General features: G+C 33.4%; 2 protein-coding genes and 5 long non-coding RNA genes across 9 annotated transcripts; 5 read left to right on the forward strand and 2 right to left on the reverse strand.

The window, feature by feature from the left end:
* Positions 1–12,508: 12,508 nt before the first annotated feature.
* LOC114346093 (palmitoyltransferase ZDHHC23-B) lies at positions 12,509–39,049 on the reverse strand. The gene is made up of 4 exons (XM_028296883.2): positions 38,733–39,049; positions 38,102–38,641; positions 15,338–15,514; positions 12,509–13,082 (listed from the first exon to the last, which is right to left on the reverse strand). The coding sequence occupies exons 1-4, from the start codon at positions 38,870–38,872 to the stop codon at positions 12,833–12,835; spliced, it is 1,107 nt and encodes a 368-aa protein (XP_028152684.1). The 5' UTR covers positions 38,873–39,049; the 3' UTR covers positions 12,509–12,832.
* A 22,109-nt stretch (positions 39,050–61,158) lies between these two features.
* On the forward strand, positions 61,159–65,557 carry LOC126883146 (uncharacterized). Of its 2 annotated transcripts, XR_007697519.1 has the most exons (4): positions 61,159–61,307; positions 61,362–61,453; positions 61,555–61,710; positions 65,280–65,557. It is a non-coding gene; the product is annotated as an uncharacterized LOC126883146 (long non-coding RNA). The 2 variants fall into 2 exon arrangements; XR_007697518.1 differs by having other exon boundaries at positions 61,163–61,453.
* Positions 65,558–74,558: 9,001 nt separating this feature from the next.
* LOC126883152 (uncharacterized) lies at positions 74,559–76,345 on the forward strand. The gene is made up of 3 exons (XR_007697528.1): positions 74,559–74,975; positions 75,036–75,233; positions 75,296–76,345. It is a non-coding gene; the product is annotated as an uncharacterized LOC126883152 (long non-coding RNA).
* Positions 76,346–84,055: 7,710 nt separating this feature from the next.
* LOC126883150 (uncharacterized) lies at positions 84,056–86,625 on the forward strand. Its single transcript, XR_007697526.1, has 4 exons — positions 84,056–84,220; positions 84,416–84,712; positions 85,125–86,086; positions 86,159–86,625. It is a non-coding gene; the product is annotated as an uncharacterized LOC126883150 (long non-coding RNA).
* Positions 86,626–93,458: 6,833 nt separating this feature from the next.
* On the forward strand, positions 93,459–219,330 carry LOC126883144 (histone RNA hairpin-binding protein). 2 transcript variants are annotated; one of them, XM_050648399.1, is made up of 5 exons: positions 93,459–93,484; positions 172,348–172,625; positions 184,963–185,182; positions 200,197–200,307; positions 218,978–219,330. In XM_050648399.1, exons 1-5 carry the CDS (start codon positions 93,474–93,476, stop codon positions 219,153–219,155), a joined length of 798 nt encoding a protein of 265 aa, XP_050504356.1. In that variant the 5' UTR covers positions 93,459–93,473; the 3' UTR covers positions 219,156–219,330. The 2 variants fall into 2 exon arrangements, with proteins under 2 accessions (XP_050504356.1, XP_050504355.1); XM_050648398.1 differs by lacking the exon at positions 93,459–93,484 and adding an exon at positions 109,652–110,069.
* LOC126883151 (uncharacterized) lies at positions 93,497–98,687 on the forward strand. The gene is made up of 2 exons (XR_007697527.1): positions 93,497–94,442; positions 94,568–98,687. It is a non-coding gene; the product is annotated as an uncharacterized LOC126883151 (long non-coding RNA).
* Positions 152,592–153,397, reverse strand: LOC126883155 (uncharacterized). The gene is made up of 2 exons (XR_007697531.1): positions 152,799–153,397; positions 152,592–152,696 (listed from the first exon to the last, which is right to left on the reverse strand). It is a non-coding gene; the product is annotated as an uncharacterized LOC126883155 (long non-coding RNA).
* Positions 219,331–239,944: the final 20,614 nt, after the last annotated feature.

A 239,944-nucleotide genomic window follows, 5' to 3' on the forward strand; every position in this document is an offset into this window, starting at 1 on the left:
CTACCTTTTGCCATGGTCTAGATGGAATGGTATCCTTGACAAATGTTTCTTTAATATTTGTGCGTTCCTCAACACAATTCGGACAAGACCTAACAAGATTTTCAATCTGAGAAGAAAGTCCTATCCACCAGACAGACATTTTTGCCCTTTCCCTGCATTTTACAATGCCTTGATGGCCTTGATGAAGGTATTCCAGGGTTTGTAATTGTAAGGCAGGAGGAACAATTAACCTGGAATTTTTTGTAAGAAAGTTCTCATTAAGACTAATCTCATACCTGTATTGAAAATAAGGGCACATTTCTGGCAATATATGTTTTTTGTCAGGCCAGCCTGAAATACAATATTGTTTAAGATTCCTACAAATAGGATCTAACTCTTGTTCATTAAGAATTTTATTAAGAAAATGATTTTTTATAGGCAAATTTTGTATAATTAGACGAACATGTGCATCTACTTCTGAAGTAAGTTCTTCACTATTGTGTGACACCTGCAATGGATTACGACTTAAAGCGTCAGCTACTTTTAAGTCTGTCCCTCGAGTAAAAAGTACAGTATAATTATATCTCATAAGTCTGAGACGAAATCTTTGTAGACGAGGAGTCAAATCATCAAGATTTTTTGTCTGTAATATTTGTAGAAGTGGTTTATGATCGGTTTCTAAAATTACAGAAATTCCTGTTATGTATTCCTGAAATTTTTCACAAGCCCATGTTAAACTCAAACACTCTCGCTCAATTTGAGCATAGCGACATTCAGTAGGAGAAAGTGTTCGAGATGCATATGCTACTATTTCCGTTTCATTGTTTTCATTAATTTGCATCAGAGCGGCCCCTAAACCAAATGAAGACGAATCTCCACTGACAATTACCTTTTTAGTTGGGTCAAAGTAAGAAAGACAGGGTGCGTTGATCAATGCATTTTTTATTTTTGAAAAAGCTGCAGTTTGATCTTTACTCCACCGAAATACGACATCATTTTTTAATAAATAGTTGAGGGGCTCAAGAATATCGGACTTATTTGAAATAAAACGACCAGCATAATTGATCATACCTAAGAGCTGTTGCAGTTCTTTTTTACTTGTAGGGTTAGGAAATTCTGTAATAGCTTCTACTCGAGATGGATCAATCATAATACCCTCACCTGAAATCACATGGCCTAAAAATGCAATTTTATTTACACCTATTAGACATTTCTTTTTGTTGAGTGTAATACCTTCTTTGCTGAGTCTCTGCAAGACTTCCCTAAGAATACGATCATGTTCTTCTACTGTGGGTGCATGTACTAATATATCATCTATGTGGGTAATGATACCTTTCAAACCTAGGAATAACTTAGAAAATTTCTGACTGAAAAATTCAGGAGAACAGGATATACCGAAAGGTAACCTTGTAAACATGAATCTGCCAAATGGGGTAATAAAAGTAGTTAAAGCTTGAGAGCTTTTTGAAAGTCGGACTTGGTAAAATGAAGAAGTAGCATCTAATTTTGAAAATATACGAGATCCCCCAAGTTGTGCCAATGAGGTTTCTACTTTAGGTATAGGGAAATAGGGTCGTAGAATGCTTTTATTTAAATGAGTATAATCCCCACAAATGCGCACCGTTTCCCCCTTTGGAACAACTACAATTGGAGCTACCCAACCTGTATGTTCTTCTACTGGTTCTATGATCTTTAAATCTTGAAGCCTTTTTAATTCTTTCTCTAATTTACCTAGTAAAGGTATAGGAACTACACGAGGAGTAGTCTGTACAAAAGGTTTAGCTTCTTCACAAACTTCAATGTTAATTTCATCTTTGAAGTTGCCTATTTCATTAAATATATCTGGAAATTCTTTTTCTACCTGTACATTAGTGCTAGAAGTTTGATTAATAGAATTTATTGAAAAGTTTAATACCTCGAGACATGAAATACCCGGCCTCCCCCGAATAGGCATTTTTAGATCTTGAATTACAAATATATCAAAAGTACAAGATTTGCCTTTAGAAGGATATGTAAGTCTTTCAGTAATTTTACCCAGAACTTTTAGTTTGGTACCATCAGGGCCTGATATTGTTTCAGAACAGTTTTTTAAACTCTTTAATAAGATTGAATCTAAATGATTTGATGGAATGCAGACAATATCAGCTCCTGAATCAACTAAAAAGGGAACTAATTTCTTATTATGACTTATTTGTAAGTTAACTAGCCATTGATTATGGTTATTTGTAAAAACATTTCCTAACATATGTTTAGTCAAAGTAACATTACCTAAGAAAAGAGGAGGATCCTGAATTTGAACACCACCTTCTGAAGAGGTGGTAATATGGTGGAGAGATCTTGAGTCCTTCTCCTTGGACAGACATACTCTATCCCAGTGACCAAATCTTCCACACCCTCTGCATGTAGATCTTCGAGCAGGACAGATTTCTCGTTTATGTTGTTCCAAACCACAATATTTACACTTTACCTCAGGATGTTGGGGACGTTTACTCGTATTGAAGCTTTTTGGAGTGTTTTCTTGTTTAGCTATAACATTAAGTGATGACTGTTGTTGTTGTAGTACACTGTTTTGCTGGGACTGCAATTCAGCTTGGCGTGCATATAATATTGCATCTGATAATGTAAGTTTGGCCTCTAATTGCATTTTTTCACTAGTCTTCTTGTCAAGCATACCAACGACAATCCTATCTCTTATAAACTCTTCTTTAAGTGCACCCAAGTTACAATTAGCTGCCAGAGCATGCACTGCTGCTATAAAACTATCAATGTTTTCCCCTGGTAATTGGACCCTAGAGTTAAATTGAAATCTTTCGAATATGATGTTTCTTCGTGGTATGAAATGGCTTTCCAGCGCTTGTATCATGTCATCATATACTGTAGGGACCTTCTGCATTTGTAAGAGGATTTCTTCACTCTTCTCGCCCATTATGTACAGGAGAGCATCTATCTTCTCTGAATCAGGCTTTGTTGACAAACCACTTACTTTTGCATACCTTTCAAACCTCTTTCTCCACTGAGACCAAGAAGCTGGATTTGAAAAATTGAATGCTTCAGGAGTTGAGACATGGGACCCTGATGAGCTTCCACTCGACGCTCCCGACAATTCCCCAGGATTAGGCATCGTTTTATTATTTGGTATTTATAGTATTTTACGTAGCTCACCTTATTTCCTGCAGAAATTTGTTTTAATCTTTATTTACCGCTGCCACCATGTTGTATTAATGAAACTTAAAAGCATATTGGAGATTTATAGATGCATTTATTATACAATTCTTGTAGATACAACCTAGCATGAGCACGCTGTGATCTAGGGCTTCCTAACCTCTAAAAACCCCTCTGTCATCCTCCTAACCTCATGGCCTCTACCAACCAAGCCAGCCAGGAACTAACGTGCGGGGTGTTGCCTAATGTAGGAATACCTAACACAACACTTTGGACGCCAGAATTTTGCTCATAGGTTCTATCCTGGGTGTTTTTATATCAATGGGAGCGGCTAAAGATACAGTGCGGCTCCCTAATTTGCGCGTGCGTGTCCTCAACTCCAACGTTGCCGTTTCCGAGATAGTTTGAAGGACAAATTACGTTGAGAAACAAGAAAAGAAACGCGTCTAAACTTGGCCACCTTGCTTTGCCGTGGGTGGATCGTTGTAGCGTATTATTTGTGCTTTTTAAGAATATTTTTTTAATTCGGATACTTTTATAATAGCTTTAATAGTATTATTAACATAGTGAATAAAATGGTGTCGTGTTTTTACCGCAGTTGGAGTAGCAGAAACAAATGTAGATAAAAAAATCTGCAGGAATAACGTTTCAATTATGACAGAAGCTCCAAACAAATGACTGTGAATGAAAAGCCCTATTAAAAGGTTAGTAGGTATGCAAATATGTAAACGAAGGCATGCCCTGTATTTCAGAAAATAAATTAATACTATTAATACCCTAATAATACTATTCATAAAAAATCTTTTAAGTAACCTAGATATAACAAAGTGAATAAAAGGCATAAATCAGAAGAATTATTATTTTATTTTATAAGTTAATAATTGGTCATATCCATTTATTATTTTAATAATAATTGTGAATAAGCCACAAACTTCGCTTATTCCTAACTAAAATAGTAAATAGAGATAATAACAATAGGATTTGTAAAACTAAAGTAATTCTTTTTGCGTTTTTGCTAATGTATGCCTTTATAAATAGGATGGTAGACCACACACTATAATATGCAGTACCAACTAATGAATACACAGAATATTATAGTCGATTTGCTAAACTCAGTCTCAGTACTACTGAGTCTCAGACACAACTGGCTAGTGATTTTAGTAAATAATTTTGCCAATTTGGTAAAATTGGCAAAAAAAAAATAATAACTAAATAGTTAATAATTACTGTAATTTTGGCAAAATTGGCCAAAAACAAAAAAAATTACCTACTAAAATCACTAGCCAGTTGTGTCAGAGTTTGGGGAACCGACTATACTAATAGAATAGAATAGAATTTATTGAATCAAATATACAAAATTTCTTTTGTTTTTGACAAGTCAAAAGAGAACGTACATTATAAAACCTGGACAAAATTTAAAAGATAAATATTATAAATTATAATGAAAAGATATACAAACAGGTACTAACAAATTTAAACAATTTAACACACTATGTAAAAACGTAAAAACATTAAATAAACATAAAAGCATGAAATTAATATCGTCATAATCAGCAAAAAAAACCCTGACCAAACTAGTACTATTATATTATATAAGCGGTACCTAAGTACTCTGTCTTTGTGTAAAAACAATGTTTTAAAAAATGTGATTTTATTTTATTTTTAAACGACTGTAAATGAAGACTTTTTACTTCATCTGGCAAAAAATTGTACAAACTAACATCAGTTGAGTTTTTTATACTTTTCGTCAACCTAAAACGTTGTGCTCTAATAGCATCTCTCGATCTTGTGTGATGATCATGGAAGTTGGAGTTTATGTTAAACTTACTTTTGTTGGAATGAATTTCAATCAGCGTCTCATATATATAGAGTGAAGGCAGTGACATAATACCTAACTCCTGAAATAAAGGTTTACAGTGTTCCCTATACTCAGCTCCTGCAAGTATCCTCACTATTTTCTTTTGTAATTTAAAAATTCTTGCTGCGTGACAAGAGCCACCCCAAATAGTTATTCCATACTTTTAGGGATCATAAAAACTAAGTTGCGTATCAAAAATATAGTTGTAGCAAGTTTAGAACTTAAGTAGTCTGTATCACAAATAACTTAAGTAGTCTGTAATAAACAATTTCTAAGCTGTTTTATAATATTTTGTGAGTCCATTAATCATATTTTTTATTTAAAACTAAAATTTGTTAATAATGCTTAGTAATGCATATATTTTGTATTTTTAGCTTTCCAGAAGATCCTGCGAAGAAGACATGAAGTATAGATCAGATTTGTTAATAGAGGAGTATGTTCAAAACACTTTTTAGAAAAAGATATTGACAGAACTTCACTTTCATCTGTTCGTTTAAGAGACTGTGCTGTTCCAATAGCTTATGTCACACAGGTATATGCATTTTTTTTCTTGGTTTTAACATCTTTAAACGCGAAATACGCAATAGCTTATCGAATTGATGCCATGTTATTTTTCTTTATTAAGGTCTTTGTTTATTATTGTGTATGTGTATTAACAACAGAAACATTTTTGGTTATTCTTTATTTTATTTTATATTTTGTCATCAAGTGTTCAGTCAATGTATGTAGTTTTCTTATGTACACCTTTATGGGTTTATACCTGGTGGATGTATATTTCAATAAATAAATAACCTAATTAATAATACAGTCTGTACAATATAGATACTGTTGTAATTCATTATCTACATCGGAGATCTAAGTTGACATTGTTGCCCAACTGCAAAAAATTTTTGAATTCATTTTAAGTCATATCACATAATTATTGCGAAGTAGATTATACAACAAAACAGATTAATATTCAATGTAAATAAATAAAAACATCAGAAATAGAAAACAAGAATTAAGGTATAATCTTATGTTACAGTTATTAAAGTACCAAGGGTATTATAAGGATAATAACGCTTGAGGTCAATGGTGTTTTTAACAAGGGCCTGAGGGATATACGTTGACCGAAAGCGTTATTATTATAATACCTGTGGTGCCTTCAACGTTTAATGTCTGACTAAATTATTCTTTATATGCGAAAAATTTGAATGAATTTTGAATTGATTAGTTTTTAAATAAGTACATTTACCAGTAACAGTAGTAACGTAATTGTGGTAACCATAGTTTTACTTAGGTTGATATTTGTCAACTTGACAGTATCTAAGTCGTTATTTAAATTTAATGCCCAAGGGCGTTATATCATACTTAACAGACTTCGAAATGTCATTATTTGTCAAATAATGTACCAGTAGGACATTAAAGTAAATAATAAAAACAATAAATATAATGAATACTAAATACTTATTTGTTTGTGAAAAATCTATTTCTTTGTGGCTTTTTTGTAATTAACTATTCTAATGAGGAAATAAGCCACAATTTACTTGAAAAAATAATTTTATTAAGGTTTCTACTTCCACGTCGGATGTCGTTGTCAAAATACAAAATGTTCATTATTATTATTTTATTTATTAAATATTATTTATTATTTATTTAAATATTATTTAATATTTATTTTTTTATTATTATTATTTATGCGTATTATTACCTGTAAATAATCTTCTGATTGTTAATTGTAAAGGATAGAAAAATTACCTTTTATTTTATTTTCTTTTAGAATCAGCTGAGAGAAGTGGTCTACAAAAAACCAGAAAGGAAACGGAATATGTGGCTACGAAAAGCAAAAGAAAGGTTTACAAAGCAAATGTGACACATTTTTTTATAATATTTAGGAATGTCAGTAAATTACATTAAAAAATGTATGTAAAGATTTTTTGCAATAAAAATGTTTATATTTATCAAGGATGTATTATTTGGTATGGCCACATATCGTCAGTGATGTGACAATACCTCCTATCTGTTTTTTTCAAGAGATTTGTAAGATAGACTGAAAACTTGTTTCGGCCACCTCCTGTTTTCATATATTTTTTGACTTGTTTTGCAGTAAATTCAACTATCTATTTACTACAAAAAAGTCAGAATACGTACGAAAACAGAAAGTGACCTTAAAAAATGTTTTTCGTCTCCTGCATGAAAAAACATATAGGAGGTATTATCACATTACTGACGATATATTTCAGTGAATGTCTAAAAAATATACTGTGAATGTTCAAAGAACGTTCGTAGACATTCATGGAATGTTCTAACAAGACATTCAGTCTAAAAATATACTGTGAATGTCCAAAGAACATTCATGGAATGTTCCAACAAGACATTCAGTCTAAAAAATAGACTGTGAATGTCCAAAGAACATTCGTAGACATTCATGGAATGTTCCAACAGAACATTCTAAGAATATTTAAAATGCTGACACAGCACTTTCCTGGGACTTTCCAGGGACATTCGTGTGCATTTGGGGACATTCCAGGAATGTTTTCAATGTCCTGTGTGTACATTCTAGGAACATTCATGGAATGTTTTGTGTTATTAGGGAAGAGCAATGTTTGTAGAAACAAATCTTCCAAAGAGTTTGTGGGGAGAAGCAGTTAGAACAGCTGTTTATCAGCTTAATCGAACTCCATCACGAGCAATTGAATTACAAGTACCAGCAGAAATATACTTAGACAGACTTGACTTGTCTAAACTCAGAGTTTTTGGTTCAAAAGTGTGGTACTACAACCTACCAAAGCAAAGTAAATTAGAACCAAGAGCAAGTAAAGGTGTAATGGTTGGATACAGTGGTGCTGGTTATAGAATTTGGAATCCACTGACCAAGCAAATCAAAATTTCAAGAGATGTTGTTTTTGATGAAACACATTATAAATATTCTCCAGAAATATCGTCGAATAATCAAAATATTGAGGAAATTTTACCAAGCCAAAATGAATTGGAAACATTTGAAACAAATTATGAAGAAAGTACAGTCCAAACATTAAGAAACACTACTGAAATTAATTCACAAGATGAAGAACCAGTAAATTTACAAAATACCAAAATTACTTCCTCCAATAGAGAAATAAAACAACCTTAGAACTTCAAAGACTATGAACTTTATTATGCATATTGCTTAGTTACATCAACACCAGTAACCTATGAAGAAGCAGTAGAGGAAGATGAATGGAAGCAGGCAATAGAAACAGAACTAGAATGTCTTGAAAAAATGAACACGTGGAGTGAAGCCACAAAAATACCTCATGATCAACAAATCATAAATACAAAATGGGTATTTAAAACAAAAAGTGATGGCACGAAAAAAGCTCGCTTAGTCGCCAAGGGTTATGAAGAAGAAGTGTTTTTAGATATATATTCACCGGTAGCTAAGATGGCAAGTGCAAGAATTTTATTATCACTGGCTCTCAATAACGACTGGAAGGTATACCAATTAGACATTCCTTCAGCGTTCATCAACGGAGTGCTACAACATGATGTTTATATTCATTGTCCTAAGGGTTATAAACGACAAAGCAAAGTTCTCAAACTACAAAAGGCTTTATATGGACTTAAAGAATCACCCAAATGCTGGAACCAACGATTCAACAAATGGGCAATCAAAATTGGTTTTAAAAGTGCGGAAAGTGACTGTTGCGTTTATACAAAGAAAAATGTGTGTGCATATGTGTATATGGGTCGATGATATCCTATTGTGCGGTGAAGATAGCGATTCGATTCAAAAAATTATTGAAAGTTTAAAAAGTGAGTTTAAAGCAAAAAATCTCGGTTGTGTAAACAACTTTTTGAGTATTGATTTTGAATATTCTGTAAATAAAAATGATGTAAAAATGTATATTTCTCAAAAACCCTTAATCAATAAGATAATTGAGAAATTTAATATGAAGAATTGCAATGTTAGCAAAACACCAATGGAAACAGGTTTTCAGGTTGACAAAACTAATACTAATAATCAAATCTCTGTCAATGTGCCTTATAGGCAATTAATTGGAAGCTTAATGTATATTGCATTGGGTAGTCGCCCTGACATAATGTTTTCAATCTCTTATTTAAGTCAATTTCTCGATTGTCCTGATGATATATTATGGAAAGCTGCTAAACGTATTATTAGATATTTAAAAAATACAATTAATTTCTGTCTTATATACAGTAAAAATATAAAAAGAAAACCTTTAATATTTGCATATTCGGATTCAGATTGGGCAGCAAATGTCAATGATAGAAAAAGCATGTCAGGAGGTATAGTATATTTTCTAGACAATCCAGTTTCATGGTATTCAAGGAAACAGAGCACTGTTTCATTGAGCAGTACTGAGGCCGAATATATTTCGTCAACTGTTACATGTTGTGAGTTATTGTTCACAAAAAACTTAGCAGAAGAATTATTGAACGAGAAAATAACTGGTAGTATATTATTTATAGATAACCAGGGAGCTATGTGTATTGCAACAAATTCATTTAAAGGTAAAAGGTCTAAGCATATAGACACAAAATATCATTTCGTTCGAAATTTAATTGAAAACAATGTAATTACTTTACAGTACATAAATACAAAATCAAACTGTGCTGATATTTTCACTAAAGCTCCTTCAAATGAAATATTCTCACGTCTCAGAACTTTGATCAAAATTCAAGAATGTTGAAAGTTTTTATAGATTAGTACTTTTATACTTTAGGCACATACTCATGTGAATTATCTATTTGCTTTTTTATTTTTTATCATATTCTCATGTTAATATTTTTTGAGTTAATTAAAGTTTTTTTTTGAATATTTTTCTATATAGGTATGAGTTGTAACCTGAGTAATGTAGGATGTATAAGTATGTTTGTATGATTTCGTTTTGTTCAATTATTGTCAAGACTTGGTTAGAGTCAAGATTGTTGTTTAGTTGACAATTCATCCAAATTTACTATTTATGTAAATGTTGTATAAATTGAGAGGGGGTATTGAAATGTTGGCTATCCTGATCCCCAAAAACATGTAAATCAGGTTGGCAATATTGACAGTAGAAGTAGTCTAATAAAATGGTTGTCACGAAGTGTTGCATATGAATTATATCTCCCAGTAAATATACCTAATTAATCGGCAAGCTTCCTTCTCCAAAAGACAACAGGTTTAGGAAATTCGAGACATCTATAAGATGACCGATTTTTAAGGTGTCCGGTTAATTTTGCACCCCAGTGTAGTATGTCACTGAGATATTTCAAATTAAAATTCATTTTTGAATTCGTCGTTAAGTTCATAATATAAAATCTTCCTTGCCTTTTTTTCACACGAGGCGCCGTTTTTATGCAAAAAATAAAACATCTTAACGTTTAGAAAGTATTTTGAAATAAGATTCTATGCATATTGAAACGGCCTCGAATATTTTGTAAGCGATAAGATGTTTTATTTTTTTGCACAAAAACGGCACCGCATATGAAAAAAAAGGCAAGAAATATTTTTTGTTGTAAATTGAACAAGGGATTCAAAAACCATTTTTAATTTAAAATATCTCAGTGGCGTACTAATTTTTTCTTTGAAAAATCATACCAATACCCGTATGGGTAATATTACCCGTATGCGCGCCAATGGTTAATAAAAAATTCTTAATTGTATGTCAGAAAATGTGGAGTAGCTAACTCCTAAATTCCACCAAATTTCATTTCCATATCTCAACCGGTTTTAGAGAAATACATAAATCATCAGTTTGAAAGAAAAATTTCAACACCCTGTATCTCGGAAACGAAGCATTTGAGAACATACATTTGTAAGGCAAACTGTCATTACTTTTTCATGCAGAATTACCCGTTAAAGTTTGCCATACTTATTTAAAAACACCCTATATTGATGAAAAACATGGCTAGTTGTTAAAGTACCTAACTTTTTTATTATCCAACATAAATGAATGATTCAAATATAGAATACTAAGAAAACCCGAGGCTATAGTTGGGTTTTAATTTCAGTATCTTATAAATGCTAGAATATTCCACAGGGTGTGGCGAACTTTGAGAAAAAAACACAGTGTGATTGGTACAACCGGTATACAATGACAATTTACCTGTCTAGCAACAATATTATTACAGCGATATTGTTAAAGAATAAGGCTATAATAAATTTAAAAAATCACTTAAATCGGACAACAGGTTTAGGAAATTCGAGACATCAAAAATGACCCATTTTTAAGGTGTTCGGATTTTTTTGACCAGGAGTGTATATACGTTGGTGGATTATTCTTAGAAATTATTTTAAGGTGTGGCTAATGAGACTTATTGTACTACCTATATTCATAGCATTTTCTGGCATTATTCTCTTTTTGCAGTCTAATATTAATACTGATTCATGCCATTCGTTTGGGATGTTTGCTGTGGTATATATGCTATTAAATAAGTCAACTAATATCTGGAGGTTTTTTGTATCATTTAATTTTATGAACTTTGTGAGATTAATTTCGTCTGGAGCCTACATACCTACTGATTTAGTCTTTTGAATTTTTAATAGTATATTCGACATCTCTCGTGATATTTAAACTACATTGTTCATGCTTATTATGTGTTCGCTCATCTCCAAATGTGGCCATTTTTTATCTCAGCGTATTACAAACATGCGATGCAGTGTACAAGGATAGCCCCATCCCATGCGAACTAGATGAGAATTTTCTTGACAATGTTGCCACTTTTCACGGCATCGGCCGAGAAAGGTAGTATTAAGCAGGATTATCAGAGTATTATTAAAGCAGAGGATTATCACTGTTAACTGCTGTGGAATATACAACCATACTGATTCTAACGTTTGAAACGGACTGTAGGGTTCTTTTGACCTATATTACAGTATCAACAACCGAAAAAATAAACGATTGTTCGCCTTTCACACATTTTAAATTTGTTACTGAATCAAGTCTTTATTGTAATAATTATCACAGTACAGATAGAATGACTATTATCTACCTAACATCATACTTCAAAATATCGCTGTAAGATTCAGCCTAAGATTAAAAATTTTAATATCAGTGAAAGTGTTTCTTTTTTTTTGTGCAGCTTTTTTGACTCTGGCTACCACGAACCTTTCAGGAACTGGCTCAAATATTTAAAGCCATTTACAATGTTTTCATTCTTCCCGATATATTTTTTGAGCGTTTTTTCTAAGTATGAGCTGAAGATTATCTATCTTTATTTCTGTTCCTATGTAGGTAAGGCACTACCTGGTTGATGGTTATGAGACCTTTGTACTGATTTTTGTGCTTACATTAAATTGTTTAAGGATTTCTTCTTCTTCAGTCCGTTTTCATCCATTCCTGGACAAAGGCTTCTCCATTCTTCTGTTTTGTGCTATTTGGTGCCAGTTTCTCCGAGTTATTAAGGAGTATTACTGTTTTTATACATATTTTTCTTAAAATCCAATTCTTAAAATAAAAACTCAAAATTATGAAATATAAATATTTAATAGATAATATGTGTGCAAAAAATTTAAGGACAATATATGAAACAAAAAGATGAATCTGTAATAGTAAAAATATTATTCTTATAATCATTTACATATATAATACTGATATAAATAGTCCTGAAATAAATTAATATAATTGAAATATAAATTAATATAATAAAATTAATAAACACATTATTAGCTTTTCTGTAGCTATTTAGGTGGAATTTTATAATCTATTTTAAACCATCTTCCCGATGAGCTAGCTAGGCTTTAAATTTCTATTTTTACTTCTTAATTATATATGAAAAGTGTTTCTCAACAATCAAAATGTAATCCTTGAGCAAAAATTGTACATTTCTTTTTCAGAACTAAAATTACTTTAAATAAGTAAGTTTAGCTTACATTTGGCTAAAAGAGCTAGAAAAATATCGATTCCAACATAAGACAGCTTTCCAGTTTTTGATAAAACCTTTACTGTTCGGCCTATTGGCTGTCAGGCCTAGACACAACTTCACCCTGAGCGGCAACCGCACCCAATCTTTCAGTGTAATTCCCAACGACACTAACAACAGTTGTTGAAGAAATAGTATGAATAAAAGACAGGCTACAACGAGGCTGTAAATAGCCGACACAAAAGACAGTCCCAACCTGAAAAGAAAGTTTATTTTTTGTAACTTTAGGAGATTGTTTTATAAATATGCATTCGGACTTTGTAATACTACAAGATCCGTAACAAGACATCTCGTAACACTGACAATGCATAACTGAAATTACGTTTATCAATTTATTGATATTGAACAATTTATTCAATTTAAGATTTTAATCTAAGATTTTATTCAATTTAAGAACAATTTAAGATCAATTTATTGAACCAGCATCATAATAAATATTTTTAATACACTTCATATTTTGTGGAGAAATACATTTTTAAAATTGTGTTTTAAAATAAATATAATCTACCTGTGATAGTATAATTATTAAAGTTTATTTACTATTTTAATTGAAATTTTAATTTAATTTAACATGAAAAATGATTTTTATTGACGTTTCGACTTCCATCTCGGACGTCGTCAAGAAGAACCGGAAGAAGCAATGGGTCACATATTTAAATGGCGAGATGTACACTGGGAAACAAAACTCCGGGTCTATAAGACAATAATCAGGCCCATAGTTAGATAGATTTAAAGAGGTGGCCTGCCGGTCTATTCCACTGACCTTTTCAGATCCATTGTGGTCCTCTAGTCCTAAATTACATTCTCTAGCCTGACCCTTTTTAAAAAGTTAAAAAGTCTAATAGCTTCGAGACTGAAGCTTCTTCTTCCAGGTGACAGAATCTGCACAGGTCATCATCTGACAATCCCATCAGGTTTAAGTGCCTATTCAGCTTACAGTGCTGTTAGCAGACCTACTATGGCTTCGATTGTTTTCCTGTCTTTGCTATTAGTTCTGCCGTAAATTTTTGCGAATGCTCTGTAATAAACTGTTTCGTCTGGCTTTGTCGTGGTGAATTCATCCACCATTCCAAAGATTTGTGAGGTATCCACTTTCTTCTAGGCGGCCTTTGCAACGCCGCAGAAGGGTTCCGGTCCAACGAATGGCATTGATGAGCCTTATTTGCCCATTTCATCTACTTTTTCATTGCCCTTATGACCCTTGTGCCCCGGTACCCAGGCTACAGTAATCTTGCTACGATCTCATAGTTTATTTAGGGCACACACACAATCCCATACTAGCTTAGTATTGACCTCTACAGAATTGAGTGCCTTAAGCGCTACCTGACTATCTGTGAAGATAGCAACTGAACAGAACGTTCTTTCCTGCCTTTCTATTTCTTCCATGCAGTGATGGATTGCTGTTATTTCCGCCTAAAAAACTGTGACATCCTTTGATAGACTTACCGGCAATCAGGCCCATAGTAAGTTATGGGTGTGAAACATGGGTTGTGAAATCTGCCAATGCATTAGACTTATTTGAAAGAAAAATATTTTCTAGGATACTGGGCCCAATAAGTGAAAATAACTAGAGAATTATGTATTCTTTTTCTCATGATCATCTTTCAGTGCGTCACAATTTTTCGATTTCTTTCTAACGCATTAAATTGTATGTGACAGAAAAAAGGCACGTCCGTGATTACAGACATTTACAACATTTATTCTAGTTATTCTAGTGGTCGATAGATGGCGCCATAATAAAAAAAAATAATTTTTTTTTCAATTAGATAAGAATATTACAAATATAATCTGTATAATTTATAAGACTATACAAATCAAAGAAAATACCATTTTATAAATGCAAGAAACACATTTGATTTGTTTTTATTCCAAATTGAAAATAAAATGTGACAACTGTCAGATTTAACTAAAATGTCATGTTAGAATAAATGTCATAAATGTGTATTATCACGGACTTACCCTTTTTCCTATCATTTGTTACGCACTGACAAATGCTCATGAAAAGGACAATATAATAAAGAAATATACGAACAATATGGCGAACCAACACTAGTGCAATACACTAAACTACAGAGGTTAAGGTGGCAGGGCACATGAGAATAGAATCCCCAGAAAATTGCTAAATGCAAGAATGCAAGGAAAAAGGCATGTTGTAGGGGTAAAAAAGAGATGAGAAGACGAACTAGACGAGGATGCCAAAAACCTCCTGAAAATGCGTTCGTGGAAAATATCAGCAGTAAATCGAAATGATTGGAGAAGCTTAATGAAGAAGGCCAAGGCCCAATTTGGGCTGTAGTGCCATTGGATGAACGGAAATTTGATAATAAAAATTAAATGTCAGTGTTACCAATTAAACCATTACGAATAAGGTACAAATTGTCGCCGTTACGAATTGTCACGTTACGAGATTTCATGGAACCCTATAAGAACACTGTCTATAAAAATACTCACTCAAATAGTTTGTACACTTCCGAACAGTCATCTGGTAATAGAATTGTTTTATACAATATAAATGGATGGCACACTGAAGTAAGTGTCAAATTTGAGCTGTACAGTAGGGCACCAATTGCGAAAAACAGGGACAGAATAAAAGCACACTGGTTATGTTTTCCAACGCAACAGTCAAACCTAAAAACAGAGAATAAAATATTCTTCTATTTATCCATTGATGCTATATAGATTGGTACAACTTTTTTCATTGTGAGCAACCTCTTATAAGTATGCCTATTTCATTAGAGACTTATGAGTTACTTTCGATGAAAGGCTTTCCTTGATGGAGCATATTGTCGTCGTCGTGGCAAAAGTCACTAAGTCCAAAATAACAGATCTGAGAAAACGAACATTTAGTGACTTCTGCCTGACAACAAGATGGTAATTTTGGACTTATGACACTTGAGCAGCCAGGTTGAAAATGGGTTTTTTGGGTACTATGTACCTAATAAATAACATAACATAATCGATGATCCTCTTATACCGTAAGGTGTCAAGGTGTCTTCCTAATAAATTATAAATACAAAAATGCCTGTCACAATTCGGACGAGAATTTTCTTAACAAATAAGGGTCAAAAATGGCAGTTTTTTCGTTTAAATACGGGCAAAAATAGGCTAATTAAATATCTTATTTGGGGTATTCGTCTTTTAGTAGATGAGCAAAGGTTTAAAATAGAAATTTTTAAATTCTGGTCCGATTATTTGTTGCTTCGAAAATTGCAAGGTAAGACTAGAATTTCGGAATAAAAAATTTGCTATAACTTTTACAAAAATGAACTTAAGACTTTGATATTGCACGAAAAGTTGAGTCAAACAGTCCATATAATGCACAAAAAATTTCAAGATGATTCGTGAATTAGTTTTAATTTTATTCAATTTGTTTATCCCAAAGAATGCAATGTTATTGTTCAGAAAATAATAATGATACAGCAATTATGTGGAAACCATATCTGTAAAAGAAGAATACTGCAATAAAAACTCATTTTTGTTATTCCAAAAACATTTTATAAAAGTAGAGTCAATTTTGGCTTATAGGTAAACAATTTGAATAACTCTGTTAATATTGACTATAGACTTAAATCTACTTTGGGATTTGAAAAGCTAGTATTTTTACATGAATTTTCAAAAAAAACGTATTGTCTAGGTTAATTTGGTTTGTCAGTTACAGAGAAAAATCAAAGTTGACATATTTGACACAATATATCGTTGTTCTATGTATTTGTGCAGAAGATTGTGACGTTGCCAAACTATTATTTCGGAATAAAGTGGGAATACCTATATCTAGGGTTACCATAATTTATTAAGGCCAAATCCGGACAGGGGTAGTCCAAGGGGTTGTAGAAAATGTAAAATGTGAATTTGATTGCGTTGCTACCTCTACTTTGTACATATATGCGAAATGCATATGGCAGCATTAAAAGTACAGCTGTTTCGCTACAATATGCAACTAACATTGAAAATCTCTGCCAGTTTAAAATACATATACCTATGTTTTAACATACTTTAGATTTAAGGTGCTGCGCAGAATGAAATTTCCCACCGTTGGGCCCAGTATTTACCATTTTTTTAGTAAAGCAAAAAAATCCGGACATTTCCCATATCTGGACCCCAATCCGAACATGTCTTTCAAATCCGGACTGTCCGGACGAAATCCGGACGTATGGTAACCCTACCTATATCTAACTTATACCGAGTTTATTAGTAACAAATTATTTTCGTACTATATCTACCTTATACTTAGGATAACTACAGTGGGTGATCATATTATTAGAGCCACCTAGTGAAATTCAATGTTTTAGAGGAAAGGTATATAATTGAGCTGTATCATATATTAATGCATTTGTTTCCATTTGGCTGTCTTGTTACACTTTATGAAAGTGCAATAAATAGTCTGACAATAGTGGCAACAAGCATTTGTGGCAATGCGTGACTCAGATGCCATTGTTCGTCAGTGCTGTCCAGCCTAGCTTGCAACTCGTGTGCCTATTATTTTGTATTCTTGGTGTTTAGAGTTATAATAAACTTTGTGAGTTTCCATTGCTCTCTAGTGATATTCTGACAGTCCTATACTATATTTTGTGAATTTAGTAAAAATTGCGCGTTCGTTACACCAGTGGTACCAGAACATCATGGGAAATCCAAAGACATCTCACCAAGGAAAATAGCAGAAACAAAAAACTTTAATATTCAATACTAATCACTCCAACAGAAACATAGCATCCATCTCTAAAGTTTCAAAGGCAACGTGGACCGTATAAAGAAAAAACTTACATACCATTATCAAACAAAAATTTTCTAAGGTGGCTCTAATAATATGATCAACCACTGTATTCTAGATATAAATACGGAATAACCTTAGAATACGAGTGTTTTATTAGTAACAGTGAGTGAGTTTTGCCTTGACGACGACGGTATCAACTTAATATCTTGGGTTGTTAAAATTATCAGTATTTTTCTATTAAGGACATAGGCGCAAAATTTCACTTCAATGTGATTTAAATGCATTCATTTTTTAATCCTGAGAAAACTAATAAAAATATTGTTGAAAAATTTAAATGCAGAATGAAAGATTACATTATTACCAAGGGCCGAAAGTCCCTTAGAATAAACAAAAGGTTTATTTTGAATAAGGTATTTGAAATTAAAAATTATACTTAATTTTTTGCCCTCAGCAATAATGTAATCTTTCATTCTGCGTTAAAACTTTTCAAAAATATGTATGTGTTCTCAGGATTCGAAAAAAATGAATGCATTTAAAACACATTGGTGCGAAATTTTGCGCCTTTGCCATTAAGTAATGCAACTACACTAGTTTATTGTTGCCGCAGTTGCCATCAGTTGGAGTAAACTCAAGGGGTCTCTCACAAGGTGAAATATTTATGATGTATGTAATTATACAGGGTGTCCCAAAAGTAGTGGAACGGTCGAATATTTCGCGAACTAAACATCGGATCGAAAAACTGAAAAATACGTTTTCAATCATTTTCAAAAATCTATCCAATGACACCAAACACCAACCCCCACTACACCCCCTGCAGGTGGGGTGGAGGGTAACTTTAAAATCTCAAATGGAAACCCCTAGTTTTTCTTGCAGATTTGGATTCGTTACGTAAAAGTAAGCAACTTTTATTCAAGACATTTTTTCGAACTATGGATAGATGGAGCTATAATTGAGAAAAACGATTTATCCTGATACCATAGGTAAATTATAGAAACGGTCTAATATCTCGAGAAATACACTTCCAAATGAGAAACCAAAAAAAAGGTTTTTAATACTTTTCGAAAACCTAATTGAATAACACTTAACATGACCCTGCAACCCACCCCCTGGAGGTGGGGTGGGGGTAACTTTAAAATCTTAAATAGCAACCCCACTTTTTATTACAGATTCGGATTCGTCATAAAAAATTAAGCAACATTTATTCGAAACATTTTTTAGAATTGTTGATAGATGGCGCATTAATTGGAAAAATACGATTTATTAGCGCCATCTATCAGCAATTTTAAAAAATGTTTCGAATAAATGTTGCTTAATTTTTCATGACGAATTCTAATCTGCAATAAAAAGTGGGGGTTGCTATTTAAGATTTTAAATTTACCCCCCACCCCGTCTCCAGGGGGTGGGTTGGAGGGTCATTTTGGTGATTATCGATAGGTTTTCAAAAAATATTAAAAACCAGTTTTTTGGTTTCTCATTTGGAAATGTATTTCTCGAGATATTAGACCGTTTCTATAATTTACCTATGGTATCAGGATAAATCGTTTTTCCCAATTATAGCGCCATCTATCCACAGTTTGAAAAAATGTCTTGAATAAAAGTTGCTTACTTTTACGTGACGAATCCAAATCTGCAAGAAAAACTAGGGGTTTCCATTTGAGATTTTAAAGTTACCCCCCACCCCACCTCCAGGGGGTGTAGTGGGGGTTGATGTTTGGTGTCATTGGATAGATTTTTGAAAATGATTGAACACGTATTTTTCAGTTTTTCGATCCGATGTTTAGTTCGCAAAATACTCGACCGTTCCACTATTTCGGGACACCCTATATATTTAATTACTCATTATTTCTGTCCAGACTTTTATTTGTGGAGTCTAACTTATTTTTTCTTTATTGTATTTGACTGTTGTTGGGGTTATCCCATTAATAAATAGATAAATATAACCCACATGTGACAACATACAGTGTTTAAACACAGTTAGTATTGGGACCGTGCAAGTTCGGAAAAGCGACACCTGGTTTCATAGCTCAGCAACTTTTTTCGCACTTTTAATTGTATTGGCCAATTAGTCCTGGTTGCTGGATAATTGTCAGTGCCACAGCCCAAAAAAGTTATAAGAAGAAAAATTAAGACTGAGGTTATGTTATTAAAAGGTAAACAATTGTATGTAATAAATAAAATTTATTATTAATGCAGTACTGCAAGCAAAATACAATTACAGTAAAGCATCGATAATCCGAACTAATTGGTACAGGGGTAGTTCGGATTATCAAATTGTTCGGATTATCAAACATATGTTCAAAATACATACAAAGCTCAGAAACATAGTACATATGTACATACGTTTTAGTTACAAGGAATAAGACACCTGCATAATAAACAAATATATTGTATGTATTTCTGCATAAACAAAACAAAAATCCGCGGTCATATTTTGCTCATATTGTGATATTAAATCCAAAAATTCGGTCAGCGATCATATTTTTTAATTTTATAATTTTGCGTTAGGATTAGCGAACGTTCGGATTGCCAGGGTTCGGATTATCGACGCTCTACTGTAATTAAATTTAATTTTATATAAGTTTGTACAATAAAATTTTAGTATACAAGGCAGTGATTAAGCCAATATGGAGCTATGGTATCCAACTGTGGGGATCTGCGTCGAGATCCAATATCGACATCCTGGAGAGATTCCAATCGAAAACCTTGCGCATTATCACAAATGCACCGTGGTACATGCCCAATGAACACATCAATCGTGATCTCCAAATGAAGACTGTCAAAGAAGAAATTGCCAGTTACGCCCAAACATACGACATCCGACTACAAAACCACCCCAACAGGCTAGCGAAGAACCTAATGAGACCCCAGGCAAACAGAAGGCTAAAGCGCCACACTCCAAGCGATCTACGAACAAGATTTTAAATTTCAAATTTTCAAAAATATTTTATTTATTATAGAGTTTTATTTATAGGGTTTTATTTATTAGTCACAAATAATTTTGTTAAGTACTAAAATTATGATTTTATAGGTTATTGTCACTGGACAGTCTCCTGCAAGTCTCTTTTAATTGTTAAACAATTTACTTATTGTAATCATTATTACAGATTGTAAATAAATGGGATGTTAAAAAAAAATAATTTTATATAATACTTGCATATTCTCATATCAATATTGTGGACCAACATATAATTTTTCTTCTTCAATGACAGTAGGTATGAAATATATGTCAATTTGACAAGTTCAATTGGCAATATGAATTATTTCAGAAAGTTTCAAGATTTCTCCGATATTTGCGCACGATCGTTTCTTGTATCGCATCTAAGTACAGTCGGAAAAATGAAAGAATAGGGCTTTTCATCGATTGTCATTTGTTTCGAGCTTCTGTCATGTGTCACATTATATTAATATATCTAAGTCATACGTCTTTGGTTTGTATTATTGTATATACCAATAACGTATGTCGTAGATATATTAATATTTGCTATCTTTTTCTATAACAAACGTTTGTTATTTATAGAAAAAGACAGCAAATACAAAATAAGTGATTGATGTGATCGTTCATAGGTATTCTTTCATTTTTCCGACTGTACTTGCACACCGCAAATATAGTCAAGTCATTTATTCATGTTAATATACAAAAGTACTTACATACGTCAAAAAATAGTGTACAACTTTGGTTCACAGATATAAAATACAAATATAAAAACACAAGATATAAAATACAAGTATAAAAACACAAGGCATAATATGAAATAATACATACATGAATTAAGACACACTTTCTGGGTTCCTAAGAATAAACAAAGTACAATTCAACAATTCACAACCCAGTTCCAAACATTAAAGTTTTTTTTCCGTGGAATTTATGGCTTTGGTGAGAACCAATTAGCCAGACTATGTTAGATTGAATAATTAAGTTGTGTAAATTGTTTCATAGTATCAAACTTGAGCATGATGTATTCATTTGTTTTGTTAGTAATATGTAGCATTAGTAAGGTGTTTAATTTTTTTTTTCAGCGCTAGGGCGTCAACCCGGTTCAACGCCGCGGAGGTTTCAGCCCTCTTTGTGTGTGTTTTATGTTTTTTTTTTTTTTTGTTGTTTTTTGTTTTATTTTTTTTTCATTTTTTTTATTTATTTTTTTTAATTGGTTTTTTATTTTTTTTTGTTATCACCATTTTTTTCCTGTAATAATGCTTTACATTTAGTTTCTTTCGCAGAATTGCTTACAAAATTTTTTAGTAATTTTACAATTTTAGTTTACAAGTTATGATGTGTTGATGAAGTACATAAAGTATATCATTATTTCCTGAAAAAATAATACAATTTAGGTCTATTGGAAGGTTTATATTGTAATGAATTAAGTTTTTATATAGTTTGTTAATGTTTACATTATTTGTTGGACATTCAAGTAAAACGTGTACCAATGTACCCATTTTACCACAACTACAAAGTGGATCGTCTGTAATTTTCATTTTGTGCTTATAATAAGGTGTTAGTGCATGATTAGCACGTATTCGATTTATAGTGGCGACAAAGTTTCTGTTTGGTATTTTGTGAAACCATGGTTTTCTGGGGATTCTTTGCTGGTGTTTACAAAAGTTTGTTCCGGTTGTTGATGTACTGTATAGGTTATGCCACATCTCATTTATTTTGTTTCTTTGATTTAAGAATAAATCGGACGGGGGTAGTTTAAGATTTAGTTCTTCTCCTGATGTTGAGGCTGTTTTTGCAAAGGCATCCACCATTTCGTTACCTGTTATACCTGCGTGTCCCTTTACCCATAGATATATGACGACTTTATTCTTGATGTGTATCTCATTATGTAAATACAGGATTTTTGCTTCAATATGATTAACTGATCTATTTATTTTAACATTTTTAAGTTTATCTACTGCACTTTTGCTGTCCGTACATATTATGAATTTGTCGTGGTTAGAGCCGAGTATGTATTTCATAGCTTGCACTATTGCTGTTAATTCTGCAGTGTATATGGAAGCTTCCTTTGCTAAAATAAATTTTTTGTCAGTATTTTCCTCAAAATGGTAAAAGGCACAACTGGTATATTCTTTTGACTTTGATCCATCAGTGAATATAGAATCATAGTTTGGCCAGTATTTGTTTTTTGTTTCGTTGAACTTTGTTTGATTGATACATGCTACTTCTTGACTTTCAAAATAGTAGGTTCAAATTTCACGTGAAAAAATTTGTTCAGGTGAGTAAATTAAAACCGGGGGGAGTTGGTTGGAATAGACTATATCTGTAATGTCAGCTATTTCTGAGAAAGTTTCTACTATGAGGGGGGTTTTCTTGAAGTGCCAGTATCTATGGGTCAAAACTTGAACTGTTAGTGACTGTATACTATTGAGGTAAGAAGTTTTTTTGGAAATGGTTTTTATCATGAATTTTCTGCTCAACAGTTGTCTTCTTAGTTTAAGAGGAGGTTCCACGGCTTCAGCTTGTATAATGTTTATGGGCGTTGACTTTAGATATCCCAGGCAAACTCTTAAGCATTTATTTTGTTGTATCTCGATTTTATTTAGATGTGTATCTGCTGCTGTTCCATAGAGTTGACTTCCATAATCCATTATTGATCGTACCATTGTTTTGTAGAATAGTAAAGCCGTATTTGGGTCTGCTCCCCACTTTGCTTTACAAAAAGCTCTTAAAATATTTATAGAATTACTTGTCTTTTTGATAATTTGGTTGATACAGTCCTTCCATAATAGTTTTCTATCTAGATGCAGACCAAGATGTTTTACAGAGTTACTAATACAGAGTTTATATTTTCCTATTGTTAATTGTCTTTGATAGTTGTTTCTGTTTCTAGAGAAAATACATATATTGGTTTTGGACTCGGATATGGAAAGTCCCATGTTGTCTATAGCCCAGTAAATGAACGGAAAATTCGGCGATACCGTGTAATTTTCAGGGGCAACTCCGAATTGCATGAAAATTTGGATTTAGCTTCTACTTACCCTCCACTTCAAAGTTGAAATTGTGCCGTTGGTTGCTTTTACTTGGGGGTGACAGTCACCCCTTCTCGGGGGTGAAAAAACATACGTTCAAGATAAGACTGTAAATGGATAAATTGACTGATTTTAAGCAACTTTTGTTCTATAGAGTTTTTTAAGTAAGTCAATACTTTTCGAGTTATTTGCCATTGAAAATGTTGATTTTTCGACAAAAAAAACTACGTTTTCAGACGGATTTTCGCAAATAACTCAAAAAGTAAATATTTTATCGAAAAAAATATCCTTAGTAAAAGTTTAGCTTATAAAAAACCCAAAAAAATGGTGTATCAGTAAAGTCTATCAATCAAATAAAAACAAAGTTGTAGCTCATGAAAAATACGTTCTTATTCGTCTAATTCCAAATCGAATATTTTAAGGTGAACTCACCGAAAAATTAAGCACTTTTCGGAAAAAACCCATTTAAACTTTTTTAAACTGTTTATAAAAAGCTTTGTTTTAATTGTTAACAAAAGTTTTAGCATTAAAAATAAGCGAGTTACGCTCAAAATAAAGTTGGCCCTCTTTTTTTTTTGTAAAAAATCATGAAAATCTCGCCGTGTTTAGCTCCCCAAATGAAATTAATCGCTACCACTTTACAAACAATTTACTTACCTATCTATTTTTTATATGATCTGTCAGTCTCATCGGTTTAAAGTGTTTATTTTTGAAAGGGTTATAATTGAGAAAGCTTGAATGGGTCACTAATCACGAGTGTATGCAAATTTTGAACAGCCATATCTTAACCAATTTTTATCTTACAGAGAAACGAAATGAAACTAGCATATTTATAATAGCAAAACCTACATTTTTTTACTCTTTAAGATTTTTCTTATCACGAATACTTTTTAAGTTATTTTGAAAAAATGAAATTTTTCAACAATTTTTAGAAAAATTTTTTTTACTATAAAACCAAATGTTTTCAAAAATAAGCACTTCAAACCAATCAAACTTACAGATCACATAAACAATACACATACAGTTAAAATAGATGGTAAAGCCAAACGATTAATTTCATTTAGGGTGCTAAATAGAGGGACGTTTTCACGATTTTTTTTACCAAAAAAAGGGGCCAACTATTTTTTTCAGTGTAACTCGCTTATTTTTGATGCTGTAAACTTTTGTAAAAAACAAATACTAAGCTAAGGTTTTCCCGAAAAACGCTTCTTTCTTCGGTGATTTGTCGTTGAATTATTCGATTTGGAATTAGACGAATAAGAACGTATTTTTCATGAGCTACAACTTTGCTTCTAATCAATTTGTAGACTTTACTGGTACACCATTTTTTTCGTTTTTTTATAGGCTACACTTTTGATAAAAATATTAATTTCGATAAAATATCTACTTTTTGAGTTATTTGGGAAAAACGGTCTGAAAACGTAGTTTTTTTGTCGAAAAATCAACATTTTAAATCGCAAATAACTCGAAAAGTATTGGCTTACGTAAAAAATTTTATAGAACAAAAGGTGCTTAAAATAAGTCAATTTATTTATTTCCAGCCTTATTTTAAACACGCGTTTTTCACCCCCCGAGAAGGGGTAAATGTCACCCCCAAGTAAAAGCAACCAACGGCACAAATTCAACTTTGAAGTGGAGGGTAAGTAGAACCTAAATCCAAATTTTCATGCAATTCAGAGTTGCCCCTGGAAATTACACTCCAAAACGGTCATTTATTGGGCTACTAGGCATTTTTGGATTTCTGTAAATTCAGTGTTGATATTTTCTATACCATTTGTCCTCTGATTTGCTACTGGTGTAAATAACAACATCATCGGCGTATTGAATAATTTTGGACTTTTGTGATATAACATTTTCTATGTCCATTGTGTACAGGCTGTAGAGGATTGGGCTCAGGATACTACCTTGTGGTAATCCAGATCTACATATTCTTGATTCCGAAATTTCTTGATTTATAAAAGACTAAGTTTTTCAACCTAATAAAAATATTTGTAAATTAAATATTTTTAAAAGATTTTTAATTGAAAAACTTTATGCCCATTTCCTGGTGACAACCTCCAAGGCTTCTACAATATGCAAGCCAAATGGATGCTGCAGTGAAGACTAAAGGGAAGGAATTCTACACTATGCAATTCACAACCCCCGTCTGTAGCGTGGTAAAGCTCCAACGGAAAATGGACCTAGTTACTCTATAGGAGTAATACTAATATAAAAATAAAAATGTATACCATTTTTATTCATTCAGTTGCGGTGCGAAACCAAAACTGTCTTAATTTTCACTCAGATCAGAGAGTGCAGCCAGCACTCTTATCGACGATTTCACCTCTTGTTAGAGGTTCATCAGAGACTGCATAGGCTGCTTTTCTCTGGCCCAGGTAAAAATTTTCGACATATCCATCTCCCACCGCAACTGACGAGATGGTAGTAGGTGCCTAGCGGCATCTGCTAAATGAAAGACTAAGTTTTTCAACCTAATAAAAATATTTGTAAATTAAATATTTTTAAAAGATTTTTAATTGAAAAACTTTATTGGCCCATTTCCTGGTGACAACCTCCAAGGCTTCTACAATATGCAAGCCAAATGGATGCTGCAGTGAAGACTAAAGGGAAGGAATTCTACACTATGCAATTCACAACCCCCGTCTGTAGCGTGGTAAAGCTCCAACGGAAAATGGACCTAGTTACTCTATAGGAGTAATACTAATATAAAAATAAAAATGTATACCATTTTTATTCATTCAGTTGCGGTGCGAAACCAAAACTGTCTTAATTTTCACTCAGATCAGAGAGTGCAGCCAGCACTCTTATCGACGATTTCACCTCTTGTTAGAGGTTCATCAGAGACTGCATAGGCTGCTTTTCTCTGGCCCAGGTAAAAATTTTCGACATATCCATCTCCCACCGCAACTGACGAGATGGTAGTAGGTGCCTAGCGGCATCTGCTAAATAAAAGACTAAGTTTTTCAACCTAATAAAAATATTTGTAAATTAAATATTTTTAAAATATTTTTAATTGAAAAACTTTATTGGCCCATTTCCTGGTGACAACCTCCAAGGCTTCTACAATATGCAAGCCAAATGGATGCTGCAGTGAAGACTAAAGGGAAGGAATTCTACACTATGCAATTCACAACCCCCGTCTGCAGCGTGGTAAAGCTCCAACGGAAAATGGACCTAGTTACTCTATAGGAGTAATACTAATATAAAAATAAAAATGTATACCATTTTTATTCATTCAGTTGCGGTGCGAAACCAAAACTGTCTTAATTTTCACTCAGATCAGAGAGTGCAGCCAGCACTCTTATCGACGATTTCACCTCTTGTTAGAGGTTCATCAGAGACTGCATAGGCTGCTTTTCTCTGGCCCAGGTAAAAATTTTCGACATATCCATCTCCCACCGCAACTGACGAGATGGTAGTAGGTGCCTAGCGGCATCTGCTAAATAAAAGACTAAGTTTTTCAACCTAATAAAAATATTTGTAAATTAAATATTTTTAAAAGATTTTTAATTGAAAAACTTTATTGGCCCATTTCGCCCAAATATTTAATTTACAAATATTTTTATTAGGTTGAAAAACTTAGTCTTTTATTTAGCAGATGCCGCTAGGCACCTACTACCATCTCGTCAGTTGCGGTGGGAGATGGATATGTCGAAAATTTTTACCTGGGCCAGAGAAAAGCAGCCTATGCAGTCTCTGATGAACCTCTAACAAGAGGTGAAATCGTCGATAAGAGTGCTGGCTGCACTCTCTGATCTGAGTGAAAATTAAGACAGTTTTGGTTTCGCACCGCAACTGAATGAATAAAAATGGTATACATTTTTATTTTTATATTAGTATTACTCCTATAGAGTAACTAGGTCCATTTTCCGTTGGAGCTTTACCACGCTGCAGACGGGGGTTGTGAATTGCATAGTGTAGAATTCCTTCCCTTTAGTCTTCACTGCAGCATCCATTTGGCTTGCATATTGTAGAAGCCTTGGAGGTTGTCACCAGGAAATGGGTCAATAAAGTTTTTCAATTAAAAATCTTTTAAAAAAATATTTAATTTACAAATATTTTTATTAGGTTGAAAAACTTAGTCTTTTATTTAGCAGATGCCGCTAGGCACCTACTACCATCTCGTCAGTTGCGGTGGGAGATGGATATGTCGAAAATTTTTACCTGGGCCAGAGAAAAGCAGCCTATGCAGTCTCTGATGAACCTCTAACAAGAGGTGAAATCGTCGATAAGAGTGCTGGCTGCACTCTCTGATCTGAGTGAAAATTAAGACAGTTTTGGTTTCGCACCGCAACTGAATGAATAAAAATGGTATACATTTTTATTTTTATATTAGTATTACTCCTATAGAGTAACTAGGTCCATTTTCCGTTGGAGCTTTACCACGCTGCAGACGGGGGTTGTGAATTGCATAGTGTAGAATTCCTTCCCTTTAGTCTTCACTGCAGCATCCATTTGGCTTGCATATTGTAGAAGCCTTGGAGGTTGTCACCAGGAAATGGGCCAATAAAGTTTTTCAATTAAAAATCTTTTAAAAAAATATTTAATTTACAAATATTTTTATTAGGTTGAAAAACTTAGTCTTTTATTTAGCAGATGCCGCTAGGCACCTACTACCATCTCGTCAGTTGCGGTGGGAGATGGATATGTCGAAAATTTTTACCTGGGCCAGAGAAAAGCAGCCTATGCAGTCTCTGATGAACCTCTAACAAGAGGTGAAATCGTCGATAAGAGTGCTGGCTGCACTCTCTGATCTGAGTGAAAATTAAGACAGTTTTGGTTTCGCACCGCAACTGAATGAATAAAAATGGTATACATTTTTATTTTTATATTAGTATTACTCCTATAGAGTAACTAGGTCCATTTTCCGTTGGAGCTTTACCACGCTGCAGACGGGGGTTGTGAATTGCATAGTGTAGAATTCCTTCCCTTTAGTCTTCACTGCAGCATCCATTTGGCTTGCATATTGTAGAAGCCTTGGAGGTTGTCACCAGGAAATGGGCCAATAAAGTTTTTCAATTAAAAATCTTTTAAAAATATTTAATTTACAAATATTTTTATTAGGTTGAAAAACTTAGTCTTTTATTTAGCAGATGCCGCTAGGCACCTACTACCATCTCGTCAGTTGCGGTGGGAGATGGATATGTCGAAAATTTTTACCTGGGCCAGAGAAAAGCAGCCTATGCAGTCTCTGATGAACCTCTAACAAGAGGTGAAATCGTCGATAAGAGTGCTGGCTGCACTCTCTGATCTGAGTGAAAATTAAGACAGTTTTGGTTTCGCACCGCAACTGAATGAATAAAAATGGTATACATTTTTATTTTTTATTTCTTGATTTATCTTTAAGGAAACTGATCGATTAGAGTAAGCTGATTTTATGAAGTTGGCAAAGGAGTTTGGTAGACCAATATTGATGAGCTTCTCTTCTAGTATATTTATTTGAACATTATCATATGCTGAAGTTATATCCAAAAATGTGGCCAAAGTGCTGTATTTGTGTGTGAATCCTAGATAGATGTCATTTACTAGTATCGTTAGGGGCTCTAAGGAAGATCTTCCCTTTCTAAAAGCATATTGTGAGTCAGGTAATATTTTTTCATTTTCTAGCCAATATTCAAGCCTGTTCTTTATCATTCTTTCCATGGTTTTAAATATACACGATGATAAGGCTATGGGTCTATATGAATCCGCATTTCCGTTCTGTTTTCCAGGTTTTTTGATAGGTACTATGATGTATTCTTTCCACATCGGTGGAAAAGGAATCCTATTTATCCAAATCGAATTGAACAATTCCAACAGGGCTTTCTTATGGTCTAAGGGCATTTTATGCAACATATTGTATGAAATGTTATCCGCCCCGGGAGATCTATTATTTGTTGACTTAATGCAATGATCGAGTTCCCATAATTGAAATAGCGATTGTAGAACAGAAGTGTTCCTATATACGGTAGCTATTTGTTGAGTAATGTTGTTTTCAACCCATGGAGGTGAGATTTTTGTGTGGAATTCGCTTATCCAGTCTTCTTTGGGGTTTATTTGCTTGTTTTCGGTTTTTATATCGGTTTACCTTGTTCCACACTTCTTTAATTGGTGTATTTTGATTAAGATTTTGGCAATAATTTATCCAGCTTTTTTCTTGGTTTCTTTAAAAGTTTTTTTAGCTACTGCATCAAGTCTTTTATATTCTGTTAGATTATTAAGATTTGGAGCCTGTGTGTAGGTTAAGAAAGCTTGTTTTCTTGCTTTAGCAGCTATGTTACAGGTTTCGTTTCACCAGTCCTTCGAGCAATGATTTCTATTTTGTGTGTTTGATTTTCGTAAGGGAATTGCTTTGTTGGCAGCTTTGTTAATATTGTCGATAATGCCCATTAGTGATGATTTTGGTTCTGTTGCTTCAAGTGTAGCGGTGTATACATCCCAATTTGCAGCCTTGAGTCTCCATGTTTTGTCTGTTTAATTTGCGCAAGCGGGATATTCCTTCCAAATTGTATGTGTATTGGTAAGTGGTTAGAGCCATAAGGTTCTTCTAAAGTAGACCACGTAATTAGTTGTGTCAGATCCTGTGTACAGAGGGTCAAGTCTACAGCTGACTTCTTATTGTTTGCTAATGTAGGTGATCCGTCGTTCATAATTACTAGGTTGCATTGTTCGATAGCTTCTAAAAGAATCTTGCCATAAATGTCGTCATATCCATCGTTCCATGCCAAACTATGTGCGTTAAAGTCGCCCCCAATTATGAATGGTTTTGGAATTTGTTCCAAAAAGTTAGTCCACTGTTGTAATGATATTCTAGTTCTCGGTTTAAAGTATACTGAAACGAAGTAAATTTTTTTATGTATATATGGAAAATTAACCGAGATACAAGTATGCTCAAAGTTGATTGTAGTTGGCATTGAGACGTCTTGGTGTATTAAGTCTGATTTTAATCAAATGGCAGAGCCACCGTACCCGTCGTCCCGGTCACAGCGAATATTGTTGAAGCCTTTAAAATTATAATATTTTTCTGCTTTAAACCATATTTCCGATAGAAGTGCAACGGAGTAGTTGCCCCTATCTAGTAGATATTCCAAGTTATTTTTATTAGAAACTGCCGAACGGCAGTTCCATTGAAGAATATTTATTGTCTGATAGTTGAGGTCTGAGAATGTGATGACGTGTTTCCATTTATAGTTAATTTGACTAAGTTTTCAAGTTCTTCCTTATTTACATTTATACTTTTTGTTACTAAAACTTTTGAGACAATTTCTATAATTAATTCTAATATTGAATTTATCATGCTCAAGTCTGAATGAGATGCAACTGGATTATTATTAATATTTCCCTTATAGTTAATACTTTCTAATATTCCTCCCGTAGGTAATTGAGATCTAGGGGAAGATATAATTTCATTATGCCAAATTAATGTTGGATCTGGACTATTTGGTCTTTGCCTTTTAAATGTTCGAGAATTTGTACTATTTGAATTATTATTGTAGAATATATTATTAGTTGACATTTTGTTAATTGAATTTAATGGGAGTTGGGTGGGTGTATAATTATTGGGATTTAATGGAGGGAAAGTTTTGAGGCAGGAGAGGTTTGTAGTTTGTTCAGTATTAATGGATGTTACTTTTGCATAGGAGTTTCTGGGGAACTGTTTGTTGGCGTCTTGATAACGAATATTATTGGAAGACATAGCGTCTTTAATAAGTTTTTGACGCTGAAATTCTTGACATGCGCTTAAGTTTGTAGTAAAATGATCTCCCGAACAATTAAAACATTTTGGAGTGAGATCGGTCTTTTTACATTCTTTTGAGTTGTGGGATTCTTGGCATTTATCGCACCTAGCCCTACTCTTACACTGCCCACCTGTATGTCCGAATCGAAGACAATTAAAGCATAATAACACCTTTTGTTTATACGGTTCGACTTCCTTTAGTACCTTGTTGATTGTTATATATTTTGGTAGCACTTGTGACTTAAAACTAACTATACATGTTTTTGTTGGAATGTATTGAGTACCGTTTTCATCTACTTGCCTCCGATTTAATCTTGTGACTTGAAGGACTTCAAATTTACAGTGTAAATCGTACATTTTGATTCTGTTCTTAACATACTCTACTGAAAATTCTGTGGAAATATCTTTTATTACGCCCTGTCTTACTAAAAGAAACTTAGGAATGTATATGTCTATTTCAATTTCTATATATCAATTTCTTTAAAATTTGTGATAATAATGTCACCTATCCTCAACGCGTTTAATCTGCCCTGAAAATCGGGTGAATTATGTTCTAAATATGCGTAAAAAGGTCCTACATCGATTTGTCGGTAAAGAAATTCCTCCCTTTTTGTTCCTACTTCTTTATTTATGGTATTTGTTATTGAAGTTTGTACATTAGCAAAGTCATTATCGATAATGGGTTTATTATTAACAAGTTTTGTGGTACTTATCTGTGTAACCGGAACAAGATTTTGAAATCCTAACAGCTCCTCTCTTGAAGATGTTGCATGTTCTGTATCCATTTGCGCCTCTAAAACATTTTTATCGGGGGCGTCGCCCCCGCTTACTGCACTCGTAAGTTTTTAATGTCTTTATTTCGATTTCGCTTTTTTATTTGGTGTAATTAATTTACTTTTAAAGTTCACAAAATATTTATTTATATACCTAATTTATAAACACCGGTTTTAAAAACAAGCTTCTTTTCTACGCACGTCCGACTACCACGACGAATGAAAGCTGAATGAACATTAAAGTTAAAATTTAAAAATTCATTACTGCTGTAAAATGCCTGACCTATGAGAAAATTGTTTAGTTGTTTTCTAAATTGTAAAGTTGGCAATTCAGTAATTTCAGTAGGCAACTTGTTGTAAAATGTTACACCATAAGAGTTTGGTCCATCTCTACTTCTTTGGAGCCTGGTGTAGGGCAGTATTAAGGCATGCTTATTTCTGGTTTCATATCGGTGTACATCCTCATGTCTTTGATGACAATCTATATTTTGTTTCACATGAACAAGACTCTCAAGAATAAATAGAGAAGGTAGTTAGTATGTGCAGTGCAACAAATGCTTGCTGACATTCTTTCTGATAGGACAGGCCAGCAATTATCCTTACTATTCTTCTCTGAATACGAAAGACATCTTTGGCTCCAGCACTGTGACCCCATGCCAAAATTGCATAGCTGATGTGTGAATGACACAGTGTAAAATAGGCCTGTTGTAAAGTGAACTGAGATACACACTCAGAAAGTCTTCTAATCAGAAAAGTTGTAGTTCCTAACTTAGTAACAAGGGAACGTGTATGAGCTTTCCAACATAGTCCTGCATCCAAATAAACTCCCAAAAATTTTATTTTTTTGTCTGCATCTCCGGATGGAAGCTGTCTTGTTGAAAAAATCAAAGACTGGGTTTTATTAATGTTTAGAAGCAACATATTTGCTGCAAACTATTGTTCTGCCTTATCTTGTGCTTGCTTTGATGCCTCTATTGCTGCCTTACAATCCCAATCTTTGCAGGTAATAGTAGTATCATCAGCAAAAAGAGTAAATGAACTGGTAAGGTCTATCTGTGTCCCAATATTGAGCCTTGAGGTAATCCGATATTTATAGCTCTCTCTGCCGACCTCACTCTACCCACCTGGACACTCTGCTTTCTATCGGAGAGATAGCTGGAGATCATTGCAATGCTACTATCTCCAAACCCATATCTCTCCAATTTCCTGAGAAGCAGTTCATGTGAAACACAATCAAAAGCTTAGCTCAGGTCACAAAATGTAGCCGACAGATAGCAGCTCTGCTCAAAAGCCTCTTGAATCTTCATCACTAAGTGCATGATGGCTTTTGTCGTGTTTAGACCCCTCCTAAAACCAAACTGACTATTTGTGAACAAATTTTTGGATTCAAAGTACTTAATAATCATTGCTGCCATACATTTCTCAAATACCTTTGATATTATAGGAAGGAGTGATATTGGCCTATAATTGGATGGGTCATCATTGTCACCCTTCTTATAGATCGGTACCACCACTGCTTTTTTGAGCAGACCAGGAAAGATGCTTTCCTTAAAGCAGTGATTTATAAGTGTTGTTAATGGACCAGCAATGAGATGTTTCACTCCTTTTATTATGTTAACCGAGAATCCAAAGTAGTCTCTACTTTTCTTGTTCACCATATTTGTTAAAATGTCTCTGATTTCAATGAGAGAAACATCTTGGAAGAAAAATTCTTCCTCAAACATGGTGACATCAAAATCCAAGGGATTGAAAAAGGAGGGTTGAATCTGGGTTTGCAAGTTACAGGCGACATTAGTGAAGAAGTCATTAAATTAATTATTCATTAGGTGTAATTTTTGTTTCTAACTTGCTTTTAGACTTGTTTCTGTGTTCATTGATGATATCCCACATACACTTAACCATAGATATATAATACTCTAGATTGCGCCCTGCGATCTTAAAATGGGTGACGGTTGCGACAGAGATAAATGAGCCTATTTGGTCGGTAGTCTCTTTTTAATTTAAGGGGAATATCAACGACGTGAATATCCCACTTTATCGAGTAATATGTGTTGACAGTTGGAGCGGGTGGTGACGGGAAATGGTCTTTGGTCTTCGGACGTGGATAATCGTGGTTCGAATCCCATACCAACTTTACTTTTTTTATTTTTATTTAATCAATATTGCGTTTATTAGATATTTTTACATCTGAAAAATGGACCTAAGTAAATCTAGCAGATAATAAATGTATGTATAGTAAGTTAATATTGGAATACATAATTTGTGAACTGCATTGTAAAATAAAAGTCATTCGTTATTAATATAAATTCGTCCTTATTCGAATGATGTGAATGTTTGTTTTGCTTCTACTTTTTTAAAAAATTGTAACAATAGTTTCATAAATAAAAATAATGTCTAATTACTTATAATTGAATCGGTCATTTCAAAAACAGCAAAGTCCACATTTTTCAGAAACTAACTTTTTGAGAGGAATAGACTCCTTTAAGATAAATGTTGTGTGCAAAAACGACACCAGTCCAGTAAAAACATTAGGAACAAAACTACAATATAACTCTGAATTTTCATGTCATCCATTTCATCCATCTTTCGACTATATAGTTAGTTTTCTTTGCTCTTCTGTAAAATTAGGAATATGTGACTCATGTTGTTTTTGAAATGACCGATTCAATTAATAAATCGATGGTACATTATGTTGATATTAATTATTGGTAATTTTTTACGAATATTTTTAACAATTACTTTATACTATTCTACAATTAACTTATTAAAAAAATAACATTGGCTTTTATATTTTTAAAAATCTATAGGTACCTACACAGTTTTTCTTATTTGTTATATATTTCTTTGCATAGATTTACTTTAGAGATGTAATAATATCTAATAAACGGAATATTGATTAAATAAAAAATAAAAAAAGTAAAGATTGGTATGGGATTCGAACCAGGATTATCCACGTCCGAAGACAAACGACCAGTTCTCGTCGCCATCCGCTCGAACTGTCAAACCATCTAAAATACTCGACGACAGAGTAGGATAGTGACGTCGTCGATACTCCCCTTGAATTAGAAAGAGGCTACCGACCAAATAGGCTCATTTATCTCTGTCGCAACCGTCACCCATTTTAAGATCGTAAGGCGCAATCTAGAGTATTATATATCTATGCACTTAACTGGATTGGATGCAGTTGAAATAAGGTTATCATTGGCCCTTTGTTTAGCAGATTTTATTGCTAATTTGTAATCTTTTTTGTGATTTGCTAATAGAATTTTCTGAGCCAATGTAGGAAATTCATCATACTGCTCCTTTAGCAAGTGCAGTGTTTCCCTCGTGGACTTCAAATCATCGTTGAACCAGTTTATTAGTCGACTTTGATCTCTACGTTTTTTATAGGATTTTTCAGGAAAAGTGCAGTCTCAACAACCTTCAGATTACAGTCATGATGATCCAAACTCAGAAATATATTGTCCAGACAATTATTCCCCCTTGTAGGTTCAAAGACCAACTGGGATAGTCCAAAAGAGGAAAACAAGCTACATACTTCAACACATTCTCGAGTCGTAGACAGAAAATTCACATTGAAGTCCCCCACAACTAATAGATTACCTTTACCATTAACTATAGTCAATGCTTGCTCCATTATTTCCAGAAAAATATCCAAAGAAGCAGATGGTTTCCTGTAAACTGAAATTACATATAATTTAGATGTTTTTAAAAACATACAACATATTTCTACGCATTTTACAACAGTCATGGCATTTACTTCATTTATTAATTTAAAATCATACATGGATTTAAGAAAAATAGCTAAACCTCCCCCTATGCTGTTTCGGCAACTGGCTGCAGCCAATCTATAGTCGGTTATATGTAAGGCTTCAATCTCTCCATTTGTGTGCCAATGCTCTGTTACACAAACAATGTCACAATTTTTGTCAGCTAGCTAAGAACATTTCAAATTTTTGTTTTATTCCTCATTGAATGTATATTTATGTGAAATAGCTTTAGTTTATTCTTTTGTTTTGCTCCACAATCAGGCTCTTGACACTTGGATGCAGCATCTTTTTTAAATGGAAGGTCATCAACAGCATTTGGTTTTATGACCCCATCACACTCGCTTGCTTTTACTTTTAAAAATTTCCACCTCTATTGTCAAATAAATCTTTATACCTGTTCATGTGAAATCTTTTAACCCCTACACCAGCTGGGCAGAAGTCAGGTTGATACATCTTGTCCTTGTGGTTAAAAGGAGCAGATACTAAGAAACGCTTTAACATAATATGTTCCTGGCTAGGCAATTCTTTTACTGTGATGATAGTCTCTTCTATACCCCGTTTCTCCTTTAGGAATTTATAAATATCATCTTCTGTGGAAGTTCTTCTAATTCTGTACAAGTATAACCATACCTTACTCTGGTCTCCCAGGAAACCTCTGTTATTTTCATCTAGACTTATCTCTGCAGTATTGTCGAAGCGAAGATCGGTGGAATATGCGCATTTTATCAATGAAATTCGATATTTTTAAGATATTCCAGAAGCCGCTATAGATAAAATGTTTTAACGACATATTAATCATTCATAATTACTCAACGGATATTAGTACAGTTAAAATAATTAAGACGATAACCGGACAATATTGATTTAATGAGTAAAATTTAGTTTTTTTTTATTTTAATGACAAAAAAAGCAAGCCCATTAGCAGAACCCAATTAAAAATTATTTTGCACATCATATTTGAAACATTATTTGGTTGAAAAATCTCATTTTTGTTGGCAAAAAAAATATATTAATTTCTTTGGACTAAATTAACGTTGTGCTTATCTTAAAAAGGATATGTTAGTATCAACATTCGCACAGTGTTGCCAAACTGAATTTTGTTATTTTGGGTGTAAATTTTTCCACGGATCTCCGAGGGTACTATACCAATATTTCTTTTTGTTTTCCATTTTTCCCTTCGTCTGTTTACCATTTCTACAAATCCACTATTTTCACATGACTCATTATCAACATTAATTGCACTACTATTTTGTGCTTCCTCATTTACTCCATTATTCTCCAAATTAAACCTTTTTCCTTCCTTTGGTTTATTTTTGTTAGATTTGTTGTTGGCGTTGTCAGCTGTCAACGGTTTTGGTGCAAATGATCTACTGTTTGTTACCATCTGACTGTATGTTTTATCTACTGTTTGTGTAGGCAGCATGTTCTGTGTTGACATCAAAGTGGGTTCACTTTCACTTTTTTTCTCACTTTGTTGATAATTACTGTTTACAGTTTTTTGATCTGTGGTTTTTCCAGATACATTTTTTTTCTAAAAAGTTGATTCTTTGCAACAATAATCTATTATTTTCTTTTAGAATACCATTTTTATCTTCCATCTCAGTAATCAGTCGTTTTAGCAACTTATTTTCTACCTTTAATAGATTTTGGTTGTCTTCTGATCCTTCTACTTCATTAAGGTTCTGTTCAGTTTTTTCACAGCATTTTGTCAGGTTCTTCTCACAAACTTCTAAACCACCTCTTTTTGCGCAGCTTGGGTGGAACACATTGTAACACAATTTGCACACTACTATTTTGCACTCTTTCTTTATGCAACATTTGTAATAAATTGAAAAATTATCTCCATCAACTGAATGTGCGTCTTCATCGCCCGCCATCTTGTATAATCTGTAAGTTATAGCTATATGAGCTATAAGTGAATGTTTCTAGTTGTGTAAGAAGCAAAACCAAAAAACTATGATATTTGATTAAACAAAGAAAAAAAATTAACATTTTGAGTTATGTCACTTTTCTTTTAAAATATGGGTCACTTTTTTAAACATTAACGCAAAATAAGGACACTTCTCAAAATACAATGGTTTCCATGATAAATAACGATATGTTCACACTAAATGTCAGAGCATAACCAGCATATAGAACAGTAATATTTGGCTTCATCAGCTAGTATTTGAATACTTTGGTTTAAGTTCTTGAGGCATATTGAGAACTTTAATGAATTGAATACTAGTCAATTTATGGTGTGGAATAACCATCAGTTTGACAGTTTTTTATACTTACCAAACACAATGGTGATCTTTATCAGGAACTCTAACTTGACAAATTGAGCAATTGACTAGCCTGTAGTAGCTTTTACTAATTAATCCTTTCTCAAGTTCATTCTCACCCAAGCGAGGCAGCTGTTTGGTTCTTTTCTTCATGATAAACCCACATATTAGAAATCCAAATATTAGTATGCTCAAAGCTATGTTTTCTTCCAAAAGAATCTCCAAAAATGGTATGACAATAAACTCAAATATCACATATAAAATTATCAGTGATGTTAAAGACCAGACAAAAAAGAACTTGGTATGTGGTAAGGTCCTAATTAGGAAACTTGATATCAGTATTAGAAAAATTATGACTGATGTAAATGCAAATATTGTCCACCAAAGGCTTATACTAGCTAGAATTAGAGTAGTTGGTAGGATAAAAATTGGTAAGATAGCATCAAAGGCCACCTGCTTTGCTCCACCTTTCCATGGAATGCGAAATCTATCCTTCATAGTCATCATTAGTCCTTTTTTGTTCTTTTCAGTTACTCCCTGTCTTGTTATTAGACTAAAAAATATTCAAACATCATTAAAAATGAAAAAAATACTTTATAGCTCTCAAGAAAGTAAATGAAAAGATTTATTTTTTATTAAAATACCTTTCAAAGGCTTCATCTAAATCTTCACAGTTGCAGCAGCATGCTAAAATATGGTTCCTTTCATAGTTTATATCATAATATTCACAGCAACACAAACTGGCACTGTCATCATCCATCCTAACAGAGTTTATCAATATCATCCATTATATTATTTATGAATACTAAATTTACTTTGCTACCTGTTCCTTATCAATAATTCCTAAAGTTCTATTCTATCAAATCCAAATGCTAAAAAATACAGTAATTATACGTTTTGTAAACAAACCAAACCTTGAAATTAAATTTTGGATTTTGGTTTTATTTTATTTTGACAGTGACAAGTGACAGGAGCAATTATTTCAAAAATCCTGAGTATCACCATAGCCATGGTCCCTATACCATACACAGATCACCTACCTCCTCAGTTAGAGAGTTAAGTGATCTGTGATACCATAGGTGCGGCTAAAGATACAGTGCGGCTCCCTAATTTGCGCATGCGTGTCCTCAACTCCAACGTTGCCGGTTCCGAGATAGTTTGAAGGACAAATTACGTTGAGAAGAAGAAACGCGTAACGCGTCTAACTTCACTTGTATTTTGTATATTTTTTGTCACAGCTTTGGTTGTTTGTTCTTGTTGGATATTTTTTATTTTATATTTTGGATCTAAGTTGTATGTGTATGTCATGTCCTGTTTTATTCATTAAAAAGGACTCCTAACCTAAATAAAAGTTTATTCTCAGATACAGATTATTCATGGTTTGACCCAAATCAATATGAAAAAAGGACATTTATTGAAGCTATATAATTTTAAACTGTTAATTACAAGAATCACATAGACATTCTTTATAATTAATTTAGACATTTTTGTGTAGAAATAAAAAATAATTTTAGTAGGTATAGATATACAGGGTGTCTGCGTAACTTGGAACCATATGGGAAACTTTTTTAATATCAATTTTACGAAAAAAAGTCATTCTTTATAAAGTGCTCTGCATAGTCTAAAACCTAAGATGCAATCATCAGATATCAAATTTTGTCAACAGTATAGGAGGTATGTCAAAAAATATGAATTTCGCTCAAGAGCAAACTATCTTTATATTTCAAAATATCAAAAAATTTTATTATGAAAAGTTATTTGTAATTAAAAACCATATTCAAATAGGCAATAACAGCCTTCTACTTGAAAAAAAAAATTCTGAAATTTTCCTAAATTACAGATTCCGAACATCATTTTTATCTATTTGACATGTAATAACTCATTTATTAATAATTTTAGGAAAAAAAGTTATTCTTCATAAAAATCTGTCCATGGTCTAAACCTCATGAGGCAACCATCAGTTATCCAAGTTTGTTATTTTATAGGAGGTGTGTCAAATAATATGAATTTCTAAATTCTTTCTAAATTCATATTATTTGACACACCTCGTATAAAATTAAGAAACTTGGATAACTGATGGTTGCATCTTGAGGTTTAGACCATGCACAGATTTTTATGAAGAATAACTTTTTTTCCTAAAATTATTAATAAAAGAGTTATGTCTACATGTCTAATAAATAAAAATGATGTTCGGAATCAGTAATTTAGGAAAATTTCAGAATTTTTTCAGAAGTAGAAGGCTGTTATTGCATATTTGAATATGGTTTTTAATTACAAATAACTTTTCATAATAAAAATTTTTGATATTTTGAAATATAAAGGTAGTTTGCTCTTGAGCGAAATTCGTATTTTTTGACATACCTCGTATACTGTTGACAAAATTTGATATCTGATGATTGCATCTTAGGTTTTAGACTATGCAGAGCACTTTATAAAGAATGACTTTTTTTTCGTAAAATTGATATTAAAATAGTGTCCCATATGGTTCCAAGTTACGCAGACACCCTGTATAAGATGTAATTTCAATTAATTTGAATGCACAAATATCATGCTTGAGAAATTGTGGAAAAGTTTAGGATTTGTTAAAATTCGGGATTCGAAAGTACAGTTCAATTCAACAGATGTAACATAATATACCTATGATATTAACAATATAAACAGGTTAATACAATAAAACAAAGGTTTTTGGAATTTTAATCTTTTATTATATTAGATATAGGGCCGGTACTTTATGTCCCGGTTAAACCGCCATTAGCTAACCAGGTTTAATCAGGACAAAAATATATGCATAGCGTAGACACAAACACAATCATACTTATTATTATGATTAGGAGTGCGAAATTGGAAAACCAAGGTGAGGGATAGGAAGCTGATTCTGGATGAGGTCACAAGACTTACCATGGGTTGTGGAGCCAATGATGATGATATTATGATTATACATGATATTACAACGCAAGAGGCCCAAAGAGGTACTTTTCTTTCCCGATTAGCTAACCGAGATTTAACCGGGACAGAAAGTACCGGCCCATAATCTATAAAGTTTTCAACCAAAAGTATGTATTACACTTTCATTTTCGTGTCATCAGCATTTGTTTATTTAAACATACTGTCAAAAAAATTAATAAAAAAAACACCATAAAGCTAATTTTTCTATTATTATTTTTGTCCTTTAAAATACAGTAGAGCGTCAATTATCCGAACGACCGGTTATCTGAACTCCCGACTCCTGCGCCCCGCACTCGAGTACTGAGCAAGCGTTAGTAATTAACGCTTAAAAATCTTCAATTTTGTATCCAAAAATATGTTGTTGCAAAGACTGCACTTTCTTGTTTAATTGCTTTTTGTCATTATCAGGGTATAAACAAATATAGTTATATAAATATGGTTTTCATTCACTTGTGGATAAGTATGTATGACAATCTCAATATAGTTTGATTATCCGAACAAATCGGTTTTCCGAACGCCCATGTCCCCCAATTAGTTCGGATAATCGACGCTCTACTGTAACTTCTTTGTTCATACATTTTTGCTAGTTGTGGAAGTCCTTTTAACAGAATGAGATATAAAATAAATTTTAAAGGATACTCAAAATCAAACACCAATATCATGTATGTATTTATAAATTTATAATAAACTGCCAATAATAATAAAATACTTAAATCAGTCACCAATATAATATACCTATTTATTTATAAATTTATTAACAAACTGCAGTCCAATAAAAATAAAATTATCAACATTATACTACATTACAATGATCTTTTGATCATGTTCGAAGCATATTATAATACCAACATTCGTCGGAATATATTCTTTTTAGTATGTGTGTAGTAGAAGCATAGTATATACTATAAAAACATTCTAAATTTCATGTTTTTTGCATATACTTCAAAGAATATCCTCGGACCAAATATACTGAACACATTCATGTACATAGTTACTTAGAATATTCATAAAAGTTTAGTCTTGGAATAAACCTTATTGAATATCGAATCTACCAACAACATGAAATTGTTATGTGGGAACCATTTAGGCTTGAGTTAAATGGAGAATAATCTTTTAAAACAAACACACACAAAATTTAGTTGCACTAGATTTGCTCCTGGTTGAAAATGTAGGTACTGCCACAGATTGTTTGATTAACTAACAGCATCCTCCTTTTCCAGTATTTCAATGTTTTCTCTATTAACAACTGCAATATTATGTAAAAGTATACAAGCCGATATTATTCTTCAAACAAAAGGTAACTTGCATCTCATTTCACATATTAATATTGGGAATCTTTTCTTCATAAAATACCAAATATTCTTTCAATAACAATTCTTGAGGCAATTTGTGATTGATTATACAGCACTTCAACTACTGTCTGACTGAAGATTCTGCACTGCAATGGTGTCATTTGTCCATAATTCTCCATTTTATATACCCATCATAATATGCAAAAGTATTTAAGGCGCGTTCCAAGTGACATGAAAACCGTCCTTCGTACTGCCCTCGTCATGCGCATTATAAAAAATGCGTTCCAAGCGAACATGAACGATGATTGGTATCGTACACCGTGTTGTTCCAAGCGATCCATATGTATCGCTTCGAAATCGGTAACTGAACGGCCCTTTTGATACATGCCTTCAAGCAGAAACTATTTGTACTGACTTGCGCAGTTAGGATTGTTTTCATTTTTACTGGTCACTGCTATGAGATCAGCTGATGATTCAATAATAGAATAATCCACAATTTACGCTATTAGTACCTGTGAATCTTGATTTCCGTTTAAATAATTATTAATTCTTTTTTTTTTCAAATTAATCTTATAAAAATGGATAATTTATTATTTTCTTTTTTCATAGAAGACAACGATTTACTGTCAGATATCGATTCTGGGGAAGGTTTTGAAGCTGAAGTGATGTTTAATGAACATGTTAAGTCCACTTTACATCAACAATAAATTGAACAAGAAATTGACAAAGTTATTTAAGGTCAAATTTGGCTTATACAAAACACAATTCTACATCCAATTTTGCCGTGAATAAAAAGAAAATTGACAAAATAAAACATATCCAATTGTTCTATTTCATAAAATTATTTCACTTTCTTTTACAAACCATACATTTTGTACTCGTCAAATTTGGTATTGAATAACTTTGTCAATTTCTTATTCAATTTATTGTTGATGTAAAGTGGACATTAGAAATATTAATTTCTAACCATCTAGCAAACTACTATTATAGTGGTACAGTGGTACTCGCACTGAAAATGGCTCAGGCGCAACTCGAACTTGAAATGGTACACGAATTCGTTCCAAGAGGGTTATGTACCGGTAATCGGATCGAGATCGAAAGAAAACCGTTCAAGGGCGATTCTGCGCATTAAAACAGTCCAATCGATTTCGTGGCGGTTCAAGGGATCGTACAAATGTGTCGTCTTGGAACGAACCTTTAAAAACTTCTAAACCTATAGCACTTCCATATTGTATGATGGTTATGTTGTTCTTTATCTGACAAAATAATTAAATTCAACGTTTTACTCTTTCAATGACCTTATAATATATATTTTCTTAATACCCTTACAGGTACAGGTAAAACAAAATAGAATTTTATTTTTATAGGTTATTTTTATATTTACGTAACAAAAATATGTCATTTGTCAAAATAAAAGATTCCTTGCCAGGAGCTAGCATTTTGAATTTCCCGGCGATGTCAATGTGTAAACAACATGACAACGTTGTAAATATTTTGACGCATGCGCAAATTAGGGAGCCGCACTGTATCTTTAGCCGCTCCTCTATACCATAGGTTGTATGGTAACATTGACATTGACAAATGAAATATTGTCATCGTGACGTCACCCAGACGATCAATTTTACGAATTGTTTGTAAACATAATGGATACGTGGTTTGGAGGCTATATTTTGTTATTAAATATCGTTAGTGTTTTAATTTGTGTTTATATCTTGAGATATAATGTATCTATAGATGTCATTACGTGTTTTTAGTATAATAACTTAAACCCAAAACTCTTTTACAAGTGTTAAGATACATTTTAATGTGTTCTGAAGCTATTTTCTTGTGGCATTTTTATAATCAAGTATATTCAAATGGGAAATAAGCCACAATTTTACCTAAAAATGATTTTATTAACGTTTCGACGCCCAAGTCGGGTGTCGTTGTCAACGACACCCGACTTGGGCGTCGAAACGGTAATAAAATCATTTTTAGGTAAAATTGTGGCTTATTTCCCATTTGAATATACTTGATTACATTTTAATGTGGTTGTATTAAGTACCTACTTACTTACTGGATTTTCTTTCTGCTGTATTGTATAGTAAAGGACATTCTTGTATAGAGACATTACAGTTCTGAGTCTATTGCGGTTGTTCACATCAAGTTTACATCATCTGTGTAGGTTACAATCTGCTTAGACTTATTGAACAATATATATAATTAAGTCTATAGATAATAGATCTATTATATAGATAATAGATAATTAGGTCTATAGATGTAATTGTTTCATATAAAATTATAACCAATATTGCAGCCATCTGAAGATCGTTTGAATAAACAATTATAAACTAAATGAATATATAAAATGGGGAAAATTCCCTTTATTGCACTGAAATTGTATTTTTTATAATTTACTGTTAATGTAAAACTTCACAGGTACCTATTGAATGGAATCATAATGTTTTAATAGTTTTAGATATTATAATCCAGTACCTAACGTACTCAGATGCTCTTATGTTAAACTTAAGGGAAAAACTACTAATTTTGATACATAAATCTTTAGTTGAATCTCTTTTTCACCATGGTTTACATGTTAGGAGGAATTTATAATAATGTACTACATGCATTATCCCCAATTAAAAATTATTATATACCTACTCAAAATCATTTAAAAAAGTAAACTGTATTCAATCCATTATTAATATACCTAGGATATTTGAATGATTTAGTCCCATATATACACAAGAAAGAATCTCCTTCTGCTTTAATTAAGTAGTAATGCTATTCTACTGCATATATTTAATTGCAATTATATTCTATGATTTTTGTAACTCTACGGGCCGGTTGTTCGAACGCTAATCAACAATGATCATTATTAAATATTTAATTACTGTCACCAAAACTGTCAATGTCAACTTTGTTTGGATCGCTGAAAACATAATTAATTACAATTATGAGATTTATTATTAATTATGTTAATAATTATTGTTATATTAATTGATTATAGTCTCAGAATTGTAATTAATTATGTTTTAACAATTGACATTGACAGTAATTAATTATTTGATAATGATCATTGTTGATTAGCGTTCGAACAACCGGCCCTACAGGTATCTACCACATTTTTTAAAGAATATATGAAATAAATAGTCATTAAAAATCCAAACGTATTTTTTTTAAATATACACATTTTCAATACATTCCTACTTTCCGAGTTCATTTCAATGACTGAAGTGAATGAATTTGAATGCAGCATTCTGGGTGACGTCACTCCCGCCATTAGATTCTCGACGCTGATTGGTGGAAAGTTACCATGCAACCTGTCTATTTATGAACCTTGCCAATAACGTATGACGAAGATATAGTAATATTTAGTGACACATGACAGAAGCTCGAAACAAATGACTGTGAATGAAAAGCCCTATAGGGCTTTTCATCGATTGTCATTTGTTTCGAGCTTCTGTCATATGTTGTACAATCGATGAAAAGCCCTATAGGGCTTTTCATTCACAGTCATTTGTTTCGAGCTTCTGTCATGTGTCACTAAATATTACTATTGGCTCCGTGCGTCTCCCCTCTACTTACAGTCACGTGACACGCTGTCAGATTTTGTAAGGACGTTTTAACATTGAGTCTTATGGGATTATTTTGTTAAACTTGAATATTTTATTTTGTAGTGATAATAACCGAAAAAAATTGTTAGAATTCATTAGTTATTAATTTATACTGTAATTTATAGTGCAACAAAAATATTTTCTTTTGCGTTAATAAAGATTTATTGACATAAACTGCGATAGTGAGGTTATGTATACAAAATCGAACTGATAATTAATATTGGAAAGTGAAGAATTTATATCAGATTAAGTGCGTTTTTATTTTCTGTTTATATTAATACATAATATCACTAGCGTGACACGGCATTTTTTTTAAATGTCTCATTTAAACATACACAAAGCGTCCTTATAAAATTTCAAAAATCCGCCACCATGAGCAGGTCGGTCGATTTTGCTTTGACACTTTGTTAACGCTCGGGGCGAATATCTTCGTCATACGTTATTGGCAAGGTTCATAAATAGACAGGTTGCATGGTAACTTTCCACCAATCAGCGTCGAGAATCTAATGGCGGGAGTGACGTCACCCAGAATGCTGCATTCAAATTCATTCACTTCAGTCATTGAAATGAACTCGGAAAGTAGGAATGTATTGAAAATGTGTATATTTAAAAAAAATACGTTTGGATTTTTAATGACTATTTATTTCATATATTCTTTAAAAAATGTGGTAGATACCTGTAGAGTTACAAAAATCATAGAATATAATTGCAATTAAATATATGCAGTAGAATAGCATTACTACTTAATTAAAGCAGAAGGAGATTCTTTCTTGTGTATATATGGGACTAAATCATTAAAATATCCTAGGTATATTAATAATGGATTGAATACAGTTTACTTTTTTAAATGGTTTTGAGTAGGTATATAATAATTTTTAATTGGGGATAATGCATGTAGTACATTATTATAAATTCCTCCTAACATGTAAACCATGGTGAAAAAGAGATTCAACTAAAGATTTATATATCAAAATTAGTAGTTTTTCCCTTAAGTTTAACATAAGAGCATCTGAGTACGTTAGGTACTGGATTATAATATCTAAAACTATTAAAACATTATGATTCCATTCAATAGGTACCTGTGAAGTTTTACATTAACAGTAAATTATAAAAAATACAATTTCAGTGCAATAAAGGGAATTTTCCCCATTTTATATATTCATTTAGTTTATAATTGTTTATTCAAACGATCTTCAGATGGCTGCAATATTGGTTATAATTTTATATGAAACAATTACATCTATAGACCTAATTATCTATTATCTATATAATAGATCTATTATCTATAGACTTAATTAGATATATTGTTCAATAAGTCTAAGCAGATTGTAACCTACACAGATGATGTAAACTTGATGTGAAGAACCGCAATAGACTTAAGGCCCCGTCTCACCATCAAATAATTGACAGTTATTTGATCAAACTTGACAGTTAGTGACACAAAGTGACAGTTAGTATGTATAGTTTGTGTCACTAGTCAAGTTTGACTGTCAAGTTTGATCAAATAACTGTCAATTATTTGATGGTGAGACGGGGCCTTATAACAGAACTGTAATGTCTCTATACAAGAATGTCCTTTACTATACAATACAGCAGAAAGAAAATCCAGTAGGTAAGTAGGTACTTAATACAACCACATTAAAATGTAATCAAGTATATTCAAATGGGAAATAAGCCACAATTTTACCTAAAAATGATTTTATTACCGTTTCGACGCCCAAGTCGGGTGTCGTTGACAACGACACCCGACTTGGGCGTCGAAACGTTAATAAAATCATTTTTAGGTAAAATTGTGGCTTATTTCCCATTTGAATATACTTGATTATAAAAATGCCACAAGAAAATAGCTTCAGAACACATTAAAATGTATCTTAACACTTGTAAAAGAGTTTTGGGTTTAAGTTATTATACTAAAAACACGTAATGACATCTATAGATACATTATATCTCAAGATATAAACACAAATTAAAACACTAACGATATTTAATAACAAAATATAGCCTCCAAACCACGTATCCATTATGTTTACAAACAATTCGTAAAATTGATCGTCTGGGTGACGTCACGATGACAATATTTCATTTGTCAATGTCAAAGTTACCATACAACCTATGGTATAGGGACCTTGCGTTATTGGTATATCCAATGGGTGCGTTCGGACGACCATAGCGGCTGGCTGTCAGCAGAAATCGGCTGAGTGGTTGTATCCAGCCGTGATAGGGAAAGCTTAGTAAATCTCTCAGCGGCTGGCTTCCAACGGTGACGTCTGACAGCTACTGCTGGCTTAGCTGTCCAGCCGCTGTGGTCGTCCGAACGCACCCAATGATACAAACCAAAGACGGGAGATATACCCGCCAGATATATTAAAATTATGTGACACATGACAGAAGCTCGAAACAAATGACAATCGATGAAAAGCCCTATAGAGGGCTTTTCATTCACAGTCATTTGTTTCCAGCTTCTGTCATATGTCGTATCTTCTTCTTCTTCTTAAGGTGCCTATCCGTTCCGGATGTTGGCGATCAGCATGGCTATCCTAACTTTGCTTGCTGCTATTCTGAATAGTCCGGTTGTCGATATATTAAACCACTTTCTCAGGTTTTGAAGCCAAGATATTCTTCTTCTCCCTGATCCTCTCTTTCCAAATACCTTGCCTTGAAGAATGAGTTGCAACAAGCCATATCTCTGTTCATTCCTCATAACATGGCCAAGATATTCTAGTTTGCGCTCTTTGATCGTGTTAATAATCTATCATTCCTTGCCTATTCTACGTAGAACTTCAACATTGGTCACACGATCCACCCACGAGTTTTCTCAAAGAAGCCTCGGAAAGTGTCCAGGCCTCTACTCCGTATAATAACGTAGAAAATACATAGCATCTGATGATAGAGATTTTGGTAGCAAGAGGTAAATCGCGTGGCTTCTGAAAAGAGACTTCATCATTATGAACGCTGATCTCGCTTTTCCTATGCGTTGTTGTATTTCACTTGAGTGGTCCCACTGGCTGTTTATGTTTGTACCAAGGTATGTGTAGCTGTCGACCCTGTCAATTAGTTGTCGGTTAACCAAAAGCTGTGTATTATTTAATAATATTTCGCGCTTACTGAGTTACCATGTACTTTGTTTTTTTCGTATTGAGATAAAGTCCGTATTCTCTACTTATATCTGATATGCGCGACATTATTCTTCTGTCGTATAATCCGTGCATTGGCTCCGTGCGTCTCCCCTCTACTTACAGTCACGTGACACGCTGTCAGATTTTGTAAGGACGTTTTAACATTGAGTCTTATGGGATTATTTTGTTAAACTTGAATATTTTATTTTGTAGTGATAATAACCGAATACAATTGTTAGAATTCATTAGTTATTAATTTATACTGTAATTTATAGTGCAACAAAAATATTTTCTTTTTCGTTAATAAAGATTTATTGACATAAACTGCGATAGTGAGGTTATGTATACAAAATCAAACTGATAATCAATATTGGAAAGTGAAGAATTTATATCAGATTAAGTGCGTTTTTATTTTCTGTTTATATTAATACATAATATCACTAGCGTGACACGGCATTTTTTTTAAATGTCTTACTTAAACATACACAAAGCGTCCTGATAAAATTTCAAAAAACCGCCACCATGAGCAGGTCGGTCGATTTTGCTTTGACACTTTGTTAACGCTCGGAGCGAATAGTATTTTTACTACAAAAGCGATATTACGTAGGTCAAAATTTTTGACGTAAGAGAACTGTCAAAACATTAGAATGTGACTTTTCATTATTGCCATGTTTTGAAAACATGGCAGTAATGAAAAGTCAGATTCTAATGTTTTGACAGTTCTCTTACTTCAAAAATTTTGACCTAGGTAATATCGCTTTTGTAGTAAAAATACTATACGCTCTGAGCTTCGCTGGTGTCGCTCCTAGCGGTTATTAATTCAACTTTTACCGGTAATTTTTAAATTTATTATTTAATTGTTATGGCTTAATATTTACAACGCAAAAAAGTAATTAAATTGTAATCGATTTTTTTAAGATTTTGCTAATCATTTTGACGTTCTATTGATAAAATATGAATTTTTTACTTCGGATACTTTCACAATTATCGTGTAGATGGCGCTAAGATTATTTTATAATTACATATTACGGAACATTAAAAAAACTGAAATTCAGTATTTAAGACGTAAGTATATTTAAGATAAAAATATACACCAAAGCTTTGACCAACTAATATTTTTTATAATTAATGTTTTTAATTTTAATTTTAAATTAATCACTTTGACATTTATGTCAAATTTCCGGTAAACGTTTACAGACTTGCCACTACTGGCGTTCGCGAATTTGTAAATATCCCCTCTACGTACGAGCTCACAGCGTATATATTTATTATACACAAATTATACAACATATGGCAGAAGCTCGAAACAAATGACAATCGATGAAAAGCCCTATTTAAGGAAGATTGAAGGGTTAATCGAGTGCATGTCATATTTTTTATTTTTTTTATTTAGTAATACATATTTATATTTTATACTCATTTAAAATCAAATAAATACATTTTCTGTATTAAAAGTTTCTTACTTACGACAGAAGTTATATTACCAATAAAACAGTAGGATGTACATAGAATTGCCTAAATCACGGCGACCGTTATACACTTAGGCCCGTATTCATAGTCGGTATTCAAGGTCCCTATACCAAGGTCTATTTATGAACCTTGGTCGGTACTCAAGTAAGCGTCGATGCTTAAGGTCGACCTTGAACAAATTTGTGTTTCATAAACCGTACTCAACGTGAAATGCGGTCTTGAAGAGCCAAAAAATGAGGTGCGGCTAAAGAGGGCTAAAGATACAGTGCGGCTCCCTAATTTGCGCATGCGTGTCCTCAACTCCAACGTTGCCGGTTCCGAGATAGTTTGAAGGACAAATTACGTTGAGAACAAGAAACGCGTCTAACTTCACTTGTATTTTGTATATTTGTCACAGCTTTGGTTGTTTGTTCTTATTCTTGTTGTTGGATATTTTTTATTTTATATTTTGGATCTAAGTTGTATGTGTATGTCATGTCCTGTTTTATTCATTAAAAAGGACTCCTAAATAAAAGTTTATTCTTAGATACAGATTATTCATGGTTTGACCCAAATCAATATGAAAAAAGGACATTTATTGAAGCTATATAATTTTAAACTGTTAATTACAAGAATCACATAGGCATTCTTTATAATTAATTTAGACATTTTTGTGTAGAAATAAAAAATAATTTTAGTAGGTATAGATATACAGGGTGTCTGCGTAACTTGGAACCATATGGGAAACTTTTTTAATATCAATTTTACGAAAAAAAGTCATTCTTTATAAAGTGCTCTGCATAGTCTAAAACCTAAGATGCAATCATCAGATATAAAAAAAAAACTACATTCGCTCTCGCGAGATTTTTTTTGAGACATTCGGAATAGGAAACGTACAACACAAAAATTCCTACCTCACACTATTAACTGCTAAAATCAACTCAAATCAACTTAATCTTTCATTAAAAAAAGAGGAATTATTGGAAATAGTGGGAGTGTCTACTAATCTCATAAAATTTTGTGAAGTTTATTTCTACAAAATATTTTTATTTTGTACAATACATAATTTTCTCATTTGCTATCAATACATTATAATGGTTTAAATAAATAAATATTGATTGGCGTAAGGTTTATGTTATTTTTATGTCTGTTTACTATTAATAATATTGGATATGAGCAGGTGCGTTGGTTTTGTAGTAATTTCCAGTCACTTCTGACAACTGAATTTTTCAAAAAAGAAATTACTAACGTCAGTGTCAAAAAAAATCTCGCGAGAGCGAATGTAGTATATCAAATTTTGTCAACAGTATAGGAGGTATGTCAAAAAATATGAATTTCGCTCAAGAGCAAACTATCTTTATATTTCAAAATATCAAAAAATTTTATTATGAAAAGTTATTTTTAATTAAAAACCATATTCAAATAGGCAATAACAGCCTTCTACTTGAAAAAAAAATTTCTGAAATTTTCCTAAATTACAGATTCCGAACATCATTTTTATCTATTTGACATGTAATAACTCATTTATTAATAATTTTAGGAAAAAAAGTTATTCTTCATAAAAATCTGTGCATGGTCTAAACCTCAAGATGCAACCATCAGTTATCCAAGTTTGTTATTTTATAGGAGGTGTGTCAAATAATATGAATTTCTAAATTCTTTCTAAATTCATATTATTTGACACACCTCGTATAAAATTAAGAAACTTGGATAACTGATGGTTGCATCTTGAGGTTTAGACCATGCACAGATTTTTATGAAGAATAACTTTTTTTCCTAAAATTATTAATAAAAGAGTTATGTCTACATGTCTAATAAATAAAAATGATGTTCGGAATCAGTAATTTAGGAAAATTTCAGAATTTTTTCAGAAGTAGAAGGCTGTTATTGCATATTTGAATATGGTTTTTAATTACAAATAACTTTTCATAATAAAATTTTTTGATATTTTGAAATATAAAGGTAGTTTGCTCTTGAGCGAAATTCGTATTTTTTGACATACCTCCTATACTGTTGACAAAATTTGATATCTGATGATTGCATCTTAGGTTTTAGACTATGCAGAGCACTTTATAAAGAATGACTTTTTTTTCGTAAAATTGATATTAAAATAGTGTCCCATATGGTTCCAAGTTACGCAGACATCCTGTATAAGATGTAATTTCAATTAATTTGAATGCACAAATATCATGCTTGAGAAATTGTGGAAAAGTTTAGGATTTGTTAAAATTCGGGATTCGAAAGTACAGTTCAATTCAACAGATGTAACATAATATACCTATGATATTAACAATATAAACAGGTTAATACAATAAAACAAAGGTTTTTGGAATTTTAATCTTTTATTATATTAGATATAGGGCCGGTACTTTATGTCCCGGTTAAACCGCCATTAGCTAACCAGGTTTAATCAGGACAGAAATATATGCATAGCATAGACATAAACACAATCATACTTATTATTATGATTAGGAGTGCGAAATTGGAAAACCAAGGTGAGGGATAGGAAGCTGATTCTGGATGAGGTCACAAGACTTACCATGGGTTGTGGAGCCAATGATGATGATATTATGATTATACATGATATTACAACGCAAGAGGCCCAAAGAGGTACTTTTCTTTCCCGATTAGCTAACCGAGATTTAACCGGGACAGAAAGTACCGGCCCATAATCTATAAAGTTTTCAACCAAAAGTATGTATTACACTTTCATTTTCGTGTCATCAGCATTTGTTTATTTAAACATACTGTCAAAAAATTAATAAAAAAAACACCATAAAGCTAATTTTTCTATTATTATTTTTGTCCTTTAAAATACAGTAGAGCGTCGATTATCCGAACGACCAGTTATCTGAACTCCCGACTCCTGCGCCCCGCACTCGAGTACTGAGCAAGCGTTAGTAATTAACGCTTAAAAATCTTCAATTTTGTATCCAAAAATATGTTGTTGCAAAGACTGCACTTTTTTGTTTAATTGCTTTTTGTCATTATCAGGGTATAAACAAATATAGTTATATAAATATGGTTTTCATTCACTTGTGGATAAATATGTATGACAATCTCAATATAGTTTGATTATCCGAACAAATCGGTTTTCCGAACGCCCATGTCCCCCAATTAGTTCGGATAATTGACGCTCTACTGTAACTTCTTTGTTCATACATTTTTGCTAGTTGTGGAAGTCCTTTTAACAGAATGAGATATAAAATAAATTTTAAAGGATACTCAAAATCAAACACCAATATCATGTATGTATTTATAAATTTATTAATAAACTGCCAATAATAATAAAATACTTAAATCAGTCACCAATATAATATACCTATTTATTTATAAATTTATTAACAAACTGCAGTCCAATAAAAATAAAATTATCAACATTATACTACATTACAATGATCTTTTGATCATGTTCGAAGCATATTATAATACCAACATTCGTCGGAATATATTCTTTTTAGTATGTGTGTAGTAGAAGCATAGTATATACTATAAAAACATTCTAAATTTCATGTTTTTTGCATATACTTCAAAGAATATCCTCGGACCAAATATACTGAACACATTCATGTACATAGTTACTTAGAATATTCATAAAAGTTTAGTCTTGGAATAAACCTTTATCGAATATCGAATCTACCAAGAACATGAAATTGTTATGTGGGAACCATTTAGGCTTGAGTTAAATGGAGAATAATCTTTTAAAACAAACACACACAAAATTTAGTTGCACTAGATTTGCTCCTGGTTGAAAATGTAGGTACTGCCACAGCTTGTTTGATTAACTAACAGCATCCTCCTTTTCCAGTATTTCAATGTTTTCTCTATTAACAACTGCAATATTATGTAAAAGTATACAAGCCGATATTATTCTTCAAACAAAAGGTAACTTGCATCTCATTTCACATATTAATATTTGGGAATCTTTTCTTCATAAAATCCCAAATATTCTTTCAATAACAATTCTTGAGGCAATTTGTGATTGATTATACAGCACTTCAACTACTGTCTGAAGATTCTGCACTGCAATGGTGTCATTTGTCCATAATTCTTCATTTTATATACCCATCATAATATGCAAAAGTATTTAAAAACTTCTAAACCTATAGCACTTCCATATTGTATGATGGTTATGTTGTTCTTTATCTGACAAAATAATTAAATTCAACGTTTTACTCTTTTCAATGATCTTATAATATATATTTTCTTAATACCCTTACAGGTACAGGTAAAACAAAATAGAATTTTATTTTTATAGGTTATTTTTATATTTACATTTACATAACAAAAATATTATTATGTCATTTGTCAAAATAAAAGATTCCCTGCCAGGAGCTAGCATTTTGAATTTCCCGGCGATGTCAATGTGGAAACAACATGACAACGTTGTAAATATTTTGACGCATGCGCAAATTAGGGAGCCGCACTGTATCTTTAGCCGCTCCTCAAAAAATGACACTAATGACAGCTGAGTCTCAAGTCGTCGATGGACCCTTAAGTTGGATTTATAGTTTGACGTAGCGTAGACGTAGACGCAACGTAGACGTAAGAAACGGACTGGAGACGGAAGAAAATATTATGTCAATTTATAGATCGACGTAGCGGAATTTTTGCGCATGAGTAGAAAGAGTAAACAATGACTTAATTCTAATTCAACAACATAGCCTATAAATTATACGAACAGTAAACAAACTTTGTGTTTATTTATTTATACTTATACTATTATTTATTATAATATTTATCTGTTTTGTGTGTTACATGGATTAGGAAATAAACGAAAGTATGCTCTTTGGTGCCGCATGCCGTGGGATTTGCAACTATTTTGTTCCATTTCCTGGTCTTTAAATGTTTATTGGATTTACCTATCGGTTTACCTATATATGTGTGGATAACCACGAATTAGGCTAATAACAACTCATATTTATCTGAAATATTGAAATGACTCTATGATATATTTTTATTAAATTAATAACTTAACATCCATTGTATTAACAAATAATTAACAAAATTCGAATATGTTGACAATCAACTTTTTACACAACACAAGGAATGAGGGGGCGGGGCGGGTCCACTTTGAGTGACAGAACAAAATTCTGCCTTATGATTGGCCAGACGGAAGAAACGCACTGTAAAAGATGAAAGTTGGTCATCTCTTATGTTACGTTACGTTTCTCTTACGTTCCGTCAGGCGCTTGCGTTCATCTATAAACACGAGTACACAAAATTCGGTGTTGATCTTTTCCAGTGCGTCTCCGTTGCGTCTACGTCTACGCTACGTCAAACTATAGATCCAACTTTTAGGCCCGTATTTATAGTTGAGTCTCAAGACAGCGTCGATGCTCAAGACCGACCTTGAACCAAATTTGTGTTTTATAAACCGATCTCGAGACACGACGTTGTCTTGGGAAGTGTAAAATGACAGGCGAATCTCAAGTCATCGATCGACCTTCCTCAAGACCGCGATTCTAACCTAACTTTGTTTGTTATTGTTTGAATTTTGAATATTTTTAATTCAGTTCCAAATATTTTTTGTTTTTCTAATTACAATAAAAATGTATGAAAAAGTAAAAGCATTTTTAGAGTTTATTGATAATATTGGAGAAGAAAATCGCCCGGGAAGTATACAAAAGCAATATATTCAAGATAAAAATATAATCTAAAATACAATGGAGTATTACAATATTGCAGTTCATCAGCGAATCAGCGCATTAACTTAAACAACAAAGGTTTTATGCTACTTATAGGAATATAACCAGTTTTTATGAGGAAGCCCACTTCCCAAAAATGTACAGGTACTGTAAAGATATAAAATATATGTTATTCAGGCTCTTATTATGTAAATGAATTTGTAGGTACTAGAAGAGAAATTATGTATATTATTGTTCAACAACAAGGTTATCAAGTCATTCAATATTTGATCTAAGAGCATTAAGAGTGAAATTGTGAAATGGAAAGAAGTGAAATTCCAGGATTATTAATAGGAATAGATGACAGTAATGGGTATGCATGCAGACACTATCTACTTACCCCAGTATTACAGCCAGGTATTTATTGATAATTGCTAAATAAATAGTAGGTTATTTAATAGACATAAATATCTTTTTAGGTAATGATCAAGAAAATAAGATATTTTTACCATAGTACTCATGTGAGAACAAGAAATGTAGAAAAGCTATTTGGAACCTGGAAAAGAGAGTTTCCTTGTCTTCAACAAGGTCTACAAACCAAATTATATACATGTCTTGCAATAATATGTGCTACAGCAGTACCTTACAATCTAGGTAAATAATGATCTGGTGGTAAATAGACATGTTAATGATGTGGAACAATCTCTAAATTTTTGGTGACATTTTTTTCAACAATATTTTGCATGAGAATACATTATTGAATACCTACTCTTATTGTGTTTGATTTTTTTTCTATTATTTCTCAAAATGTCATCATGATCATTGTTCGACAACCCTTTTTGTTTGAGTTTTGATCTCTTGAGGAATACAGCTCCATTCCAATCTATTTCAGGATTTGTTCTTGCAATTTTTTATTTTTAAAATATCAACGTCTTATTCTATTTGTTCCTTATATCTAATCTATAGTATTTCTCTCGTTATATGTCCAGCTGACATTTGTGTGTTTATTTTGGAAAGTATTTCATATGCTTCCATCCTTCCTCTTAGAACGTGGTCCTATTTTGATGAATGTATATGGATCGTGGTATGCCCTGTATAGTTCAAAATTATATTTCATATGCTTCCATCCTTCCTCTTAGAACGTGGTCCTATTTTGATGAATGTATATGGATCGTGGTATGCCCTATGCCCTGTATAGTTCAAAATTATATCTTCTCTGGTCTTCATATTTTAGATGCTATTTAGCCTGATTCTAGTGCTTTATCGTTGTTTCCAGTGCTTTATCAATTTATCATCGTTTATTTTACCTACCTGTCTACTGCTACTCTACTATTGTACTTTCACCATATATTTTTGGAATATAAATATATAGTAACCTTCTGTCTTTCTCTTGTTCAACTGGAATTTGTTTATTTATTCTGAGAATACATTATTGAATCTGTATTATGTTAGATATATTATTTTTTATTTTATTTCTTAATATGTATTTTTTATATTTTATTTTAAAATAAATGAGTATGAGTTTCCCTCTTCTTAAATAAGTATTTATTTGACAAACCTTTCCTTACCAAATATAAAATTAATTACACATCTGGACCTCGGAGGTAAACCACACTATGTCATTTCGAGCAACTGTGTTTAGCATGTGTTTGCAACAAAGTTTAGAGCACTTAGGATGTTAATAAAAATCTGAAATATCCCATAATTAGTTGAAAGACAATATGACTGTATTTTAATGATAATATATATATATATATATATATATATATATATATATATATATATATATATATATATATATATATATATATATATATATAACCAATGTGTATAATCCAACTAATAAAAAAACACCATGTCGACATAGTGTAGATTACCTCCGAGGTCCAGGCGTGTAAACAGCAATACTGTGATGAGCACTCTAATAACCAGCAAAATAGCGCAAAAAATGGAAAACATATGTTGTGAAATAAAAAGAGATGTAAAATTATCTATAGGAACCTATACATTTACATTACATAGTTTGTCACCTTTACATGTGTGGGAGGAGTATGACAACTGTCACAGAGGTCTAAAGGTGGGAAATTATGTAATGTAATGTAAATTTATAGGTTCCTATTGATAATTGTACACCTCTACTAGTTTCATCTCCTTTTATTTCACAACATACTATATGTTTCCATCTTTTGTGTCATTTTGCCAGTTAATAGCACGCTCATCACTGTATACCATTATTTATGCAGATGACATAGTCCTCTTAACAAGAAAAAAAGCTGAAGTTGTTTAGAAACTTGAGAGGTGAAGCAAGAAAATTGCATGTCTATAAATGAAACAAAAATAAAATATTAAGTGTATTGGACAAAATTCGCTTAGACAAGGAAAGAGAGAGGACGAGTAATCCTATGACCAAAAGTGAAGCCAAACTGACGGGAGAGATTAAGCCCCGTATTTATAGTCAGTACTCAAGACTGATCTCGAGACCGGTCTCAGCCAAGACGATCTTACGGCAACGTCGAGCTCAAGACCACGTTCTGTTTTATAAACGAGTCTTCGGCTGATCTCGGCCAAGATTGATCTCGAGGCTGGAAAATTATGGATTTTAAGCAATTTTGACACAGAACACCAACTAAAAACTGTCAATCGTCAAGTTAAATATCTTTGCAATGTTTTTATATTTAATTTGTTTTTTGAAAATAGATTATTAAAATGTTTTCAGTTAAATAAAGTTTATTTTATTGATTGAAAATTTATATTTTTATTTTTTCTAAATCTTACATGCTATTTTTTCAAAGGTTAATGACCTCTCATAATTTGTTTCCATTATGAGGTACAGGATTTCTTTTCTTTGTGGTAAAGGATTGCATATTAAAGGAAAGTAACTATAAATATATTCTTTGATATTACCCCAGTATAACAGAATACTGTGATATTACTTTATTCTTGGTTGGGAGTAATGGGGTTTAATGAAATATTCAAAGTTCTAAGAGAAAGCACTGGGAGATATCATTTATTTCTTATGAGAGAAAGCAAAGCAAATAAAACTCTGGTACTTCCTAGTATTACCTGCCTTTTTATTAATGGTGTAAGCTTTCTTCTATGTTTATATTCTTCATCTGACTTACAACAAAGAAGAAACCATGACAGGTGGAACTTGTATAAAATGCAATTACTATTTTCATGGGAATAAGCCTCAATTTAAGTTTGAAATTAAATTTTAATTAAATGTTTAAATTCTTAAAGACAGATCACATGCTATAAATTTTTTGTGACGGATATTATCGAGTTAAAGTTAATTTTATGTAATCGAATTAACTATATTTTAATAAAATCGTCCCAGGAATGCAACTCATAACTACAGTAATCCCTCTTCAACCGCGGGGGTTACGTTCCGAAGAGAAAGGTGCGGTTGGTGAAACCGTGGTTGGCGAGGGATCCACGATCAGCGTTGCCAGACGTCCCGCTTTTCGCGGGACGTCCCGATTTTTAACTCAAAATTAAATGTCCCGCGCGGGACAGGCTCAATCCCGCTTTTTGGGAATAATTCGACCCTGCGTGCAGCGTACTGAGAAAGCGCAGCGGTTGGCACAAACAAGTGTGGACCGGCCGCCTGTCCAGCGCATAATGAATATAAGCGCGGGCGAGAGAGAGGGTGCCTCTGTGCCTCACGCAATCGGTGCGTGCGACTGCTAACATCTTCTCTTTCTCTTCTGCTCTTTTCTTGTTCTTATTTGAATCGTAAGCGAGTAGCTGTGATTACTTACGAAAGAAAAACGAATACCATTTGTTTTCGAGCTTGAAATCAGTGAGGTAGTGAGTTGCGTTAGGTGCGAAATTTAGTGTAATTGCAATAAGAAAACAAAAGTTCCAGTTTTTTTACGAAAGATGAATGAAACTTATGAAACCGATAGTGATGTTTCGGATTGCTCGAAACCGGAAGACATTACACCCAAGAAGAAAATCAAACTAGGAAAACATCGCCTCACCAAATACAGTTCAAATTGGCAGAATGATCACAATTGGTTGCGTTCTGTGGCGTCGGGTGAGTATAAAGCTTACTGTACACCAGTGGCGGCTCGTGACATCTGCTATAGGGTGTGCTGCATGAACCACGGCCAATATAAAATAATAGAAATAGAATAACATACGAAAACAAAAACAATAAAATTAGCTTTAATACTAATTAATAGTAACTAATAACGACATGCTATAAAAATCTGATTAACTTACATTTATTGCATTTTTCTAAATTGGAAATTAATACGCCGGTCCTTTTTTGTCGCAAACTTTTCGATTACTTTATCGTTAAAGTTCGGTATTGAAGCGATGAACTTTTTTTCTATCAAGAGTGTGGAAAGGGCTGTTAATCTGTCTTCGCGCATTGAATTTCTTAAAAATGTTTTGATCCGTTTTAAAGTTGAAAAACTACGTTCAGCTTCTGCTGTGGTCATTGGCGTAGTCACCAGAATTTGTATCAACTTTTTGGTTTCTGTTAATGTGTCCTCTAAATTATTAGAAATTATAAATTTTAGTAAAGGCACTGCACCTTTTAATGTTCTACACTCGATATTGGAATACAAAACTGACAGTTCTGTTCGCAAACGGTTTTTATCAAAGAAGTTATAAGCTGTACAAGTTAAATCCAATTCATTTTCAGGAAACTTATTATTATATTTTTCGAAATGTTCTGAAGATAAAAGTGTTGCGGCAACTAGATGATTTGTATATGCAAACCGTTCTTTTGCATTGTTTATAATAACATCACAAACTTCTAGACAGGCAATACGGTGATCCTGTTGGCTGTTATTTGGGCGTTTCCTTTTTTGGACACTAGGCGCCGCATTTAAATTTGAAGCTTGATGTATGATAGGGTCTATTTTATTTCGGACATTGTTAATACTTTGCTCAAAAACATGTATAGCTTTCTGTGCTTCGGTTGGGTCCATGTTCTTTTTTTGAAGATTATTGTACAAAACGTCAACATGTGGCATAATATAATGAAAAACAGTCAGCCAGAAAGTAAAATTTTGATCTTCCAGAATACGTCTAAGGCCCGGTCTTTTCACCTCCGAATAAATATGCTCTTATCTGGCAGTTAGCTATCTGGAGGATAAATATTTATTCGCCAGATAAAAAGTACCCGTCTTTTCACGTCAATTTATGTTCCAGTTAGTTATCCGGTAGATAAGCTTAAAAGTAAGTTTGGATTCCGAACACACCTGACTTTTATGTTTATTTTTATAATTTCAGCTTTAACTTAACCTAACATAATTAGATTCAAAGTATTTCAAAGATGATTTTATCGATTTTATTTCCATTTTGGAAGAAGGAATGAAGGAAATGTAAGTAAATCAAAGAATTACAACTTAAAAAATAGGTATACAAAGTCATAAGGTTTAGAAATACATTTCCATATTTTAATCAGACAACAATATTGTTTTAGAAGGAAAACATTGATTATGCTGAAATAGTTTACTGGAGAGCTTGAACAAGAGGTAAATCCATTTTAAATTAGAGGAAAACTGTTGATTTGTATGTAAAATAGAAGACAAAGACAAGTTTAAATAAAGACAAGCTAGCTAATGAAACAGATGCAGTGGTAATTTTGTTTACATAATTATATATGTACATATTATATGATTATTAATATTAGGTTTGTTCTAGCAAACAGTCAAACTAGTCAGAAACCGTCAGCAATTAGTTGCTCAGTGAGACAACATAATACAGTCACCAGTGCTATCCCCTATCTACTCGCGCTGGTCGACTATTCGCTGATGGTTTCAAACCGTTTGAAACTGATGCTAGAACAAACCTAATGACTGTTCAATGATGTAAAAATTTGTTAATGTGGGGAAAACTTTTATTTAAATTCAATACTATATTTCTGTAAATATCATGCAATATGGCAAAACTTGATGTTACGTCTGATTTTAGCCATAATGAGATTATTTGCTTGATATGCTATTTAGTAACATTTCTTCAAGTTGGTATAGTTTGGTATGTGTATGATGAAGGTAAAACGGTGCCGTGGCCGTTAGTAGGCATCCGCTATGAGAGAAATTTTTTGGAAAATACGAAAATATACATTATTTTAAACTATTCTCAAAAAAAAATTTTGCGGATTATCCATTAGTTTTCATAATAAAAGACTTTGAAAATTGGATTTTATACACTTTTTTAGACCGCCATATTGATAATTACATGTGACGTTGCTGGATGTTGCCAAATCTATAAAAAAATTTGGTTTTACAAGTAACAAATTTTGACGCATTTTTGTGGGGAAATGGACCTAACCTAACCAAACCTGGACCGTACGGGCATCGGTACAGGAGGGATTTTTCTCGATTTATCTTTGAAATCTAGGGATTTTTAAAGTGTGACATAATTTTTATATTTATTGCTAGTGCCACCTACTATGTAGTAATTAAACAATTCAAATTTAACAATGCAGTTTTCTTCAACTTTGTTGGCGTTTAATGTTTTGTTACAAATTGACAGCTGACAATGACATTTTCTTATTTTTTTGTTAACATTGACAGCTGACAATGACATTTTCTTCTTTTTTTGTTGACATTGACAGCTGACAAAAGGTAATGACAGTTTCTTCTTTTTTTTGTTGACATTGACAGCTGACAGTGACATTTTCTTCTTTTTTTGTTGACATTGACAGCTGGCAATGACAGTTTTTTTGTTGGCATTGACATCTGACAATGGCATTTTTTTCTTTTTTTGTTGACATTGACAGCTGACAAATGGTAATGTCAGTTCTTTCGTTTTTTTGTTGACATTGACAGCTGACAAATGGTAATGACAGTTTCTTCTTTTTTTTGTCGACATTGACAGTGACATTTTTTTGTTAACACTGACAGCTGACAGTTTTTTTTGTTGACATTGACAGCTGAAAATGACATTTTCTTCTTTTTTTGTTGACATTGACAGCTGACAAATGGTAATGGCAGTTTCTTCGTTTTTTGTTGACATTGACAACTGACAAATGGTAATGACAGTTTCTTCGTTTTTTGTTGACATTGACAGCTGACAAATGGTAATGACAGTTTCTTCTTTTTTTTGTTGACATTGACATTTTCTTCTTTTTGTTGACATTGACAGCTGACAATGACATTTTTTTCTTTTTTGTTAACATTGACAGCTGACAATGACATTTTCTTCTTTTTTTGTCGACATTGACAGCTGACAAATGGTAATGATAGTTTCTTCTTTTTTTTTTGTTGACATTGACAGCTGACAGTGATATTTTTTTCTTTTTTTTTTGACATTGACAGCTGACAATGACATTTTCTTCTTTTTTTGTTGACATTGGCAGCTGGCGAATGGTAATGGCAGTTTACATAATAAATGGCAGTTTACAATTAATAAACGGGCAGACTGCAATTGCGCGCAGCGGTCAGAAAGGAGGAAGACCTAACCCTTCGGTCCAAACCTAACTTACGGGTAATAGAGTGAGAGAACCGCAGGAGGTATTTGACCGCTGCGCGCAATCACAACCCACCCTAATAAACATAGTTTAATTTGTATCTCTCCATTGACCTCACCGTACATAAACGGCGACACTGGTCCGGTCTTTTCACCTCCGAATAAATATTTATCAGGAAGTTTATCCGGCAGATTACATGTAAATCTGTCAAATAAACCTCCGGATAACTTTTATTCGGAGGTGAAAAGACCGGGCGACTGTCTTTCTTTGCACTTAAACTGTTTTTTAATTAATCAAACACTTTGCAAACGTTGGATTAATTCTAAATCGCTTTTTTGTGTGATATTATTAATATCAAAATAAGAAGTTATTTACATCCATTTTTCGATACTAAACGTGAATGACAACTAATCTTGTTTTGACAAATTTTCAAATTCCAAAGATATTTTGATTTACATCAATATTTGAAACAGAAAACCTTACGATAAAAATTGGCAACCTAGCACAGTCGTTGTCGAATGTCGATCTAAATGTCATAAACATTTTGTGATTTTGTGTTGTGAATTTGATTACTTGATTGCAAAAATGTTGACAGAGAGAATTTAAAATTTTGTTGGATTATAATATTTTCAATATAATCCAGTATTCTAATAAAAATAATGGACGTATACCGCATTAATATGGATTAATAAGATATAAATAAAAGGTCAGTACCTACAAATATAAAATATACACTTCTATTTGGGGAAAATATGTCTGAAATTAGTAAGGTTATGTATGAAAAAAACCAATTTTTAAAGTTGATTTTTATTTAAATGAATGAGTAATCCGCAAATTTTTTTTCGGAAAATAGCTTAAAACAATGTATATTTTCATATTTTCCAAAAAATTTTACCCGATGCGAATGCCTACTAACTGCAACGGCACCTTACTCAAGTTGCATTTTTGAGGTTTTATCAACATAGCGTCATTGTAAATCACTTAACGGAAACTCTATATGACGAAAGAGAGACTCATAATGAAAGATTTATTTTTTCTGTTATCTTTTTATGGTAGGTACATAATATTATAATATGTATGTGTATACATACTTATTATACATAAGAAATACATGTTCGGATTATCAGTGCCACCTTCGGTCCCGAGGAGCACGGATAATCTGGATTCTACTGTATTAGGTAGGCCAGAACTTGATATATTACTTGATTTCTTATGTTGATTACTTTTCGTTTTTGGGTTGACAAAACATGATTTAAACTTTCAAAATGCCCTCCTGAAAAATTAGGCTAGATGGACATATCAATCATTGTCAAAACGCTACAGATTTATAATCCATCCAACTGGTATATTGAATAGTAAACTAGGGATAAACCAACTATGTATATCAAAACACAATATTTTAAAGATTGGATAATTTACATGGTAAATTGAATAATCCCAATAACAAGAATAAAACCTAATTTTAATATTTGTTATGGGTCATTCCACGAACATACGCTTGTTTTGGATTACTTCGACAACGAATATTTTACGTTGCAAAATAAGAAGAACAAAAGTAAATTGCAAATTACATTGTTATTTATTGGAATAATTATTAGTGCCATTTACTTTCGTACTTCTTAGGTTGCACAGTAAAATATTCGTTGTCGAAATAATCCAAAACAGGCGTATGTTCGTGGAATGGCCCATAGTAGATATCTTTCACTTTTCTAAATAAAAAAAATTGGTTACAGATATGACAAACACCTAGAAGATGGAATCCTGTGTTCTCAAAGAAAAAGCTAGTTCCAGAAATAAGCTACCAATAATAAACTAGAGAATGTATTACAAGAAAGAACAACGCTAATACCCAACATAGCTCAATTGCTTCAGATAGAAAAAGAGGAGGAAAGGGTAGAACACAAGCGTGCCAGAGAAAATTAAAGGGCAGAAGAGACACAAAAATTCATTGATTTATTAAATTTAATAATTAAATTATACAAAGGACAATTAAATAAAGAATAAAAAATTATACATGTATATTAATGATCCTTCTATTTCCCCATAAAGCTTGTTACTGACCAGGAGGTATACTATAATAGATATATTACATCTCATATTGCTCACTATAATAATGAGTGAGCCTGCATAAACGGAACCATAATATACATTAGGTATAGTTCCGGGTATGCAGCCTCACTCATTACTATAGTGAGTGATATGAGATATATTTTAGTATAGTTCCCCGTGCGTGACAAGCTTAACACAAAAATTTTTATAAGGTTATCAAACATCATAACTTCAGTAAATTCAATAATTTAGCTTATTCCTGGTCTATACTTAGCAATTCATTTTCAAAATTGTCTTCATTTTCATCTCTCTCTATGTTATAAATATATTGCTTCAGTGTAGGACAACTGAATCAATGTAATCATTTTGTTTTCTGCTATATACAAAAAGGGATGTATTTGCGGACTCATTAAAAAAGTAACAACCCATTGCTATGATCTGAATTTAAACAGCAATAATACAGAATTACTTATATTTGGCACAAAAAAATATTAGTAAGAAGGTACCTATTTAAAACATATCCGGGGAGTATTACGAAATTCTCAGAATATAAAATCAGTCTTCCTATACTCTATTTTTTTTAGAATTTCATGATACACCCAGTATGTTTTGGATACTTAACAACAGCTTTTTTTTCAAGGTAGGTATCATCTACTGTTTCTGAGAACCATGTGCATACATAATTCTAGTTACTACCTACATATATCAATACCTTTCATTTTGGAATCGTAAAATATTTGGCAATTCAAAGAAATGATGGGATAAGAAACTATTCTATTTTTATTTTTTACAACTTGTTTTTCTTTGTAAATGAATATAGTTGGGTAGGTATACAATAATACATACCTATTATAATTTTTTCAAATTATAACCCATCTTTAATTTAATATCTAATAACTCTGCTTAAAAAATTACAGTAGGTAGGTATGTATAAAAACAAAATAACATAAAATTTGTGATTGAGAATTTTTAGAAAGAACAAAATTTTACTTTTGCAATAAATTCAATCAGACCCTCAAGATTTTAGGTTATATTTTTAGTTTCCTGGTAATCAGAAACCATGAAATATACGAAAATCAAAGTTTATCTGCCAGATAACTTCTTATTCGGTACTTTATTCGGCAGTTAAATATTTGATATTTAACGTCAATTTATCTGCCGGATAACTTTATTCCAGAGTGAAAAGACGCTACTTTTTTTATCTGTCAGATAAACTTCCCGTTAACTATTTATCCGGAGGTGAAAAGACCGGGCCTAAGTCCTCTTGCTTCCTTGGAAGTAATAGCATTTGACTCTTCTTCTAGTTGCTCCATACACTCAATAATAAAGTCTCTATATTCGTAAACGACATTTACTGTACGAATATTGAAATTCCAGCGTGTAGGGATTGAACGAGGAATATTTTTTCCAACTATTTGATTTAAGACAGCTATTCTTTGAGGTGAATGACTAAAAAATCCAGGTATATCATGTAAATCTCCAAAAAATACGCGTACTTGGGAATTAATAGAACATGCTCTTGACATTATTAGATTCAATTGATGGGCGTAACAGTGCACAAAATGAGCAGTTTCATATTTTCTCTTAATTATTGTTTGCACTCAGCCATGTATCCCACTCATAACAGCTGCTCCGTCATAACTTTGTGCAATGAGCTTATTTTTGTTATTCTTTAATATTGGGTCTAAAACATTCAAAATTGTGTTAGCTAAGGTTTCAGCATCATGTTTTTCTGGAAGCAAAAAAGTCCAAAACCTTTCAACTGGAGCGCCGTTTTTTACATAACGAAAAACAATGACCATTTGAAATTTCATAGAAACATCCGTTGTCTCATCAGCTATCACTGCTAAAAATGGGGCTTCATTGATTTCGTTTAAAATCTCCTCAGCGTATACTTCTAGCATGCAATCCAAAATATCATTTTGTATTGTTTTTGAGGTACCTTTGAAAATTGTCGCATTTGTAAGGTGTTCACTAAGTGTTTTATCAAGTTCAGCAGAAAAATTCACTAAACCACGAAAAATTCCAGGGTTATCTGATGTTTCAGATTCATCGTGCCCTCGTAAGGCGAGCTCAAAAGCCCCACAGAATTTTATACAGTCAATTATTTTTGACAAAACATACCTGTTTTTCGTCACCTCTTCATTGTGTTTTTGTATATTTATCCAATAAGCAGAGTCAAGTTGGGCCTGTATATTAAGTTTCCCAAATAATGCAAATCGCATTTCATTGTTCATATGAGTTTGCGTGTTTTCATGCTTCTTTATTTTTTCACTTAAATGCACTAGATCCCGCACTCCTGTCTCGCGCCACAATTTTTCCTCTTTATCTGCGCCGAATAATGCACACGGAAAACAGAAAAAAGCATTTTTTTCGGAACATCCACAAATCCACTGATTTCGTAGATACATGTCTTTATTAAATTTACGCGTATATGTTTTTCCACGGCTTTTACCGGACACTTCAATATTAAGATCAGGCATAGGACGGCCACGTTCTTTTATAATCAACTGTTGTTGATAGTGAAGTTTTTGAAATTTATTTACACCTAATTTAAATTGAAACTCCATTGTTTTAAACACGCTCGAACAAAACAAATTAAACAAAATTGTAACCTAAGAATTTCTAAACACGGCACAGATGCAACGGTCACGAATAACTGTCGTGAATTGCAGCTCGCAAACACATTTCCGAGGCCGTTAATCAGCCGATTGCCGAAGCACATCGGCTAAGATCGCCGTTTGCCTAATAAATGCATTTTACCGCTGCCAGTGTTTCGGTTGTTATCGACGCGGCTTCACTGGAGCAGCAAATACGTAAAAAGATTGCTTCACTGGAGCACCAAATACGTAAAAAAATTATACGGTTTCACTAGAGGAGTAAATACGTAAAAAAAAATAATATTAATCATCGTTGTTGGTGAATTATTATTAACAGTTGATGTTTAATATGATAATATGGCAGATTTGAAATAAAACTATATTAATTATTCTTTAATAATTAAGATTTGCTATGGTTGTTTGGTAGTTCTGCAGCTCAGCAGCACATAAAGAAAAGCCGCCACTGCTGTACACTGTGTAAAAAAGAGTTTACTATTTCACATGGCGGATTAAACGACGTAGTGAAGCATTCCAAAACAAATAGTCACTTGAAGATCACTAGTTCTCGTGCTGCAAGAAACTTAACTAGCTATTTCCAGGCACCGGGTACTTCAACATCTGATCGTGATCGCGATGATATTATATACAAAACGTCAGCTGCAGAAATTACTTCTGTATATCACACCGTTAAACATTCGTTAAGCTACAATAGTCTGGATTGTTTTCAAAAGTTATTACCTCTCATGTACGCCGATTCTAAGATAGCTAAGAATGTTAAATGTGGTAGGACAAAGAGCGAAGCAATAGTTTGTGAAGTATTGGCAAAAGAAGCTTTGAAGGACGTAGTTTAAAATTTAAAAGAAGATTTATTTTTTTCGATTTCTACGGATGCCAGCAATAAAGGAAACCGGAAAATGTTTCCAATATGTGTGCGATATTTCAGTTTTGACAAAGGAATACAAAACAAATTAATAGATTTTGTGGAGAGTAATGACGAAACTGCCGACCAAATAACAAAGGTACTTTGTGAAACACTGGATAAACATAACTTAAAATTATCGCAAGTAACATCATATGGTGCAGACAATGCAAATGTAAACTTTGGTTCAAATCATTCTGTTTTCACTAATCTTCATTCCAAAAACGAAAAAATATTAAAAGCTAACTGTTCAGTTCACATCTTGCATAACATGAGCAAATTTGCATGTGATAGATTAGACATCGATGTAGAAGCTATCATCTTAAAAATATATGGCCATTTCTCACATTCAGCTAAACGTCGTGCGGAATTGATGGAGATATTTGAAACTACGGAAATGGAGTGGGTCGAGTTATTACGTCACGTAAATACAAGATTTTTGTCGCTCTGTCCTGCTGTTGAGAGAATAATCAAGGTTTGGCCTGCTTTGAAAAGCTACTTTGATAAAAAAGAATCATGTGCGAAAGCCATTGAAAAAATTTTTGGTTCTGAAGCAGAGGAAACAAAAACTCTAGCCTACTTGAATTTTGTTTATAATGTGATGAGTGCTTTTGGTACATTAATAAAAGAGTCTCAGGGAAATGACATTGCCATAACCGAAATGCATGAGTCATTATGCCTCTTCCGTTCAAGACTGATTCAAAGACAGAAGGATGGGTTTTTCGGCTACCAGACGAAACTTATTTTAAATAAATTAGTTGAATCTGAAGAGATCAAAGTCATCGAAGACTTTAAACTATTTTACACAAATTGCCAAAAATATATAGAAAAACGTTATAATTTTTCAGATGAGAATATTTTTGCTAGACTTAAATTCCTAAATCTGGAAACTGAAATTAGTTTCGACATGATTGAAAATGCTATCGCTTTATTGAAATTGACAGACAATATTTCGGTAGATCACCTATATGAAGAATTTAACTTGTTGAAATCATCTTTGGACGTATTAGTGGGAAATTCCAAAGACACCACTGCCACCACCGCACAGAAATGGCAACAGCTCTTTCAACAGTTTCCAAAAAAAGATACCAGGAATATGTTTAAACTCGTATCTTTTATATTAAGTACTCCAACGTCAAACTGCTTTCCGGAACGAGTTTTTTCGCAGATGAATTTGAAATGGTCAGATGCGAGAAATAAATGTTCCGTAAAGTTAATTAAAGCAGAATTACTCGTCCAGTTTAATCTACAGCTATCCTGTGAAGAGTTCTTTAAATTTACTAAAGAGAAAAGGGATATTTTGAAAGAAGTTAAATCCTCACAAAAATATGAATAAGTAATTCTTATAAATAATTAAAATATTCTCTTATTGTTCTTATTTTGTTATTCTTATATCTTTTATAACTTTTATTCTTATAAATATATAAAATTATTCTCTTAAAATTTGTAACTCTAACTTCTATGACTTTTGTTTGAAACGCCACATTTTTCTAACGAATAAAACGTTTTTGATTCTGATATCTGATTTGTTTTTTATTTTTTTATTCAGAAGACGAATAAGACTCAATATTTTAATGATAAGGTAAATGTGATTTAAAATACCATATTTTTATTAAAATTTATTTTCTATTGATATTTTCACTAGGTGACTATCTTAATGTCTCGTAAACGTAATTTGAACTAAAATAAAAAGATAAATATTCAAATATTTTTGATTATATACCTTTTTTCACTATGTCCCGCTTTCGACGAAACAATCCCGCTTTTTTCACTCAAAAAGTTCCTAAATCCCGACTTGGCAAAAAAAAAATCTGGCAACGCTGTCCACGATCCAAAGAAGAATATGACATAATCCCAATTTGGATAGGTATATTAGTACATAGAAATAAATATGATGAAATTGCGTATCTGTGAAATATGTATTATCATATCAACAAAAATAAAGACGCTGAGATCAGCGTGTACATTCGCCGGTATTTTAAACCTTCTGAACTATAAACTAATTGCTGTAGTATTACTACTAAGAACAAGCGCCAGTGGTGTATCATGAGTAATTTAACGCGACTGGTCAAATTATAAAAAATATATAAAAATAATAAAACATTCTCATTAAGGATTCAACAGATATCGCAACCGCGGATAAGTGAAACCGCGGTTGATGAGTCCGCGGATAATGAAGGATTACTGTATTGGCGATATTGTTTTAAAGTCATCTACTCTAAAATGTATAAATATATGTCTGAATGAGTCAGATAAAATTAAATTATTAGAAGAATTTTTATCAAGCAACAACAATATTGATATAAAATATTAACAATCTTACCCAAATAACAGCACAAAAGTAAATATAGCCTATCCATTTCTACTGAACATTAACGCTCCTCCTCCAATTCATCGACACTTCTATATCATCCAAATCTCCTTACTGCTTCGAACAACTCTTTTCATGGTCTTTCTCTTTTTTTTCCTCCAAAAATAATCTCTTACATGTCGCTCTTACATTCAAGTAATGTTGACCTAGCCACCTGACATTCCATATCTATTATTTTTTGCCAGTCCTAACTAAGAACTGCCAGCCCCTACCAGTACTATGTCTATTTTCATTTCATCTTTCTTATTCATTGTTTCAAGTGCCACAAGCATACAATGCCACTTAAAATAACTGCTTCATAATACATTTTTGCATTATAGTTGTCCTACATACATTTTTGACTTCAATCATATACCATCGATCTGCTTACTAGCTTACTCTTAGTAGTAACTTTTCTATTTCTTTTTCTTCTTCCCATTTATCAATTATTGCCACTCCTAAATACTTGAATTGGTTGATATTTTCAATTTTGTATGCCTTTGTTCCTGTTTTTAGTTTGAAAAATTTATTCTATTTCATCTCTCCACACATTTCAATACACTTAATATTTTATTTTTGTTTCATTTATAGACATGCAATTTTCTTGCTTCACCTCTCAAGTTTCTAAACAACTTCAGCTTTTTTTCTTGTTAAGAGGACTATGTCATCTGCATAAATAATGGTATACAGTGATGAGCGTGCTATTAACTGGCAAAATGACACAAAAGATGGAAACATATAGTATGTTGTGAAATAAAAGGAGATGAAACTAGTAGAGGTGTACAATTATCAATAGGAACCTATAAATTTACATTACATTACATAATTTCCCACCTTTAGACCTCTGTGACAGTTGTCATACTCCTCCCACACATGTAAAGGTGACAAACTATGTAATGTAAATGTATAGGTTCCTATAGATAATTTTACATCTCTTTTTATTTCACAACATATGTTTTCCATTTTTTGCGCTATTTTGCTGGTTATTAGAGTGCTCATCACAGTATTGCTGTTTACACGCCTGGACCTCGGAGGTAATCTACACTATGTCGACATGGTGTTTTTTTATTAGTTGGATTATACACATTGGTTATATATATATATATATATATATATATATATATATATATTATCATTAAAATACAGTCATATTGTCTTTCAACTAATTATGGGATATTTCAGATTTTTATTAACATCCTAAGTGCTCTAAACTTTGTTGCAAACACATGCTAAACACAGTTGCTCGAAATGACATAGTGTGGTTTACCTCCGAGGTCCAGATGTGTAATTAATTTTATATTTGGTAAGGAAAGGTTTGTCAAATAAATACTTATTTAAGAAGAGGGAAACTCATACTCATTTATTTTAAAATAAAATATAAAAAATACATATTAAGAAATAAAATAAAAAATAATATATCTAACATAATACAGATTCAATAATGTATTCTCAGAATAAATAAACAAATTCCAGTTGAACAAGAGAAAGACAGAAGGTTACTATATATTTATATTCCAAAAATATATGGTGAAAGTACAATAGTAGAGTAGCAGTAGACAGGTAGGTAAAATAAACGATGATAAATTGATAAAGCACTGGAAACAACGATAAAGCACTAGAATCAGGCTAAATAGCATCTAAAATATGAAGACCAGAGAAGATATAATTTTGAACTATACAGGGCATAGGGCATACCACGATCCATATACATTCATCAAAATAGGACCACGTTCTAAGAGGAAGGATGGAAGCATATGAAATATAATTTTGAACTATACAGGGCATACCACGATCCATATACATTCATCAAAATAGGACCACGTTCTAAGAGGAAGGATGGAAGCATATGAAATACTTTCCAAAATAAACACACAAATGTCAGCTGGACATATAACGAGAGAAATACTATAGATTAGATATAAGGAACAAATAGAATAAGACGTTGATATTTTAAAAATAAAAAATTGCAAGAACAAATCCTGAAATAGATTGGAATGGAGCTGTATTCCTCAAGAGATCAAAACTCAAACAAAAAGGGTTGTCGAACAATGATCATGATGACATTTTGAGAAATAATAGAAAAAAAAATCAAACACAATAAGAGTAGGTATTCAATAATGTATTCTCATGCAAAATATTGTTGAAAAAAATGTCACCAAAAATTTAGAGATTGTTCCACATCATTAACATGTCTATTTACCACCAGATCATTATTTACCTAGATTGTAAGGTACTGCTGTAGCACATATTATTGCAAGACATGTATATAATTTGGTTTGTAGACCTTGTTGAAGACAAGGAAACTCTCTTTTCCAGGTTCCAAATAGCTTTTCTACATTTCTTGTTCTCACATGAGTACTATGGTAAAAATATCTTATTTTCTTGATCATTACCTAAAAAGATATTTATGTCTATTAAATAACCTACTATTTATTTAGCAATTATCAATAAATACCTGGCTGTAATACTGGGGTAAGTAGATAGTGTCTGCATGCATACCCATTACTGTCATCTATTCCTATTAATAATCCTGGAATTTCACTTCTTTCCATTTCACAATTTCACTCTTAATGCTCTTAGATCAAATATTGAATGACTTGATAACCTTGTTGTTGAACAATAATATACATAATTTCTCTTCTAGTACCTACAAATTCATTTACATAATAAGAGCCTGAATAACATATATTTTATATCTTTACAGTACCTGTACATTTTTGGGAAGTGGGCTTCCTCATAAAAACTGGTTATATTCCTATAAGTAGCATAAAACCTTTGTTGTTTAAGTTAATGCGCTGATTCGCTGATGAACTGCAATATTGTAATACTCCATTGTATTTTAGATTATATTTTTATCTTGAATATATTGCTTTTGTATACTTCCCGGGCGATTTTCTTCTCCAATATTATCAATAAACTCTAAAAATGCTTTTACTTTTTCATACATTTTTATTGTAATTAGAAAAACAAAAAATATTTGGAACTGAATTAAAAATATTCAAAATTCAAACAATAACAAACAAAGTTAGGTTAGAATCGCGGTCTTGAGGAAGGTCGATCGATGACTTGAGATTCGCCTGTCATTTTACACTTCCCAAGACACCGTCGTGTCTCGAGATCGGTTTATAAAACACAAATTTGGTTCAAGGTCGGTCTTGAGCATCGACGCTGTCTTGAGACTCGACTATAAATACGGGCCTTAGGCTTGAATTTTGAATATTTTTAATTCAGTTCCAACATATATTTTTTGTTTTTCTAATTACAATAAAAATGTATGAAGAAGTAAAAGCATTTTTAGAGTTTATTGATAATATTGGAGAAGAAAATCGCCCAGGAAGTATACAAAAGCGATATATTCAAGATAAAAAATATAATCTAAAATACAAGGGAGTATTACAATATTGAAATTCATCAGCAAATCAGCGCATTAACTTAAACAACAAAGGTTTTATGCTACTTATAGGAATATAACCAGTTTTTATAAGGAAGCCCACTTTCCAAAAATGTACAGGTACTGTAAAGACATACAATATATGTTATTCAGGCTCCTATTATGTAAATGAATTTGTAGGTACTAGAAGAGAAATTATGTATATTATTGTATTATTCAACAACAAGGTTATCAAGTCATTCAATATTTGATCTAAGAGCATTAATGAGTGAAATTGTGAAATGGAAAGAAGTGAAATTCCAGGATTATTAATAGGAATAGATGACAGTAGTGGGTATGCATGCAGACACTATCTTTTTACCCCAGTATTACAGCCAGGTATTTATTGATAATTGCTAAATAAATAGTAGATTATTTAATAGACATAAATATCTTTTTAGGTAATGATCAAGAAAATAAGATATTTTTACCATAGTACTCATGTGAGAACAAGAAATGTAGAAAAGCAATTTGGAACCTGGAAAAGAGAGTTTCCTTGTCTTCAACAAGGTCTACAAACCAAATTATATACATGTCTTGCAATAATATGTGCTACAGCAGTACCTTATAATCTAGGTAAATAATGATTGGTGGTAAATAGACATGTTAATGATGTGGAACAATCTCTAAATTTTTGGCGACATTTTTTTCAACAATGTTTTGCATGAGAATACATTATTGAATACCTACTCTTATTGTGTTTGATTTTTTTGTCGTATTATTTCTCAAAATGTCATCATGATCATTGTTCGACAACCCTTTTTGTTTGAGTTTTGGTCTCTTGAGGAATACAGCTCCATTCCAGTCTATTTCAGGATTTGTTCTTACAATTTTTTATTTTTAAAATATCAATGTCTTATTCTATTTGTTCCTTATATCTAATCTATAGTCTTTCTCTCGTTATATGTCCAGCTGACATTTGTGTGTTTATTTTGGAAAGTATTTCATATGCTTCCATCCTTCCTCTTAGAACGTGGTCCTATTTTGATGAATGTATATGGATCGTGGTATTGTTCAAAATTATATTTCATATGCTTCCATCCTTCCTCTTAGAACGTGGTCCTATTTTGATGAATGTATATGGATCGTGGTATGCCCTGTATAGTTCAAAATTATATTTCATATGCTTCCATCCTTCCTCTTAGAACGTGGTCCTATTTTGATGAATGTATATGGATCGTGGTATGCCCTGTATAGTTCAAAATTATATCTTCTCTGGTCTTCATATTTTAGATGCTATTTAGCCTGATTCTAGTGCTTTATCGTTATTTCCAGTGCTTTATCAATTTATCATCATTTATTTTACCTACCTGTCTACTGCTACTCTACTATTGTACGTTCACCATATATTTTTGGAATATAAATATATAGTAACCTTCTGTCTTTCTCTTGTTCAACTGGAATTTGTTTATTTATTCTGAGAATACATTATTGAATCTGTATTATGTTAGATATATTATTTTATTTCATAATATGTATTTTTTATATTTTATTTTAAAATAAATGAGTATGAGTTTCTCTCTTCTTAAATAAGTATTTATTTGACAAACCTTTCCTTACCAAATATAAAATTAATTACACATCTGGACCTCGGAGGTAAACTACACTATGTCATTTCGAGCAACTGTGTTTAGCATGTGTTTGCAACAAAGTTTAGAGCACTTAGGATGTTAATAAAAATCTGATATATCCCATAATTAGTTGAAAGACAATATGACTATATTTTAATGATAATATATAACCAATGTGTATAATCCAACTAATAAAAAACACCATGTCGACATAGTGTAGATTACCTCAGAGGTCCAGGCGTGTAAACAGCAATACTTTGATGAGCACTCTAATAACCAGCAAAATAGCGCAAAAAATGGAAAACATATGTTGTGAAATAAAGAGATGTAAAATTATCATAGTTTGTCACCTTTAGATGTGTGGGAGGAGTATGACAACTGTCACAGAGGTCTAAAGGTGGGAAATTATGTAATGTAATGTAAATTTATAGGTTCCTATTGATAATTGTACACCTCTACTAGTTTCATCTCCTTTTATTTCACAACGTACTATATGTTTCCATCTTTTGTGTCATTTTTCCAGTTAATAGCACGCTCATCACTGTATACCATTATTTATGCAGATGACATAGTCCTCTTAACAAGAAAAAAAGCTGAAGTTGTTTAGAAACTTGAGAGGTGAAGCAAGAAAATTGCATGTCTATAAATGAAACAAAAATAAAATATTAAGTGTATTGAAATGTGTGGAGAGATGAAATAGAATAAATTTTTCACACTAAAAACAGGAACAAAGGCATACAAAATTGAAAATATCAACAAATTCAAGTATTTAGGAGTGACAATAATTGATACATGGGAAGAAGAAAAAGAAATAGAAAAGATACTACTAAGAGTAAGCTAGTAAGCAGATCGATGGTATATGATTGAAGTCAAAAATGTATGTAGGACAACTATAATGCAAAAATGTATTATGAAGCAGTTATTTTAAGTGGCATTGTATGCTTGTGGCACTTGAAACAATGAATAAGAAAGATGAAATGAAAATAGACATAGTACTGGTAGGGGCTGGCAGTTCTGAGTTAGGACTGGCAAAAAAATAATAGATATGGAAAGTCAGGTGGCTAGGTCAACATTACTTGAATGTAAGAGTGACATGTAAGAGATTATTTTTGGAGAGAAAAAAAGATAAAGACCATGAAAAGAGTTGTTCGAAGCAGTAAGGAGATTTGGATGATATAGAAGTGTAGAATTGGAGGAGGAGCGTTAATGTCCAGTAGAAATGGATAGGCTATATTTACTTTTGTGCTGTTATTTGGGTAAGATTAATATTTTATATCAATATTGTTGTTGCTTGATAAAAATTCTTCTAATAATTTAATTTTATCTGACTCATTCAGACATATATTTACACATTTTAGAGCAAATGACTTTAAAACAATATCGCCAATGAGTTGCATTCCTGGGACAATTTTATTAAAATATAGTTAATTCAATTACATAAAATCAACTTTAACTCAATAATATCCATCGCAAAAAATTTATAGCATGTCTTTAAGAATTTAAACATTAAATAAATTTAATTTCAAACTTAAATTGAGGCTTATTCCCATGAAAATAGTAATTGCATTTTATATACAAATTCCACCTCTCATGGTTTCTTCTTTGTTGTTAGTCAGATGAAGAATATAAACATAGAAGAAAGCTTACACCATTAATAAAAAGGCAGGTAATACTAGGAAGTACCAGAGTTTTATTTGCTTTGCTTTCTCTCATAAGAAATAAACCATTACTCCCAACCAAGAATAAAGTAATATCACAGTATTCTGTTATACTGGGGTAATATCAAAGAATATATTTAATACTTTCCTTTAATATGCAATCCTTTACCACAAAGAAAAGAAATCCTTTCTCATAATGGAAACAAATTATGAGAGGTCATTAACCTTTGAAAAAATAGAATGTAAGATTTAGAAAAAATAAAAATGTAAACTTTCAATCAATAAAATAAACTTTATTTAACTGAAAACATTTTAATAATCCATTTTCAAAAAACAAATTAAATATAAAAACATTGCAAAGATATTTAACTTGACGATTGACAGTTTTTAGTTGGTGTTCTATGTCAAAGTTGCTTAAAATCCATAATTTTCCAGCCTCGAGATCAATCTTGGCCGAGATTAGCCGAAGACTCGTTTATAAAACAGAACGTGGTCTTGAGCTCGACGTTGCCGTAAGATCGTCTTGGCTGAGACCGATCTCGAGATCAGTCTTGAGTACTGACTATAAATACGGGGCTAAATGTCCAGCAAACGACGGCAATGTTGCCAGATTCCTTTTAGCGGGAATTTTAAAATTTTATAGCAGTTTGGTTTTAAATTTGACAGTTCTGTTTTCTCCATAGATTTATAATACTCTAGATTGCGCCTTACGATCTTAAAATGGGTGACGGTTGCGACAGAGATAAATGAGCCTATTTGGTCGGTAGTCTCTTTCTAATTCAAGGGGAGTATCGACGACGTCACTATCCTACTCTGTCGTCGAGTATTTTAGATGGTTTGACAGTTCGAGCGGATGGCGACGAGAACTGGTCGTTTGTCTTCGGACGTGGATAATCCTGGTTCGAATCCCATACCAATCTTTACTTTTTTATTTTTAATTTAATCAATATTGCGTTTATTAGATATTATTACATCTCTAAAATAAATCTATGCAAAGAAATATATAACAAATAAGAAAAACTGTGTAGGTACCTATATAGATTTTTAAAAATATAAAAGCCAATGTTATTTTTTTTAATAAGTTAATGGTAGAATACTATAAAGTAATTAAAAATATTCGTAAAAAATTACCAATAATTAATATCAACATAATGTACCATCGATTTATTAATTGAATCGGTCATTTCAAAAATAACACGAGTCACATATTCCTAATTTTACAGAAGAGCAAAGAAAACTTAACTACCTATATAGTCGAAAGATGGATGAAATGGATGACATCAAAATTCAAAGTTATATTGTAGTTTTGTTCCTAATGTTTTTACTGGACTGGTGTCGTTTTTGCACACAACGTTTATCTTAAAGGAGTCTATTCCTCTCAAAAAGTTAGTTTCTCAAAATTGTGGACTTTGCTGTTTTTGAAATGACCGATTCAATTATAAGTAATTAGACATTATTTTTATTTATGAAACTATTGTTACAATTTTTTAAAAAAGTAGAAGCAAAACAAATATTATTCACATCATTCGAATAAGGACGAATTTATATTAATAACGAATGACTTTTATTTTACTATGCAGTTCACAAAATGTATTCCAATATTAACTTACTATACATAGGTACTACATTTAATTTCTGCTAGATTTACTTAGGTCCATTTTTCAGAAGTAAAAATATCTAATAAACGCAATATTGATTAAATAAAAATAAAAAAGGTAAAGTTGGTATGGGATTCGAACCACGATTATCCACGTCCGAAGACCAAAGACCATTTCTCGTCACCACCCGCTCCAACTGTCAACACATATTACTCGATAAAGTGGGATAGTCACGTCGTCGATATTCCCCTAAAATTAAAAAGAGACTACCGACCAAATAGGCTCATTTATCTCTGTCGCAACCGTCACCCATTTTAAGATCGCAGGGCGCAATCTAGAGTATTATATATCTATGGTTTTCTCAAGTTAAAATCTTAACCTTACTTTGTTACTTTTACAACTGATTAGGGGCCTGATTCTAATTCATTTCGACAGTCGCAATTTCATTTCGAAGGTAGCCAGCCCTAAACCTATGTGAAAATGTTTGGAAGCTACCCCCAAACGAGAAAAGTCTTAAGTTAACCTTAAATGTTGTAACACTTTTCCCCCTCTAGCTACAGAAAAACAAGAAGAAGGACAAGGACCACATAGGACCAAAAAAAAAAAAATAGATCTGAAGTTGACAGGACACCTGGTTGTGCATTGCCTTGAGCAAGACGCGCATAACCAACAACATGTACTGGGTAAATGATTAAAAAAAAATCGAAACCCAAAAAAAAGGAAGAAGAAGAAGACACCGCCATGACAGCCGCAGAATATAGCGATTCTTATTCATTTCGATATTAGTTACAACTGGGGATATTAACCTTATCATGTTGAGACTGCTCAGAATTTGGGTTGGCGCTCCCGTTTATTGGAACTTGTTGATAGTCTGGGAAAATTATCGAAAAAAATGCAATTTTTGGGAAAAATTATTTACCAGCTATTTTATTGCTAAAATCGAATCTTAAGATTGCATATACAGTGCGTCCATAAAGTAACGCATAAATTCATTATTTCGTAAACCAGCGACATTAATGAAAAATCCTGAAACGGGTCGATTTTTATTTTTAGATTCAGATTTTTTGGCATATATATTATACTAGTGACGTCATCCATCTGGGCGCGATGACGTAATCGATGATTTTTTTAAATGAGAATGGTCATGTGATAGGTCATTTGAAAGGGTATTCAATTCTCTATTCACTAATATAAACATTTACCTAATTATTTATACAAGGTGTTCAAAAAACATTTTTTTAATTAAAATAATTGAAACAAAAAGAAGAATGTACGTAATTTATTTAATTCAAAATACGTTTTACTGTTGTCAGAAAACAGGAAAAAAATGTTTATTTGAGAAATAAATATTGTTTTTTGCTTAAATTCAATGTTAAAGCTGCCACCCACCTGTCGCTTGGCAGTTTGAACATTTCGTTTAAGCGAAAATCAATGTTTATTTGTCAAATAAAATTTTTTTCTGTTTACTGACAGTAGTAAAATGTATTTTGAATTAAATAATTACATTATATTCTTCTTTTTGTCTCACTTATTTTAATTAAAAAATGTTTTTTGAACACACTGTATAAATAATTATGTTAATGTTTATATTCTTGGATAGAGAATTGAATACCCTTTTAAATGAGCTATCATATGACCCCTATTCTCATTTAAAAAAATCATCGATTACGTCATCACGCCCAGATGGATGACTTCACTAGTATGATATATGCCAAAAAACCGTAATTTAAAAATAAAAATCGACGTGTTTCGGGAATTTTCCTAAAGTAACCAGTTTACGAAATAACGGATTTATGCGTTACTTTATTAGTAATATGGGGTATGACAAGTCCGCAGAAAGTGTGTTATTTTATTTATAAACAAATTAGCCCTTCTAAATCTTCTTTATTTTTCAATTAGTGGTCTGTAACTCCTAAAATTTTTCCTTTGAGCCAAAAACACTCAAATAAAAATTCACCGTAATTTAGTTCTGCACAAAGTTATTTTTTTTTCCGATTTCCTTCAACAAAAATTTTACTCAGAAAGTCCGAGTTTTCCCAAAAAATCTGCAATTTTCAATTAAAATTTTAGGGAAGTACCTAATTATTTATCAATAATTAAATAATTGATGACATGAAAGATTTATTATAATAGATTATACAGAGGGGCTAAATTATGGAATAAATTCATTTCTTTAAAACGGGCGATTTTGGAGCAAAATCCCGAAAGAGGTCGATTTTTATTTTTAAATTAGAATTTTTTGGCATATATTTCTTACTAGTGACGTCATCCATCTGAGCGTGATGACGTAATCGATAATTTTGTTAATGGGAATAGGGGTCGTGTGGTAGGTCATTTGAAAGGGCGTTCAATTCTCTATTCAGTAATATAAACATTATTCTCATTAGGTATTTATACAGGGTTGCCAAAAAAAATTTTTGAATTAAATTAATTAGCGCAAAAAGAAGAATGTATGTAATTTATTTAACTCAAAATACATTGTACTGCTGTCAGAAAATAGAAGAAAAGGTTTATTTCACAAATAAGCATTTCTTTTCGCTTAAATTAAATCACAAACAGCCTCCCTCCTACGTACTTATTAATCAATGCTCCTACCTATTGGCAGTTTGAACATTTAATTTAAGCTAAAAGCAATGTTTATTTGCAAAATAAACATTTTTTTCTATTTTCTGACAGCAATAGAATATATTTTGAGTTAAATAAATTACATGCATTCTTCTTCTTGCGTCAATTAATTTAATTTAAAAATTTTTTTGGCCTCCCTGTATAAATAATGATATTAATGTTTATAATACTGAATAGAGAATTGAACGCCTTTGTAAATGAGCTACAACACGAACCCCTATTCCTATTTAAAAAAATAATCGATTACGTCATCACGCTCGGATGGATGACGTCACTAGTTTGAAATATATGCCAAGAAATTTAATTTAAAAATAAAAATCGACCTGTTTCGGGATTTTTCTCTAAAATCGTCCATTTTAGAGAAAATGAATTTATTCCATAATTTAGCCCCTCTCTGTACATCAGGAAACAGGCGACAACCTAACCAATAGTTTAGCAATAATTAAAATGTTAATTAAAAAATTTCGGTCGAAATAATAACCAGAAAGATTATGATACACCAGAATAACTATGATTTTCGTATAAAAAAGCACTATCTATTCAACGTACCTTACAGGATTGAAATTGGACCATTTGAGCGGTCTTAGGAATGTTATAAAGAAACAATTTTTTGGCTTATAAACAAATAGAACCCCTCAGAAAATATTAGATTTAATTAAATTAAGTTAACGCTGTTGAAAAGGGCACGGCTTCTGTGTCCTTTTCGAAGAAAAACAAATTGAATTGCGAGGAGTGATTCCAGGTATAACCGGTCAAATTTGACCGGCATTTGCGACAGAGTTATAAACAACAGGATTTTAATCTTTGAACCATTAGATACCTTTTAATTCCGGTCTTCTTTGTACATACAAATTTTCATATCTTCAAGATACAACTTATAACAAAAAAGATTTATGTCACTGTTACCAAATTATTTAATTATTGATAAATAATTACTTCCCTCAAATTTTAGTTGAAAATTAAAGATTTTGTTTGGAAAACCCGAATTTTCCGAGGAAAATTTCCGTCGAAGGAAATTGGAATAAATTATCAATGTGCAGAATTAAATTACTGTCAATTTTTATGTGAGTGTTTTGGTTTAAAGTTAAAATTTTCGGAGTTATAGAGCAATAATAAAAAAAAGATTTCGGAGCGCTAATTTGTTTATAAACAAAATAGCACACTTTCTGTGGACTTTGCACAGCTATATTACTAATATAGGAAATCTTAAGATTTGATTTCAGCATGTCCAGCAATAAAATAGCTGGTAATTAATTTTTCTTGTTTTTTACTAATTTTCCCAGATTATTACCTTACATCTTTCATTGAGTTGATGATTCATGTTGTGGACATTCTCAATTATTATATTTCTAATTTAATACTATTCTATCTAATTCCTCAAAACAAGCAAATTTCAATTCAACCCAGCTATATTATAATACCTTTTGCTTTAGTTTTCCTTGCAAGAAATAAACAAAACACATCTAAACTAAACCTAACCTCGCTTTTGGCCATTCATTCATCTCCGTGTCAAATAATTTCGACAGTCGAAATTATAATATCAACACCCTTTTTAAAGTCGCTATTAATTTCGATAGTCGCTATTTCATGACGTCACTTCGTTAGTTCAACTAAAATCCACAAGGCTCGCACAATCGCATTTCAACCGTCGCCATATTGAAAGCGACTTGTTTAGTGTCGAAATTTGATTTAGAATCAGGGCCTAGGACACAGCATAGAAAACGTTTCGTTTATTATGCTGTGGATTAGGATTATTATTATTATTTTATTTACAATGTAAATTGAAACAATAAATATTGTGCTGTGTCATAATTTCAAACTCATTATGTTGCAGTCTTTTCCAGTTGATAAAATTGCAATTCAAAAACTTTTAGGTAGGTAGTGTAACTTCCACATTATTATTTATTTTTTAAGTATTAAGGTTGATGTTGATATCAAAAATTTAGATTTCAAAGATAGTTTTATGTAGGTAGATACTAATAGAGTAATACTAGATAATAGATTAGATACAAAGTAAGCTGTAAGTAGTATAACTGCCCATGTAATCACCTGTTATGTTGTTTTTTTAGATTTGCACTGTATGGATGGCACAGGAAGAGAACAAGAACATGAAACATCTTATTATGAATGTATATGTATGTGATCCTCAAAAAATTATTTTACAAAACAAGATAGAGAAAGAGCTTTAAAATCCCAAGGATCCTGCAAAATGTTTATTTGGTGTACTAGTCGAATAATAGTATCTAAAAATATTGAAACTATTTTAAAACACATTACGGGCATGAGGATGATAAAGAGCACTTACATAAATACCAAAATCAGATAAATATCTCTTCAAAGTTTATTTTGAGACTTTCTTCAAAAATGTAAGTACAATATTTGCATATTGACGGTGGAAAGGCAGGACTTCGTAACTGAAAAAATTTTATAACATGAGTTACTTCAGTTTTCGCTTTAGAATAAGTGTATCGGCAGCTATTAAACAGCGATTACAGCTGGGAAAGTTTTTGGAAGGCTTCCAAAAGGCTTTCCCAGCTCTAAAAGCTGTTTAATAGGTGCTGATACACTTATTCTAAAGCGAAAACCGAAGTAACTCATTTTATACAAATTTTTCAGTTATGAGGTCCTGCCTTTCCGCCGTCAATATACACAATATAATTTAAAACAAGAATGTTACCACTAAACCACTTTTTAAATATTACTCATGAATATTTACTACAGTTTACAATTTCAAACTAGTGTGTTTGATTCTCCTATACCTATATTTTACTTTTTTAGTAAACTTCAGACTGTTCAGGATAGCATAATAGCATAGGAGGCGAATTAAAAAGAATTGATTTACTTACAAGAAAAGATATCACAAACATTAAACTCTCTTATGGCATTGATTTGAAAGATGGGTATATGTACAATGATGATGCAACCAGTGTTTATTTTTGGGTTGAATGCTTACAGACTCATGTCCAATATTATTTTACAAACAACAGGGCATACTAATGGATATTCATTCTGAATTTAACATTTATGATTTTTGTCTTATTTTCCTTAGTACTGTGCCAAAAGGAAATGTTAATTAAGTTTGGTAAATCCTTTATCGCAATCGATGGAACTCATGGGCTCAATTCCTATGACTTTGAACTTATGACAGTATTAGTAAAAGATGAATTTGGGAATGGATTTTGTACTGCTTTCTTATTTTCAAATAGAAAAGATACCTACTTTAATTTACCAATTTTTTTAAATACATGTCTGTGTTGGTATTATATGTATAGTCAAATGTTTTCATATCAGGCATAAGCGACACCTTTTACAATGCCTCGTCAAATGTAATGGGTATTGCTCCTAATAGACTGTTAAGTGCCTGGCACATAGATAGGGCATGGTAAGTAAATCTTAATAAAACATCTGATTCTGAAAAAAATCCTATTATGTATACAAGATGTATTAATGATGGTTTAGAGAGTATTAATAGCTTTTTGGGTAGACTTCTAAGTGATGCAGATACATACAATTTTAGTAAGTATTTCCAGTAGAACTACTGCAATAACATCCAACAATGGGCCTATTGTTATAGGAAGGGGTTGTGGAATTAATACCAATATGACCATTCAAAATTTTCATAAAATTTTGGATAAAAGGGTATCCATTAGTTGTTATCAGTTAAGTTTAAAACTTGGCACTCATGGAGAGCTATACCATAATATATAATAGGTATATCTCATAATATTACATCTCATATTGTTCACTACAGTAGTAATGAGTGAGCCTGCATACACAGAATCATAATAATATATTATAGTTCGTGTATGCAGGCTCACTCATTACAATAGTGAGCAATATGAGATATAACATATTATAGTATAAGTCTCTGTGCATGACCAGATTAACATGTTTGGTGCCCATCTCGAACAAGCTCCACTTGGTTGGTACCACATACTTAAATCATTTATTTAGTTACACAGTACTACTCACATAACTTATGTGTTGTCAGTACCTTCCGTAAAACCTTCGTGATGCTACCCATACGTCATGGCCACTGAATGTGTTAAAGCTTGTTAATGTAGGAGAGTTATACTAAAATATATATCTTATATTATATTGCCTTAAATAGAAAAAATATCTTATTTAAATTGTATCCATGTAAGTTTTGATTTAATGAAATAAACCTTTTAATCAAAAAAGTGTTGTTTACTTGTGTACACCCAGCAATATCCTGATCATAGATAAATAATATAGTATTACCGGATCCTGATATGCAGACGCCAATAGGGCTTTTCATCGATTGTCATTTGTTTCAAGCTTCTGTCATGAGTCACATAATATTAATGTATCTACGTCATACGTCTTTGGTTTGTATCAATTGGTATATACCAATAACGTACGACTTAGATATATTAATATTATATGACAGAAGCTCGAAACAAATCACTGTGAATGAAATGCCCTATTGAATAGGGCTTTTTATCGATTGTCATTTGTTTTGAGCTTCGTTCAAGTGTCACATAATATTAATATATCTACGTCATACGTCTTTGGTTTGTATCATTGGGTGCATTCAGCAGACGCAATCGCTAACTAATCGATTAGTAATCGATTTGTGATTTACATGCTAAATGTCACAATTTATGTGGCATTCAGCAGAAAATCACTAATCGATTAGTTAGCGATTGTGTCTGCTGAATGCACCCAATGGCAATATCAATGGGTGCATTCAGCAGACGCAATCGCTAACTAATCGATTAGTAATCGATTTGTGATTTACATGCTGAATGTCACAATTTATGTGGCATTCAGCAGAAAATCACTAATCGATTAGTTAGCGATTGTGTCTGCTGAATGCACCCAATAACATATGACATAGATATATTAATATTAGACAACACATGACAGAAACTCGAAACAAATGACTGAGTGAAAAGCCCTATATCATGTAAATACAACTCATAAAGATGTCTTTCACAGCCTAAAGACATCATTTATGTAACTTCTTAAGCCGTCACAAAATGACTGCAATAAGAAAATATAATTTATTAACTCGCCTCGCCCCCAGGTAAAGTAAAGGTGCTAGGCCACTAAGAATGTTTTTTTCAATTTCTTTTATTTTGCGGCTTTAGCGCTTAGCTATTTAGCCAGATACATGATGAGAATTAATACACTATTATAATACATATTAAAACTAATTCAAATTACTAGTAATTTTATTAATATTCTGAATAATTATGTAACCACTTAATACTAAAATAGAAAAGTGTCCATCTATACTATCCCAACACATTTTCACCTTTGAAATCGTAAATTTCCATTCCCATTAAAAAATAATTTGTACTGTATAAGTATATTTCTTTTGAGCTTCATTTTTTTTTTCAAAACACTGCAACATGAGTTTTAAATTATGACACAGTACAATACTTGTTTCAATATTTACATGTAAATAAAATAATCCTACCCACATAACAATTTCATGTTCTTAGTAGATTCATAGAACATACTTTTCAGAAAAAGTATATACTAAGAATATGCGTAATTACCATTGCGAATGTGCAGAGCACATACTGAGTATATACTACATTACAGTACTTAAACGTTCTATGTATATACTTAGAATGTACTACCGCACTTCTTCTCAGTATATACCAAGAATATACTTTTTAGGATATTCTAAGAAGGTGCTATAAACCTTCTATTTATATACTTAGAATGTACTACCTCACATCTTTTAGTATATAGGAAGAATGTACTTTTTAGTATATGGGAAGAATATTACAAGGAAGTGCTATATTGCTCAGAAGCATGTTTTCAGCATCACCGAATCTCATCCTAGGTTCTACTTTCTACTAAATTTACATATTACATATGAGAATGTAGTTAGTACATTCTACAATATTACTTAAAAAGTAAATATAAAATATTATATAAATTTTAGTTAGTTATATCAATATTATATAGGTAAGTAGGTATATATATTTAGTTATTATGTGCATATAAAAATAAAAATGCTGAATATATAAATTTATATATTCATATTCATATACCTATCGTACCCAAATAAATATTATGTAACATATGTATGTAAATAACTAAAATTTATATGTTGCTTATATGTACCTATATACATACTTACTATTTAAGTAATATTGAAGTACCAAAATGAATTTTTTATTTGTAAGTTGACAGCAAACAAAATAAAACGTTTAATTATGCATGTTCCTATTCCTGGTTGAAATACTTGGTCTTCCTCACAACACAGCATAGACATTGTTAGTGTTAAGTGTAGACACAAATGCCAAATGCCTATTCAGTAACTATTTTCATATTTTGTATTTTTCCTTTGTTCCCAACCCCCTACCCGCTAACCCCTATGCAGGTATGCAGCGGTCGTTTCCGCTTTGTTTGTGCCGGTTGTGGGTTTTGGCTCAGCCACACAGCTTACCTGAATGTCAATTCCATGTAAAAATAAAATTCTTCATAAGAATACTCAATAAACTTAATCAAAATAGTAAATGCATTTCAGTTATGAAAGCGAAACGACAATTTCTCCTTTTTCGTTAATACAATTAATTCTTAAACATTTTTACCATACAATTAAAACAATTTTAAATAATGAATTCGGTAGTTTAATTAATAGTACCTACATACATAAATTTTTAAATTTCATTAATTATTCTTAACGAAGTTGATAATCTATAGGCTAACATTATTCTTCCTATACATACATATATATTATTTTTAAGATATTTTAAAAGTATCTACTTATAAGTATGTGTTAAGTATGTACTTATAAGTATGTGCTAAGAATATTCGGTAAAAGTATATTCTGAGAATAGTATCTACTTATAAGTATGTGTTAAGAATGTACTTATAAGTATGTGCTAAGAATATTCGGTAAAGGTACATTCTAAGAATAAACTTTTACGAATATTCCGAGTTATTACGTACACGAATGTACTCAGTATATTCGGTACGAGAATATACTTTAAAGTATGTGCAAAGAACATGAAATTTAGAATGTTTTTTAAGGTACATGCTATGCTTGTACTACGCATATACTAAAAAGAATATACTCTGACGAATGTTGGTAGTATATGCTTAGAACATGATACGAACATCATTGTTATGTGGGTAATTACTTGTAAAAGTAAGGTTATATTAAAATTTAAGAATACAGAACTCTCTTTTAAAATCAAAGTGGCATTAGACTAATTTTAAAATTCCCGCTAAAAGGAAAAAGGTAAATCTGGCAACAGTGCCGTCGTTTGCTGGACATTTAATCTCTCCCCCAAACTGACACCAGAGATTTTGATCATCGACGTATCTTTGGGGTATTGTTATGCATTGAGTATTTAAAATAAAAACATGAAATGTATTTAAAATGAAGAATTTGTGTACGGTAAATGTTTTATTAAGTTGCTCATATTACGTACATATGTTTCAATACATACATATGTTTTTATTACGAATTTTAGATGATGATTTACTTTATTTTTTATGAAATTTTAACCTTCAACGAACACCCACCACTGGCAACCCATTGTTATTTTTGACGTGGCCGCCATGTTTCTGGTGACAAACAAACCAAAAACTGGCTTCACTTTTGGAACGTGTGTTTTAAATGAGTGTTACCCGTCCTCTCTTTTTTCCTTGTCTAAGGATGGACCTACCTTAGACAAGGAAAAAAGAGAGGACGGGTAACACTCATTTAAAACACACGTTCCAAAAGTGAAGCCAGTTTTTGGTTTGTTTGTCACCAGAAACATGGCGGTCACGTCAAAAATAACAATGGGTTGCCAGTGGTGGGTGTTCGTTGAAGGTTAAAATTTCATAAAAAATAAAGTAAATCATCATCTAAAATTCGTAATAAAAACATATGTATGTATTGAAACATATGTACGTAATATGAGCAACTTAATAAAACATTTACCGTACACAAATTCTTCATTTTAAATACATTTCATGTTTTTATTCTAAATACTCAATGCATAACAATACCCCAAAGATACGTCGATGATCAAAATCTCTGGTGTCAGTTTGGCTTCACTTTTGGTCAAGGATTACTCGTCCTCTCTCTTTCCTTGTCTAAGGGACCTACCTTAAGTACGCGTTTCTAACCTAACTTTGTTTGTTTATGTTTGAATCTTGATTGAATATTAATTTTTTCCAATTCAGTTCCACTTCCAATCCATATTTTTTCGTTTTTCTAATTACAATAAAAAATGTATGAAGAAGTTGAAGAATTTTTAGAGTTTGTTGATTGTGTTGAAGAAGAAAATCGCCCGGAAAGTATACAAATTCGTGATAAAATTATATATCTAAAATCCAATGGAGTTTTAATATTGAATTTCATCAGAGCATTCAAGAATACAGTTACTATCAAGTTATGACATCTTAATAGTTGATCCAAGTGCATTAGCAGATCGAAGAGCTAAGTGGAAAGTAATTCTGTGTCTTTCTCTTGTTCTACACTCAACTGGAATTTGTTTATTTATTCTGTGAATATATTATTGAATCCTTGTATTATGTTAGATACATTCTTTTTATTTTATTTCTCAATATGTATTTTTATATTTTATTTTAAAATAAATGAGTATGAGTTTCCCTCCTTTTAAATAAATGTTTATTTGACAAACCTTTCCTGACCAATTATAAAGTTAATTATGCATGTAAACAGCAATATGCAATATACTATTTATGCAGATGACATTGTCTTAATAAGAAAAAACTGAAGTTGGTTAGGAACTTGAGTGAAGCAAGAAAAATGCACGTCTATAAACGAAACCAGAACAAAATATTATATTGAAATGTGTGGAGAGATAAAATAGAATAAATTTGTCACACTAAAAACAGGAACAAACGCATACATAATTCTGGACCTCTGAGGTAAACTACACTATGTCATTTCGAGCAACTGTGTTTGCAACAAAGTTTAGAACACTTAGGATGTTAATAAAGATCTGATATATCCCATAATTGGTTGAAAGTCAATATGACCATATTTTAATGATAATATATTACCAATTTGTATAATCCAACTAATAAAATAAGTGGATTAAAGGAACTTGTTTAAAATAACACCATGTCGACATGGTGTAGTTTACCTCCGAGGTCCAGAATTGAAAATGCCAGTATTTGGCATTTCAATACAAGTATTTGGGAGTGACAATAATTGATAAATATAGAAGAAGAAATAGAAAAGATACTTCTAAACGGAAGCATGGCAGAGGAATATCAGAGATTGAACTAACCTCAGCGTTGAATAGATATTTCATATTGCAAAAGATAGAGAACCGTTTAAAGAAGTGATTGCCAACCTTTGTTAGAACACAGCACAATAAGAAGAAAAGGAAGCAGAACAATGGTATAAGATTGAAGTCAATCTTATACCATTGTCAAGTATGTAGGGCAGCTATAATTCAAATATGTAGGTATATGAAACAGGCATTTGACCAGTGGCTTCGTATGATTGTGACAATTGGACAATAAATAAGAAAGATGAAATGAAAGTAGACATCTAGAAAAGAAAAGTATTGTAAGAAATTTTTAGTGGATTAAGGCACCAGAGTTTTATTTGCTCAGTAAGAAATAAAGGAGGTCTCCCAGTGTTTTCTCTATGTACATACTTTGAATAATATTTCATTAGTACCCATTACTCCCCACCAAGAATAAAGTAATATCACAGTATTTTGTTATACTGGGGTAATATTTACAAATATATACTTTTGTGTTGTTATTTGGGTAAGATTGTTAATATTTTATATCAATATTGTTTTTGTTGCTTGGTACAAAATCCTTCTATATCTGACTCATTCATATTGACAAAGGACGATTTTATTGAAAGATAGTTTATTCGATTACATAAAATCAAATTTAACTTAAGAATATCCGTCAGAAAAATCATAGCATGTGATTTGTCTTTAAAAATTTAAACATCAATGTGACTTATTCCCACGGAAATTGTAAATAACATTTTATATTAAGTTCCAATGTCATGGTTTGTTCGTTAGTTCTTTGTTTTGTAGTTTTAAGTCTGATGAAGTATATAAACAGAAGAAAGCTGACACTATTATAGGTTTGTTATAGCAAACAGTCAAACTAGTCAGAAACCGTCAACAAACAGTTGGTCAGTGAGAAAACATAATACAGTCACCAGTGCTATCCCCTCTACTCGCGGTGGTCCACTATTCACTGATGGTTTCAAATCGTTTGAAACTGATGCTAGAACAAACCTAATAAAACGGTAGGTACATACTATGAAGCACCCAAGTTTTTCCTTCCTTTCAGTGAGAAATAAAGGGTATCTCCTAGTGTTTTCTCTATGTTCTTTGAATATTTGATTAGTACCCATTACTCCCCAATAAAAATAAAGTAATATCACACTATTTTGTCATTTTTAGTGGGGTAATATTAATATCCACAAATAGCATTGACATTTAGAATTTAAAACAGTTTCATGTTTTCAATATCATAAATTTATCTTGAATACCTACATTGGTAATTATTTAGTGTTGACTCACCGCTCCCACAAGTCTGACAACTGTATATATGGTATCTGCCTTACCTTCTTATCATTTTAAAATTAACAATTAACTGCGCTCGGCTTTAATTTTTGTATTTATCTCATTTAAAAATATGAAATTTTCACATCAATTTCAAATTATGGCCGCCATTACAGTATGCGCAGATCGCTTACGTATGGATTGGTGACAGTTTATTTCTGCAATGTTTATGTCTGCAATTGATATAATATGCAGTTTATGTCTGCAATTAATATAATATTAATTATTAATAAAATTAAAAAATTAATATATTATGTATTATACAGTACAATTTCTCAAAGGAGGAAGACCTAACCCTTCGGTCCAAACCTAACTTTCGGGTATTAGAGTGTAGAGTGTTTTGTTAATTATTAATAAAATTAAAAAAAAATAAAGCACCTTCCGTCTTTGCACAAGAAATTATAAAAAATTTTAAATTAGGCAACATTGCAGAAATAAACTGTCATCAATCCATACGTAAGCGATCTGCGCATACTGTAATGGCGGCCATAATTTGAAATTGATGTGAAAATTTCACATTTTTAAATGAGATAAATACAAAAATTAAAGCCGAGCGCAGTTAATTGTTAATTTTAAAATGATAAGAAGGTAAGGCAGATACCATATATACAGTTGTCAGACTTGTGGGAGCGGTGAGTCAACACTAAATAATTACCCCTACATTAACTCAAAAATAAAAATAGATATATATTAGGTATATTTATATTAACATAAGTATAAACAGAACATTATTTACATGTAGGTACCTACATAAAACCATTGTTTTGTACAATAGATCCAAATGCACAATGTACAATGCAATCATTTATCACAAACACAAATAATAATGAAAACTATAAGAGATTACGGATATACCGATTACCAATAACCTCTGAAATAATAGCACATTATTGAATTAGAAGAAATAAAAATGTTATCTTCCCACCCATATAATAAATTTTATTGATCTTGAGCATTTAAATAATTTATTTTTAAAAAACAAATTATGTAAATAATTGCAAAGATAATTGACAGAAAGACAGAATCTGCATTTTATTTGGTGTCCTATGTCAAATTTAACTAAAATTCCCTAGATTTCAATGCTTGAGCACAACCTTAGCCGAGAAAACCCGAAGTATCGTTTATGAAACAGAACGAAAACTTGAGTACGACGCTGCCGTAAGGTCGACTTGGCTGAGCAACTAGAGTCTGTAGCACCAAACAAAAAGAAATTTCGCAAGGCTATGATTGGCCACAAAATCCCGGCTTGCGATTGGTTAGAAAGCTGACTGTGATCATAAGATAATATAACCTACAATTTAAATTTTATTTGACAGTTGTTTGTTGTTTTAATGTCTGTGCAATATTCAACAAAATAAACAAAATATAGAACAATAATAATAATAATTATAATGATTTATGATTTCCTAAAGAAATATATGCTTTAGAAAGATGTAACATATTTAAATAGAAAATGAGATGTAAAATCTTGAGAACCCAAGAGCTGCATATGTCTGAAAGCAAAATAAATGAAACTGAGGGCATAGATGTAGATAACATTTTACTGGTAAGTAATGAAATATTTTAGAGGTATAAAGAATTTATAAAGCCTGTCACATTAAAAAATAATTGCTTGAAATACAGAAATTGCTACAGAAATGTTAATTTTCTAATCAGATATACTATTTTTAGAAAGACAATGAATAAAATATCACTGAATATGAGAAGATAGTTCATCAAAAGTTGGGGATGTTTAAGAAGAATTTTGCTGCATCGAACAATCATAATCGCTGCTGTCAGTCATACAAAGTAAAAAGTAAACTGCGAAAGTTTAGTCCTATCAAAATTTAACTATGGTGATGTTGTGTATGGGCCATTCCACAAATATACGTCTGTTCCAGACCATCGCGACAACAAATATTTTAGTGTGCAACATAAGAAGGACGAAAGTAAATGGCTCTAAAAATTATTACAATAAACAAGAATGTAATTTGCAATTTAGTTTCGTACTTCTTATGTTGCACACTAACATTCGTTGTCGCGATGGTCTGGAACAGACGTATATTCGTGGAATGGACATTGTATTCGATCAGATGACAGAGGAAGAATTCGGGGGTTCAAAAGACACCAGCCTATTTGTCACAAATTTAAAACATGTAAAATGGTTGAGCATGGAAAAGAGAAGATTTCTACATGCTGCTTGTCTGTTCCACAAAATTATCAAAAACTCACTACCAACATATCTTTTTAAAAAAGTTATACAGTGATGAGCGCCCTAATAACCGGCAAAATAACGCAAAGGTAGGAAACATTAAGTTGTGAGATAACAGAAATGAAACTAGTGGAGGTGGGAGATTTAGCGATAAAAACTTATAAGTTTACATTTTACTTATTGTTTCCCACCTTCAGACGTATCAGATGAGTATTTCAACTAAAACTGTCACAGTGGCAGTTGCCAAACTCGTCCGATACATCTAAGGTGGAAAACAATAAATATAATATAAATGTATAGGTTTGTATCGCTAAATTTTCCACCTACACTAGTTTTATTTCTTTTTATCTCACAACTTAATTTATTACACTCATCACTGTTTATAGAACTGACATAAGAGGCACAGAGCAACAGTGGCCTGACACCAAAAAAACGAAGTTTTGAGATAAATGCAATCTTTTCATTCATATTTACATTGTGCTTATGGGATGATGCTACAAATTATGTAACGATATTTATCCAAATATACAGGTAGGTTGTGTAGGCCCTTGTTAATCTGAAGATTTACGCCCGGTTTCATAATCAACTTAAAGTGAACATTAACTAAAGTTCACTTTAACGTTGACATTTACCCATATGAATTGCATTGACAGGGGTACCAACTTAAAACTTAAAGTCCACTTTAACTGATTATGAAACCGGGCGTTAATGTTGCTACTTTTATTGATGTATTAATCTAAAAATGCTCAATTTGTGCTTTTTTTCTCTTGCTTAAGATGAAAAGTCTAGGTGCTGATTTCTTGAAATCGGTACCAACTGATCTTCAGCATTTTTTTCTTAGTATTTTGTGCATAGAGGTATATCGTCATCGTCAGAGCCAAACCTCATATGTACATTATTGACAAAATCCACTATTTTTTTATTTATAATTAAAACATAATACAGTCGAACCTCGATTATCTGTCTCTCCATTAACCGTCACCTCTGTTAACCGTCAGGGTACATACAGAAGTTGTATCGACTACATAAGCAAAACTTTTAATGGAAAAAAACAAAAAAAAAATTAATTTGATTTGTGATGAGGACACAAACGGCTATCCATTGCTGACAGATAAAGAAATCGTTGAAATGGCAACAAAGGCGGACCAAACAGATTCAGAAGCTGACACAGACTTGGAATTTGACTGTAGCTATGTTGATGAACTTATTGTAACTGACAAAGATTTGCATAAATAATCTAGAGAAGCTGCATCGAATATGCAATAATTCATCAAGTGGTATTCTCAACAAGAAGCCAATAAAGTAGATTCCATGATCTTATGCCGATTAAGAAATTCAGCCGTCGCAAAATGTGAAGCAACAGTAAAACAAACAAAAATTTCAGAATATCTTAAATTGATTCAATTGTACGAACACAAATCCGTCTTATATTGTCAAACAAACCATACAAATGAAATTTGAGAGTTGTACTGTGAATTTTTAATTTTTTTTAATATTCTGTTAACCGTCTTTTCGATTATCCCTCATACCATTGGTCCGGTGCCCTGACGGATAATCGAGGTTCTACTGTACTGATATAATCTTCTTAATATTATTTCTAAATTTAAAGAGTATAGTACTTTTTAACACATTTCAGCAAAATGATATTAATTCTGATAAAGATAAAAAATATATGAGTTTTTTTCATTTCCTGAAAAATCTCACAACATGCACATATGTACAAGATTTGGCACTGAGGCCGACGATATATGAATATATTTTATCATGTTATATTTTGTGTATTGTTTGAATTTGAACAAAAAATGCAGACCTTTATTGTTATTATTAGATGCAGATATTTCCTCTTGTATAATATAGTAAGACAAAACATTGAATATAACAAGTGTTACCAAAATAGTTCAATTTCAAATTTTTATTTTATTATTGAATCCTATGCAGGAACAATGTTGTAAATGCCAAATCAGATTTTGTCGACAACTTGAGAAAAATATGCAAGTAGTAATGATTTGAAAAAAAGGATCTTTATGAGGATAACATGATAGACTATAGGATGCATCAAGTAAAGTCTTTTAATATTCCCAATGCTCGGCAGTACATTATTTTGCACATGTAGAACTTTGTTCCTGGAAAACCAACATACAACTATTGTGGTTACGCAAACATTGTTCCAGCATGGGATTCAATTATTTTCATAGAAGACACAATTTTTTCAAGACATGACTACTATCTGATGTATCTCTTTTAATTTGAAAAATGCCAAATGTAATATTTAGTCAAATTCTTAGTGTTCTGCACACACATACACACACTTTGTCTAGATCTAGAGTGACCCGCAGCTATTTTTCCACTCTATTTATGAGTTAAAGATTAAGGACAGGTTGTTCTTCCAACATGTTTATTCTTTTCTTGAACCAAACGAATTGAGGTTTGTCAGGGTTGACAGCTATCTTCCACTACATAAACTTTATTAAATTAAAAGCTTCATGTAGATTTGTCGCAGTACATACTTCATTTTGTATATTTGGCAGCTATTAATGTATTTCATACATACAGAATTGCAATAATCGTGGCAGTACTAGCTGTTCTCATGTTTTGAATAAATATTATAATTTCCAACTAATAACATATTAAAATAATATAATATCACCAGGGGTTTTCTGTAGCTTGTAGATTATAATAATATGTGTAAGTATAAAGCACTATTTTCCATAGTTAAAAATATTATTTTATGTAAAGTTTTATGAAATAAAAGCACATACTTATCTAAAAGAAATTTATTTTATTTTACAAAATTTACAAAAAGTACATCTCAAGTATATTTTGAAATATTACATAGAATGAGTAGAGAATGAAAGAGCATATCTATTGGAGAATACACAGGAATACTGAGAACAAATAGAGAAGCAGGGATCTATATAAAGATGATCAACTCTAGGAACTCATTCACTAAACCCCTAACAAAACAGAAAACAACCTGATATACTTGAAAATTAAGTCAGACTGGTGATCAAACTCAAATTTAACAAACCACCAGGTCCAACAATTAAAATACTTTGAAGATGCTATAAGACCAGATACCTACAGAAAACATGGAAACACTCATAAAGAAACGTAACTAGAAAGCAATAGAAAATTTTAAATATTTGTTTACGAAAACTAAAGATTGGTTCCTACAAAATAAATTTGTGTACAATGAACAAAAGCAAATGTAATACTGTTTATAGAATAGAATATCTTTATTAATTCATTTAGATGACAGTGTGATATACCTACTGCCATAATTAGCGAAAACACCATATCTGCATAGACATCACATTTGAGTAAAATCGAGTTTTGTTTAAGTATTTGTATACATTTACACAAAATACGGCATAAGATGCAGTGTGTTTAATGTGTTTTGGTTTAACTTACGTCATTTTTAGTAAGCAAATAAGATATATATGCACATTTGGGTTAGAAAGAAGTAAAAATTTAATTTTTGCAGATACAGTGTTTTCTCTAAGCACAGTAGTATAGGACAAGCCATATATGTAGTTACATAGAACATAATCAACAAGTCATACAGGACAATTATATAAAACATAATCAACAAACTATAAATTAATAAAAAAAGATATTATGCAATATAGAGCGTCTCTGAACCCGTCGGTCCTCATTCCTTGTAGTCTTTTATTAAGTCAAAGTAATCATTTAGGTTGTAAACACATAATTTGATCAAGCATGATTTTAATTTATTTTTGAATATTATTTTCATTTCTCATATCAAGTGGCAAACAATTGTAAATTTTAGATCCTGTAAAATCAGGACTAGTATCAAAAAGAGTTGTGAAATGTTTACACACACGCTTATCAACCTCCCGTGCCTTGTCGTGTAATTATGATAGACAGAGTTAAGAGTAAAATTTTTAAATTTAGTTTTAACATGAATAATGCACTTATAAATGTATAAAGCATTTAAAGTCAGTCTTTGTTCAATAAAATATTTACATGATTGTCTATTATCGATAGATATTAAATATCAATCTAAGAATTCTCTTTTTAGTTACAAAAACTCTAGAAGAGTTTCCCTACAAGACAACATTATAGGCTATAATATGACTCATATATTATATGAGTAAACCAATGCATAGTACACACTTATCAATTGATTGGTATTAAATAGAGTTTTCAACTGAAGGATCGCATACTAACCCTTATTCATTTTTTTGCAGACTTTAGTAATGTTTTCATCCCATGTCATATTACTTTCTAGAATGCTACCAAGAAATACTGTTGTATCACTAAAAGGTATTTCCTCAGAACTAACTGTGATCTTATAATCATGGGATGGCTTACTGCACGAGTAGCACTGCATACAAATAGTTTTCTTTGCATATACATATACCATTAAAGAGTTCATTTTACACCAGGTTGTAAATTCCTGTGCTACCAAGTTAATTTTGGATATGAGTTCTGACTTCAGTTGAACAATAATTGTTGAATCATCTGCATAGAGACCTGTATGATCTGCAGTTAAAAAATTTATCAAATTCATCATTCTCTTTGCCTTATCCCTATGCGGGTCGGCTTCCTTAATAATCTATGTTGGGATTATTTGTGCTTTTCAATTATCCATGCTAGGTTCAGACATCATTTCATTCTGTGTTAGTAATTACTGTTTGTGTGCTGTGGTTATAACACATCTTTCTAAAGCATATATTTCTTTAGAAAATCATTATAATTATTATTATTATTGTTCTATATTTTGTTTATTTTTAGTGGATATTGCACAGACATTAAAACAACAAACAACTGTCAACTAAAATTTAAATTTTAGGTTATATTATGTTATGATCACACTGAGCTTTCTAACCAATCGCAAGCCGGGATTTTGTAGCCAATCATAGCCTTGCGAAATTTCTTTTTGTTGGGTGCTACAGACTCTAGTGGCTGAGCACGGCCTCAAGTATGATTTGAGTACCGACTATGAATACGGGCATTAGAGCATGGAAAATTTTTTCTCTCTCTGGAGAACTATCACGCCATCTCTTTTTCGAACGGAAGTGAAGCCGTATTTTAATACGGTTGGTTCTCATTGATGTTTGACACCACTAGTTTTATTAGTGATTTTTGTGCGATTTCTGAGTGAAAACTAGCAATTTTTTTAACTCTTTAAAATGGTGATGTGTTCGGCTTACGGTTGTAAAAGCGACAGCAACAGGAAATAAGTGCGAATTACATTTTACAGGTAAATAAATATTTCTGTTATGTGTGCGTAGATGAAAATTCAATAAATACTCCTATATTCTTAGATATTGCCTCTTAAATGGTTAATAATTTGAAAATTAACACTTCAATGTACCTTATTACATAATTAAAATTACATCGTTAAGTTATAAAATGAGAAAAATTTACATGTAAAATTAAAAGTAACATAAAAAATCAGCATTTTACCAGTGGTGTAGGTACGAAACGGTACGAAATAAATGAAATTATAAAATATATTGTGGCAACTTCGAAAATGGAATTAATAGCGTATATTGTTATTACATATTACTGACTTTTTTTGTTGTTAAACATTTTATTGCTTGATTTTACTTTGTTTATATGTAAAAAAATTATTTAAGAACACAGGCGCAAATATTTTACGGCTATCTCTACTTTTTCTTTTTTTACACGGCAAATTATATGTAGTAAAGTTTTCACTGGTATGGATACGTACATATAGTATTTTTACTACAAAAGCGATATTACATAGGTCAAAATTTTTGACGTAAGAGAACTGTCAAAACATGAGAATGTGACTTTTCATTATTGCCATGTTTATTATAAACATGCCATGGCAATAATGAAAAGTCTCATTCTAATGTTTTGACAGTTCTCTTACGTCAAAAATTTTGACCTACGTAATATCGCTTTTGTAGTAAAAATACTATAAACATTACTTGACAATGACATTGTCACCATTAACTTGAGATGACTTTTGAATGTTCTTGGATAGCTGTTACTTGTATCATCGCTTAAATTATTAATTCAATTAATTAATATGATAATTTTTCACTAACTATGTATTCAGTGATTATAATAATTTATATACTATGCCATAAAAGATAATACTTAATCGAGAAAAGAGGAAAAGTGATTTTTTTAATAATATATTGTTACTATGGAACGCTTAGATAAATTTTGAATATCTTTAACAACAAAATGCTTATATCACAATATATATATCCTGGTGTAGTTTCTGCTTGGGATCTTCCATAAATAATAAACAATAAATAATTTTTTTATTAATTTCACGTCTTAAGGCCGCGTCCCACCATCAAATAATTTGATCAAACTGGTTTGAGCAAACTGAAAGTGACAGTTAGTGACGTCACATCCTGAGTGTTCATTGTGGATAATAATGAAAAATTTTAATTTTAAATAAAGTACAAACAAGTTAGACAACTCAATACAAAAAATTTGATCAAACTAGACTGATAGTGAGAGCACAGATTTTTAGAATTTCAAAAAACTGCAATTGTGACGTCACTTTGACGTACTTTCTCAAGTACGTCAAGTTTGCTCAAACTGTTTGATCAAATTATTTGATGGTGAGACGCGGCCTTTAAATTCTTTAGCCAATACACTATCAATATTATTTAATAAACAACTCAAGATAACGAGCGATACACAATTATTGGATCAAAGCTAGCCGTGCAAAAAATTACGTATGTCTTGCTTTAATCTGAATTTTTATCAATTAATTTTGATTAACGTTATAAAACATAAAAAATCAGTCAAAGCCTTTAACACAGAACTTTAATCTAAAATAAAAAGAATTAACACAATTATAAGTAACAATAATAAATAAAATCAAACAGTATGCTGTATATGTCCACCACCAACATCTCTACATAACCTACCTTTTCTTGTTAAGTTGACGTGCACTGCAAAGTTGACGTAAACTGGAAAGTACCCAAGTAGCAATTTGTCGACGCGACAACGTTGTCTACCGCGTGGCAACGTTTTGTTACAACGTTGTTATTGCCTAGAATACGACCCTATTCTGCACTAATTTGGTGGACGATTTTTGAGTTGTCTTGACGTTGCCTAGGCAACCTCCTATGAAGCAACATCGTTTCGTAAGCGTTGCATAAGACAACTGAAGCGACTATAAAAAGAACCTGCGCGTGCAATGGTTGCTCAAGGAGTCAGACTAGTTATGTTCTTTTACCTATATTTTTAACACCTGTATGGTGAATGCGAAAACCAAAAAGGTAACTATTTTGACATCGTATTAGGTATTTAAATTTATATAAATACATAAAGGACTTAAACAAAATTACCTGATCTGAAATTTATAAACGCATCTCAGATTACCGTCAAATATGGATATTTCACCTTTAAAAAACACACGCGCTACTTTTTTACGACATTTTTGACAAAAAATATGCAAATTTAAAAAAATCAAATTTTAATATAAAAGTCAAAATTTATGTTAAAGATGTTCTGTATAAATTTAATGTATTGATGGTGCTTTTAAAGGTATCAGAAAATGCCTGCATTTTTTATATTCTGTGTTTTCATTTTCTTTACATCCCAAAAATCTCAAGTAAAACCAAAATGGTGCATTAAACAATATTACCAATATTACTAAAAAATACCTTATTACCAACCCTAGACCGATAAGACAACTTAGAAGTCCAATCGCCAACCAAACCCGGCCTCGCTGACTATCCCAACCATTTTAGAACGCACCCTCTTATTGGGTGACAGAGAGGTCATGTGACCAGTGTCAAAAGTGTAGCATTCTCCTTAACAGCGTTGCCACATTTAGGAGATTTCTACTTTTTTGGTAGATTTTTGATATTTTTTAAAATATTCTAGTAGGTAATATTTTTTAGTAGATTTTTGGTATATTTCAACATTTTGTTATGACTAAAATAAAATTTGCTTTTTAATAGTATTTACCCCATTACTAAATTAATTTTCACACATTTGGTTACAATTTCCCAATCCGAAAATAAGACCGAAAATAAGATTCAGAATAAATAGGTCATTACCGAAAATAAGATTCAGGACGTAGATGATGAATATTACAGAGAAATGAAACTGGATTCTTGTGTAACAAACTTGCAGATTTCAAGTAACAGTGCAAGCAGTATTTCAGGTGTTGTTGAAGAGTTCTGGCATTCGGTGAGCCTATTAGAAGCTAACGATGGAAAACTAAAATATCATAAACATATGTAACTTTGCAAAACACAAAATGTTGTGTTCACGTGTTTCTAATGTTAAATGCGAAACAATTGTTTGAAGAATTTGATCCAGACATGCAGCTGTTAAAATTAGTGGATGACAAAATATTCTAGTTGTTAAATGTACCTATTCATTTTTTTCGAATCATGAGGAAACTATAATAAGCATTTTAGAAAAATTTAAACGCAGAATGGAAGACTGCATTATTTAGAAAAACCAAAACGTTTCTTTTGAATGAGATATTTGGAATTAAAATGACACTACATTTTGTCTTTTTTCATCCCTGTAATTTATTAAAATAAACATTATAGAAGTTTTCAGGGACTTTCGGTCCTCGGAATAACGTAATCTTTCTTTCTGCGTTTAAATTTTTCAAAATACTTATTCTTATTAGTTTTCTCAGTATTCGCAAAAAATGAAAACATTTAAAATGCATTGAACATTTTAACGGGCGACATTTTGCGCCTATCCCCTTAAGTTAGCTGTTGTTTTTATTATCAAAAATCCCAAATATATCCCAAAATCCTTAAGTATATTTTAGTTTTTGATTTAGTAGATTTTAGCTAAAAAATGGTAATTACCAGTTGTTGTTTTGGAATAATTAGGTTTCCAATTTTTTGGAATTATTCTTGGGACAGTTAAGACGAATATGCAGATTACTGTATAAGTATACTGTATTTACATGGCCTAAAAAGAATCTACTGATTTTGTGAAAGCAAAACTACTGAAAGAGTAAAAACTGACCTGGCAACCCCGTCTAGCAAAGCTGATACAAAGATTGAAAGATTATCAAAGGTTATCAAATCTACTGATAAAACAGTGGACAATGGAATGGAAACCAGCTATTAAAAAAACAAACAAACAGGTTGTTAAATAAATCGAAAATTTCCAGCAAAATAAAACATAATAATAAGAAAAAAATAAGGTTATAAAGTAAATTCTTTTTCTCCTTCTGAAGTTGCCGCAAAGGTGTCACACACCTAGAACAACACCTAGGGTCGTGACAGACAACTTCAGAGTCGGCCAGAAAACCCAAATCGGCCAGGGCGTAAATTAGTTTAGCATTATAACGTTTTTAAGTCGTTGCGATTGTTGAAAAAACTGAACTGTGATATGTAGTTGTCACAATGGTAATAAATTAGTTGCCCGTATAACTAAAGGTATTACTTAAAGTTGTAACATCGTAATAGTCGGGATAGGGGACGTTGGCCGAAACAACTGAAAATGCTCTCGGGCAACGTTATATATACAGTGCATTTGTTTGTACTGACAACCAATGTGTCGAAAAATTGCTACTTGGGTAGTATATCTGAATTAAGAACAGACATGCACTGTATATCTATCTCTGTCGTTGAGAGCCACCTATGCCCAAGTAGCAATTTTACGACCTGCAACCAATTTTGTCTTAATGGGACGTTAAATTTAAGGACAAAATTGGTTCACAATAAGCCTTAACCAAGGACAACGTCTGTTTTTCCTATGGACCAAAGTTGCTGCTAATAAGTCATATAATCTGATGACCAACCGACATCGGGAATAACGACGTCAATTATTAGGATAAGGTTTGACGTTAAGCTGACGTCGCTCTTAACCTATCTGTACTATAAGTGCAATTAAGTGGCATACATCAACGACTACTCAACGTCGGGAATTACAACGTATTTTTTTAGGATAGATGCCAACGTTCACAGCACGTTGGTGTTTTATCGAGTATGGTAGACGTATTTTTCGGGAAGACGACAACGACAATCCAACGTTGAGAATACCAACGTTAGTTATTAGGTTAAGGTTTAACGTTAAGCTGATGTCGGGTATAACCTCTATACTACAATGTAATTTACTGGAAGACATTTAACGACTGCTCAACGTCGGGGATTACAGAGTATTTATTAGTATCGAACCCAACGTATATGGTATATGGTAGATTGCTGCGTATACTTGCGGGAAGGTGAGAACGACAATACAACGTAGGTAATAACAACGCAATACTTAAGTAAAGTTGTATACGTTAACCTGACGTCAAAGTTTTTTTATAAGATACCTGTAATTTACTAAAAAACATCTGACTTGACTTGTATGACTATAATATGACAGATATTACATTGTAAACATAACCTTACTTTTTTATACTTGATTTTTCTAGTTTTTCTATAAACAGTATATTAACAATAACAATTTATTGAACGAAAAACCTATATAGTTAAAAAAATATATAGTTGTTATTTGAGAAAAAGAACGTCTCAAAATGAAGGGGAAATGCATGGAAAAAAGAAATCAAAAGCTTTTAGACATTCAACATCCTTTTACAGACAAAAAGCTAAACTTTTGAAAATGGCACATACAGAACCTGAACAGCTAATTACTCAAAATGGGATTAAAGATTTTCATGAGGTAAACATATGCAACAAATAAAAATAACCAACTATAAGTAGATTAATAAATGCATTCATAAAACCCTTTGGTTTAAGCTGCCTGATGTACATACACAAGCATCTACCACCAGATTAAGGCGTGTTCACGACGACGACCGGTCGTCGGGAGTCTGTCGTCAAGACCAGGTTGTTTGCACTTACTTTAGGACGTATTAGGTATACCAGTAGGTAAATTCGAGGTGTGCAACGTAAAAATAGGTTATACTAAAGGTCGACAGGGGGTGTCCTTGTCCAAATCAGTTAAAATGTAGTGCAATTTAGGTCGCGAGTCAAATCCGCCATTAATGAAAGATCGCCATGGTTCAGCCATTTTTTGAAACATAATGTTTGGCAATTTTTTTGCTAAATTTTAATGAATATTTTTTTAATTAACGAATTTTGTTTATATATAAATCAAGGATAATTTTGTATGGGTCTAGACATAATAATATGTTTTTTAATTACGATGGTTATTTCTATTTTTACCGTTTTGTTCGATTTAACCTGTAAATTTCTGAGGCGCTTTCAGTTTTTAGCAATTTTTATACCTAGTTTAACAATACACTTCCTTGCGTTTGTAAATTTTCGACCGCATTATGCAATGAGGCAGATGATTAATAAAATAATTATACAAGTCACTTAGGTTATATTCTGAATAGAGTAGGAACCTACTTAAATAAGTATCAACAGGCCGTCATGAATCTTAGTTTCTAATGATTTAATATCCTCCAAGATTATTAACCTATTTGGTAGAAATTAAGTGTGTCGGCCGTACTTCTGTGGTAGAGAATATTATACTATTACTTTACAAGACCAAAGTCCTAAAAAACCAACGTAATTTGACGATAACATATCTCGAGCTGAGAAGTCGAGAGGGGGACGTCGAGGCAACCCGTATTTCTATTCCCCACTTAGGTGCAAATAGCGGTTTTCTGACCGTCGTCGCAACGTCGCGTATTAACGTTGGGGCATTTAATCCAACGTTAAGACGTCGTAATATTACGTCCAATTGCTTCTTGGGTGGTGACAATAATTTTGGATCAAACGTTATTATTATTCCTAAAGCCGTGCCAAATATCTAAAATTGCCGCTGTCTTGTCAGCACATTCTGTTCGACTGAGTGCGTTGTACGACAAAGATAGCGAATATTCAATTTGGAAAATATTACTGACATGGTGTTCATTTTTTTCCAATAGGGCTTTTCATAGATTGTCATTTGTTTCGAGCTGCTGTCATGTGTCACATAATATTAATATATCTACGTCATACGTCTTTGGTTTGTATTATTGTTATATACCAATAAAGTATGTCGTAGATATATTAATATTATGTAACACACGACAGAAGCTCGAAACAAATGACTGTGAATGAAAAGCCCTATAGGGCTTTTCATCGATTGGCATTTGTTTCGAGCTTCTGTCATGTGTCACATAATATTAATATATCTACGTCATACGTCTCTAGTTTGTATCATTGTTATATACCAATAACGTATGACGTAAATATATTAATATTATGTGACACATGACAGAAGCTCGAAACAAATGACTGTGAATGAAAAGCCCTATACTGAAAAAAGTAATACTTTTGAAAAATTTAAACGTAGGATGAAGGACTAAATTATTACCGAGGGCTGAAAGTCCCTCAGAATAAATAAAAAGTTTCTTTTGAATGAGATCTTTGAAAATAAAAATCACACTAAATTGTCTCTTGGTTTTTCACCTCTGTAACTTTTTTCTCAGAATTCGAAAAAATAAATCCTATTTAAATATAGTATTGGAGCCGAAATTTTGCTACCTATGTGAAATAAAGATATCTATCATAAATCAATAATTCAAAAAGTTTGCTTTCGTCACATCCCCCAATTCCTAATCCTGTTTAATTTTGAGTGGGTATAAAAGTTCAAAATACTAAAATACCGTTATTTGTTTCAATCTTTCTATGTAAGCCATGCATAATATTGTGTAATTAATAAAAATAGAAAATTGAACTAAACCTACGAGCAATATTATTTAATTATGTAGTTTTATATAGTTTCTTCTGGCCTACGCGATACGCCACTGGCACTCGTGTTTGGTTCTAACTTGGTTTTGGCTTCAGTTTCGTTCTCGTTGCGGTCACTCCAGGGAGAGGGTTAAAAATTTTCCATACTCTAAGACCCGTTTGCCATTATACTAATTTCAGTACTGATTTCAGTACTAAAAATATTGGTTAGTTGCGCGAGTCGATTTAGTATGAAAAAGTCAGTTTGTGCCAAGTTTGTGTTTGCAACTATCCGAATTGTAAATCAGCATATAGGCATGCGCTCTACCTACTAAATTTACATGAGCTTTACTCAAGGTTCATAGATAGGAGCTTTACTAATTGAGATTGCAAGTTGCAAGCCATTAACTTATTAACAATAAAAGATGGAAAGAAGTATTTTTGCAAAACTGGCAAACTTGGCTTTTATTTCTGCTATTAGAGATATATCCACACCTAGTTTGGCTAATTCTGCCTTTATTTCTTCCAAAACTTTAATTCGTGCGTTCCTATTCTTATTCGCTCCGAGCGTTAACAAAGTGTCAAAGCAAAATCGACCGACCTGCTCATGGTGGCGGTTTTTTGAAATTTTATAAGGACGCTTTGTGTATGTTTAAATGAGACATTTAAAAAAATGTCGTGTCACGCTATAGTAATATTATGTATTAATATAAACAGAAAATAAAAACGCACTATAAATTCTTCACTTTCCAGTATTGATTATCAGTTTGATTTTGTATGCATAACCTCACTATCGCAGTTTATGTCAATAAATATTTATTAATGAAAAAGAAAATATTTTGTTGCACTATAAATTACAGTATAAATTAATAACTAATGAATTCTAACAATTGTATTCGGTTATTATCACTACAAAATAAAATATTCAAGTTTAACAAAATAATCCCATAAGACTCAATGGGTGCGTTCGGACGACCATAGCGGCTGGCTGCCAGCAGAAATCGGCTGAGTGGTTGCATCCAGCCGTGATAGGGAAAGCTTAGTAAATCTCTCAGCGGCTGGCTTCCAGCCGTGACGTCTGACAGCTACTGCTGGCTCAGCTGTCCAGCCGCTGTGGTCGTCCGAACGCACCCAATGTTAAAACGTCCTTACAAAATCTGACAGCGTATCACGTGACTGTACGTAGAGGGGAGACGCACGGAGCCAATAGAGAGGGTGCTTTGGCACATACAAACATTGATCATTGGGTGCGTTCGGACGACCATAGCGGCTGGCTGGCAGCAGAAATCGGCTGAGTGGTTGCATCCAGCCGTGATAGGGAAAGCTTAGTAAATCTCTCAGCGGCTGGCTTCCAGCGGTGACGTCTGACAGCTACTGCTGGCTCAGCTGTCCAGCCGCTGTGGTCGTCCGAACGCACCCAATTGATTCGATTTGTAAAACTCTATTAATGTTTCAATCTGCCTTTTTCTCCACATGTTGAAAGTTGAAATCACTATTATTATTATGTACCTATAAACAAAACAAAAGTACCTAATATACAATACAACCTCACTTTTTAATATTGTGTCAATTTCAGTACAAGAAATTAGAACATGTTTTAATTTTTAGTACTAAATCGGCGCGCGCATCTAATTTGTAGATACAATATTTTTAGTACTAATTTCAGTACTAAATTTAGCATAGTGGCAAAGTGGCAAGCGGACCTAAGGTTATACATATCAATTCGAGGATTGCTCAAGACGCAAAATTTGAAATTAAGGATTTCTCCGAAATGAGACATATTTAAACCCTTTTAAACCACTTGCTCATGACTTGCGCGCTTGCGTCTTTAGTTTTCTTTTTCTTTCTCTTTGATCCCTAGGATAACATTTATTTTCTGTTCTGTGATGATGTGTATGTAATCCAAATCCCAGTGTCCAAATCCCAACTGTCAAGTTTTGACATACGCGCCAAAAGTTGTTGTATGGTATATTTATTTCTACTATTTATTTTATTATGCCCACAATACACAACCCTTATGCCTTTAGTTTTGTTTGTTATAACTGTTAAGTTCTATAATAACACAAACAAAACATATTAGTGATAAAATGGTATTATATATATTTTAATTTATGTAAATTGTTCATGCTAAAAATTATTGGTTAACCAAAAAGTTTCAAAAAGTGAGTTTAGTGATAGTGCTTGCTGTATGTCTTCTACGACTTCCTTACAGGAAGAAAAGCTCTAGAAACTATAAGTGATAAATTATTCAAGAAAAATAAGTTATTTTCATTATGAACGATCCCCGTTTAAAAGTCAAGAGAGAACTAAAAGAGGAGGGCGAGCTAGATGATTCTTTTATTGACAGCATAATAAGTAGTGAACAAAGGTATATATTTTTTTGGGATGTAACTGTATTATGTATGTAAGTATGTAACCCATTATCACCCCTGTGGGCATAAGGTAAAAAGGTAGTCGATTTTTTTTCCATTTCTGCCTGTTTTTCACTCATCTGTCTAAAGGTCATATTATTGGCTTCTGCTTAAGTACTTCTAATCCAAGTTTCCTTTGTCCGTCCTTGTTTTCTTCTTCCTTGTGGTTTTCAATGTAAGACTTACTTTGGAATTTTGTTTTGGCTTCTTTTTTTTTTGTCATCCAAACTTCCATTTGCATATTTGTTTTCCAATTTCATCATCTGCTGGAACCCATAGCTCTCAGTTGCTTATAACTTTGGGCCACCATATTGTTAATATTCTTCTTAGACATCTATTTATGAAAACCTGGAGTATATATTTTCTATTGTTTTAGTAATTATCCACGATTCTGCGCCATAGAGTAAGACTGGTTTGGGAATGTAAATAAATCCTTCAAATTTAAAATGAAAAATTAATTATTTATTATAGATGCATTTTTTAAATACTTTTTTCAAATTCAAATTCAAAATATCTTTTATTAAAAAAATTGTAAATAACACACTTACAGCAAATTGTCACAATTGAATAATAAGTGTCTAATATACATACAAAATTACAATTACAACTACTATGAGTTAAAAGTTAAAATGTGTGATTTAAAAACTCATACACAGAATATGGTTCTAAATCCAATAAAATGCTTTTTATTTCAGTTCTAAATATATTAAAATTCTGTTGCAATTTAATTCTAACAGGTAATTTGTTAAAAAATTTTATACACGAATATGTAGGTCCTCTCTCTGTTGCGACTAACCTATGTATAGGAAAATTGAGCCCTACATACCTATACTCCATCTAATTTACTTACCGTTACATGTCATCCACGTCATAGCCCGTGACGTCACATAATACCAACACGAAATATTTGGGCGGTAGGTGTGTTCTTTTTTATAATCCCTTTGCCGAGTACACTGGCATTACAGCCACTAGACATATTTTATTATATACGCATGGAAATAATATTTAAAGATTTATATTAATGTTAACTTAAAGAAATACACAATACTATGTTTCATTTAATTTGTATAAATGGATTATAAAGCTTTTTTATGAAGCACATTTGTTCGGAATACACTGTAACTATAATTGAACGAAGGTGATATTTTGGCATAAATTGGTAACATTTATTTGACAGTTGTGGTGATTAAACTTCATATTTGTTTATATTCTTTACTGTACGGATTTGTGTCATTATATTTACTGTTTTTATTATGTACTTTAACGTAAGATTATAACTTCATTCTTGTTTTCTATTTTTAAAGTTTTTATTTAGGGACCGTTCAAGTATTAAGTAACGCATGTTGGGGGGTCAAAAATCTTCAAAAATTGCGCTACGCAATTGTTAAACTCCCATAAGAGTGCGTTATGTAGGGGGGGGGGTTAAAAATCTTCAAAAATCGCGTTACGTAATACTTGAACGCTCCCTTATTTACATTGAATATTAATTTGTTTTGCTGTATAATCCACTTCCGCAAAAATTGTGTGATATGTATTTGATTTAAAATGAATTCAAGAATTTTTTGTAATTGGGCAACAATGTTAACTTGATCTCTAACGTAGATAATGACGTGCAACGGTAAGTAAATTAGACGGACTGTAGTGGGTATGCTGTGTTTTGGCTCAGAATGTGTAAACCTATCCCTATTCTTGAACAGGAACAGTAAACACTCATATATATATATATATATATATATATATATTGATGCACGTTAAGTTGTGACTTCCGGTATACAGAAGAGGCTGTCCGACTTCCACCTTTTCTACTAGGAATTATTTTTTAAAAATTGTGTATTTGGTAAAAGGGGGGCTTATAAAATGGGTCTACCTATTGAGGGGAAAGGATTTACCAAAATAAATTTTGTATATATATACGTATATACCGAAGCGTACAGCATACGTTATGGCTTCCATATATAGGGTAGTTCAAGGTGCGTTGTCACTTCCAGCGGTGTTGTCATATTTTGGAAGTCACAACGACTCGTCTGCTGATTTGCCTCTTACTTTAAGCGTAATGTGTGATCTTTTGAAACTTTTACTGTGAATACAGTTGTGAATGCAGTTCTATGTTTTAAAGTTGTCTATTTAAATTAAAAGATTGATATTCTTTTGATTAAACAGGTTTACAAAAAAAATACATTTCGGAATATTTGACGAAACCATATGACTAGGGGGTTTTTGGGGTCGCTGGTCACGAATCCGGGGTCCGCTGACCTCTATCACGTCAGGTAATGGTAATCTCAAGGTCAAATCAAGATAAACCGACAGTCGCTCTGAAAAAGTATATTAGGGGGTTTTTGTGGTCGCTGATGACGAATTTGTATCCGCTGACCTCTATCACGTCTAGCTCAAGGTCATTTCGAGGTCAAATCAAGATAAATGGACACGATCGCTCTGAAAAAGTATATTAGGGGGTTTTTGGGGTCGCTGATCACAAAACTGGGGTCCGTTGAGCTCAACCGCGACAGGTAAAGGTCATTTCAAGGTCAAATCAGTTTTGTGGACTTGTCCTGATTTGGCCTTGAAATGACCATTACCTTACGTGGTAGAGCTCAACGGACCGCAGTTTTCATGATCAGTGACTCCAAAACCCCTATATTTTCAGAGCGATTGTGTCGATTTATGTTGATTTGACCTTGAACTAGACGTGATAGAGGTCAGCAGACTAATGATTCGTCATCAGCGACACCAAAAACGCCCTAATATACTTTCTCAGAGCGACTGTCGATTTATCTTGATTTGACCTTGAAATGACCTTTACCTGGCGTGAAAGAGGTGAGCGGACCCCGGATTCGTGATCAGCCACCCCAAAAACCCCCTTGTAACATGGTTTCGTCAAATAGTCCGAAATTTAGTTTTTTTTTGTAAACCTGTAGTATTTATGATATGGTTGATATTTATTTTACAAATACTAATATTTTATTATTGCTGCAAAATGGATTTTTTGGAATTAATTAAAAAAGTGTTATTAGTAAGTAATTTATTTATGAAAATTATATCAAAAATTTTAATAAATAAATTTGAACTTATAGGAAATTTTAATATTTATTATTTTTCTTGATTTAATTTTGAATTTTAGATTTTATTACAGGCACCGTCCTTTTAATTTTTGATGTACCAATAATAATGTGTAATAAGAAAATTAAATGGCTAAATACACCAGGTGGGGTTGAGCTGCTAAAAAGCTATCTAGATCCATCTTTTTAGAGCAGATTAGTCCCAGTCTGCTACTCGATACTATTGACTGTGCTTCTCCAGTTCTTTCTATCCTCTGTCTTTTTCTGCTAGTCTCTAATTCCTGCCCTATATAAATTTTCCTTTACTTCCTGTAACCATTTATTCTAGTTCCTCCGCGTCTCCTTCTAACTCCGGGTTTCCATTGTAAAATTGAGTTTATAGTTGTTACGCTACCTGCTCTCCATATATGCCCCAACCATCTAACACTGTGCTGAAATCTGAAAATCTGGAATAATATCTACCCGGGTCGAAACATTTTTTTTAATATATGAAAATAGTTATTTATGAAACAGTTCGTGAAGTATGCTTTTTACGAATGCACGTGATGTTTAGAGCACAAGCGACAACGGAGCGAGTGCTATACATCGCTTAAGTTCGCAAAAAGTACTTCACGCACAGTTTCATACAATATTTTATCTACGATAAACAAATAAAAAAACTGTAACTCTTCATCACTGGAATTCATTCCTATTCTACAATTTTTAGAAATTATTTAAACATTCTAATTTCTTTCAAACCACAAAACTGTCAAATTTTTTTTTGTAATTTATTGCTCATTATGTCATCACCATGACAACGCGAAAGTTAAGGATATTTGATTATATGAAAGTGTGTCAAAAACAGTGCGAAAAAGTAAATCCCGTTTAAAATACATTGTTACTTCACGCACACGTTATCCATTAAATAGATCGATGCAGATCGGCCTTATATCGGATCCTCTACTATTAGTCCGTTCGCTGACGGTAAAATATTGCAAAACCCATAAATTTTAAAAAACCGCTTAGATCAGGGGTGGGCAATTACTTTTAAGCGCGGGCCAAAATGAAAGTTTCAAAATGTCTCTCGGGCCGGAGGACTATACCGGATATGTACGCTGTGCCCACGCGAATTTTTTTGGTGTAGTTTATTCCCTGCCCAAGAAATAAATACTATAAGTATTATTTTAAAGCATTTGGACAAAGAAATTTGACTGTTAATAATTAGAAAATGGTAATAATAAATTGTCCTACTTGGGAATACATGCGAAAAACGCCCAAAAAAAATGCCCAGTAAAATATGTCACGTAATTGAAAAAAAAATGGTCATTATATTAAATCATAAGAAGATCCAGAAAAAGAACCAGATAAAAAATGAAGATATTGAGCAAGTGGACAAAATGAAATACTTACTTAGGAGTCTGGATTACGGAAGATTTAAATTCGAAATCATAAATTCGATCAAGAATAGAGCAATTGAGGGTAGACTTTTTGAAGATGAGGACATTTCTGAGTCACCAAAGACTCAATCTGCAAATCTGATATTAGTTGATAAAATGTTGTATATCCACTCAATTCTTTTTTATGGTGCCGAAGCTTGGATTGTTAATGCTGACTTAATGAGAAAGCCGGAAGCTTTTGAGATGTGGCTTTTTGGGAGAATTTAGAAAATACCATGGACCGATCATATACGAACAAAATGATGTTGCACGAAATGGAAAGAGACAGAGAACTTTTGACCTCCATTAAAAGGAGACAGACAGCATATTTACGGCACATGCTCAGAAATGATATGTACGAGTTGTTCGAAGGAAAAAGGGGTCCTGGTAGACGACAAATATTCTGACTGAAAACATTTGAGACTGGACCGGGTTAAACACACAGACGCTTTTAAAAAAAGCAGAAAATAGAGACGAATTTGCAATGGTGTTTTAGCCAACCTTCATTAGTGGAGTCGGCGTTAGAAGAATAATAATAAATTAATGGTAATTAAATAAATCAGTTATTGAAAGATTTTATTTTCTTATTTATTTATATTTTAACGATACAAATTAATTTATATTGATACATATTTTGTAAATATACCTAATATTAAATAAAATTATAAAAAAAAGACAAACATTAAACGTTAAAATTAATAGAATACTCATTATAAGTATAACTTCTATAATAGTTAATGCGAAACGTGAAATCGCGAATGTTCATGTGATGTTATTTCTTCAAAATTGGGATCCAAATCACTTGTAGCAATCCTTAATACCGAGTGTAGATTTTCGTCAGTAATTTGTGATCGATATTTATTTTTCGTGGAAACCATCAACGAAAAAGTTCTTTCACAAATATATGTCGAACCAAATAAAACTAGGTATTTTTGAACATAGTTTAAAAAATGTTTAAAATGTTCTGTATTCAAAGCACCGTAGAAAGCACTCAATTCGTTTGATTGAACATTTTCTTTTAATAAATTATTTGCCTGTAAGTCAATTAATTCTAGCTGAATTTCAACAGGAGCTTCTTGCACATCGAAATTGAAAGGTTGACTAATTAATGACAAAGGTTTTTCAATAGCTTTGAAATCTTGAAATCTTCTTTGGAATTCAGTATGCAGGTCTTGTGTTACTGAACTATATTTAAGAAAATCAGAATTTTTCAATAAATCTCGTCGTGTTTGTAATGATGGGAAGTGGTTTAATATTTTTTTATTAAAGTTCTCAGCAAATAAGTTTAGTTTTATCATAAATGCTTTGACATTTGAGTGCATATTGAAAGCGAACTGGTTTTTCCCTTGTAAATTTACATTTAGTTCATTTAAATATTTTACAATATCTACAGAAAACGACAAATCGTTTAGCCATGCCTCATTTTGCAATTCAGGAAAATCATGTAGTTTTTCTTTTATCGACAAGAAGGATACTATTTCATCAAGCAAATATTGAAATCTGTCCAAAACTTTACCGATGCTAAGCTATCTCACCTCAGTGTAGTAAGGAATTTCGTAAAAGTCACTTTCAATTTCTTTCAAAAATTCAACAAACTGTCGATGATTTAAGGCACGTTCCTGGATAAAATTTACAACTTTTGTCACAACAGTAACGACGTGATTCAATTTTAAAACTTTTCTACATAACACTTCTTGATGAATAATGCAGTGTAAAAATAATATGTCTTGTTCTGGCTGCAACTGTTTTACTTTGTCGCTGATTCGTTTTAGTAAGCCCACATTTTTCCCTGTTAAACTAGGACAGCCATCCGTAGTGATGCTTACTATTTTGTTCCAAGGTAAATTTACTTTAACTAAACACTCTTCAACAGCGTTAAAGAAGTCTTCACCGGTAGTTGTATCTTTCATTGGATGCACACTAAGAAGTTCCTCGCGAATTTCACATTTTTTGTTAATGCCCCGAATAAATATTAATAATTGACTTGTGTCAGTAATATCGCAGGACTCATCCAACGCCAGAGAACAATATGTAAAATCAGCAATTATTGTTTTTAGCTGGTCGAGTAAATTTCCTGAAATATTTTCGATCCGTCGTACTATTGTTCTCCTTGACAGGCTTAAATTTTCAAAAATATGTTTTTTTTCAGGACAACATATCTCCGACACTTCTACCATGCACTGTTTAACAAATTCTGCTCCAGAAAAAGGTTTACATAACTTAGCAATTTTGTGTGCAATAACATAACTTGCTTGTGTGGTAGATTTCTCGATGTTACTTTGTTTGCTAAAAATATTTTGTTGTTTATTTAAGTTTTTTGCTAAGTTGTCTGCAGCATTTTTAAGTTCTTCTAAAGAAAACGATGCATATTTTGGATGTTTTGATGTAAAATGCCTCTTTAAATTATATTCCTTGAAAACAGCAATGGTTTAATGGCAAACTAAACAAATTGCTTTCTTACCAATGTTCGTAAAAAGGTATTTTTCTGTCCATGCTTCATTAAAATTTCTGCATTCCAAATCAACTTTTCTTTTTTTAGATTGTATCATTTTGCAAATGCTTACAAATAAATATTTTAATACAATAAAATAAAAACAATGTTTTCAAATTTTACTTACAAAATGTCCTCCACTTTTTCAATTTATTATATATTTGCAAAATAACACACACTGTATCAAAAGAAATATGAGGAGTAATAGGAAATACGACCAGTGCTAAATCAAAATAAACTTATACGCGTCTTTCGAAGTAGTTGTAAAACTTCGGCAAAAATCGGTAACAATGAATTTTATGCTGAAGTAGGTATTCCAAACAACCATACTTAATTCAGATTTAATAAATAAAGAATCATATTATTGGGACCAAAGTGCTGAGGTATTTAGATCATAAACTGTCAGTGATATGGTTGAAATAGATACCCAAACACCGAGTGCTTGTCTTGAGACCTTGAGAGTTAAATACGATTATTAATACCGAATAAACAATTATGAATCTCCGGGGATTTCCCTATATTTTAAAAGAAATTTAAAGTAAATAGTTACAATTAAACAGTTTTTAAAAATATAGTTAGCTAAGGCTGTTCGTAATTATAATACTCTCTATTATTTATATATTTAATAATTTATGTGAACACTATGCAAACTATTACTGTTGATTTCAACAAAATCACATAAAAGGGATTAAAAAGATTAGGTACTTGCGGGGTTTTTCAACGCGCCGGACAAAGTAAGCGAAAGGGCCGGACCCGGCCCGCGGGCCGGCTTTTGCCCACCCCTGTGCTATAGCCTTATTCTTTAACTATATCGCTGTAATAACATTGTTTCTAGACAGGTAAATTATCATTGTATACTGGGCGTACCAATCAATCTGGTTTTTTTTTCAATTTTCACAACACCCTGTGGAATATTCTAGCCTTTATACAATATTGAAATTAAAACCCAACTATAGCCCCAGGTTTTCTTAACGTTCTGTTTGTTATTCATTCGCTTATGTTGGATAATAAAAAAGTTAGGGACTTTAACAACTAAACATGTTCTTTATCAATACATGGTGTTTCTAAATAAGTGCGACAAACTTTAAGGGGTAATTCTGCATGAAAAAATAATGATCGTTTACTTGATAAAGCTATGTCCGCAAATGCTTGCAAATATAAAATTCTTTTGCCAAACGATCATTATTTTTTCATGCAGAAATTACCCCTTAAAGTTTGTCGCACTTATATTTAGAAACACCTGTATCGATAAAGAACATGGCTAGTTGTTAAAGTCCTTAACTTTTTATTATCCAACGTAAGCGAATGAATAAAAAAACAGAATGTTAATAAAACCTGGAGCTATAGTTAGGCTTTGATTTAAATATTTTATAAAGGCTAGAATATTCCACAGGGTGTTGTGAAAATTGAGAAAAAAAACCCAGTTTGATTGGTACACCCGGTATACAATGAAAATTTACCTGTCTATCAACAATATTATCATAGCTATTTTGTTAAAGAATAAGGCTATAACATATTAAAAAAAATTACTTAAATCGGACAACAGGTTTGGGAGATACGAGACATCAAAAATTACCCATTTTTTTGGGGTGCCCGTTTTTCGTGCCGGTGAGTGTAGATTAAATTAGAAGTTCATTGTAAAAAAGGAAGTAAACAAAAACACGAGAAAAATGAATTTATATAAGTAAATAGGTAAGTAAATATTATAGATTAAAATAAGTACAGAAAATATATAATTATAGAGATATATAATCACTTATTGTACCTTCATTTAAGGCTAACTTTAAAAGTAAAGCAGATCTGCTATTATTCATGTTTAAAAACAAAAGGCACACAAAACACTAAGTACGATTAGGACCGCGAATCTACAACAGGTGAATGTCTGGAAACCGTTACACAGTTGCCAAAAAACGGAAGTCACACCGAGCGGTGTGGTATACGGAAGACGCTACGCGTTGTGTACATAGCCTGTATAGTAGCACGGGAGCGACACTAGCGCTGGTGATATACCGTCGAACTAAAATCTGATCTTATGAGTATGTTAGATACGATATGACTTCCAGCGAAATTTTTAATATAAGCCTTCTGATACCATCTAGTAGCCAAATTCGTAAAAATATAGGCAAAACGTTGTGACTTCCGAAATCGGAAGTCATAACGGTATATATGAAGTAACAACGTATTACGAGAATCTACTTTGGAAGTCACATGGATACATGTATCAATATATATATATATATATATATATATATATATATATATATATATATATATATATATATATATATATATATTGATGCACGTTAAGTTGTGACTTCCGGTATACAGAAGAGGCTGTCCGACTTCCACCTTTTCTACTAGGAATTATTTTTTAAAAATTGTGTATTTGGTAAAAGGGGGGCTTATAAAATGGGTCTACCTATTGAGGGGAAAGGATTTACCAAAATAAATTTTGTATATATATACGTATATACCGAAGCGTACAGCATACGTTATGGCTTCCATATATAGGGTAGTTCAAGGTGCGTTGTCACTTCCAGCGGTGTTGTCATATTTTGGAAGTCACAACGACTCGTCTGCTGATTTACCTCTTACTTTAAGCGTAATGTGTGATCTTTTGAAACTTTTACTGTGAATACAGTTGTGAATGCAGTTCTATGTTTTAAAGTTGTCTATTTAAATTAAAAGATTGATATTCTCTTGATTAAACAGGTTTACAAAAAAAATACATTTCGGAATATTTGACGAAACCATATGACTAGGGGGTTTTTGGGGTCGTTGGTCACGAATCCGGGGTCCGCTGACCTCTATCACGTCAGGTAATGGTAATCTCAAGGTCAAATCAAGATAAACCGACAGTCGCTCTGAAAAAGTATATTAGGGGGTTTTTGTGGTCGCTGATGACGAATTTGTGTCCGCTGACCTCTATCACGTCTAGCTCAAGGTCATTTCGAGGTCAAATCAAGATAAATGGACACGATCGCTCTGAAAAAGTATATTAGGGGGTTTTTGGGGTCGCTGATCACAAAACTGGGGTCCGTTGAGCTCAACCGCGACAGGTAAAGGTCATTTCAAGGTCAAATCAGTTTTGTGGACTTGTCCTGATTTGGCCTTGAAATGACCATTACCTTACGTGGTAGAGCTCAACGGACCGCAGTTTTCATGATCAGTGACTCCAAAACCCCTATATTTTCAGAGCGATTGTGTCGATTTATGTTGATTTGACCTTGAACTAGACGTGACAGAGGTCAGCGGACTAATGATTCGTCATCAGCGACACCAAAAACGCCCTAATATACTTTCTCAGAGCGACTGTCGATTTATCTTGATTTGACCTTGAAATGACCTTTACCTGGCCTGAAAGAGGTGAGCGGACCCCGGATTCGTGATCAGCCACCCCAAAAACCTCCTTGTAACATGGTTTCGTCCAATAGTCCGAAATTTAGTTTTTTTTTGTAAACCTGTATTATTTATGATATGATTGATATTTATTTTACAAATACTAATATTTTATTATTGCTGCAAAATGAATTTTTTGGAATTAATTAAAAAAGTGTTATTAGTAAGTAATTTATTTATGAAAATTATATCAAAAATTTTAATAAATAAATTTGAACTTATAGGAAATTTTAATATTTATTATTTTTCTTGATTAAATTTTGAATTTTAGATTTTATTACAGGCACCGTCCTTTTAATTTTTGATGTACCAATAATAATGTGTAATAAGAAAATTAAATGGCTAAATACACCAGGTGGGGTTGAGCTGCTAAAAAGCTATCTAGGTCCATCTTTTTAGAGCAGATTAGTCCCAGTCTGCTACTCGATACTATTGACTGTGCTTCTCCAGTTCTTTCTATCCTCTGTCTTTTTCTGCTAGTCTCTAATTCCTGCCCTATATAAATTTTCCTTTACTTCCTGTAACCATTTATTCTAGTTCCTCCGCGTCTCCTTCTAATTCCGGGTTTCCATTGTAAAATTGAGTTTATAGTTGTTACGCTACCTGCTCTCCATATATGCCCCAACCATCTAACACTGTGCTGAAATCTGAAAATCTGGAATAATATCTACCCGGGTCGAAACATTTTTTTTAATATATGAAAATAGTTATTTATGAAACAGTTCGTGAAGTATGCTTTTTACGAATGCACGTGATGTTTAGAGCACAAGCGACAACGGAGCGAGTGCTATACATCGCTTAAGTTCGCAAAAAGTACTTCACGCACAGTTTCATACAATATTTTATCTACGATAAACAAATAAAAAAACTGTAACTCTTGATCACTGGAATTCATTCCTATTCTACAATTTTTAGAACTTATTTAAACATTCTAATTTCTTTCAAACCACAAAACTGTCAATTTTTTTTTGTAATTTATTGCTCATTATGTCATCACCATGACAACGCGAAAGTTAAGGATATTTGATTATATGAAAGTGTGTCAAAAACAGTGCGAAAAAGTAAATCCCGTTTAAAATACATTGTTACTTCACGCACACGTTATCCATTAAATAGATCGATGCAGATCGGCCTTATATCGGATCCTCTACTATTAGTCCGTTCGCTGACGGTAAAATATTGCAAAACCCATAAATTTTAAAAAACCGCTTAGATCAGGGGTGGGCAATTACTTTTAAGCGCGGGCCAAAATGAAAGTTTCAAAATGTCTCTCGGGCCGGAGGACTATACCGGATATGTACGCTGTGCTCACGCGAATTTTTTTGGTGTAGTTTATTCCCTGCCCAAGAAATAAATACTATAAGTATTATTTTAAAGCATTTGGACAAAGAAATTTGACTGTTAATAATTAGAAAATGGTAATAATAAATTGTCCTACTTGGGAATACATGCGAAAAACTTGTGCCCAGTAAAATATGTCACGTAATTGAAAAAAAAATGGTCATTATATTAAATCATAAGAAGATCCAGAAAAAGAACCAGATAAAAAATGAAGATATTGATCAAGTGGACAAAATGAAATACTTACTTAGGAGTCTGGATTACGGAAGATTTAAATTCGAAATCATAAATTCGATCAAGAATAGAGCAATTGAGGGTAGACTTTTTGAAGATGAGGACATTTCTGAGTCACCAAAGACTCAATCTGCAAATCTGATATTAGTTGATAAAATGTTGTACATATATCCACTCTATTCTTTTTTATGGTGCCGAAGCTTGGATTGTTAATGCTGACTTAATGAGAAAGCCGGAAGCTTTTGAGATGTGGCTTTTTGGGAGAATTTACAAAATACCGTGGACCGATCATATACGAACAAAATGATGTTGCACGAAATGGAAAGAGACAGAGAACTTTTGACCTCCATTAAAAGGAGACAGACAGCATATTTACGGCACATGCTTAGAAATGATATGTACGAGTTTTTCGAAGGAAAAAGGGGTCCTGGTAGACGACAAATATTCTGACTGAAAACATTTGAGACTGGACCGGGTTAAACACACAGACGCTTTTAAGAAAAGCAGAAAATAGAGACGAATTTGCAATGGTGTTTTAGCCAACCTTTATTAGTGGAGTCGGCGTTAGAAGAATAATAATAAATTAATGGTAATTAAATAAATCAGTTATTGAAAGATTTTATTTTCTTATTTATTTATATTTTAACGATACAAATTAATTTATATTGATACATATTTTGTAAATATACCTAATGTTAAATAAAATTATAAAAAAAAAGACAAACATTAAACGTTAAAATTAATAGAATACTCATTATAAGTATAACTTCTATAATAGTTAATGCGAAACGTGAAATCGCGAATGTTCATGTGATATTATTTCTTCAAAATTGGGATCCAAATCACCTGTAGCAATCCTTAATACCGAGTGTAGATTTTCGTCAGTAATTTGTGATCGATATTTATTTTTCGTAGAAACCATCAACGAAAAAGTTCTTTCACAAATATATGTCGAACCAAATAAAACTAGGTATTTTTGAACATAGTTTAAAAAATGTTTAAAATGTTCTGTATTCAAAGCACCGTAGAAAGCACTCAATTCGTTTGATTGAACATTTTCTTTTAATAAATTATTTGCCTGTAAGTCAATTAATTCTAGCTGAATTTCAACAGGAGCTTCTTGCACATCGAAATTGAAAGGTTAACTAATTAATGACAAAGGTTTTTCAATAGCTTGGAAATCTTGAAATCTTCTTTGGAATTCAGTATGCAGGTCTTGTGTTACTGAACTATATTTAAGAAAATCAGAATTTTTCAATAATTCTCGTCGTGTTTGTAATGATGGGAAGTGGTTTAATATTTTTTTATTAAAGTTCTCAGCAAATAAGTTTAGTTTTATCATAAATGCTTTGACATTTGAGTGCATATTGAAAGCGAACTGGTTTTTCCCTTGTAAATTTACATTAAGTTCATTTAAATATTTTACAATATCTACAGAAAACGACAAATCGTTTAGCCATGCCTCATTTTGCAATTCAGGAAAATCATGTAGTTTTTCTTTTATCGACAAGAAGGATACTATTTCATCAAGCAAATATTGAAATCTGTCCAAAACTTTACCGATGCTAAGCCATCTCACCTCAGTGTAGTAAGGAATTTCGTAAAAGTCACTTTCAATTTCTTTCAAAAATTCAACAAACTGTCGATGATTTAAGGCACGTTCCCGGATAAAATTTACAACTTTTGTCACAACAGTAATGACGTGATTCAATTTTAAAACTTTTCTACATAACACTTCTTGATGAATAATGCAGTGTAAAAATAATATGTCTTGTTCTGGCTGCAACTGTTTTACTTTGTCGCTGATTCGTTTTAGTAAGCCCACATTTTTCCCTGTTAAACTAGGACAGCCATCCGTAGTGATGCTTACTATTTTGTTCCAAGGTAAATTTACTTTAACTAAACACTCTTCAACAGCGTTAAAGAAGTCTTCACCGGTAGTTGTATCTTTCATTGGATGCACACTAAGAAGTTCCTCGCGAATTTCACATTTTTTGTTAATGCCCCGAATAAATATTAATAATTGACTTGTGTCAGTAATATCGCAGGACTCATCCAACGCCAGAGAACAATATGTAAAATCAGCAATTATTGTTTTTAGCTGGTCGAGTAAATTTCCTGAAATATTTTCGATCCGTCGTACTATTGTTCTCCTTGACAGGCTTAAATTTTCAAAAATATGTTTTTTTTCAGGACAACATATCTCCGACACTTCTACCATGCACTGTTTAACAAATTCTGCTTCAGAAAAAGGTTTACATAACTTAGCAATTTTGTGTGCAATAACATAACTTGCTTGTGTGGTAGATTTCTCGATGTTACTTTGTTTGCTAAAAATATTTTGTTGTTTATTTAAGTTTTTTGCTAAGTTGTCTGCAGCATTTTTAAGTTCTTCTAAAGAAAACGATGCATATTTTGGATGTTTTGATGTAAAATGCCTCTTTAAATTATATTCCTTGAAAACAGCAATGGTTTAATGGCAAACTAAACAAATTGCTTTCTTACCAATGTTCGTAAAAAGGTATTTTTCTGTCCATGCTTCATTAAAATTTCTGCATTCCAAATCAACTTTTCTTTTTTTAGATTGTATCATTTTGCAAATGCTTACAAATAAATATTTTAATACAATAAAATAAAAACAATGTTTTCAAATTTTACTTACAAAATGTCCTCCACTTTTTAAATTTATTATATATTTGCAAAATAACACACACTGTATCAAAAGAAATATGAGGAGTAATAGGAAATACGACCAGTGCTAAATCAAAATAAACTTATACGCGTCTTTCGAAGTACAGTGGAACCTCGATAACTCAGATTAATCGGGACCGCGACCGATCCGGGTTATCGAAAATCCGAGATAGCCGGAGAATATGGTAAAAATTAATAAAATACGGTATACATACAGATAAACTTCGTTAGAATTGAAATAACATGAAATATATTTATAAATATGCACAGTATTACCTACTCATTAAAATTACTAAAAAAAACCAAACCCAAACGTAAGCAAATGGAAGCGAACAATACAAGACACACAATACTAAAGACCATTGTTTATAAAAGAATTTTTTAAATAGTCTTTCCTAAACAATGCTGACAGTTTGAAATAAAAAGGAATATATACTACAGACAGGTGGCTGTTGTTTCTGCGGCGTGTGCTATGAGTCATTTTTAATATCGTATAGTTCAAATTACACACATAAGTACACATTATCTCTCAAATATTATATTACATATATTTTTATTGTTGAAAGGTTTGTCTGATAATTAACTATTTTGATTGGAAATAAGCCACAATTAAATTGAAAAATACAAGATATTGAAAATCAAAATGTTTATCTGATGAAAATCGATCCGGGTTAGCCGGACTTCCGGGTTATCGGGGGCCGACTTATCGGGGTTCCACTGTAGTTGTAAAACTTCGGCAAAAATCGGTAACAATGAATTTTATGCTGAAGTAGGTATTCCAAACAACCATACTTAATTCAGATTTAATAAATAAAGAATCATATTATTGGGACCAAAGTGCTGAGGTATTTAGATCATAAACTGTCAGTGATATGGTTGAAATAGATACCCAAACACCGAGTGCTTGTCTTGAGACCTTGAGAGTTAAATACGATTATTAATACCGAATAAACAATTATGAATCTCCGGGGATTTCCCTATATTTTAAAAGAAATTTAAAGTAAATAGTTACAATTAAACAGTTTTTAAAAATATAGTTAGCTAAGGCTGTTCGTAATTATAATACTCTCTATTATTTATATATTTAATAATTTATGTGAACACTATGCAAACTATTACTGTTGATTTCAACAAAATCACATAAAAGGGATTAAAAAGATTAGGTACTTGCGGGGTTTTTCAACGCGCCGGACAAAGTAAGCGAAAGGGCCGGACCCGGCCCGCGGGCCGGCTTTTGCCCACCCCTGTGCTATAGCCTTATTCTTTAACTATATCGCTGTAATAACATTGTTTCTAGACAGGTAAATTATCATTGTATACTGGGCGTACCAATCAATCTGGTTTTTTTTTCAATTTTCACAACACCCTGTGGAATATTCTAGCCTTTATACAATATTGAAATTAAAACCCAACTATAGCCCCAGGTTTTCTTAACGTTCTGTTTGTTATTCATTCGCTTATGTTGGATAATAAAAAAGTTAGGGACTTTAACAACTAAACATGTTCTTTATCAATACATGGTGTTTCTAAATAAGTGCGACAAACTTTAAGGGGTAATTCTGCATGAAAAAATAATGATCGTTTACTTGATAAAGCTATGTCCGCAAATGCTTGCAAATATAAAATTCTTTTGCCAAACGATCATTATTTTTTCATGCAGAAATTACCCCTTAAAGTTTGTCGCACTTATATTTAGAAACACCTGTATCGATAAAGAACATGGCTAGTTGTTAAAGTCCTTAACTTTTTATTATCCAACGTAAGCGAATGAATAAAAAAACAGAATGTTAATAAAACCTGGAGCTATAGTTAGGCTTTGATTTAAATATTTTATAAAGGCTAGAATATTCCACAGGGTGTTGTGAAAATTGAGAAAAAAAACCCAGTTTGATTGGTACACCCGGTATACAATGAAAATTTACCTGTCTATCAACAATATTATCATAGCTATTTTGTTAAAGAATAAGGCTATAACATATTAAAAAAAATTACTTAAATCGGACAACAGGTTTGGGAGATACGAGACATCAAAAATTACCCATTTTTTTGGGGTGCCCGTTTTTCGTGCCGGTGAGTGTAGATTAAATTAGAAGTTCATTGTAAAAAAGGAAGTAAACAAAAACACGAGAAAAATGAATTTATATAAGTAAATAGGTAAGTAAATATTATAGATTAAAATAAGTACAGAAAATATATAATTATAGAGATATATAATCACTTATTGTACCTTCATTTAAGGCTAACTTTAAAAGTAAAGCAGATCTGCTATTATTCATGTTTAAAAACAAAAGGCACACAAAACACTAAGTACGATTAGGACCGCGAATCTACAACAGATAAATGTCTGGAAACCGTTACACAGGGTTGCCAAAAAACGGAAGTCACACCGAGCGGTGTGGTATACGGAAGACGCTACGCGTTGTGTACATAGCCTGTATAGTAGCACGGGAGCGACACTAGCGCTAGTGATATACCGTCGAACTAAAATCTGATCTTATGAGTATGTTAGATACGATATGACTTCCAGCGAAATTTTTAATATAAGCCTTCTGATACCATCTAGTAGCCAAATTCGTAAAAATATAGGCAAAACGTTGTGACTTCCGAAATCGGAAGTCATAACGGTATATATGAAGTAACAACGTATTACGAGAATCTACTTTGGAAGTCACATGGATACATGTATCAATATATATATATATATATATATATATATATATATATATATATATATATATATATATATATATATATATATATATATATATATATATATATATAACATAAGGGGATTTTTCCACATTCTCTATTTCATCTATTTTATATATATATATATATATATATATATATATATATATATATATATACAGGGTGAGTTTTTAGTGCGGGATCGGTCGATAACTCCATTATGGTATAAAATATCGAGAAAAGTTATTTAAAAAAAATGTAGGCAATGATACTCTCCACGCTTTTAAAATATGTCCCTTTCTACAGGGTGATCAGTAACTGCGTGGTATATCAAACATATAATTTTTTAAATGGGACACCCTATATATTTTTTCATATTTATATTCCCCTCATAATTCTTGTTCATATAATATATGGTTTTGCATTACTATACAGAGTATTTAACAAGTTATGACCATTTTTATTTCGAAATCACTATCAGATTAACACCCTGTATATAAAGAAGTAATTCGTAGACAATAATTTGTTTTATGTAATAAGATAAACAATATACTGTAGTTTTTAAATTAAGTCCAATTCACATCATTGACGAATATTTGTATACAGGGTGAACTACAAAACCAAATTACGATTTTCTCTATTTTTTTAAATGGATCACCCTATATTTTATTTTTCAACATTATTGTATTTAATATACTCTTTCATTTTTATATAGCATTCCCTATATCTAAACTGATTACTTTCCGAGATATTTTTAGTTTTCTTCAAATTTCGGGAATACATTCAATTTTTCTAGTAGAAATAAGTTAGTATTGAGTGATAATTAAACAAAATTATTTTTATTAGATAAATAACTAACACAAAATATAAACCATAGCAATATGCAGTGAATATACCAATAAATGTGATATTAAGAAATTATCATATTTCCCTAATATACAAGAAACGTAAAATTCATACAAAAAAACTTTGTATTGTATATAATAATATAACAAGATTATTTTTATTCAATAAATAACTTACATGAAACATAAATCAAAACAATATACAATTGATGTAACAGTTTTTAGATTAGTATATCAACAGCATTCTAAGCCAAGAATTTTTTAGTAGAACATTCATTTTTATAAGCACGTTTAAACTACAAAACAAAATTACGATTTTCTCAATTTTTTTTTTAATAGATCACCCTATATTTTTTTTTTGAAATATTATATTTATGATACTTTTTTATTTTTGTATAGCATCGCCTATATCTAAACTTATTAGTTTCTGAGATATTTTTAGCATTGTTTATATTGAGATAGTTGGTCAACCCAATAGGAAAATTTGTTTGATTCAAATTGAGACAGTCACCAGATGTCCTCACAATTTCTGTCAGGGTCGCAACGTCAAAATGCATAGACACCAAGTTGGATACGATCCTATTCATAACACCCCAACTCGCATACATATTAAGAAAAATAAATATGTATGGAAGAATATATTTAGAAATTGAATTAATGATGTCATACTATTATATATAATATAATGTATAGTAGCATGACATTAATTCAATTTCTAAATATACTCTTCTATATTATATTTATTTTTCTTAATATGTATGCGAGTTGGGGTGTTATGAATAGGATCGTATCCAACTTGGTGTCTATGCATTTTGACGTTGCGGCCCTGACAGAAATTGTGAGGACATCTAGTGACTGTCTCAATTTTAATCAAACATATTTACCTATTGGGCTGACCAACTATCTCCCTATATAAACAATGTTTTTAGTTTTCTTCATTTGCCGGGAATACATTCAATTATTCTTATAAATATAAATAACTTAACAAATAAGTATTATGTAATAATACAACAAATATTTTCATTCAATAAATAACTAACAAAAAAATAATAAACCATAACAAAATTTAATGAATGTACCAACATTATGTACACTTTCAACGTCTATGCAATTTTGTAACCGATATTCAAATGACCGAGCCACATTTCTAACATTTTTGTAAGTCGATATTATTAAAAGCTTCTTTTATTCTATTTTTCATATCATCAAGCGTTGTTGGATGCTTCTGGTATACAAGGTTTTTTATATAGCCCCACCTGAAAAAAATCAATTTTGGAAGAACTGGAGCACCGTCGTATAAAAACCTCAACCGTCAAAAAATGTGGACCAATCACATAATATCTAACAATATCACCTTAAACATTTATAGATCACCTAGTTTGAGTGTTAACAAAGTAGGGATTTCTTGATGCATATTAATGAAATTTAATATGAAAATTATATTATTAATCACTGCGGGTCACGATCTGCTATTAGGAAGGTGTTACTAAAAACTTCTTGGCTTAGAATGCTGTTGATATAATAATCTAAAAACTATTAAATTAGTTGTATATTGTTTTGATTTATGTTTTGTGTGAGTTGTTTATTAAATAAAAATAATCTTGTAATTTTATTATACACAAGATACCTATATTTTTTTTGTAGGAATTGTATGATTCTTGTATATTAGGGAAATATGATAATTCCTTAATATCACATTTATTGATACATTCATTGCATATTGCTATGGTTTATATTTTGTGATAGTTATTTATTGAATAAAAATAATTTTTTTAATTATCATTCAATACCAACTTATTTCTACTAGAACAATTGAATGTATTCCCGAAAGTTGAAGAAAACTAAAAATATCTCCGAAAGTAATAAGTTTAGATATAGGGAATGCTATATAAAAATGAAATAGTATAATAAATACAATATTTTTCAAAAATAAAATATAGGGTGATCCATTTAAAAAAATAGAGAAAATCGTAATTTGGTTTTGTAGTTCACCCTGTATACAAACATTCGTCAATAATTTCAATTGGACTTAATTTAAAAACTACAGTATATTGTTTATCTTACTACATAAAACAAATTATTGTCTATGAATTACGTCTTTATATACAGGGTGTTAATCTCATAGGGATTTCGAAATAAAAATGGTCATAACTTGTTAAATACTCTGTATAGTAATGCAAAACCCTATATTATATGAACAAGAATTATGAGGGGAATATAAATATGAAAAAATATATAGGGTGTCCCATTTAAAAAATTATATGTTTGATATACCACGCTGTTATTGATCACCCTGTAGAAATGGACATATTTTCCAAGCGTGGAGAATATCATTGCCTACATTTCTTCTAAATAACTTTTTTCGATATTCTATACCGTAATGGAATTATCGACCGATCCCGCACTAAAAACTCACCCTGTATATATATACGTCTTCATATCAAGGCGAGATCCGACTAAATCGAGGACAACCCGAGATCCACCAATAGGAAATTAATTATTGGAGTATATTGTTCATAACTATCTTTATAATTAACATATTAGTCATGGTACACTTAGAGGAGAAAATATTTTTAAACTTAAATTTCTCTGATAAATTTACAGCAAAACGAGATCCGTAGCTGAAAAGGAAAGGGGAAGACTTATATACGGAATTTTAGATATTTACCGATCAACGCGAGATCACACACCGATGCCAGCTCTAAAGAGTATTAGTCGAGCGACCAGAGCTCGTGTTGTATTGCATATTTCCCACGATATACAGACACAGAAGATAGATAATGTACATAGTGGGCGGAGACAATGACCGCAGCAACAGAGTTATCTCGAATTCTTTATGTAACTTTTAAGTATCGCTTCTTTCATGTCTTCAACGTCTACCGTGGTTTTCTTTAAATTTTGAATTTATTGTGTATAAACTAGGTATATCTACTACCCTATTCAACTATATAGATTTACCTTTCAGAAAGTCCCTTACATAAGGGTGTGAAAAAAGGAAAATACTTCACAAATAATAACCATTTAATAATGATAGTTTGCAATACAATATTTTAAAACTATACATTACTATTCTTAAAAAACACTTACTACGAAACAAAAATGTAATTATTATATTCTTAAATAATATAAATTGTTACAAAATAATTTAAATGATTGCTTATTTTAAAAATACATTACAAAAAAGTACAAATTTTTATAATGATTAAAATTTAAAAAATATAATAACTCAAGTAGTCCAGAGAAATAAGATTTTTCTCGTGACACATCTGCCTCCAGGCCGAAACCAAATTTTTTGAGTAGAATGGACATCTATATTAATAACCTATATGTTTCCTGCAGCCGATTTTGATGATATAAACAAATGAAGATCAAAAAACGATAAATTTTCGCTTTTTTCGTCTATTACCAAAAAGTTAAGCGTTCTAAACAAATTTGAGAGTAAGAAACATAATCCGTATAAAAACTTCAATATGGCGTTCGCTGGATATGTCTATCCTTATTGGTTGCTTAGAAAATTGCAAAATAAATCATAAATTTTGAGTTTTTATAAATATTCATAACTTATGTAAAAATTAACTTAGAACCTTCTTATTTCGCGGAATGCTGAGACTTCTTGTGCTTAAAATATATTTGAAATTTCAAAGCAATTGGTCAAATAGTTTAAAAGTTATTTAATTTGTTTATCCCAAATTCATTTTTTTTTGCAACGCTATAAGTCAGAAAATTATGAGGTTACAGTAATACTTTGGACAGTTTATGAAAGAAGAACATTTATACTATTGTAAATAAAAATTTACTAGTACATGTTGCATTTACTAGTAAATAAAAATTGATATAACTCTATTTGTTGTGATTTTTTTCCAAACATACGGCCGTAGAAAAAAATATTGTTCCTAACTCATGCGGAAAGTGTCTTTCCCGCACTCGACTGCTTGCCCAAACTCCGCTATCGCATCGTTCGGATCAACGGCAGTCGCGTGCGGGAAATTATCACTTTCCGCAATAGTTAGGAAAATAACTATTTTCTACGAGCTTGCAAAAATGTCTACTTTTCAGCACGCCTTTTAGTTTAGAAAGTTTTACTTTTCCGCATTACTTTTCCGCACTACTTTTCCGCACTGAATTTAGATATTTTAATATGGCAATTAAATTACATGCAATAAACTAATATTCAGATATTATTTACTACTTTATTTCAAATGTATTTTATTGTGTTCCTGTTTTAATGAAATTAACGCAACAATTCGATGAAATAAAATTATTTTGACATAATATTCGAAAGTCAAATCAGTAGACAATAACAGTCGTTTTGAATCGTCGTCATGGAAACCAAGATCGTCGTCACGCTAACCAATTATATTGAAAGTTTGGTTTTGACAACGTTGTCAAAGAATAATTTTGTGTATGTATTTTCATATTAATTCAATTAATTGATTAATATTTGGTCATTTTTTAAACGCTCGTAGAAAAGTGTTGTTCCTAACTCTCGCGGAAAGTCCATTTTCTGCACTCGACTGCTTGCCGAACTCCGCTTCGCGTCGTTCGGCAAATTGCAATCGCGTGCGGAAAAGTATGACTTTCCGCACGTTAGGAAAATAACTATATTTAGTAGATATACTTTTTGTTCGAGATAGAAATGTAGTTAAGATGTAAATTAAGATAACAAAATTAAAAACACAATGAGTCGAATACAAAAAATAACTTGATACAAGAAGTGATTCAGGTTAAAAGAGTCGTAAATTCAAGAAAATGATTAATTTACGATTAATTTAAAATAGCTTTCTAGTAAGTTTCGCTTTATCGGTGATGTCAACGATTATCATGTTTATTTGAGTGTTGCTTACAATAAAAAATCCGGTGGATGGTTTTTGTTTATAATTCCAAATGTAATTTAATCTACTTCAAAAAAAATTTATGAAGGAACAACAAAATTTGCTTATTTTTTGAACCAAGTTGTTATTTCAGGAAATTCTTCTTCATAAAATTTCTTGTGACTTTTGATCAGTTGTCGTTTTAAAGAACTAGTTCCACTATTTGTCATTTTATAACGTTGTTCTATAATATCTTTACATAACGTGCACTTTGCAATTTTCATTGTTTTCGTATTTTTAAATAATATGTACATAGTTCTCTGTAAATTGATTATTGACCTGTTTTCAGGTCGATAATTTGGGTATTCAAAGAAAAAAGCAGGTTGCCTTTACCAAAAGGAATTATAAACCTTTCAGTAGTGCCTTAAAAAAGGCACCATATGCGTCACCGGAACCGAACATACAATTTCTATTACTATTGTATTAGACCAACGTTTCCCAACCGGTGGATCGCTGGCGGATTTCAGGTGGGTCGCGGCGTGGCTCTTACAGTAGCTGAATAACGTACACATATATATCATCATGGGTGTGGGATGGGTCGCGAATATAAAAAAGCATTAGAAGATGGGTCGCCAGACATAAAAGGTTGGGAACCACTGTATTAGACGATTTATTACTCCTGGCTTGAGGAGCCAGAAATATACACTTGCTAGGTCCTTCTTCTTCGAAACCATTTTTGTCAATGTAATGGTAATATAAAATATAAATAATGGTCAATAACTTCCACATAAGAGAAATTTCCAAGAAATTTCTAAAATTTTTGTCTGACAAGGAGTCTCCTAACCGAAAAAAGTCAATATCTAAAAACTTATTAAAAAGTCGACAACATCATCGAAGTTGGCTCAAAAATCAGGTGATCCTTTTATACACATGTTTTTTGAAAGTGTTGCCAAAGAATATATAGTGAGGCTATATATTCGTTGGTGTTGTTTCGCGATATGTACTTTCTTCTAAATATTATGAACTATAACTTAACTAATTTGTGCCTTGTGCTGATGCAGAGTACATGTTCAGACCTGTCCAAATAAGTCATTACAAAAGGCGGTATCTCAATTAGAATTGAAAATATAGTTATTTTCCTAACAAGTGCAGAAAGTCATACTTTTCCGCACGCGACTGCAGTTTGACGAACGACGCGAAGCGGGAGTTCGGCAAGCAGTCGAGTGCGGAAAAGAGACTTTCTGCAAGAGTTAGGAACAATATTTTTTCTACGAGCGTGTAAAAATATCTACTTTCGCGCACGCGCTTTAGTTTAGAAAGTTTTACTTTTCCGCACTGAATTTAGATATGTTAATATGGCCTTAAAGTAATTATAATACATGCAATAAACTAAGATTTAGATATTATTTACTAATTTATTTCAAACATATCTTATTTTATTTTATATTATATCTTATTGTGTTCATGTTTTAATGAAACTAACGCGAGAATTCGATGAAATAAAAATAATTTTGACATAATATTCGAAAGTTAAATCAGTAGACAATACCAGTGGTTTTGAATCGTCGTCATGGAAACCAAGATCATCGTCATGCTAACCAGTTATGCTGAAATTTTGGTTTTGACAACCTTGTCAAAGAATTAATTTGTGTATGTATTTTCATATTAATTAAATTGATTGATTAAGATTTGGTCATTTTTTAAAGACTCGTAGAAAAAACACATTGCGCAATATGATATTCAAACTTCAAACTTTTGAAGAAGTTTGATTTCAAGTCAAACCTACATTATCAAATTCAAGTCCACTCAAACTTTTTTACAAAAAAAGATTGGTGTCCAAGTCAAGTCAAGTTTGTTGAGTAAAATCAAACTAGTTTGACTTGATGCATCTCTAATATCTGCCATAAATTGAAGGACTCCAGTATTCAATCCGAAAATGTTTCAACGTAAATGTAAAAGAAGTTGTTTTAATGTAAAAATGTGTAGAGACACTAACGGTGAAATTCTACATGACAAAAACTCGGTTCTTAATAGATGGACACAACATTTCAGCGAACATCTAAATATAAACGATATTGAAGAATATTACAACATAGAAAATCAACAATATCTACATCATCAACTACACACTGAAGACCCAACAAGAGAAGAAGTATCAACTGCCATCCTAAAACTCAAAGACAATAAATAAAGCCCTGAATCTGTTCTGAACTGTATAAAAAAGTTGGTGATCATTTGCAGCAATCCATAAATTAATAGTACTGGCAGAATAAACTGGTTCCAGAAAAGGGAATAATATGTCCGTTGCATAAAAAAGGTGATCAACTGGATTGTAAGAACTATAGAGGCATTACTCTACTAGCATCTACGTATAAAATCTTCGGCAATGTATTGTTTGAAAGACTGAAACTTTTCACAAAGAATATTGTTGGTCAATATCAATGCGGATTCACTGTTGGAAAGTCAACTATACATCAAATTCAAGCACATAGACAGATTCTAGAGAAGTCAATAGAATATAACATAGATACCCACCATCTCTTCGTCGACTTCAAAGCAGCCTATGACAGTGTTAAAAGAACTGCATTATATAATGCAATGATTGACTTTGGGATCCCACCGAATTTGGTTAAGTTGACCCAACTAACAATGCAAAATGTAAGCTCGTGCGTTAAAATTCAAGGAGAAAACTCGACATTCTTTGACATTAATAATGGTCTAAGGTCTAAGACAGGGGGACGCGCTGGCGTGTCTCCTCTTTAATATTCCTTGGAAAAGGCAGTGAGAAAATTAAATATTAGAATGAATGGAACTATTTTTAATAGATCGACGCAAATTATCGCCTTCGCTGACGATATAGTTATAGTGGGCAGAAGTGTGAGAGACATGGTGCAGTATTTTACAAGACTTGCGGACGCGGCAAGTGAATTAGGACTTGTGATAAACGAGGAAAAACCCAAATATATTTTGTTTTCTAAAAACTCCCGAAATATCGAACAGAGAATTCAAATTAACAACCATACCTTTGAGCAAGTCAAGGAATTCACATATCTTGGGTCGCTAGTAAACTCAATAAACACGACAAGCGACGATATAAAAAGACGCATAGCAATAGCAAACAGAACTCAAAACTCAAACTCAGAACACGGTCTCCAGAAATATGTAAAAAATAAAAATAATAATATAAATCCTTAAGATAAGACCGGTTTTGATATATGGGGTTGAAATGTGGACCTTATCTCAAAATGATGAAAGACTATTTTTGAGAGAAAAATTCTTAGAAAGATTTTTGGGGCCGTAAACGAAAATGGGCTATGGCGTCGAAGATACAACTCTGAACAATATCAGTTATACACCGATCCAGATATTGTGAAATTCGTTAGAAGAAAGTGCAGAGACTTAGATGGGCTGGACACATTGCTAGAATGCCAGATCACGAATACACTAAGAAATTAACCTTTCCAAAATCAGAGGGCACAAGAAGTAGAGGATGACCACGAAAAAGATGGATTGATGATGTAGAAGAAGACCTAAAGATTTTAGGGGTCAGAAGATGGAAGGAAGTTGCCAGGAATCGGCAGGAGTGGCGACTTCTTTACGAGCAGGTTAAGATCCACAACGGATTGTCGAGCCACGTATGATGATGATGTTTCAACGTACATGAGGGTTGATCATTTGAGTGAGTGTGGTTTATGTAAACCATCAGACACTTGTTATATATTGAGCAACTGGAGACAATTTTTCGTTCAACAAATGGTGATTCCATTTTGGTATTTTGCCGATTTAAAGCAATAGTACCTTTTAATACTAGAATACCTCGTAATTTAATCGTCAAATGTCAAAATGCTTAAAAATTAAAGACAAAAAAGATAAAATAATCGTTGACCTACCCAAAAAGAACGCATATGACTGGTACTAGAATTTCACATATGAGGAAATCGATTTGTTTCTGGAAGATAAATAAACATACCGGTTTCTTTTTTCTAAATAGTGTTTTTTTTGAAAAAAAAATTTCAAATTCAACAAACGAAAAATTTTCAAATCGATTTTTCTAGAAAATGGTGCATCCTACCGACTTAAAATAAGAATACCTTTTAGTACTAGAAAACCTCACAATTTAATAATCCAATGTAAAAAATGCTTAAAAAAGTTAAATGCAAAAAAGTTATGCGATAAAATAACCGACGCCCTACCCAAAACGGGCGCCTATGACCCGTACTAGAAATTCGTAATTGATCTAATCGATTTATCTCTGGAAGATAAATAAGCGTACCAGTTTTCGTTTTTCTAAATAGAAGTGTTCTGGAGAAGCTCCCTTAGTAGGAATTTTCGGACTAGGAGAATTGGGTTAAATTGTCTTAAAATTATCTGAAGAATCTCCGGTATTCGTTTGTCGGGAGAGTTTCTGGACACTCTATATATTAAAAAATATTCCCTTGGAATCTTAATATAGTATAGTACGTGAACAACATAGTTGGTCCCTTAATTATAAATGATATGCAAAATAGTTTTGTGTTAATAACTCTCAATCAAATTGAACTCGGTTAGCTTTATTTTGTAGGTCTTTTAAAAGCGATTAAGTTTTTGACATTTTTTGTAAAACGAACAGTGGAGAAGATTCTGAAGAAAAATTGTAAAAAAATAATACTACCAATAAACAATGTTCAAGAAATTTTTTAGACTTCGACTACTTACCAACGTGTTCAACGTAATTTTTACTAAAAAATTACTTAAAATCATCTAACCCCTAAAAATGTCATCAAAACGACGATTCTGAAGCTCTTCCGACTGGATTAAAGAAGCTATTATCGATTCAAACAAAAGTTGTGTATTTTTAACTCTAAATTTCAACTATTTAATTAAAAATAAAGGGTTCCAGTTGAAAATTCAAAGTTGCTACACCCACTGCGTTCGCAGGCAGATTAAGAATTGTGCTATTGCATAAGTATATAGATTTTGAAAAACCATTAAAAAATCCTTCTTTAGTTTTTTCGATACGACACGTCTAGTTCTCGAGATATTTGAGAATCGCCTTTCTTAACAGAGCCCTTTAATAATGTAAATATTCTTATTCAAGCTACAAATAAGCCGAGGGAGAGAACTGACCGTAAAGTTCATTTGCGATGTTTCCAAATTTATCGGATCTCGATTTGTCTACAAAATGTATACACTGTGTCCGTAAAGTATGAAACAAATTCTTTTTTAGCTAAACAGAGCATTTTAAGACATAATCCTGAAACACGTCGATTTTTGATTTTAATTTACCGTATTTTAAAATAATATTCTAATATACAGGGTGAATTACTTTCGAGTAATGACATCACCGTCTTTTTTTTTTTAATGGAATACCCCCATTTTGTCTTAATTTTCGGATTACTCTAGCTGAGCTGATTCCAAAAATGTATCACATGTTGATTCAAATTGGTACAGGGTGGACAAAAATACAATAGTTTTGTGTGTGCTCATATTATTAAATTTTAATTAATTTTTGATATTAAATTAAAATATTAAATTAAACAATATCAAAAATTAATTAAAATCAGAAATTAATTAAAATATCAAAAATACAATAAGTATTTTTGATAATATTGTTAATTTAACTAACGCGTTACTTTATGAACACACACAAAGCTATTGTATTTTTGTACACCCTGTACCAATTTGAATCAACATGTGATACATTTTTGGAATCAGCTCAGCTAGAGTAATCCGAAAATTGAGACAAAATGGGGGTGTTCCATTAAAAAAAAATGACGGTGACGTCATCACTCGAAAGTAATTCACCCTGTATATTAGAATATTATTTTAAAATACGGTAAATTAAAATCGAAAATCGACGTGTTTCAGGATTATTTCTTAAAATGCTCTGTTTAGCTAAAAAAGAATTTGTTCCATACTTTACGGACACAGTGTATATAGCATATACACATCGGATCGCGCGCGCTGCCCTCTAGAGCAGACTTAGTGGAACTACTGCAATATAAAAATCACCAAAAGGAGTGCAAAATGAGGTCCAGACAAAAATAGATTTCCCTGTACCCCCAGCATTGTTACATCGAGATGTCACTGTATACACGTGAATACAAGGTGAGATCCAAAATCGGATCTCTCCTTGCAAAACGGATCTCATCTTGTATAGCTTATGATACAAACGGATCTCGCCTTGATATGAAGACATATTATATATATATATATATATATATATATATATATATATATATATATATATATATATATATATATATATATATAAAAAACAGATGAAATAGAGAATGTGGAAAAATCCCCTTACGAACAATTCACACATCCACCATTTCGGGTTGGGAAAAATTTTTTGAATAGAATCAAAGATCCAAACACCAGTTCTTAGAAATGTGTTTCGCCCTCTTCAACCTCTCTGGGCTTATCAATAAAGATGAGAGGTTGAATATCTTTAGACACATTCCAATCAAAAAACAACATTCGAGACCTAGACACAGAAGGTGCGTAAATCTACGGCAAGTCCGACAATGACAGTCTCAAGTTTTAATTCCCTAATTACTTAAAGTAAGTAAAATATATGTTTAAAAACATGAGATGTAGATCCTTGAAACACACTCAGTGATCAAAAGATCCAAGGTTAATGGTTTGACGACCACTCGTACGAAATCAAACAGATGAAATAGAGAATGTGGAAAAATCCCCTTACGAACAATTCACACATCCACCATTTCGGGTTGGGAAAAATTTTTTGAATAGAATCAAAGATCCAAACACCAGTTCTTAGAAATGTGTTTCGCCCTCTTCAACCTCTCTGGGCTTATCAATAAAGATGAGAGGTTGAATATCTTTAGACACATTCCAATCAAAAAACAACATTCGAGACCTAGACACAGAAGGTGCGTAAATCTACGGCAAAGTGGTATAATAAAAAATTACGAGTGGTCGTCAAACCATTATCCTTGGATCTTTTGATCACTGAGTGTGTTTCAAGGATCTACATCTCATGTTTTTATATATATATATATATATATATATATATATATATATATATATATATATATATATATATATATATATATATATATAAAGCCCTGCCACCGTTAATAATCCTAACTCCTTAAATTTTTCCCTACAGGTCTTTCGAGCTTTTATCTTCAGCATTGTTCTTATAAATAAATAAATAGTTTATTTACGGTTATACCAATTACAATAATTACATACAATTTACATAAAACAAATGAATAGAATAAATACCTAAATGACAGTTTACAGTGACATTGTATTTTAAAAAGATTTTTTCAGCTTTTTTCGAAAACTATTCAAGAGAGCTAAAAAAAAAGTCTACATCTAAACCATTTCCAGATTGACACATTCGTCTTATAGGCCTATTTAGACAATAGTTTGTTTGTTGGAATTCTAAGTGAAAAACGTCCTTAGATCTTGTGCACCTTTGAGGAACCCTAAGACCTTCTCTCTGCAAAATTTGGGGCGAATCTATCATTCCGTTTACAATCTTGAAAAAAAAACCCAATCTAGCATTAAACGACGATTTTCTAATGTTGGTATATTAAGCAATTTTAAAATGTCACAATACACTATATCTTCTGAAGAAATCCCTAATTTATAGCCTACAAAGCGTAGAAATTTTCTCTGAACTCTCTCAATGCTTTCGATATGACATTTATATAAAGGAGATCAAATAGTGCTGGAATATTCCAGAACTGATCTAACCATAGAACAATACACACTTTTAAAACAATCCACATTATTGAATTCTGACAAGGTTCTTTTCAAAAATCCAAGTAATTTAAAAGCTTTATTATAAATAAAATTATAGTGATTTTTGAAACATAAAGTGGGATCAAAAAATACACATAAATCTTTGAAAGTGTTCGTTGGTTCCAGAAATATATTATTTATAGAGTAATTAAAACAGATAGGTTGTGAGTTTCTAAAAAAGCGCATTATTTTACATTTATCGATATTAAGTGAAAGGTCATTCTTTGTACACCATTGTGAGAAATTGTTTACATCTTTTTGCATTTTTACAGTCTCTAACATCCTTAATAATTCTAAAAATTTTCAAATCATCAGCATACATACAACAAAATAATACAATTTTCAAAGATTTCTAAAATGTCATTTATGAAACAAATAAAAAGAATAGTCAATAAATGACCACCCTGTGGGACGCCAGACCTAACCAAAATTTCTTCAGAAAGACAGTTCTTGACTTTGACAACCTGAAGCCTGTCTGTCAGGTAGCTCTCCAACCACTCAAGTAGGGATCCATGAATTCCTAGTGCTTCTAGTTTTTTAATAAGAATCTTGATGTTAACCCGATCGAATGCCTTTGAGAAGTCGGTATAGATCACATCGACCTGAGCCCCCTTCCCAAAGTCATCCAAAATGAATTCTTCTAGGATCACTAGATTTATGGTTGTAGACCTACCCGGCATAAAGCCATGTTGTTCAGAAATAATTAAACTTTTTATTGAAAAAAATATTTTTGAAGCAATAATTGACTCAAAAATCTTTGCAAACAGAAATTTTGGAAATGGGTCTGTAATTTTCTATACATGTTTTACTACCATTCTTAAAAATAGGAGAAATATAACTTTTTTCCACTCTTCTGGGAAAGTGCCAGTACTTAATGATAAACGAAAAATCTTTAGTAATACAGGAGACAGAGCAAAACGACATTTATGTACAAAATAAGGTGAAATTTCATCAGGCCACTACTAATTAGATTTAATTTTTCTAACTTATTAAAAATATCTATTAGACTAATATCACAGCTGCTTAAACTAATTGTTTTATTATAATCAAAGCTTGGAATATCACAGTTATTGTTATCTACATATGACTTAGAGAAATGCTGTTTAAAAAAATTTGAAATTTCTGATGGATTGTTTGACTCATTGTTGTCATAGGTCATGTTGTTTGGTAAGTCATAATGTTTATTTTTACTGTGTACATAACTCCAGAATTCTTTGGAATTGGTCATGTTTTGTTCCAAAGTTTTTATGGTTTGACTTTTACATTGCTCAGCTAAGACTTTGCATTCTCCATGAATGTCTGAGAATAATTTATAGTCAGAAAAATTATTAGTTTGTTTGAATGTTTTATGAGCTACTTTTTTTCTCAGAATAGCATTTTTTAGTTCAGTTGAATATGATTTTGGAAATTTTGGGTTTTTAAATTTTTGTTTTGGTACAAATAAATCTATGCAACAGTACAAAATATCATAAAAACAGGACATTGCTTTATTAATATCGGAAATATTGTCGAGTAAGTTGTCCCAGTTTACATTACCTAAAAATTGGTTTATTAAAATATAATTAGCCCTATTAAAATCATAATAATAATAATCGTATATAAGGAACTCAGTTTTATCACAATCAATACAGAAGGAAAGTGCTGGTTGGTACTTATCACAGTTTAACAAAGGAAAATCAACACATTTGACATTTACAACATTATTTGACAATATCAAATCTAAATAACTTCCTAAAACATTCGATATTGTATTATTTTGAAATAAGTTAAAATAGGCAATAAAATTTGACATACACTCAACAGATTCTGTAATATTACCAACTGGTCTTGATCCTAGATCTTCGTTCTCCCAAACTATGTTTGGCAGATTAAAATCACCCACTATATAGGACATTGAAAAGTCATTATTTTGAATAATATCTTCAGTTGCCATAATAAAGTCTTCATAAACACTTAATGGAGATTATGGTCGTATATATGTTACAGTTCAAGTTGATTCTCCGTTAGAGTTGACTCCAGTCAAGTTGTTGGAGTCAACAGAGATTCTTTAGTTGGAGTCAACTCCGACTGAAACGAGCAGTAAAAGTTGATTTTAAAAATTTAAATCAAATTTTACTAGTTGGAGTTGACTCTTCCTGGATCGATTCAGTAAATGTTGATTATCCGAGAATCTCAAGTGCATTTTTGATGAGTGTGCGTTTCTTTGTTTTGACCGTTTCAACTACTTATTAGTATAGTCTGTAACGTCGCCTCCGTTAGGTAAATTATTCAGATTCGATTTTTTGCACAAACTTACTCGAAGAAATACATCCGTATAACAACGTGGAATGAAGTAAACACTTCTGTTGTATGTAGGCATATATGAATTTATTAAAAAATCCTTAAAATGTATCCACGAAGGAGTGGAAGTACAAAACGTTTTCGGTTAAACTGACCATCATCAGTGTAAACCTGGAAATAAGTAAACCACTAAGATTAAAAAGCAAAGGGTGAAATTTTGACAGTTGAAAATTTTTTTAAGAAAATGTGGTTACTTACGTCCAGTGTACAAGTAATTGAAACTAGCCACCTCAATAGGTATAAAAACCTCAAAAATACATTATTGTTACATTCTATAATGAAAAGTGGTCGACATTAAGTCGATGTCTTAAGATTTAAAGATCACCTGTGAATGTATTTCATCCTTGCTCGAAAATTGCACAAGGTAAGTACCTGTGTTCAGGTGAGAGGTTACGAACCAACTGATTAGACAGTTTGGTGCCAGAAATGAATGACAAGATGTCAAAGGAAGTTAAGTGGATTTTTCATCTGTCAACTGAAAAAAATTTTTATTTAGTTTTAATTGGTATAATGAAAAATGCAGATATTAAAAAGTTTAATGTGAGTTCTAATTTAAAATTGAGGTAATACATTCCTTAGTACTAACTGAATTAAAAAAAAAAACAAAAATCTGCTCCGTATAACAATCCTTATAACAAATACACAGGGTGTCACGCGGTACCATCTCTTTAGCACTCACCATTGACGGCCGCCTAATACGCACTTAGCGCTCTTTGTTAATAATTAAAGATAAAGCTTAGTAATAAAATAGTGACAAAAATTTCTGCTGGATCTTGTAGAGGGAGCTATAAACTTTGATTTGGTCACTTTCTGACTTTCATAATATTTATTTATTTATTTATTTATTTATTTATTTATTTATACGGGCAAGCCCAGTTCGGTAATACATTAATAAGATATTGATAATTACAGTGTTGAATATATAAGAATAAAATGAGAGAGTACAAAACATTTAAAAAGACATGACAAAGTAAAATAATTACAAAACATTAATTACTAACAAATAACAAGGTTATGACATTGCTAAATATTTAATTTGGTTAAATGGTTCTTAAAAACATCAACAGAGTTACCAAAAAGTAAAAGGTCACCTAGGGAGTTAGCAAGTCTTAGTGTTCTAGGAACAAAAGTAAAATATGAGTAATTATATCTATGAAAAGAAATATGAAAGGTTTGAATTTGTCTTGTTGATCGTGGTGGAACAAACAACAATATTTTAGCAAGGAGTTCAGGGCAGTAATATATGCCATTGATAATATTAAACAATACTGTAAGATCTTTACGCTTCCTACGGACATCCAGAGAAGAGATATTCAAAAATCGTTCCATATCTGTATAATTATAATTGATGTGTTTTTTGAACCCAATATATCTAAGAAAATTATGTTGAACACTATCAAGTTTGTTCTTGAGGTGTAAATAATGTGGGGACCAAACTGGAGAACAGTAGTCAAGGTGCGTCCTGACTAAAGAACAATAGAGCATTTTAATAGCGAACACGTTCGTGAAATCACGAGTTGTCCTTTTAACAAAGCCAAGCATTTTCATGGATCTTTGAGTAATATTGTTGATGTGATGGTTAAAGCTCAGAGAGGAATCAAGAACAACACCTAAATCTTTAATTGAGTCTACCGTATCCAATAATTGATCATTTATGGTATAATTAAATACTGATAAATGATGATTCCGACAAAACCGGATAATGTGACACTTGTTGACATTCAAATCCATCCCATTATCAAGACACCAGTTGGCTAAATTATCTAAATCTGATTGCAATGATATTGCATCATCTTGATTATTAATGATTTGATAACATTTAAGATCATCAGCGAATAAGAGAGCAGAAGTGTTAAAGAAGCAGGTGACGATGTCGTTAATATACAGGTTAAACAAAAGTGGACCCAAATGAGAGCCCTGAGGTACACCAGTGGTTACTAGAAAAGTGTTGGAGTAATGATGATTAACCCTAACCTGCTGTGTTCTATTTGTTAGGTAACTGCCCAACCACTTCAACACAGAACCTTCTATGCCATATAATTTGAGCTTATGTAACAAAAGATCATGGTTCACCCTATCAAAAGCCTTGGAGAAGTCAGTATACACTGAATCAATCTGCAACCCCCTCTCCAAAGCTTCAGACAAGGTATCAACATAAAGCAACAAACTAAGTTCTGCTGATTTACCACAAGAAAATCCGAACTGTTGAGAATTTAGTATCCAAGAGCAGTCATAATTAAGGTAATCAGTAACAATACTCTCAAATACCTTGGGAATTGTGCCGAGAATAGAAATAGGACGATAATTCGTTATGTCAGCTTTATTACCTGCTTTGTAAATTGGAGTGACATAGGATAGTTTCCAAAAGTCAGGAAATTCCCCCAACTGAAGGGATTTATTAAAAATATGATAAAGCGGCCGAGACAGAATAAAAGAGAATCGTTTAAGAAAAATGGGAGAAATACCATCTGACCCAGGTCCCTTATTGACATTAAGAGTTTAAAGTTTTTCGTATATTTTTGAAATTGGTATAATATAGGAAGATACACAGACCTTAGACTGTATTAAATTGTCATTATGCTTAAGAGTTTTATTACTAAAAACTGAAGAGAAATGGCTAGCAAATAAATTTGCAATATCGTTGCCATTAGAGGCTAGTGTATTGTTGAGTGACATTGAGACAGGCATACTTTAATTTTTAATACATTTTCTTTCTTACTGTTTACAAATTTCCAAAAATTTATTGGATTAGCTTGGATCGAAATCTCAGTTGAATGTATATAATTAGCATAACAATTTTTTGATAAAATTTTGCACTGAGTTCTAAGTTGACTAAAACCTGCATAATTCTCAGGAGACCTATTACTCTTGTAAATTAAATGGGCAGTCTTTTTGTCACGTATTAATTGTGTAAGTTCACTAGAATACCAACCAGGAAATTTCTTTGTACAAACTTTTTTCAATGGAACATACATATTAAGCACACAGTAAAGAATATGATAGAAAGTACCTATCATCTCGGAAAGTTCTTTATCACTTATAAGACTGTCCCAATCAATTGCTTCTAAGTATTGATAAATGCAAGGAAGATTAGCTTTATGAAAATCATAGTAGTATTCACCATCGCCTGCAGTAGTGTTCTGATCAAAGTGTAGCTGTAAGATAGTTTCAAGTGGAGGATGATATAAGTCTGGAGGAATCAATATATCAACTGCCGAGGTTATCACAAGCTCTTCTGATGAGAGCACAAGGTCTAGAATAGCGCCTCTAGAATTGACAATGATTGGAATAGATTATGAAGAGCACACATATTTGAGATAACACCAATCGCCTCCGTTTCTGCAAACGATGTATTAGGTTTAGCAGGTTTAATGGATTTTAACCGAGTTATTAAGCCTTAAAAATAGCTATTTTCGCATTTTTCAAATTTTAAATCGCGTATAACTCGACAGCAATCAATTTTAGAGAAAAATCACAAAATACAAATTTTTGTTCAGAATAACCCAAATGATCTAAAAAAAATTGTTCGAAGTGAAAAAATTATTTTTGTGAATTTGTCTAAAAAAATTGTTTAAACAATTTATCGATCAAGGTACTGTCTGGCACCCAGTAGATTTGTTATAAGGACCTCTTTTTGAGTAAGTTTGTGCAAAAAATTCGAATCGGAGTAATTTACCTAACGGGGGCGACGATACAGCTTAGACTAATTTGAACATATTCAGTAACATTTAATTTCTAGAATCGGCTGTTTGTGTGAATCAGAATCAACTTTTACTAAATGGCATTGGGAAGAGTATACTTTTCCTAGTTGGAGTCTACTTTTACTAGTAAATGTTGAATATAAATCTTCATTTTATATTTATAATCAACTTTTACTGAAACCAGCCGTTAGAGTTGACTCCAACTCCAACTGGATAATCAACTTGAACTGTAACATATATACACAGACAAAAAGGATTTTTTGATTTGGTGTTTGCAATTTTACATAAACACTTTCAATGTTGGCTGATTTTGAAGTGATTACTGAAGAAACAAATTCCTTTTTTACAGCAATTAGAGCACCACACAAACGTTTAGCTGTACTGGTATTTTCATTTCTATCTCCTCTGTATATATTGTACTCTGGAATTCCCAATTCTCCATCCTCTATACCATCATACAGAGAGGTCTCGGTTAATAGTAGCACATCATAATTGTTGGCAATAACAGATGATGAAAAATCATTTAATTTGGAGACCTCTCACATTTTGATAATAAACAGAAATTTCCGAGTTATTCCTGCTTGATTGTCGTCTATCTTTTAGTTTTCCGAGAAAGAAACTCCTGAGTTAAAAACTCTTCTCTTGAAGTTAAAACGTCTAAAAATGATTCCTTTTGGCCAGAAATCACTAGTATTGACTTCATCATAAAATTCTATAGGTAGACCTACTTTAAGGCTATGGGTACATAATTCGCAAATATTTTACGTGTATCCCTACTTTTTCTGTCTTTACACGGCAAATTACGTGTAGTAAAATTCACACTGGTTTGGATATGTAAACATTACTAGAATGTCATTCTACTTGAAAATGTCATCATTAATTTAAAGAGATGGCTTTTGAATGTTCTTGGATAACTGTTATTTTTATAATTGCAAATTATTAATTCAGTTAATAAATGTGATAATTTTTTCACTATGTATTCAGTGTTTGTAATAATTTATTTGTACAACAAAAACTAATGCTCAATCGAGAAAAGAGGAAAAGTGTTAAAGTGATTTTTTAATAATATATTGTTATGGAACGCTTACAATTTTGAACATCTTTAACAACAAAATACTTGGATAACAGAATATATTAACCTGATGTATTCTCTGCTTGGATCTTCCACAAATAATACACAATAAATAACTTTTTATTAAGTTCACGTCTTAAATCAATTATTTATCAAATATACTATACATATATCAATAATATTTAATCAGTAACTCAAAATATTCCCGATGCAATGTCAAATATTTAAAATTGTCACTGATTGTCAGTGTCTGACTGACAGTATATGCTGACAATATTATATTCGGCTGAGTGCGTTGCAAGACAAAGATAGATTTGGAAATATTACCACGGCATTGAGTTCATTTTTTTCGAATCCTGAAAAAACCAATAAATATTTTTGAAAAATTTAAACGCAGAATGAAAGACTATATTATTACCGAGGGCCGAAAGTCCCTTAGAATAAATAAAAAGTTTATTTTAAATGAGATATTTGAAATTAAAAATCACACTAAATTTTCTCTTAGTTTGTCACCCCTGTAACTTATTAAAATAAACATTATAGAAGTTCTCAGGGACTTTCGGCCCTCGATAATAACGTAATCTTTCATTCTGCGTTTAAATTTTTCAAAAATGCTTATTAGTTTTCTCAGGATTCGAAAAAAATGAATCCCCATTTGAATAGCATTGCAGCCGAAAATACGTACCGATCCTCTTAAAAGAGCTGGTATTGCCCACGGTTTTTAGTTGCTCCACCATCACATCTTCAACCTTCTCTCTTCTGAGCAATGAATACTCTATCAACATCAGTTTCTCCGCCCCAGAAAATAATACCATATCTGAGCACTGAGTAGTTGTTTGCAAAATAGTAGAGAGTAGAGAGGGAGAGAGGGGGAGAGAGAGGGAGAGAGAGAGAGGGAGAGATAGAGAGGGAGAGAGAGAGAGAGGGAGAGAGAGAGAGGGGGGGGGGGGAGAGAGAGAGGGAGGGAGAGAGAGAGAGAGAGGGGGGAGAGAGAGGGGGGAGAGAGAGAGAGGGGAAGAGAGAGAGAGGGAGAGAGAGAAGGGGAGAGAGGGAGGGAGAGAATGGGAGAGAGAGAGGGAGAGAAGGGCTGAGAGAGAGAGGGAGATAAGGGGAGAGAGAGAGAGGGAGAGAAGGGGAGAGAGAGAGAGAGGGAGAGAAGGGGAGAGGGAGAGGGAGAGAAGGGGAGAGAGAGAGAGGGAGAGGGAGAGAGAGAGAGAAGGGGAGAGAGAGAGAGAGGGAGAAAAGGGGAGAGAAGGGGAGAGAGAGAAAGGGAGAGAAGGGGAGAGAGAGAGAGAGGGATAGAAGGGGAGAGAGTGAGAGGGAGAGAGAGAGAGGGAGAGAAGGGGAGAGAGAGAGAGGGAGAGAAGGGGAGAGAGAGAGGGAGAGAGAGAGGGAGAGAAGGGGATAGAGAGAGAGGGAGAGAAGGAGAGAGAGAGAGAGGGAGAGAGAAGGGGAGAGAGAGAGTGAGAGAGAAGGGAGGGAGAGAGGGAGAGAAGGGGAGAGCGAGAAAGGGAGAAAATGGGAGAGAGAAGGGGAGAGAGAGAGAGGGAGAGAAGGGGGGAGAGGGAGAGAAGGGGGAGAGAGAGAGAGGGAGAGAAGGGGAGAGAGAGGGAGAGAAGGGGAGAGAGAGAGGGAGAGAAGGGGAGAGAGAGAGGGAGAGAAGGGGGGAGAGAGAGAGGGAGAGAAGGAGAGAGAGAGAGAGAGAAGGGGAGAGAGTGACAGAGAAGGGGAGAGAGTGACAGAGAAGGGGGGAGAGAGACAGAGAAGGGGAGAGAGAGAAAGAAGGGGGAGAGAGAGAAGGGGTGAGAGAGAGAGAAGGGGTGAGAGAGAAGGGGGGAGAGAAAGAGAGGGAGAGAGAGAGGGAGGGAGAAAGAGAGGGAGAGAGAAAGAGGGAGAGAGAGAGAGGGAGAGAGAGTGAGGGAGAGAGAGAGAGAGAGAGAGAGAGGGAGAGAGAGAGAGGGAGAGAGAGGGAGAGAGAGAGAGAGAGTGAGAGAGAGAGATGGAGAGAGAGAGAGAGATGGAGAGAGAGAGAGAGATGGAGAGAGAGAGAGAGAGAGAGAATACTGCATGAAAAAGTGGCTTGAGGTTGAGTTTTTATTAAATTAGGACCTGCATGAAGTACAAATTTGTTAAAGTTATTACAAATATCCTCAGGCTTACCACTAGTATTCGAAGTTTGATCGACATATTCCGTAACTGTACCATTAATTTCCCTAACAATCTGCCAAACACATTTTGATTTGCTTTCACTGTTATTTATACGTTCTTCGTAATGAGCACTTCTTGCGTCGCTCAGGAGACGATTGTATTCCTGCTTTTTGTTTTGAAAGCCTCACTATAGACCCTGTCAGACCTACTAAGCACTAGAAGGATGTCTAGCTCATTCTTACAGGTAGCAACCTGCTGATTAGGTTTTAGTATTTTTTTTGCCTTACATTTTTGCTGAACTGAGACTATAGGAAAGCAATAATCAAAGGTAGACCCAACAATGCCGACAAAAGCATCCCATTGCTCATTTACCAGTGATTCAGGGGTAAAAAACACTGAGTCCCCATTTTTGACTAAAAAGCACAGACTTGAAGTTATTTTTACTTGTAATTGAAAAAATTATTTTTTTAACTTTTTTGAGTTTTTCACTTATTTGCAAAGTAAAGGACACCTTCTGGGCAGTATGGTCAGACATATGAGTGCCTACCACCTCTGCATCAAAAACGTTTATATTAGTGTAAATATTGTCAGTGCAACTTTGAGAAGTCAACTAGAAGTCCTTACTTACTTACTTACTTACTAGCCAACGCCCACCCTTGGCATGTTAGCCATTTGGCGGCGCGCTGACCAGTATAGACGAGCCGTTTCTCGTAGGCGATCTTCATCCTCCTCGGGTGGGTCTGTTATCAGGGCTGGGCACTCTGGGAGGTGAGCAGCATCCATCTGGGGCTGATTACATAGTGGACAGTTGTCATTTTCACGGACGCCGATGCGATGTAGATGGGAGGCCAGGTAGGCATGCCCCGTAGTTGTTCTGAACGCGGCTACACTGATGGGTCTCGGCAAGTTGTGAGGGATTGGTGACTCTATTAGGTGGGCCCAAGATTTTCCAGCACCGGCTTGTATTTGCTGGTCTTTTATCTTCGCTTTGATTCCTCTTTTAATGGTGGACTTTGCTGATGTGGACGATTGGAAGCTAGGGGGCTGTGGAAGAGTAGTGCCTTCTTTTGCAAGTTCATCCGCCGCTTCATTCCCTTCAACACCGACATTACTAGGGATCCATTGTAAAGTAATCAGCCACCCTTTTTCCAGCAAGTTCGATAGTTGGACGCGGCAAGATATTGTTTGGGCACAGTCGGTATATCGATTTGTCGACAGGGCGAGGATTGCGGCTTGGCAGTCGATGAAGAAGGCAACTTTTTGGGGGTGTTGGAGATTCTCGAGACTTTTAGCGGCTTCGTGTATAGCAGCAATTTCGCCATCATAGTTGGTGAGAGGGGCACCCACAGCTATGGAGCCTTTGGAGAACGTTGAGACATATCCTGCTCCTGTTCTTCCCGAGTCCGGCATCGAGGAGCCATCGCAGTAGATGTGGAGCCACTCATGCGCTGGGTAATTGGTGTGTATCGTCTCTAGGGCGGCTTTCCTTAGGACAATGTCTGACGATAAGTGCTTCGGGTCGTTATGGTTTTCAAGACGCAATTCTGTGTTTGGTAGACAGCGGGCGAGTGTAGTTTGCGCTGGGAAGGGGGCGGCTTTCGACAGGTCAATGTGGTATTTTTCCATGATTTGATTTGCTACTGTAAGCGGAGTGGTTTGTGTTTTAAGACGTGAGGCTGCTTGTCTATATTCGTCCCATTTTTGTGGAAGTATTCGTCTTTGCCTTTCCCAGAAGGTTAACGCGTGTTGCTCTCTGCGGCATTGTATTGGTTCAATACCGGTCTGGGCTTCCTTTGATGTAATCGGTGTTGATTTTGGAGCACCGGTGATGACGCGAAGGGCAGTGTTCTGGGCGACTTCAAGCTTGGAGGTGGTGTTTGTACTCGCAGTTATTGTAGCTTCACTCCCATATTCTAGTATCGGCCGGACATAGGTTTTGTATGTTGCTACAAAGACATCTTGCGTGGCGCCCCATTTTGTTGCTGTGAGACGTTTGAGCAGTCGACATCTCTTTGTGGCTTTCTCTGCAATGTCGTCGATTTGAGGTTTCCACGTCATTTTCTTATCTATGTACACCCCCAGGTATTTTGTTACATCCTCTCTTTCCAGGTCGACTCTTTTGTATGTCAGCTTGACAGCAGTCTGCTTTGTTGAAAGGGTAAGTACTTGATATACGGTTTTGGTTGTACTGACAGTTAGGCAGTTTTTATCCGCCCATTTCTCTAGATTTTTGAGAGCCTGGTTCATTACTCCCTCGAGCGCTTTCAGCCTGCTACTTGATGCCCATATTAGGAGGTCATCGGCATACAAGAGGGCATCAACACCAGGTGTCTTTCTAATCATTGCGAGCACATCGTTTATCATTAGGTTGAACAATTGACAGCTGATGACAGCTCCTTGTGGCAGCCCTTGTCTTTGTAGTCTGAATTTGGAACAATGGTGTAACGGGTAGTTCTTTCAGGACGACAGACTCAGTAAAACACAGGTTGAAAACAAAGCAAATCTATTAACTCCAAATTATAACAATATAACGCAAAATAATAATTTGATATTTTATCTCGTCCCAGCGAAGTCCTCCTCCGGATGGGCGTCTGTAACAGAAGAACAGAATTAACAGCGGTATTCAAATATATTATATCTATCGGGGCTCGCTCAATACGCTTGCCTCCGTTGAATTACGAGTCGCACATTACCTCACTTCGGTACACCGTGCGTCTCGTCTCGAGTTGGCCTGCCTGAGTTTACGAATCACCTCACGAACGGTGCACGTCGCGATTCAGGTTGGCCGGCATCGCTCACTTCGCTTGGCTGGTTATGGAGCCCAGAACGGTCATTCAGGACTGCCGGATCGTCGCTTGCGATGCTCTTAAATATCCCTCTGGCGGCGTTGGTTCGGAGAGGTGGAACTTAGTGGGGGCACCTACGCGATTTGAGAGAATCGCACTCGGGGTTCCGAGTGTCGATGTTTGGTCGGAGCGTCAGCCTATCATTACACCCCCTCTTCTTCGAAAAAAAAAAAAAAGAAGTAACATACCTTTTTTTTTGGCGTCTATAGTCGTTTGATTCCATCTATCCCTCGTGGTATCTTTATTACAATTTTTCTCCCGTTATTGCATGAAATTCTGTACTTTTTGGTCCCTCCTTCGATTAGTCGCTTTGGGACGACTTCCAATAAGTCAGAGTATTCTGCGGTTTGAGGTTCTCCTGGAGTGGATGCGGCTTGGGCTTCGAGCCCCGTTGGTGTATCTGGGGCCGCCGGGGATTCGAGGATACTCTGCTTCCTTGGCGGGGATGGCGGCGTTCCGAATAGTTCGTGGAACCTCTTTAACATCCGTTCCGCGTCTTTCCCTGGTGTCACGGGCAGACCGGGTCTCTCTGGCGTTCCTAGGGGGGTCATCTGTTCAGGAATTTCTAGAATATCTTCCATGGTGGATGTGGACGAACTAAATTCTGAATGCTAATATTGCTGCTTATATAGTGATTTCCTTTGGTGGGGATGGGATTTCTGTCGAGACGTCTTCCCCCACCCATGGCTTTAAATCTTTCACATGCGCCGTTATCTGCTTACGGCTATTGCTGTCGGCCAATTTCAGTTTTACGATTACCGGCGATATCACGGATGTTACTGTGTATGGTCCTGAGTACTTTGGCGCTAACTTGCTGGTGAACGCTGCGCTAGCCGATGATAAATAGTGTTCCTTTTTCATGACACGGTCTCCTGGATGTGGCCGCCAGTTTCTTCGCCTTAAATCGTAATGTTTCTTTTGGTTCTCGAAAGCGTGTTCCATGTGTACTTTTGCCAATTCCCTCAACGCTTCTAACTTGCTTAAGTTTTCTGCGTACCCCTGTATACCCTGGTCATTTGTCACATCTGTTGTATCTAATTCTCTTCCAAAATTGAGAAGCGCTGGTGAAAATCCTGTCGAATCATGTTTTGACGAATTTATGGCATAGCAGAATTCTGGTATGAATTTGTCCCAGTCTTTATGGTTATCCTCCACGTAAGTAGCTATCATTGTTTTCAGTACCTTGTTTGTTCGTTCTACTGGATTGCATTGAGGCGAGTATGGTGGTGTCAGAATGTGATTTATATTGTATGACTTCATGAATGCCCTAAAGCTGCTACTTGTGAACTGCGCGCCGTTGTCCGAGATGATTTTCTTTGGGATTCCGAATTGCATAATTACTTTTGATCGTAGAAAGTCGATGAGGGAGTTCGTAGAAGCTGCTTTTATTGGTTGGGCGACGACCCATTTGGTGAACCGGTCTTGCACGACTATCAGGAAAGCGTTTCCCTTTGTAGATCTTGGGAATGGTCCCACTAAATCGATTGAGACAGTATGCCAAGGCTTTTCTACAGCGGACGGTTGCATTTTCCCGGCTGGTTGCATTTGAGACGGTTTATATTGAAGGCACTTCGTACAGGTTCTAACGTAGTCTGCAATTTGTTTGAACATCTTAGGCCAATAGTACTTCTGCGCTATCCGGCAAATTGTTTTTGCAATTCCTAAATGGCCTGCTGTGGTTGAGTCGTGATTTTCTTTCAAAATCTCTTTCCTTTTATAACTTGGTACGCATAATTTCCATGGGATGTTAAATTCTGGGTCGGCTAAATTGCGGCTGCTCCAAATGTGTTTATATAGTTTCTCGTTTGATATCTGTAAATCCGGGAAGTTACCTGGGTTTTGGAGCACATTCCTATATAAATTATCGTACCAATCGCATGATTCTAGTTCCGATGCTAACAACTCCAGCTCTGGTTCCTCATTAAGGGTTTCTTGTGGTTGCCGTGATAAAGCATCTGCTACCTTGTTCAGAACTCCCTTTCTATATATGACTTCGAAATCGTACTGCTGCAGTTCTAAACTCCATCTGGCTAATCGACCTGACGGGTTTTTGAGATTCTTCAGCCATTTGAGAGATTGGTGATCCGATATAACCTTGAAGTTGTACCCTTCTATGTATGGCTTCATTTGCTTTATCCCGTACACTATGGATAGACATTCTTTTTCCGTTGTGGAATATTTTGTCTCGGCTTGTGTGAGGGTTCGACTAGCGTATGCGATTACCTTATCTTGGCCGTCGTATTTTTGTGTTAGCGCAACTCCAAGTCCGCAGTTTGATGGATCTGTCTGTAGGTAGAATGTTTTTGAGAAATCGGGACACGCTAATACTGGAGCCGTCGTAAGTTTCGCTTTGAGTTCCTTAAACGCGTTTTCCTGCTTATCCGTCCATTTCCATCTTATCTTCTTCTTTAGAAGCATGTTTAGTGGTCCTGCTATTGTCGAGTAATTCTCTATGAATCGCCGATACCATGAGGTTATTCCTAAAAAGCGACGGAGCTGACGTGCATTTCTAGGTGGTGCAAGTTCGGTTATAGCGCTGGTCTTCTCCGGGTCAGTTTTTATTCCTCCTGCTCCCACAACGTGTCCTAAATATTTGAGTTCTGGCTGGCAGAATGTACATTTTTCGAAGTTAAGTTGTAATCTGGCTTCTTTTAGTCTTCGGAAGACCTCTTGTAGGTGATATAAATGCTCTTGGAATGTCTTCGATATTACCACGATATCATCCAAGTATGCGAACGCAAATTCTACATCGGGCGGTATTACTTTGTCTAGCAGTCGTTGGAAAGTTGCTCCGGCGGAGTGCAGTCCGAACGGGGTAGTTCTGAATTGAAAATGACCTTTTCCGGGTACGCTAAATGCTGTCACTGGGCGGCTTGCTTCTTTCAGGGGTATTTGAAAATATCCCTGCTTCAAATCGAGTTGAGATGAAATTTGCTTCCTTAAGTCTATCCAAAATTTCTGATATCCGCGGTAACGGATACGCGTCCTTTTCTGATAGTTCGTTGACTTTTCTAAAGTCAATGCAAAATCTGTACGAGTTATCTTTTTTTTTTAACTAGTACAATCGGTGAACTCCAACCACTTGCAGAGGGTTCCTTCTTTCAACATTTTATCCACCTCTTGGTTGATGATCTGCAACATTGCGGGATTGTGCCGCCTATACGGCTGTTTGACGGGATCGCACCTTTTCTTCAATTTTATTTCGTGCTTTATTAAGTTGGTGGGACCTGTTAACTTCTCGAATTCCCTAAGCTCTCTTCTTAGGAACCTTTCTATCTCTGTATTTTGGGTGGAGTCTTTTAAAGTGTTACATGTTTCCTCTTGATGTTGTTCGTACTGTTTGGATGTATCCCTATCGAACTTAAGTTCGATCGAATGTTCCCTGAGGAATTCCACTCCTAGTATTGCATCTTCCGTTAACCCTGGCATTATTATAAATGTTTGTCTTGTTTGTAAATTATCGATCTCGCAGTCAATTGTTAATTTCTGGTTGAGCTCCATTGAAGATCCGTTTGCTAGTCTAGTTCTTCCGTTATAGCTATGTAGGGAGTGTTTGAATATCTGCGCTATTCTATCTCCGGCGTAATTTTGGGTGGTCCCTGTGTCAATTAATGCTTTGTAGGAACTTTGTCCGATTTTCAGTGATGCGAATAGTCGCATGTCGTTGCTTGCTTGTTGTGTAACGGCTAGAACGAGCGGAGTCGAATCTTGCTCCTCAGACTGGGACGACTCCTTGTTTCTCCAGTCTGTTATTCGTTTCCCTGACGTCTGGAACAGCAGTCACTGCTGTAGACCCCTTCTTTGCCGCATCGCGAACAAAACTTTTTCCATGGGTTTTTACAATTCCTACGGAAGTGACCTGTCATCTTGCACCGGAAGCATGTCCTTTTGGCATCGTATTCTGTAGGGTCTGTACGTCTCCAATTTCCGTGAAAATTTTTATTTTCTCGGGTCCTTTCGTCTTCCAAAGTTTCGTACTCTTGGGCCAATTCTTGCAATCCCGATAAGTCTTCGAAATCCCGGCGGCGAGCGTAGAGCTTATATTCTGGTAGCATATTTTTATATATCCTGTCGAGTTCTTGGTTTCTTGAAAAAGATCCCTCTCGTCTGATCAATGTTTGAATATCCGTGATGTATCTATCCACTGGTTCGTTTTTCCTTTGCTTCCTGTTTCTGATTTGCTCCTCTAGCTGGAGCAAATATTCTCTGGGATAAAAAGCTTTCTTAAAATCTTTGATGAAGTCCGTCCATGAATCCCAATTTCTGTTGTTGTTTCGGTACCATGACAATGCGTGGTCTCCTAACAATTCTGGTAATGCTTTTAGCAGATCTTGCTTATCGACCTCGTAGGCTAGGCTTAATTCATCTATCCTTTCTATGAAGTCTACTGCATCCGAATGTTTCTTGTCGAAGTGTGTGTTCCACCTCCGCACTTGATTTAGCAAATCTGATTGCCTCATTTGTTTTGTCATTGTTAAGTCTTGTAATTGGTTTCTGATTAATGAAATTTCTTGGGTCAGTGTGTCTGGTTCGGCTTCCTTGGAAGTATTGCTTTTTGGGATTGTTCCTGTCGCTTCCCCGCGATCCTTATAAAAGGTTCTGAGTCTTAACCTTAACTCGTCGACGGTTCCTTTGGAATCCAATCCGCACCTTTCGGCGTCGCGCTGTAATTCCTCTTTGGAAAGACGATTTATCCATGACGTACCCGTCGTGGCACCTGATACTGAGTCTGTCTTTATCTGTCGGCATTTTTGTTATTATCTGGGCGTCGAATAACGACGTTTACTTGCGTATATTTCGACTTTTGCTCGGGCGCCAAATTTGTAACGGGTAGTTCTTTCAGGACGACAGACTCAGTAAAACACAGGTTGAAAACAAAGCAAATCTATTAACTCCAAATTATAACAATATAACGCAAAATAATAATTTGATATTTTATCTCGTCCCAGCGAAGTCCTCCTCCGGATGGGCGTCTGTAACAGAAGAACAGAATTAACAGCGGTATTCAAATATATTATATCTATCGGGGCTCGCTCAATACGCTTGCCTCCGTTGAATTACGAGTCGCACATTACCTCACTTCGGTACACCGTGCGTCTCGTCTCGAGTTGGCCTGCCTGAGTTTACGAATCACCTCACGAACGGTGCACGTCGCGATTCAGGTTGGCCGGCCTCGCTCACTTCGCTTGGCTGATTATGGAGCCCAGAACGGTCATTCAGGACTGCCGGATCGTCGCTTGCGATGCTCTTAAATATCCCTCTGGCGGCGTTGGTTCGGAGAGGTGGAACTTAGTGGGGGCACCTGCGCGATTTGAGAGAATCGCACGGTTCCGAGTGTCGATGTTTGGTCGGAGCGTCAGCCTATCATTACAATGGTTGTGAAATTTGACTCTCTGATACCTTTCACCGAGAAAAGATTTTATCCAATTGAACAGTTTAACGTCAATTCCAGACTTCGCTATCTTGTGTAACAGCAAACCTCTCCATACTGTGTCGTATGCAGCTTTGAGGTCTACTAGCACTGCAACTGTTGACATCTTACGGTGGAAAGCATCCTTGACTTTTTGAGCAAACTCGACTACATGGTCCATGGTGTTCCTGTGTTTCCTGAAGCCAGCTTGTGCGTCGTCAATCAGTTCAAGATGGGTTATGGCTCGGTTCAGTCTGTCCAGAACCATTTTTTCGGCTACTTTGCATAAGGAGCTTGTGAGGGATATTGGCCGGTAGCTATCAGTCAGGCTCGGGTCTTTTTGTTTCTTTAGGGTGGGTATGACCTCGCTCTTCCTCCATTGACTTGGGACTCTTGAATTCCATGTTAGGTTAATCAAGTTCAGAATGGTGTTTTTGGCTGCGGCTCCCAGATATTTAAGCATTTCCGGGTACAACTCGTCAATCCCTGCTGCCTTTTTCGTTTTTGTGTCAGAGAGAACCGCTTCCAGCTCTGATATCGAGAAATCTTCTGTACAGATGTCCTTTATACTTTTGCTCATCCGCCGGGGAGGGGGATAGCGCAACAGTCTTGCTCTCTCCCTCTTATTTATCTTAATATTACTCACTTTTGTGTAGTGTTTACAGAGTTCGTTTTCTATATCGGCATGTGTAGTGAGTTCTCTAGCCATGCCTCTCATTGGCATTTGCTGTTGCTTGTTTCCATCATTGTTTAGCGTAGTAACGAACCTGTGCGCTTTGACGCCGTCTTTTCGGAAGTCGAGCTTAGCAAGGAAGGATTTGAAAGCTTCTCTTTTCCCTGACTTAATGGCTTGAGTTAGGATCGGTTGTCTCTTTCGAAGCTCTACACAATCGTTCATTTGCCTGGATTTTTCAGCTTTGCCCCTGGCTTTATTTCTGGCAGCTTTCAATTTGGATAGCGTTGGGGACCAGAAAGTCTTATACCCCTTAATTTGACCTCGCGGTATGCACTCTTTTGCACATTTAAGTATGACCTCGGTTACTTTCTTTGCTGCTTCTTCTGGTTCTTGTAGTGTTAGTTGAGTAAGGACTTCATCTGTGCATTCCCTGCACTTTTTCCAATCCTCCTTTTTAAAATTCCAGCGCGGGGCGCGATTTTGGGCTTTTTTGTCCTTTGCCAGTTTGCATGTCACTAGCAGAGCGCGGTGACCACAGCCTGCTGCGTCGTCCAGGAGGGTTACACTGGTCTTCCCTGTAATGTGTGGGTGTGTTACGACAAGATCGGGCCTTGATTGACTTCCTCTAAACGATAAGAACGTAGGTGGGGTGTTCACTACATCAAGATAGTTGTTATCCAAAAAGTCCTCGAGGTGTTTCCCAACGTTGGTGGTTCTAGAGTAGCCCCATCTCGTGGATGGACTATTGAAATCTCCAATTATGATGGTACTTGGCTGGATTTGTTGCTCTACCAATTCCAATGCAGGTATATTATCTGGCGGATTGTATAGTAAGAAGAGGGTGACATGTTTCGAGTTTTTCCAGACTTCGACCTGGAACATTTCCAGTTTATCTCTATCCTGCATTTCGTGGATTATGTTAGTCTTGCATACTAGAGGGGTTTTGATTCCGATGATAATTCCTGACGCTACTTGTCGACTCCTCTTCAGCACATGGGTTGAATAGCCAACTGTAGAGTAGAGGTGAGGTGTGTCTGTAGCGGCTCCTGCCTCTACAATGACATATATATCAACGTTCTTTTCGAGAACGCTTCGTTTGAGTTCTAAAAACTTGCTGTTGCTTAGACCTACAGCGTTCCAGAAGATGACTTTGAGGCCTGCGTCGCTGCCCTGAGAAGGGCCGTTTCGAGTAGGGATTCGTACACTCATGGATCAGCGCGCGTAACGACGAATCGCTGCTGCTCATTTAGCGTTACCCAGGGGACACGTGTGATCGTACCTTACGATAGACCACGAACGCGAGCAACTCTGTCCCCCTACTAGACTTACCCGTGTATATTCTAAAATAGAAGGAGCAAAATTAAAAGACTACAACAATTCACTGAAATCTTTAGCATTACTGTCCCTAACATTCATTATATCTAAATTAAAATCTCCAGCAATAAAACATGTTCAGTGCTCATTCAGTAGTATATTTAGAACTGACTCAAGTTTTACTAAAAAGTCATGAACAGGTTTTGTGCTTGTTCTGTATATACATATGATTATGACCTTTTTTTTATAAAATGAGAGTTCTACGGCAGAACACTCAAAACATTCTTCATCGCCAAATATGGTTGTCACTTCTATGTATGTACTCTATACCATTCCTTAAATAAATTGCTGTGCCTCCATATCCATTTTGCCTGCAAAATGCTGATGCCAGTGAATATCCCACCAAATTATATGCGGACAATTGATCGATGGTTTTCCAATGTTCGCTCACACACATAGCAAGAACATTTTTTTTCATCGTTTACAAATTCTTGAAGAGCATCATGACTTGTTCCTATCGATTGAAGGTTTTGGTGCACTATACACACCTGGTCAGAAGCATTTTTTTCAAGTTGATTATTTAACCTATCTATTGAGGTGCTAGATTCTTCAGGTTTAAAAATTCACTAACATAAAGACCGACTGGCCAAAAATCAGGAGATAGGTCCAAAATAGTCCAAAATAGAATACCTACTTGAAAAATATCCGAGGCGCTTTAGGTGCCCTGCGCATGCCTCTTTTTAAAATTAGGTAGTCATAATTGACGCAGCGTCTTCTTCTATAGAAACAACAACCTTTTTTTGTATTATACAGGAACTGTAGGTGCACTTTTTTTCTGGTTCTACAAAGCGTTGGAAAGTTCTGAAAAAACTAGTTTCAAACTAACTCTAAACCGTTGAGTGTTACTAGATGGTCAAGTCGAATAGATGCATTGAAATCTTTAAGATTTAAATTTTGTAAAATATATGATGCCTTATTCGAAACCATAGAAGATCCAGAAACTAAAGGCACGAGGATTAGCAAAAACTACTTATTAAAAATTATAAATTTATATGCGGTGTTGTTCTTTGGCATTTGGATATATCATATAAATTCAGTCTCGAAGATGTAACATGTAACTATAAATTTGTCAGATTGTGTAAAAATGTTGTCAGAAACTACAGAAAAAATGAAAAGTTACAGACAATCTGGCTAAGACCAAATGAAAATTATTGTTAATGGAATTGCAGAAAATCTTGATATAAGTTCCGAATTTCCAGCTGAAAATGAAATTCGATCCAGGAGAAAAAAAACGCAAATTTGATTACAAACAATCTATGGATGAGTTCTTAGCGGAGGAAGATAAATTTAAAATAAATAATGTTTCATCTATATTTTAGACATTGCCATTAATTCTTTGAATGGCCGATTTTCGCTTCTAGAAACTCATAATTAAATTTTTTAATTTTTATATGATATTTTTAATGGAGGAAAATAGATGATAAAACACTAGAAAAATATTGTATGAATCTTCAGTCGATACTTTCAATAGAAAAAAGAATAAGAATCATATATAGAGTCAAATGATATTCTAGAAAAATTGCGTGATATATCTCTAATGATACCGTACTCCATGAAAACTTTTTTTAAGGTTTGGAGATTTTGAACTGTTTGTGCCAAAATAACCTAATTTTTTTATACCCAAATATAGTTGTACCACTAAGAATTTTATTAACACTCCCTGTCTCGGTAGCTAGTGGGTAAAGAAGTTTTTCAAAATTAAAAATTATTAAAAACTATTTACTAAAGTCCATAAGACAAACAAAACTAAAAAATATAGCACTCATTCCAATAGAGTCCTCACTAGCTGCTACTTTATTTAACCAATGTGAGTGTCGAGTTTGCCAAAATTAAAGTTAGTAAAGAAGGGCAAAATTGTAATTTTTGTAAATGTTATTTAGTGTTAATGCATTATTTCATTTAATTTAAAGTAGGTTTTGTCTTTAAAATAAAAATTGTCCTTCATTTTGTGTAGGTTCATTTAATAAAAATAAAAGTTAAGTTTCAATCATACTTAAGGGGCGGCATTTCGAGGACTTGCATCATATTAAAATGACGTACCACACGGCTCTGTGTGTAAGAAACGTTTATGTTCAATAAATACAGTTACGGAGATGAAGCCCATATGATTTCATTAAGGGAGACTACAATAGATATAGGACGATAGTTCTTTATATCATGCTTATTACCGCTTTTATAAATTGGTGTTATATAACTCAATTTCCAGTAACTTGGGAATTGACCTGATGATAATGACTCATTGAATATATAATATAAGGGACGAGCTAATACAAAACTACAGTATTTCAATAAGATAGGAGGTACTGCATCAGGACCTGGACCTTTCCGTGATTTCAGATTAGTTAGATGTTGATAGACTTCGGAGATGCTAACAGAATAACTAGAAACATTCTGATCACTATCAGTTACGAGTATTTGATGTTGAGTTATATTATCCTTACGATACACGGATAGAAAATGAGAAGCAAACAAATTGGCAGATTCAGACATAGAATTTGACCTAACATTATCAAGGAACATTTCAGAAGGTAGGGAATTCTGGTCCTTATTAGCATTTGCAAATTTCCAAAACAACCTACTGTCAGCCTGTATAGAACACTGGGCATCACTCACATACTGATTATAGCATTGTTTAGAGAGTACTTTACACTGAGATCTAAGACACGAAAATTTGTCGTAAATGTCTTAATTCAACAATGTCTTGTGTTCTTGGTGTGCTATTTTTTTCCGTATAACTAGTTCCCGTAATTCAGGTGTATACCACGGAGGAAATTTCTTGGCAGAATTTTTTTTGATGGGGACATGAATCTCGATTATTGAATATAAGACATCGTAAAATATATTATTCATTTCATCTAAAGACGTACCCAACAACAAATCATCCCACAAATCTGCACCTAAACAATCATTAATAACTTCAAAGTTTGCATTTTTAAAATCGTAATAATATTGTTCAGGAATGTTATCAGTGTTAGTATTTTTTAAATCTTAACGAAGTTACAAGTGGTGGGTGGTGATTATCGGGGGTAATGAGACCATCTATTGATTTTGAGACTATGAGAAGACTTTGAGAAAATACTAAATCCAATAGAACACCTCTCTCATTCACAATATTCGAGCACTAAAAAGGGTTATTGAATGCAACCATATTTGATAATAAATCAATAGCATTAGTTTCAAGAAGATTAGCTTGTACATTAGGTGTAGCTTCAGATGCCAGATTATTCATTCGCCAGTCACAATTAGGAACATTAAAATCGCCAAATATATGAAAACAAGCTTTAGAATATTCTTCGGTAAGTGTGTCTAAATCCTGACAAAATGTTTCAAATACATCTAATGATGCCTTTGGCGGTATAGTCTGGGCTGATTATCGGAGAATAGGCCATTTTTGGGAAAAGTTATTTACCAGCAATTTTATTGCTGGAATCGAAGGTTATTATGATTATATATATTAATAATATAGGTATGCAAAGTCCGCAGATAGTGTGCTACTTTTTTTATTAACAAAATGGCGCCCCCAAATCGTGTTTTTTCAATTTTTGCTCCATAACTCCGAACATTTTAACTCTACACCAAAAACACCCTAATAAAAATTCACCGAAATTAAATTCTGCATATAGACATGTTTTTCCTGATCTGCTCCGACGAAAATTTTCCTCGGAAAATGCGGGTTTTCCCAACAAAATCTTTAAATTTCAAATAAAGTTTTAGATAAGAAATTATCTACCAATAGTTAAATAACTCGGTGACATAAAATTTTTCTTGGTTTAGATTATAGTTTCAGAAGCCGGTGAAAATTAAACGAATATTTTAGCAACATTTCAATTGTTAATTAATAATTTACAGTCGCAATAATAACCAAAATAATTATGATACACTGATCAAACTTTGAAATCTTATAAATATAAGATGCCTATTTAATATTTTGTCAAAAAAATATAAATTTTTAATTTTTTTGAATAATCTTTAAATGTTTAAAAAAAATAGTTATAAACAAATTAACGTTTCTCAGAAAGTTTTTATTATATTCTAATTTTTAAAAATAAGTAAAACGCGTATTTTAAGGATCTTGAAAATGAATGCTTTACAACCTTTTTGCAACCATTTTCAAAAAAGTTATGAAATAGCAAAGTAAACGTACGATTACTATGTTGTTTATATATTTTTTTTAATTCTTTCAAAGCGTAAAAGTTAGTTTAAAGTACAAGCTAATTACTTACAAAAAATATCGATTATTAGTTTAATGGTTACATTTTAATTAAAGATTATAAATATTTTTTTTTTTGTAATTTACACGCGCGAAAGCAGACTAATACAATACCGTAGCTAATAACATTTTCACTCGAAGCGACAACCGCCCGCGATGTACAGTAGTTAATAAATAAAATTAAGCTTCGGCTCTGTATCAAGCCTATTTTCGCGCTAAAAATTACAAAAAAAAAACATTTTTAATCTTTGATTAATATATAACCATTGAACTAATGTTTGATATTTTTTGAGAGTAATTAGTTTGTACCATAAACTCATTTTTAAGCTTTGAAACAATTAAAACAAATTATAAAAAACGGAGTAATCGTATGTTTACTTTGCTGTTTCATAACTTTTTTGCAAATGGTTGGAAAAAAATATTAAAGCATTCGTTTTCAAGACCTTAGAAATACGCATTTTAAGCATTTTTTTAAATTATAATATAATAAACAATTTCTGAGAAATGTTAATTTGTTTATAACTATTTTTGTTAAAAATTTAAAGATTATGCAAAAAAATGAAAAATTTATATTTTGTCGACAAAATATTAAATAGGCATCACATATTTATAATCTTTCTAAGTTTAATCAATGTTTCATGATTATTTTAGTTGTTATTGCGACTGTAAATTGTTAATTAACAATTGAATTGTTGCTAACATATTTGTTTAATTTTCACCGGCTTTTGCAGTTATAATCTATACCAAGAAAGCTTTTATTTAACCAAGTTATTTAATTATTGATACATAATTACTTGCCCAAAAAATTTGTTTGAAAATTCGAGATTTTGTTGGGAAAACCCACATTTTCCGAGGAAAATCGGGAAAAACACGCCTCTATGTAGAATTAAATTGGGGTGAATTTTTATTTTAGTGCTTTTGGTGTAAAGTTAAAATCTTCGGAGTTATAGACCAATAATTGAAAACAACACGATTTGGGGGCGACATTTTGTTAATAAAAAAAGTAGCACACTATCTGCGGACTTTGCATAGCTATATTATTAATATATAGGATCATAACACTCGATTCCAGCAATAAAATTGCTGGTAAATAACCTTTCTTTGTACTTTACTAATTAGACCAGCGTATTATAACTATTTTTTTTTCAAAATTTAAAGATTATGCAAAAAAACGAAAAGTTTATATTTTGTCGATAAAATTTTAAATAAGCATCTCATCTTTATAATCTTTATAAGTTTGATCAATGTATCATGATTATTTTGGTTATTATTGCGATCGTAAATTGTTAATTAACAATTGAATTGTTGCTAAAATATTCGTTTAATTTTCACCGGCTTCTGGAATTACAATCTATACCAAGAAAGCTTTGATCTCACTAAGTTATTTAATTATTGATTAATAATTACTTACTTAAAACTTTATTTGAAAATTAGAGATTTTGTTGGGAAAACCCGCATTTTCCGAGGAAAATTTTCTTCGGAGCAAATCGGGAAAAACATATCTCTATGCAGAATTTAATTGCGGTGAATTTTTATTTGGGTGTTTTTGGTGTAAAGTTAAAATCTTTGGAGTTATAGAGCAAAAATTGAAAAAAACACGATTTTCGGGCGCCATTTTGTTTATAAAAAAAGTAGCACACTATCTGCGGACTTTGCATACCTATATTATTAATATATAGGATCTTATAATTCGATTCCAGCAATAAAATTGCTGGTAAATAACTTTTCCATGAATTTTGCTAATTAGCCCAGAGTAGTATATAAACACTACCTATCACTTGAGGACAATTATTACCAACTAAAACAAGTTTTCAATAGTTCGAGAAGTGTCCAACTGACGGCTTGTGAAGGACTTGTAAACTGCAATTAAAACTCAACCGCCTCTTTGTAAGGTACTCGTATCTGCGGAACGATCTCTTCTGTATACATTATAGTCATCGAAACCTAATTCTCCATCATGAAATTCACCATTTAACCAAGTTTCAGTAAAAATAATAATATTATAATTTGTTGTGGAAATGTTGCGCTTCAATACAGATAATTTGGTCCGTAGTCCTCTAACATTTTGATAATAAACACTGTAATAGCCATTTGATGCATTATAATTTGTTGTGGAAATGCTGGGCTTCAGTATAGAAATCTTGGCATGTGGACCTCCAACATTTTGACCACAAATATTCAGTTCGTCAGAATTGACACTACCTAAAAGTCATTCATTTGTACGTGAACCGCCTGCATTGTGAGACAGTCGAGGAGGTCTTGACACAAACTCTCTAGCTGTGACCCTAGCAGGCCATGCATCTGGCTGCAGCACAGCTTCAAAGAATGATTGACGAATACCAATTTTAAAAGAGCAATAGTAATCGTTAGGCACATCAAAGAAACATGAAACGTAAATTACGTTTCATGGAAATAAAACACTGCTAAACAAATATACGTCCGGCCATTTATGAAACTCTCCGAAAATAAAAATGTGTCATGAGCATGAATCACACTCGTTTCATTGGTAGGCGGACTAACTCTCCGAAAATAAAAATGTGTCATGAGCATGAATCACACTCGTTTCATTGGTAGGCGGACTTTGAGATTTGTTTAGCAGTGTTTTATTTTCATGAAACATGATTCACGTTTCATGTTTTTCGTTTCATGTTTCTTTGGTGTGCGGCTTACCTTAGATTTCAATGCTTTAACTGAAAAATCTTTCTTCAACAAGGAATGTTTTTTTACTATGTAATCACACAACTGATGTTCGGATACACCGGGGCTAATATTATTTAAGTGAATAAATCTCATTCGCTCAACTCCGGCAAAATCAGCATCGGCAACGGTACCAACAACCTCTGCAAAAGTGGAACATTGTTTTTATGATTAACATTGGGTGGTTTCTTTGAAGTAGTAGTCCTATATTGAGCTTTTCCATGTATGGAATCAGTTGGAATCCCCGAGACATTTTCGGCGAAGACAGGTGGTGCTGGTGGTGGACAAGGAACTGAAGGGGATAGTACAACAGTGTCCTTAGCCAGCGATGTCGCGTTCATGTTTAACAAGGACACTGAACCGCTACACCTATTTAATGTATGAATCATCTGAATATTGCTCTCACGAAGTATAACAATGTCATTTTTCAACTCTTCAACTGATTTTTGATAGCCAGCGTTCATCGGATCTAGTAAAGCCTCAAAGTGCTTAGCGCCTGAAACTTACCATCAATAGCAGGATTGAGAATGGTTGCAGATGATTGACAGTTATCACATTCAAACTTCAATTTTCTAGTGCTAGCAAGTTGCAAAACTCTTATTTCCGTTGAGCTAATCCCAGAACATGATTAACAAAACTGGGTATTACAGAGATCGCATCTAATTTTTTTGTTTAATTCTTCTTTAGATATTGCATTCTTGCACAAAAAACAAGGTTAGGTTAAAATTTTCGAGTATAAATTCTTTGTATTGTGTCTAAGAGTCTTTTTGTACTCAGATATCTATACATATCTAAACGAACTATATTAACAGTTGTAGACACTTTGTGCTAAAATTAGCCCAACATACCAGCGGAATTACACACTGTGGTTTTATTTTAGTGTTTCTTCCATTTCTTTGAATCCGTTATTTTTTATTTTAGCATTTGTTCCATTTTAGTGTATCCCTCGTGTTGAAATAGATATTTTTAACGTAAGTAAATAAAAATACTATAAAATAAAAACAAAAGACTGATCGTCTGACAGAAAAGAGCATGACTGTCCCCGGGTTAAAGAGTAAGTAAAAACAGATATTTTATTCCATGTTTCTTCACATGAAATTAGATTAATTTTGTACTTGATCACTTTTTCCATGAACACAATAATTGGATATTGCAAAGTTAATGAATTTGTCTCCCTGTCCTAAATTATCAAGACTTCGGGATTCAAAATGAAAGAAATAAGTCACAAAAAATGCATTATAGTACAAAATGTGGAAATTAAAACATAAAAACATTAAAACATCTAACCTCCAATGGAATTAAAACTGCGAATCTACACAATAAGTTGAAAAAACAAAAATTCTTTTGAGTGCACTTTTAATTTCACCTATCTTCACTCTTGCTATCAGATATTGATAAATCATGGAACTCAATCTACGTTTATGTTTACTAACATATTGTTTGAAAGATCACTAAGTACCGATTCAGCGCTCCAGATTGTAAAGAAAAATTCACTAAGTACAATAATAAGTTTTTTAACTAGTTTTACCTCTGAAACTGAAACTCACAATAATGCGCTTAGTGAATTGTGCCATAAATTATCTCAGCAAATTAGAAGGCTTTAAACACTTGGTACTTTTCCATAGCTGTACAGTACCGTATTGAGTACAAATTGATGAAAATGTCAAAATCTCAAAAAAGTGCACTTAGTGAGTTTTACCTCTAATAGAATGATTAGTCTATTTGCAATGTCTTGGTTTTTATTTGTATGTTGGCACAATACAGTAGAACCCCGATTATCCATGCTCTTCAGGACCGGACGTGGCATGGATAATTGTAGTTGATCATGTGGTGAAGAATTTTCAGAATTTCACATAAACTTTATTATAACGGATCTAAAACAAATTATAATAACTTAAATGTACGAAGTAAAAATGTTCGTTCATCGAAGCGTTGTTTTGTGTGTGTTCTTCTCATCGTTATCTATTTTTCGTCACCGAGTAACCATGGCGAATGAACTAAGTTATTTCATTCAGCAATCTTTGGTAATACGCACTTGTACAATAATTGGCAGAGTCTAATAAATTTCAAAGTCAATGTACTTAACAAATTTAAAAGCATGGATAATAATCCGAACATTTATGTCTTATACAGGGTGATTCATTAAGAATGTCCAATCTCTGAGTTGTAAATTCTAGACCTCAAAATATTAAGATTTAACCCAAATTGCTTAGATAAAATATGCCTCGTTACTGAGTTACAGGGTGTTTTATTTAAAAATTTAATAAGTATTTTTAACCAGTACTTTAAAACTATTTGACATATCCTTGTCATACTTTTCAGAAAGTGTAGTTACCGTACACCTACACCCGACTAAATTATGATAATCAAACGTTTCTGGCTACTACCAGAGGCGTACGACCAGGGGACAGTGAATGGTTTACCCTTCCCAAATTCTACGCCACTGGTGAAATTGCTATTTTGGCGCAATATTTCGATTCTACAATACTTTCTAGATAAATAATTTAGTCTTTAGGGAGCCCCTACGTAACGCACTCTTATGGGAGTTTAACTATTGCGTAACGCAATTTTTGAAGATTTTTGACCCCCCCCCCCCCCAACCTGCGTTACGTAATACTTGAACGGTCCCTTATTCATAACGATAAAGTCATTATTTTTCGAGATATTTGAACTTGAAAATGAAACGGCAGAACCATTTTGATTAATGTATTGTGCCCCTTCACTTTTAACTTCAAATATCTCGAAAACTAATGATTTTATCGGTACGAATGAAGAGTATATTATTTACATAGAAAGTATTGTAGAATCTAAAAATTATGCTAAAATAGCAATTCTATCAGTGGTGTAGAATTTGGGAAGGGTCAACCATTCACTTTCCTCCTTACGCCTCTGTTAGTACACAGAAATGTTTATTTAAAATATATTAGTTGCGTGTGCAGTAGCTACACTTTTTGGCAAGTATGATAAAGGTATTTAAATTACTTTTAAGGTACTGAGTATAAATAATTTTTAAATCAAACATCCCTATTACATAAATATTAACTATTTGTATCTAGTACTTTAAAAGTATTTGACATATCCTTATCATACTTAGCAGAGAGTGTAGGTACTGTACACCTTACTAAACACTGTTAAATAAACCTTTCTGGATACTACCAGTGGCGCACGACAGGTGAAAGTGAATGGTTGACCCTTCCCACATTCTACGCCACTGGCGGCATTAGTATTTTAGTGCAATTTTTAGATTCTCCCATACTTTCTGTGTAAATAATATATTCTTCATTCGTACCGATAAAATCATTAGTTTTCGAGATATTTGAAGTTAAAAATGAAGGGGTACAATACATTAATCAAAATAGCTCTGTCGTTTCATTTTCAACTTCAAATATCTCGAAAACTATAAATAATAGTGTATTATTTACATAGAAATTATTGGAGAATCGAAATATTGCGCTAAAATAGCAATTCCGCCAGTGGCGTAGAATTTGGGAAGGGTAAACCATTCACTGTCCCCTGTCGTACGCCTCTGGTAGTAGCCTGAAACGTTGATTTAACATAATTTAGTAGTATGTACAGTACAAACATTTTCTGCCAAGTTTGACAAGGATATGTCAAACAGTTTTAAAGCACTGGGTAAAAATAGTTATTAAATTTTTAAATAAAACACCCTGTAACTCAGTAACGAGCCACATTTTATTTAAGTGATTTGGGTTAAATCTTAATATTTTGAGGTCTAGAACAGCGGTTCTCAAACTTTTTGAGTCATGTACCACCTACAGTTCATTTATTATTTTTGGTACCACCTATATGTTTAGATTGTATTACCAAGACTTACTAAGTACTACTATTTTAATTTTTTGTGTGTTTTGTGTACCACCTCAAATAGTGATATGTACCACCAGTGGTACATGTACCACAGTTTGAGAACCGCTGGTCTAGAATATACGTCTCAGAGATTGGACATTCTTAATGAATCACCCTGTATATAATACATACCATCCTATTAGAGGTAAAACTCAATAGAAAGTGGAGAAAAATCGCTTTAAAGGTACAAATTGTTTTTTAACCTGACTTGAATATTGGAATTTTTTTAATGCAACTTTAAAGAATAAATAAAACATATATGTATTTTAAACCATATTTAGTCACAGGAATTATGATACAATCAATGTTAGGTCAATTTTTGTACTTAATGAGCTTTTCGATGAACACAATTATTGGATGATGATATCCTATTAGAGGTAAAACTCACTAACTACACTTTGTACTTAATGAGTTTTTCCTTGAACACAATTATTGGATGTTTAACTAAACAAACTGAACAACAAAGTTTCGTTCTTCGAAAATAAATATAATTCTTTCAGCATTTATAACAGCCACAAAAGTCGCCTGCTTAATTGCAAAATAGTATTTATAAGTGAAATAATAAGTTTTAATGAGTTTTACCCTGAAACCGAAATTCACAATATTGCACTCCATATTGGAAGGAAAAATTCACTAAGTGCAATAATACGTTTTAATGAGTTTTGCCGTGAAACCGAAATTCACAATAACACACTTAGTGAATTGTACCCTAAATTATCTCAGCACATAGAAGGGTTAGAGCCCCAGGTGACTTCTCTAGAGTTGGGCAGTACCGTATTTAGTTCAAATTGATGAAAATGTTAGAATCTCAAAAAAGTGCACTTAGTGAGTTTTACCTCTAATAGGATATGTTCGTATATATACATACAATGTGTCTACCATATACGTACATAATATTATGTAGTTATGTATCCACCATAAAAAGATAACAGAAAAATAAATCATTCATTAGGAGTCTCCGTCAAGTGATTTATGGTGAAGTTATTTTGATAAAACCTCAAAAATGCAATTTGAGTAATAGAAAATCATAGCACAGATTCCTCTGTCTTGATAATCCGCATACGGATAATTGGAGTTCTACTGTATTCAAATCTGAGTCTTCATTAGTTATTTTTATTAATAACACTTTCAATTACAATATTCTAATCTTAAAAACTCATTTCAGTCATATCAAAAACATAAAGCCAGATCCAGATGGTCCATGTGACAAGATTCAAACACATTCAAAGGGGAGCACAATAGACAGTGGTATTACAATAAAACAAGAAAAAGAAGATGGATTAGGTAAACAGAAGCAAGAAAAAGAGGAATCAAAAAATGAAATATTAAATACGCCTATTAAAACTGAACAGTTCCGGGATGAGTCAAACCCTTCACCTTTTAACAAAGAGTTGTTCCAGAATTTCACCTTGCATAGCCCTGCAACCAAGGACTGGGTGGAATGTAAGTAATTTTTATGACTATTCCCCTATTGGTTATGATTTTTTGAAACGAAGCTTTTATAGTGACATATTCATTTTTCTCTATAACAAAAAATCATGATGACGACTGACAGTGACGCATGAAATATATACTGTTAATTTATTCAACAAGGGAAGTCCGTTATACAGATGTTAACCTTTCATTTAATTATAAAACAAAATTATTTCTACTAATCTTTTATTTATATCATGTTAGTACAGAATATTTCATAATTTTTATTAGAATAATGGATTATATGAAATAGTGGATGATATTGACCAAAATATTTTTGTAATATTTGTAAGATTTTTATTTGAAATATTTTTAAAAATAAAATTTTGCTATTAAATATTTTCACTGAATTATGACGCGAGTCTGTGAGTTTGCCAATTTTTGAAGTACAGTGGAATCTCGATAAGTCGGATTAATCGAGACCGCTGCCGATCCGGGTTTACTCCAGGCTGTGGGTGAAAAATAGGTCGATTTCAGGATATAATTCAGGAATTTTTGAAACCTATCAGTTGTTGTAAAGGACGATGCCAGGAATAACTTCTACTAAAATGTGACCAAAAATATTGTGAGCTTTTTTTGTTATTGCGGTTTTCATTTGTTAAATTTGCAATTTTTAAGGTTTTTTAATTTTGCAGCTTAGGATATTGATTTTAGAGAAAAGCTTTTTAATAGAAAGTTGTAGTAAATTAAAAAACCTACAATTTGAGCTATGGTAAGTTTAATTTCGTTTATTGGTTATTGCAACACAGCCTTTTTTTTTTTTTTGGGGAGGTGAGAATCTTCAAAAGACCCTCTGGGAAGATGTCCCAGGTGTGTCGGATTCAGTCCGGCACGCTTCACCGCGGGCCGAGGCCGCCTACCGACTAAACTCACCCCCTCTTTCTCCAGCCGACGGGTCTGGAACCGCACTTAGCGTGCATATCTGACCCGCCGACCTTACTCTTAACTCCCCTCCGGCACTCTTCGCGTGCATTCCATGAGTTTGGCGGCCTCCTAGCCTCCTCCCCGCAAGAGCCTCACGCCAGACCGGCCGGTGAAGCGACCGTCCAGCGCAACCCTCCCGCGGGCAGGGCGACCAGAATGCCCCCCCTCACGATGGAACTAGCAAAACAGAACCAGTTGGTAATTACGAGCAACGCCAAACATTCTTACTTTCATCAATTCATTCATTCAATACACATATTCATTAAAAATCTCAGACTTAAAACAAGGAGGCAGTTGGCGTAGGTTGGATGTAAGAGGTCCTCCCCCTCCAGCTGCCCCAGGACGAACACGGGTAGAACAAGGAAAACATAAATCAAAACAGAAACAGAACGAGAAACACAAGAGGCACTCAGCCTGAGTAGAAGGTAAAAGTCCCCTACTGAATGCCTCTTGAGACATGCACCACATTTAAATAAGATTAGAACAAAAACGGTAAAATATTATATAAATAAAATTGATAAATAAATAAATAGATCGATAAAACATAATAAATAATATAAAATAAGGGCAGTCAGCGTAGATTGGATGTAAAGGGTCCTCCCCCGCTGACTGCCTTGCATGACACAAACACGTTAAAAAAATGAATAAAAAAATAAATAATGACGATTGGTCATCCCGCTTGCAGACGCCTCTCTTTTTCCTCTTTGTGCTTGATTGTCTTGGTGACAAAAGCAATGATCAGGTCGAAGTCTCTCTTGCTGTCGATAGCTTTATCGACTAGCTCATGAGGCTCGCCTAGAGGGGATCCCAGCCCCAGCTGCAGCTCGGTACGCCCCGCGTGATATGCAGGGCACTCAAACACAACATGCTGCGCGTCATCCACCACTCCACAGTCGGGACACAGATCGTCCCCGGTCTTCCCTATACGATAGGTAAATTTCCTAAACGATCCATGTCCCGTCAAGAACTGTGTGAAGTAATAGTTGACGCGCCGATGCCGGCAATCGTACCATCTCACCACATCCGGAATCAGGGATCTTGTCCAGGCTGCCTTCTCGACTTCGGCTGTCCATTCCCTCTGCCACATCTGTAGACTTCTCGTCCTTTCTTGTGGTCCTGAACCTATTGCCTCCTTGCCCCTTTGGTACATTCGGACTCTTTCTCCGGCCAGGATGTGCACCGGTACAGCACCAGCCACCACCTGTAAGGCAATGGTTGATACGGTTCTGTACGCGCTGCACACCCTGATCAGAGGTTTTCTCTGGGCCCTAAGAAGCATGTCTTTGTACTTCCTCATTCGAAGGACCTCGTGCCACACTGGGGCCCCGTATAAAACTATAGATAGGATTGATTGTAGCATCACCATTCTTTTCTGGGATCCTGGACCCCCTATATTTGGCATCAACTTGTTTAGTGTGGAGGTCCTTTTTTCTGCCTTCCGACATGCTTCCTGTACTTGTTGTCCGAATGCAATCCTGCCGTCGAATATTATACCTAAGTATTTCACTGTCTTCTGGGGTCTTATTGCGGAGCCTTTGTATTCAAATATAATATCATTTCTTTTTCTCGGTCCCCTCAAGATTATGGCTTCCGTCTTCTCTACTGCTAACTTTAGGTCGTTTCTTTCTATCCAAGCCGCGGTCTTTCGTATGGCTCTATTAACTTTTTCTATTATTCCCCTATTCGTGTCGTCTTCGATTAGTAAAGCTAGATCGTCCGCGTATGCAATCGCTCTCACTCCTCTCTCCTTGTTTACTTCTAGTACCCCATTATATAATATATTCCATAGTAAGGGTCCCAGGACTGACCCCTGGGGTACTCCCGCGGTCATCTCTTTCTTCTTTTTTTTCGATATGCATACGGTTCTGTCAGATAGGTAGTCCTTTATTATGTTGGACACATATTCTGGGGCCCATTCGACGATTCTGTCTACTATAAGGCCCCAGTTTGCTGAGTTAAAAGCATTTTTTATGTCCAACAGAACGAGGACCACCCATCTCCTCTTGCTTGTTTTTGCCGCGTCCCTTATCCAGGTCGCGGCGTCGACTGTCGATCTACCTTTACGAAACCCATACTGTTGATTTGATAACACTCTCTCATCTTCCAACATGCCCTCCATCCTCTTCTTGATGTCCCTCATAGAACCTCATAGAACCTACCAAGGCAGTCAAGGAGGCATATTGGCCGATAAGAGGATGCTGAGTCGGGGGGTTTCCCAGGCTTCAGGAGAAGAACTAGGTTCGCCTCCTTTAAGTCCCTGGGGAACTCTTGTTTCTGCAGTAGGTCGTTATATATTCTTCTGATCAAGCCTGGTTTCTCAGTTGCTACTATCTTAATTGCCTCTGGTGGCAGCCCGTCGGGGCCGGGAGCTTTCCCCGTCTTCATTTCCTGACCAGCGGTTCGTATTTCCTCTTCTGTAAACTCCTCTACCATTGTTGGATAGATTTTTACAAAATTCTGGGTTTGCTTGGTGGGGAAGAGGAGTTCAGCTGATTCCATCCGCTGGTCCTCGTCAAGTTTATATGGGGCCATGATCTTCAACGTCTTCATGGTAATTTTATATGCGTCGCCCCATATATCGTCTTCCAATGCTTTTATCAGGGTCTGCCACTTCTCTCTTTTTTCCTGTCTTATTTTTTTATTTAGAGTTCTCTTTAGATCTTTGTATATTTCGTTCAGCTCGAGGTTGCCCTGGCTTCTCGTGTAATTCCTACGAGCTCTGAGGCATCTCTCCCGTAGACCTTCTATCTCATCCGTCCACCAGTAGGGGGATTTTTTATTTTCCTTTCTCTTCACGGTGGCCAACTTTGCAGCGTTTTCTAGTGCTCTTCTCAATTGACCAAGGTCAGAAATCTCTTCCTCATTGATCTTTCTGACCTCCGATAGGTACATGGTTTTATTGAAATAGATTTCCGTGTGACCCATCGACCGCCTTACTCCCCCTTTTACCTTTATTTCATATTTTATATAACGGTGGTAGGTGAATAATTGATCGTCGAGGACATCCCACTCGTGTACTCTTCTGGATAACCCCTCACTCGCGAACGTGACATCAATGTGTGTTTGGCTGGCCCCCCTCACGAAGGTTGGTTTATCATTGTTTAATACTTGGAGGCCAGCCTGGGCTATCCATTCATTCCACAGGTCCCCCTTTTTGTCATTTATGGGGGAACCCCATAACCTGGATTTCGCATTTATGTCCCCGGCGACCAGAATTTCTTTTTCATTCGTGGCGGCGTTCATTATTTCATCTACAATGGCTTTGTATCTCAACATAGGGATGTTGGGAGATATGTAACATGCCAGGAGGCAGAAATCCCTCAACCTAATAAGGATATGGTTTCCCCCCCTGACGATGCTAAGCACCCCCACATCCCCGTTTTTAATGAGCACCGCCACGTTTTTTCCGTCATCCTGGACCCAACCACCGCCTGAGGTAATCTTCTTGTTTGGTTCTGGGACGATGAGCAGGTCTGTTTCTAGCTTGCAGGCTTTTGCGTGGACAAGGTCGTGCGCACGGCGCGCTCTGCCCACGTTCACCTGCAATATCCGTATACCAGGTTGATCCTTGAGGTCCGTTTTGGTTCAGTTCCCTGAGGTCGTTACTGCGTCGGATTCGCGTCTCGTCAATAAATTAAAACACCTAAGAACTAAAATAAATAAATAAATAAGTGTAGATAAAATAGTTAAATAGAGTAAATAAATAAAATTTGTATAAATATAAATAAAATAGATAGGGTTTGTATAAATAAAATTTTTCGTTAAATAAAAATAAAGAAATATAAATATATTATTAATATAAATAAATAACAGTGCATTAGGTCTATTTTTTCTCGTAGATGTTTCAAACGAAACCCTGCGAGAGACGGTCTCCTGTGCCACAGGTGGACTGTATATGGGCCCACCCCCGTTCTCCAGGAGACCATCTCTCACCTTTTCGCTTTTTTTCTTCTTTTTTTTACGAATTTCTTAGAGGGCTCCCTTTCCCACTCTGCCATATACACACGCCCTATAGGCTGGGCATGTCATGCGATCCATGCGGTGCCCTTCTTCTTTACACGTCAGGCAGTAGGCAGTGCTGCTACACTGCGCCGCCGTGTGACCGCTGTTAAAGCAGTTGTAGCAGCACGCTACCCTGCTTTCACCCTTACATTCATATGTATTGTGCCCATATAAGAGGCATTTGTAGCATCTTACGGGCGTATGCTTTTCCATGATCGGGCATACCACCCAGCCTATACATATTGTGCTATACTTCCTCAGTTCCTCGGCTTTTGTTGGGCGTACGGCTATAGTAGCCACCTGTTCCCCGTGCCTATTAGTTCTTAGCGTTTTTATATCCACTTCTTCTGTAGGGATACCCGTATAGGCTTTTATGGCGTTATGTAGTATCTTCTCTGTTACTCCAGGGTCCAACTTCGTTATCGTAAAATAATTTTCTTTTTTCCGTATGGCCATGTTCATACCAGACATCCTTGTATCCATTTCTTTTTTAATTTTTCCGCGGCTCCCCTCCCTTTTAATTTAACGAGGATATCTCCCCCTTCGGTTTTTTTTAATCTGTCGACTTTTACTCCTATCTTCCCGATATCGATCTTTTTATTCATTTCTTTAAGCACGTCCGTGTATGTTTTTTCTCCCGTTTTAATTAGGAGGGCTTCCTCTTGTTCGTTTCTCACCTCTCTATCCATTTCCTTTCCTCTTACTATAATTTCCCAGTTAATATTCTCCCCCCGACCCACGAATTCTAGTGACTTCCGCACATCGTCTTTATTAATTTCATTATTGACGATTACTCTAACCGTTTCCGGTTGCTTCTCCCTTTCTTTTATCTGCTTGATGGCCTTCTCGGCCATCTCATATATCCCGTGTCTCTTTATTTTTGTGACGTATGTATACCACTGGTTTTTTTGACTAGCCATAGAGCTTCTCTTAGCATTCTCGATGTACTCTATGTCCCCCTCTTTGCATCCCTCTATGAGTTCAAAGACTTCCTCCCTATATGTTCTTATTACACTTTCTATCCCCCCCTCTGTTATTTCGTTTTTCGTTATTATTAAGCATTCTTTCTTTTCTACCGTTTCCTGTAGTCCACCTTGTTCCCACTTCGTTTTTTCAAAGACCTTTTCTTCCCATTTCTTTTTGTAGATTTGGCTAAATGCGTTTGAGTCTCCCCCTTTGTTTAGGATCCCTATTATTTTTTCTGTCTCCTTTCTCTGCCTGTCTTGTTCTACCTTTAATTGACATTGCTCGCATTTTATCTCTTCTTCCTCTCCTTTTGACACTTGGATATGGCTGGTTTTATTTTGAATCGTGTTTATTTCCCCCAGTAGCTTCTTCATTCTAATCCTCTCTTGTTCTATGGATCCATCCGTGTTTAGGATATCGAGCATCTCCCTTATCTTCCTCTGGACCCTCTCTTTATCCGTTTCTTCAGAGTATTTCTTACTCTCTTCTAATTTCTCCTTCTTAAATTTCTCATTAATCTCCAGACTATCCCCCTTTCTTTTTTTTACTTGTTGCATTTCGATTCTTTCCCCCTCATCGAACAGGAAAGTTGCCAGGATGCTTTCTTCTATATCCTGCCATCCTGCTTCCCCTTGGCTTTCTTTTTTTCCTTCAGCTTCTGCTTCTGCATTCTCTACAATTTCTGCCGAGGAACCTTCCTCTCTTTTGCCTCCATCTTCTTTTTCTTCTTCTTCTTCTTCCCTATGTATTTCTCCTAGAATCTCCTCCCCTACCAGTGTCGAGTGTTTTTGGACACCCGATCTGTTCATTTTTGGCTGCTGACTATGCCAATTCAATAGTTCCAATTCGAATTTTCTCTGCTCTTCTTCGTCTACTTTGCCGTCTAGCGGCTGTTCTTCCCTATTCACATTTTTACCTGTAGCGTTATCCTTGTTCGTTTGCGTTTGGTCGTCTTCGTCTTCCCTCTTTGCTTTCTTTGTTTGATTTGGATTCATATGAATTCCCACGAGTCGGGACGTGCTATTCGTCCGACGCAGCAGTGCGCCCTTACCGCGTTAAGGCTGTATTACTTCGGGAGGTCGCCAGGTATCCCGAAGGGATCGTTTATGATGCTCTAACCCTCGCATCTCTCATATCTTTGGCACGATGCCTTCCACCGTGATAATGGGGATTTTTTATTGAGGTTTACTCCTCTAGGCTTTTTATCACGGTTGCCTCCGGACGCAGTGGCAGTCTGTATTCACAGGCTACCTGGAGTTTCCGCGTAACTGCTGCCTCCCCTGTTACGCGGGATTTGGAATGGATGTGTGGTGGGAAAGGTACATTGGTGGGGTAAGACATGGCGGCTACTCGCATTGGGTATATCGAAAAAGTTTTCGAACAAAAACTTGTAATCGGAGTTCGACGGCAGAGCCCCCCGCACAGTGCTTTGGGGCCCCCTATCGACCTCCGGCCACAATGCTGAGGTGGGCGAGATTAAATTGAGAGATTAGAGTAGCCGTAGGGAAGTTCGAGGGTGAAATAGAACTGCTGAAGGCGAAAGGCGTCGCAACTGCTCGCCTCAGTTGCGACGCCTTTTAGCGTCCAGCGGCGGTGTCCGGCGCCCACCCGGTGCACAGTCGCTGGACGCTGGGACTGTTCTTGGTTTCACCGGTCGTGCTCCCCTCACAATTTTAGGGACCACGACCCGTTACTCGGCCCTCCCACCGCCGTCGAGGTAAAAATACAGCCCCAGGGAGAGATTGCAACACAGCCTGCGAAAGGTCCAAAATGGCCGTTTTTTACAATTGCGTTATTTATTGTACAAATAATTTTTTTTCATTTTTTAAAGCTTTAAAATGAAGATCTTTCAATTTCAAACATAAAAAAAAATTACAAGGCCGGATTAACGAATTTGTTGCTTAGATATTATAAATTGTTTATCCCAAGAGGTCAAATGTCGAAGGCTATAACTTTTTGAAAAAAAATCGTAGAGAGTTGGTTAAACATCCAATCTCCTTCTAAAGAGTTATGTTTTCATATTCTGATGTAAATAAATGCGTAAACCATTTTTAAACTTATAATTTTTGGGTTTGAAAATAAGGGGGCAAATTTCGTTATAAACATTTAGAGCTGAAGCGGCCCTGTACATCCTATGAGTTTTTAACTTACAGATTATTGTTGCTAAAAAGGAAACGAAGATTTATAAAAAAATAAAAAATTTCTACGATTAACTGAAGCCGAGCTAAATGTTGGGCTTGAAAATAAGGGGGCAATATTCGTTATAAACATTTAGAGCTGAAGCGGCCCTGTACATCCTATGAGTTTCTAACTTACAGATTATTGTTGCTGAAGACGAAACGAAGATTTATAAAAAAATAAAATTTTTCTACAACCAACTGAAGCCGAGATAATTGTTTCTTTTTTCTTAAATCGTAGTGCCTTTATTTACAACAATTAAGAAATTATTTTACAGTCATTGACTAAAGAAAGACTTATATTATCTTAAATTAAAAATGATTATAAAATATAGTTACATTTAATTATTAAAAATTATTTTTAAAATCGGTGCTTTTGCGAGCGTCCGAATTTTGCAAATCGCCCGGCTCGCTTCAAATCCGCGCGCTCGGAAAATGTTTACGTAACTTGTATTAAATTTTGACCGAAAACAATTTTAATATTACCATTATAATATACAGTCTATTTACCACTGTATTTGTTTTTCTTGATAAACTTTTATATGTGAAATCTCATTTCTGAAGAAATAATATTACAAAAATGATACATATATATGAAATATATAACTATATTTTTAATTTTTTCATTGTTATATAAATATAATAATAATAATGTTACTTCCTATTATACAATATAAAACTTTTTCTTCTTGTAGTGACTATCCGTTTTGGATGTTGGCGACCATCATGGCAATCTGTACTTGCACACTAAATCGATACTGCTGCTCTAAAAAGATTTGTAGTTGTTGTGTTGAACGACGTACGTAAATTTTCTAGCAAGGTAATCCTTCGCCTTCCTGGTTCTCAGTTTCCAAATGGGGTTTGCCAAATTGCCATGATGGTCGCCAACATCCAAAACGGATAGTCACTACAAGAAGAAAAAGTTTTATATTGTATAATAAGAAGTAACATTATTATTATTATGTTTATAGAACAATGCAAAAATTAAAAATATAGTTACATGTATCATTTTTGTTATATTATTTCTTCAGAAATGAGATTTCACATATAACAGTTTATCAAGAAAAACAAAAACAGTGGTAAATACACTGAATATTATAATGGTAATATTATTAAATTGTTTTCGGTCAAAATTTAATACAAGTTACGTAAAAATTTTCCGAGCGCGCAGATTTGAAGCGAGCCGGGCGATTTGCAAAATTCGGCCGCTCGCAAAAGCACCGATTTTAAAAATAATTTTTAATAATTAAATGTAATTATAGTTTATAATAATTTTTATTTTAAGATAATATAAGTCTTTCTTTAGTCAATGACTGTAAAATAATTTCTTAATTGTTATAAATAAAGGCACTACGATTTAAGAAAAAATAAACAATTATCTAGGCTTCAGTTGGTTGTAAATTTTTTTAATTTTTTTTATAAATCTTCGTTTCGTCTTTAGCAACAATAATCTGTAATTTAGAAACTCATAGGATGTACAGGGCCGCTTCAGCTCTAAATATTTATAACGAAATTTGTCCCCTTAGTTTCAAACCCAACATTTAGCTCAACTTCAGCTGGTCGTAGAAATTTTTTATTTTTTTATAAATCTTCGTTTCCTCTTCAGCAACAATAATCTGTAAGTTAAAAACTCATAGGATGTACTGGGCCGCTTCAGCTCTAAATGTTTATAACGAAATTTGCCCCCTTATTTTCAAACCCAAAAATTAGAGGTTTAAAAATGTTTTACGCATTTATTTACATCAGAATATGAAAATATATGTCTTTAGAAGGAGATTGGATGTTACAACAACTCTCTACGATTTTTCTTCAAAAAGTTATAGCCTTCGACATTTGACCTCTTGGGATAAACAATTTATAATATCTAAGCAACAAATTCGTTAATCCGGCCTTGCAATTTTTTTTATGTTTGGAATTGAAAGATCTTCATTTTAAAGCTTTAAAAAATAAAAAAAAATTATTTGTACAATAAATAACGCAATTGTAAAAAACGGCCATTTTGGACTTTTCGCATGCTGTTTTGCAATAACCAATAAACGAAATTAAACTTACCATAGCTCAAATTGTAGGTTTTTAAATTTACTACAACTTTCTATTAAAAAGCTTTTCTCTAAAATCAATATCCTAAGCTGCAAAATTAAAAAACCTTAAAAATTGCAAATTTAACAAATGAAAATCGCAATTAAAAAAAAAGCTCACAATATTTTTGGTCACATTTTAGTAGATATTCCTGGCATCGTCCTTTACAACACCTGATAGGTTTCAAAAATTCCTGAATTATATCACGTTTTTTCACCCACAGCCTGGGGTATATCTAAAATCCGGGTTCGCTGGATAATATGGTAAAAATTAATTAAATAATCCTTACAGATAAACTCAATTATAATTGCAATAACATGAAATACATATACACAGTATCTCTAAATTACGTACAGTTGTATATACAGTATTGTTCATTTCTAGGTAAAAAATTCAGTCAGTTTAGGTTGTGTAACTATTACGTTTTTATTGTTGAAATGTCCGTCTGATGAAAATTGGTCCGGGTTAGCTGGACTTCCGAGTTATCGGTGGCCGACTTATCGGAGTTCCACTGTATCAAATATTTTAGATGATCTACAACTTTTTTTACAACAGTATTTTCTATTATTGATTTCACAAACAATGAGGAATCAATCTAATATTTGCTTAATGGTGGATTAATTGAAGAATTATTTAAATGTAAAATTGAAAATTATTGATATTTATGTGCATTTATGTCAGACAAAACGACAGGTACAAATTAAACCATGGTTTTTGGTGCAGTAAATGCAAAAAAATGTATCCCATATCTATGGTATGTTTTTTTTGTGAGTACCTGTCAAAACTATATTTTATACAGGGTGTCCCGAAAAGATTGGTGCTAAATTATACCATAGATTCTGGGGTCAAAAATATGTTGATTGAACCTAGCTTACTTTAGTACAAATGTGCACATAAAAAAAGTTATAGCCCTTTAAAGTTACAAAATGAAAATCAATTTTTTCCAATATTTTAAAAACTATTAGAGATTGTTTATTGAAAATAGGCATGTGGCATTCTTATAGCAGGAGCATATTAACAAAAAATTGTAGTGAAATTTGTGCACCCCATAAAAATGTTATGGGGTTTTGTTCCCTTAAACCCCTCCCAAACTTTTGTGTACGTTCCAATTAAATTATTATTGTGGTACCAATAGTTAGACACATTATTTTTAAAACTTTTTTGCCTCTTAGTCTTTTTTCGATAAACCAGTTTTTATCGAGATGCGGCTTCTTTTTAATATGTTCACATAAAAATTGTATGGGGGTTTCGTTCCTTTAAACCCCCCAAATGTTTGTGTACGTTCCAATTAAACTTTTATTACGGTACCATTAGTTAAACACAGTGTTTTTAAAACTTTTTTGCCTCTTAGTATATTTTTATATTATAAAAATGTAAATTATAGATTTTTCATATTATTACCAGGTCTCTATAATCGTACTTAACCATATACAAATAGGTGGTGGATTTGACAAATATTCAAAATATCTCGATAAAAACTGGCTTTTCGAGAAAGTACTAAGAGGCAAAAAAGTTTTAGAAACACTGTGTTTAACTAATAATACTTTAACAATAATTTAATATGAACATACACAACAGTTTGGGGGGTTTAAGGGAACAAAACCCCCATAAAATTTTTATGGGGTGCACAAATTGCATTATAATTTTTTGTTAAGATGTTCCTGCCATAAGAATGCCACACGTCTATTTTCAATAAAAAATCTAATAGTTTTCGAAATATTGAAAAAAATTGATTTTCATTTTGTAACTTCAAATGGCTATAACTTTTTTATGTGCACATTTGTACTAAGGTAAGTTAGGTTCAATCAACATATTTTTGACTCCAGAATCTGTGGTATAATTTATGACCAATCTTTTCGGGACACCCTGTATAATGTGGTTTTGGGCAGATCAAATGCAAGTTAAAAGGCTGCAGAATTAATTAAACATAATAATACATAAATATTTAAATTATTTTATTTCATTTTAAAAATATTTAAATTTTATCAATAAAGAAAACATTGTATAAAGTCTTGTACTAGTCTACAGTACTACTACGGTACCACTTTTTTTTTATTAAACTAGTATTTCATGTACTTAAATCTGGTAAATTTCTTCAAAATTTTTATTTACTGATAACATTGTATGCCAAATATAATTGTCTTTTTTAACTTTTAAAGTGATGGAAGAGGAAGTGAGGCAAAATGACAGGAAAAGAGCAGTAAAACGAGTGTTCACTGAGCCGATAAAAGAAGAAAGTAGTACCTCTAGTTCTAGTTCTTCAAGTGGAGAATGGAAAACTGGTAGTGGCAACAGTAGTAATGAAGAATTAGAAGTACTACCTCCCGCAAAGAAAACGAGGAATGAACTGCGAACCTTAAATGGAAATAAACATCCAAGGTATAATATAATGGCAGTAGATAATTGTTTTGTTATAACTCTCATTTTTAATTTGGTTAAATTCTAACATCCTTACAGGTATATATAGTTGTTCCATTATATATATATATATATATATATATATATATATATATATATATATATGCACAAATGCCATGATTAATTTGCAAACAAGTTAAATCAAAACATTAAGTGAAACATATGTCGAAATGTAAAATCATTGATATGTGCTGTCAATGTAATAATTAGGAAATGGCCATGATCAGTGGATGTATTTCATAAAGTTATATTTTATAATATATTTAACACAATATAGCTTTATGAAATAAACAAAATATAAGTTAAATGAAGTAAAAAACAGACGTACTCTCAATCATTTATTGTAACTTCCGAAGACTGGTTTCGCTCTCTAAAGTATGCAGAGCATCTTCAGGTCAACGGTTACAACTCACTAAATGATTCGGTTACAAGGAGCTACTTCCTGAGTATTCATTAACATGATATCTTGCTTAAGTTACGCTAACGGGATATGGTGGAATAGACGGAGAATGTTGTAAAGGTTAACAAGTTTATGGAAATTGGAAATTCTTGAGGGTGATGAGATAGTTAGTGAAAGACAACCAACAAATCTTTGCCTGTTATTTTGTTTGTGAAGTAGACTAAAGTGAATGTCATATATACAATTTTCATATGTGATGGTTTTAAATATTTTTATTTCTATTTATTAAAAGATTTTTATTTATATTTATTAAAAGACTTCTATTTATTAATGAATGTGTTAGTATAAGGCTGACAACGTTTGGATCAAAATGGGTTGATATCTAATATGTATGTTAGCTGTGACCCAAATTGTTAAGGTCAATACTCCTTGATGTCCTAATGAGAGGAGTAGTGGTTGCATAAGGGATGAAAAATCGGAAAGCTTAAAAATTGTAGCTAAATGATTGTATTAGCAGTCATATAATAAAACAATAATAAATGTGAATTGATAGACAACGATATAGGTACAACGATACAAAAGAAAAGAAAGGTACAGTGGAACCCCGTTAACTCGGATTAATCGGGACCGCGGCCGATCCGGGTTATAGAAAATTCGGGTTAGCCGGAGAAAATGGTAAAAATTATTAAAATATGGTATGCTTACAGATAAACTCCGTTATAATTGGCACACAGACACTTGTAAACCACGTTCGCGTTCCACACATACAAAGCGTCGTCGAGAGTCTCATTTTTAGCTTTCTTAGCTTTGCACCGATTGTCCAAACTGTCTTTTGTTATCATTTTGAAACAAAAACATTTTAAGTTTTATTGCCATTACGTAGACAAAAAATCACGCAAACACAACAAAATCTGAATATATTTACGCGGAACGAACAATGAGACTTTACTACACACACACAATACCGTCTCGCAACGAGAACGAACTTATGTTATTTAATAAGAGTGAAGACTAAGACCATTGTTTGAAAAATAATTTTTTAATAGTCTTTTCTAAACAATGCTAGACAGTTTCAAGTAAATAAAGGATACTACAGATGCCTATTGGTTTCGATAACACGAGAATGAGCGTTGTCTGCCATGCCAGTTATTTTTACTAAGGTATATTATGTATCAAATTACACAAGTACGCATTATCTCTCATTGTATAATGTGTTTGACATTGAAAATTGAAACGAATGAACTACATAGGAATTCGCTAAAACGACAAATTTTTACTTCTTCTTCTTCTTCTTAAGGTGCCGAGACCGCTTGTCGATCGTTGGCTCTCATGTTGCGCAGCATATTAACAATCATTGTCTTATTTACAGCCGCACGAAATAGTTCAGTGCTAGTTTTCCCAAACCATTGGCGTAGGTTTTTAAGCCAAGAAGTTGTACGGCGGCCCACACTTCTTTTTCCCATTATTTTACCTTGCATGACAAGGTGAAGTATGTCATATTTTTCTGGGTGACGCATTATATGACCAAAGTATTCCAATTTGCGCCTTTTAACCGTGTTCACTACTTCGCAACTTTTATTAAAACGTTGCAAAACCCTTTCGTTTGTGACTCTTTCTACCCAACTGATCTTCAGAACACGGCGGTAGACCCACATTTCAAATGCTTCTAGGTTTTTTAAAACCGATTCTGTCAGTGTCCATGCTTCAACCCCGTAAAGTAGTACTGAGAATACATAACATCGGACCATTCTTATGCGAAGTTCCAAATTTAGATCATGACTGCACAGGATTTTCTTAAATTTCATAAAACTCAAATTTTTACGAAGAAAGTTTATTATGATAAATAAAATTAGCCTGAAAAATATAAGATATTATAGTATTCGAACAATATGTTTATAAGGAAAGATAAAAGAAAATATTTTAAGATGTTGAAAAGAAATTGGAAAATCCAGCATAAAGGACATACATTTTTATTGTTGTAATGTTTGTCTGATAAAAATCGGTCCGGGTTAGCCGGACTTCCGGGTTATCGGGGGCCGACTTATCGGGGTTCCACTGTATTAATATTCAGTTGAAAGTAATTGATTGTAAATTGAGATTATGTTTTAATGATATAAGAAGTGAAGAAATTTTAATAAACTATTGAATCAGATAAAAGAAAGGAAGAATACAGTCAAACCTGCCATATCCGGATCAATGTGGCGACAGACCGATCCGGATATGAAAAAATCCGGATATCAAGACCACTACTTCTTTTATAGTCTCTGAAACGTTTTCTCCTTCATACATTCCAGTAATCAACGACGTCAATAACTTTCGTCGATAGACACGTTTTATAGATTCTAAATACATTATTTCGCTATCTTTTAGTTCTTCTGTTAGTGCGTTGTCCAACAGCAGGACTGCCTTTCTCGGTAGATTTCGGTAGATCCGGACGGCGCAGAACCGTGAGGAGGTCCCCACGGGGAGGTCCGGATATGACAGGTCCGGATATGGCAGGTTGTACTGTAATAAAAATTTTGGGGGTTACCTACATTGTGTTTAAAATTCGTCAATAAACACAATGTAGGTAACCCCCAAAATTTTTATTATTATTCCTTTCTTTTATCTGATTCAATACTTTATTAAAATTTCTTCACTGTTTATATCATTAAAACATAGTCTCAATTTACAATAAATTACTTTTAACTGAATATTAATTCCTTTCTTTTCTTTTGTATCCCCCACCCACCCCCCCCCTTTAATTTATATCTTAGTTTCTTGTACCTACATTGTTGTCTATCAATTCACATTTATCACTACTCCTCTCATTAGGACATCAAGGAGTATTGACCTTAACAATTTGGGTTACAGCTGCACGTCCACAGCTAACATACATATTAGATATCAACCCGTTTTGATCCAAACGTTGTCAGCCTTACACTAACACATACATTAATAAATAGAAGTCTTTTAATAAATATAAATAAAAATCTTTTAATAAATAGAAATAAAAATATTTAAAACCATCACATATTAAAATTGTATATATGACATTCACTTTAGTCTACTTCACAAACAAAATAACAGGCACAGATTTGTTGGTTGTCTTTCACCAGCTATCTCATCACCCTCAAGAATTTCCAATTTCCATAAACTTGTTAACCTTTACAACATTCTCCGTCTATTCCACCATATCCCGTTAGCGTAACTTAAGCAAGATATCATGTTAATGAATACTCAGGAAGTTGCTCCTTGTAACCGAATCATTTAGTGACTTGTAACCGTTGACCTGAAGATGCTCTGCATACTTTAGAGAGCGAAACCGGTCGTCAGAAGTTACAATAAATTATTGAGAGTATGTCTGTTTTTTACTTCATTCAAAATGAACTCTCACATGCAACCCATTAAACATTACAATATAAGTTATAAATTTACAATAAACACAACAAAAGTGCTAATGTCACTGTCACTGAAAATGATAGACGTCAAAATTCATAATAAACAAAGTATCAAAGACCTGTATTGTTTATCTTTGTTTTACTTATTGTGGTTTCTATGGATAAAGGGTTTAATATTGCGATACTAGTTTCTGTGAATAACAAGTAATTGGACTTCGTAAGTCCTAGGTTTTCACCCAAAGTAATCGAAAGTAGAACTGCAAGACATTATTTGAATTCTTCTTGTAACTTTGCGTGGATTGATATACAAATTTACTAACTTTTGAGTCATTTATGCTAAAATTAAAATTAAAAATTAAGTAGTTAAAATTTCTCCCCTGTAGTACCATCCTTGGATTATAAGCTTTCATTTGACACCTCATTTGTCTTTCTACCTGGTATAATTACGGAGGAGTTATATTTGCGGTCGGACGGACAGACGGACAGACAGACAGACAGCCTAGGTCAAATTGATCACCTTTAGTACCATCCTTGGATTATAAGCTTTCATTTGACACCTCATTTGTCATTTTACCTGGTATAATGACGGAGGAGTTATATTCGCGGTTGGACGGACCGACTGACAGACAGCCTAGGTCAAATATCTCACCTTTAGTACCATCCTTGGAATATAAGCTTTCATTTGACACCTCATTTGTCATTCTACCTGGTATAATGACGGAGGAGTTATATTTGCGGTCGGACGGACCGACGGACAGACGACCTCGGTCAAATATCTCACCTTTAGTGTCACCCTTGGATTTTAAGCTTTCATTTGACACCTGATTTGTAATTCTACCTGGTATAATGACGGATGAGTTATATTCGCGGTCGGACGGACCGACGGACAGACAGCCTACGTTAAATATCTCACCTTTAGTAACATCCTTGGATTATAAGCTTTCATTTGACACCTCATTTGTAATTCTACCTGGTATAATGACGGAGGAGTTATATTCTCGGTCGGACGGACCGACGGAGAGACAGCCTCTGTCAAATATCTGACCTTTAGTACCATCCTTGGATTATAAGCTTTCATTTGACACCTCATTTGTAATTCTACCTGGTATAATGACGGAGGAGTTATATTCGCGGTCGGACGGACCGACGGACAGACAGTCTACGTGAAATATCTCACCTTTAGTACCATCCTTGGATTATAAGCTTTCATTTGACACCTCATTTGTAATTCTAGCTGGTATATTGACGGAGTAGTTGTGATTACAGACGGACAGACAGACAGACGGACGTGGATAATTCAAAGTTTTCACATTTTTTCAAAATTGGGTGAAAATAAAAAAGAGATCTAGTATAAAAAGTAATTCGTGAATAGTTTCAAGCAAGTGCAAATATAGAATGGAAGAACTATATGTGTGTAATTGTATAGTTTTTAGTTCATTAAAAAAATCGATAAAAAGCAATTGAATGTCAACGCTTTTGAAGGCATTTTTTAAATAATAAAATGAGATGAGAATCATTTCTATTACTTTTTATAGATTATTTTAAAGTAAGTACTAGAAAACTATTCGAAAAAGTCGGTATTTTTGATTTAAAACCTTTTTACTTATCAGTACAAATATTTCTGATTTTTTTTATTAACATCCAAGGTTTTTTACAATCTGTTTTACAATAAAAACAATAATAGGTCTGGATCCCGCGTATGAAAAAAAAGTTGATTAATAGCAAGTTGAAAATTTGTTAATAGCTTAAGGCTGTTTTATCGGTGCACCAAAACCTAGGGACAGTGTTTTCTCTGTTATTTACCGACAGAATGTCTCGAAATTTGGACACGTTGTTCGAAATTATGTTGCCTTTAAGGCTGTTTTATCGGTGCACCAAAACCTAGGGACAGTGTTTTCTCTGTTATTTACCGACAGAATGTCTCGAAATTTGGACACGTTGTTCGAAATTATGTTGCCTTTAAAATGATGGTTTTACTTTTTTTATTTTTTTGAAAATTCTGTTGAAAAATTAGATTATAATGTTTAACGTTCTATTATAACCAAACTTTTTACTCCCATCACTTGAAAGAGTTTTTTTTTCTGTAATCGTTGATTCTTTTTTCACCTTTCTGTGTCCAGTAATAATCGAGAAAAGCGTGTTCCAACTTTGAAGAAAATTTGCTAAAAATATTGAAATCTAATAATGAAACGAGTTACGCAGCATTGGCGCTTAGTTTCATCGTTATCGCCTTCGTGACGACAAATCTCATGAACGTACGGTCAGTCGGTCAGTTCGCTTGAATTATTAGAATCCATTTCCAGTTATTCATTCTTGTATTTTCTTCATCAACTTGCTTCTTAGTGTTTACAGTTTACAGTATTCTTATTACAGTATTATTTTGAAAACATTAAACTTATTTAGTTTACGGGTATTTTAAGTACATAATATATTATTAGTTTAGTGGTATAAGTTACAAGTTCTTTAGTTTACGCGTATTTTTAAGTATTACATTAGTTTAGAGATATAAGTTGACAAGATAAGAAATGAGTCCCAGGGTGTATTATACTACTATCCACGATTTGTGTTTTATTCATCAATTGGATACTTTTTTTATGTAACTGCAACCTATAAATATATTAAAATAATCTATATGTTACCGGCCAAACCCGATTTCGGGACAAACTAGTTTGGCCTAGGCCAAACTACTTTGGCCTAACCGCCTAGGATAAACTAGTATGACCTAGGTCAAACTAGTTTATCATATCACGCGTAGGCTAAACTAGTTTATCCTGATATAAATAAACACACTTCAGGCCAAACTAGTTTAGCCTAGGCCAAACTAGTTTATCCTGATATAATAAAGATTCACACTTCAGGATAAACTAGTACGGCCTTCTTCTTATTCTTCTTCTAGTGCCTATCCGTTTCGGATATTGGCGATCATCATGGCAATCTCTACTTTTCTCACTGCTGCTCTGAAAAGACTTTTAGTGGTTGTGTTGAACCACGTACGTAGATTTTTCAGCAAGGTGTTAAATGAAAGCTTATAATCCAAGGATGGTACTAAAAGTTAGGAATTTGACCTAGGCTGTCTGTCTGTCGGTCTGTCCGACCGCGAATATAACTGCTCCGTCACTATACCAGGTAGAATGACAAATGAGGTGTCAAATGAAAGCTTATAATCCAAGGATGGTACTAAAAGTGACAAAATTGACCTATGCTGTCTGTCTGTCGGTCCGTCCGACCGCGAATATAACTGCTCTGTCACTATACCAGGTAGAATGAAAAATGAGGTGTCAAATAAAAGCTTATAATCCAAGAATGTTACTAAAGCCCAAACTAGTTTGGCCTGAAGTGAGCGTCTAGAACCGGAAGTCCTAGAACAAAGGACCCCGCAGAAACTTTATGGGAAATGGCTCTCTGTCAAATGCTCTGAAACTTAGGATTGTGGTAATTCTTGATGTGTAGAACAAAAGACTCCATGGACGCGTAGCTCCAAAAAATCATAGTTCTAAGATATAAGCCTCTGAAGATATAGGTAGGTATAGAGAGGACGTTTGAGTTGGAATAAATTCATTTTCTCGAGAATGGGCGACTCTGGAGATAAATTACGAATCAGGTCAATTTTTATTTTTAAATTATAATTTTTGGCATATATATCATACTAGTGACGTCATCCATCTGGGCGTGATGACGCAATCGATGATATTTTTAAATAGTAATAGAGGTCGTGTGATAGTTCATTTGAAAGGCTATTTAATTCTCTATTCACTAATATAAACATCAACATAATCATTTATACAGGGTGCCCAATTTTTTTTTAATTAAATTAATTGAGACAAAAAGAAGAATGTATGTAATTTATTTAATTCGAAATACATTTTACTGCTGTCAGAAAACAGAAAAAAATGTTTATTTGATAAATAAATATTGTTTTTTGCTTAAATTCAATATTAAAGCTGCCACCCACCTACCTCTTAGCAGTTTGGACATTTAATTTAAGCGAAAGGCAATGTTTATTTTTCAAATTAACATTTTTTTCTGTTTTCTGACAGCAGTAAAATGTATTTTGAAATAAATAAATTATATACATTCTTCTTTTTGTCTCAATTAATTTAATTAAAAAAAAGTTTTGGCCACCCTGTATAAATAATTATGTTAATGTTTACATTAGTGAATAGAGAATTAAATTACCTTTCAAATGAGCTATCACACGACCCCTATTCCTATTTAAAAAAAATCACCGATTGCGTCATCACGCCCAGATAGATGACGTCACTAGTATGATATATACGCCAAAAAATTATTATTTAAAAATAAAAATCGATCTGATTCGTAATTTATCTCCAGAGTCTCCCATTCTCGAGAAAATGAATTTATTTCAACTCAAACGTCCTCACTGTACCTATAACTTCAGAGGCTTATATCTCAAAACTATAATTTTTTGGAGCTACGCGCTCATGAAGTCTTTTGTTCTACATATCAAGGACTACCAGAATCCAAAGTATCAGAGCATTTGACAGAGAGCCATTTCCCATAAGGTTTCTGCGGGGTCCTTTCTCACCTTTAGTACCAGCCTTGGATTCTAAGCTTTCATTTGACACCTCATTTGTCATTATATCTGGTATATTGACGGAAGAATTACATTCGCGATCGGACGGAAAGACGGACAGACAGCCTCGCTAAGATTTCTCACCTTTAATAACATCTTCGGATTAAAAGCATTTATTTGACACCTCATTTTTCATTCTACCTGGTATAGTGACGGAGCAGTTATTTTCGCGGTCGGACGGACCGACGGACAGACAGCCTAGCTCAAATTTCTCACCTTTGGTACCATCCTTGGATCATAAGCTTTCATTGGACACCTTATTTGTCATTCTACCTAGTATAGTGACGGAGCAGTTATATTCGCGGTCAGACGGACCGACGGACAGACAGCCTAGGTCAAATTTCTCACTTTTAGTACCATCCTTGGATTATAAAGGACGTAATTTGGGAATTCCCCGCATGTAAAAGTCCTTACATGTTCGTCAAATTACTTTCGACTCGGCTAAATTAGTGTAGGCTAGGCCGTACTAGGCGAAGGATTTCCTGACTGAAAAATCTACGTACGTGGTTCAACACAACCACTACAAATCTTTTCAGAGCAGCAGTGTGAAAAGTAGAGATTGCCATGATGGCCGCCAATATCCGAAACGGATAGGCACTACAAGAAGAAGAAGAAGGCCGTACTAGTTTATCCTGAAGTGTGAATCTTTATTATATCAGGATAAACTAGTTTGACCTAGGCCAAACTATGTGACAAAAATGTGATAATTCTTTTTAAAATATTATCCACGATAAAATCAATCTAACAAGGTATTCCCGACAAAACTAATTTGAATGGAGAATAATGCATTTTGTTGTCATTAAAATACTTTTCCGCCGGCGCCACTGAGTAAAGATCGAATTGTCGGTCGCACTCCCTACTTCCAATCAATTTCAAGTAGGGAGTCACGTGTGTCTGACGTCAGCAGTCTACGAAAGTAAGTGATACGCCCACTTAACATTGCAATGTGCTTCAACTGATAAAACAGCCTTAAAATGATGGATTTACTTTTTTTATTTTTTTGAAAATTCTGTTGAAAAATTAGATTATAATGTTTAACGTTCTATTATAACCAAACTTTTTACTCCCATCACTTGAAAGAGTTTTTTTTTTCTGTAATCGTTGATTTTTTTTTTTTCACCTTTCTGTGTCCAGTAATAATCGAGAAAAGCGTGTTCCAACTTTGAAGAAAATTTGCTAAAAATATTGAAATCTAATAATGAAACGAGTTACGCAGCATTGGCGCTTAGTTTCATCGTTATCGCCTTCGTGACGACAAATCTCATGAACGTACGGTCAGTCGGTCAGTTCGCTTGAATTATTAGAATCCATTTCCAGTTATTCATTCTTGTATTTTCTTCATCAACTTGCTTAGTGTTTACAGTTTACAGTATTCTTAGTTATTTTGAAAACATTAAACTTATTTAGTTTACGGGTATTTTAAGGACATAATATATTATTAGTTTAGTGGTATAAGTTACAAGTTCTTTAGTTTACGCGTATTTTTAAGTATTACATTAGTTTAGGGATATAGGTTGACAAGATAAGAAATGAGTCCCAGGGTGTTTAAAATAAGACAGAAAATTATACTACTATCCACGATTTGTGTTTTATTCATCAATTGGATACTTTTTTTATGTAACTGCAACCTATAAATATATTCAAATAATGTATATGTTACCGGCCAAACCCGATTTCGGGACAAACTAGTTTGGCCTAGGCCAAACTACTTTGTCCTAACCGCCTAGGATAAACTAGTATGACCTAGGTCAAACTAGTTTATCATATCACGCGTAGGCTAAACTAGTTTATCCTGATATAAATAAACACACTTCAGGCCAAACTAGTTTAGCCTAGGCCAAACTAGTTTATCCTGATATAATAAAGATTCACACTTCAGGATAAACTAGTACGGCCTTCTTCTTATTCTTCTTCTAGTGCCTATCCGTTTCGGATATTGGCGATCATCATGGCACTCTCTACTTTTCTCACTGCTGCTCTGAAAAGACTTTTAGTGGTTGTGTTGAACCACGTACGTAGATTTTTCAGCAAGGTGTTAAATGAAAGCTTATAATCCAAGGATGGTACTAAAAGTTAGGAATTTGACCTAGGCTGTCTGTCTGTCGGTCTGCCCGACCGCGAATATAACTGCTCCGTCACTATACCAGGTAGAATGACAAATGAGGTGTCAAATGAAAGCTTATAATCCAAGGATGGTACTAAAAGTGACAAAATTGACCTATGCTGTCTGTCTGTCGGTCCGTCCGACCGCGAATATAACTGCTCTGTCACTATACCAGGTAGAATGAAAAATGAGGTGTCAAATAAAAGCTTATAATCCAAGAATGTTACTAAAGCCCAAACTAGTTTGGCCTGAAGTGAGCGTCTAGAACCGGAAGTCCTAGAACAAAGGACCCCGCAGAAACTTTATGGGAAATGGCTCTCTGTCAAATGCTCTGAAACTTAGGATTGTGGTAATTCTTGATGTGTAGAACAAAAGACTCCATGGACGCGTAGCTCCAAAAAATCATAGTTCTAAGATATAAGCCTCTGAAGATATAGGTATAGAGAGGACGTTTGAGTTGGAATAAATTCATTTTCTCGAGAATGGGCGACTCTGGAGATAAATTACGAATCAGGTCAATTTTTATTTTTAAATTATAATTTTTGGCATATATATCATACTAGTGACGTCATCCATCTGGGCGTGATGACGCAATCGATGATATTTTTAAATAGGAATAGGGGTCGTGTGATAGTTCATTTGAAAGGCTATTTAATTCTCTATTCACTAATATAAACATCAACATAATAATTTATACAGGGTGCCCAATTTTTTTTTTAATTAAATTAATTGAGACAAAAAGAAGAATGTATATAATTTATTTAATTCGAAATACATTTTACTGCTGTCAGAAAACAGAAAAAAATGTTTATTTGATAAATAAATATTGTTTTTTGCTTAAATTCAATATTGAAGCTGCCACCCACCTACCTCTTAGCAGTTTGGACATTTAATTTAAGCGAAAGGCAATGTTTATTTTTCAAATTAACATTTTTTTCTGTTTTCTGACAGCAGTAAAATGTATTTCGAAATAAATAAATTATATACATTCTTCTTTTTCTCTCAACTAATTTAATTAAAAAAAAGTTTTGGCCACCCTGTATAAATAATTATGTTAATGTTTACATTAGTGAATAGAGAATTAAATTACCTTTCAAATGAGCTATCAAACGACCCCTATTCCTATTTAAAAAAATCACCGATTGCGTCATCACGCCCAGATAGATGACGTCACTAGTATGATATATACGCCAAAAAATTATTATTTAAAAATAAAAATCGAGCTGATTCGTAATTTATCTCCAGAGTCTCCCATTCTCGAGAAAATGAATTTATTTCAACTCAAACGTCCTCACTGTACCTATAACTTCAGAGGCTTATATCTCAGAACTATAATTTTTTGGAGCTACGCGCCCATGAAGTCTTTTGTTCTACATATCAAGGACTACCAGAATCCAAAGTATCAGAGCATTTGACAGAGGGCCATTTCCCATAAGGTTTCTGCGGGGTCCTTTCTCACCTTTAGTAACAGCCTTGGATTCTAAGCTTTCATTTGACACCTCATTTGTCATTATATCTGGTATATTGACGGAAGAATTACATTCGCGATCGGACGGAAAGACGGACAGACAGCCTCGCTAAGATTTCTCACCTTTAATAACATCTTCGGATTAAAAGCATTTATTTGACACCTCATTTTTCATTCTACCTGGTATAGTGACGGAGCAGTTATTTTCGCGGTCGGACGGACCGACGGACAGACAGCCTAGCTCAAATTTCTCACCTTTGGTACCATCCTTGGATTATAAGCTTTCATTTGACACCTTATTTGTCATTCTACCTAGTATAGTGACGGAGCAGTTATATTCGCGGTCGGACGGACCGACGGACAGACAGCCTAGGTCAAATTTCTCACTTTTAGTACCATCCTTGGATTATAAAGGACGTAATTTGGGAATTCCCCGCATGTAAAAGTCCTTACATGTTCGTCAAATTACTTTCGACTCAGCTAAATTAGTGTAGGCTAGGTCGTACTAGGCGAAGGATTTCCTGGCTGAAAAATTTACGTACGTGGTTCAACACAACCACTACAAATCTTTTCAGAGCAGCAGTGTGAAAAGTAGAGATTGCCATGATGGCCTCCAACATCCGAAACGGATAGGCACTACAAGAAGAAGAAGAAGGCCGTACTAGTTTATCCTGAAGTGTGAATCTTTATTATATCAGGATAAACTAGTTTGACCTAGGCCAAACTATGTGACAAAAATGTGATAATTCTTTTAAAATATTATCCACGATAAAATCAATCTAACAAGGTATTCCCGACAAAACTAATTTGAATGGAGAATAATGCATTTTGTTGTCATTAAAATACTTGTCCGCCGGCGCCACTGAGTAAAGATCGAATTGTCGGTCGCACTCCCTACTTCCAATCAATTTCAAGTAGGGAGTCACGTGTGTGGTGACGTAAGCAGTCTACGAAAGTAAGTGATACGCCCACTTAACATTGCAATGTGCTTCAACTGATAAAACAGCCTTAAGGGTGTCCAGTCAGATAACAGGTTAAAAATTTGGAACGGTCACACCACGAAAACGGCACATTTTTTGTCCGACAGAACAGACTTATACTCTTCGAACAGAATTAAACTCTCATGCAAAAATCAGACTGCTATTTATCACCAAATGGGCGTTTCAATGAGTGGAACATGTGGAATATGTCAAATGACAGGAATTATGACAGGTGATAAATAGCAGTCTGATTTTTGCATGAGAGTTTAATCTCTGTTCGGAGAGTTGAAGTCTGTTCTGTCGGACAAAATAAATCTGCCGTTTTCGTAGTGTGACCGTTCCAAATTTTTAACCTGTTCCACAATTAAAACTGCCCCTGTTCCAGTGTTCCCATATATCAAAGTTTATCCGACTAGACACCCTTAAGCTATTAACAAATTTTCAGCTTGCTATTAATCAACTTTTTTTTCATACCTATCCAGACCTATAAGTATAATTGTTTGTCTTTACAATGACAGAGAGATGTAAGGTCCAGTGACCAAAGCATCACGACACACACACACACACACACACACACACACACACACACACACACACACACACACACACACACATTAGCTTGTTTACCGGTGAGATGAGCACATACACTGATACGCGAGCACAAGAACTAAAACTGGCACAGGACACAATGGCTGGACACTGTTGAAGGGTTCCTCTGCTGTAGGCTCTGTCAGGATCGGTTAGGTTGGTCCAAGGGATCATATCGCTTCAATGTCTTCGCTTGTTTGTTGTTGAGAAGATTGTGTGCCCGGGTGTTAGGATGTACCCGCAACCTATTTTGATATTGTTTAAAAGATTTTTTGCACTCTTCAGAGACTGTTAGTACCTGAAGATTGTACCCCTCTATGTATTGCGTTATTCTGGATATACCAAGGGGCATTAACGATTGTTCTTAAGAGTTTTGGATTGAAATCTTTGTATTTTCATAATGTATCTTTGTATTTTATGAAAATATTTCTGATAAAGTACTTTTATCGCCAACCGTCACTAAAGCCATTCATTATTGTACTCATCTGCCCTCTTTTGCGACAGTAAAGTAACACTTTATTGTACTGAAAGAAGAATTTTACTTTACCTGCCGTGATTAATCAAATTAACCGAGATTGAATGTAAGTGGTCGATGGCAGTAATCGAATGGCGAGTATTTGAGTGGACTTACAATTTATTTACTTTAATTATTAAAAATATTGTACGCAATTTGCGATATTATCAATTAAATTTATGTCAAAAAGTGAAATTCTGTAGTATTTTGTAATTATATTCATATAAAATAAATTAAAACTTAACCGATTTAGTAATTATTCAGTATTGATAACTATCGATTAAAAATCGAAAGCGGCAATCTTCCAAGTTATCTGTCATCACTGTCATGAAATTATTATGATGTCTAAAATTTAAAAAGTTCTTAAATTGCAAATTGCAAGTAAGTGTTAAAACCAATATCAAATTATGTTGGCAAATATTATTTTATATCAATAAAACATATGTTAACCGACTGCCAAATATACCAGCAAACGAGAAGTAAACTCAACCTTCCCAGGGACATATCTGAGCTTCTTAGAGACAATACAAATATCAGTAATATACAGTTTTTAACGGAAATAGGAATAAAAGACATTTAATTTTATCACAAATTTTTCAGGTATACTTTTTTTTAGTACATATGTATTTACTTAATATTACAATTTCTTTTTATTTTTAATATGTATTTTCCATTGTTGTCGTTTATAACCCCAGTTGTTCGGACGACATTAAATTTAAAAAATATATTTTGGGGATAAAATTTCGTATGCACCACGTCAGTAAAGACTCTTTATCGAACTCGTCTGTTACTCGCCTCGCTCGCTACGCTCGCTCTTCTCGTAATATCAGAATCGATCGATAAAGAGTCACTTTACTGACTTGGTACATAAATAACTATTATTGTTATTTTTGCTTCATTATTGTCATTTAGTTGGCGTGATTCACACTAATACATATATATTTTAGGAGGCCTAAGGAGTACGAGACTGATCCAGCTGTGCTTGCAAGAAGACAGAAACAAATTGATTATGGAAAAAATACTCTTGGATATGATGAATATTTGAAGCAGGTTCCAAAGTAAGTAAATTTAAAGTTTTTTCATTTCATTTGTCGCATCGGAAATATACAAATAAAAAACTACAGCTAACTGTTTGTTAACTTGTTCAGTGCTCATACCGACACTGTGTCGGCAATAGAGTTTCATCAAGGGGGCCGATGATGCATGAGTGTCGGAGGTAGTATTACGTTCCTGAATGAACCGTTTAAGTATGTGGTATGACGGTACAAGCCATGTGGTGTTTGTTGAAGATAGGCAGCAAACGTGTTAAACAGCTTCTTCTTCTTAACTGAGGCGAGACTCGTTAGTCTCTGGCACTTGGTCATGAGATCTTTGTACCATACTTAGTTTTTTTCCCTTAACCTCTAATAAGTTCTGTGGTCTCAACGAAGGCCAACAGTTTTCTTATTGGTAGTTTTAGGATCTCTTCTGGTTCAAACCTCAGTTAACCAGTGAATTCCCGCCTTACATCACTTAGCATAATGCAATGGCAGAAGTATCTGTATACCAGGCTTCTTCCATTTTGCACTTTCTGCACCATGGTTCATCACCTTAGTTTGTATAGGTAATTTCTTAAACGGCAATGTCCAGTCACTATTTCAGTAAACCTTTTGATCTCTCGTTTATTGAGTTTCATCAAACTGTTCTAGTCGTCGTCAAAACTTGATCGAGAACGGATGTATCTAAAGCATTTACCTGTGCTAAAAATAATAATTACTGTTCATCAGTTTCCCATTAATACCTAATTATACTTTAATGTAATTGAAGTGTTAAAATAAATCTGCTGTGATACGAAACAGTTATTTGGATTTTAAATTAAAGTTATTAATTATAATAAAACAAACTAAATAATAGTGTTTTTAAGAAGAAATCTGAACCTCCGAACGGACGAAGTGGGTAAGATTTCTTCTTACGCGAAATTTACAATCTATTGTAGTTTAAGTGCGGTAAATTAAAAACTCATTAAGTGCTTAACTACTAGTTGAACACAAACTTCTTTTTGTGGTCCACTCAATTCAGGTCGGTAAGTGACTATTTTAAATAATATAATTTAAGGATTACATTTATTGAAAATGTTGATTAAAGCTAAATTCAAAACAAATACAGGTTAACCGTGTTTGGATAAAGAATAAAATATAAACATGCCTGCAGGAGGAATGCAACCGACTACAATAAATGAAGCCTTTTTAATGCAACAAAATAATAACTTATTTCAAGAAACTTGTCAACGTTCCCAAAACGAACAATTAGTATATACAGAATGGGTAAAAGTCAATAATGAAAAAGATCAACTACATAGTATGATCACGCAAATGCAAACACATATAAGTATGCTAGAAAACCAAATCAAACAGATTAGGAATCAATCAAATAACGCTAAAATTACTGAGGCAACGCCTCCTCTCAGGCAAGCATACGAGACTGATGAAGAGGAACTGGCTAAAGAAACAGAATGGATAAGGGTAAGAAACAGGCAGAAAAAAAGGAAAATAATGAATACTTCATTTTCTCCACCTACTCCTACAAAAAATGAAGAAGTAACTAATAGGTTTGAACCTAAACAAAAAAAAGTCCAACCTCCACCACCAATAATAGGGAAGGAATTAAAGAATATAATAAATTTATCGAACTGCTCACAAAGGAAATAGGTATAAATAAATTTATAATCCAAATGGTAAATAAAGAGAACTTCAAAATTAAAGCCAACGACGAGGATACGTATCGTGGCGTGACAAAAATACTACAAGAGCAAACACCGCACAGTTGGTTCACATACGAAGATAAAAGAACACGACCAATTAAGGTAATAGTCAAATATCTCCCGCATTCGTGCAAACCAGATAGCATAATTGAAGAATTGGTTAGTAGAGGTTTTAAAGCAGTGAATGCTATAAATAAAATTAAGTGGCGTACCAAAGAACCACTTGACATGTTCATAGTGACTTTTGACAACAGCGAAGATATAAATAAAATACATAGTATACAGCATATACTACAATGTAAAGTCGAAATCCAACTATTTAAATCCTCCAAATTAATATCTCAATGCAAAAATTGCCAGGCATATGGGCATACCCAAAAATTCTGCGCCAGAGAAGCGAGATGTGTCAAATGCACAGGGAAGCATCATACTAAGGAGTGTACCAAACCAAAAGATGTCAAACCTATATGCGTACATTGTGGACAAGAGCACCCAGCTAACTATCGTGGCTGTAAAGTGGCTATTGAACTACAAAACATGAGGAATATATACAAAAAAAAGGGTGGTTAGTAAACATCCTTCAGTAAGCAGGCAAGTTAATGAAAATCTATCATTTGCCAATGCAGTAAACAACGAAAAGGAAAGTAGCAAAAAGGAGGAACGAACTAATAATATCGAACAAAGTCTGCAACTCATATTAGCGAAGCTAGAAAATCAAGAACAAATCATAATAACACTGGATGAGAGGCTAAAAAGATTAGAATATAGTGCCAAAGGAGCTATACCTAAATCGAAACAATATTAATACAATTAAGGTACTAGTGTGGAATGCAAATGGACTCCTGAACCACCAGCAGGAGCTTCAGTTAGTTCTACAGACAGAAAATATAGATGTATGCCTCATCTCAGAGACTCATTTTACTAAACACTCATTTATCAAATTTCACGGTTATAGAGTATATCATGCGATTCATCCTGATAATAATGCAAAAGGAGGAAGTGCAGTGATAATTAAAGAAAATTTACAACATTACGAAGAAGCAAACTACGTAACAAAAAAAGTGCAGTTAATTGCAGTTAATTGCAGTAACACTTAGAACTAATAGATACCCACTGATAGTTGCAGCAATCCGAAACATGCAATAAATAAGGAGGAATATATTGACCTCTTTAACGAGCTGGGAAATATATTTATAGTAGGAGGCGATTATAATGCTAAAAATACCCACTGGGGCTCAAGGTTAACCACAACAAAAGGCAGAGAACTTTTAAAAGCTGTGAATGAATACGGAGCCACAACTTTATCAACAGGGAAGCCAACTTATTGGCCGACAGACCCCAACAAGATACCAGACCTAATTGACTTTTTCATAACCAAAAATATATCGCAAAACTACCTGCAAATAGATGAATGCCATAAATTATGTTCTGATCATTCAGCAATAACACTAACACTAAGCGAAAACATAATATATAAAGAAAATAACCCTTCGTTAACTAATAAGTACACCGACTGGATAAGCTTCAGACAAATGCTAGAAGAAACAATTAATTTAAACGTATCTCTTAGAACCGTAAGTGACATTGAAAAAGAAGTTGATCAATTCAATAAAGACATCCAAAGAATATCTTGAGAATGTACTCCAGACATCAAAAGACGCCTAAAAGGATGCAACTACCCTGCAGAAATTAGAACGCTGGTATACGAAAAACGGAAAGCACGATGAAAATGGTTCCAAAGTCGAGCTCCTCAAGATAAAACAATTGTAAATAATCTCACCCAACAACTAAAAAGAGAGATAAAAGAATTTAAAGAAGAATCCATTAGGACATACCTAAACAACCTAACGAATTATAGATCCACAGAATACTCACTATGGAAGGCAACCAAAGGATTAAAAAGACCAATAATGCAAATACCACCCATAAAAAAAGAAGACGGAACTTGGGCTAGAAGCAGCGAACAAAAAGCAGAATGCTTTGCTACACATCTGGAGAAAATATTTCAACCGCATCAAAAACAACAAGAAGAAGAAGCATTACAGAGCAACCATTTGCAAGAAGAAGAAAACATAATGCCAGTAACTGTAGAAGTAATAAAAGAAATCAAGTATAATTTAAACCAGGCAAACCACCACATATAACCTCCTCCTATAGACCAATATCACTGCTACCCACAATGTCTAAATTATTTGAAAAGCTTCTCCTCACAAGATTGCAACCAATTATAGTAAACAAAAAATTAATTCCAAATCACCAGTTTGGCTTTAGGCAGAAACATTCAAGTATAGACCAACTCCACAGAGTCACCGATATTATAGAAAATGCACTAGCACTAGAGGAAAGAAAAGTCTGTTCAGCTTTATTCTTAGATGTTGCCCAGGCATTTGACAGAGTTTGGCATGAAGGACTATTTCATAAATTAGAGGCTACTCTTCCAAAATTATACACAGACATAATTAAATCTTACTTAACTGATAGATATTTCAGAATCAAGCAAGATGATGCTTATTCTGAACTTAAAGAAATAAAAGCCGGAGTCCCCCAGGGTAGCGTATTGGGCCAGGTCCTATATCTCCTTTATAATAATAATAATAATAATAATAGCTTTATATAATAGCTTAATAATAATAATAGCTTTAACCTGTGGGAGTTTTTTGTCAGTTCTTCTATCAGGCGCGGCCCCCTGCGAATGGGGGATGCTTTCTGGGTATTCGTAGCGCCAATACCCAGAGGGTAGCAGGGATACTTGCCGTGGAACAAAAACTGACACCTGGCAGTAGGTATAAAATGCACACCCATTAATATGGAGAATATTGATTTATGTTTAGGATCGCTGCCTGGGGATCGCCAGGGCACGTCTGGAGCCGGCGCTGGACGTGACAGCATGCGGGACGTCGGTGGCAGGGTGTTGAGGAGGCGGGCCCCTGTCATACAATCAGCTACAGCCCAACAACAACAACAACCACAAGCGAGCCAAACAACAGCAGGAGCTCCACCCGCTGAAGGTGCTGCGCTGGAACATCAGCCGGCGCTCACTCAAGCGGGACGACCGAGGCAGCGCATGAAATGGACTGTGTCCATTAACGAAAGCATTTTGCGCTTCTATTATAAGGTTACAAACCTCGGTCAAGAAACGATCGGCTACAGACAACAGCTGTATGCCGAATTTTGCAGGGAGTACCCAGATATTCAAGTATCGGAGCAAAGAGTATCAGATCAATACCGGGTAATCATAAGAAACAACCTTATCCCAGAGGCTAGACGCAATACGATCAAAAGCGAAGTCGAACGGGAGATCAACAACCAAGGGCTAGTTTTAGATCAAGTCCTAAATGAAATCCTTGATGAGCAGATTCCTGAGATTCCCATACCAGAAACTCAACCTGACAATACACAGCAGGAAAACAACGAGTTGCGCGATAGTCTAGCAAACGAAATGGCTCGTGCCGTACAAGAGTTTAATGAAACAAATCCACTTAGCAGACCACCGCTACCACGAATAAACTCTTGTAAGAAACTAGGTGCGCTGTTACAAATTGTGAACACTGAAGTCCTACCCAATTATGTCGTAGAAGCCCACACATTGGAATATCTGCATATGCTAATCTACTGTGCAGCAACAGCAATTGCTAATGTAATGGGCGTTAAGATCAGAACACGACGGAGTACTAATAACGGAAGGACTGGTAACAGAATTGCACCCTGGGAAAAAAGACTTCTCGGAAAAATTGAATTACTGCGTAGGGATATTGGTCAAGTCACAGAATATATAAGAGGTGTAACAAGTAGAAAAGTCATTAAGAGAGCTGAAGAAATAATGCGGAGCACTGCAAGACACTCGAGATACGATCCAGAAAATAACACAGCCCAACAGTGTCTGGATACATTAAAACAAAAACTATCCGTCTATTCAGGACGATTAAGAAGGTATAAAGTTAGTAACAACCGAAAATGTGACAATGCACTTTTTGAGAACTCTGAGAAGGCGTTCTACCGAAAACTGAACTCCACCGTAGAAACTGTAGACAAGTCTTACCCAAGCCAGGAAGAGATTCATGAGTTTTGGGGAAATCAACTTTCCACACCAGCTGCTCTTAACAACAATGCTGGCTGGATAGAAGATACGACGCACAACTGTCACCACTACGTCACAGCTAACTACGAACCATTCACTACTGAAGAGGTCTCAAATATCATCAAAGAGCTTCATAACTGGAAATCTCCTGGACCAGACGGAGTCCAGAACTTCTGGCTTAAGAAGTTTTGGAGCATCCATGAGTGCTTATCAACATTAATTAATCATGTTATTTCTAACCCGCAGGAAATACCGTCATTTCTAACTCAGGGAACCACTTATTTAATACCGAAGGATCAAAATAACACCCAAGATCCAGCCAAGTACCGCCCAATTACTTGTCTTCCAACTTTGTATAAATTGGTCACATCCTGTATAACCCGGCGTATCTACCAACACTGTGCTCTAAACAATATCATAGAGCCTCAACAGAAAGGATGCGCTAAGGGTTCTATGGGTTGTAAAGAACAACTTATCATCGACTCAGTCATTTCTAACCAGGCATTCACCAAAAAAAGGAACCTCTTTACTGCCTTTATTGACTACAAAAAGGCCTTTGATTCAGTGCCGCATGAATGGCTCATAGATATATTAAGAATATACAAAGTCGATGATAACATAGTGACTTTTTTAAGGCATATAATGACAAGTTGGAAGACTAAAATTCACCTCCAAATACCTGGTGAAAACAATATCGAAACGGAAAATATCGCAATCAACCGGGGCCTGTTTCAAGGAGACTCGCTGAGCCCATTGTGGTTCTGTTTGGCTATGAACCCTCTATCACAGCTATTAAACTCCACTGACTCAGGTTTTAGCATTAAAAACAACAATACTGTAGTAGCGAAGCTTAATCATCTGTTGTATATGGATGATTTGAAATTAATGGCTTCTACTCGAGACAATCTAGAGCAGATGCTAAAAACAGTAGAAACATTCTCTAATGATATTAATATGCAGTTCGGCCTAGACAAGTGCCGTGTTTTGAATATAGTCAGAGGGAAGGTACAGCCCGGTGGATTCGATATGCAAAATGGCCAGAACATCGAGGCTATGGGTGAAAACGATATATACAAATATCTTGGAATAAAGCAGGCGCGGAAAATTGACCATAAGCAAATGAAAACTGAAATAACTACTGAGTTTATACGAAGGATAAAACAGCTGCTTCGTTCACAGCTTAACAGTAAAAATTTGTTTAAGGCACTAAACACCTACGCTTGTTCCGCACTTAGCTATTCATTTGGTATTGTTAAGTGGACAAAAACAGATATAGAAAATCTTCAGCGAAAAGTACGAACACACCTCACAAAGGCACAAAAGCACCATCCTAAAAGTGCAGTAGAAAGAACGACATTACCACGGAATCTGGGAGGAAGAGGACTTATGGATATAGGTGAGCAATTAGATAAACAAATTGCTAATTTAAGAACTTATTTTCAGATGCAAGCTGAGACATCTACTCTACATCAAGCTATTTGCGCAGTAGATGACACAACACCGATCAAACTGAGGGAACCAGAAATGCGCATAAACCACCTCACTAAAGACGAAAAACTGCGCACCTGGATGGGTAAACCTCTGCACGGGCGACATCCCAATGAGGTCAGCCAAGACTATGTCGACAATACAGCGTCGAACTATTGGTTGACATCAGGAAAGATGTTCCCTGAAACGGAGGGTTCATTACTGGCCATTCAGGATCAGGTTATACCAACCAGAAATTACCTGAAATATATCATCAAAGACCCTCAGGTTCAAAACGACAGATGCCGATATGGATGTCAAGCCCAAGAAACCATCCAACATCTTACAGGGGGCTGCCAGGCATTTGCTGCAACTGAATACAAGGAACGGCATGACGCAGTGGGAAAAATCCTTCATCAAGAGATAGCTATCAAGCTGGGACTTCTCCAAACGGATCATCTCCCGTATTATCAATACGTCCCTGAAAGTATGCTTGAGGATGGCAACTACAAGCTATACTGGGACCGCACTGTGCTCACAGACCAAACAGTGGCACATAATAGACCAGATCTCGTACTAGTTAATAAATTAACAAGACAGACAACATTAATTGATGTGGCGATACCTAACAACAATAATCTACGTAGTAAATTTACTGAAAAGATCGCCAAGTACAGAGATCTGGAAATTCAAATACGAAGGCAATGGAGAATGCAAAGTACCCAGACGATACCAATTATTATCTCTACTACTGGAGTCATTCCGAAGACCCTCCTCGAAAGCATAAAAAAGCTGGGTCTAAATGAACACCTTTATAAGACCATGCAGAAAGCTGTACTACTTGCGACGGCCAGATGCGTACGAAAATTTCTGGGAGAAACTCCAGCATACAAGTCACCTAGGGCTCGAAAACACGGAAAGAGTCCCACCAGAGCTCAATCCTTTTGATACCGTAGGTATCTGGGATGAGTCAGTTTTCCCCTTAGAGGGAGTGTGAGCCGTATGGCTAAATCTGGATAGCTTTATTGCCCAACAGTTTCCCATTTATAGGACAAATACAGAAAAAAAAATAATCACATAATTCATTAGTATAACATCTACAAAGTAATAGTAGAGACCTAATCTAAGTAAAGAGAAGCCATTTTTAACAAATCATTAAGTGAGCACGAAAAAATATCACAATGATTGCAAATACTATTATAATTCTTACACATGACAAAAAGAGGCGATTTAACTAATATATTTGTTCTTGCTCTTGGACACTTAAATAAAACGTTTGATCTAGATCTAACTCGAGGAACGTTGAAATTAATTTGTGCTAATAAACCACTACAGTCAATACTGTTATGTAATAATTTATACAAAAATGTTAATGAACTAATTTCTCTCCTTAATTCTAAACTAACCATGTCAACTCTACAACATAATGTATTATTATCACATCCACGGTTAGGATAGATTCCATCAATTTTAAATATCAGATATTTTATAAGTTTTCTCTGTACTTTTTCAATATCTTTTGTATAACAATTATATATAGGATACCAAACTAAACTGCAATATTCTAATTTTGGACGTACTAGAGAATAGTATAATAATTTTATTGGTGTTATGTTGGTGAAGTTTCTGCAATTCCTAATAATGAAACCGTACATTCTCATAGCTTCAGAAACTTTTTGTTCAATATGCAAATTGAAAGTTAACTTGCAGTCAAAAATGACACCTAAGTCTTTGAGGCTATTACATTTTTCCAAAACAGAGTTCTGAATTATATAGTTAAAGTTAACTGTCGTCAATTTCCTGCAAAAACTCACTACTTTACATTTTGCAGAATTTAATAGTAGTTTGTTATTAGTACACCATGTATCAATAGCAGTTAAGTTACGCTGAAGTTCTAAACAATCGCGAATAGTGTCGATCTTACAGAAAATTTTCAAGTCGTCCGCAAAACACAATTTTTTACAGTTAATTTCTTGAAACAAATCATTAATATAAAGTAAAAATAATAACGGTCCTAGATTGGAGCCTTGCGGAACACCAGACTTAGACAGAATTAAATCTGACTTAAAGCCATTATAGAATACATACTGTCTCCTTCCTATTAAATAACTACCAAAGAATTTAATTAAATTAACAGAAAATCCTAAATTTGATAACTTGGATAATAAATACGGATGAATCACCTTATCAAATGCCTTCGAGAAATCTGTATATACGACATCAATTTGTCCTTGTTCATCTAATACTAGAAATAAATTGTGTCATCACTACCAGGTTTGTGACGGTAGATCGTTTATCTATGAATCCGTGTTGAAAAGGTGCAATATAGCCGCGAACACACGGATATATACGATTATACAGAACAATCTCGAAAATCTTTGAGAAGTTACACAACAGAGAGACAGATCTGTTCACTGTATTTACAAATGTCTTTAAGTCTTCAGGGAAAAACTCATTAAGGAGAAACCCATTGCGTAAAAGCTACCTTCTACTAAATAGTTACAAATCAATATACAGGGTGTATCAAATTTATGTGCCCGCGGTATAATTAAAAATTTAAATTTTTACTCTATCTTTGATTGATAAAGTGATAAATAATAAAATCCCCGCCTTGTTTTGAGATAAAATCGTTTTCAATAAGTGCAACAAAAAAAATTATTTTCTCTCGACAACAAAACTTTTCTCTTGTTATCATGTTATCCTAACCTAATTCTCTTACTCTACCTTAAATTTTATGCATTTGTCTTTATTCGTGGTATTTATACACATCATGGATATTGTAAACTCCTCTTATCTTTTCTGATTCCACATGCCTCAGAACGTAACTGTTTATTCCATTTTCATTGTGCACGATGTATGGACCCTCGAAAATAGGCATTAGCTTTGCGCAAACGTCCCCAGTGAGATTTGATACTCGTAATGCTCTTACAAGCACCTTTTCTCCCTTCTGAAAAGTCACTGGTCGTCGTCTCCTATTATGATTTTGTCTTTGGAGATATTTCTCATTACTGCGCTGCAGCCTCCTCTGCACAATTTCCAAAACTCGTTGGTATTCCCTCTGCTCAGGTTCTTCCCATGGCCGTACTGGCATAACACCCTTCATGATATATTCCGGAGTCTCTTTTGTCACCGTACTTGGAATGGTGTTTAAGTAGTTTTCTATTTCTGCCACTTTCCTATCCCATCGTCGATGTTGTCCATTTGCAGCAATGCGAAGGAATTTCGTAGTCTCCTGTATAAAACGCTCTGAAGGATTACTTTGAGGATGTCGGATACTGACAAAATTTGTCCCTATTCCCCTGTCTTGAAGCTGTCCCTTGAAACGCTCACTCCGGAAATACGTCGCATTGTCTAAGAGAATTCTTCTTGGTGTTCCTACGGCGGCTATAAAATTGTCAATCTTTCTCATTATTTCTTCCCTCTTTGTCGTACGGCAACTGTATAACTTTACGTATTTTGAAAATATATCGACCATAACCAAAATATGTTTGTTCCTTTGCGTGGTCGTTGTCAGATCACTTAACATATCTATTGCTACAATATCCAATTTTTGACTGGATACAATATTTTTAGCAATATTTTAATTTCTGAAATTTCTGCTTTTATATTTTTGACATATTTCGCATTTTTGGGTCACTTCTTTGGCAATCTGGTAATCTTTTCGGCAGATATAGTTTTCTCGAAAAACCAGCCAAATCTTCCTGCTACCGATATGCCCATTGTCATCGTGTAATTTTTGTATGATCCTCTCTGCCGATGTCTGTGTTACCAAATATAGTTCCTTTCCATCGATTCTTTTGAAGAAAATGTCATTTTCCCTCTCCGCTCTTCTTTTTTCTTTTTCCTCCAGATCTTCTTGATTTACTCTTATTTCGTTTAACGAAAATACACCTTCCTCTTGTGTCAAAATATTTAGTCCCACCTGAAAAACAATTGCTTCCTTCTTTCCAGTGTCTTCATCCCGTGTGAGAGCGTCGGCTATGATGTTGTCTTTTCCTTTTATGTATCGAAATTCAAAATCATACTCCTGTAGTAACAAAATGCCTCGATGTATACGATTGTTAACCAATCGATTTTTCATGATATGCACCAGAGCTGCATGATCTGTTTCAATTGTGAATTTTGCTCCCAATAGATAAAACCTTAACTTATTTACACAAAAAAGTACGCTAGCAAACTCTAATTCAGTCACACTGTATTTTCTTTCGTGTGTTTTTGTCACCCGGGAAATAAAACAGATTGGCAGTTCTTGGTTGTTTTGTATCTGCGACAAAACTCCCGCGAATTTTTGTATGGACGCATCAGTTCGTAGTATGAAAGGTAAATTATACATGGGATGATACATTTGAGTTCCTTTCGAGAATTCTTCTTTTAATATTTGGAACGCCTTCTCTTGTTCTTCTTTCCAATTCCATTTAACACCTTTCTTCAGTAATTTTATCAATGGAATCTCCTTCTGGCTCAAATCTGGAATTAATTTTTTGAAATAGTTGATCGTACCAAGAAAACCTCTCAATGTGTTCAAATTCGTTGGCCTTGGGTATTCATCTATGAGTTTTACCCGGTCCTCGGCTAAACTAACTGTTTTTGTTACCAGTTTAAAACCCAAATATGTCACTTCTTTTTGAAAAAATTGACATTTTCTTACTAATTTTTCAAAATTCAACTTTAATACGGCCTTGTCCAACTCTTCTAAGATAATTTTTATGTGTTTCAAATGACTCGATGTATCTGGTGAAAAAATTAGTAAGTCGTCGATGTAGTGTACTATAAAATCTTCATACCTGTTCAATATTGTATGCAGAGCTCTTACCAATGCTGCACAAGCACTTTGTAACCCAAAAGGCACTACTTTAAATCGGTACACAATACCATCGATTGAAAAAGCGGTGTAGTTTCTACATTTTTCTGCTAAAGGTATCAACCAAAAACTATGTTTTAAGTCAATTTTAGAAAAAATATGTGATCCTGTAATTCTCCCAAAAATAGCCTCGGTGTTGAGAGGTGATTCATATTGAGATACCGTGTATTGATTTATATTCCGGGCATCCAAACATAGCCTCAAATCTCCACTGCTTTTTTTACAATCACGATTGGGTTGATATACGGCGAGTCACATCTCTCTATGATTTGATCTTCTAACATTTTATTGATTTCTCCTTTCACCTCCTGTCGGTACTTATATGGGATAGGGTAAGTCTTCGATCGAAAATTTCCTAAGTCTCTAACCTCAAATGAATGTTCATACTTTTTGGCTACTCTGTTTTCTTCATTTATTAAACCAAATTTTCTGAAGGCCTAGGATGACGGCGAATAGCTTTTTTTAATTCATCCCATAAATGCTTAACAGGGTTGAGATCTGGGCTGCATGCCGGCCATTCTAATCTTATCAATCCAACCTCTATTTTATGAGTCAATCAGTGTTTTTATTTACAAAAAATGGTACAGCTCTTACAAGAAAAGAGATATTCGAATAATTCAAAAACCAAAATTTTAGTGATACTTTCGGGATAGTACGACAGGACTATGAAACAAAACCAGCTCTTCCATTTTTCCACAGAATTCTTTAAAGTTAGGAGAAAATTCAGCGCTTCTATTCACCCCTGTATAATGGCATGCAAGCAAAAATTTTTTGTTACCGGAATAATACAAAACGATACCAATACATCTACCTACAAACTGGTGCAAGAATCTTGAAAATCGGAGCACAAATAATAAAGTTATAAATTGTCAAACTTAATCAAAAATTTTGGGTGGCGGAATTTTGTGCCGGTGAGTGTATATATATTAGGGTAGGCCGATTTGTATACGAAATTCAAAAATATTTTAATTTCAGATTTTGCAATCCAAATAAACATATGGAGTAGGTAAACAATTTTTTTTGTAAAAATAAATTTTTTCATATTTTGCTGTTTTGAACTGCCACAAGGTCACTAAAATTTTGAATTCAAAAATATTTTAATTTCAGATTTTGCAGTCCAAAAAACATGTGGAGTAGGAAGACAATTTTTTTTGTAAAAATAAATTTTTTCATATTTTGCTGTTTTGAACCGTGACCCGTCAAAATAGCCCGGTCAAAACAGCTCCGTCAAAAAAGCCCCGTCAAAATAGCCCCCGAACACAAAATAGCCTCGACAAAATAGCCCGCACACAAAATAGCCCCGACAAAATAGATCGCACACAAAATAGCCCCGATCAAAACAGCCCCGGCTAAAATAGCCCCGGCTAAAATAGCCCCGGCTAAAACAGCCTCTTATAAACAATTATATAATTATTTATACAAGGTGTCCAAAAACTTTTTTTTAATTTAAATTATTTGACAAAAAGGAAGAATGTATTTATTTATTTAATTTAAAATGCATTTTACTGTTGCCCGAAAACAGAAAAAAATGTTTATATCATAAATTAATTAACATTGATTTCCGCTTAACTTAAATGTTCAAACTTCCAAGAGGCAGGAAAGACAGGACTCGAGTTCTCTGAAAAGACAATTTTTATTTAATGTGGTTAAGATAAACATCTGAATAGAGAATAATTACCATTTCCGAAAAAATGTATTTTTAAGGAATTATTTCATGATGAATTCTGAAGGGAGCTTTTTTTTTTCGGGGCTATTTTGTCGGGGCTATTTTGTCGGCGGGCTATTATTCCGCGGCTATTTTGTCTGCAGGCTATTTTGTCGGAGCTATTTTATGTGCGGGATATTATGTCGGGGCTATTTTGTCGGAGCTTTTTTGACGGGGCTATTTTGACGGGGTACCGTTTTGAACTGCCACAAGGTCACTAAAATTTTGAATTTAAAATTTTACTAGTTTTACAACTTGCATATCCGAAAATGTTATAATACATAGAATGAAACAAATGTTAATTATTCATGTTTTTATTTTTAATATTTTAACTGCCACAACGTAGTTTACATTAATATTTAAAAAAAATATCATTAAATCATTAAAAATAAATTTTATTAAACAAACAAACAACTGTTCTTACAACTTATAATCTTTTTTTGACCTAAAAGAAGGCATAATTCGGTGTGATTCCAGTTTGGTTCTGATCAAACCATCTCTGCTATCAGCACCACAAACTTTTGCTGAAGCTTCTGTCACAAGTTTAATCATGCGTTCAACGGCTTGCGTGTGAGACGGATATAACTTAAGCTCCGATAACAGTGCTGATGTCTCCGGATTAACCACAATTTCCTGTAAAGTTTCATTCGAACTTCCAATTGTTAATGGTGGTTCAGTTAAGGGTATTGTACTCCAATTTATGATATCGATATAATCCGTAGCGTTCATATTAAGCACAGATGGTACCTCAAATGTTCGTAGTCGCTGGTTTATGTTACTTGTTCGAGCTTTAAAAATACGGCGCACAGCAAGCTCTCTAATATGTTTTCTTGGATCTCCTAACATTCCAAGTAGCATATTTTCTGGATGTGCAAAAAAACTATTTCGCAATAGAACTAGATCCATTACATCCTTTAGGGGTTGTGGTAAATACCTAGATAACTGAATCATTTTCCAAAAATTAAAGGCTCCATGTAGGCAGGACGGTCTGGTTTTTATAAGGAACCATACTGGAGCATACACTTTTAAAATAAAGGTTGCTAAGGTAATCAAATTGTCTGATGGAACCACAGTGGAAACATATAAACGTAGTATACGGTTAGCCAATGTTAACCAGCGGGAATGCACTATTTTACCTGGGCATCGTTTAGAAAGTTTGTTGTCAGTACTTCCCTCTGAGACTGCAACACACATGTCAAGAAGATATTGTTGATCTGTACTTAAATCAGACCTATCCACATTCTCCTGTACATATGATTCAATTACACTGAACTTAACAACAGGTAGATTGTCACATCCAATTAGTGCTTGTCCTATAGGTCCGTTGAAGTGACGAGGTCCAGTTGTACTACCATCAAGGAAATTCATAAGGTGTCGCAAAGGTAATTCATTACAGTGCAGCTGGCAAATAAGCCACTGCCACGGGCGATTTAAATGTTTTTCTAATTGCACAATAACACCATTAAACTTTTTAACATTAACATTCGTCCCATCACACCCTATTACTCTTAAGACATGTGTGGATACGTCAGAGTCATCAAAATATTTTAAAATGCTTTTTAAAATGTTCACAGCAGTAAAAGAATCAGGAGTAACAAACGCCAGATAAGTCGACTCAGGCATTTTTAAGATTGTAATACAGTCAAACCTGCTATATCCGGATCAATGTGGCGACAAACCGATCCGGATATGAAAAAATCCGGATATCAAGACCACTACTTCTTTTATTGGGACCGTGCAAGTTCGGAAAAGCGACACCTATTTCTATGCTCTGAACTTTTATTCGCACTTTTAATTATATTGGCCAATCATATGGTCCTGGTTACTGGATAATTGTCAAGGCCATAGTCCAAAAGAAATAAGAAGAAAAAATAAGATTTAGGTTGTGTTATTCAAACGTAAACAATTGTATGTAGTAAATAAAATTAGTTATTAAAATGCAGTATTGCAAGAAAAAATACAATTAATTAAATTTACCTTTATATAATAATTGCATATCATATCAATATTGTGAAGCAATATATAATTTTTCTTCTTAAATGACAATAGGTATGAAATGTACGTCAATTTGACAATTTCAGTTGACAATATGAATTATTTAAGAAAGTTGCAATATTTCTCCGCTATTCGCGCACGACCGTTTCGCGTATCCCTTCCAAGTACTTGCACACCGCGAATAGTCTCTGAAACGTTTTCTCCTTCATACATTCCAGTAATCAACGCCGTCAATAACTTTCGTCGATAGACACGTTGTAGAGATTCTATAATACATTATTTCGCCATCTTTTAGTTCTTCTTTTAGTTCGTTGTCCAACAGCAGGACTGCCTTTCTCGGTAGATTTCGGTAGATCCGGACGGCGCAGAACCGTCCGGATATGGGGAGGTAATGATCGCCTAATTTAGTTTTAACATAATGTCCTTGTGGCAGTTGAAATATTAAAAATGTACAAAAACTTTATTGTAAAAAAACTTTTAGTTTTAATTATTTAACAATGTGGTAAAATGCAAAATTTTATATTTTTAATATAAACATTTAGATTTTTGACATTTATATGGCAGTTCAAAATAATTTTTTTTATTAATATTTAATATCAAAAATTTTGTTTTTATACACTTCAACTTTTTTTCAATTGCATTTTACCATTTTAGTAATTTCGAAAAATCGGCCCACTCTAATATATATATATATGACATATCTTCAAAAAATTAAATTAAAAGTGTGAATGTAAAACTAATCGTTTGAATGGATAGGTATTTCCTTTGTATTATGTAATGTATGAATGAGATATTTCCTGTAATTAATTATATTATTTTGTAACCTATGTATGTTCGAAAAAAAAATTATGTAAAAAAATAGATTAAAATATATATATATATATATATATATATATATATATATATATATATATATATATATATATAAAAATAAAAATAAATAAAAAAAATATTAAAAAAAAAATCACTAAGAGGTTCTAAATCTCCCGAGAGGAAAAGAAAAAAAATTAGCATAGTTGTATTTATTAACATAGTAAGTAGACATTGTTATTTGTAAGCTTTATTTTTTATTATTTATTTTTAAGTGTATACTGGACAATTTTGTACTTATGAACGAATAATAATTTTATATGTAATTGCGTGGCTAAAGGTTCTAAACCAAGGCCAGAATCAAAACAAAAAAAAACTCTCGTTCTGCGAGGTCCAGAGACCTCACGCCTACACCATTTTTTTTACTATTCTACAGGCTATATTTTTGCTAAGAACGTTTTTTTCGGCAAAATTCTTACTTTTTGAGTTATTTGCGAAAAACCTTCTAAAAATGTGATTATTTTGTTGAAAAATGAACATATTCACTCGAAAATAACTCGAAAAGTGTTGACTTGACGAAAAAGCTCTATAGAATAAAAGTTACTTAAAATTAGTCAGTTTATCCATTTCCGGACTTATTTTGGACATATATTTTTTCACCCCCAAGAGGGGGTGAAAGTCACCCCCGGGGCAAAAGCACACATCGGCACAATATCACTTTTTTCTTTGACATGTAAGCTATGCGTATGCCAAATTTCATGTCAATTCAAGCAGTTCTTTAAAATATAGAGCAAAAACCGTGAAAGAATGTACTTTGACATGTAAGCTATGCGTATGCCAAATTTCATGTCAATTCAAGCAGTTCTTTAAAATTTAGAGCAAAAACCGTGAAAGAATGTACTAAATATGAAAATATAAGTGTTTAGAAGGTGAGTAGATCTTGGATTAACTCTCTACGATTTTTTTTTTCAAAAAGTTATAGCCTTCGACATTTGACCCCTTTTGATAAACAAGTTATAGTGTCTAAGCAACAAGTTCAACAATCGGGCTCTACAATTTTTTTTATGTTTGGTATGGAAAGTTCTTCATTTTAAGGCCTTAAAAAATAAATCAAAAATATTTTTACAATAAATAATGCAATTGCAAAAAACGGCCATTTTGGACCTTTCGCGGGCTGTTTTGCAATAACGTATTAACGAAATTAAACTTGCCATAGCTCAAGTTGTAGGTTTTTTAATTTACTACAATTTTTTATTTAAAAGTTTTTCTCTAAAATGAATACCCTTAGCTGCAAAATTAAAAATCTTTAACAATTGCAAATTTAACAAATGAAAAACTTCATACATAAAAAACCACACAAAATTTTTGGTTACATTTTGGTAGAAGTTATTCCTGGCGTCGTCCTTTACAACACCTGATAGGTTTCAAAAATTCCTGAATTATATCACGTTTTTTCACCCACAGCGTGGGGTATAAGGCGATGTGGCCGTTTCTAAATATAGGCGTGGCATTTTTGACAGTATGTTAGCGGTAAGTGCAATATGCTAAGGTATATGGTCGGCAACTGTAGCAGATACCGTCAAAACGCCATAGTATTTAACATTTGCCGCCAAATGGCTTAGTATTTTAATTGAAAAGTGTAGATACCGCTAACAAAATTGCAATTTTATTCAAAATATTATGCTGCTACGACTCCAAAGACTTTGTAAATATATTCTACATACTCTGTTCTACCTAGAAATACAAGAATCTCATTTTCGATAAAAAATCAGTTACCGCCTTTGGGCTTAGCACGGCAGAATAGCCAATTGGCTATCTGTGTGAATGTTGATTCTCTTACCTTTGGGGTCTTCATCAATGATTTCTTCATCAATGAAGACCACCAAAGCAAACACTTCAGCCTGGAACACAGTTGTATGTTGACCTAGGCTGTAAGATTTATTATAGTTACATGTTTGCCCAAAGTTAAACAGCTTAGAAAAACTAAAAAATTAACCAATAGCTATGAAAATATAAAATTTAGTGTTTTTCTGTTGTGTTGGTTAACATTTACAACAGTATTTTATTTTCAGAGATGAAAGACAGCCTGAGCAACCAAAAACTCCAAACAAGTATATCAAATATTCAAGGCGAGGTTGGGATGGATTGATAAAACAATGGCGCTTGCTTTTACATCAGTATGATCCACTGGAAGAATCTGATAAGGCCAAAGATGAACCTAAGACGGAAGTGGAAGAATCTAAGAACTAACCTGTCATCCGTCTATTTTTTTTTAATCTTTAGTGTAGTCTCAAGACAAGATTTTATATAATACAGTTTATTTGGAAGTGATTTATTTGAATTAAGAGTTGTATACGAGATGATTAATGTATAATGTTCACCGTATTGCAGTTAATAAACAAAAATAATTATTTTAGTTATCAAACATTTTGCTGTCTCATGTGCTGTATATGCAGCAAAATTAATTTCTGTTTTGTATAAATCTCCTTAAAATAAACATTCACCTGAATAAACAGCAACAGAAAGTGATGTATCTCCTCCTCTCAATCTAGCAATTAGTACAATATTTTAGTATTATTGGTCAATAATATAGAACAGAGAGTATATTAACGAAAAGTCAAAAAAGTGTCGAAGAGTATATATACCTGTCAAGTCCTTTGTACTTAAAGGGCGTAAGTATTTGTAATGAAGTAATACTCGATGTAAAATACTTTATTTTAGAAAATTATGCACATGGTTTTCTTTTATTATCAAAGTATTAAGTATATGACAGCTGTCGTTCAGATGACAGTAGTACCAACCTACATTCATGGTTAAGGGAGTTTTACACGAACATAACACCTCCTCCCTTGACCATGAATTACAAAAGTTAACTAAGTAAGTAAAAAAGTTAACTAAGTAAAAGTACTTACAAATTCAATCTGGTAACTGGTTTTCTTACTCTATTGGAACGCCTTAAAATGGTTCCTCAGTTTCAGTTTGAGCCCCAGGTACACTATTCGAACTTTCCACATTGTTTGAAATTTCTGATTCATCGGTAATCACTTCGGTAGGTGGTTGTGAGACACTGTGCTCTGGAATTGATGCCTCCCTCGCAACCAAATTGTGAGTAATGGTATCCGGAATGTAACATGTCGGATTATTTTGAGATGGAGTATAATCCCCAATTTGCCGTATTTGGTCTACATGACGTTTCCATGTTCTACCATCATCTAACTGAATTAAATAATGCAATAACCCTAATCTGAGTACAATAATGCCAAATTGCCATTTAGAATGAAAATAATCTCTCACGGAAACCCTAGTTCCTATATCAAAGTTTCTTAGACTCGTATCAGTATAGGTAACTCTATCACTACACAAAGGTTTAAGTAAATCTAATCTATTCCTTATTTGTCTTCCTAACATAAGTTCTGAGGGACTTTTACCTGTAACTGTATGTGGGCTTCTGCGGTATTGCATAAGTAGCTTACATAATTCAAACTCCCTGTCATTTCCCTCACTTCTCATAGCCCTTAAACATTTTTTCAGTATTTGGACATATCTCTCTCCCTGTCCATTAGTTGCAGGATGGTAGGGTGCAGTAAATTTTTGTGTAATTCCATTATTTTTCATAAAAGTTCTAAACTCATGAGAGTCAAATTGTCTACAATTGTCCGTAACAAAAACTTTAGGAATACCAAAAGTTGCAAAAATTTTTCGGCAAATTTTAATAGTAGTTTTTGTAGTAGTATTTTTTGTAAAATGAATTTCAGGCCATTTGCTGAAGGAATCTACTAATATAAAATAATAACCTCCATTGAAAGGTCCAGCGTAATCAGCATGCACTCGTTCAAAACAAAATTTTGGTGGCTCCCATATATGAGAATTATCTTTAATTGGGTTGTTCTTGTGCTTATTGCACTCTAAACAATTTTTACAAAGTGACTCGATATCCTGGTCTATGTGAGGCCACCAGCAATAACTACGAGCTAAAGATTTCATTCTGACTATTCCAAAATGTGCAGTATGTAATTCTGTCAAAATTTTATTTCTCAATTTAGTAGGTATAACTACTCTTTGTCCTCTCATAATAACATCAGATTGTAATGAAAATTCAGCTTGATTTATATTGAAGCTAAATCGTTTATCAACAGGTTTTCCTGTTTTTAACCCAACAAGTAATTTTTTTTAAGTTATGATCATTTTTGATCATTTTTTGTATGAAAAGCTAGATCTCTAATATTTGTAGGCAAAGTTTCAATTTGATTTATTTCAAAAATATCTGGTTCATCATGTGTGAAATTTTGTTCTGATTTTATAGGTAGACGTGAAAGTGCGTCAGCATTGAGATGAGAATCTGTATTTTTGTAATGAATGTCATAATTCAAACCTTGTAAGAAAATTGCATAATGTTGCACTTAAAACTGGTAGGCTTTTATCAGGTGCAAAAATTTGAACTAAGGGTTTATGATCAGTTAGCAAAGTAAATTTCCTAGCACATAAATAATTGTAAAATTTTTTTACTCCAAAAATTATGCTGTAAGCTTCTTTGTCTATTTGTGAGTACCTTTGGTGTGTAGTAGTAAGAGTTTGAGAAGCAAACTGTAAGGGTCTCTCTGTACCATCTGGAAAAATATGTGAAAGTACTGCACCTACCCCATAGGGTGATGCATCAGTTGCTAGGACTAATGGTAAATTTGGGTCATAGTGACATAAAACATTTCTAGAACAAATGAGTTTTTTTGCTTTGTCAAACGCAGTTTGACAAGTATTCGATAATTTAAAATTGACATTCTTTTTATGTAAATTATTTAATGGTTGTAAAATTGTAGAAGTATCTTTTAAAAAACGCCTGTAATAATTAATTAGGCCACAGAAACTCCGAACTTGAGTTCTGTTTGTAGGTATTGGAGCATTTGCAATTGCAGTTACCTTATCTGCACTAGTAGACACCCCCGCTTTACTCATCTTATATCCACAGTAGTCAATCTCGTCTTTGAAAATTCGCTTTTATCCAAATTTATATGTAAATTATGTTTAGATAATTTCTTTAAAACTTGTTCAAGTCTTTGTAAATGTAAGGTATTATTTGGAGCTGTAATTCTTATATCATCCTGAAATATTGAAATACCATCTATTCCTTGTAGCATTTGCTCCATTAAACGTTGCCATTTGGCAGGAGCACTAGCAATTCCAAACATTAATCGATTTGGTTGATATAAACCTTTATGGGTGTTTAATGTAAGTAAATGTTTCGTTTCATCTTTTATTGGCAAGTGTAAGTAAGCTTTCGTAATATCTCTTTTTGTATATTTGTCCCCACCTGCTAATTGGGAAAGTAGGTCATCTGGTGTAGGTAAAGGGTATTCGTCCACTTGAATGCAAGGGTTTAATGTGATTTTAAAATCACCACAAATGCGTATGTCCCCATTTTGTTTAACTACAGGAACAATAGGAGTTGCCCAGTCCGAAAATGCTACTTTCTTTAAGACTCCCTGATTTACTAACTAACCTACCATTAACTAACCTACTCTAATTCTGTCTCAACTTTAGGGCGTAATGCAAAAGCTACAGGACGGGCCTTACAAAATTTTGCTTTAGTACCAGGTTTTAGATTAATCTCAGCCTCTAACCCTTTTATTTCACCAACTGACTTTTCAAATAAATGTTTATATTTATCTAACAAAGTTGCAATTTCAAAATTTTCATGTAGAATTGTATTTACCTGATGTAAATTGATTTCCAGAGCATGTATCCACTCCCGACCAACCAGTGAGTAGCCATCACCATCCACCACATACAACTTTAGAGTGTGCTTTAATTCCTGGTGCTCAACCTCCACTGAAACTAAACCTAAAACATTTAAATTATTTTTGCAGTATGTAGTTAATTTAACATCCGATTTTTGTAATTGTAATGCAGGAAAATATTTTTCAAATATATTTTTATTTATGATTGTAACAGCAGCGCCAGAATAATAATAATAATAATGACTTTATTGCTTTTTTTCAAAAAAAAATACAAACTAGACAAACAGTAATAATTATAATAAAGCAAAAGGCGACGTTCGCTCTTAGATGATGTTCCTAGAAACACCAGCTAAGAAGCGCTCTTCCACGTAACCGCAAAAATCAATCAATTTCAAAATTTAAAATGTTACCATTCACTTTTAAATTTATAAAAAAATTATCTTTTCAATTTCCAGCATTTACTTCTAAAACCTCTTGAGCAGAGTTTACTGAATTTACTTGCCTGTATGAATTTTGTTGTGCCTTTAAACAAACTTTTTGAATGTGTCCGACGTTTTTGTTGTGAGAATATTGATTACTATCCTTTTCTGAAGTTTCCATGCTTGCTGCAATTTCTACGGCTCGGTCCAAGTCCAATCCCTTTGTTTCTAATAGCCTGGCTTGAATCCTCTTTGACTGTAAACCAAAAACAAACTGATTTCGTATAGCACTTTTTAAGTATGTGGAAAAGTTGCAGTTTATGGCAAGTTTCTGTAGAGAATGTAGGTATTCTTGTATACTTTCGCCTTCTGCCTGTCTTTTTGATTGAAACCTAAATATTTCAGCCATTTCAAGTGGTGCAGGGTTGTAAAAATTATCCATTAACTTAACTGTATCCTCATATGACTTGTCTTCAGGGACCTCTGGAGCTAGTTTATCACACAGTGTATCGTATGCTTCCGACCCCATGTAATGTAGTAAATAGGGCAGTTTCATTCCTCTGGAATTTTAAAAACTTTGTATGCTCCTTCCAACCGTTTTACCCACCTGGACCATTTTGTAGCTGTCTGGTTAAAAGGTTCAACGGAAAACTGGAATGTAGAAACTTGTGTAGACATTATTGAAGCTGTAGCAGGTGCAACTATCGTTGCAGTTGTAGTCGAGGAACTCGTTGCTTTACCGGCTGTAGTTGGAAGCGTTGTAGTTGATGTAGTGTCTGTAGTATTTGTATCCATTACCCTCGTCGCCAAATATACTTAAATGTCTTTGTACTTAAAGGATGTAAGTATTTTTAATGAAGTAATACTCGATGTAAAATACTTTATTTTAGAAAATTATGCACATGGTTTCCTTTTATTATCAAAGTATTAAGTATATGACAGCTGTCGTTCAGATGACAGTAGTACCAACCTACATTCATGGTTAAGAGAGTTTTACACGAACATAACAATACCTAGGTCACACGATTAAACTAGGCAAATAGAATCAAACGGCAGAAATAACTAAAAGAATCCGTATGACTTGGGCAGCAGTAGGAAGACTCAGTGATGTGTTGAAAAACAAAAAGATGCCAATAAATCTAAAGAAAAGGGTATTCAACAGTTGTATTCTACCAGTTATGACCTGTAGAATAGAGACAATGACACTTACAGAGGTATCAGCAAATATATTGAGAACGACGCAGAAGGCAATAGAACGAGCTATGTTAGGAGTATCTCTGAGGGAAAATATACGAAATGAGGACGCGCGAAGCAGGACGAAGGTGGTAGATGTAATTGGAAGAATTGAGCAAATGAAATGGAACTGGGTAGGACACGTGACACGACAAAACATCAAAAGATGGACGAGAAACATTGTACATTGGAGACCATGCGAGCACAGTCGTAGTACAGGAAGACCACAAAAACGATGGCTAGACGACAACAAAGCAAAATGGGGAGAAACTGGCACCAAATAGCACAAAACAGAGAAGAGTTGAGTACTCATGGGCACTGTCCTGGAGTGGATGCAAACAGGCTGAAGAAGAAGTATATTAGAAAAATTGAAGACAGTGTTATTCCAAACGGGTACTAAAGCCTTATCATCTATATTAACACTCCCAGCTCCGCCGACACGGCTCCCATGTTCACACTGTTATTAATCAGGTGCCACCGATACGGTTACCGTGTTTACATTTCAACAATTTTCCAATGACTGTATAAAAGTGTTACATGAGACAAATATCTAATATTGGCCCCGAGCTGAAAGTGTTAATGATCAAAGAAAACTGTAGGTGTCAGCTATTCCAGTCAAAATCATTTGGTTTGAAGGGTTGCATGTCTTCCTATTTATAACAATAGTTTCCATTACAACATGAACCAAGAAGATGTCCTAGTGAAACTCGTGAGAATGATATTTACATCTGCAATAGTTTTTAGGGTTAGGAAGTCAGCTGGAGTTGCTGAAAGATAAAATCTTGAAAAGGTGATATCGACATTGCTAACCAAAAAATTGTCAAATCCCATTCACACTTCTTTGGGAAAGGGTGAGCAGGGGGATTCGATGTATAGGGGAAAGTTACCTATATTCAACCAGTTTTAAATTGCATATTGCAGAAATATATATATATATATATATATATATATATATATATATATATATATATATATATATATATATATATATATATATATATATATATATATATATATATATATATATATATATATATACATCTTTCCAACAATGTTGCGTCTTTTCGTACTTGCACCTTCTTGCGTCTCCTTGATAGCGATGAGTTACGTTCGATTCGATAGTGAATATTTGTTATAAACTGTTTATTAATAAGGGCTGCTAATTTTGGTTTTAATAAAATATTTTTTTAAATTCAAATTTTCATTCAATTTGCAAATGTTGCTAACTCCTTTCGGTATCCCACTTTATTAGCTCCAATTTAGTGTATATTGTATATTATTGCGTCATTACAGTGTTGCCATACTTACTTACTAAAAAAAGTTCGAACACCTGTTCTCATTCATCAGCTAAATTTAGATTCCTACAAGGGAAACCAGTTATAGATGTTTTAAATGGACTTTTTAACTTTGGTTACTCAATGCATTTAAAATAGATCCTTATAAATGATAATAATAATTTTATTTTATTTTATTTTAAATTGGGATTTATTTAATAGGAGTATTAATAAAACGATAATAAAAATTTTCTAGTTTTTATTCCTTGATAAAAACAACAATCATTTAAAATACAAAATTTTATTCTACATGGAGAAAAAGGAAAATTTTTAAGAAAATTTAAAAATGCGCTCTAAAATTTGATCTTTGTTTTTTCAAAAACCATTCATTTTAAACCCGTCCAACTTTTTGAACATAGAAATAACACTATAATAAAAGGTATTTTGGAGGGAAAATTATGAATTTACATTTTGGTGGATGAGGGTTAAAATTACTTCTCATTTATTCTTAAAATACATTAGTTATCAATTTTGTTTGCATCATATCTCGCTCAGTTTTAATGTAATGGACCTTTAATATAGCTCATTGTAAAGGTCTTTTCAAGCACCTCAAAGATATTATTAGCATTATACACCTAAAATCGACCGTTTCTCTGTTATTTCAAGTTGAATACACCAATTTGAGAATGTACCAAAAAACAAAATATTTTCACCTACCATATCTCTTTTTTGTATAACTGGAAGATTTAATAAGGCAAGTCTCTCTTTGTTTTTTTATAACCTACAAAAATGTTTAATATAGTTTTCTTAGTTAGATGCATAGTTTTTAAGGTATTCGCAAAAAACCGTTCGAAAAGGTATTATGTTTCAATTAGAATGGCCAATTTTCAACCACGAATATCTCAAAAAGTATTGTTTTCAAAAAAAAATTATGGAACAGTTTTTGCTTAGAATTAGGTTCTCTAGCGAATTCCGTGGTAACTTTAACCAAAAAATTTTTCACCCTTAAGAAGGGGTGGGAACCACCCCCAAGATAAAAGCACACATCGGCATAGGGTAGACTTTGAATTAGGAGATAAGTAGAAGCTAGGCCCAAAATTTCATTAAAATCCATGCAGTAGGATAGAATTTGGAGGTAATATCCTATTCTTGCTCCCATTGACTGGCGTATTTGACTAGTTGATGGTTCACTATCATCATGTAGCAAACACTTTAACTCATCGTCACCATCAACATCGCTTTCAGAAAAGTTATCTTCCAAAAGATTTTTGTCCATATCAATTTCTACTTCATCTAAAGATTTTCCTTTGAATTTGTTGGCTGTTCCCTTCTCCATTACCATCAACAGTTTCGCTATTTTAGTAGTTTGGTAAATATCATCTGGCAGTTTCTAGGAACTTCTGTAGTTCTGTCTGTATCCCATGAAAGTAGCTAATTGTTCAATCTCTCCATCAGATAAATTTAATAATTGTGATAAAGTTGCCAGATGCTTACGCAAACAAGCCGATGTTATATAAGTAGGATCTTTCGCAACGGATAATTTTGCGTGCTCTCCTAATATTTTGTAACTGATTAAATGTGAAGAAGATTTAACAGGAGCAAATAGGTAAGGATTATCCTTGGTACAAATTCATTTCTAACCGCAAGCAAAGTATCGATATGATTTTGTACCTCGGGGTTGAACAAAACTGGAACACCCCTGCCCCTCTTACCTCTAATGGCTACTGTCTTCATTGAACTTTGAAACTGCTTTTTGAAACTCTTCATATTTTTGATTTCCGATAGAGTTAACATAAGTGTAAAAGGACATTCTCTGTAATTCTCCAGAACGTTTTCTGTTTAGCAAAATTATTCTACAGTACACAGATTCAATGAGATTGTTAAACGCTTTAATATCTTCTAATTTTAGTACATTTTTGGAGTCAGTCTTTTGCGGTGCATTTTCAACTGTAGTGTCACAAATAATTCTGCAGAATTTTCGTTGCATCGTCAGCAAGTTTAACTAAATGGGATCTTAGCAATTTTAGACCATTCGCTAGTGGAACTATTGTAACCTTATTCCATTTGTTAAGATTTAAATTATTAGCTGCTTGGGTTGAGGCCTCAATACTCCAGTTTGCCTCAAATAGATGAGTTACAAGTTTTAAGCTATGCCTCAATTGTAGCAGTTGAAACAGATAAGTATGCAGTTTGTTTCTTATAGGCAAAAGTGATTGCAAAATCGCAACATTGTTTGAGTGATCTCACTATATTCATGGCAACATTTGGAGACAAGTCTTTTTCAGGATCATAACAAGCTATTCGTTTTGTGGTTTCAACAAAGGCATCAAATACTTTGGTCGCAATGCTGAAAACATAGTGGATATAGATGGGTCTATTTTTCTCCATTCTTTAAATATTTTTGACAATTCCCTCATTTTGCGTGATGTAACTGCTATAAAATGCTTTTCTCTGTGCGTCTTCAAACAACAGGTTCCAAATGGACGAATTAGAAAGTCGTTCTTGGCTTCCATTGAAATCCTGTCCGCTCTCATCCTGAGAAACATTTCTTCTTTTAGTCGATGATCAATTTTAATGTTGGGACACATTTTTGATTGGCTAGCAAATTGTGCCCTCCCTTGATTGCTTCTATTTCCACATTTTTTCCATGTCGGTATAATATTTTGGAAGAGAAAAATCCTAAACAATTGTCACAATGAATGAGAACCCGATCTGGTACATAAGTCTGTCTAACAGCCTTGAAACAGTTTCCACCATCAGTTAAAAAATTTCCTAGAGTTTATCAAATAGACTTCTTCTTTCACATGATTTGATTGGTTTGGAGATAATTTCAGCCACATCGACTTCCATTGAATGGTTCCTTATAATATGGCGACCAAAATTAAGAACTTCCGTTTCACAGTAGTAACAATAATCTGGTTTTCTTTTGTAAGGGTGTTCGAGATTACCTGTATTTCTACATTTTTGTTTATTGTAATTGTGTATATGTTCTTGTACCCCAGTTATCGTTGACTCGAGGGCTGAAACATCTTTCACTTCATGGATTAACTGGTGGTCGGTACAAGTTTCTGTGAGAATCCTGAGATTTTTTTGACTTAAGTTTGTAGCACTGCTGTTATCTGAATCGGTCTCCTATAATAGAAAATATAGAATTAAAGTATATACGAGCTTTATTCGCGCAATCCGCTAAATAATTTTGTTCAGTATAAGTTATCTACTAAATAAATATCTTTGTACTTTAAAAGGTAAATAGGGCATAAATATATTCTACATCGCTAAGAAAAAGAGCTTGATTGAAAAGATTGACATGCAATTTGGTGTGCTTTTGACCTGGGGGTGAGTTTCACCCCTTCTCGAGGGTGAAAAAATATACGTTCAAAATAAGTTCGGAAATGAAACTGACTAATTATAAACAACTTCGGTTCTATAGAAAGGAGAAAAAAATGATGTATGTATGAGGTCTCTAGACCCAGCAGAAGCCGAGTTCTAGCTAGTGAAAAATAGGATATTCGTCAAATTCCAAAACGAATATTTCAACTTGAAATATCCAAAAATTAAAAATGTTTCTGAGGAAAACTCATTACAACTTTTGTAAAGTGTTAAAAAATTCTTTATTTCTGTTTCTAAATGAGTTTCTAGCATCAACCGTAAGCAAGTTACGCTCAAAATAAAGTTGGTAACTTTTTTTATAAAAAAAAATGTGAAAATCACCCCATAATTAGCATCTAAAATAAAATTAATCGTTACCGCTTCACAAGTTCCTTTACTCGTGCACGTATTGTTTATATGGTCTGTTAGTTCATCGGTTCAATATGCTTATTTTTAAAAGAGCTGTAGTAGAATGAACGAATCACTAATCACGAGTGTATGCAAATAATTTTAAACAGCCATATCTGAATCCATTTTTGTCTTACTGAAAATAAAAAAAAAAGTATTCAAAAAAGCAAAGCTTACAAATTTTTGTTCTTTGAGGTTTTTGGTGCCTACCAATAATAATTTGTAACTTATTTTGAAAAAAAAAAACATGTTTTTGTCAAAATTAAAAAATTTTTACTTTATTTCCAATTTTTTCAAAGATAAACACTTTGAACCGATGAAACTTACAGATCATCAAAATAATTCATAAGTAAAGCAACTTGTGAAGCGGTAACGATTAATTTTCTTTGAGATCCTAATTACGGGGTGGTTATCCCATTGTTTTTTTTTTCAAAAAAGACGGATTAACTTTATTTTGAGCGTAACTTGCTTACTTTTGATGTTAGAAACTTAAAAAAAAAACGAAAATAAAGCTACTTTTAAACTTTTCCTCAAAAGTTTCTCCATTTTTTTTTATTATTTCATGTTGAAATATTGATTTGGAATTTGACGAATATGAAACTATTTTTCATTGGCTACAAAACTGCTTATTCTGGGTCTAGAGGCCCCATACATACACCGTTTTTTCACTTTGTATAAGCTGTATTTCTGCTAAAAGTATTTTTTTTCCGATAAAATATTCACTTTTTGAGTTATCTGCGAAAAACCATCTAAAACATGTTTTTTTTTTTGTTGAAAAATGAACATATTCACTCGCAAATAACTCGAAAAATATTGAGTTGTGAAAAAGGCTATAGAACAAAAGTAGTTGCTTAAAAATAGTCAATTTATCCATCACCGGCCTTTTTTTTAAAGCATGTTTTTTCACCCCCGAGAAGGAGTGAAACTCATCCCTAGGGCAAAAGCACACATCGGCACAATATCACTTTCTTTCTTAGCCTTGTTAGCTATGTGTTTGCCAAATTTCATGTCAATATAAACGGTTGTTTAAAATTTGGAGCAAAAACCGTGAGTAAATGGATTTATTTTTAGTAAGAGTACATTATTCCTTTAAAATGATATATGTACCTATTTTTACAATTATTGAAACTTAAAACAAGTGGTCACAAAAATGATTGTAATGACGTCCAAATATTTGAATATTTACCATTTTTTTTTAAATTACAAAAAATTACTTTTTAATTTAATGCTGTGCTAGTAAGTTTATCTCAATTTATCCAATAAATGAAAACAGTAACTGATTTCCTTAAAAATGTACTTAACAAAGTTGTGCATTTAACTTCTTTAACTGATTAAGTAATTACTGAATTGATAAATATTATCAAAAATATTTTTAATATATTTTACTCTTTTAGTGCATAGGCTAATAAATAATCGCGAAATCAAAAAGAAAAAATAATTAAAAATTTCTCCCTTCTAATAAAAATATTAACATAGAAATTCACTTACCTATTTGTTCGAGGATTAAAAGAACACAATAGATATACGACGCAATAAGCAACAGGACGAAAAAGTTGATATATTAAAATCAACGAGAAACAAACCGCCGAAAACAAACTAGCCAAGGTCGAAAGATTCTGTTATGTTCTAAAAATAGATACTCTGGGCAACGTTGTCATATCTCCTATTTTGACGCAATAATGTTCTAAAGGAAACGAAGTATACGGTAAATATGTATATTATAACCGCGCCACTTTCGTCAACTCGCTGAACTAACATTATTCATTTGGTTACAAGTTTAGAATATTATTGCGTCTCACGATTTTTAGGAGAAGTTTAATATCTCAGAAATCTAACTAGAGAGCGGCATGACGTTTTGGGCTATGGGTAAATATAGAAATCTGCATTTAACTAAGGCGCCATTTTTAAGTAGAAGTAGTGGGAAGTCCATAAAATCAGGATGGTTTTATTGCGTCCAATATTCGGACGTAATAGTTCGAAGGACGCAACATTCAATGCTACGGTATATAATATGGAAGCAATAATGATATAAATATGAATATATATATATATATATATATATGTATATATATATATATATATATATATATATATATATATATATATATATATATATATATATATATATATATATATATATGTCTTCATATCAAGGAGAGATCCATTTGTATCATAAGTTATACAAGATGAGATCCGTTTTGCAAGGCGAGATCCGATTTTGGATCTCACCTTGTATTCACGTGTATATAGTGACATCTCGATGTAACAATGGTTGGGGTACAAGGAAATCGATTTTTGTCTGGACCTCATTTTGCACCCCATTTGGTGAATTTTATATTGCAGTGGTTCCACTAAATCCGCTGTAGAGGACAGCGCGCGCGATCTGTTGTGTATATGCTAAATATATATTTTGCAGACAACCCGAGATCCGGTAAATTTGGAAACATCGCAAATGAATTTCACGGTCAGCTCTCTCACTCGGCTTATGTCTAGCTTGAATAAGAATATTTACATTATTTAAGCGCTCTGTCCAGAAAGGCGATTGTAAAATATCTCGAGAACTAGACGTCATATCGAAAAAACTTTGGAATGCTTTTTTAATGGTTTTTCAAAATCTATATACTTATGCAATAGCAGGGTTCATATTCTGCCTGCGAAAGCGGTGGGTGTAGCAACTTTGAATTTTCAACTGAAACCCTTTATTTTTAATTAAATAGTTGAAATTTAGAATCCACTGGGAAGAGCTTCAAAATAGTCGTTTTGATGACATTTTTAGGGTTTAGGGGTACCTCAGGTAGTTAGCTTAAAACGTAAGAAATAAATTTGAACAGTAACGGATTAAGCCAACACAGAGCCTATCGCAAATGTATACTTTTCATTAATGTTTATTTCAGCCATTTTTTCAAAATTTATTTGGATTTTCTCTAGTAATCCTTCCAAAAGACAATACATAAATGATAAGTACCTTTTACACCACCTTCAAAGAGGGTAATTTATACAGGTACATACCTGGAATTATTATATGGACCGTTCACTTTTGTTAGAGTATAGTTCGCTCAAATATGAGCTCTTTTCATCCATTTCACGCGGTAAATTAGTCCGCTTTTCCTTTTTTAGGTCGTAGTTCATAGGTCGTGATGTTTTTTTGCCTTCTCTACTATCTTCTTCCACTCTCTCCGGTCCTGAATCTTTTCTCACCAGTTTGCAATTTCCATCTTTGATATATCGTCTAGCAGTTGATCTTCCCATCTTATTTTTGGTCTTCCTCTTGGTCTATTTTTTACTGGTTTCCAGTTCATTATCTTCCTGATCAGTTCTTCTACCCCTCTTCTTTGTGTGTGCCCCAACAATCTGAGGCTTTGTGCTTTTATGAATTTTACTATATCTTCTCCTTTATTTATATTTATTATTTCATGGTTCCTCAGCTTTCTATATTCCCCTGTTTCTGTCTTTACTGGGCCATGTATTCTTCTCATAATTTTTCTCTCAATTATTCTTAAGTTTTCTTCGTCTTTTTTCGTAAGGCACATTACTTCTGCTCCATAGGCTATCACTGATCTGATTGCTGCTGTGTATATTTTTGATTTTGTTTTTTGCTCAGGTTTTTGTCCTCGAGTAATTGGTGATATTTTAAATATACTCTATTACCTGCTTTAATTCTTTCGTTTATCTCTATACTCCTTTCGTTTTTGCCGTCCACCATCACCCCCAGGTATTTGAAGCAATCTACTCTCTGGAATGTATTTTCACCTATCTTTGTTTCTGTTATTTTGTTTACATTGTCTCGTTTGCTTATAAGATATTTTGTTTTATTCTGATTGATTATTAATCCTCTCGTCTTTGCTTCTCTTACCAGGGTTAAAAGTGCCTCTTCTAGTCTTTTTTTTATCTCGTGCTGCCAGTCCCAGGTCATCTGCATATCCTATGATCTGTGTTGAGCTTTGAATGATTGTCTTTTTCAGCCCTGTGTCACTAATTATTCCTTCTAGGGCGATATTAAATAGTGTCGTTTGTCGTTGACAGACTGTCTCCTTGTCTTACTTCAAGTTCTATTTTGATGTCATTTGTATCGCCCTCATTTGTTTTAACTTTTGCTGTTGAGTCTTTTATTGTCATTCTAGATAGTCTTATTAATTTTGCCGGTATCTCCATTTTTTTCATTTATTTTAATAATTGTTGTCTGTATATGCTGTCGAAGGCCTGCTAGAAATCGATGAATAGTATGTTTAATTCTGTGTCATGTTCATAGCTTTTTTCAATTGTTTGTGTCAGTACGTGTATTGCATCTATTGTTGATCTTCCTTGTCTAAAACCCTGTTGGTATGGTCCTATAATTTTTTCTGTGTATTGATTTAGTCGGTTTCTTATAATTGTGGTCAATATCTTATACGTTGTATTTAGTAGCATAATTGGTCTGTAGTTTCAGCACTTAGTTGGAACTCCTTTCTTAAAGATTGGTGCGATGTGTCCGTTTTTTCATTCTATGGGCATGCTTTCGTCCTTCCAAATTGTAACCATTAACTTGTGCATTAACTTTTGCATTCGCTTCGTGAGCTCCTCTCCTACGTTGATGATAAGTTCGTTGTTGATTTCATCTGGCCCTGGCGTTTTGTTTACTTTTAGTTGTTTTAATACCTCCATGAATTCCTGATAAGTAGGTGCGCCTTCCTCTTCATCTCTGTTATCTCTTATATCCTCATCCTCTGAATATGCCTTATTGTCGTTTTTGTATAGGTCCGTGAAATGTTTTTCCCAATCTTTTTTGTTTATTTTTGTGACAGATTTTTTGGTACTGTATTGTTGTTTTATCTATTCGAACAATTTCTTGTTGTCTTTATTATTCGTTTCTAATTCTTGCATTTGTTCAGAGATACATGTGTTGTTCTTTCTTCGATAGAGTTTCAATGCTTCTTGTTTTTCTTTTCTATATTGGTTCAGTTGTTCCTGTTCGGCACTTTGTAGCCATTTGTTTCTTGCGAGGTGCTTCAGTTGACTTTTTTGGTGACATTCCTCATCAAACCATTCTTTCGATTCTTTGTTTTTTGGAATCCTATTATTTGTTCTGCTGTCTCTATTATGCTGTTCTTTATGATTTTCCATTCTCCTTCTATTTCTATGTGCTCGTACTGACCCAATTTCTGTTCCAGTTGTTCTGTATATTGTTGCTTTGTTTCTTGCGTTTTCAGATTGGCTATATTCCATTTCCTCCTTTTTCCTTCCTTATGATTATTTGCTTTGATTATTTTCATCTTAAGTTTTGCTATCAACAATATGTGGTCAGTGTCTCCATTTGCCCCTCTATATGACCTTACGTCTTGTACTACTTGTGTCCACTTTTTCGAAATTAGAGTATGATTTATTTGGTTTCCATCCATTCTTCCTGGTATCATCCATGTTATTTTGTGTTCTTTTTTATGTTTATGCCCAGTACTAAATGTGTTTGTTGCTGCTGCTAGGTTGCAGATTTCTCCTCCATTATCATTCGTAGTTTCATGAATGGTTTCTTTGCCAGCTACATTACGATTATAGTCCTCCTTTCCGATCTTTGCATTAAAATTACCCAATATTATTAATATGTTATTCCTCGGAATATTTTCACAGGTTTCTTCCAGGATGTCGTAGAATTCTGCTTTATCTTCTTGGTTTGCTTCTTCGGTGGGTGCATAGCAATTGTCTATCGAGATGTTGGCTTGTTTATTTTCTTATGTAAGATATCCTTTCATTAACTGCTTTGAATTGTATCACTTTTTCCCTCATTTTTTTGTTCACCATAAATGCCGTACCATTCGTTCCCTGTTTGTTTTCTCCCGAATAATACATGCTAAACTTTTTCTTCTCAATTTTTCCTTCTTTCTTCCATCGTATTTCCTGTAGGGCTAGGATTTCTAGATGGTATTTTTTCATTTCAAGAGCTATTTCTTGCATCTTACCTACTGCCAGCATGGTTCTAATATTCCAAGATCCCATTCTAATGGGTTTTGTTCTTTTCTTCCTATTGAGATTATTTCTTTATTTTGTGTGCGTTATTTTGTTTTCGTTAACCGTTGGCATTTCCGAGTCTTTTTTTGCCATGTCAATATCATATTTCAGCCGCTGTTCTTCGTTTATTAGTTTTTTGAATTTTCTATCAGCTGTTCTCTCTCTTCGTCCCATATCTAGATTTTGCCATTCACTATTAATTTCTTGTAGACGATTTTCGTTTGCTTACCTTTGCTTCTTTCGTCCTTTGCTATTTTAGTTATTTCCTTTTGTATTTCTTTTTCTTAGGATGTCCAATCGTTGTTTATATAGATACGATCTTGATGCTGTTTTAGTTTACGTTTCTTGTTTAGGATTTCCATTTTATCCGTGAGGGCTTCTGTTTCTATTGCGCATACTGTTTCTCCTATTTTTTTGCACTTCTTAGTTTTATTTGTATTTGTAACTCTTGGGCTATGAAATTTTCCATTTCTTCTTTTAATTTCTTATAATCATTTGTTTCTACTTTCAACCCAGTTACGATCAAGCTTTTCTTTTTGCTAAATTTCTCCAGTTGCTCCATTCTTTCATGTAGCTGTTTTACTTCTTTTTTTAGTTTTTGATTCTCTGCTTTTACATCCATTAACTCTTTATTGGTTTGTTGTTATTCTTTCCTTATTTGTTTTATTTCCTGAAGCATTCATCGTTTTTATTCATTAGCTCTTTCATTATTGTAATCATAACATTTTCCATGTCTTCCTTGTTTTCGTTGCCTGCTTTGCTTGGTGACCGTTTTTATTTTACTTCTATTAAAACAATCATCCAAGTTTTCTCTTTTGCGTTTCGTTTCATCATCGGTTTCACTTCCTGTGCCATTTTTTCCATTTTCTAGGAGTGCAGCGCTAAATACCTGGAATACCGATATTAGATTATCAACAATACTTAAAAAATGAAAGTTACCAATTCACCGGTAGTTAATGGGTTATCTAAAAATTAACTGCGCACCAGAGTTGCCAGTTGGCCTGTAATTAGTATGGGGGATTAAAATAGATACGAATTCACCGGGACCCGGAAATATGCACACCCTGATATTCTAGTTACGTAAGCTCGTCCGATTGGCGCATGACGTCAGCAACAGAGTAAAGCATAGTCCCGTCTATGCGTTCGTAATACGAACGCGAATGAAATTTGAGAATAGTACAAATGAATGAATTATGACTAAAAGAAACTAAGTGATTTTTATAGTTTAGAGGAAAATTATTAAACTATTTACTTTTATTTAAATTGATTTTCAGTTATTTGTAAAGTTCCCAGATTCTTGATTATATTGGTATTCGAAAAATAAAAATATTCATATAATCGATATCTAATAAAATTATTATATTTCGTTAGTTGGCAAAAATTGATTAGTGGCCTACACAATAGTAAATATAATTTTTACCAAGGGGAAGAAAAGCCCCAAAATAAAACCATAAATTTAATGGATTGATAAAAAAACAAAATTTTTTACTTTTTAAATAATGTATTTCGTCAGATTTAAGTAAGAGGCTTGGAAAAGACAAAAATAAGTTTTACAGTTTTCATGCCATGCACTTTACTTAAATTTTGTGCATGTGAAATAGACGTACATACAGCAACTATGTAGCAGTTTTCATAATTTTTCTTTTACGCAATGTCAGGTTGTTAAGAGACTTGTTTAATTCTTTAATTCGGAAGTACATCCGAGACCTAAAAAATAACTTGTTCGCTTTGTTAGAACAGTCTACAGTTACACTTTTGGATATAAGGTTTTCTAAATAATTTTTAGTTACCAAAATGGAATCACCATCCATGTGGAAGGAAAAATTGTCTCCAGTTACTTAATATATGACAAGAGAGTGTCTGATGGTTTACATAAACCACACTTACTCAAATGATCAACCCACGTGTACGTTGAAACATCTTCGGATTGAATACTGGAGTCCTTCAATTTATGGCAGATATAACCAGCCAAATTCTCCAAACCATCATACTCGAGGTCACTAATGTTTTTTCATTCTGACTCTCATTGAGAACTTGAAAATCCACAACTGTTTCGTTGTTAGAATCCAGCCTTTGGATCAATTGTCCAGAAATTGGTAAATCTGGGATATCGTCTGTTTAAACGTTCGAAAATTCGTTCCGTTGTCTTTCCTACCCGTATATACCTTTTATAAAATATAATAAATCTTTTTGTAAACACTTTAAAAAAATTTTAATGTGTTTTCCCCGAAAAGAGCTTCATTTTTTGGTACTATGTATCACGTTAAAATATTTGATTTGGAATTTGAAGGATAAGATCGTCTTTTTTATGAGCTACAAATTTACTTTTACTGGTTCTATAGAGTAAGAATATACCATTTTTTCGTTTTTTTTTATATGCTACATTTTTTCCAAGAATATTTTTTCGATAAAATACTTACTTTTTGAGTATTTGCGAAAAACCGCCAAAAAACGTGTTTTTTTGTCGAAAAGTAAACATTTTTAGTCGAAAGTGACTCTAGTACCTACTACTGAATTAACCTAGTACTTAAGTTAAAAAAACTCTATAGAACAAAAGTTGCTTAAAGTTATAGTCAGATCTGTTTCCGGACTTATTTTAAAAGTATATTTTTTCACCCTCCAAGTAAAAGCAATCAGCGGCACAAATTCAACTTTGAAGTGGGGGATGGGTAGAATCTAAATCCAAATTTTCATGCAATTAGAAGTTGACCCTGAAAATTATGTGTGTTTCTTTTTATCTTTTAAATCATTTTATTTAAAATCATTTTTTAACTACCAAATAATAATTACATATTGAGTTATTTTATTTTTTAAACTTTAATAATAATTATAAAAATTTTTACTTTCTTGTAATGTATTTTTTAAAACAAGCAATCATTTAAATAATTATTTTGTAACAATTTGTATTATTTAAGAATATAATAATTACATTTTGGTTTCGTAGTAAGTGTTTTTTAAGAATATTAATGTATAGTTTTAAAATATTGTATTGCCAATAATTATCATTATTAAATGGTTATTATTTGTGAAGTATTCTTTTTCTTTTTTCACACCATTATGTATGTAACAAAACTAAGAGACTTTCTGAAAGGTAAATCGTAGACGTTAAAGACACAAAAGAAGCGATACTTAAAAGTTACATAAATAATTCGAGACAACGCTGTTGGTGCCGTCATTGACTCCGCCCGCTATATATCTGTATATCGTGGGAAATATACAATACAACACGAGCTCCAATCGCTCGACTAATACTCTTTAGAGCTGGCATCAGTGTGTGATCTCGCGTTGATCAGCAAATATCTAAAATTTCGTATATAAGTCCTCCCCTTTACTTTTCAGCTACGGATCTCGTTTCGCTGTAAATTTATCAGAAAAATTTAAGTACAAAAATCTTTTCCCCTCTAAGTGTGCCATGATTAATATGTTAATTATAAAGATAGTTATGAACAATATACTCCAATAATTAATTTCCTATTGGTGGATCTCGGGTTGTCCTCGATTTAGTCGGATCTCGCCTTGATATGAAGACGTATATATATATATATATATATATATATATATATATATATATATATATATATATATATATATATATATATATATATACCGGGTGGTGAATTGGAAAGCGGGCCATAGGAAACTCAATGTAAAATTCTAAGCTGTTAAATTCCTGCTTCCCTAATTATTTTACATCAAAAGTCATCAGAAACTATTTGTAGAGAATTGAATTCTCTATTGAAAACAACTGTTAATATTGTTCTATGAACAATAATTATTCAAAATTTTGTAAAAATATAATACAATTTTCAGAGTAATACGCCAAAGCTAGGCCACACACAATGCAATAATGTGTATAAGATTGCATTTGTTGACAATGAATTTATTATATTAACAATTAGAACTGTCAATTTTTTTAATTATTTTATCATTTTTTGTTTAAAACACAATAAAGTTGATAAGATACCCTTAGTTAAGGAGAAAATATTAATAATAAAGATATTTTCTTCAGTCAATAATGTGCTCACTGTCAGTTAAATAGTAACGTGTGGCCTAACATACCCACACATACCTACTGCGGTAAATACATTATATTTTTCAAAATTTTGGAATGTGTTTAAATCGTAGAACAATTGTAACTTCTGTTTTTAATACAGATTTCAATCCTCTACAAATAACTTCTCATGACTTTTGATGTAACATAATTAGGGAAGCAGGAATTCAACAGTTTAGAATTTTACATTGAGTTTCCTATGGCCCGTTTTCCGATTCACCACCCGGTATATATATATATATATATATATATATATATATACGTCTTCATATCAATACGAGATCCGACTAAATCGAGGACAACCCGAGATCCACCAATAGGAAATTAATTATTGGAGTATATTGTTCATAAGTATCTTTATAATTAACATATTAATCATGGCACACTTAGAGGGGAAAAGATTTTTGTACTTAAATTTTTCTGATAAATTTACAGCGAAACGAGATCCGTCGCTGAAAAGTAAAGGGGAGGACTTATATACGAAATTTTAGATATTTACCGTTCAACGCGAGATCACACACTGATGCCAGCTCTAAAGAGTATTAGTCGAGCGGTTGGAGCTCGTGTTGTATTG

This window comes from Diabrotica virgifera, chromosome 4, assembly GCF_917563875.1.
Source record: "Diabrotica virgifera virgifera chromosome 4, PGI_DIABVI_V3a".
Taxonomy (NCBI): Eukaryota; Metazoa; Arthropoda; class Insecta; order Coleoptera; family Chrysomelidae; genus Diabrotica; species Diabrotica virgifera.

Bases quoted from the DNA above. Each gene is read 5' to 3' on its own strand.
- LOC114346093 (XM_028296883.2), bottom strand. From the start codon at position 38,872: ATGATATTGATAAACTCTGTTAGGATGGATGATGACAGTGCCAGTTTG. The intron at 38,642-38,732 runs GTATTTTAATAA...AATATTTTTTAG, and splicing joins TTAGATGAAGCCTTTGAAAG to TCTAATAACAAGACAGGGAG. The intron at 13,083-15,337 runs GTGAGTATTTTT...CTTTCTTTTCAG, and splicing joins GAAGTGTACAAACTATTTGA to GTTGGGACTGTCTTTTGTGT.
- LOC126883144 (XM_050648398.1), top strand. From the start codon at position 109,975: ATGAACGATCCCCGTTTAAAAGTCAAGAGAGAACTAAAAGAGGAGGGC. The intron at 110,070-172,347 runs GTATATATTTTT...AACTCATTTCAG, and splicing joins ATAATAAGTAGTGAACAAAG to TCATATCAAAAACATAAAGC. The intron at 185,183-200,196 runs GTATAATATAAT...TATATATTTTAG, and splicing joins AATGGAAATAAACATCCAAG to GAGGCCTAAGGAGTACGAGA.